The 235,305-nt window shown below is 34.6% G+C and overlaps 18 protein-coding genes and 2 long non-coding RNA genes across 45 annotated transcripts; 7 read left to right on the top strand and 13 right to left on the bottom strand.

Moving 5' to 3' along the window:
• Positions 1–376: 376 nt before the first annotated feature.
• LOC105323227 (uncharacterized) lies at positions 377–29,427 on the top strand. 5 transcript variants are annotated; one of them, XM_011422256.4, is made up of 6 exons: positions 377–537; positions 8,524–8,708; positions 23,306–23,387; positions 24,944–25,087; positions 26,946–27,197; positions 27,492–29,427. In XM_011422256.4, exons 2-6 carry the CDS (start codon positions 8,598–8,600, stop codon positions 29,339–29,341), a joined length of 2,439 nt encoding a protein of 812 aa, XP_011420558.3. In that variant the 5' UTR covers positions 377–537; positions 8,524–8,597; the 3' UTR covers positions 29,342–29,427. The 5 variants fall into 5 exon arrangements, with proteins under 5 accessions (XP_011420558.3, XP_011420555.3, XP_011420556.3 ...); XM_066084019.1 differs by lacking the exons at positions 377–537; positions 8,524–8,708 and adding exons at positions 19,794–20,165; positions 22,403–22,456; XM_011422253.4 differs by lacking the exons at positions 377–537; positions 8,524–8,708 and adding an exon at positions 11,254–11,888.
• Positions 29,428–31,831: 2,404 nt separating this feature from the next.
• On the top strand, positions 31,832–78,458 carry LOC105323229 (tumor protein p53-inducible protein 11). Of its 8 annotated transcripts, XM_034449616.2 has the most exons (9): positions 31,848–31,921; positions 38,846–38,989; positions 39,139–39,303; positions 39,611–39,739; positions 64,741–64,834; positions 66,924–67,031; positions 67,269–67,362; positions 72,652–72,753; positions 78,068–78,458. In XM_034449616.2, the coding sequence occupies exons 4-9, from the start codon at positions 39,702–39,704 to the stop codon at positions 78,235–78,237; spliced, it is 606 nt and encodes a 201-aa protein (XP_034305507.2). In that variant the 5' UTR covers positions 31,848–31,921; positions 38,846–38,989; positions 39,139–39,303; positions 39,611–39,701; the 3' UTR covers positions 78,238–78,458. The 8 variants fall into 8 exon arrangements, with proteins under 8 accessions (XP_034305513.2, XP_034305507.2, XP_065940388.1 ...); XM_034449622.2 differs by lacking the exon at positions 38,846–38,989 and having other exon boundaries at positions 31,832–31,921; XM_066084315.1 differs by lacking the exons at positions 31,848–31,921; positions 38,846–38,989; positions 39,139–39,303; positions 39,611–39,739 and adding exons at positions 52,572–53,103; positions 68,691–68,703; positions 74,581–74,744 and having other exon boundaries at positions 67,269–67,349; positions 78,068–78,213.
• Positions 78,459–80,257: 1,799 nt separating this feature from the next.
• Positions 80,258–84,458, bottom strand: LOC105323232 (NADH-cytochrome b5 reductase 3). 2 transcript variants are annotated; one of them, XM_011422269.4, is made up of 8 exons: positions 84,302–84,458; positions 82,993–83,142; positions 82,652–82,724; positions 82,308–82,414; positions 81,888–82,017; positions 81,513–81,682; positions 81,022–81,121; positions 80,258–80,745 (listed from the first exon to the last, which is right to left on the bottom strand). In XM_011422269.4, exons 1-8 carry the CDS (start codon positions 84,320–84,322, stop codon positions 80,573–80,575), a joined length of 924 nt encoding a protein of 307 aa, XP_011420571.1. In that variant the 5' UTR covers positions 84,323–84,458; the 3' UTR covers positions 80,258–80,572. The 2 variants fall into 2 exon arrangements, with proteins under 2 accessions (XP_011420571.1, XP_011420569.1); XM_011422267.4 differs by lacking the exon at positions 84,302–84,458 and adding an exon at positions 83,913–84,056.
• A 2,543-nt stretch (positions 84,459–87,001) lies between these two features.
• Positions 87,002–90,830, top strand: LOC105323234 (uncharacterized). Of its 6 annotated transcripts, none has more exons than XR_010713931.1 (2): positions 87,002–87,255; positions 88,354–88,871. XR_010713931.1 is itself a non-coding variant. In XM_011422272.4 (2 exons), the coding sequence occupies exon 2, from the start codon at positions 89,964–89,966 to the stop codon at positions 90,726–90,728; it is 765 nt and encodes a 254-aa protein (XP_011420574.3). In that variant the 5' UTR covers positions 87,103–87,255; positions 89,952–89,963; the 3' UTR covers positions 90,729–90,830. The 6 variants fall into 6 exon arrangements, 5 of the variants coding, with proteins under 5 accessions (XP_011420574.3, XP_011420576.3, XP_065940382.1 ...); XM_011422272.4 differs by lacking the exon at positions 88,354–88,871 and adding an exon at positions 89,952–90,830 and having other exon boundaries at positions 87,103–87,255; XM_011422274.4 differs by lacking the exon at positions 88,354–88,871 and adding an exon at positions 89,960–90,830 and having other exon boundaries at positions 87,118–87,255.
• A 486-nt stretch (positions 90,831–91,316) lies between these two features.
• Positions 91,317–93,197, bottom strand: LOC105323233 (uncharacterized). Its single transcript, XM_011422270.4, has 4 exons — positions 93,062–93,197; positions 92,375–92,504; positions 92,177–92,288; positions 91,317–91,956 (listed from the first exon to the last, which is right to left on the bottom strand). Exons 1-4 carry the CDS (start codon positions 93,087–93,089, stop codon positions 91,855–91,857), a joined length of 372 nt encoding a protein of 123 aa, XP_011420572.2. The 5' UTR covers positions 93,090–93,197; the 3' UTR covers positions 91,317–91,854.
• A 3,864-nt stretch (positions 93,198–97,061) lies between these two features.
• On the bottom strand, positions 97,062–101,330 carry LOC105323235 (uncharacterized). Its single transcript, XM_011422275.4, has 7 exons — positions 101,061–101,330; positions 99,111–99,253; positions 98,888–99,004; positions 98,632–98,742; positions 98,166–98,527; positions 97,835–97,993; positions 97,062–97,300 (listed from the first exon to the last, which is right to left on the bottom strand). Exons 1-7 carry the CDS (start codon positions 101,189–101,191, stop codon positions 97,130–97,132), a joined length of 1,194 nt encoding a protein of 397 aa, XP_011420577.3. The 5' UTR covers positions 101,192–101,330; the 3' UTR covers positions 97,062–97,129.
• A 7,417-nt stretch (positions 101,331–108,747) lies between these two features.
• On the bottom strand, positions 108,748–110,309 carry LOC136275363 (uncharacterized). The gene is made up of 5 exons (XM_066084245.1): positions 110,297–110,309; positions 109,992–110,105; positions 109,508–109,869; positions 109,000–109,167; positions 108,748–108,921 (listed from the first exon to the last, which is right to left on the bottom strand). Exons 1-5 carry the CDS (start codon positions 110,307–110,309, stop codon positions 108,748–108,750), a joined length of 831 nt encoding a protein of 276 aa, XP_065940317.1.
• Positions 110,310–113,927: 3,618 nt separating this feature from the next.
• Positions 113,928–140,922, bottom strand: LOC117682288 (uncharacterized). 4 transcript variants are annotated; one of them, XM_066084309.1, is made up of 7 exons: positions 140,443–140,922; positions 117,700–117,842; positions 116,762–116,878; positions 116,415–116,528; positions 115,808–116,169; positions 114,454–114,621; positions 113,928–114,375 (listed from the first exon to the last, which is right to left on the bottom strand). In XM_066084309.1, exons 1-7 carry the CDS (start codon positions 140,571–140,573, stop codon positions 114,202–114,204), a joined length of 1,209 nt encoding a protein of 402 aa, XP_065940381.1. In that variant the 5' UTR covers positions 140,574–140,922; the 3' UTR covers positions 113,928–114,201. The 4 variants fall into 4 exon arrangements, with proteins under 4 accessions (XP_065940381.1, XP_034305468.2, XP_034305457.2 ...); XM_034449577.2 differs by lacking the exon at positions 140,443–140,922 and adding an exon at positions 126,604–126,798; XM_034449566.2 differs by lacking the exons at positions 113,928–114,375; positions 114,454–114,621; positions 115,808–116,169; ... (1 more) ...; positions 116,762–116,878; positions 117,700–117,842 and adding exons at positions 133,272–133,559; positions 133,642–133,809; positions 133,924–134,285; ... (1 more) ...; positions 138,921–139,037; positions 139,707–139,849 and having other exon boundaries at positions 140,387–140,526.
• Positions 140,923–141,782: 860 nt separating this feature from the next.
• On the bottom strand, positions 141,783–152,553 carry LOC105323240 (uncharacterized). 2 transcript variants are annotated; one of them, XM_020065255.3, is made up of 6 exons: positions 152,127–152,553; positions 151,246–151,402; positions 148,123–148,314; positions 147,832–147,966; positions 143,442–147,650; positions 141,783–143,139 (listed from the first exon to the last, which is right to left on the bottom strand). In XM_020065255.3, exons 1-5 carry the CDS (start codon positions 152,286–152,288, stop codon positions 146,614–146,616), a joined length of 1,683 nt encoding a protein of 560 aa, XP_019920814.3. In that variant the 5' UTR covers positions 152,289–152,553; the 3' UTR covers positions 141,783–143,139; positions 143,442–146,613. The 2 variants fall into 2 exon arrangements, with proteins under 2 accessions (XP_019920814.3, XP_011420580.3); XM_011422278.4 differs by having other exon boundaries at positions 151,270–151,402; positions 152,127–152,546.
• A 1,382-nt stretch (positions 152,554–153,935) lies between these two features.
• Positions 153,936–158,842, bottom strand: LOC105323241 (uncharacterized). Its single transcript, XM_011422280.4, has 5 exons — positions 158,547–158,842; positions 157,626–157,758; positions 157,235–157,423; positions 156,309–156,467; positions 153,936–155,570 (listed from the first exon to the last, which is right to left on the bottom strand). Exons 1-5 carry the CDS (start codon positions 158,742–158,744, stop codon positions 154,663–154,665), a joined length of 1,587 nt encoding a protein of 528 aa, XP_011420582.3. The 5' UTR covers positions 158,745–158,842; the 3' UTR covers positions 153,936–154,662.
• A 333-nt stretch (positions 158,843–159,175) lies between these two features.
• On the top strand, positions 159,176–165,339 carry LOC105323242 (glycosyl hydrolase YngK). 2 transcript variants are annotated; one of them, XM_011422281.4, is made up of 3 exons: positions 159,176–159,214; positions 160,424–160,482; positions 160,601–165,339. In XM_011422281.4, exons 2-3 carry the CDS (start codon positions 160,425–160,427, stop codon positions 162,016–162,018), a joined length of 1,476 nt encoding a protein of 491 aa, XP_011420583.4. In that variant the 5' UTR covers positions 159,176–159,214; position 160,424; the 3' UTR covers positions 162,019–165,339. The 2 variants fall into 2 exon arrangements, with proteins under 2 accessions (XP_011420583.4, XP_019920813.3); XM_020065254.3 differs by lacking the exon at positions 159,176–159,214 and having other exon boundaries at positions 160,329–160,482.
• Positions 162,777–165,914, bottom strand: LOC105323243 (uncharacterized). The gene is made up of 2 exons (XM_011422282.4): positions 165,648–165,914; positions 162,777–164,902 (listed from the first exon to the last, which is right to left on the bottom strand). Exons 1-2 carry the CDS (start codon positions 165,697–165,699, stop codon positions 162,777–162,779), a joined length of 2,178 nt encoding a protein of 725 aa, XP_011420584.3. The 5' UTR covers positions 165,700–165,914.
• Positions 165,915–173,401: 7,487 nt separating this feature from the next.
• On the bottom strand, positions 173,402–175,117 carry LOC105323244 (uncharacterized). The gene is made up of 2 exons (XM_011422283.4): positions 174,642–175,117; positions 173,402–174,122 (listed from the first exon to the last, which is right to left on the bottom strand). Exons 1-2 carry the CDS (start codon positions 174,694–174,696, stop codon positions 173,590–173,592), a joined length of 588 nt encoding a protein of 195 aa, XP_011420585.3. The 5' UTR covers positions 174,697–175,117; the 3' UTR covers positions 173,402–173,589.
• Positions 175,118–176,883: 1,766 nt separating this feature from the next.
• Positions 176,884–187,757, top strand: LOC105323245 (serine-rich adhesin for platelets). Its single transcript, XM_011422284.4, has 6 exons — positions 176,884–177,028; positions 180,068–185,377; positions 185,475–185,566; positions 185,650–185,796; positions 185,894–186,091; positions 186,326–187,757. The coding sequence occupies exons 1-6, from the start codon at positions 176,884–176,886 to the stop codon at positions 187,556–187,558; spliced, it is 7,125 nt and encodes a 2,374-aa protein (XP_011420586.3). The 3' UTR covers positions 187,559–187,757.
• Positions 177,022–190,652, bottom strand: LOC136275243 (uncharacterized). 2 transcript variants are annotated; one of them, XR_010713767.1, is made up of 3 exons: positions 190,473–190,652; positions 178,195–178,396; positions 177,022–177,930 (listed from the first exon to the last, which is right to left on the bottom strand). It is a non-coding gene; the product is annotated as an uncharacterized lncRNA (long non-coding RNA). The 2 variants fall into 2 exon arrangements; XR_010713766.1 differs by lacking the exon at positions 190,473–190,652 and adding an exon at positions 185,625–185,726.
• Positions 190,653–194,218: 3,566 nt separating this feature from the next.
• Positions 194,219–197,596, top strand: LOC109618020 (uncharacterized). Its single transcript, XR_004596712.2, has 2 exons — positions 194,219–194,360; positions 197,053–197,596. It is a non-coding gene; the product is annotated as an uncharacterized lncRNA (long non-coding RNA).
• A 4,376-nt stretch (positions 197,597–201,972) lies between these two features.
• LOC105323246 (loricrin) lies at positions 201,973–203,275 on the bottom strand. Its single transcript, XM_034449478.2, has 2 exons — positions 203,122–203,275; positions 201,973–202,812 (listed from the first exon to the last, which is right to left on the bottom strand). The coding sequence occupies exons 1-2, from the start codon at positions 203,125–203,127 to the stop codon at positions 202,048–202,050; spliced, it is 771 nt and encodes a 256-aa protein (XP_034305369.1). The 5' UTR covers positions 203,128–203,275; the 3' UTR covers positions 201,973–202,047.
• Positions 203,276–205,967: 2,692 nt separating this feature from the next.
• On the top strand, positions 205,968–219,207 carry LOC105323247 (gamma-tubulin complex component 6). Its single transcript, XM_034449473.2, has 30 exons — positions 205,968–206,505; positions 206,762–206,892; positions 207,211–207,347; positions 207,876–207,967; positions 208,131–208,179; positions 208,366–208,487; positions 208,665–208,844; positions 209,228–209,432; positions 209,984–210,270; positions 210,365–210,431; positions 210,525–210,634; positions 210,771–210,862; positions 211,123–211,259; positions 211,586–211,728; positions 211,930–212,021; positions 212,324–212,412; positions 212,762–212,877; positions 213,138–213,300; positions 213,696–213,865; positions 213,984–214,762; positions 215,077–215,169; positions 215,513–215,672; positions 215,818–215,959; positions 216,398–216,554; positions 216,693–216,730; positions 216,997–217,129; positions 217,746–217,800; positions 217,967–218,128; positions 218,487–218,686; positions 218,874–219,207. The coding sequence occupies exons 1-30, from the start codon at positions 206,303–206,305 to the stop codon at positions 218,963–218,965; spliced, it is 4,596 nt and encodes a 1,531-aa protein (XP_034305364.2). The 5' UTR covers positions 205,968–206,302; the 3' UTR covers positions 218,966–219,207.
• Positions 219,208–219,531: 324 nt separating this feature from the next.
• LOC105323248 (transmembrane protein 18) lies at positions 219,532–221,447 on the bottom strand. Its single transcript, XM_034449466.2, has 5 exons — positions 221,281–221,447; positions 220,791–220,908; positions 220,339–220,393; positions 220,096–220,189; positions 219,532–219,843 (listed from the first exon to the last, which is right to left on the bottom strand). The coding sequence occupies exons 1-5, from the start codon at positions 221,350–221,352 to the stop codon at positions 219,739–219,741; spliced, it is 444 nt and encodes a 147-aa protein (XP_034305357.2). The 5' UTR covers positions 221,353–221,447; the 3' UTR covers positions 219,532–219,738.
• A 3,390-nt stretch (positions 221,448–224,837) lies between these two features.
• On the bottom strand, positions 224,838–230,834 carry LOC105323249 (uncharacterized). Of its 3 annotated transcripts, none has more exons than XM_011422292.4 (10): positions 230,670–230,831; positions 229,667–230,311; positions 229,422–229,490; positions 228,886–229,053; positions 228,674–228,755; positions 228,101–228,306; positions 227,827–227,994; positions 227,475–227,611; positions 227,047–227,386; positions 224,838–225,541 (listed from the first exon to the last, which is right to left on the bottom strand). In XM_011422292.4, exons 1-10 carry the CDS (start codon positions 230,710–230,712, stop codon positions 225,444–225,446), a joined length of 1,956 nt encoding a protein of 651 aa, XP_011420594.3. In that variant the 5' UTR covers positions 230,713–230,831; the 3' UTR covers positions 224,838–225,443. The 3 variants fall into 3 exon arrangements, with proteins under 3 accessions (XP_011420594.3, XP_011420593.3, XP_034305350.2); XM_011422291.4 differs by having other exon boundaries at positions 229,422–229,502; positions 230,670–230,830; XM_034449459.2 differs by lacking the exon at positions 227,047–227,386 and having other exon boundaries at positions 229,422–229,502; positions 230,670–230,834.
• Positions 230,835–235,305: the final 4,471 nt, after the last annotated feature.

Raw genomic sequence — 235,305 nt, 5'->3', positions numbered from 1 at the left:
GCCAACTCTTACTTTATTTTGCAATGATATTTTCCCATGGCTATTTCATCGTGAAAAACATTAGCCACACACGATTATATAATTTTTCTTTAAGATAACAATGATATGAAAAAAAATAAAATCAAATTAATTAAGCAGTTATTTACATGTATATTGGTAATGTTTCAATCTTGACCTTTGTCAATAAGAACTGAAGAGTTCTTAGTTTATAGATCTCTTAATAAAATATGATACAAATAGTTTTTACATGAACATGTGTCTATACGTATCTACACAGCGGTAATTATTAAAATAAACAACTATCAACTCGGTCTGGTATTTTAAATCCAGCCGTTAACTGTATATATATGTAAGTCCGCACAGCGTTAGTCACAAATCCGTTTAACACTCTACAAAAGGCAGTGGTACTGTGTGACAGTTTGAGTTTTTGATTTACTTTTGATCGCGGGGGACAAAGTTAATGTAACATCCTGGATACACGGGGACAGACCGGGACTAGCATGGGAATCTCCGGACCTGACCGGAATAAATAGCAGGGTAGGTTCTTTAATTATAGCTTCATTAGCAGTAGTCGGAAACTTTCAGTAATATAGAAAGAAGTGGGTGGGTTTTAATTTCCGCAAAGACGTGCCAATGCTGGTCTGACTTCAGTTACCTAACATTAAGTAACGTTAAGACGTTAATGAAAAAATACTCCGAAAGTCTTGTTGGCCCGATTATACTTACACCCTATGTGGATTTTTATAAGGTATTACTGCCGTGTATTATTAAGACTCTAATACAAAATATCTGGTTTCCAATATTTGCCCTTTATACAAAAATTCTAAAAGCTATTCTTTTTGGGGGATGGGGTACATGAAATTGAATGTTAACTAATAAATCTTTTCTATACCCTAATATTTTAAGACTTTTTATTAGATATATAAATGAAAATCATTTATCGTTTACTTTTTTGGTAATGGTTTTATACAGTATCAATCATTTAAATGAAGATGTAAATTTTGTTTAGCGCATTAATTGTTTAATTTCTTATTTTAAATTAACCTACACCAGAAAGTTGACTTTCAACACAAGTCTCTCATAATCCCAATTGTGTAAATTTGAATTTGTAATCGATTCTTAAGCTGTCGAAAACACATTCCTAAGAAGACACCATACAATATATGCTGAAAAACTAGATACACAGTAAAGATGAGTATACAAACAGCTTTTCTGGTCAAATATATATGTAACATTGACGCTTCATCGGGTGGTTAAGTGATCCGCCATTTGATATAGAAATCTTATACAATGTTTAACATAACCAATGTTACACTGAAGCACTCTCAGCTTTAAATAAGACCAAGATAAGTACAATAATCCCGTATTTTAATTTATTTTATCCAATTAACCTAACAAATGCATTACTTAATTAGTACTTCAATACATTTGAAGAATTTTCCTTGGTATATTAACCATGTGTAAACAACTAAGCATTGCAGATAAATTTGATTCATAACTCGTTGTGCATGATGATTTTCAAATTCAAAAAGCGCCATTTTATTAATATACTAGTATTTAAAATGACCTCTATACTTTCATGTTTTAACGGTTAATGTAAATCGCATATTTTTACTTTATTTTGTAATAATTGAACTTGTATATAAAGTCCTCGTTAATCAAGAAATATTACAATACCATGGACCATTGATGACTGGCGAGCATTCGCAAGCGTATGCTGATTTATCCAGTCACCCCCTTTAAAACACATCTTACATTAGGACAATCATACGTATATAGTATTACAGTTATGAATTAGGTTCTACTAATTTAGGTGTATGTGTTTTTCAGCTACGATGACGTGTGGTTGTTTGACCCGGGCCATGATTAAAATGGTTTGTTCCCGTTTTGCACACATTTGAAAATCAGGTATCGAAAAAATGTGTGCGAAACGGGAATTTGACCAGGTGTCATAATTGCTTAATTGCTATAGTCTATATCACAGTTCCAGCAAGGGCAATTGACAATGAAATAAATAAAACATATCTACTCGCAATTGATATTTACATTTATTTTATGTTACAATATAACTTGCATAGAAGCACATTTACATTATAATTGACATCCATGTTCTGGAATTTAATTTTAAACATCGATTTGGTCATCAACAATTTCATTAATTTCTTTAAACAAAAAAGATTATTGCAAAAATGTTGTGTATGTAGTGCTTTTGTTTAACTTCCTGCCTTTAGGAAGTACATTTACACGCTACAAGTTTGAAGAGAAAATATCATATATTAGTATTTATTTATTGCTTTTGCTTACATAAATGGAGGAAATGTGTCTAGTGAAAACGCTGCTAATTATTTCTCATTTATGCTGTGGCTTGAATAATCGAAGAGAATACTATTAGACAAATTAATGTATGACGATATGATGATAAGTAGGCAATTTTATATGCTTAAAAAACTGAAAATATTTTTTCACAAAACCTATCAAATGTAGACCTAATTCATACATTTTCAACCTTCTTCAGTTTGAGGTATATCGAATCAATATTTAAATTATTATTTTTGTCGGAATTTATTGAGCTGCTGATTTGAAAATCCAGAAAAGTGACCAGCAATATACAAAAGCGGTGATGTCGATCATAAGATCTACTGTCAAGGCTGCTACTTCGAAGATTGAAATATTTTGTGATAAAGGTCTGTTTCTTATCATAATAATCTTTCTGTTGATACCAAACAACCAATTATAAACATGCGATTTACATATTTGCATCTACAATGTTAGTTGTAAAAAGAGACACGGACTACCCCATATGACTGGCCGTGTAGTTTTCCCCTTTATTATATAATTATCCACTGAATCAGCTTCCAATTGGCCCGGGACCAGCAATTTTTCCTCAATTCATCGAGTTTATATTTAAAGAAAATGGGCAAAAATGTAAAAGTCAAATCATCTAATCCTTATTTTTCTTATCAGTGAGCGGAAATTTAAGACTAAACATTTTATGTTGATCTTTATTTTATCAAATGAAAAAACAAATTGTGATAGTTATTAGTCTAAAACACAACAAAATATCTATATTCTTCTTGTTTCATGGCGCTGATGAATGAATGATAAAACACAAGTAAAAATCCAGGTAAAATCTTTGACTGAAAGCAGAGTCTGACTATAATTGCTATCACAACACAATTAACACCTATTGTTCTATACCCAATTATCAAATGTGTGCAAAACGGGAACACACCGATTAAAATTAGTCTGGCTCAATCGGGTCAAAAGGTCCCTTTAGGCTATGGTCTTTTGTCTAGAGCATTAAAGGTGTAAAACCTTTGTTCCTCAGGTGTTAATGCAACGTTGAGTTCCTTATTAAGGTGGTATGGGACATCTGTCGATATTAATGTGGATTAAAGTACATTATAATTGAAATACTTTCACCGGTTTAAATTTTCAAATTTCACAATATCTAACAAAAAATTAGCTTTTAAAATATTTTGGAAGGTAAATTGTAAAACCAACAGTGGGATTCGAACTCATGACTTACAGATTCGTAATAAACCCTCTAACTCACTGCACTACTCTGTTAGATGACAATATTGGGAAAGAAACTACTTATATAACTGCACTTAATTTTATTGTTTATTTCGATAAACAATACGTCACAACATGGAAGTGCCCCATACCACCTTAAGTATATTCGAGACATATACATGTACATGTATATACGAGTTATCGACCGTCTCGCAGGGAAGAGACATCATTAGTTTTTGCATCTTTCCAAGTCAATGGTTTCTGGTCCGCACCTCTCCTCACAAGGTTCAGTGTGGCGAGCGAAGTGGACCGAAACCTCTTCGCTAGCGAAGATGTAGTTTTCGTTGAAGTAAAATTTCGCGCGCTGTGATCGCATAATCGTCGGAAACCTACGAACAGTCTCGCACACGCTTACTGAAACCCACGACCAGTCTCTCTCGCACACGCTTACTCAGTAAGATAATAACGACCTTAAGAAATGACGCTATAACACAAAAACTACATGTACAATGTATAATAACTGTGGACGTTCTGTGATATGATAAACCATACAAGATTCGCGTGAGATATATATGTAATTTCAAATTAATAAAAATACAAATCAGGCGGAAATTAATAAACTCAGTGAAAGCAGGTATCAAATATTGATTACCCAACGCTATGTTTCTTAAGCCAAGTTCTATGAAACACGAAAGTATATCTGAAACAAAAGTCTATCAACACATTATTCCACAGCTCGCGCACTCAGCGTCTTCGATATGGGATCCTAAAAGCTGATTACACATTGATCGTCAGCTGATGAGCATAAAATCGAATTTTTATCATTGAAAAATGAAATAGCTGGGACTAAGAGCCACAGGCGAGCACTTATATGTGAGATCAAGTTTACATACACTGCAACGTTAATTACAACGAAGGTGTTAAACTGCGCTGCGACGACTCCAAACTCTAAGGAATATGGACATCGTGTCATTAGTGGGTGATACTTTGTAACAGAAACATTGTTTGTCTTTTAAATTTAACCACTCAATTACACATTACAATTAGAAGTTAGAAGATATATGTTGAAGCTATTCTATTCCAACTTTTGTGATTCCATTATGAAAGAGTGAAGGTAAAACTTTTCTTTTAATTCGCAACACTTGCGATTAGAATAGACATACCGGTAAGTATTTATCACCAACGATTCTCTCTCTCTCTCTCTCTCTCTCTCTCTCTCTCTCTCTCTCTCTCTCTCTCTCTCTCTCTCTCTCTAATAATCACCAGAATTCTTTTAATTCTTGACATTGCAACCAATGTCACATCTAATTCCGCTATAGAAGCTCAGATGAGTTTCTCAAGGTTAGTATTATTTTCATAAAAAAAAAATCTGTGAATATCATGGGCGATTAATAATGTGCTTTTTAAAGATTTTCTCTGAATCAAATCTTTCACGTCAACCTTGGAAGTTCTTTGAAGTCGGCACTTTAAATTTGTTTCTCTGTCAATTATATGGTCAATTGGCGATGTTTTTTCTATGCACCTAATAGTCCTATCTGTAATTGACGACGAATCCTTGCTCTGCCTGCAGTCTTGGTGACAGTTTAAACAGTCTTAGGTTTTACAGGACTTGTGTATATACTGGATATACCCACAGTTCCGGGAGGTCTAGCCTCCAGTCGTACTTTTAATGCTGTGAAATTCGAACCATGCAACCTCAGATTTTTGATTTAATACGTCTCGACATACGTAGTAGAACAATAATGGTCAATAATTTTTCAAAAGTATATAATAAGTTGTTTTTTAAAAATCCGACCTGCTGCAGATTGATAAATGCATTGGACTCATTGTAAGAGTATACATGCTCTTCGGTTGCATGAAATTTGGTCTTTATTTGGTTCAAAACATGAATATGGGATCACACAGTTAACCCAAGTTGTTAAATGTTGTAGTTTATTTCTCTGACATTGCGAAGTCTTATGCCCAATTAGTGTCTGTACTACTTTTTTATAGGGCCATAAAAGTGAACGAATTATCAATTTAAAATGAAAACAACTAAAGAATTATCGCAGCAAATAAAAATCAATCAATAAATCATCACAAGGCATGATGATCCACCAAAGACTCCCCGCAACAAATGATAATAAATGAACCATCGCAACAAATGAACTCTATACTAAGTCTGTCTGTCGGTATGAATGAATGAGGTGATGGTTTTATAAATGTAGGAATGAATGTGTTCATGTATACATGTATCTTAAAGAACAAATTAAGTTGCAATTTATAATTATATGACAAAAGTCAAGTGCATTATTTAATAACCAATTATCCTTTGTCTTGTATACAAAAATATCAATAATACATGTATATCTGTGTAAACTGGTAAATAATACTATATACTATATTCTATAATTATTTTATAACACCACTTCTTGACTTTGGATTTTGGAGAGGGTTTATATAGGCTTTGCCTGTTGCCTAATCCATTTAAATACTCAATAAAATATGTTTAAATTAAATCGCAACAAATGATAATAAATGAATTATTGCAACAAATGAATATCAATATATCATCGCAACAAATGATTACCAGTCAATCAATCAATCATCGTAACAAATGATTGGTTTGAACATATTTTATTGTATATATAATATACAAAGGGTTCGAACACAAGTTCTTGCAACTTACTTGGTTCTCACCCTAATACAAGTAATTTGCTATTGTCATAAAACATGGTATATACATATATAGAGAGAAAATAAATGGTAAAGAACAAAATAGTATGCTTATAAAATCTGCGAGAATTGATTATAAAGTTCTGCCGACAACAAATGATTATCAATCATCGCAACAAATTGTTAAAAATCCATATATCATTGCAACAAATGATTATCAACTAGTAAATCATCTTAACAAATGATGAACCATTATCGCAACAAATGATTATTAATCAATAAATCATCGCAACTAATGAGAATCAATGGATAGTATTAACAAATTTTCATCAATCAATGAATTATCGTAGCAAATGATACAGTGATCAGTGAATAAACCGCAACCCATTAGAAATTTCATAGCATGCATCCCCTAAGAAGATTAGGTTTCTGGCATTAACATGCAACTATTTCTAAACATGAAATAAATGTGTCGTACTTTTCAAGATTAGCGTTAACCACATAGTTTATTATGAATACAACCTGCAACAAATATATATAGTAATACACCATCAAACAAGGGTACAGAAACAAGTCAACACTTATATTAATCCGTTTCCTTCCTATAATTTCATATAATAATGTTATTTATCTATTTATTTATTGATGTGCCCAGGTTGAAATGTCTTGTCGAGATTCGAAGTCAAGTACACAAGTACTACATATACTCTGATGCGCACCAATACAATGTATGATAGGGCATTACACAGAAATGTTAAGAATTAATAGTTACTATTAATAACAAATTTATTTTTGACAGGATTAAACCATATTTAGATCAGGATTACAATTAGCATGAACAGTTAAGACGACTTTTGGCAAATATGAAACGTTGTCAACCTGACATAACATAGCTTTGTTGGCCATGTGACAGGTTAAATAAATCGGGGCATGAAAAAACCCCACATGCTTTGATAGATCAGAGTGACATTTTACACTACATGCCGTATTGTCTTCAATTTTTTTTTTAGAATGTTATTTATAAAACAACATTTGTGGAAGACAATATGTATGTCATTCATTTAATGTGTATACATATATCTAAAAAAGGCTATCAAGAATGGTTGATGCGGTCATTGGTTTCTAGTAAGAACACTTCACTTCCATTGACATTTTGAACATTTTTACAGAAATACCAAGATTGTCATATTGAGGGCATCATATTGCCAAATAAAGCAATAAACATGGAATATTGTTTCTGATAACTTGACTGTAGAATGTGCTAAACTTAAGAGAAAATCGGATGATGCTGGTAAAAATATTTGTATAAAAATACTGTTAATCTTTTATAATAATACATGATAATTACAAACATTTAATGTAATGTTATTTATACGCCAATAAGTTTTGTATCGTGCGCAGTCCCTTTTAGCTGTAGGCCTATGTAATACTGTTTACTCGTTGATCACGCAGTCAATTTAAAGTGAATTATTTAGAGAGATTCAAAAATAAAATTATGTAAAATAAACAAGTCAAACGCTTTCACTCCGGTTTACAAGAACCATGACGATCATTGCGAAAAAAAACCCCCACCAAAACCAAAAACAAAACAAAACAAAAAAACGCTGACATTTCATATGTATTATTGCAGGAAATGACACTGCAAAAACCGATTTTCACCTCGAAGCAATACCTTTGCGCACCTGTCCAGCTTCACCAAATGTTGTTGTATCTCAACAATTGCTTTATTGTCACCAAGTCTTGCCAAGCAGGCCTGTATTTTTGTACAGGACATTGCAAGTAGGCAAATTAGTTTTTGGAACATCAACAATGAACCTTCTTCAGCGCTTAAATCGCACGCTTAGGTCAATATTTTTTATTTTCCAGATTAACCTTGAATAACGCTTGATTAAAAGCCGAAAAACGATTCGAATATGCGCAAAAAGGATCTTTTATAATTGGATTAACTGTAATTTGACGATGTTATTGTAATGAACAACCGAGTGGTCATGCCCAGAGGTTGTTGATCATTCGTAAGTGGTTGCAACCAAAACTAACGACACGAGCGGAAGAACATTTAAGAATTGTCTGTCAGTTTCAAATACGGGAGGGTACCGTTCTTAAGTTTGCTGGGGTTACCATGCGTCGGTTTAGACGTTGATATAATTTGTACAAATTAGTCCCTTTCAGAAACAACAAATGATCAGGAGAATGGTAGGCAATTTTATAATGACTGCAACGGCAGTATTCTACAACAGCTGGGTATAGAGCTTTAAAACGAAAATGTCATTACACTTAAACGGGACAATTATCTGACAAATCAAGATATATCAAGTGATTATGTTTAATGAATTTATATTTATTGAATTCCAGAATTCTGACTCCATGTCTTTTCGGATCGTTCCTTTGTGGCGTTGGTGAGAGAGTGGATCTGTACTGATGCCAGGATGTCGGACGCTCACAAGCAATGGAGTAAGGTCAAATATGTCAGGAAGGTTCTGGAGAAGCCGACCAAGAGCCAATCAAAGAGCCACAGGAGCAAGAGTGAAGCCAAACAAGTAAGCTTTTATTGTTCATCGGAAGATTCAAATGATATTTACTTTTATACATGCATCAGAAAATGATATTGAAGAACAGAAAAGAAACTTTATGATATAATTGCGAGCTTGCATAAGTCTTTTCTGTGTGAAATCATATTTCATAAAAGATACTTAAAAGATCCACCATATGATTTATCGTATATTGATGTGTGGGGGGGGGGGGGGGGGGGTTGTTGAGTGGGACCTTTGAACAGGTTAACGCATAGACGGACAACTGCACATGGTCTAAGAGGCCAAAACACAACCCAAATCCCCGAAACGTCAGTCGATTTACATTTTGTTAAAAGAATAAAATCATGTCCAAAAAATCACTCGTCATAAACAGCTTCTTCTGATCATTTGCTAATTTTAAGAAAAGTGATTAGTTGGAATTAGATAATGAATTTTAATCGGCGATAAATCGTTGATGTTAGTGCATGTGTGCCTGATTTCATCGGCAGTTAATCAGTTATCTAAGTCTATATTTGCCTCTCTGGTATTGCTGGTTAGCTTCGACGTTGAGAAAGAATCGGTTGATTAGATAAAACACTAAATTTTGTTTGTGTGTTTCTGACTGCCTGGTGTATCATGGTCGTTAGATATTTGCAGAATTAAGAAGTGATAAGGTGACATCTACATTCCGTAATATAGGTATAGAGAACATTATTAATCATCTTTACATATATATATATTTCTTTTGAAATGCGATTAAACTTGATAAATTTATGAGGTAAATGACATGCAAAAATGCATATGTATTGATGTTTTGATGCTCACACAAACAGTATAATTACATAATGGTTTTTATATGGAAAAATTCAGAACAATTAAAGGGTATAAATCTATTGGCCTAGCTTTGTATTGAATTTACGTGCGTGTTGGTATATTGTTTGTAAACTGTGAATAAAAACAGCCAGTATTACGTCGTGGTTATACAAGTCTCCTTACAAATGTTGTTAAGCAATCGTCTATGAAAAAATAATGAATAAAATGTTGGTGTTTGTAGTGACTAGGATTTATTGTCCCTTAATTCAAACAGTATTGTAGTCAAGCTATCTGTTTTGTGTAAAAATTAGAATCATATATTCGTCCTGATGTGTAATATGTTTTTGTTCAAAAGTCACTAATGGGTCAGATGGTCCCCTCAGTGTACCTGGTTCAAATGTAATTATCGTCTATGACATTCTGTGCACATTTACAAAGAATTTGTGTACAAGTCACTTTATAATTATAAGAAATCATTTTATCTACACTAAAACATAAGTCAGGAATTCACAAATTGAATTCTCTGAGTGGCGGTAAATATGATTTGCAAGTGTCAAACATACATTTAACCAACAAAAAATATTTTAGAAACAAACCGGACAAAGACTTTGCCATGGCAAACAAGGAATATTTTCTAAATAATTCAACATATGAGTAAAACCATAAAACCAAAAAATATATTATTGCGGGGGGGGGGGGGGTGTGTCTGTGACCTATATATTTATAAAGTGTCAGGGATTATAAGGAGTAATACGGCACATTAAACATGTAAAGGTACTAATTGAGACCAATTGTAAATCCAATGTCAAAATGTAGGATAGATTTGGAAATATATTAATCTTAGGTATGCATATCAATAAAAGTGCTCTTGACTTAAACGCAACACCTCAAGAATAGTACCTGTTGTAACTGACCAATCCTCTTATATACCTGGTGCCCAATAATAACCTGCTCTATAAAAGTTAAGTTCGGGGTACTTTGACAAAGAAATCTTTTGCAAAACAAGAAAAAATAGCTTTGGTTCCACGGAAGGTCGCGCCTTCTTACTCTACTTATTACAATGTAGAATAAAAAAATAAAATAAAACAGAATTAAATAAGATAATCTGAACAGCAAGCAATATTAACTATTTCCATTGAATCATTTTTAGCAATATTTCTCAAATTTCAAAACAATTGGAATTTTATGATTTTTATTCATACAATGATGCCTTCAAAAAGCGACTCTTTTTGACATGCTATGAAATAAATTATATCATGCAAAAACAGAAAAATTTAATTGAAACCTAAAATAACTTATTTGCAATCAAAATTTTGTTTTCAGTTTATGTATAAAAAACATAAAAAAGAAACAGGTACTAGTATAGTTTTAAATGACTATCTCGACTAGAAATCGTATTTCAAAGGAATACTTTTTTATATCTATCAATTGAAATAAGGGCGCGATGAACCACATAAAGCGGAGAAAGTAAATAAAGCAGATCGTTGTTAAAGACAATCCTTAATTACCAACATTGTGAAGGGCTGATTTTAATCAACGCTTCAGGGGTAGACTTAGTGTAAAGTTAAACAAAACATGTACGTTTCAAGTAAACGGACCGCCAACATGACTCTCCTCAATGAAAGCTAATTAAAAAAACAAGACTTCAAAGACGTTGATTTTTCTTGGCGTTGACACCTTGGCTCAAATTGGAGCACCATAAAATGACCTTGTGGAACACAGAAGAGAAAGTTCAGGCGAACCCTCTTAATAGGATATACAATGTATTGTGTAACAAATAAGTAAAGACCGCAGGTAACCCTGTGGATATCCCTGCCTTCAGTACGATGTGCAATTCAATAAATGTACGTACAAACAGAGAGCATTGAGATCCAGGTGGGAAGCACAGGTGTACAGGCCAACAGCCACTGAGAGGTGGATAGAGCGAGTTTGGATCCTACTTGAACGGACACTAACGCATTACCAATCACGATTCCTATATTAATTATGTGCAAACGAGAATACTCGAGGGACTAATCTCATTGAAATAATCGAATAATAAACTTTGATGACCATTATATGTACAGGGTGCAAACCGTTTGTCTCAGTTGTGAGCTTAGGGTGGTAGGGAATTGTGATCAGGCTCTGAAGGAATAACTCCGGGAATATTTGTGCTCTGCCGATTTGTTTTCTAATTATCTTGTCACAATGGCCAACAGACGTGCTTCCACGGCGCTGGAGACAATACAGAGGAGGAGTTCTGTGCAAACCCCGACCCTCCCCAGGAAACTCTCCCTGTTTAATGACAACAAGTCATCACAGGGGGAGCCCCGCGGGCGGAAATTGTCCTTTGGGGAGAAGCAAGCCAAGAAAAGGTCCAGTTTATCGAAAGTGCGGGAAAAGGACGGCGAAAAGGTACTGTAGCGTTAACTCGAAGAATCGTTTCTTTTTATAGAGGAGTGAAGGATACGCATTTGATTGCAAAGATAGATAAAATATTAAACTTCTTATTGTGTATTCTAGAAAATTTTATAACAGAATTTGTGCATTTCATCTCATTAAATGTCCTTTGAGAGAGAGAGAGAGAGAGAGAGAGAGTTAAAAAAAATGGATTTTTAGATTTTTAGGATAGATATGGATAATAGGGTTCCGTTTCTTTGGTCCTATCTGACATAACATATTTATGTGGAATGTACACAATTAATCGAATGGAATGCGACAAATCTCGAAAATCCCATGTAACCTTGGCATTGACCTTTGACCTAAAAATGAAATATAATTGGTTTATGCTATATAATCTCAGTATAATCGTAACGAGATGAACAGCTATGAACATTTATCAGTTTAACTAGAAATTGTATTAATTTCTCCAGTTTTATAAGTACATGTAGTTACAATTAGGTAATGAAATACATGTATTTAGTGGAGCTAGATTGATCTAGACTAAAACGTCACGTGACAGGCATTTTATATCTTGTTGCACCTGTTCAAAATTGGGTGTTCATTATACTAATTCCGATCAATGGAAAATTCAATGCAATTTAAAATGATCGATCTAAAAACTAAACATTATCTATTTTTTGTTTTGTGTGAGGTCTTAGTTAAGTGTGTCTGGTATCGAGGCCACATAAGTCCTTCTTGGTTATCGGCGCTTTGTTTTTGACATAAAAAAGTGCTTGGTTACTACCAATACCAAAACAATATCTATGTTTTCACATTCAAAAGCTAGTGATACAAGTCTGTCCTAGGTTTTTGTGGTTTTTTTTTTAATTTACCATTATTTTCTTAATATTTACACATATTTGTCAGAGAAAACAATTGAAATCAATAAATGGAAAAATAAGGGTTTTTTTGTTCCCTCTAGACACCCAAAGAAATTTACAGGAACGAAATTATATTTCGTACAGAGTTTTATAAAAAAAAAAAATGACATCCCTTGTCCATTCGGAATTTTCGGGACCCCTGACACAATTTTTCAGCATTATCAGACGGATACATTCAGTCATGTCATTTGCAGTGAAAAATCGTCCTGGAATTTCTAGTTTTGTATGTGTATTAAAACGTAAGTTGAAACAGCTAGCGTTTCAAAACAGATTTTTTTTCCGTTTAAGTGAATGAAAGTACAAATGTATTATTTGAAGAATAATCGAAATATAAAGCGAAAACGTGGTGAAGGAGACTTGGGACATCGATGGAAGGAGGACTAATTGAGTTGCCGAATATGCTTGCATTGATCATTAAATTTAAAGAAATTAAGCAAACGTTTGTACTAATCACCTTAACATTCCCTGACTTTAAAGGTTTTGATTGTACATTCTTAAATAAAGTACCTAAAAATGACAAAAGTATCAAAAACATGTAAATGTTTACGATAGCAATACTATTTAATGGTAATACTATTTAAATTTTAAGAACAATTGGAAAAATGGATTATGAAATATTATTTATAATCTTAGGTATACATATCAATAAAAGTGCTCTTGACTTATACGCAACACTTTTAAAATACAGGCCTAAATTATAGTTTTCTGTAAACGTTACGTTTGGTGTTCTCAGGCGATGAAATCTTTTGCGAAGCAATAATAGTATTGGTTACACGGAAGTTCGAGTATTTTAATTTACTAACAACAATATAGTATCAAAATATATTAATAAATAAAAAATGAGCAATAAGCCTGCAAATAAAAACATTTCAATTAAGATCGGTTCATATTGAAAATTCGTAGTATTTCTTCGATTTCGCTATAAAGGTAGCTCACTACATTAAGGCTTATACTTTTTATGAAGGTCGAAAGATGGTAATTCAAATGTTTGTGAGATGGTTTGTATTGATCGATTTGAGTCAATATCATTAGAGCTCAATGGTTAAAGTATCGGGCTCGTATACCGCAGATCTCGAATTCAAATCCGCCAGAAGCTTTTGTTCATATTGACCGAAGTAAATTTTCGAATATCATATTTATTCAAAAATTGCTTATTTTTCGCCTATTTGACTTTTATAGTTTTTATTATCGTGCTATCTGTCATAGTCATGCCGTTTTCTGCTCAATTTTAGGAATATATCAACATTTAGTGAGCCACCTGAAAGTTTTTGGAATTAAAGATTTTTATTTGTCTTGTCACCAAAGTGTCATGTAAGCATTAAAAAATGACGTTTTCATATAGTTCATCTGACTCTTCTTGACATGCTTTATGAAATAAACCAACTTTAAAGTCATTTATTTGCAAGCATTATATGTTTTCATTTAATAAAAATCGTTAATAAAGAATATAGCTCTAATATTATTGTGTTTTTAAATTACTATGTTGAATGGAAGTCGTATTTCTAAGGAATACTTCTTTTATTTATAAAAAAAAATATAGTGCGTTGAACCACAATTTAACGAAAAGCAGGTTACTCTAAGAATCCGCATTAAGATAATCCTTAATTACCGATATTTTTGAAGTGTTAATCCACTGACATGTTTTTTAATTAGCGCTCCAGGCAGATAAGTAATCAAAAGTAAAAAAAAAAAGTAAGTTTCAACGGACAGTAAACATGCATTACAAAGGACATGTCTAACCAAATGAAGGCAAATCAAAAACGAGACAGTCGGGTACGTTTTTTCAATGTACATTGCATACACCGAAACAGGGTTTTCAGTGAATGTTTTTATTGCAATACACAGAAAAACACACACAAAAATCCCAATGTAATCATTTATAATTTTTTTCGGGAAATAATAAGAACTCCGCTATCTGACAACCGAGCCCTAGTTACATATGAGATGTGCAGAAAGAGAATGAGAAAGAGAGAACAAGAAGAAAGTTGATAATGACAGAGGGAAGGAAATAAAAATAATAAATGAAGTGATAAATAAGAATGTTATCAGGGGCCAGAATGTGAAAGTTAGGAGAAATCAGAATAATTAAGGTAAAAATGAGAGAAATTAGAAGGCAAATATACATGTACATGTAGTTTTTTCATCTTTCTATTGAAAATGTTTGGACTGACAGAAATCAGTCTGGACTGACAAACTCCTGATGGTTGTCAGTCCAAATGACTGACAGTGGAAAAAAGATTTCAAGAACTCTGAGACACCAAAGAACTTGATATTTTTGGCATTGGTTCTCTGGTTCAAACAGGAGCGCCCCGAGACCCTGTAGAACACAGTAAATAGAGGTCAGGCACTAAGAACTGAGCCTCTTAATTGTGTAACAAATAAGTAAAGAACACAAGGACCCCCGTAGTAGTCACTGGCTTGAGTGCGATGTGCAATTCAATAAATTGTAGTGGTATTAAGAGGCGGGTGGAAAGGACAGGCGCATGGAACAGTTGACATCGAGAAGTGGATAAAGTTTGGATCCTACTTGAACGGACAACGAAACTCATTGCCAATTACCATTTCAATGTTATTGTGTGCAAAGAGAATAGCAGATGGATTAGTAAGAATAATAAACTTTGATGACCATAATATAAACAGGGTGCGAATGAATTGTATAAGGAACGAGCTTACAGTGGACAAGAACTACTATCAGACTCTAAAGATATAAATCTGTGAACTACTGTGCTTTGCCGAATTGTTTCTATTCGTTTTGTCGCAATGAGCAATAGACGTAGTTCTACAGCGTTTGAGACGCTACAAAGGAGAAGCTCCGTTCAGACCCCGACCCTCCCCAGGAAATTTTCCCTGTTTAATGACAACAGGTCATCACAGGGGGAGCCCCGCGGGCGGAAATTGTCCTTTGGGGAGAAGCAAGCCAAGAGAAGGTCCAGTATATCGAAAGTGCGGGAAAAGGATTGCGATAAGGTACTGTCACGTGCCAGGTAAATTCGGGGAATGGTTCCTTGTTATAGATAAGTAAAGGATACTGCAATTTATATTAATAATGAGTTAATAAAATGATAGAAATTCAGGCCCCAGGATCATGAAGCAGTCTTAGACTTAAGTCCAAATTTTTACACTGTCTTATTGTATTGTAATTGTAAACATTGAAAAATGAAATGCTACAAAAATGTGTCTCTATATTACATTGACAGTTACAATTTTTTAGGGAATTGAGAGAGAGAGAGAGAGAGAGAGAGAGAGAGAGAGAGAGAGAGAGAGCATAAATAAAACAAATCAGAGAGATCTCCAGTGTATGGCAAAATCATTCAATTTCTTTGGTTTGATCAGAAACAAATTTCACAAAGAGAACGTGACAAAATTCTCAGCCTCGACTCGATGGTTCCCGTATTGCTTTGGGATTGACTTTTGACCTGAATATGAAAAGTTATCGGTTGTTGCTTAATAATCCTAGTAAAAATCTTTACGAGTTAAACATTCTGACGCAAGAGCCAGCTTTGTAATATAGCATTTCCAGTATTTGTGTATTGATGTAATGGAATGCATGCATTAAGTGGGGCTACTAGGACTGATCGAAACTAAATCGTCATGTGGCAGCCACTATTGTCTTATTGCACCACTTCAAAAGTGGGTGTCCCCGATCAATGAAAAACTCAATGCAAATTAAAACGATCGGTTTATTAACAAAAGATTGTCTATTCTCCGTTTTGTTTGAGGCTACAGTTAAATGTATTTGGTTTTGAAGCCACATATTCTTTGTTGGCTGTCGACGGGGTATTTGTTTTTGACATCATAACGTGTTTGGTTACTACACGCTATCATTACAAAAACATTGTTGATGATTTCAATACAGAGGCTAGTGACTATAGTACAGGGGATGATCAATGAATAATGGGAAGACTGTTGTAAATATTCAAATGCCGAATCTACCTGCATGAATTCAAGAAGAAACTGAAAAATATGTTGTGCCAATTACCATTGGTATTTCCCCATGACTATGACTTCTTTATGAGGATTGTGTATACATGTACACAATTATTCTATAAAATACATTAATTCTTACCAAAAAACATTACAAATGTTGACTTTTATGATGACGTCAGAATTTTTAAGGACAACCAGTTTAAAAAAAACTCCAAAATAGTTAAATCGTGCGGACCTCAAAACGTATCTTGTGATTCTAAAAAATATCAATTTCGCAGGCCAAAATCGCAAACGTGTACATAAAAGAGATTTTTTTGGCCGATTAAGATTTCTTGAAAAGCAGAGTTTGCCCAATTTCTAAAATTATGAAGGGTCAAATTTTTATGAAGCCAAAAATGATAAATCGTTAAAATTAAAAAATGTAACCTTAAAAAACTACTACATGTACCAATTTTGAAAAAAAAAATGGAAAAAAATAGATGGTCTTTTAAAGCTAAATTATTGAAATTCACACATACCGAATTTGAGTGTCGCAAAAATGTTTTGTTGTTGAATACCGGTATATAAATGGTAAATTGCCTTTCCGCAGTATTTATATATACATGTATATCATTTATATTTTGCTGATGTTTTGTCGGCATTTACGTCATCAAGGGAACGTCTAGGCAAAACAGATTATGACGGGTTTGGTTGGAATTAGATAAGTTCTGTAAATATTTGGTAAAAAACAACAAAACAAAACCAAAAAATCACAACGGAATAACCACGCTGATTATTGTGTCGGTCTTATCACGTTATTCAAAATAAGATTTAACTGTGTGTTAATCCCCCGCTATTGCCTAATGGACGATTATTCAAATTTATTTCAACATTTGGGTTCAAGAATTTTGCTAAGATTTTAGTTCATAAACTCATTAATTACTCTTGCTCTGAGCTACTTTAAGGTGCTTGTTTGCGTTCTGCCATCATATTATTGCCATACTGTCATTTCTTAAGTGATTTATTTTAACAAATATATATATACAACATATTACTATTTTGAAAAAGGGTCATTTTTTATCGTATGTGTTAAAAAAATTGTATCAGATCGTACAATGCGTTAAAGGCAGGAAAATAAAATAAAAACCAGAAAATAAAATCGTTTAAAATCAAGGCAAATGAGAACCGTGTCGTATAGTAAATGGTCTTGTTTATACCATATGGTGAATGAGAACATGTATTTCGGTGTTTCCGTGTCAAACAAGAATTGTCTTCCATTATTTACTTAAAAATTATCGCTGCTTTATAACAATTTTATTTCATGATACTTTTCTATTTCGATACTAGTATATACATGTAGTTTCAATGATCAATATATACCGTAACTTTATTTATAATCATTTTATTTCATTTTGCACTATAAATAAGGTAAATCTAAAATATTTTAAAACCAAAATTAACCTGGTAATGTACCCTAGAATTTTTGGACAGGAACAGGTTTTAGGGAATAAATTGTCTTGAAAACCTAAAATTGAGAAAAGTATCATGTGTCCTTAAATTAACTACTGGGTACAACCAAGACTCAATGTATCAGGAAAGTGCACAGTATCTATCCTACTGAAGACTTAATTTTGAATTGTCAGACTTAAAATATAATCAAGATAACTAGTTTTCTTTCTAAGGGTTCCGGTTTAATATGTTTTGGGGATTTTCTCAGGTTTGTCAACAACCTTGTGTTTTCACAGTGGTAATGAAATCACACTCGCAGGCAACCTCAAAAATATTTCTGTTAACTTTGTACGTTTAACTTTGAATCTCAAGAGCCAGGCGACTGAGTAAAGGGTTTAGATTAAAGAGGGCAATTTGTTGATATTTCTTTTGTATCTGAATCAAAGTTTTATACCGGACAGTAGTGGACCCGTAAATTACCCCTTGATGTCTGTTCTAGGACCCTCCCAAACAAGGGAACCCTTCAACTCATGTACTCTAGCTATTAAATCCACTCAATGTCAACATCTTAAAGGCGCTTTTTGTAATATTTGTCATCTCAATGAAAATGGATTTCTAAATTAAATAGCCAAAAAAAGCGCCGACACATCTGGGCACACGTGAAAAGGGCATGTTTAAAAAACGAGTTAATGATGAATTTCTCTGCCACTGTTCTCTAATTTGGGTCAAATTGTTCACTTGGCAGAAATTGAAAATTAAGATGTATTAACAAAACGTTCAGCAGCGAAAATGACATCGTTCTCATGATATTTTAACGAGGTCGATTCGGGGATAATGAAGCATGCACGTTTAATTCAAAGCATAGACAGGCCCGTCTGCTCACCCAAAAGGTCTTGAATGAAATGTTTTGCAAATTGTACTTCAAAAGTGCTGAGGAATTCTGAATTCTGAATGCAAGTATTGGAAAATTCGACTTTTATGATGTGTAGTAATAGGTTTATATAAAAGCTGAGGTTTGGTAACAATGATTGTGATTATCAAAACATTAATCCCTTAGCGATGTCTTTGGTTGAGCAATTACACGTGGGTGTGATGGCGTTTCGTAAACAAAATCAAACAAACATAGTAAACAAACCCAGATGTCATAATTACTAATTTAAAGGTCTTCAGTCGCAATTCATCGGAAATTAAACGTATTCTCTCTCAAAAAGACGGCTGTATCTAGAACGTTTATCAAAATTCGGAGCCAATAAAGTCCAATTATTTTGAGGTTTGCTGGATTTAAATCTGACAACAAATAAGTATGGTCAGCAACAGCAAGTCCAATTGTCAACATAGATAGGCCATTAAGTAACCACAGGGCAAGGGACATACATAGTAATTCTGTGTGTATCGTCCTGGGATAGACATTCGTTTTCTCAAACATTACTAAATAAAAAACACCATTAAAAATACCCAAAAGAATGCCTTATTTTATACTTTTGATAACTAACAAAAAAAAATAAGATCAAAAGATAACATTCCCTCTTTGGTCAGAAAATTATTTCTGACTATCGAATATCCTCTAACGTTTGTAACGGAAAAATTACGTAATAAATATACTTGCAGACCTATGGATGAAAGTGTTTGCCTCCGAGATTTAACACATTACTGTGTCTTAAGTGAAGGGGGTATTAACTACAAGTTTAGGATAGGAATTAAAAATCAAGTGCAAAATGGACTTTATCAAGAGGGCGCGTACGATTAATATCAATCTCCGATGAGCGTATGAACTATGCATTTTGCACGTGATTACGTTTATTGAAGGCGGCATGTCTTGTTCAAGATTAATTCCTGAAGGGATCTTACGATACCGTCATTAACATACCTCTCTCTCAGGTGAACAAAGTTTAGTTAAGGTTTATGATACAGGCACAAAGCACGACAAAGAGTTTAATGGGGATCATAAACTAGGGGATTGTTTTCTCTTGAATTACTGAGTACTCCCGTTAGACATTCTGTTACGATGTCCAAGGCGCTGAAAGATAAGATGATAAGATAAGATAAGATGTTTTATTTGGTACTTAAAGGCCATTGCCCACTGTACATCTAGGCATCATATTAATATGCAACATAAACATGTTATATACATAATGCATATACATACAAAATTTGTAACAATACTGTATTGTTTTGACATAGATTGTCATAGAGTTAACATTTCTTGTCTTATTGACAGACCTTTTTTGATAAAAATTGCTGTACATTTGATGACATTTTGGTCATTGCTGTTAAAAAGCTGGTCAATACAAATTGGAACCTTTTTTCTTTCTGATGGACAGTGAAATAAAAAATTTCTTCTTAAGTCCGCTAACATTGGACAGTGAAATAGAAAATGTACTTCATTTTCAATTTGTCGTAAATTACAAAGTTGACAAAATCTATCCGCACTATCAATTCCCTCAAATCTACCTTCTTCAATACCAAAATGATTTGTCTCTTTGTCCTGGTTTTTTCGCTTTTTACAGAATTTATCCGACATATACAGTTCGTCCTCACAGTCTTCTAACACTGGGATATACTTAATTGAATCATCAAGCATATAATCTACACTAGCACCTGTTCTTGCATTAAAGTCACCAGCCAGTAGTAATCTACAGTTATTGTATCTTGGGTCATTTTTTATTTCATATACATCTTCTGCTAGAAGGTCTATTCCACATTCAGTGTCTCTAGAATTGTAGTATATAGACCCCTGTGGGGGTAGATAAATAAAACCCAAAATTAAATTTGGGCACTCTTGATCACTAAATATATCCTTAATATGCAAATACAATCTATCATCAACACTTAATATTTTTGTTACACTGTACTGTAGCACCAGAGACCTCTTAACTAAAACAGTTACACCACCTGCTGGCTTATTACAAACTGTACGCATGGCTGAAAAAATTACCCATTCATTACTTTCAAATTCATGGTCAAATTCATTGTCTCTTGTCTGAAATGATTCTATAAAACCAACAATATCATAATGCTGTATCAGGGAATACACTTCACTTTTATTGGAGCGTAATTTACTTGCTAAACTTTCTATATTCCATGATACAACACTAATGTTCATCACTGGTTGTACATTTTCAATAACAATAGAATAATCATTTGTAATGTCATTATTTACAATGTCCTTATTTACAGTAAACAGTGGGCGGCCGAGTTCCTATTTATGAGCATCGTTTTCCAGATCTTCTAAAGAGTACATTTTGCTTTCGATTCGGAGCTTATCTCTAGTAAGCGAGGCCTTTTTCCCGTTATTCTTTGCTTTTATTAGGAATGGTATTAGTTTCTTTCTTGTGTCTCTTAGTTCGGGAGGGAAATCCTCAGTTAGCCTTGGACGATTCTTGTACGGAATTTCTCTGGATTTATGAATAACCATTTCCTTGTCCATCACACTTGTTAGCTTGATCATTATTGGGCGTGGGTTCTGCGTCTTCTGTCCTGGTTTTCCGAGTCTGTATGCCTGGTCGATATTGATATTGGGTAACTGGAGCTCTTCCATAAGTGAGTAGGCTCTCTGGTACGTCTCTTGTGGTTTGGTGTCCCCATCCTCTATTCCATGCAATATGACGTTATACTGCCTTTTCTGATCTTGGCTTGTTTTAATTTTGTTTTCGAGCTGTAGCACTCTATCTTCTAAAGCTTTATTATGCTGTTTCAAATTTTCTACCGTTGTTTCATAATTGTCTATCTTTTTCTCAAGTGCCGCTAGTTTATCGTTAATAGAGCGAATGTCTTCTCTTAAATCTTTACCTAATTCTCCGATGGCTCTCAGAACGTCCGAATCTCCTCGGTTTTCAAACGTCAGCTTTCTCTGTGTTTGTCTTGTGAGTTGACGACTGTCATCCTCGTTCAAGGGTCCTGGGTTTAATTCGACATCACCACACTGTTGTAAGGCTCTGGACGCGATTATGGACACGATTATGACGATCACCAATACACAGCGAGTCTTTCTCAGAGCATTTTTCAGAGCATTTTTCAAAATGGCGGACGGAGATTTCTTCACAGTTGACTTACAGGTTTTGACACTTATTCGCATACTTCGACACAGAAAAAGGCCTATCTGGAGCCTCCAAAGTCCAATCTCGATCATGGTTATACACTTACTGCACTATGTATATTTTTTACAATCTGTTTGCCTAATTTTCAGTCGGTGTTTGGGCACAAAAATTTTTCCCACCTTTTTTTGTTGAACACCGAGCCCGAATCTCCAAGGCGCTGAAACACGGCGTTCAATTTGCGGATATCGTCAATGAATTAAAAATTCAGGTTAGTATAATTCCGAAACTATCAGTTACTTTGAACACTTTTATAACCAATGATATTTATTATAGCTTAATTCAAGAACGGCATTCACCATTTAGCATGTATCCAGTGTCTGTTTAAAAGTTTCCAAAATTGTGCGTCGGAAGAAAACCAAATTAAAAATTTGGCATTGCCGTTGTTCAGTTAGGATCTCAATTTGGAAATCCATCGTCTGGACTTTTAAATTAATGAAAAGACTACAAATAAAAATTTGTCAACTTTTTCTGAAGAAAAAGCTCACGTATCAGAAATAACATTGGCTATGTGGTGGCTGAACCCCCGTGAAGCATCGCTTTACAGACCCCCAGTCCTACTGTCTTGTTTGAGTGACCAATCACCGGGGGTTGGTTCATCTTACATTGAAAGTCGTCCTATTTGGGTCTAATAGCTAAAGCAGATCGTTCTCGCATAGGAATTTAAAATTCGGCATTGATTATACTGTACGAACGTGGTAGTTACTCGTAAAAAACTGTTAAGTGTTTGGATTACATCTAAACAAATTGTGTGAACAAAAATCAAACAGCTACTATTTAACGAAGGTATCGAGGAAGGGGAAATTAGAGGGACCGATTACTGGCTAGCAAGCGATTGATTGATTTGCACAGTTCTGGGATATGATTTCCGGTATATTCTTTGAGAAATATGGACCAGAAAATTAACTGTCACAAAAGGGGATCATAATAATTTGTATGGAGAAAACCTCACTGAAGGACATTAAAGTGGCGGGAACTTGTATCGGAGAGAAGGCGCTCTGAGAGGATGTAGTGGGTTTGGTTCTGCCCCTCCATAATGACTTGTAATCTTTCTCTGCAGGCGGAAAATGACTCCAAGAAAAAGATGGAAAAGGTGGAAGAGGTGGACCCACAGGAAGTGTTCAGACAACTCGTGTTGGACGGTAGGTCTCTCTCTCTCTCTCTCTCTCTCTCTCTCTCTCTCTCTCTATTAATACTTAAATTGGACATTGATTAATCCGTCTGTTCGATACATGTCTGTAGCTGTTTGTCTGTCCGTATGTATGTCTTTAATTGTATGTCTTAAGGTTATGGCTTATTGGTCTTTTTATTGTATTTTACTTTATGTTTATGTAAATACAGAGTCAATTTGATGGATGATATTTATATTAGTTGTTACATTGTGTAAATGTGATTTTGATTCACACAGTAAAATCTACAACAATTAGTTTTGAAATCCATCCTTCTATATTCTTCTGACATAAACATGTACTAATACACTTACCTATATGCATTTTTATCTTTAATCTGGTATTACAAGAGAAATATATTTGTATATAGGGACCGACGATTGATGATTAATCGTATCGATGATTTATAAATGTCGTTTTTCTGCTTGTTTCAAAGTATTTATACAAATACATGAAATAGCATTACTTATTATAGTTACAATTTCGTTTTCACCAATAAACCACTTGTTTATTAAGTTAATTTTATGCCTCCTTTTTAATATTAATCTTGCACTTGATTTAAGATTACAAATCCCTCTAAACATGCTATATACAAGAGTCGGTGTATGTCAGAAAGTACAGTCTTTTAATTTTTGAATAACTCGATGTTTAATAAGAGTGAGAGAACGTGAAAGATCTGTATAGAAGAGGTTTATGTACATCTCTGGAGGAAATATCGTGACATTCACACGAGTGCATACTTTTGTCTGGTGTTGACTCTGGACATTTTTGGAAACATCGGATTTCTCTGGCTAAGATCGTAAGGCGATAGAACAATGTCGGATCAATAGCTTACTGTCTCTGCTTGTTTTAGAGAACGGAGACATACCAAGAGTTTGATAAAGATCCCACAAATTCTCTCACACATGCAGATAGGTAAACATTTTAATTCAGGCCTATAGTTCGTTAAAAATTCGATACTCGGTGCGTTTAAGTCATTATCCCTTAAACTCTGTTGTCAAATCCTGCTGACTTACTGCCCTATTACGAAGTGGAATAGGTCATAGAATCTCAACCACGGATACGTACCACAAGATAGTCTATATAATCACTTAGTGTTACACATATAAACTTTAGACGATTTTTTTCTTACTTTTTTTTAAATATTTAATGATCATTTACATATCATATGAATGAGACTAGTGTACCGGAATGAAATATAAAAATTCCACCACATTTTTATGTTAAGTACCTTCTCAACACATACTAAGATGGATTACCGATATTTTTGAAAAGTGGGAAACGATTTATCATCCTGCATTTTAATTCCAAATGGTTGATAGCAAAGTCTTAATTGAAAGGTAGAGGTTGACGGATAAGCACAAGCCATCACCCGAATCAATATAATCAATGATTTTTAATCTCCCGCTTTTACCTTTTTACGGACACTATATCATTCCCTTTCCTCTAAGAAGATAAAATATATCAGCTAGACCCATGCATTGATTCCTTACACAGACATGTACATATTTTCTTTATTTTTTAATCAGCCATTAAGACAGCGTTCGAGTTGGTCACAGTCAACGGAGAAATCAACATTAACGTGGATAACATATTCCCCCTGATGAAGACCCTGCAGCTGAACCCTAACGATGAACCCATCATGGACATGATCCGCACGGCCTGCATCGACAGTGAGTACCCGTATGTCTGTAATTAACCGCCGATAGTTAGTACCCAATATAATACAAGTACCCGTATGTCTATAAATAACCTCCGATAGTATAAGTACCCGTATATGTCTATAAGTACCGATGTAATGTGAAAGTACCCGTAAATAGTGTTTCTATAACTACTACATGTAATATACTACTGATATATAAGTACCCGTATAAACGAATAAACCAATATTTTGCCTGTAGCTGTCGATATTCTGTGTAAGTACATGTGTCCGTAGACCGAGTAAGTACGCATTCACTGTTAAAGTACCCATATTCTAGTGTGAGCACCCCTATACTCAGTAAGTATCCGTTTATTGTGTAAGTATTTGTAAACTGTCAAATAAAACCATATACTATACATGTATAGGTACACTGTACAGTATAGAGTATGCACCCGTTTATTGTGATCATGTGATCAATTGCAAGAACTCTTTTATTCTGTGTTTGTAAGTTTTCCCAAGGCTGTAGGTACACATGTACTCGTGTATCGTTGTTGGATGACATGGAGAGATCCACTTTTTTTTCACTATGTCTTATGCCACTGGTTTATTTACATGCATCACATACGTTCATTTAATTGGATAAAAACAGTCGTAAACGTGTTGTTTACTGAACGCATTTAAACAAGACCAACATTGCAAACAATATCCCCAACCGTGATTTATTTCACTAAATCATCCATGCCATAAAATTCAATTTATGGACCTGTCCACACATGCAGCCGCCAATTTCTGGTTCCCTACCCAGACATCTGAGGCTGAGGGACCGTATTACACTACCCCCCAGTCGACCAATTTCTCCTGGAGGTCTGCTACAAGATACTGGCTTATTAACACCAGATAAAAGTCACACAATGACGAAGCATTGCGACTGCGCTCTTATTACTTTTAAAGGACACCAATAAAAATTTGTTCTGTGTGCAGCCTATTTATAATAAAACAGCACATAATTATCTCCGAACACCCCACACTGACGTTTAAATATCTCTTCATTTTGTAAAAAGTTGATGTATTAATTTAGATTCCATTAGTGTTTCCTTGATATAATTGCGCATTATAATAAATTCCTGATAAAGAGTTTGATGTGTTAGTTTATCTCGAGCTGAGACTTGACGCTGACATCGATACGGGGCACTGAACACACCCATAGCATTCCGGTTATGTACGATCATCTATATCACCTGTCAGCCCCTGATATTGGACGCATGTTTTATTGAATTCATTTCAATTGGAAATTAATAAAAGGATTTAAATAAAATAATTTAAAACACTTTGACAAAAAGCACTTGCACGATTAAACGTGCCCACGCTTCCTTTGAACATGTTTCTGGTATTAGTCGCACCTGTTTGTTAGGTCTTGAACTGAGTCCTAGAAAAACGGACACGCACGAACGGAATGGAACAGAACCATGAAACACATCTTCAGAACAAACATGTCCTCAAAGCGTTGACCCAAACAGAAAATTCGTTGGTATATGACCCATTATTAAAAAAACAACACACATAGCATCGTCTCGGACTTTCAATATCTGTCAGTTTGTGGGCAATATTCAACATTATCCTCTTCTTGAAATATGTGAATGAATATCGCTCTCTGGTCACGTGACCACTATAATCTAATCGAATGAAACCCAAACACAATATGATCAAGATATGTCAGGGTATGTTTGTTTTCTGTATAAGTTTAATATCATTTAATTTCTGAATGCATATCTATATGTTCATAAGTTCAAATGTATGTTCCCATATGCATGCATCTATGATAGCAGTGGAATGAAGTATCCCCTCCAGTTTCTCCAATCAGTTTTCAGTCTGGCTTTCTGTATTTTCAGCCTATGGCAACATTAACGAGCTGGAATGGGACGAGAAGGTGATAGAGCAGCGACGACAGGCGACCGGGGACGACTTCGAGGAGGACATCAAGTCCGCCTTCAGCCTGATCGACAAGGACGCTGATGGCGTCATCACGACGTCAGACATCTATGAGCTTATGATGGGGCTGGGGGAGATGATGACGGATGAAGAGATCGCGGAGTTCATCAAGACGGCTGACCTCGATAACGACGGGCAGATCAACTACAGGGGTAAGTCTCAGTCCATCACTGGGGAAACACTCTGGACAGTAAATATAGGGAAACCTGTAACTGACATCTGTATAAGCCAGTGTTGGAACAATTTCGAAAGTTTAGCGAAAACCCCAGCAATTGCATGGTTAAAATTATGTAGTATTTCATGAGTTTTATGAGAAAGCAAAGCAAATAAGTTCATTGTGAGCGCATCTTTGCCTGCTACTGTAGTACATTTATAAATACGATGTCCAATACTGATTGCACATTCTTTTTACCTTTTTATTCAAAGTTCGTATACTTTATTCGCAGATTTTCGAATATTTCTTCTGGGTGACACCGGTGAACCGTTCGAGGAACCAGTAAGAGAGGAGCCCAAACAGGCAACAATCGCCGAGGAGGACGAAAATAAGCAGGAAGGGGGCGATGAAAAGAAAGAAGGGGAGGAAGAGAAAAAGGAGGAGGAGGAGGTGAAAAAAGAGGAACCAAAGAAACCCGAATTGTCTGCAGAAGAAAAGGCCAAACGAGAACGGAGGAAAGCTTTGATGATGGGGTACACAATGAAAATTCAAGCCGAAGAAAAGAAGAGACAAGAAGAGTTGCGAATTCAGGAGGAAAAAAGAAAGGAAGAAGAGAGAATAAAACAGGAGAAGGACGAAGAAGAACGAAAGCGGGAAGAAGAAAAGAGGCAGGAAGAGGAAAAGAGAAAAGAAGAAGAGCGACGGGAAGTGGAGGAGGAGGAAAGACAGAGAAAGAAAGAAGAAATGGAAAAGGAGAATTTAGAAATGGAACACAGAGGAAAACGTGATTCTGGAATCGGAAGTGAGAGTGATTTAGACTTCAACAGGCCAGGTTCTGGGATTATCTCAGTGACGGTAAAACACACTACAGCCGAGAACGGTGAAACGGAAGATGTGTTCGAATCTCAATCAGCATCTGGGTCGGCAAAGCGCCCAAGCTCTTCCCGCCCTATGTCAGCAACTCCCAGCGTAAGAAGTATCGCAGAAGACGTCACTATTATTGATGACGACTCCGAGCACGAGTTCGGGGAGTTTGCAGACGACTTTCAGCGGATGAGGACGTCCTCAGCCAGAAGTCGCCTGTTGTCTGGAAAGAGTCGAGTGTCCTCAGGGTGCAGCAGACTGAGTAAAATTCGGGAGAGCGGTGCCGGAAGTAGTATATCCGAACTGACTGATTTAAATTTGTCTAAAAATATGGATAGCATGGCTTTGTCAGATGACGAAGAACCTATCAAGAACAATAAGTTCACGCACAGTTTGAGCGACAGACAATCTTATTATATTCAGAACTTTGACTCGCGTCACGGTTATTGTGAAATAGGGACAAACGACGACCAGGAAAATGACGTTTCTGTGACGCAATATAGTAAGTACGAAACAGCTCCGCTATTTGTGAAATACAATAACGGATTCCCTGTGAGACAATTACAACGCTGTAAGTCGGCAAGTAAAATACAGACCATCAAAAAACTAGAGCAGTGTATACTAAGGCGACAAAATACGGACTCAAATATAAATATGGAGGCAATACGACAGGCCAATGAAACGTCTCGTCATCCTGTTATGAAAACAAACGCAAACGGTCTAGTGTGTTCTCATATAAACATGAAACTCTTGGTGAAGCCGGACGACAAGGAGGATTTCTCCAGTTACAGCCGAACTTTGACCCGGAGGCCAAAAACCGCGCCCGTCCTGCGGAGCGCGCGGTCCCAGGATGAGGCACCGGAACTGGACGAAAACAACAACAAAATCGTCAACGTGGTGGACCTGTCTGAGTCACTGTACACAGAGAGCATGGGGTATCCCGAGACCCCCGACCTATCCCTGAAACATTCCGGATATAAGTCGGTTTGGCCACTGGCAAGGGTGAAATCTGCGAGAAACAGTAAAATTAACAACGGTAAAAATATTGAATTAAACTCAATATCACGACGACTTGAACGGGTTGAAGTTCCTTTCACACGCCCAAAGTCGGCGTTTGAGTTTTCTTGTGGTCCAAAGCATGATTACAATGGGCAGAGTTTCAGAAAGAAAAGCCAGCGCGCCATTATAACTCTAGAACTACCGTACTGCCAGCAAAATAATATAAAGCGCATGTCGCGACTGTCCAAAATGGCGCATAGTAAGCCCCAGCGGGCCTAATCTAGTCAGTCTTAACAAAGTCAGGAGTTATTTATACACTGTTAGAAATCGGATTATATTTTGTTACAATAAAATACTTAAATACATGTTCTATTTGTGGTGACTTGACTAACCTTTTATAAAAATAACTTGCATGCAACAAAATGCGACAGAACATACATCGTAACAAGCAAGGAGACATTAATGTGTAGTTTGATACGTGTATGCTGAAGACAGAGATGCCGGATATGAATCAAACTATTCAAAATTTAAACAGAAGTAATTGATTTTTGTTTAGTGATGTTAAGATCTTGGCCATACATACTAGTATATGCGCACATACATGCATGTATAAGTTTCAACTCCGTTCTTTAGGTTGCCTATTGTGAGATGCTGACATAAATAGAGTTGATTCTTCTGACCCCTAATTATAATCATTTTTTACTGCTCTGTATACTTGGTTATTAGTTTCATTTAGCTATTTAAAAAAAAAATATTTGCAACATGGACATTGGGAAACGCAATAGCCATGCGTGTAAGAAGAGGATATAACATGACCAGTTGTATAAACTAACGATCGTTAAATTTGAATTTGATGGACTAAATGAATGAATAAAAGAATTAAAATCTTGCAAATCGGAATAGGAATGGAATTTATTCGGATAAAAATGCCGGTGCAAAATGCATCAATATTCTTTCAGTATATATTCATACTTACATGTATGTGAAGTAGTAAGGAAAATCGAATTAATAAAAGCGGCCACATACAGCACCTGTGTTGCATTCTATATTCATATACATGTGTACATGTATACACATTTTATACATATGTCTCCGACTTAAACTACAATACATTTACCATATTACCATAGCCAAGAAAAGGGCTAAACAGCTGTGAAAAAACCAACGAGGTATAATTTGAATGCATGTAATTAATACAAACATTCTAAAAGATATGCAATAATGGTCCGCAAAATTATTAGAGGCCCGTGGGCCATTTCAATCACATGAGAATGTGAATGTGCCAATGCCCAACATTTACACTGGTAGCTAACCACTTTTATACGTCTATAAATTCCTTTTACAAATTAGAGCTATATACATTGAATAAACATGTTCTTTAGCAATTGAGACTTGAAAGTCGCCATTTATATATACATGTAAATACTCTTGAGTGTAAAAGAACCTTTCCTGGTAAATTCGTAAGTACGTACAAAAGTGGAACCATTTTTTAAAATTATCTTTATGGGGTTATAATGGTTTTAAAAAGCTTAAAACTTGTTTTATTTAAGGAATAAGGAATCATTCTTTGAGATAAATTATATAACTAGTGTATGAAAGAACACTGTACGGTAATGTATTCAAGTACAAGGCTTGTCAAATCCTCCGCATTCAAAATGAGAATTTCGGAATTTTAACGACAAATGTCTTATGAAAAAAAACTTCTGTATCAGTACATGAAATATAAATTTCTTGTTCATTTTTACTTTATTTTTTTTTCAACGAGTTACAGTACGGTGCTATACTGGATTCTGCACCATGCATTTATAAATCATCAGAATTTCTGTAGAAAAGCCCGGTTGCCAAATTTTGAATCTTTCATCGTGATATGTTAACAAATCGAACGGACAAAAATAATTTCTTATGAAATGGATATCATAAATAGTGAATATAAAACATACATATACAAATGGTTAGGACACAAATTCTGACAACTTACGAGGTCTTTACCATTAAAATAGAAAAATTGTACAAAACTTACAGCTGTTATAACATAATATTTAATTACAAAAAAGCAAAATACGTTATATCTACGAGATTAAGAAACATGGACATAAACTATATTATATTAAACAGAGCTACAAGTTTCGTTGATATACAGTTGAACTAATGAGAATAATTGCTTGTTAATATCAAGGGATAATGGCCCCATAATAGATGATATACTGGAAAATTCTTAATTATACTTTGAAATCAGTATAGAATTCGCTACATGTATATAATGCCTATATTTTCGTAGATTTCCTGTGTAACCCTCACCTACAGTCAACTGATGTTTCTTATAAGGAAAAAAAATAATCTTCGACAAAATAACACATAACTGATTAAATATTTGTTCATATATACATGCATAGTTTATTATAAAAAATTGAATTAAAAAAAATCGGGTGCCTGTGCCCTCGGCCACAATTATCAACAAATTACTATAAATTAGTTCTACATATTTATACGTGCAAGTACATGCATATTCACGAAAATGGTCCCAATTCAGCTTGCTCTATATTAATTTAAAACTTTGAAAAATTAAAAGTCTCTCTCTCTCTCTCTCTCTCTCTCTCTCTCTCTCTCTCTCTCTCTCTCTCTCTCTCTCTCTCTCTCTCTCTCTCATTGGATTCAGGTGGGCAAAACAAGTTTAAACTGCATATGTGAAGTGTAAGTATTTGTTGGGCACACTTACTTTAATTTTCATGTTGAATTCATTATTCTATTATAATCGGGATCGGCACTCCACATCGTTGCAAATTTTGGCGCCAAAATTTGTTGACGTTGGAATACTCAGCTACTGAAAAGAAAACTGAGTTACCTCTGTGCAATCTCGTGGTAAGATTTGAGAAATCTCATATTATCGTTAAAAGACTCGTTACACAGAACCAGAGACATAAATAACATTGTATCTCTGACAGAACATATAGCATTCACATATATCGAGGGCCAGCAGATGCGAAGTTGAAGTGCAGCCCAGGTTATCATCACTCAGTTAATGAGGTTAACCCCTTACCGGAATACCGGAAGAAGCCCAGTACGGTTCGGGGGGGGGGGGGGGCATACGGCATAAACAACTCCCTTCCTTTTTGGTCTTTATCTGATTTTAATAAAAAGGGATACATGTATACATTTGTATACTTAAGCTGCCTGGTATATTACCTGTATTTGGCCTGTATCTGAATAAGTGAAAACAGCTGGAACAGTTCAACAAATAGGTTAATAAAAGCCTATTTAAGATATATTATATACAGTGCTAAAGTGAAATGTATTGATATATTTATGCAGATTTATCTATCAAAATTAACTTAATAAATTAACTAAATAAAAGTTATTTATATCTCATTTGGAATATCCTTACCTGTACAAGGTGTAAAAAATATATAGGAGCAATCTGAATTTTTATCTAAATTTAATTGAGAAGCATGATCATGCGCGGATCTAGGTGGGGGGAGGGGTGGGGGTGGGGGTGGGTGGATCCAGACCCCCCCCCCCCCTGTAAAATTCAAATTTCTTTAAAGTACATTATATAAATAACAAAAATATGCCTCAGACCCCCCCTCCCCCTTGGCAAACTGAAATAACCCTCGGATCTCCCTGGAAAAATTTTATGAAACTGCGCATGATGATAATATTGCAGTTGAAGATATTTGGAATTATTGTATTATAAAGTATTTTATACATAAACTTGTATTCATTAGCTAAATGTTCATCATCTGCTTCCTACTCTTAGAAATGAGGGGGACAAAAAATAAAGCATGTCAAGAATGATAATCTGTTTGTCTCGTGTCAGTGAGTCTTATCAAAATTCAGTGCATTTCAAAATTCTGTAACTAGATATGTTCTCCCCAGTTCACTTAATAATTGCACTTTCAAATTCCAACAATATCACCAATTGCTGGACTATGAAGAGACAAGATCCAATTACAAGTTAATGATGTTGACGCAGAAATGTATTCACACAGAGAGAATAGACATGATAACAAAAAATCCCCTCTTTTCTTACCCTTTGACATGTGTTGTCTCCAGTTGTCTTTAAGGTACATCATATTCCCCTTACCTTATTAACTCAGTGTTATAAAATAATCCCAATGCTATTATACATTGATACAGCAATTCTGTATACTTGATGCTACACTACTGCTTATCAATAAGTTATTAGCAGGATGCAATTGACACAGGACACCCTGCATATCAACATATCAAAACACCTGCCATTTAGTGTGGTGAGAATATAATAGTATATTTTTATAGAGACGTATCCAAAAATGTTCTTTACCTGTTTTTTAACCAGGATTTCCAAAGGAAAATCTGGTTATTAAGATGGCGGGCTGCTGCCAAAAGAGTACCCTTATTGTACGGATAACTTCTCCTATAGTATTCAAGATAAGAAGTTACTCTTTTGCAGATCAATTGTACATATATCAGAGGTGTGTATATTCTTAGAATTATGATTTCTGATCATTTATGAAAAGAATACAGCTGTTGAACTTAGTCTTTTTTGGGAAAATATTGTAAATTGGGTACCCTTAGGCCAAAATGAAAAGATTGTATGTTTGCCCAAACGCGACGGACCCGAAAAATACCCGCCGACTCAAATTCTTTTTTTGCCGTTTTTTTGGAAGAATTTTTTTGTTCGGATATTTTTCGTGTCCGCTCCGTCATCGTATGAAACTATATGTTGTCATCTTTGCGTTTGAAAGTGACGGTGTTTAAGATTAAAAGAAAGCGTGTAGGAGACGCAGTAAATCGATATTCGATGTTCTCGGTCTTTTTGGTAACGGGACGTTTCGCTCCTATAGACGTTTCGCGCTGAGACGTTTCGCTCCTAAAGACCTTTCGCGCTGAGACGTTTCGCACCTATATTATTTATTATATATTATTATTATATATATTGTGATGTTTTAAAAATAATAATATTTAGATAAATATTTATAAATAGATATATATGCGTGTCATTAATTTTGACTTTATTGAAAACATATGATCATGTTTATTGTGGCACATTCACTGATAACTTTAATATTGTATCAAACGATTATCCACGTGAAGATTTATAATTATGTTTATTTAGCAATCGTTATTAAGTTCTGAATCGGTCTCCTTATAAAGGTGTGAAAATTAAATTGGAGGCGCTCCATGACAAGCTAAAGAGGAGAAATTAATTATGAGACGGGTGTTAATTATGAGAAATAGCGGTTACATATACATATGCGACATGATGAAATACATCGTAATTCATCATATAAAAATTTATAACGTCGGATATATACAATACACAACTTGAAAACAATGAAAATTTAAAAAAAAATATTGTTAATTTTGCTTATTTTTAGTGTCATTTTATCCAGGTTATATATATAAATCATCGGAAAACATTTTTTTTTTCATTTATACACAGTGTTTTAATTTAAGTAAATATAATGAGTAAATATTAATATGAAATACATCGCAATAATCAAATATATTTTTTAGAACGATATGTATAATGCGATGTTTTAAGATAAATATTTATACAAAATATTAAAATTGACTGCATTAAAAATCCTTCTTTTTAAATTGTCTTTGAAAAAATCTGAATTCATATAATGTACCAAATCATTATCCGCGTGCATATATAATCATGTTTATAAAGCAATCATAATCAAATGTCTAATCAGCTTTCCCTTTTTAGCTCACCGAGACGAAGTCAAGGAGAGCTTATGCTATACCCTCGGCGTCGGCGTCGGCGTCCGGACCTGGTTAAAGTTTTTGTTGCAGGTCCTGTATCTAAGCTATTACTTGTCCTATCTTCACCAAACTTGCATGGATGATGCATCTGGACCTACTTATGGACTTGAAAGACTTGGATGCTGAATCTGGGTCCTAAATTTCAGATGCTGGAGGAGGTTAAGGTTGTTGGACCAGGTTAAAGTTTTTGTTGCAGGTGCCCTTTGATAGCAGTATCTTAGTTACTGCTGGTCTGTACTTCACCAAACTTGCATGGATGGTGTGCCTTATGATACTGATGCACCAGACAGTCTTGAGTGCTGAATCTGAGCTATAGGTTTCGGATGCTGGAGGAGGTTAAGGTTTTTGGAGCAGGTTAAAGTTTTTGTTGCGGGTGCCCATTGATAGCAATATCTAAGTTACTACTGGTCCTAACTTCAAACTTGTATGGATGATGCGTCTTATGATACTGATGCACCTGACAAGCTTGAATTCTGAATCTGAGCAATAGGTTTCGGATGCTGGAAGAGGTTAAGGTTTTTAGAGCTGGTTAAAGTTTTTGTTGCAGGTGCCCTCTGATGATTAATCTTAGTTACTACTGGTCCTAACTTCACCAAACTTGTATGGATGGTGCGTCTTATGATACTGATGCACCTGACAAGCTTGAATGCTGAATCTGAGCAATAGGTTTCGGATGCTGGAAGAGGTTAAGGTTTTTAGAGCTGGTTAAGTTTTTGTTGCAGGTGCCCTCTGATGATTATATCTTAGTTACTACTGGTCCTAACTTCACCAAACTTGTATGGGTGGTGCGTCTTATGATACTGATGCACCTGACAAGCTTGAATGCTGAATCTGAGCAATAGGTTTCGGATGCTGGAGGAGGTTAAGGTTTTAAGAGCTGGTTAGATAAAGTTTTTGAAACAGGTGCCCTCTGATGATGATATCTTAGTTATTACTTGTCCTTACTTCACCAGACTTCCATGGATGGTGTGTCTTATGATACTGATGCACCTGACAGGCTTGAATGCATAGTCTGGTTTCGGATGCTGGATAAAGTTAAGTTTTTAGGAACAGGTCACATGTTTAATAGATGATAGCACTATTTCAAACTTGCATAGTTGATTTAACTGTAATATGAATGAATCGCAGAGGTAGCTTCAGATGCAGAGCTTGATCTCCATTATCAAGGATGCTAAAAAATAAATCTTAGTTATTACTGGTCCTAACTTCACCAAACTTGAATGGATGGTGTGTCTTATGATACAGATGCACCTGACAGGCATGGATGCTGAATCTGAGCCATAGGTTGCGGATGCTGGAGGAAGTTAAGGTTTTAATTGCTAGTGCCCTCTGATGATGATATCTTAGTTATTACTGGTCCAAACTTCACCAAAATTGCATGGATGATGCGTCTTATGATACAAATGCACCTGATGGGCTTGAATGCTGAATCTGAGCCATAGGTTTCGGATGCTGGATGAGGTTTAGTTTTTTGGAACAGGTCACATGTTTTATAGATGATAGCTTGCATAGTTGATTTAACTTTATTATAAATTAAATGCAGAGGTTGCTTCAGAAGCAGAGCTTGATCTCCATTATCAAGGATGCTAAAGAAATCTCCTACCTCACTCAAACCAGCTCGATAGATAGATGTGTTTGTTGATAAATGATATAACATGATTCCTATGATAAAGTATTGTATGATATGAAACAATATTGTTTGATATGATACAATATGATATCATATGTTATATTATAAAAAGTTATACGATACGATATGATATTGTATCAATTTTTTTGATATTTTATGATATGATTATGTATCATGATATTGTTATGTATAGTATTGTATATTATGATACAATATTGTATAATATTATATTGTATTTTTAATTTATTATTTTATCACATGATACAATTACATAAGATATTGCAAACTATTATATTGTATCCTATGATACAATATTGTATATTCTATAATATTGTATCATACAATATTGTATAATATGATATTGGTTTCAGTAATATAGAATTATATCACATGAAATTGTATTATATGATATTGTTATATTATATACTATTGTATCATACGATATTGTATGATATGATATTGGTTTATATGATATATTATCATATCACATAAAATTGTATTATATGATATTGTGATATATTTTATTGTGTCATATGATGCAATATGTATAATATAATAAAGTATTTTATAATATTTTACCATATCACATAATATTGTATCATTTGATAAGATACAATGTTGGAATCAAATTATATTGTATTATATGATATAATATCATATAATGTATCAAATATGTTTCAGTTTCATTCAATACAATATCATTCTATATTATACAATATAATATCATGTTTCAGTGTTATGATGTATTATGTAATATGATATTGTAATATGATACTATATTGTATTATCTTTTATGATATTGTATTATGTGATCAAATACAATAAGGTATAACACAATACAATGTCATATCATACGTTACAATATCAAATCTCATTATTGTTTATTACGGTATTTTATTTATTATATGATATATATTATATTAGAAATATGACATGATGCAATATTTAATTTTATATCATTGTATTGATTAACATATTAACATATGATTATCATAAAAAAATTTATCAGATGATATACGATATTTTGTCAAAACAGAATCCATGAATATCCAAGATCATAAAGTATGATTTTCATATAAAATGATAAAGGTGGTCTTATGAAGGTGATGTCTCATAAGGGTGATGCTCCGTCTCGGTGAGCTTAGTAATCTATGATTACCTATGTTTTATAACTAATTTGGAGGCCCTCAGTGTCCAGCTAGAAGTTAATGGTGTTAATCAGTTTACTGCATAATTACCACATAATTAATAGGCGCGAAACATCTCGGGGCGAAACGTCTCGGAGCGAAAGGTCTTTCCGGGCGAACCGTCCCACATTCGTTTTTATCTACTAATTTAACGAAAGTAAAGAAGTAAACATGTGAAGATGGCAGACAGTTTTTTTACGCTGTCATCGTCTGTTATTCTTAAAGTAAACAAAAAAATAAAGCCCATTGTGTCGAATAGGTTTTCTCGGTTCAACAGTAAAAAGACATGGAATGATGTGTTTGACGAGGTTGCCCATCCTGATGAGATCGGCATGCGGAAAACGGACGATGTCGTGGTAAATGTATCAGACAAAAGTGGACTTCAAAAGTTCAGTTTATTGTTGAATGATTTAATTCAGTATAATAGACTAATACATGTATATACAGGTCTTAAATTCATGGCTTTTGATTGTCTCTACAAAGGTATGATGGTGAAAAAGATATACTCAGTGTTTCAATATCTTCATGCAAATTCTGAAAAAAAAAAAAGAATTTGCCTACCTACCTACCCACACCCAGTCATCATGGGTCGGGTTTGGACAAACTGAAATATTTTTAATTGTGGCCTTATTGTATGGATAACTCCTTCTACAGTTTTCAAGATAAGAAGTTGTTCTTTTGCAGGTTAATTGTACATATAATAGGGGTGTGCATATTGCAAGGATTTTGATCTCTAATAATTTACTTAGCAAGTTGTAAATTGCACTATGCATTGAATTACTTTATGCTTGTCAGCTGGAATATTATAAACTTTTTTGACCTTGATAAGTGACCTTCATATTCACCTTTACATGTCATAAAAAGGTCACCAATCTAAAGTCTTTATCTTTGAAGAAGGTGTAGGGATTCCTGTAGAAGATTGATTTTTGTTAGATTCTTAGGTAAAAGCAGCTTTTCTGAAATGACTCCCTATCAATCCTCTTATCTAAGTATTGCAGTAAAATGAGCATACAAGATTGGCCACATAGGAAAGTTATAAATGGGCCTGTATTTATGACTCTAGTTTGAAATGCTATCCAGTGTTACCTGTCTCTGAGAAAGGGTGCTGAAAAAACACAGGTGAGGTCTTTGTAAAGTAGTGTCTGGGCAAGGTTCTTTGCAGAGAGGCGTGAGATTTAAATAGCTTACAGTACATTTTTGTTGTGTTACTTAAAGGAAGACGGTGATAATTAATTAAGGAGCTCACGGCAGCCTCCAATGGATAAGGTGATAAGAAGGCTACATGTTTATATCATTTTATCGTCCCATTACGTGAACCATTGTCATTAGAACTCTACCTGTGAACACACCTTCCGGCAGGTAATTGTCCATCCCTGTGCTGCCTCCCCCAGAGCCGTTCTCTCTCTCTCTCTCTCGTAATTCAGATTGCAGCAGAGTGCCTGCTAACCTGCTCTGATGTTTAATTTACGACAATTGAACAATTTTATTGAATATTTTATGTTTTACAGAAATAGTTTGGAAAGCAATTGAGGAACATGAAATCAGCCTTTTTGAACGAGAAATACAACTGACAGCAAGCAAATTACTCTGTTATCCTGCCGAGCAGACAAGCCCATGAATGCAAAACATATTGCAGTTTGCTGGATAACAAGAAACAACTTGGAATGGATCTGGTAAGTATTTTTTAATCACTGCATCAGGTGTCTGAAGTTGTTTTTAAATTGTAAGTATAGAGATTCTATCTTTTGAATCATGTGACAGTTACACAAACAGAGGAGTACCGAGCATGTAGTTTTGTAAGTTTATTCTAAAAAATACATGTATCATCTTTGATATATAAATACATAGATTTATCTTCGTTATCTTTAAATATATCAGTACTTTCTAACAGATTTTAGAAATTCTTTGAACTCTGATCAAACCAGATGTGTTTACTTGCTAATTTCTGATTCATTCCTATAGGACGCTTCATGTTTTCAGGAATTTTATATCTCCTCTGAATACCAAAGCATGCCAATATAAATGTGTGTGGTTTGAAATCTTGAAGACAGATTGAACTCGTGTAGACACCATGACAGAATTAATGCAGCCCAAAGTCACAGAAATACGGTAAGTTTAAGTGTTAAAGCTGAGGATGGATCAATGTGATTTAATTGTTGATGATTTCAAATACTGGCCATTTATCGTAATCATTATCTCTCTGTGTGGGGGTTATTACCAGTTTATTACTGAATGGTCAGGTACGTGTAATCTGTACAGTCATATATAAATAACAGGTACTCTGGCTGTACTGTTCTAAAGGTGGCATGCTATAGGCCACTGGATTTATATCTTGTCTCTTTGTTGTGGATTTGCTTTAAAGTTAGTCAAAACAACTTGCTCTCGGTCCTGGATCTCTAGAAATGAAGCCACATGGCTGGATCATCTTTCCTTAGCTGATAACAGTAGATATACCCAGTACGGGGATTAACTAGGGTTAGTAATTGGTTGGAGCCTTTAACTTCTATTTCTGAACAGATGAAAATAGGAAAAAGTGTACCCTTTATGTACTTTAGGTACTTTCATTATTGTAAGAGCTAGAATGTATTGGTTCTTAGATTGATCCTTATCTATTCTGGTAAATTATTTGTGGAATCTGGAAGGCTAATGTTTAAGGTCATTAACTGAAATTTTGAGATGGTATGCTTCTGAACTAGTGACCCCACTTCATCTAATTGGCTATGGTTGAAAAGGAATCATATAATTAACAAGGAGTCTATTTTAATGCCTTCCTCATGTTTAATTTTTAGAACAAGATTGATAGTAACAGAACATAAATAAATTATGGAGAAACACCCATTTTAGTTCTAGTCAAAGGCACCGAAAACACTGGCGAGCAGATCAAATATTATGGAGGATTAGAGTTCACAGCATGGCGAGCTGTGATGTCTGTTGGGCTACGAGAATTGAGTGTAGGATCTATGAAAGTTTTATTAGCTGATTAACTGTCATAGGAACAAACTTTAAAAACATAGATGAGAACCAGAACTTCAATCCTGTTAGGTCTTCATCAATGTATCAGTGTTTTACATTAATAATAAGCACAGGTTTGAAGTGTGGGTTCTTTTTGGTTGCACAGAAAACATTTATTGCACAAACTTAGGTATAGTGATTTCATGGAACTAGAGTTTCTTCGATTTCAAGCAACATTCTAAAAAAGCCTTTTAAAATTTTATGACTGTAACAAACTCAAATATGTCAAAATGAAAGATATAGAAAATTATAATTTCATATTACATGGAGGTGTAATAAACACAAAATTTACTTCTCTTTAACATTATTAAAACACAAGTTATTTGTCAGAAATCATATTTAAACATTACAATGCATTCTTTTGTGGGAAACATAATTAGTGGATGTAAGTATATCTATATACATGTACCAATAAATTAGTACAATATATCCTGAACATGTATACATGTATAAAAACCTTATATAGTTCTCTATGACAAGTTTTGAATTTGATGCTTCAGTTAGCTTTACAAATTGTCAAAAGAATTAAAACATGTATTGCAAATTTGCAATATAAGTTTGAATGAATTAAGGTGGTATGGGACACGTCCATGTTGTGACATATTGTTTATCGAAATAAACAATAAAATGAAGTCTAATTATATAAGTAGTTTCTTTCCCAATATTGTTACCTAACAGCGTAGTGCAGTGGGTTAAAGGGTTTACTACGAATCTGTAAGTCATGAGCTCGAATCTCGCGCGGGGTTTTACAGTTTTTACCTCTCCAAATATTTTTAAAAGCTATTTTTTATTTAAATATTGTAAACTTTGAAAATTCTAAACCGTTGAAAGTATTTTAATTATAATGTACTTATACCACCTTAATCTACATTGATTTTGACAAATGTCCCATACCACCTTAAACTTTGTATAAAGTAAGGTCACTATTAGTTTGCAATATACCTGGTAACTGAGCTTTCCTGTATAGTTACATACACAGAGCTCTAAACTTTGAAATCAGTATATCTGTATATAATTCTGTATTCAGCAAGGTCCAGTAGATATTGTAACACTGGAAGTGGTTTTCGCTCTGTCCTTCTGTAAATGTAAACCATTGTATAGACTTGACAGAACAGTCAGGGAGCAGGTCTAACCATCCATACTGTGTAAAAAACCAGACTGAATGATTTGTAAGCTAGTTAGGTTTTCAATAGATACATTAAGGCACCGCTTAAAAGATATGGCGCATATGCAACATACAGTTTTGTAGGAATCTTGTGGATGAAATAGACAACACATTGGCACCGCCTGTTTGTAGGGGTTTTATGGGGTCATGTTGGGTTAGTGTTGTTTTGTACCATGTTCTGTTAAACAAGATGATCTTTTAGAAGTACATTAATTGTAGCAAAGAAACAAGAAAAGAATGAAATTCTCCTACTTAAAGCCCTGCTATGTTATATTTTCTTAAAAACAAATGAAACTTCTTTGATTTAAAGTGGTAGGGGACACCTCATGCCTCTCGATATTAATGTGGATAAAAGTATGTTATAATTAAAATACTTTCACTGGTTTAAAATTTCAATTTTTAGAATATTTGACCAAAACAATGTTGTAAATTTAGTTAGTGAGGTAAAAAATACAAGAGCCCCAGCAGGATTCAAACTCATGACTTACCGATTGGTAGTTATAACGCTCTTACCTATTATTATGCTACGCTGGTGGGTACTTGGGAAACAATTTTTGGAGAGAAAAAAATTTAAAATCATGCTTGGATTTTATTGTTTATTTTGATAGTTTGTTTATTTATTTCTGACAGGAAGTACATCACAACATGGAGGTATCCCATATACCACCTTAAAACTATTCTATGTAGTATATATGATGCGTTTTGCCTATTCACAAGTTGGAGTTATTCCTCTTTTTAAGGAAAGATTTTCTTCATAATGACTGGTGGGTTTGGATTAAAATCTGCTCATCATATTTACTCATTATTATATTGAAAACAAGCCTTAATGCTTGTTTATCTAGCAATTTATTACATACGGTAGGTATTGAAGGATTATTTTTCAAAGATGCAGTAGTACTACACGTATAATAATTGCAACAACAACAGCTCAAGCAATTCAGACAACGTATTAACTTGCATTTTCTTAACTCACTCTGTCGTTGTTGAAAGTATTATTGCATGTTATAAAAAAATTGCCATACAGGTGTTATGGGACATCTGTCAATATTAATGTGGATTAAAGTACATCATAATTTACTGGTAAACACTTTCACTGATTTAGAATTTTCAAATTTTACATTAATTTCACCAGAAACAATGTTTAAAATCCCAAGCTGGATTCGATCTCATGATTTACAGATCTGTAGTGAACCCTCTAACCCACTGCGCTTTGCTGATAGTTGACAATTACAGGAAAGAAACTATTTATAAAATCAAAACTTAATTTTACTGTTTATTTCGATAAATAATTTGTCACAACATGGAGGTGTCTCATTCCACCTTGAATGCTCTAGAGAAATAATACCATGCATAAATATAGTCTTGATTTGTTTCAGTAGTCTGTAATAAGCTGAGTCATATTGGCCAACATGCTTTGCAGGTATCGATATACATTTATTATTAGTATATAGTTCCAATCATTGTCAGGTAGGATGCTTCGTTAATGTTTGGCCGATCCCTGGTGGATTCGTGCTTGATATCTGGATTCAGAAAATGTATTCAAATATTTCCTTTATAGAGATAATGAATGAGAATTTGAGAAATGGAAAAAGATTATTTTACAGAGGCAGGTGGGATGAAGTGTTAATGATTCATTAATTCTTTACCTTCTTTTTGATTTTCACAAAACCTAATTAAGACAGTAAAGGCAAGACTTTGTATTGACCAGATTTTAATGAATACAATCCGTAGAAAGGAGAAAAGTGAAACTTTTCTGGAGGCTGTAGTATCATAAAGAATGGAGTCCACATTTCATAGAAGCATTGAAAAATTGATCAATATTTCAGAAAGTGGGAGAAAAAGAAATTCATTTTAGCTGGGAGGTCTCTGATAGAGCAGTGAACCTTTCTGTGCCGGCATTAGCTAAATTGAATTCTAACTGATGTGTAAAATATTCTCTGAAAGGGTCCTGTAATAGCGGGCCTAATAGGGTCTCTGGAGGGGGCTTAAATACTCATCTCGGAGACAGCCACGGTCAATGACGTAGCTGTCCTTTATTGCCAGTTTATCTCAATGGACGCCCAGATCAGTCGTATACATAACTGTAAAAAATGAAAAATAGTAATTTTTTGTCCATCACTTTAGGTTGGCTTATCAGTCCCATAGTTAACTTTTAGTACCAATGAGAGGCAAGAGAGAAATTTATAGGAGTAACAGCTTAGCTTTTTAAGTGATTTTCTCAGAAATAGAAGAAATCTTTCTTACATCTAGAAAAATGAACTCATGGTTGATATTGATAATAAATATACAAGAGAAAGAACAACTAGGTACCAGTACTGGTATATGTTATATGCAAATTGTTTAAAATTATATGATTATTTGAAGTTTTATAATTTGCATTTATTAGATTTTAGTTACTTAAATTTTTACTTTTAAAAGAAAATAAGCTTTCAGTCAATTAATGTTATAAAATTCATTATAACATTCCATTCATCTGATTGGTGTACAGTAGATGGCCACATGACAAGGCGAAGATTTCGAGATACACATACAAATGAAAGTAGATGAAAATCATAATCAAAATAAAATTATCATTTTAGAACTTTCAAGATGTACAATACTTGACCATAAAATTTATTTTATTTATTTAAACAATATTTTATTATGTAAAAGATATTACATAATAGGATTGGGCAGCAGGCAATCTGCCTATTTGAGTCCTCTCCTTTAACAGTCAATTTGACAAACATTGATGGTACAATGTAACAATAGAATATAGTAGAGAAAAACAAAGGAAAAAAGTGGAATCAAGATGCTTGGTACGGGGTATTATTTATGTACAAAATGAAAAATAGTTGTAGAAAGCTAGCAGTTCAGCTGTTTGAGTGACACTGTGAATAATGCATTAAAACTTAAATCTTTTGGTGTATAGCTAATATATAATCATGTACAATCTTAAATATAGCAACATTTTCGTTATAAGGCAAACTACTGTCCCCATATAACAATAAGTCCAGAGATATGTAGTACATTAAAAGAGTGATAGAAAAAAATGCATAAATTATATATAGTTAATTTTATCAATTTTTTCGAAAGAAAGAAATTCATAATATTGAGGTGTTTCATACCTCCTAACACATTGAGTTTGCAAACTGTTAGAGCTCAATGTCTCATATACAGTTGTTTTGTGTTTTATAATAATATTATATGTACCATATGTGTATAATAAACAATTATTTGATGAACATTGATAAGATATAAGATTATTGCCCAGTTTATATCCCTGGGAATTTTCTCAGGGATCTAAATGTTTATATTTTCATTACTATCATGCAATTAATGTATAGTGAATAAAGAGAAATATGATTGAAAAACAAATTGATATCTCAACTCCCCCCTTATCTCCCCCCCCCCCCCCAAAAAAAATAAAATTGATAAATCAACTTTATATTTGGTGGTCATACTGTGTTAAGTACAGAACGTTTTCATGTTCAGTCAAGTCAGTAGCTTTAGTAGAAGTATTTTACAGTGTTAGCAAGCAGTATTTTGCACATGCTCATCAGTGACCATCATTTGGATGGAGTACTGTCCACAGTCTTTTGTTAGTCCAATATATGTACATCAAAACTATCAGACAGAGTACATTTGTACCACATTTTACTTTTTTATCCTCATCATCTTTCACTGTAGAAAGCTTAAGTTCATTGAATTCAGCTTTGCTAAAGTAATGATTTTATTGCCATATATAAAAGTAAATCTGCCTCTTGGACAAGACGTGACAGATATGGGAAATCTTTCTTTATTTCAGGCTGAAAAACTGTTTCTATTTCTGTATTTTCAGAAAGATGCATTTATAAATTGTAAAGTTAATTTGATTAAGGTAGGTGTCTTGGGAGATTGGTTTTTCTATGTGCGTAAGCAACGCAACATATAGTAGTATAGTATCTGTACAATTCTTGATTAGATTGGTCTCCTCAGGTTTTGGAAAGAAAATGTTGTGTAATCAGAATCAGGCCTTAGTGTGTAAGGACCATAATCAGCAGAATTTGGTTGTCTTCCCAATAAGTGGAATCTAGTGTAGGACTCTGCATAATGATTCACCAGTACCTTGTAATCGATGGTAATCATAGGTAAATATGATTTCAACTTTCTTTGTTTTTTTCGCAAGTGTCTTTTTTATGATAAATGCATTTTTAGATTTTTTAGATGTAAAATGTTTTTACTAGTTTCAAGTTCATAGAGGTTGTGGTAAAAATATTTGACGGCATCTTTAAATTTCAGAAGTGATCTTAGAAAAATGTTCTTACAGTTTGTAACAAGATTATGTAACCATAAGTGTTACAATATTTAACCATGAGTGTTACAGTACGTAACCATGAGTGTTACAGATGAAACCATGAATGTTACTACATAACCATGATTGTAATGGTATATAACAATAAGTGTTACAGTGTGTAACCATGGGTGTTACACATGTAACTTCGAGGGTTATGGTACATAACCATGAGTGTTACAGTACGTAACCATGAGTGTTACAGTATGTAACCATGAGTGTTATATAGTACAATAGCTTCAGTGTTATATGGTAGGTAACCATGAGTGTTACGGTTAGTAACCATGAAATCGTCAAGTACTCTCAGGAGTACATGTGCTTCGAAGAGTAGATGTTGACACTCTCATTGCTTAAATGAATTTTTTTCTGTTGTAAAATTATAGTGTAAATATTTTAGAAAACTTAGTAAAGCATGATAATTTATATTCTAGATATTTTTTTTTTAGCTCACCTGAGCTGAAAGCTCAAGTGAGCTATTCTGATCACATTTTGTGCGTCGTCTGTCTGTCCGTCAATATATGACTATAATAGCTTTTTAACATGTCATGTGACAACATTTTTTTATTCAAGTGTATTCATCAATCAAGTGAGTAAGGTTAAAAAGTCACATAAGTTTATGCGAGGTAAACAACAAGCGTTTATAATGGGGAAGACCAATTAATTATTTGAATGTTTTTTATTTGAGGAATTGAGCACATTGAGGCACAATTTTATTCTTCACATCAATAGGAATTTTTTTGTGATAAAATACAATAAATATTATAATATTTAAAAAAAAAAAATACATTAACTATTAAGTAGTTGAGGAAGAAAATGTACTTATATGCTCTCAAATATTTTGATCGCTTTATAAAGTGGGGGAAGGAGGGGCCCCGGCAAAACGAAAATATAGGGAAATGGAAGTTAACAGTGCACCCCTATCAAATGTTTAGTTTTATTTCTTGCATAGGATTTTTGTATTTTCGGTAAAAATGGTATTCCATAAAGGTACAATGTCAAAGATTACATGTATGCAAAAATAAGTGTAAAATTCGAATACTTTACAATATTTATTTTTTGATATTCCACCGAGGGGCCATATGGTACAATATCCTTTAAACGCCCACATAAAGTCATTGTTGCTCAGATGAGCGATATGGCCCCATGGGCCTCTTGTGAACTCTTGATATATATTAAGTGTAAAAAGTCTTAATATTTCAGTTCTGCTACTTGTATGTAAAAGTGTATGTAGCATTCATTTGTGTAAATACCTAAGGGAGAGGAAACAGATGTGTTTGTGTGGTACCTATCAGGTTTATTGTTTATATCCTGCTTGGTAATCGTATGTAAGGATTCACCGATTATTTACTTACTGATGTTGTAATAAACACCTGCTGCAGCTGTCACATTCATTAACATATCTCACATCATTGTAATTCTAAAGGTAAACAACTGATCAACAAATTAGAAAGTCTGGTTTGTGTATTGGATGCTGAACAACTAGACATTTTAATACACTGTATGATAATAGTGGTATTTGGCAAAGTCTTTTTTAAGTTAAAAATAAAATGTATAGAAAAATGATTAACTTTTCTCATTGCTTGTTAATTGGTTCTGTCTATGAAGTAAATCCATAATATTTTGCTAACTTGTTACTTTGTAGAACAATTCTATGAAAAAAGAGTATTTTTTTCAAAGATTTTAATATCTTGCTAAAAATTCTGAGGATATGGCAAATTTCAATTCTCTTTAAAAGGCTGCTCTGTGTGAATAGAAGACTATTGATGCAGATATACATGTACTTGTTGTTAAGGGGGATGTTATTCAGAGGATGCTGTGTTTAGATCTTCGAATCAAAGAACTTCAACTGACCCAAGAACTCTATACTTTATAGTACATGATTAAGCATTTAATTTGAACAATGTTGTCAATGTAGATTAACAATGGAATCTTCTACAAGTGATCCAAGGGGAGAAGATGACCTGTCCAAGCATTGATAATTGGCAGGATTTGATGAACTCTCTATGATCCATAAACAGACATGATTTATCCTGGTGTCTATTGAATTCTATACTCATTTGTCCTTGGTATGTAAAGCCTCCACAGATTCCACGACCCCTGTCCCCCCAAACAATGGGGATGATTTAACTTGGGATTTCTCCTGATCATTCAATAGTATTTTGTTATCGATAAGATAAAGATATTAGAGAGATGGAAATCTGAGATAAGTCAAACCAACAGTTATGGAATGTTTGAGCATATGTGTCTTATATTTAATGAAGATTTTATAGATAAAAATATTGGAGTTTGTAGAATTCTGATGCATAAGAATTTATTGGTTTTATCATTCCTGGTTTGCAGAGATGGGTATACTTGTGTCATTTATCTATTTCTGACAGCTCTCCCCCAGTTGGTCCTCGAGACCAATTCATCATATGATGCCATAAAATCCATTGAAGATCTAATTACGTTGGCATGATTAAAACCCTACAGTTTGCCTAATGACATGTCTTGGTATTTTAGGTAGCATGTCTCTCTCATTTTGTACATAACTAATTAGGGAAAATTTCAGTCATTTCAGTCATCCCTACAAAGTGTTTTTATCAAAAATAGATATTTCATCTCTGAGAACATGTTTGGTTTTTGACACTTTAGAGTGTCTGTTTTGGGTAATCAACTTTTAGAGTGTCTGAATAGGGTAATTCTCTTTGGGGTCTTTTATAATATACTTAAAGGTGAACTAAAGTAGGTCCATCTCAGTTGGAATACTCTAAAACTAAGTAGTTCCAGTAGAAAATAATTGATTGATTGTTTTTTTTTTTTTTAAGGAACTGACTCTATCATAATTCTTTCACTTACACTGATACATTACCAGGTGCCAATAGACTTCTAGACCAATGACAAATAAGTATTCTTAATTGTGTGATTATTTATTGTCACATTAGACCTTGATTACTAATGACTTGTCCTAAAGTTGGAACCACATTTTCTAAAATATAATACCAAGTGCTTGGTTGGGGGGGGGGGGGGGGGGGGGGCAGTTGCTATCTTTTTGTGTTTAAGGTGGAATATAACACATCATCACAAAATGGCTGACCACTGATTGAAACAACATTTTGTTTTAATAAATGGATTCTATCAACCGCAGTATCATTTACTCCATAGTCGAGTGGATAAAGTTTGCAGCTTCTGATACATACATCCTGAGTTTGAATCTCACAGGGGCTTTTGTTGTTTTTAAGTGAATTGAATTTTTAGATATTCATATTTTATCACCAAACCGCAAATTATTTGCTTATTTGACATTTGTACAAGTTATTTATCATTATGTCTTTCATAATCAAATAATTTACTTTTAGTTGGAGTGACTATTTCCATTTAACCTTAATATCAGATAAATCAAACTAACAGGCCAGTTCAGTAGTTAAGGTAGTACTAGTTGTTCCATGATGTCACACACAGTGTTATGATGTCGTACTGAATAATGTGATGTCATATTGAGTGATATGATGTCAAAATGTATAGTAAAGTGCCACACTATGTGGAATGATACATAGAGATTGATATAATGTCATATGCAAAGGTATGAGGGTTTCTGCATCCAATCAGCCAATCATCATATTTGTTATCACTGGCTTTTTTTACGCTATTTAATGCGCAGAATTATAAACCTGCTTTATGATTAAAAAATCCAAAACTACACTCTTTTCGAAGTAAGCTGTAACTTAATATGACTGGGATGAGGTAATTATCATTTTTACAGCTTGCTGGATGTCATTGGACGCAGGCACTTGACTAGAATGGCCTCCAGGCCAATCTGTAATTGTTTTGGGACTACTGCTATTTATCTGTGTGATTGCCGGCTGTAATGGCTATGATGAATTCCTAGTCCTGTTGAATGTTACAATTGTTGGATTGATATTATTGGACAAAAATACACGTCATTCAGATACTAATTAAATAAATAAACAATTTTGTTCAATGTGGATTGATTTTATGGTATCTGTAGAGAGATAACACTTTTTATGTTTTCCCCATGTGGTTTTACTTGATGGCTGATGTGTAACAAAGATATGGCTTAACAACAATCCTGTATAGCGATATCAATATGATTGCTTTTGAATCTTGTCTAGAGTTTTGATAAAGGCAATTTTTTCAAATAATGAATTAGAGTGTCACAAAAAACAAGAATAGATGAAGACTATTTTTTTTTGTATACACCACAAGGTTTGTATATTACCTTCACTACCGATATATTTTCATCTTCGTTTCTGACCACACACAAATGTTTGGTTTTTTTTTTGATGCTCCACAATTGTCAGATTTTATATGCCATGTCACTTTTATGAAATAATGAAGAATTATTTGCAATTGACAATCCACATACATAGAAATTCAATAGACAGTAATTAGTAAGCAGTCAGTTTTCTTTGTAGATTTGAAAGGATCATGCTGTCTGTTTCAAACAAACAGCAACTGGCCCAACTTGCTAATGTACTAAGATTAGAATTATAAAATATTCCTCTAATGAAAAATATGATTGTAAGTTTAAGAGGAATATAAGAAAGCTATATTGTAAGGTTTCTTGGATCTCTCTCCCCCCCCCCATCCCTTACCTTGGCCCAGAAAGTGAGATATATTGTTGTTGGTTGGTAGATGATAATTTTTTGTATGAAATTTAAAAATACAATAACATCAAGAGGATTTAATTGATACAACAATGTGAGATTATAAGTAAAGAATTCTTGTTGAATGGAATTTTTAAGCCAATCAATTTAATGTTGCAATTGGAATTGTAATAACCATGAATGTTTTAAAGTATAAAGGTATCAAGAGAAGTCAAATGTTTTATTTGAAAACTGTCATTTTAAAAACTGTTGATTTAAGGGTCATGAACCTTTCCTCAATGAATATCTCAACGTAATTATCTCATCTCCATTTCACTTAATCTTGTTACCAGAAGATTAAGATCTACATGCATGAAAAGAATAAATCTGCTTGATCGGATGCTTTGGTAGAATCCTACAGGTTCCATTAGTGATTGGATACAGAAGGACAAGCATTTGTTTGGTATTTTGTAGCTCATTTCACAATTTTTATTCTCAATGCAGCAAGCAGATGATTCCTGGACTTTTAAGACTTGCTAATTTCCTGTGGAGATCTCAGTCTCCAATATCTGTATGTTGCTTGGCCGGGTTTATTGCACACTGCCGCTTGATCTTTAACTTCTTTGCTGGTAATCGGGAAACATTGAGTGTGTCTTCATACAGAGGCGGTATCGGAACTCTTAGCACTGATTTTCTGCTATATTCCGAGTGGTGGTCATCTATTGTATTCCCGCTCTCGCTGTACAAAAGAGAAGCCTCATTGCTGTCAATTTCTCCAAGAAGGCCAATATTTCTCAGGGTCTTCACACCAAAAGAAGTCTCTATCATTCCCTATGTTTCAGTGCTTCTTTTGACCAGTCTTTCAGCATCTCTAAACTGTCTTTTTTTAAAAATTCAATAATTTTGAAAGCCATGGACCCGTGTTGGAGAAACATTCACTACCTGAATCCATCAGATTAGGAATATTTTGGTCTTTACAGCCATTTAGTGTCAATGAGTGTAAAAAATGTATGTTTCTTGGTTTATTACCAGTTTCATATATTAGTGATACAATCCATCAATAAAGACAACCTGGAAATTAATGTCTAATGACATTGATGGCATTTATCATTGGCTACTTGAATCTCGCTCATATCATACCCCACTCTGACAAGTCTTGGGGAAACTCTGGAAATGGTATATCTTTATATGTAAGATAATACTATATGCAACTGGATTTATTTCCTAAGTTTTACATTAAACAAAGTAAAATGTGATTTCTAAAGGGACTTGTCATGTCAGAAACAATTTTACAGATGTAATATAAAGTAATATTTATTCAATGTGGATTGATAATTTTAAGGGGGGCAATTTTCAGCTTTTGCTACAAATTGTAAATTGAGGACGTTGATTATCAGTAATGGGATTTCCATGGGGACATCTGTCATGTCAGAATTACATACAACCCCAAGCGAGGTCCGACCTACTTGTGTATTGATTTCAGTGGCACACGGGCCAAAATATGATGAGTTTTGATTGCTAGCAGGTTTTTTATGTGTGTTATTTTTCTAAGATCTTGTAGATTTTGACAGAATAAGATATTGTAAAAGATATAACATCAAACTTGCTGTATCATTAATGGTAATGGTCCCGATGGAGCAGAGGGTAAAATCTCTTCTAATTTTGTGCATAGTAACTAGACAATTTATATTGGCTTACCGGACATTTATTTGTTGCTGTTTTGTAATTAAATTGTTTTCCCTGGATGAGAAAAAGAAATCTTTTATTGAAGCTCTGCGATTGATAAAACGTCTGCTTAACAAATTGGAATGTCTGATCAGCACAGAGGATATAAAAATGTTTCTTAAGAAAACCGATTGGTTTACTCCCGTGTAAAAGTGTAAACAGACCACTTAGATTGAGCAGTGCTAGGGTTTTTTTTCCCCCCAAGTTCTGAATGATTTTAAAAACCAGAGAGAAGATCTTGACTGCCTGTCAGTGTTATGGTTTGCTCTCTCTGATTGTGAAGATCAATCTGGACTATTTATAGACCACAGAAACACCTCGTGTGTCACAGGGGAAAATCTGTCATCCTGATCAAACTCGGGGAAGGTACTCTCTGGCCATTACAATTACTGGACCAGTATGTCTCAGTGTAGAATTTCTATTGTGCTGAAAATTGGGAACTGTTGAAAACAAAAATATTTTGGTTATCTATTTATTAATTGAGAATTAAGTGTGTAGAAGTTTCAAACATGGGAGATTCCAAGTCAGAGTGTACTGTGGAAAAAAGTGATGCCACTCTAACAGAAATACCAGAAAGTAGTGATGCCACACTAAGGGAAGTACCAGATACAGTGGAAAGTGAACTCCACGCTCCACCTATCAAAAGGGTGCCACATCTCCATAAACTGGAAAAGTAAGTTTACAAAAATCAGATCAGAAATCAAGAAGCTTTAGAAGTTATTTTATCTGTCAACAGAATCATAAGCCTATTTTTGCACAAATGTATCAATGGTGTATTGTTTGGCAAAATCCCTTATAAAGTAAATAACTGAGCATAAAATGCACTATTGATGTAAGATGAGTGTGAACAAGATTATGTAAAAGTAAAAACTTGTATGAACCAAATTGGAATTTAAATACCATTGAAATTTAAATGCGAGGATTTATAAATATACAGGTATTCAAAACCTGTAGAATTCAAAGTCAGGAAGTAGGATAGATAAAAAAAAGTCCTGTTTATTTCACTCTGACCTGTTGTTGAAGAAAGATTACTCACTGTGTAATCCTCCTCATTATTTGATCATTTCCTGATAGTTGAGATTTGAATAAAAGGGAAAGGATATTTTTTTTTTCACTTTAAAACTTGTATACTTGTACAAGTTGAACATTTTGTTAAAATTTATGAGAAATCCTTGTCTGGGAGAATTGGAGATGATCAAGCCAACTACTTCACTTTCTGTAAATTTCAAAAAGACCATTATTAATATGGATTTACTAAATTGAAGTCATGAAAGCAGTGCTTGTTAATGGAGGGAAAAGACCAGCATCAAAAACTGGAATTTTGGCAGTTATAAAGTTTATGCTGCAGCATGAGAATATGCTCAGGTTTTGACGTGATTTATATTTATTAAAGGAGAAAGTATACAAAGGACATGCACTGTATACACTGCGGTGCATGTTCTATCAGAGTCTCATCTCGGAGACCTGTAGACCTTGCATCTGTTTAACGTAGCCATATGTTTATTAAGAAAGAAAACGTTCAGTTTGAGATGCAATTTTTCAAAAGATTTCTTTTCCGTGTTGTATCATCTTTTTAAACTCATTGCATGTATTGAGATGAATCAAATGATAGTGCAGTTTTTTTATTCACTAATGGTCTCAGAAAAAGAGAAACCTTTGCTATCGGAAACCTATCTGTTTTCTTAACTGTCTACTCATGGTGGCCACTTGTTTGATTAGATGGATATCTTTCACTTTCTCATTGTTTTATTTTCTCAGAATTTATTAGTTCCTCCGGGGTGATCGTGATAAGATTCTGTTTCCTTGTTTACTGTTATACCTGATTTCTTTCCCAGCAGAACTTTGACAATAACTGTAAAAATTGTTTATATGCTTTGAGATGTACACCTCAGGGTTTGCCAGGCTTCCAAATAAGGAGGATGAAATTATTATTGCTCTTCTAATTATCAGACATTTTTGTATAAAGATGGTGACATAGTAATGGTTCAATGTCCATTTTTACCGGTTATTTGACAAACCATTTCTACCTAGAACGGTGGTAGAGAGATGTCAGGATCATAGATAAGGTTGTATTCTTTTAAAGGTAACCATATAGTGGGTTACTGTAGATTTTTTATTTTACGCAAGTACTTGATTCAATCGCAAGAATATGAAATCGTGAACGCTGAATTTTTTTTATAAGTTTCATAAAGTTATCATCTGTTTGAAAAATAAAAGCGAGATTAAAAATTCTGCGAGAGGTGCTTCTCGCAATTTTAAGCAGATTCCTTGCGTTTTATTAGGAATACCGGTATACAGTATTTTGGTTGGGTGCAGATTTTTTTATAAGTTTGGTAGTTTAAGGTGCTATGGGAAATCTGTCGATAGTAATGTGGATTTAAGTTCATTATAATTGAAATACTTTCACCGGTTTAGAATTTTCAAATTTTTCAATATTTAATAAAAAAAATAACTTAAAAAAATATTTGGAGAGGTTAAAAATTGTAAAACCCCCAATGGGATTCAAACTCATGACATAGAGATTCGTGGTAAACCCTTTAACCAACTGCACTACACTGTTATTTTATTGTTTATTTTGATAAACAATAGGTCACAACATGGAAGTGTCCCATACCACCTTAAAGTGAAATTTGCTATCATTGTATATCGGCTTACTGGACGTTGGTTTGTTGCTGTTTTATAATTAAATTGTTTTCCTGAGTTGAGGGAAAAAATCTACACCCCTGTGGCTATACATTTAAGTATTTAGTCACAATAATGAGATTTTCATTTACTGGTGTTGGAAATTTTTTACGTTGCTTGATTTGTTTGTATTACTTCCTCTTAAGCGAAGTGGTTGAGGAATCAGACAGAGATTCAACATGGTACTCTGAATTTCAAAAACTTTCGCAAATTGTGTATTTCCCTAAAAATTGCTATTCTTTTCTGTCCTTTTCAAATATTGAACATATCAGTGTATCTTAACATAGAAAGTGTTTTTTGTTAGGAATAAGTGTACATGTGTATATATGTTATTGGTTTTTATCTATTCTGCCTCTGATGTGCAGAAATGTTTTCTGGTGCTGTTACTTGTTCATAGACATGATAAACATTATTGCTCTACTTGAATTTTTTCAGCCTGAATGGCTTCAATTGAAAACCCAAACATTTCAATGTATAGCCTGCTGCGTTATCAGCCAAACTGAAAGGGATTACATGTACAATCAATGATGTTGATATGTGATATATACTGCCACTTCGTAGTTCTATATTGGGATCAGTTGTGACAAACGGTTGCTTCAAGGTGCAGCTTCTGGACTTGACACAGCTCAAGCACCTTGCAGTATCGATGCAGTGGCTTCATTGCTTCTTTGGAATTTTTTTAGGGCTTCTATCACTTATTACTATCTTGATTTTTATTTTCGCTGTAAAAAAACATAATTTCCCTCCCCCTCATTGTCAGAGGAAATTACATACAGCAGGAACTCACTAAGCACAAACAGACTCCTGTGTCCTCTAACTTGACTTGGTGTACAGAACTAACTCCCGATTGTGATCACATCTATTTTTAACATGTCACAGTATCTTGCAGGATCTTCACACAGTAAAAACAATACAGCCTCTATTCCTTGTGTCGGTGAAAGTTGAGAAACCTGCAGTGTATTATATTCAAATTACTTCCAAAATTGTCTTTGCTATGTGATTTTATTATGTAAATAATAATTTCAAAATTTTAGTTAGCCAAAAGATGCCATTTTACCTCTTATGACATTTTAGATAATTATAATAGATGTCAGCCATATACATCAACCAGATGATTAGGATGTGGATGAGTTTTGGATCTTTTGATGAAATATTTAGTAGAGTATACCTTTAAAGAGATGAAATTGAATAGAGTATGACTTGCTACAGAGAGATGATTCGGTGTGGGTTAGAGTATGACTAATAGTGATGTTACTGTAGGGTTCACCTCTACGCTGTCCTGTCCTAGAACAGCTGTTACCGTCAGTCCAAACAGCAGTTCTTGTTCAACATGTTTAAAAACTGTCAGTTGAACACACAGAGTGAACACTGGCTTCATCAGCTTGATCCGTGCTTCAGAAGTTGTTCCGATGTCATCTCCTGTTAACTACTGGATCAGGGGTCTCTCATCTGTCCGCACATAAATCAAGGCACTAATGCAAAAAGCTTGTATTCATCAAGGAGCTTGATGCTTATAGATTGCGAGGGGTTAGCTGTCGTTTGTCATCATTAAGGGGTTTACAGATCATCACAGGGTATGCAGCACGACCAAACTTAAATGAGATGGCCACGATACTTGTATCTTGAGGATAATCAGTCCTTTGACTTTCCTGAGGGAAATTTAGTAATTGTATCTTTGCATTTGAAACTGTGGGTATTCATGAAAAACATTTCATTTAATTACAGGAAAACACGTTTGTGTGCCAGTAATAAGAGAGAAAGTTTTGCAATGGTATTTATAAGTTCTTTAAATATACATCTGTTATAAGATTTATGAAATTTCATTTACATGAATGATGTATAAACTGTTAACATGAAGATTCCATTTGTCACTCTTGTTCAAATACACCCATTCCTGAAATTCAATTTAGAGAGATAGATGATACATAATTTATAAACCAATACATGCATATATCAAACACAATGGCGTTTCTGAGCTCTGATCCATCTTGGTGATATTGCCGGATGCCGACATCTTGATCTTCCTCGAGTGTTAAGAATGATTTGATGAAGACAGGAAAATCAAAGATTTGATGAACTTGCTGAAACGGTGATTTGTTGGGCATTTGCAGGCTTTATTAGCGCAGGAGCATGCCCAGTGTCTCGCGGCGGCCAACGTAAGAACCCCCCGCAGCAATTCCACCTCCATGAACTGCACAGGGCATTGTTCTCGTCTCTCTCTGGTGACGGATTAGTGTGTCATTTGATTATCATTAAGAGTTGAGTGGAGATTAAAGACGGGGACCAATGGTGCATGCCAACTGATTGGTCCACGGTTAATCTGGGATTTCCAAAAATCAACTATCTCTGTTTGCCTTTTATGGATATTGGAATCAAGTTGCTTTTGGCAGGATTATGTCTTTTTATACAAATTAGGAGACAGTTGTGAGAGGAATGTAAATTTTGTAATCCTGCAGGTTTTACGAATTTTTAGACTTTTTTTTTGTTGAATGATGTGTATGACTTGCGTGTTATATTAAGACTGTCAGACATGCAAATAGTTATTTTAGATGACTAGTTTGCCTCTGTGTGTAGTTTGCCTCTGTGTGTCAAAAACATCAAATTACCAATATGATATAAGCAGAAAATTCACAATTTGCTGCCATGTTAGCATATCCCCAAAAAAGGAAAAACTTTGGAGGCTGTAAACAATAAATGCATGTTGTTTTTTTTAAGTTGTCTGCAGAAGAGAAGATGATACATGTTAAAAATAAAGGCAATAGCATTATCAGTGTTCTTGAATTTTTCTAATTTTTCTGGTGATATATTCTGGGTTTCCATATTTATCTTAATCACAGATTTTAAATATATCATTTGATAAATGAAAATCTCATGACTAAAGTTTTACTGCATATGATAAAAGGTCAAGGTCTTTTATTGATTTGAAGGTCGTAAATACAGAGGGTTCCGCTTAATCTGATAGTCAATTTGTCAGAGAAAAATTATCAGATTAAACGATTATTAGATGAACCGATTTAGCGTTTTTGTGGTCTTTGATTTTGGTATAGAATAAAATATAACTTGTTTCAAGACATAATTTATCAATGAAAAGATATGATCTGTATGATCTGTATGTTTGAAATGAAATAATTTACCTTGCATTGTCAATGAAATAGCATTTTAGTCTTTATTTTGTTTGTAAATGCTAAAAAAAAAATGTTTCTCTTTATTACGACATGGTTTCAAAGTGGCAGCCATTTTGACAGGAAGTAATAAGAGGAAATGTGTAATTGTCTGAACAGTCCCTCTTTTCACATGAACAATTTATTTTAATTCTTTTTCTGTTATATAAAATGCTCTTAAATAATTTATTATGCATGATAAAAAATTATTTGAATTTTATTTATTAAGTCTTTAACCCTGATGTAAAATTGAAAGTAATCTGAATTGCCTCGATGTCACATGTTCCAAAACCAGTCAATTTTGATTCAGAAATTACATGTTAAATAATTCTCAATGGTGCATTAAGTCCAGCATAAAATTAACACATGCAATTGGTATATAAACAAACAATAAAAAGTGTACACAGGTAAGGCCATTCCTGTGTGCGGTCGATGTCGGTAGCTTTCATCTCACGAAGACAGGAGGCACCCGTGTGCGTTGAAGTGTATCTAATGCTTGTAAAGAGTTACTGTGTACACAAGAGGAGTGTCAACCAATCAAAAAAGGAATATACAGTTGTAAGAGGGTGGGAAATTATTATTACAAGGTCACAATCCTATCAGATTAACCAAAAATGATTTTTTTTCCTACCAGATTATCAGGAAAAAATATAAAGGGATTTATAAGAAATGGTTCGGTGTTTTGATATTATATCAGATTAACCAAATTATTCGATTAACCGCTATCAGATTAAGTGGAACCCTCTGTATTTGATTCGTTCATTAATGCTTTAATAAAAAAAAACCCAGAAGGCCTAACAGTGGGATCTTGTCAGTTTTATAGGTACAAATGTACATGTAATTTGCAGCTTCTTGATACAAGAAGATGTGAAAGGCATGTTTCTTGTGTACTGTTTAGATTTGTTGATATAATTAACTCCTGTAACACCCACACATACATAAACATGTTTTATAACCATCTTTAGGAAGTCAATTTAAAATCAATTATTTAGATATCACCTGCACATAATTATGTGCTAATGAAACAGGATAACCTGTCATTCCCTATCATCTGTCTCAGTACTTTGATTTCTAAACTGATACACAAATAATTCAATTCCCATATCCTGCTCATTGTTTTTCCTGGATACTCATAGAGTTCCTGGAACCTGTTAATTTGCATTCATATTGTGAGGAGCCTGAGATAAAGGGAGAGAGAAATTGATTTTGATTTTTGTTAATGTATATTGATGAAGATGTTATTCTAAATGTTAACACAGATTACAGGCTGATGGACTCCCCCCAATGAGTGCAATTGTGAAGAAGCGGCTTTATCTGTAGCAGCTCTGAATGAAAAGGCAGGTGATTAGAGAGATCCTCGGAGCGGTCCCTGGATCTATGGTGAATAATTCCCTGTAGGAATCAGGGGCCGGCACTAAATGAATGTATTCTTGTCAGTCTCAGCAAAAAACAAAGGAATTGGCGTCATGTAATAGATAATTTATTTACCATTTGAGAAAAGTTTATAGATTTTGGTTTTTTACTTGGTTGAAAATATTACTAAGTGACATTTTTACTTTCTTGTCAACTAATTGTGTTTTAACACATTCAGGATCTTTTTTTTTTCCTTAAGTGAAATTTGTCATAGTCTAAAGGGTATAATTTGTATAGTTTTTTAAGTGTTGTTTAAAAGTAATTGCATTTAGCTCAAAAGTTTATCTCTAAGAATATCAGACAGCCCTGCCTAAAGTCACTTTAAGATTGTACAAATGTACCTGGTTCAGTCACCTGGTGATACAAATCAGCCAGTTGTATACCAATAGTTAAATAAGCAAAGGTAAACATATCATCCTTTTGTAACACACTGCTACTTTGATGCAGGAAAAAGTAACTTGATAACCTTAGAGCCAGTTTACTGTAAATCAAATAATACTGAATGTTAGAGTTTTGATCTCGAGCTCTATAGAAATATTCTAGATAATGTACTAAATGAGATTGGAAAAACATAAATAAATGCGGTGGTATAGGGTATAGGGGAAATGAAAAATAATTTGTGCAAAATATGCTATATCTATGAAGAATGTGTGAAAGAAATCTATTTAATCAGGAATCCTAGCCTTTTGAGAAATCTGCTAAATGGATCGGATGTAATTATCAAGTGTGTGTAAGAGTCTGATCATCCTGAGCTAGTTGGCTGGTACCTTATTATAGGATGTTATTTATGAGATAGATGGCTGGTAATAGGATGTTATTGTTGAGATTGATTTTATTTTTTCTTCATAATTTTCAAAATTCATTCACAAGGAAATGATGATAAAAATACCTTATTAAGTGACTCCTTCAGAGAGGTTTGTGAGGGTTAAAGTGTTCCTTGTCCTAAGAGATTACTGTATGCCTATTTACACTGCGTAGATGTGGACTTCCTGATTTGCGACTAAATTGAGCCCTCTCCCTCTCTCTCTCTCTCTCTCTGCCCTCTCTATTCTACGACAGGCAAGACTGCGTAATGGACAACTCTTGTGATTCTGAGTAAGTCATCTACTTTTTATTCCGTTTCAAGCTTGTTGACATGTTTAAACTTATTTTTTGACTTGACTGAAGGTTATTGTTGCTCCCCTCTTGTCACCACCTCTATAATAGCTGAGGTGGATATTGATGAACTTGTTTTGTTTACCTGCCCAGAGACCAACTGGTTTACTGGCATGCATGTCAAAAGAAAGTAATTTAAAGAGAAAAAGAACCGTGGTATTTTCATATGAAACATTTTACAAGTGTTTATTTGGTTATTTTGATGATGTACAAAGCATTGTCCTGTTTTATGCTCAATTTATCATTCTGTATGATAAGTAGAGTACTGCTCTCTCTCTCTCTCTCTCTCTCTCTCTCTCTCTCTCTCTCTCTCTCTCTCTCTCTCTATCTCTCTCTCTCTCTCTCTAAAAGTTCATTTTATGTCATAGACATTATTAAAACTCTAAGAACTGAAAAAAGTATGCTGATACTTATAGAGGATGTTATTGGACTTTGCTCATTTAACATTGTGTAACCGTACAATGTGGGAAGATTACTGTACAAATATTGTGCTTCATAAAATTTTTCATTGCCAATTATTACTATTGTTGAATTGTATAAAATTTGATTATCTTATTGACCAAAAAGGGGTCTGTAAGGGGTAAAAAGATGAATGTACAATTATGTAAAAGAGAGAGAGAGAGAGAGAGAGAGAGAGAGAGAGAGAGCATATACTTCCATAATTCATATACCATGTACCTCTATCATTAATATTCCTCTTATATTAGATGGTAGATGGTACACAGTTTTAGTCTGTTAGAATAATTGTGGGGAAACTCCAAAAAAAACATGACAGGTTATGATAGTCACACTTGAGTGGCAGATCATGAGCTGTGTAGTACATGTATTATGTATGTCGGTCTGTGTGGTGGTGTGGATCACTTGTAATAGGCAGTCATTGTCACAATCGTCATAATGTCCAATTGCAGGTTTCCTGCTGGTGTCTCATTACTTACATATCTACATCGAGTACTTGACATGGTGTGGATAGGTCTCAACAGGATCTGTCTACATTGTCTGCTTCATGTATTAAACTGAACTGCTTATGCCCAGTGAATTAATTGGGTTTCAACATTATACAAAAATGTTTAAGTTTGTTATGTTTTAGATTTTAATTTAATTTGTGTGACTGAATGTATCATTACATGGGGTTTCAATTCATGACCAATTTCTGAGTAGACCATCTCCATTCCCATTACATGTACCTTATATGCAGCATATTTACTATAAACCTCTCCATTAGTCCTTTCTGTCAGCAGTTTGTGGTTTGCCCGTAAACTACCCATTTTCACATTACAGTATCAGCAACATGACTTATTTATTGTCCTCTATAGTCTATATTAATGTGTCTCTCCCTGACCAGGCCAACACCTGCTGACAAATGATCAACAGGATCATTGTATGAACCTGCTTAAACATTACACATAATGAGCCCACTCAATGAACTTTTCTTGTTTTCCTTACCAAAATATCATTAACAATCTACCAAAAAGGAAGTTGAATGTTTAGTTTTTGGAGGTGTGAAAACCATGTTTCAATTGATAACATACAGTTGTTTGTAGAATCATGCAGTTGTTTAAAACTTAATACATACTTGCCTAAACATTAACACAATTTGGTCAGATTTTCTCCACCACTGTAAAAGTTTTTATTTATGCCGATGGTCAAGTACCGGTACACGTTTTCTCCAGTCAAACAAAACATCTGGGTATTAAATTTGAGGATGCATGATACCACATTAAAGTTTTAATTTTTTTACCAAACATGCAGGGGTATTTTATGTGTTTTAAGGGTGACTATTTGAATTTCCTCCATGTGTAAATAACCACTTCTACACTATGTTATGAAGGAGCCAATCAGAGCAGTGCATGGATTACTCATAATACCAAGTTGGCCAATGGTCCAAGAAATTGTTGATGGGTTTCCTAGGATGATAATTGAGTCATCACTCTTTATGTGTATCTTGGTTTTTTACATGTACCGGTAATATCCTTCACTTTTCTCTTCAGCATAAATGTTTGATTGTACTTGTAAATTGTTACAGATACTATATTCCATAGATGTAATTGTTTTGTAAACTAAATGTTTAATCATTGATCTACCGGCTCTCATTCAAATTGTGGCCCAGTGAACCGTTTTCGATAACTTTCATTTAAAAGAAAAAGGATGAAGGCATCAAAGATGAAGGTTTTTGTGCATGTTGAAACCCAATAAATCAATCGTCTAAAAAACTTGAACCAGTGAATGAAGTGCTTACCAACTGTTAGCATTAGAAAGAATTTTGCTTTTGTGTCAGACGTAAGAGTTGTATCTTCATGGCAGGTCCTCTTCTTTGCTATTATTATAGGTTATCCTTAACACAGAATTTCAAGTTGGTTTTCTGTAAACATATCCATTGTTTGAACTTAACCATAAAGGTTCCAAGAGCTAATCTCAGTATACTTTGATATTCATTTTTCTTTCGCAAACTTAGTATTTGAGAAAATGTGAGAAATGAAAATCCGTAATTATTTATCCTTGCTGTCGGTTGGCCCTTTGATAACCATTATTTGTAACAGCTAGAGATACAGAGGAGTCTTAACATTGCAGCAAAGATCACCAAAGACCCGGTTTGATAACCATTATCTGTAACAGCTAGAGATACAGAGGAGTCTTAACATTGCAGCAAAGATCACCAAAGACCCGGTTTGATAACCATTATCTGTAACAGCTAGAGATACAGAGGAGTCTTAACATTGCTGCAAAGATCACCAAAGACCCGGTTTGATAACCATTATCTGTAACAGCTAGAGATACAGAGGAGTCTTAACATTGCAGCAAAGATCACCAAAGACCCGGTTTGATAACCATTATCTGTAACAGCTAGAGATACAGAGGAGTTTTAACATTGCTGCAAAGATCACCAAAGACCCGGTTTGATAACCATTATCTGTAACAGCTAGAGATACAGAGGAGTCTTAACATTGCAGCAAAGATCACCAAAGACCTGGCAAAGAATACTCACTTCTCTATTATCATTATCTCCAAGGTCACAGTTTAGTAGTTCTTTGTTAGAGTTGCTCTAATGTGTTTTACTGGTTGTGTGTATTAGATCACTTTCCCTGTATTGGTGTGTTTTGCAATTATTCAATTACAGACAAGTTTAGAAAACCTAAGAAGATACACACAACTTCTTTTTTCCTACACTCAAGAAACTTTTGGTTTCCTTCATAGATATAATTTATATAAATCGTCTGCAATAACGTAACACAGCGAGTTTATGCTCCCCATCACTATCACTTAGTGTTCCTATTATCTCATCTTAGAGCAGGGAGTAATTATAAACCACCAAAATCATGTTTAGGAATGCGGAAAATGAAGGAAGAGAGTTGTTTGTACATAAGTCTAAAGGTTCTGACACAGAGTAGCTGGATTTATGTGTACATGGGGGCTGTCGGGGCACCCTGTATAAACATTTGTAACGGGTCTTCCTGAAAATCGAACAAAAAACTTAATTGAAAAGGCCTTATTTCATAATGAATTCGCCATCAACATAATTATGGATGCACAGATACAAAATCTTTATAAAGCTTAATTCAAGAAACAATTTGAGAGCAAAATTTTTATTTTTCAATTTATAATAAAGCTGGATCACAAAGCTATTTAACATACTGTAGATTCCTTATTTTACGGGAGTACATAATTTTGCGATTCATCCATTTTTTATAAAATCAAGAGTTTAAAAAATTGTGAATCCCAAATTTTTATCATAGTTTCATGCTGTTTACATCCGTCCAAAAAATGAAGGCGAGATTTTAAAATATGGAAATGTGCTTCTTGCTATTTTACGCAGATATTAATTCCTCGCGTTTAAATAAAAATCTACACTATTCAAACTGATAAATTGAACAATTTAATGAATGTACTATCCTCTGTTATAGGAAGCATAGTAGTGGAGACCTGCACAGTCGACTAAAGACCAGGAAACTCCTCGGAGTGGGTGAAACCGACGATGGGGACGTCCACAGGTCAAAGGTGAATAGGCCGTGTTGTCTTTGATCTCTTTGTATGCAAACTTTATGTCATCTACTTCAAAGCTGATTTGGCTACATCTGATTAACTGATAAATGGTAAATTGATATGCTCAATTGCTGAAAAAGGAAACTCATTGTGTGGAAAGAGTATAGAGGACTTAACTCTGTATAAGCTATGATAGTACATGTACTATGACGTGATAACCTTAATTTTCACCTTGCTTATATATATATATGAAAATGGCACATCACCAGAAAGTTGCACCTTTTCATGTACTGTAGAATCATAACATTTCATAGTGATCAATAATTTTGGACTTTATATAATGTAGGCATCCCCCCTCCCTACAAAAATACTTACTTGAATTAATATATTAGGATTCATTTTTTTTTAAACTGTCTATCCATGAATAAGTAAAATTGTATGTGATCATCGTGAATATGAAGGATTCTATTTTATGTACGTGGAGTGTAATCTGACGGTTTCTTCATGAGAAACCTCTAGCAATATATACATTGGTGTCTGTGATGAAGAAAGAGTGTTTGTAGTTTGATGCACAAGAAGAAATTTTCTCAGACATATCATTCAAACATTATAATAATCAGTTCAGTGTGATGTTATATGTATAGAAAGATTACACAACTTATAAATGTTTTTTCTCTTTAAGCTTTTAACAGTACACACTTGTTTAATAGATTTGAAGGAGCTTTCAAGAGTACATAAGAAGAAACAAATGTATTATAAGAGAACGTTGAGTTGTTTATTATGTTTTGTTATGTAACCTTGTGTCTGTCTGTCTCTCTAGATAAAATACTTGATATTAATAGTATGTTATAATGAATATATTCTTGACTGCAACCTGCAAGAAAACTTGGTTAATATGCTAGGAATTTCAATAAAAGTTCTCATCAGACAGCAATATTAAAGTTCTCTCATTTGAAAGCTAGATTGAAGACAAATCCTATTTATTAATTCACAACATTTATTAGTAGGCTCTAGAAGTTTTTTATAGCCGAGTTTTCTAAAGAAAAAAATCCAACTATTGAAATTATGAAAATGGCAGGCAGGCGGGCGACTGCAAAAAGGGTACCCTATTGAATGGATAACTCCTCTTTCAGTTTTTAAGATAGGAAGTTGTTGTTTTGCAGATCAATTGTACATATAGCAGAGATGTGAACATTTCTTGGATTTTGAATTTTGATAAATTATGACAAAAATACCCCCTCTTGACCATAGTTATTTTTTGGCAAAGTATTGCATATAGAGTAACCCATTTCTCTAGATAGATAGCATTTATCAATTCAGGGTTGACAAATAGATTACAGATACTGTTCAAAACTTGGTTTTTCTGTCACATTGACATCTTTTCTATTGTTTGCTACTTATTTTTAAGTGTAGGAAGACAATGTTTATAAAAATGCTGTAGAAATGATGGTAGGATAAAAAAGTTTAGAAACAGTCTGTAGAAATGAGTTGATAGGATAAATTTTGTTAATTACCAGGCTGTAAAGATGTGTTAGTAGAACAGTGTTTATATGCAGGCTGTGGAGATGTTTCGGTAGGAGAACAGTGTTTATTTGCAGGCTGTAGAGATGTTTTGGTAGGAGAACAGTGTTTATTTGCAGGCTATAGAGATGTTTCGTTAGGAGAACAGTGTTTATTAGCAGGCTGTAGAGATGTTTCGGTAGGAAAACAGTGTTTATTAGCAGGCTGTAGAGATGTTTCGGTAGGAAAACAGTGTTTATTAGTGTTTGTTTAGATTTGCATCGGTTGGTTAAATATGTGAAAGAGCAGGTTATGCAATGGTTTGCATAGTAAAATGATGTTTATGGTATGGCATAGTAAAATGATGTTTAACTTGGATGAAAGGATATTAGATAATTGGCCTTCTAAATTAGATGACTGTTGGTGAATTGAAGAGAATTACTGATGTCTTTTTGCACCAAACAAATCATAGATATGAAGATTGGAAAATCCATGATGACGTGTCACAGTGATGATTGAATTTTCAAAACACAAGAGATATTTGCTTTGAACTACAGACAACCAGACAACTATTAACTTTGTCTGTTTTTCTCTGTTTTTTCAGCTGAGTCAGATTCTGGGACACAGTGACCAGTTATATATACGCCTCCCTCCGGGACTCAGAATATGGCAGGTTGCTATGGCAATCATCATGACTGTCATGGCATTATGGGTAAACATGCAACTTTATAGGTGTACATCACGATAAGAAAAAATAGTTAAAAGATGAAAAATAATGCTTGTAGATATAGGAATTTATTAGATATTGTTTACATAAGTTTATTTTAGGTTAATTCTAAAATAATACATGTATTGATGATAAATGTATTCATAAATGATGAAAACTCTTGATAAGAATGCAGTATAACTATTTTGATGTCCAGTCTGTATGTAGTGTTATTATTCTCAGGCATTCCTCTTTCCTCGACACCTGTTCACTACGATGTACGAGGGGGAATATGAAAACACGCTGCCGATCCGGCTTTATGGTGTGGCTCTTGTATGTAAGTACCGCAGAGAACCACACAGAGAGGGGTGGCCCTCGTATGTAAGTACCGCAGAGAATCACACAGAGAGGGGTGGCCGTCGTATGTAAGTACCACAGAGAACCACACAGGGAGGGTTGGCCGTCGTATGTAAGTACCACAGAGAACCACACAGAGGGGGGTGGCCCTCGTATGTAAGTACCGCAGAGAACCACACAGAGAGGGGTGGCCCTCGTATGTAAGTACCGCAGAGAACCACACAGAGAGGGGTGGCCCTCGTATGTAAGTACCGCAGAGAATCACACAGAGAGGGGTGACCCTCGTATGTAAGTACCACAGAAAACCACACAGGGAGGGGTGGCCCTCGTATGTAAGTACCGCAGAGAACCACACAGAGGGGGGTGGCCCTCGTATGTAAGTACCGCAGAGAACCACACAGAGAGGGGTGGCCCTCGTATGTAAGTACCGCAGAGAACCACACAGAGAGGGGTGGCCCTCGTATGTAAGTACCGCAGAGAACCACACAGAGAGGGGTGGCCCTCGTATGTAAGTACCGCAGAGAATCACACAGAGAACCACACAGAGGGGGGTGGCCCTCGTATGTAAGTACCGCAAAGAACCACACAGAGAGGGGTGGCCCTCGTATGTAAGTACCCGAAGAACCACACAGAGAGGGGTGGCCCTCGTATGTAAGTACCGCAGAGAACCACACAGAGGGGGGTGGCCCTCGTATGTAAGTACCGCAGAGAACCACACAGAGAGGGGTGGCCCTCATATGTAAGTACCGCAGAGAATCACACAGAGAACCACACAGAGGGGGGTGGCCCTCGTATGTAAGTACCGCAGAGAACCACACAGAGAGGGGTGGCCCTCGTATGTAAGTACCGAAGAACCACACAGAGAGGGGTGGCCCTCGTATGTAAGTACCGCAGAGAATCACACAGAGGGGGGTGGCCCTCGTATGTAAGTACCGCAGAGAACCACACAGAGAGGGGTGGCCCTTGTATGTAAGTACCACAGAGAACCACACAGGGAGGGGTGGCCCTCGTATGTAAGTACCACAGAGAACCACACAGGGAGGGGTGGCCCTCGTATGTAAGTACCACAGAGAACCACACAGAGGGGGGTGGCCCTCGTATGTAAGTACCGCAGAGAACCACACAGAGAGGGGTGGCCCTCGTATGTAAGTACCGCAGAGAATCACACAGAGGGGGGTGGCCCTTGTATGTAAGTACCGCAGAGAACCACACAGAGAGGGGTGGCCCTTGTATGTAAGTACCGCAGAGAACCACACAGAGAGGGGTGGCCCTCGTATGTAAGTACCGCAGAGAATCACACAGAGGGAGGTGGCCCTTGTATGTAAGTACCGCAGAGAACCACACAGAGAGGGGTGGCCCTCGTATGTAAGTACTGCAGAGAACCACACAGAGAGGAGTGGCCCTCCTATGTAAGTACCTCAGAGAATCACACAGAGGGAAGTGGCCCTCCTATGTAAGTACCGCAGAGAATCACACAGAGAGGGGTGGCCCTCGTATGTAAGTACCGCAGAGAATCACACGGAGAGGGAAATGGCAATCCCAGCTATATACAGAGTCCAAGAAATAGCCATTAAAACAAAAAAAATATCTGTTACCTTATTAAGGTGGCTCACTACACCTTGAAATATTTTTTCAAATCAGCAGAAAATTACTTGATTATGATAGATATCATAATTGATAAGAAGTATTTAAGTCAAATAGGCAAAAAATTTGCAATTTTGGATGAAAAAACAAGAACAAAAGCTCCAGACGGGTTTGAAGTCATGATCTTCGGATCAGAAGCCCAATACTTTAGCCACTGAGCTATGACAATATGCAACCGAATCGGACGAAATAAACAGTTTAACAAAACATTTAAATCGCCATCTTGAGATATAGTGTCTTAAAAGGTATAAGTCTGGGTGTAGTGAGGTACCTTAAAACATGGTAAAAATCAATTGTATTTTTGAATGCTCAGGGATTAGAAACTCACTTCAAATCAAACAAGATTAGACATAACCACACGTCTTACTCCCAAGATCATACTTACCGTAAATATTTTTTCAGCTTTAGAGTAACAGAAAAACAAGGTTTCAATCAATTCTCAAAGTTGGAAATTTATTTTGCTGTCAATATATCTTGAATATTTTGGGATACACCTGAGAAAGAAATTTACCATAAGAATCCATGTCATTCTATTGATGTTAATTGCTCTACCAGCAGTAACCAAATTATGTTTGGTCAGAATTAAGAAAAGTGGTATGTCTACTGTGAAATGAGCCAGGATTGCTCAGTGGACATCTGACTAAAAGTGCAGGGGTCCTTGGTTCAACTCCTAGTGTCGCCTTGTATTAGCAGTTTGTATTTGCTTGATCCCTCTTTTCTATAGGTATTCTATAGTCTAGAGTTTAATTTATATAAATTTTGTGCTGCTGGGACTAAAATATGGTCTTTTATTGACCTTATATGGGTATTGAACTAGATCATATGTCTGTAGGTTTTAGGAAATTTGAATATGTAAATCTGCTGATTGATATGTAAAATAGAATCCACAAAATGAATACATCTCTGAAAATTGATTTCAGGTGATACTGAATGGTACTGATTTACTGCTTTTTTATGGAAATCAAATTGTTTCTTTTCTTTGTTATGTGTAATTTCATGATCAGTATTAGATATCGTGACTTTATGTTTAAATGATCAAACTGACATCAAAGTGCTCATAATACTCCCGCCTCTTCATCTGAATCCCAAATCAGCTGCCCTCTCCGTATAACATAATGATTCAGAAGAGGGAAAGATTATGTATGTGATACCAAGTCTTACATAATGATAATACAAATAGATGTTAATTTAATGTTGAGGCTACTGTATACAAGAACACTTTCTTTTTATAAATGTACAATATATCCTGCAACCAGTGTTCCAAGTAGGTGTGTATCAGTTCATCAAACTGATGCGTCTTTTGGCTAGGAATCAGTCAGTTTAATTTATGGTGATTTTCAGGGAATCAGCAGAATATATCGATTTACTCTTATACAGTGAAAAAATTAGTAGATGTATACAAATTCTAGTAGCGAGCGCAGCTCGCCGGCGCGCAGCGCCGGCGCGAAGCGAGCTCTACCGGCAAGGCGTGTGTGAATAGAAAATTCGGACTAGTTGCACATTCATTCAACGGATTTTTTTGGCGTCAGTAAATCGGACCAGTAATGCATCGTTTTAATCGTCCCAGTAGTTCCCTGTAATCATGGCAATTTTTATCACTTCACACTCTCACGAGAATCAGCAAGACAAAACAATAACGATGTAAGCGACATACAGTCAATGTTACCTCTAAAGTTCACCTCAGTACATTTTCAATCAAACATAATCGTGTGACGTCACAAACGTTTACACATTGATCCGATATATTTTTTCGGAGTCAGTAAATTTTGACCCACAATTCATAGTACCAATGGTTTCCAACCTCACGTTCCAACATCACGTTCTCCCGAGAATCAAAGTAAAACCTTTGAAAAGCTTATAAGATGTGTAATTTTAAGAACATCATGCTTTTTAAGTAAATAAAACAGTATACTTCGCATACTTTTATTTCTCAGGGGAGTTTTAAAGAGTAAGACGACACTTAACCAACGTCAGCTTTGACGTCACAATAAGCACTGATAAGGGGAAATTACTCTAATTGAAGTTATTGTAAATCTTCTGAAATGACCAAAATCCTCTTAAAATCTTGCAAAGGCTAAGATAAAGAACAGCTGACGAATAAGGACATTTCTTCAGATACAGGAAACAGTTGTAACTTGCACTAATTTGGATGAATGCTCACAAATATTTTATTCACTATAATTACGGTAATTTCCTGAAACGTAACGTTATACGTAGCAGCGCCTTTTTTTAAAGGGGGTGGGTGGGTGGATGGCAGCCTCATCCAAAAAATCTTTGCAAGCAAAAAGAAAAATAAATCATGAAAATTCTAATCCTTTAGCTCTTTAGCAGTTCAATGGTTTCTTTATTTTCACTTCCATTTATTACATGCAGGGGGGGGGGGGGGGGGGGGGGGGGGACAACACCATGTTCTTTTAACATGATAAGCAAATATTTTTAAGCGTAAATTAAAATTAAATTAAACATTAATTATTTTTTTTTAAGTGGAGGGGCAAATCCATGGTAAGTCGATTTTCTATGTATAAATTGACAAAAATGAAAAATTTTTTAGCATGGGGGGAGCTCTATGATGAGTCAAGTTTTATATGTAAGTTTAAGAAAAAATGTCTACTGCAAAAAAAAGGGGGAAATCAATCAATCAATCATAATCACAATCACTTTAAAAGAGGAGATGCAGTGCAATGAATATTTATATATTAAAATCTTTATTATTTAACAACATTGTATCTGAGATTAAACTATTGTTCTACATATAAATAAATTATAACAAATCTTATAAACTATGAATAATGAAAATTTACTGAAAAATAGGTATGTTTTATTTTTTGGCATTCAAATTTCACGTTGTTAATTTTATTTTATTAGTTTATTATAATTAATTGTTTGATTACATGCTGTGCTCGCCCCAACGGTCGCACCGTAAAACATATTATAATTATTGCCACAATCACCTTCAGTGTTCTAGGATTTTATTTTAAAATTTTTAAATATTTTTAAAATTGTGATACCTCGTCAAACTCGATTGGGGCAATTTTAAAACAAGGCGAAAACTTTACTAGTGTGATTGGGAGGAAATAAACTTTTTATATACAAAATATTTTTGAAAAGATGAATACATGTACAGATTATTAATATAAGGCAGTGTAAATTTATCATTAATATTTTTATACACTATGTAATTTAATGATGACATTATACTGTAGATTGGCAAATAGTCACGATGGTTTTAATTTCACTATGTTTGCGATTTATCATTTTTCCGTTTAATTAAACCCATCGTAAATACTAACATTAGTTTTTAAAAACATGTTCATACTTTTACTTTGATCAACTGGTTTTCTTGAGGTGTGAAATTAAAACCACCGCGATTGGTACTTTTTGAGAAATCGTGAAATTTAAACACCGTGGAATTGAAACGACTTACAGTATACACTATATAACTTTATGATGACATTAATGCTATGGCATTACAGAATACAGAACGAATGTTATTTATATGGTTATGATTTGTAAGTTTATCATTAATGTTTTTATGCACTATGTAACTTAATGATGACATTAATGCTATGGAATTACAGTATACAGAATGTAATGTTATTTATATGGCTATGATTTGACATTGTAGGTTTATCATTGATGTACTGGTACACAGTCAACACAGTAGATAAAGACATGATTCGCCTTTTGCTGTTGTGTAGTATATTATTCTTCACCCTTCACACAATAGGTAAGTTATTTGAAGGGGGCAGGTACTGAATTCAGGTGAGTGTATCAGGCCCCTGGCATTAATGGAGTAAAGGTAACATGGATGTACCATTCTGATGCTTGGACATATAGTGACATAGTCCTTAATTGCAAGAATCTGAGAGCAGTGTTAGTGGTAGACAAGTTTTATTGTCTTGGGAATCGGTGTTAACGACTCTTGAATTGATCTTGGAGTTGAATAAATTTCTACCTATCTAGGAAGACAAGTCCGCAGCAAGCTGTGATTAGATGTAATTTCTCAACAAAGAAAAACAGGGGGATCGATAATGCAGATTTAAGTAGTTTTAATGAAAGTGTCTTGATTTAGCAATCATGTACCTTTGGTGTTTAATGTTTACTAAGTATTGACAGTAGAACAAGACTGATGCATTCAAAGCATATATCTGAACTACGAGTCATTGGTAATCAATAAACGAGGAGACACAGCTAGATTTGATGTATTGAGGTAGAATTATGTAACAGGAAGGACTGGCCCCTATAATTGGACCTGTTCAGTTTTGTAATCAGAATCATTTGGAGCACGGAAAGAATAAAGTAACCACTGATGACATTGTTTATAAACAGTGTGTAGAATTATCTCAGAGCCTGTAACTTATGTACATGTATCTCATCACAACCCTTTTATTAGCTATGATGCGCTGATCATCAGAAACAGTGAATGTAGTTTCATGATATCAAGTTTCTTATATTTCTTAGTTTCTCTGTAAATGTAACAGAGTTCTTTAGTACAAAAGACACCAATTATAAAAATGTTAAGCTTAAGGCGACCAATGGCTGACTGAAAGCTCTGGCTCCATCGTCCACAAAATGTCCTCTACCAATGGCCGCTAGAACAAGTTCTAATGGACTAGAGGTGATGACAGCTCACTCATTTCAAACCACTTTACTATAAATTAGGCATCGCCGGCAAAGATTCAACTCGTTAACAATGGATAAAGCATGTTTTAATGAAGAAATCAATTTTGGAGAAATATCGATTTTGGATTTTTGATAAACCTTTTCCTATCAAAGGATATATTCTCATATTCGATTGTTAGATTAGAGAGGATAAGAGAAAATGAGTGTTTTAATCTAGTGTCTTAGTCAATCACTCTGTCAATCTGGTGGTATATTCCATGTTATCTCTACTCACAACTTGAAATCAATTGGCATATAAAGCATGAATTAATTTCATTCTGAATTGCAACCAAGATATATTTTTTTATCTGATTCAACTTGTATGACTGTTTTTCACAGCTATAAATTTCTCGCTTTTTTGTACTCTGAAATTTCCTGATTTTATCTGATGAATTCTCAGTCTCTGAAACTGCAACACTGGCAGCTATTGACTCCTGATATGGCTTTTCGTTGCATGTCACGGAATAAATAGACTAAGTGTTGTGCCCTCCCATGTATCAGAATAGCTGTATATATGACAACCGTGAATGTGGAGATTTTTGTATTCGTAATAAGTAATAATTACAGAAATCAATGTTAAAAATTTACACATAGATTGTTAATGCTAAATAAATGTTTCTTGAAAGTTTATATATTTCTCTAAAAATATATCAATACATAAAGTTAATTTTGCAGGTGAATATTTAGATGAATAGGGGTCCCTTGCATATTTAGTGTAAATTGTCCCCATGTTGAAATTTCCACGTTTGCTTTCTCGCCTCGTACCACTCCCATTTACCCAGTCTAAGCCTGTTTCATTTTATTTCTGACTACAGGTATAATCAGCCTTTTGTTTTTCAGTGTAGGGGTAAGGCCTGCAGTGATGTTGTATTGATATGGGGCTTTGATTCAGTTTCAGCCCTCTGCCTTCCATTTGTGAGCACCCTGTGTGCTCTTCCTCTCCTTTTCCTGTGTGTTAGACTCGTCTGTATTTGTGTTAGTGTCTACTTCTACTGGGTCTTCACCAGAGACTGGAAAATCTCGAGCAAAGAGCACTGGCGACTGTACAAACAAAAGGTACTCATAGCTAATGATACATAGTGGGGGAGGGAGGGGGAATAGCCCCGATGAATGCATGTGATTTTTAGGGAAGGAAATGGGGGAGGGGGAATAGCCTTGATAAATGCATGTGATATCTAAGAAAGGGGTGGGGGAGGGGGTCAATAGTCCCGATGAATGCATGAATCCTAGTTGGGGGTGGGGTGTGGGGAGGCGGAATAGTTCCAATAAATGCATGGTACCTAGTTTTATCGGGGGGGGGGGGGGGGAATAGTCCCGATTAATGCATGATGTGGTACAGGTTTTTGTACAATGGGGATATTGAATTACTGTGCATGTTTGGAGAATAGTTTTGATATATAAAAAGGTGTTGGAGAAAAAATGTTGCTTGTTTAAAATTAAATAATGGTGGCAGGGTTTTCACAGGAGCCTATTCTTAATTCATTAGGGGCAAGAAAATTAATTAGTGATAATTATATTACCGTATTATTGGTGGAATTGTGATAAATTGCATGGGGGATTAACTTAAAACATTGAATGCATGAAATTGGAGATTGGAAATGAACAAGCATGTATTTTGCAATGCCCATTGGGATAAGGAGGGAGCAACCAATTCTAACACATAGGAGAGGGTGTTTTTTATATCAGAATATAGCTATTATTACTGTATCTTTTGTATAACGAAATCACAAGTTGCATTATACTACTATGAAAGTGGAAATTTCTAAAGTGTTCAATCATTTGTTTCAATTGCCGTATGTTTGCTTCATAAATGTCACGGAGAATGGCTTTAGATTGGTGAACACCAACAAACAAGGCTGGGAATGTCTCTTTATTCTTTTTGACTGCTTTAGCACATATATCATCGGAGCATTTTATCTTGTCATTGCAAATATAATGTAGTGTAAAAGAACATCTCCATCAAAATCTTCATTTTATCATCATGTCTTCCTAACAGACAATTCAATAGCAGTTCTCCTCAATAGTGTTGGTGCATTTAATGTAAAACTGAATTTGTGTGAAACATTTGAGTGATTTGACCAGAAAGGTGGCCAGGGACGAATGGTTCCTCTCGAGGACTAAAACTGGGTCATAATGATGGATTATCTTATTTTCTTACTGAAATAACTTTTTCTGCAGTTTTTCAAGAAAATGAAAGCCACAAAAAATTGAAACTGTCTCATCTTGCCAAAATTAAGAAGATAATGAGTTTCTCTGTCTCTCTGGTCCGTGGCATAAATTGGTATGGTATAAATAGAGATTTTGTTGAGGAATTGATGGAAAAGCAATCGGCAACAAGTGCTGTGGGTGATAAAAGGGCTGTGGTTATTTTATTGTATAAAGAAAAAAATTTTCAATATTTATATCTTTATATGTAGGTATAGAGAAAAATTGTTAAATCTTTCATATTTATATCTTTATATAGAAAGAGAAATCCTCAATATTTATATGAATACTAGTATATATATAGAAAGAAATCCTCAATATTTATATGAATACTAGTATATATATAGAAAGAAGTCCTCAATATTTATTTGTATATATAGAAAGAAGTTCTCAATATTTATATGTATATATAGAAAGAAGTCCTCAATATTTATATGTATATATAGAAAGAAATCCTCAATATTTTTATGTATGTATAGAAAGTAGTCCTCAATATTTATATGTATATATAGAAAGAAACCTTCAATATTTATATGTATATATAGAAAGAATCCCTTAATATTTATATGAATATATAGAAAGAAATCCTAAATATTTTTATGTATCGGTATATTGAGTGAAATCCTTAATATTTGTTTGCATACAGTACCGGTTATATAGAAAGAAATCCTCCATATTTATATCTATGCAAAGGTAGATTAGTATCAAACATGATTTTTTTTATTATGAATTATTGGTCTTTCATTAAACGCACTATCTCCCATAGATCTAATACATTGTTATGTTCCCTCAAAATGACAGTCAGCTCCAAGGCACTGAGAGCTGTAATGGATTCATAGAAACTGTGATTTTATTATTATCATACAAGATCATTGGTGGAAAAATAATTTCTGTTGAATTAGAAAGACGCTTTAAAGTTTAATAGATTTCATCATTCTATTGATACCTGAAATTTTATTTACGTGAATACTGCAATTAAATTTCAAAGCTCTAGAGTAGACCCTGGGAAATCTTTTTGTCCCCCGCCGCAACGCGGTGCGGGGACATAGAAATGCCGGGCGTCCGTCCGTCCGTGTGTCCATGGGTCCGTGTGTCCGTGGGTCCGTGTGTCCGTGCATCCGTCCGTCACACTTTTTTGTAAGCGCTCTCATGCCTACAAATTTTGACGGATTTTCATTAAATTTATACCAAATGTTTATACCACTAATACCTTGGTCAAGTTCGAAAATCAGCATTGGTCGATACTTTTTGTTGGAGTTATGGGACTTTGAACACAATAATGACTCTGTTTTATCCAAAAATTGACCTTGTAAGCGCTCTCATGCCTACAAATTTTGACAGATTTTCATAAAATTTATACCAAATGTTTATATCACTAATACCTTAGTCAAGTTCGAAAATCAGCATTGGTCGATACTTTTATTGGCGTTATGGGACTTTGACCACAATAATGACTCCGTTTTATCCAAAAGTTGACCTTGTAAGCGCTCTCATGCCTACAAATTTTGACAGATTTTCATAAAATTTATACCAAATGTTTATATCACTAATACCTTAGTCAAGTTCGAAAATCAGCATTGGTCGATACTTTTTGTTGGAGTTATGGGACTTTGTGACCACAATAATGACTCCGTTTTATCCAAAAGTTGACCTTGTAAGCGCTCTCATGCCTACAAATTTTGACGGATTTTCATTAAATTTATACCAAATGTTTATACTACTAATACCTTGGTCAAGTTCGAAAATCAGCATTGGTCGATACTTTTTGTTGGAGTTATGGGACTTTGACCACAATAATGACTCCGTTTTATCCAAAAGTTGACCTTGTAAGCGCTCTCATGCCTACAAATTTTGACGGATTTTCATAAAATTTATACCAAATGTTTATATCACTAATACCTTGGTCAAGTTCCTAAATAGCCTTGGTCGATAGACTTGATACTAGTATACTGCTTGACCGGCGGGGGACCCAGGAATTCTATTCTTGTTCCTATCACTTTAGTGGGACAGCATGAAGTCTTCATTCGATGTTGTAATGGTGAATACTGAATTTATAATTAACCTATTTGAAGCTTTTTTATAAACCTTTTAATAGAGGTTTGTAGTATACCAATAGAGACTAGTATGTTGACAGACTGATCAATGCATTCACTCTTGCCCTTGTTCTATTTCAGTGATGATGTGGGCGCTGTTCCGTGGATGTCACAGTCTTGGGTTGTTACTGCTGGGAGGGACCATTGCTCTGATTAATTCGCTGTATCACTGGGGGCTGGGATACAAGATCTGCTTTCCCTCCTTCTGTAGATCGACCTCCAAGAAAGAGGGCAATGAGAAGAACAAGTAGACTGTAGAGCAGGGGCAGTAACTCTCTACAATTTCTTGGTCTTTATGTATTGTTATTGCGTGTTAAATGTTCAAGCTTGTGAATGGACCTCAGTCAAACTCTTTGCTGTTTTGTATTCAAATTATAAAGATTGGAGAAGAATGCCTTTAAGATTGTAAAATATTCATACCTTTGTAATGGAGATTTGGACAGTGATTTTCTGTCAATTGAGAAGCAAAGACTTGTTTAGCTTTTAGGTCCCTCATATACTATTAGAAATCTGTTTAGTCCTTTAAAAAACAAAAGTTCAGAGGTGCTATTATAGAGTTTTTCTACCAAATTTTCTGAAAAAGGTGAGGTTACGATTTTAAAAGTGCTCATGACTTGTACATGTAGAGTAGAATAGTGATGTTAAAGCGAGGGGATGTGTGATCCTCACCACCAGTAGATATTGTTTTGTACAGTAGTGTTGAGTTTGAATCTCCTAGTATAGACTCTGTTCTGATGATGACTGAAATCACTGGGAAAAACTTTACTAGTCATTCATATTGTTATCCCCCATTGTTGTGATTTTTCTGTGCTTTATAATGAAAAATATATTGTTATATAGACTTACATGTACATGAATCATTGTTGAACCATTAACATTTTTTAATGCAGATTGTAATATGTATAAAATTCATGTAGAACTTATTGTTACTGTAGATGTTATAAACTTTATCCAACCCTTCATAAGCTGTGTTTTGAATATGATCCCAAAACTAGTGGTTAGTTTCAGCCGTGTTGATTGATGAGCAAGTTTTGTTTTGTATTATGGCTTATGAGTATACATGTTGACCTGTTCAGGTTATAAAATTCTGTTATATGCTTTTGAGACACCATCCAAAACTAAAACTTCAATAATTGCTTTATAATTGAATATCTTTTTGTATATTTTACACACAATTTTTCTGTAAGAGGAATTCAAGAAATACTCTTACCAAACAGCCCTCATCTTTCTTAAATACTGTAGAAACATATATTTTCGTTGGGTCAAAATTTCGTTGTTTTTAAACCAAAAAAGATTTCGTTGGCATTTAATTTTGTCATTTCGTTATCTCTTTGCATTCATAAATAATTAGGTTAAAATTCGTCATGGATTTAATTTCGTTGAATTATATGGCCAACGAAAATAACGAAATTAAATCCACAACGAATATTTCTGCTTCTACAGTATGTGAATTAATCGCACCTGAAAAATTCTTAGGTTGTGCAAAGAATAAAGACTTCAACTTCCAAAGCTAAATTAGCTGTTTATCATACAGAGGCCATACAGGGTAATTAAAATTAACCATAAACTATGAAATGTACCAACATATGTGTAATTGCTTCCTTATCCATTATTTTACAGATTTATTAACACAGAGCTTGTACCAAATACATATTTATCATACATTATGTTTTATATCTATACATGTAGTATTTTAGATTTTATGGATATTCCAGAACTTTAAACATGAAATTTTTTGTCATTAAAGTTAATTTTTATAAGTTTTTTGTTTCACTTTATTAGAGGAAAAGCCCTCAAGCATTGCAAATACTGATGGATCTATGTTAAGGGGAAATGTGATACTTCCTCCTTTGTATGCTTGTGAAAACCAATGAACTTTAATCCAGCAATTAAATGTTAATAATCTACCAGCATTTATCTGAAAGCATAGCAAACTCTATCAAAATCATCTGAAGGTCCAACAGTTTGACAACTATCTTATTGACCAATTTAAAAGAGTTCTAGCTTCAATCCATATTGAAAAGTATCTTAGCATTTTTCCCAGCTACATGTAAATGAGATGGAATTGATGCCATTTCATTGGTCTAATATTTGGGTATGGAATTCCAATTTTCACTTCAAAGGGCAGATCACTCTATCAAATTTGTTTTGAGTCTAGAGAAGAGGCTACTACATGTAGTACATTTTTTATCTAAATGGATCATGCTTATTGTTATAGGTTTAAAATGTGATACATATTACATCTCAAGTTAATATCCAAAACTGCTATAATAAGAGTAGAAACAAATTTATTGACTGGAAGAGAGCTAGTACACAGTACATAATGTATATAACAATGCCCACAGCATACACGTACAATAATATCACAAGAAAACATGGATTACACGGCCGTATTGCAGCAAGCATTCATGGCAGGTGCTTGTTGGAACTTTTCCTACATGTATCTCATTTGGTCTCCACGCAAAGCTATCAGTTATTCTCATTTCACTATAACGTTCACCTTGATAAATCTTAGTCACTATCAGTTCAGAGTACCTCCACTTTATCTTGAGTTTTGTATTGTAGGTTTAATTTAAAAGAGTCCTCTTAGTAAGCAAATCTGGACTTCTGACTGTAGCCAAGTTTGTCAAGGTTGGGCTGGCAGGCAAAATTAATCATGGGTGGGGGTCCACACATCAGTATCACCGTGTCGCTGCTGGGAGGGGGAAGGTGGTGCTTGATCATCTCGTCACTCACAAAACCCTTGCTATACTTCCAACCTAATTCACAAATATACAAATTTACATACATGTATTTATACATGTACATGCATACCTATTTTAATGCAAATTTGATTAAAAAATGATATATTGTGTTTGAATCATCTGTTTTCATTTTTATCTTAAAATGAACAGATTTCATATTTGGTCAAGCAAGAGTCAAATGTTAATGTTGATCAAGGTCAACGATTGAGCTCAAGGAACAAAGCTTCTATGGGACTTGATCAATGTGTGGGAGTAAAAGTGTTTACAATTACAACTTGTTTGATTGAGTACCTTCTGTGGGTCGATCTATGGTGTACCACAACTGGAAGCGGTCAGGGTGAATGGCCTGAATGTCCTCTAGCTCTGTTCTAAGCAGAATGTCATCTTCAGTCTAAAATGTAAAACGTTTAAATACCATATTAAGCAAAACTAGTTATCACTGTTAACATGAAAAATCAATTTTTATGTAAGCAAATTTGTGTGTAAATTAAGAAAACAATAAACATCATTAAAAGGTAAACAGTGGAAAATTAAGGTAGAAAAAAATTAATTGACATTGCATTTACTCCCGCAAGAGCAGACAACTCTTGCATGAGAAATCAATGTGAAAGTATATGGATTATATTTATTTTTTATTTTTAAATAAAAAATTAAAAACCACAGTGTTGGCATGATAAATACACCATTTTAATGGACCAGTTTTCGTTGTAGAATAAAGCCTTGTATCTAATTGATATTTCTCTTATATTACCCCTCCCCCTGGCCTTATTGGATTTCCCTACCTGGTTCGCAAACAGCAGGAAGAGGTTGGTTTTGTCCTCAGGGTCCTTGAGGACCTCCCTAACTAGCTGTAGCATGGGGGTGATGCCGGTTCCTCCCGCTATCATCCCCACATTTCGGGCAGTCACCGTCTCTGGGGGAGACTTCTTGTCTGGGCGAACCTTGAATACACCTGTGGATGATTTTACCAAATGATATTTTAATATTTTCATTTTCTCAGAAAGTTTTACCACGTTAGATTGGTCTTTTAATGATAAAATCTTCTTTCAAAATGGGTACTCTAAAAATCCATAAACTAAAAAAACTTCTGTAAAATTAACACAGAAACTAGGTAAATTTTATTGGTCTGTAGAGTTTATATTTTATAATGGCAGTACCCTTTCCCTCGTAGACCAGCAGTCCGTTGGGTCCTCTCACATCAATAAAATCACCGATGGACATGTTCTCCAGGTATTGGGACATTTTACCTCCTTCAGGAAACTTGGGGTGGACATTCTTGAAGTACACCTGTTAAAACCATTTCATCAATTTTTACTATCAAATTATCAATTGAGCTTCTGCAGTTTCAATGTATTTTCAAATTAATAAACATTATTCATTTTCATAAAGATAAGAAATGAACACATACATGTAAAATATTTGATTAGATATTGCATAAAATCTTCTAGTATGAAAATTGTGGTGTTGTAATGGCACTTTAACCCTTGGCATTATTAGCAATGTACCAATGCTAGAAGTTCTGATTCATCGACAAAAGCACCTGGGTTTTGAATTCATTATAAACACAAAGCACCTGCCTTGATGACGAGATCCATGTAACCCTTGTCATCGTCACTGGTGACCGGGGTGTAAGGACGGATTACCAGCTGTCCGTCAATGCGGGCTGTCAGGTAGATGTGCTGACCTAGATTCACAAAGAAAACAGTCAAACTAAAATGATTTAATAGAATTACAATATCTAGCTGGTTCAAAAAATAATCTTCAAACAAGCACAGATAATTATAATGACTATACTCACAATACTTTCTGATATACTGTATATAAATTCACATCTTTCCCAGTATTTATTTTCTACAAGTCAGGGGATACAGTTACAGATGAAATAAAGTGACAAGAGAAATCTTCACAAGACGCTGCTTACCAACAGGTAGCCCCAAAATGTGTTCTGGACTTGGAAGGGCAAATCGAAATTTTCTTGTGTCGTGGCTAACTTCCTGTTTAAAAGGGAGATAAAAACAATTTCACTTTGTATGTCAAATTTTAATCGTAGGATAAAAATTACAAGATGGCACTAAGCTTTTATGACATATTATTTTTGCCTTTTTTCAAAATCAATATTTTCCAAAAAGACACAGACACATGTAATTTGAAGACCGATTCCACACCTTACTCTCTTCCTAGTGTTTTATATCAGAATAACCGAAATATCAGTTAAACGCTATCAGATCAAGTGGAACCCTCTGTATTATTAAAGAACTGTACCTCTTTATCTACCAACTTGAGTGGATATTTGGTGTTGGGGTCCTGCAGCGTTATTGGGGACTTGGTTTTCTTCTTGTTGCCAAACAAGAAGATCTTGGCCAAGATGGCAGTGACTGCGACCACACCCACTCCTATCAGTACCGGCAAACCCTGCAAAACAAAATTAGATGACTAACATCCAACATGTTAAAAATAAATGTAGCTGAATTTGGAACAGGCTGCAAAAAGAAACTCAATAGAAAACATGAAAAAGGTAAAGCAATTTGATGATATATGCCAGTTCAGAGACATGCATATATTATGTGTATAGAATATTAATTCCAAGTATACATTCCCTGTAATTTTGAATCCCTGGTACTTGTAGAATCATGCTTTACATCAAATTACATGTACAAAAGATGTAAGTGTTCATTCAACTGTTCAAATGATGATCTACTTATGCATAATTATTATGAAGTAAACATACACGATAAATGAATGTTTGATCGAAGAGGTGAGGTAAAAAGCCTCGACCTGTCCAATCTATTTCTAAATGAGTCATAAGTAAATCCATCATGTCATAATGTGTGTAACATACTTTTTTATTCTATCTGAGACAGAAATAATGTTATTCATGTCTCTGAATTTCTTCATAAATTGCAATAATTAGATTATGAATATGAATCTGTAAAGTCTCAATTTCCAAGCATAAGTAAAGGTAGCATAGTAACTGTAACAATGTTGGCATTGGACTTCAGTCGCCTAAAGGTCCTGACCACTCACCTGTGACATAGGTTCATTTGTCACACCTGAACGGGCACGTGCATCCAAGGCACTTGCATACACATGAATACCCACATTCTCTGACCCTGTTTAACGTATGCAGACAGACGACACCCGTTTGATATCATATCTCCTATGTTTATCTTTGATCTACTTACTATGGCAGTTGCTCGGCTCATCTTGATGGAATGAACGTCCTCCAAAACCGGCTGGTCGTGTTATAGTCAAATTAAACCCAGGGTAAAAATGCCCGATCAGACAGACAGAAATGTTCTTACCTAAACATGATTTCTCTCAACTTGTGGTATTAAACAAGATATTTTTACACAAACAATTAGTTCCCCTTTATTTACAAATACTGGCTATGTATTTTCTGGTGTATTCGACAGAAGGACAAAGTATCCTGTATTGTTGTTTGAGGGATTACATACCTTGCAGAAAACAATTCCATAACTGACAAGACAAGTGATGCAAACTATCATGTAGAATTGAAAGTCACTGAGTTATGTTGTTACATTTACAACTGATTATCTTTTCAAGAACTTACCCACAAATCCGAGTTCGTCATTGCACCTTTTGTTTCGTGTTATAAACGGACCAATCTGATGAACAAATTCTGCCGACACCGTTGTCTTGGTTGTTAGAATGTTTCATCTACATGTATTTTAAATTTATTACTTTAAGCGTCTCTGTGATGATAAAAGGACTTCGATCCCGACGCCCTCGCCTTGCGTCAAAATTTCCTTATTTTTATCACGTACGTCTGTTTATCTCTACATTTTTAACTTGTCACTCAGCAATAATTGACTCTTGTAATAACTTGTGTTTTCCGTATCTGAGTGGTGGGACTAGGAAAACATATGGAATGACACTTTTATTGAAAATAATCCCATGGCAACTATACAGTACAGTCAAACACTTTTTCCGATTTTATTTTGTCTACATAATTCTTTTAAAATTGTTAATTGTAAAAATGTTTTTGCAATTGCCTTTTACACCATTTCAGAATCACCTGTGTTTACTTGTTGTGATATTTAACATAGAAATATACTGTATTAGAATAATATATTTTACATAGAATATACACCTATTAATGTAACACATTTATTGAATAAAAATCCATACTTTGAACATCTAATGAGGCCTGGTTTAGTATACGTGTGTGTGCGGTGTGGGGGAGGGGGGGGGTAGACAAAAAAAAATAGAATAAAAAAAAATGAAGGTTATGGTCATGTCTCGATCATGTCTATCTTTGCAAAATAGGGGGGGGGGGGGGGGGGGTGGGGGCTAAGCGTCCTCATATCCCCCGGTTCCGACTTAATTGTGCCTTTTATTAATGATATTTAATAGTGTACATTTTTTTTAAATGAAATGAAATATGTTTACGTATAATGTTTATAACATTTTTAAAAATTCGACTTCTAAAATACTGTATAAACAATATTATATTCTCCCTCACTCCTTTCGTCCGAATATAAAATAATTATACTCTATGATAGTATGAATATGCTGAATCAATTGAAAAATAACAAACCCATGATATGGATTGCTGCTCGTTAGGACGTTTATACTGTATATTTCATTGCAAACAACACACACCGACACCATTATATTGAACACACATATTGCATATATAATTATAATAACAATTTACTAGTAGCCATTACTCCTTCTCTACGTCCTAACGAGCGGTAGAATGACCACAAAACCCGCGCAATTACTATTTATATCCCAATGTCACGTGACCTAAAACACACATATCCACCCCTTATACCACACAGCTCACACAGAAATATACCAAAAACGAACATAATTTTAATTTTTAGAACCGAATAGTTTAAAATCCACAGACAAGCCCCTGCTTTAAAACACTCGATCTGTTGGAAAAAGTTGGGACATGCATATACACATTTATTTAGAATGTGTTTTGGTCATCAAAATGCGATTTTACTGTCTTGTATTTGAAAATAAGTCGTGTTTTTAAGGAAAAAAAACCTATATTGAGTGAAATACATTTTCAAAATTGAAACCTACACTTTAACAACTTTAAAGCACAGCTAGTTAGAATATGCTAAAGGAAAGTTTTTTACGTTCAATTTTGTTTGATTATTAATTATTGATTTATTAATTAATGAGGTTGTCCTCACATAATCTGCTTATTGAAACAGGACGACATAAAAATATACCAACTTGGCAAGAGACGAAAGATTTTGTAAAACTTGTATTACAGACATTGAAGACGAATATCATTTTATACTAGACAGTACATGTATGTGCAATATATTTAGCATTACGATCACAGCTTGTAAAAAGTATTACTGGTGTCAACCATCCATATACAAATTAATACAGTTACTAAGTGTTAACAATATCAAAGAATTGTGTAATTTACGAAAATTCATTTACAAAGCCCTCGCACTCAAAAAGGTTTCAACTACATTGTGCAATTTTTTGATTTAAATTGTTATTATTATCAATATATACAATGTATATATGATATAAATGTGTTATTTTTGTGTGTATTTTTCAGTAACCCGTATGTCATTCTCCAAATACAAATAATTTTGTAAACATATGAGTTTGTACGCAAGAGACAAGATCTGTAAGGACTGACCGTCCATTTTTGCCTATATTTTGGTATTTTTCACCATTTAATAACTAATATAAGTGCCATATATAAGACGTTTACAATAAAGAAATTGAATCATTGAATTAAAACGAACACAAAGACACAACCCCCACCCCATCCCCGAAAAAAAAAAATGGAAAAAAGAGAAAGTTTTGCTGGCATCGAACCATCAACTTAAAACATTAGTATTAAAATCATATAAGACGAAAAAAATATTGCCCTATGGGTCTAATACATACATGCACGAAGAGTCTATTATTTACGATGTTCTGACTTTGGTCAATTACTAGTTTATAAGTTACAAATATGATGCTTACAGTTACAGGTGCACCTTAGAGTTAAATGTTAAAAAATAATTGTACATGTTCTTTAATGTTATGCTTGTAGCAATATAATTATATAGATGTATCCTTGATTCCTTGATATGTTCGTATATGCTTAACCCACTGTAGTGCTTTAAAATCGAGTGTACTAGTTGATTAATTTTTGTTCTAATTTAGTAGAAATTAATATATTTTAATTCAGACTCTCTCTCTCTCTCTCTCTCTCTCTCTCTCTCTCTCTCTCTCTCTCTCTCTCTCTCTCTCTCTCTCATCACTCTAACATAATGATTTGAGGTTGTATACAAGGGTATTAAATTGAGCGTGTTTACACTATGATTAACATTGAAATTATGTACACCATCTGTGAAATATGGTCATACCTTCACAACATCGTCAATAATTTACCTGGCCACATGGCCATCGATTTACATTGCTTTACTGCCACGTGACTAGTTTGATCCAATCAATGCACAGCTTGAATCGGCTATGACTGTTGCTGAAGTGACGGAGCAATAACCCAAAGGAAATTGCCAATTCATTAAAATAAAGGTAAGTAAATTAATTCATTTCTTTCTTATACTTTAGAAGAGATTGTAATCTCTCCATTTATACCATTTGATTATCAGTTATAAAAAAAAAAGCAAAAATCCAGAGATTTCGGGACAATGTTGCATTTCTAAGTCGGGGAAAAAGAGCAATTGTTTCATCAATATCGATCTGTGATTAACCTGTGGAGTCACACGTCTGTTCAGTGCAAATTTTATTAATGTGAAACTGATTTTAAAACACGATACCGTTCTCTCTCTTGTAAATATACTTAACTAGTACTATTTATTTGGGTGTCAAAGTTCACAGATTGTTAATGATAGTTCTGAGCGACCAGTTTTGATACGTCACTGAAAACGCCCAAATCAAACTATATGTGACCCCTAAAACAGAGGGTGATTTCTATGTTTATATCAAAATTATGGACAGGACAAGCATTTACAAGGAGGAAGCAAGTTTTGTGTTCTGTAATGACAAACTACACACATACTTCGGGCCGGAAAAAGACACTTTTATTTCCTTGTTAGCCATTGTAGCAAAGGTTCCTGCTGAAATATGACCCTTTTTGTTACTGAACGTTGGCTGTGTACATTAAGTACATTCTATACTCTAAACACCCCGACGGAGGTCGGATGCAAACAAAATTTGATGGCATCCTCTGTCATAACAAAAACATATGTTCCGTGAAGCCGGGCCTCAGACAATGTGTATATAAACATTGGTTCACCCTTAAACTAATTTACTCGTGATCAATTACTAGACGCACGTGTCCCACACGAGCACGCTAATGAATTTTCTGATAGCTTTTTTTCCCCGTTATTCTCTCGGTGTCAGATACAGCTTAACTTGCCCTCAACATCACACACTCTAAGAGCTTTTTGTACACCTTTGCAAATATTTCTGGTTACTTAAGATTCTGAACGGCAACATAAAAATGCTCTCGGATATAATTCGTGCTTCCTGCCTCTTCATTCTCCCTTTGCTTTTTTAGAGAACAGATTCCGTTACTGTTCTAATAACAGGCTCGTTCTGCCGTTACGTTAAGTGGCTGGCTTCCGCTGATGGCTTTTTGTAACTAAACTTTCTGTATTCCCTCTGCAGCGACAAGACACTATAAAAGCCGGCGGGATTATCAAATTTACCGAATATGGATGGTTTGATATCAATCATAAATCACATTTGTCTTGAGTGAGGTGGTCCATGGCGTATAGTTACATTCCGATGCCCGGTCGATACTAGGCTGAGCAAATGGTACGTGCCGTTTTGTTGCGTCCTAGCCTGTAATGCACTTCTCTCCCCCGTTCTAGGCCCGCGATGGCTATATACATCTAATTAAAACTGCATGCAGTGCAACTCAGATGTATTAAAAGCAACTGCGCTGATTCAACGAAAATGATCACCAAATTCACATACTTGTGCATGTTTTTTCAATACACACTGCCAATACTAGTTATAATTTGATTAAATGACAAGTATTATACGTGTTAGGTCCTTCAATTTGATTTTGTTTGGAATTGATAGAAAAAATACTCGAGACAATCGGAAATGTAACAAAAACAAGAGAGCTGTGAAATAACCAAATACTATTGATAGTTTGTTGGAAGTAGTTTTAAATCGGATTATAGGAAGAGAGAAAACAAAAGTTTGGTTTGGAGTGAGGCCAGCTTGATCACACTGTAACAATATTGACATAACTGGTCGTGGTAATCCCACTGTCTCTGACTGAGTGACGGTCAGTCCGGACACAGAGAGGGGACCCCAAGGCACGCGACGGTAACTAGTCAGTCACAGACTCTGGGGGTAAGGCCTGTTTTGTTCTTATCTAGTTAGATTTGGTAAAAGGACATTAATTTAAACTATTCACATCTGATATAAAAACACCAATAAAAATAGTTTGAACAGATAATTTTTGGGGTAAAATTACTAGTTACTATACAGACCATTTATCGCATTTTAAATAACATTAAATAACGATTAATTCTCGGTGATATGTCATCACTTATCTCATGAATGTGTACTTTATGCATGTATCAAAAAAAAAAAAATAATAATAATTTTGACATATATAATGCCGTCACATCTCGCATTTTCTTTTGGTTTCTTAAATAACTTTGCGTGCTCTGTTGAATATTGAAATAAATACTACAAGTTGTCATTCGGTACAGTTTTTCTTCAGGAATACACGTATCACACAAACTGTCCGCAGTCGGTTTATTACATTTTTATGCTGAATGCAATCCGTGTTTACAAACGAGAGGAGCCAGAGTCCAGCTAGTGTATACAGTGTAAATGTCCGGCGTCAGATAGGTTTATTACCCCCAGGTTTTGTCCCCTGGTCTTCGTAACTTGTCGAGATAAAGATAATTAATAAATAGCTGGTAGGGAGAGTATTGTGACTAAGTATACCTATAAATACACATGTATTTTTCATATTTGATTAATAGATTGAATAAGGAAAATAAGTTTATAATTATTTTAAAATTTGATAAAGCAAAATTCTATTTTTTCTTTATATGTTTTATGTTGTGTGTTTGCTTGACAAGAGCCAGCTATTTTGAATTCAATTTTATTATTGAAGTCAGAGATCAAGGTACCGAATACATATCTAATAACAGAAAATACGTGACATAAATATGTATTTCTAGAAAACTTTTTGCATGTACTTTGAAATTCCTTATTTGGTTTTTATTTATTTTCAGCAATTCAGCAATATGGCGAACGTTTTAGATCTCGATGACACTGTCAAAACATGGGCATGGACAAATTTTTTGAAAATTCGCTCCAAAGAAAACAGTAAGCTGCGTTTTGAGGATGTTCAGTTAAACGTTAACTGGTCACGTGTTCGATTCGTCACCGAGAAGCCTGAGTATGACGACAAAGTCATGGTGGAGCTTCCAAAGGCACAAGTCGTCTTCCGGTCCACATTTCATAACGACACAGAAAACGAGCAGGAACACTCGTTTCAAACCGAGAGGTCGACGTCGTGCGTAAGTACCACCTGCATAGAAAAGGGATTTACCAAGGGATTTAACGTGGAACTGAAACTGGGACTTCCGGAGGAAGTGGCCGAGATCACAGCGGGATTTGGGCGAGAGGTGAACATGCAGACGGGATTTGAGGACACGAACGAGAATTCCTTGACCTGGGCTGTAAATAGCACTGTAAGGGTCAAGGGGAACCACTGCGCAACCGCCGATCTGGTTGTGCGGGAGAGTGAATTTAACGCCAAGTACAAAATGTTAGTGAAAATACGCGGAATTGTGATTGTTTCTTTGACAAATCTAAAAGACAACAATTCATTTATTCAGTCGTTTGAAGGAGATTTCTCTCAAATAATGAAGGACGAGCAAAAGAAAGGGGTGACAGGATTTACTATAGAGGAGAGAACCGTGCACTGGCCGATAGAGGGAAACTGTAACTTCCGGTTTGGGGTAGAACAACAAATTAAATTGAAGGAAGAGCCCTTAAGTAATTGATTAGATACCTAACTTGTGTATATCACGAAGGGATGTTCTAAAGGTTGATAAGCAAGTTCAATTGTCCATACCATATCTATGTGATTAACAGTTGGTATATAGTACAGAGCTATGTAAACTTCATTAACTAAATTCCCAGATTGTTAAATTCCAGAGATGATTCTATTTGACGTAAATGTCAACAGCTAAGATAAATGGACATCCCATCCATTGTAATCATGAACAATTAGTTTCCTGGGAAATGTCATTCATTCAGACTGGAGATTACACCTGTATGAAATCTCATAGTTTACTTAGCAATTACAAATAGAAAACGAAATTTTTATATTTTTCATGTTTTTTATTTGTCAAAACACATGAAGCTATTTGACATAATTTACTCTTATGAAGACAACTCTTATAAAATGTTTAAATATAAACATATGTGTAAAAAGAAATCAAAAGGAATACATTTGTATACTAACAACAAAGACTATTAAAAAAAATTAAAATGCTTCAAAATAATCCGCAGGTTATTACAAAAAATCTGAACAAATTGGTTAGACATACAATAATTGATAAACACAAACCTTGTACATAGTCACGTTATAATATTGCACTTTAAAGATTGTCTTCCTCATAAAATATTATCAAGTCGAGCAAAAAAATATAGGTTTGAATTGTCTTTTTTATTTATATAATTTATTGCTATTGGAAACAATTTATTAGGTGGTTGATGAGATGTCCCTACACGTGTCTATTTGTCTAGTTAAAACTGTCTACAAGCCATTCACCACTATTCCAATCTACTTTTTTATATACATTGTGAAGATAATAATAACTAAGATAAACTTTGGAGATTTTCAGTTACTGTGCAAAAAAGGTGCAAATTTTAATAGATATCTAAAGATTGCATTAGTATGCATTAGACTAATATTGTTATAAAACAAATTGCAGCACCGCTGTAAAAAAAATCAGCTCAACAAGTTAAAAGGTTGATATTTTCAGGAAATAAATGAAGCATAGCATAAGGAAATGTCAGCTCAGCAGGTTTTACATTTAGGCACAGCTGACAATATCACATTCAGCGTTCCCATCACAATCAATTTTCTCCCTCCGTGTTGACCAAATACCCCACCCCTCGGACCTAGGCGTCAGGGTCCTGGTCCAGCCCATTCTTAGACAGGGGCACGGCCCACGAAGTCTCCTCCTTCTTCTTCAGAAAAATTATGACCTGTCCTTTCTTGTACTGAAACACAATCTAACTGGTAAGTAATTTACCTGCGATTTGCTTAAAAACATTAATCGTTGTTTAGAATATTATCTATGCAGCAGGCATATGTATATAGGCTACATATATAGAGAAGGGTTAATATGTTCCATTCACTGGTTCAATAGCGGGTCGAAAGGATTTATAGATAAGATACAAATATTACAGGTTGTGGGTCTGTAACTCTGTGTCTACTTGCCTCAGTCTTGCAGCCATCAGGATCAATGTCGCCAGGCAGCTTGTTGGCTTTATAGGCATATTTGATCATTTTGCCACCCTTTTCTTCAATATCAACAGTGACCTCTAGAGTTCTAGACAAATCAAAATAAAAATCTCTCTCAATATAGGAAACACATTTTTACCCAGAAAATTCTTCAAGAAAGATAACCCCTCTTACCTTGCATTTGGTTTTACATTAACTTGACAGTTTTTGGCAGGTTCCTTAGAAAAAAAGGATTTTTTCATAGTTAACTCTGGTACTATAACAACAACTCGAATTGATGTTAAGTCTACCTCCTCTGCAGCAACTTAAACAAATGCAAAAAATAACCATTTTGATTAATGAGTATATACATATCTATACATTAGTAAATTATTCAAGTAAGGAAAATCAGTGATCAGGAAACTGAGTTTCAAATGAGTTCGAGTTAAGAAAACCAACAATACCGTAAAATAATAAAGTATAATTACCCATATATTTTACCTGATGGTACAAGCTTTTCTTAGTCAGGGTGGAAATAATTTTATATATTATAAAATTATAAATAAATGTTTCATAAATACAAGTTTGCAAGTGAAAACAAGTCTGAATGTGTTTTATGAGTGTATAAAACACATGCATTTATATTGAAATCTATACATAACATTCATATTAGGTTATTGAATCGTTGATTTGCCGAAGCGTTTCCAATCAGCCGTGTCTTAATGAATTGACAACACATTATTTTGACGAGGGACATACGGAAATCACGCCATCGCCAGGGTGTGTCTTATCTGATCGGTTACGATCTTAACGCCTAATACTTCAAATGGACAGGCAAGAATGAACGGAATACACATGCATATTCGTATTATCTATTATTACCTGTTGGTATTCTCGTGTCTGTTGCCATTTTACTTCAATCAAAGGAAAATAAATTCTGTGAAAATTTTACGATAAATGCGAAACAGAAAGTAGTAATAGTAGTTACCAAAACCAAAACTGAGCATCGCTCTTTATCCGAAAAAAAATAACTGCCTCCACCAATGCAAATAGTGTGTCTTGGGTAATTGTTTCCACCACGCTTTGTTGATTTTAGTGATAAATACATTTTCCTATCGTCAAAGAAATCGATATAATATAAAAATTCCAAGATTTCTGCTTTTTCCACCCAGAGAAATCAGGTGTGCTCGAGGAGAACCTGACAGGACCGACCCGGTGTAACGAAGAATTTTGACCCGGGTTGAAAATTGACCCGGGGGTCATTTTTCCACGTTGAATATTGAGACCAAAGGTTTTGAATAAAGACCCTAATCCGTTGAAAATTGACCCGCATCGTGGAATTTTGATCATGAAACCGGTTCAAAATTCAACAGCAAAGAAGCACAAATTAATGAATCAATATTATAGTTTATTAATTAAAAATTATCAGTTTTTATACATTTATTCTTTAGATTTACATGGGGGGGGGGGATTAAAATGAGACTTAAATAATTATTTTTTGAATTTACATAGTATCCCTTTAAATATGTACATGTAATAAGTATTTTATTCATAATAAACTTTTTGCGTATAATTGCTGTGTGTGATATCTATATATTTTTAAAGAAATATATTTTTTTTTATAAAATTAGTATACATGGTTACACGTTAAAATATTCAATTCAGTAAAACCCTTTTTTTTAATTTGCTGGAGAAGTGTACAAATATAAATAATTTTAAAAAATTACAATTTTGGTTTTACGTTCACCCAGTAAATTGAAACTTTGATATTGTTCATTGTAAATTTTCTGAGTGGGTGTAAATTAAAGAAATTACAGTATGTCATATTGATATTTTTGTGTTTGCACCCACTCAGTTTGTTAAAACTGTGACTATCTGAATTTTGTATTCACACCCATCCAGCCAATAACAGTTTACAAAATGATGATATGCTAACATGATTGTACTCTTTCATGAACAATGCTGTAGTAACTATATCTGGAAAGCCGATTTAGGTGTTTTATTTGTTCCGTTAGAATAACTTTTGATGCATTTAATATCATCAAATCGCTAATTTTTCTAGGCATTAACAATTCTGCTTCATGGAATCTGTAGCAAGTTAGCAACCTATTTTTTGTACAGGATGACAATAGAATTTTGCTTTAAAGTTTCTAAATTGCTTTGATCACAAAAATTTATCATAAATTTACTAACAGTAATTGTTTTCGTCAATAAATTGGTAAATTGCATTTTTTGAATAGAAATAAGTAGTAGAAGATCACACAACAGCGTTGGAGTAGATGATAGACCTTCCTATCACAGCCACCTACATTATTAATTTAATTTGAACGTGTTAAACATGTTCACTCACACCTATATTAACAAACATATCACCTTCATTTATACCTGCAGAGATACAAACATAAGAATAAGATTTTCATGATCCAGCCCATTTGAAAAGAACAGTAAATAAAAGGGAACTGTATATTAAGTAAATATACAGGTATACTACTTAAATAGGTTTAAACAGTGTACCTTAAGAGAATCAAAAACGCTTTGGAGATCTAATGTAAGTATAAACATGGAAAACATTTTCACAATTTTATCTACATGAAAAATCAGAACTACCATAAAGTACAATGTATATAGTTCATATAAAATGGTACAATAATGTCAATAAGTTGGTTAAAAAGTTCGTCTCTTTGTTGAGTGTATCTTGGATATCCAGGGGAAAAATCACATTTCCTTCAGATTCAGACCCACAGTATAAACATCGACTCACATCAGATAAAAAAAATCCTTAAATAAGTAAGCTTTACTAGCTTTATTCCGTAATTGACGTAAAATAATTATTTCCTATTGTCTTAACTGAAAGGTTTGTAAGCTCTAGGTATATTTTGTTTTTTAAGTTTTGACTTAAAAGAAAGATAAAGTTAATGAAATTTTCTTTTCTGCATGAATATTATTCTAAATTTACATGTAGACGGAGCAAAGCTATTGTAATAAGTATATAGTGGTAGATAGTAAAAAAGCTCATTCGATCTATGATTATATGCATGTTCAGTAAGAAAATATGATTGAATTCAATCTAACATATCTTGTGGTGCTAAACCATTTATATTCTTGTTGAATATAATTAGTTTATGGTTATCCCTTCGAGATTGCAAGGTTTCCAAATTAAGCTCACGATATAAAATTATTTTAGAAGAATTAACTCTGATCCCTGTCACTGTCCCGGTTGCTTCAATTTGTACATGTTTAAGCAATTCGGATTTTTCCTTGATACAGCTGCTCCAAACAACATATCTATCAGTTGTATACTTTTCGCATACCTTTTCATGTATATACCATTAATATAATTAGATCAACAATCCTCCGACTGTATATTTAGATGCAAACCTACTTTTTTTCAAATTGATACCATCTTTGCTTTAGGGGTATATGTTTTTAATTTTGAGAAAATATATTACGTCATGTTGCCTGTGTTTCTAATTTACAGGTAAATAATAGAATTGAAAACTCAAATAATAGAAATAAATTGCATTTTTAAGAAGAACCATGACTGTATATGCAGAAAATTGGATGGTGCTTCAATAAAGTTAATCAGACAAGTTTATGAAAAATTATTTTAAAGTCGTAAAAAATTAAAAACAAATGTAAAAATGTATATGCTGTATATATACGTATAGAAAAAACCCAGTATATATGAAAAAGGATAAAAATATGACAACCAATCATTTATTATTTTGTCAGTGAAATATTCTGACTTCTTCCAATTAAGCGTATCTGACATTATATCTTTTTGTCTTGATATAAATATATATAACCTTTACCCATTAAAGCAGTATAGAGGTTATATATTTTCAATTATTAGAAAAATATACAACGACAGGTGCCTGTCGAATAGAGCTCTGTTGAATTGCCTTAAAAGTGACGATAACGGGCAATATGTTTGTTAGATATATTTATCAGAGATTGTGACAAGTTTAAACTTTAAATTATGTCACATGAAGGAATGAAAACCATGTCATCTATGTCAAAAAGTATTCTAGTCCTACTCGCCTGCTCCATTCCGAAGCAAACGGTCATCTTCTTAGCTTTTATACATAGTATTGTAATAATAAATGGATATCATATTTTCAATCTAAAAACTAAATGACATATCAGCCTAAAAGAAATTAGCCACGTCCACATATGTATCGGACAGTATGTACATTTTAAAACTGAAACTTTCAAATATGTGCATGATTGTATATTTACTATGTAGAGTAAGTTCCAGTTCAGATCAAAACTCTGAGGTTTGGGTCAATTCTCAACAGGATCAATTTTCAACGGGTCGAGGTCATCAGAGTTTAGAAAAATCTTTCTCATATCGTTGAAAAATGACCCCGGGTATAAATTTCACGATTTTGGTCTCAATTTTCAACGTTGAAAAATGACCCCCGGGTCAATTTTCAACCCGGGTCAATATTCTTCGTTACACCGGCAACCCACTCAGGTATTTATCCCATGTACCCTCTCTTTTTCTTCAGTACCTCCAGTCTTTCTTTCAGGCCGAAATTTACATAAAATTTACATTTCATAAAAAATATATATGGGTACGATTTTTACAAGATGTCGTATTTATAAGGTAGACCGAAGGTATAAATTAGATCAGAAATATGTCATAAACGGATAATTTATTTAAAAAAGAGTGAACAATGCTGCACATAATTTAAAAAAATGATACTTGCATACAGAAGATAGACCGAAAAAAATCTGTAAAAACTACAATGAAATATACAAAAGGATATATTCGTGTAAATTATACTTCCTTGTATATAGCAATATAATACATGTAGCAGATGTACATATGTATGTACCGATAATTACAATTGCTAAAGTATTTCTCTCTCTCTCTCTCTCTCTCTCTCTCTCTCTCTCTCTCTCTCTCTCTCTCTCTCTCTCTGAAAGCTGATCCTGATGTTATATTCAATGTTTCCTCGGTAGCTGACACAGGACATCCGCCAGTTTCTGGTAGTCTGACATTTCGTTGTAGATGTTGGCAGATACCCGTATGTACAACTCTCCCTGGACGGGGTATATAGCGGTGTTGGTCTTGTATTTGTGGGTCAGGTCCATGAACAGTTTCTCCGAGCCTTCCTTGATAAATAGAGTCGACTTGATTATGAAATAATACATATTCCTTACAAAGTCATATTGGAATAAAATAGGTCCTTGACTTCCTCCAATTACCTTTTTTACTTACCTTGATCTCTGACGTTGAAATTCCTTCAGACTAAGATTTATATAATGTTGCTTATGTGTAAAGACACAAAAAATATGGCCAAGAACAAAATCTGACAGAAAGAGACAAACGGACCAGATTGCATAGACGGACAGACCATGGGACAATCAAAAACAAAAAAATTCTCCATTTAGCGAAGTAAATTTCCCAAAGGAAAATTTAAAATGACTTAACTAACAACCATTCATTCAACGAATATCACTTCACCAAAGCTATATATACTGATATATACGCCTTAAAAAGTCGACCCGAAAAATCGCTTTAAAATTGAAAATTTATTTTTCTTTAATGAAAAATAGGGAAAAAAGCTAGATGACAAAAGTGTATATAGGGGAAGACCCAGTATCCTCTGTTACAACGTGTCCACACCAACTCATCACCATTCTTACCAATGTTTTAGGGTAACCCTCGTATTCCGGTAACAGGACCATTCTCATTCCGGGGGCCTCCATAGATCCGGGAATCTGAAGGACGTCGGTGTTCAGTCTCTCTGTTAGCATAATTGTGGCCTTGTCCAATAAATCTCTTTTGTATCGATTTATCTTCTCCTACATGTGAATAACTTTAGATTGGTACATGTAACAACAAATAAAATTAACGATAAAAAAAAAAGTCCTTTAAAAAAAATTATGAGTGTTACAAATTGTATGTATGGATGTATAAATTTGGTACTACAGAAGTACTGTACAATGTACTCTTATATTTAAAATAATTACTGACCATTCCACCCAATTCCTTAAGGAACAGGATAGCATCTGGAACCAGAAAGTACGGAATGTCGTCTCTTGTTCCTTGTACACAAAATTCTATCTGGAAGCCGTTGTTATATTGTCTTGACGTCACGAGGGGAGTGCACCAACCCTGGTGATCCCTGTGGACCCAGAGAAAAGCGCACCCCCGAGGGGTATACAACCACTTGTGGAAATTTCCGACGTAGAAATCTGGACAGAGATCCTCTAGATTTATCTCCACTTGCCCTGGAGCATGAGCACCGTCAATCAAAACCAGAACCCTGCGTTTTCGGCACTCCTCTATCATTTTCTTGATAGGGAACAGTAGTGCAGTAGAGCTCGTGATATGATCTGGAAACAACCCAATTACAAGCCATTTTACAGGAAACTTTACTCTTTTAACTATATCAACATGACAGATATATCTTTACAGATTTTATAGATTTGGGATTTACCTAACATCACAACTTTAATATTGGGATATTTTTCCAGACATGACGTCATAGCCTCTGTCAGCTCCGACTCGTCCTTGATAGGAAACTGTATTTGTAACTCACGCACGTGCCCTTATTTAAGAAAAGGAACTGTTGCATAATATCGTGACAAATGAGATACTAGATAATGTTTCATGAATTCAATGCCTGCATGGAGATATAAAAGTTTGTTCAAGTTGATATTGAAGGTATAACGACCTTAATAACACCAACGAACCTGAGAACATTTGAACAATCCTGCTACAGGTATTCTTCACCGCGTCGTAGGTGTACGTTGTTGTCAATATCTCATCCCCAACCTTCCACGGGAAAGCTCTCAAAACTGTGTTCACACCTGTAGAAAATATAGGTTTCCCTTCAGACAAATATTTGGACTCATTTATGATAATATGCTAGTAAGTGCATTCATGATTGTATTAAAACTGCATTGGGTTTCTTACCTGTGGTGGCATTTTGGACAAAAACCAAATTATTGACATCCGCTCCCAAGAACCCGGCAGCTGCTTGCAAAGATTTCATGTACATCCGGGGTAGGACTTCCCGGAAGTAGGTCCCGGTGTTGTCGTTCTGAACGTCTAACAACCTGCAAAAGTCAGTCGGAATGGTTTATCTTTTCTGAGCGTCCAGAAGCCTAACCATTATAAAGTAGCGTAGCTAAGGACAAAATATTTGTAAGCATGCTATTGCCACCACCCCCCCCCCCCCCCCCCCCCCTGCAATCGGTTTTTAGAACGCAGTTCGCAATTGAATAGTGAACTGCGTTCTATCTAAAACGCAGTTCGCAATTCAAAATTTAGAATTCATATTCGCAGTCCGCAATTGAATAGTGAACTGCGTTCTATCTAGAACGCAGTTCGCAATTCAAAATCTAGAATTCATATTTGGGGCCCGATTGCCTTATATGCAATTGAATAGTTTATTCAAAAATTCAAAAAGTTAGAATTCAAAATTTAGAATTCATATTCGCAGTTCGCAATTGAATAGTGAACTGCGTTCTATCTAGAACGCAGTTCGCAATTCAAAATTTAGAATTCATATTTGGGGCCCGATTGCCTTTTATGCAATTGAATTCAGTTCGCAATTCAATTGCATATAAGGCAATCGGGCCCCAAATATGAATTCTAAATTTTGAATTGCGAACTGCGTTCTAGATAGAACGCAGTCCACTATTCAATAGCGAACTGCGAATATGAATTCTAAATTTTGAATTACGAACTGCGTTCTAGATAGAATGCAGTTCACTATTCAATTGCGAACCGCATATAAGGCAATCGGGCCCCAAATATGAATTCTAAATTTTGAATTGCGAACTGCGTTTTAGATAGAACGCAGTTCACTATTCAATTGCGAACTGCGAACTGCGTTCTAAAAACCGATTGCCCCCCCCCCCCCCCTCAATCCCTATCCGAAGGTGAGCATATACGACAATAATACTCAGTCATGATATTGTAATGTACTTACAGAAAAAGCCCTATTAGATATACAATTTTTTTTCTTTTTGTCTACATTAAATCAAATATATTGGGAAAAAATCAAAGAAATTGAACAACAGAACACACCCCAATAGACACCAAAGAATCAAAAACAGTAACTCCACAAAAGCAAAAAGTTTTCGAGATTTGCAATGATAAAATAACTGGTCTCTTTTTAAAATTGAGATGCAGAATTCTTTTTAAAAGCACGTGCTTAAAGTGCTTCACCTGGCTTAAAATGAGCCTTATAATTATGATATTACAATTGATCCTATTTTTTTCATTTAGATTCTTTATTGTTTTGCTGCTAGAGAAGCTTAACACTAAAAGACATGCATTTTTTCTATCGTTGAATTTTGTTATGTTGTGAGGTCACTGTGCATCGAATATCATTTCTCAAAGCCTTATGAGCAAGCTTGTTATTATGAAAATAATATGCTGGAACTATACACAAACACCTTGAAAATTATGAATTGCGAATTAATGGAATGGAACTTGTCGAAATATACAACGTAATGGCGCATTCGTCAATTAAATGATAAATAAAACCTTTAGTTTATTTTTATCGAGCTAATGTATATCATTCTCTTAGTCAAAATGCTGTCCAATGTAATACTATGATAGTTATCAGATGAACTGATGCACTGGCATTTCAAATAACCAAGGTTAACAAGACAACGTTTCTACACGTTAAAATACCCGTTCTGGATGTCGGTACATGTACTTTATATTGTGGTTTTATTTAAACGATTAACGAATATCTTTCAATTTTAATCATTATAACACATCTCTTGTATATACCACAAAAACAATAGAGTATTGACAATACTAAAGTATATATTTAACCATCTCCCCCAAAAAATTGAATCAAAATAGAACTGTATTAGCGATCTATTGTGAGGAACCCTGTTGTCTTACTGCTTCTGTTTGTCTCGCATCAGAACGGGAACCTCTCCATAGGCCGCGTGATTCACAAAGACGTAACCCTCCTCAAAATGGAAGCACTCTTTCTTCATCTCGGCACCAAACTCAATCTTTGACAAGTCCATTGTAATAAGCCAAACTGAAAGCTGAGTGAACCTAGACCCTGATCCTGAAGTGATCTGAACTGAACGGGTTGTGATAGGTAGAGGAATGCATGTGCACCTGTATATAGTCGGAGCGAGGTAACGGGGACCGACATATAGGACGCTGTTATCCAGGACGTGCACCTGTGTATATTTGTGTACCTTAATACTCTACATTTGTATACCTGTATAAATAAATTAAGAGGACCAGATGGTCGTGACAATTTTAAGACTACATTTACCTCCGTTCACGAAAAGCTCTGTTCAAAGATGCAAGAAAAAGTTTAAGTTTTAAAGTCAAAATATTTATAAGTTTTTTTTTTTACTTAAAAAAATAATCTATAGCAATGAATATTGTTGATATTATGATATTGATTTTTAATGAGTTGATTTTAATAAACTCTCCTATGCAGTTACTCTGGCAAACCGAAAGTGAAACAGTGTTTGGACCTAAGCACAAATCATCACCGCTGACAAGATTTAGTTCTTGAAAATAATCGATAAATTCGATGTAATGTATCTAGAAGCATTGGTTTTTAAAAAACTTATTTATGAATATATCATTTTTGGGAGTTGATTTTAATCAACTCTCCTATGCAGTTACTCTGGCAAACCGAAAGTGAAACAGTGTTTGGGCCTAAGCACAAATCATAGCCGCTGACAAGATTTAGTTCTTGAAAATAATCGATAAATTCGATGTAATGTATCTAGAAGCATTGGTTTTTAAAAAACTTATTTATGAATATATCATTTTTGGGAGTTGATTTTAATCAACTCTCCTATGCAGTTACTCTGGCAAACCGAAAGTGAAACAGTGTTTGGGCCTAAGCACAAATCATAGCCGCTGACAAGATTTAGTTCTTGAAAATAATCGATAAATTCGATGTAATGTATCTAGAAGCATTGGTTTTTAAAAAAAAACTTATTTAAGAATACTTTGAAAATAGTCAGATGTTAAATAGTACGAAAAATTTAGATATTTTTTTGCAGTCGTATGTATTCATACGCCAGAGTTCAATAAAGTCTCGTTCAACCATCAGCTGTCTCCGTAAATCTCCGACAAGCAGAGAGTCATTCTATATTTAGAGACGCGTCATCAAGCTATCACGTGACCTGGTGTACACATTCTCTTGCTTGTTGGATATTAACGGAGACAGCCGAGCATCTGGTTGAACGAGACAAGAGTTCATTATTGCTTGGATCCATACAATTTTTTGAATATTTCGATTACTTATACATAGTTTGATGGATTCAATTCTATCTTTAATCATTACACAACACGATTCATACGGGGTTTTTTGTAAATCAAAGTCCGATCTTTATTCAAAGCGGAGAAAACCTTAAATACCAGTGAAATGGTCTTGAGTGAATAAAAGAATTGAAAATCTTAGGCCATTCTTTTTTCCATTTTAAATGCTGAACAGGAAAAACCAAGTTAAAAATCTTAAGCTGGATGTAATAAACTCATTTGAACAAAATATGACTCAAACCTAGGCGAACTGTGAGCTCTGTATCTTGCTTATAATTAGAAACGATTGACGCTGAAATTTTGGTTGAACATTAGAAGTTCTATATGAATTAGAGTATGTTAAATACTTGTACAAACAAAATAAAAGAATGATATTCTGTATATACCTACTCTCTGGGCCCCCCTCTTTATACAATAAATAATGTGAAATCTACATCAATTTTGATAGTTTTTTCCGACACGAGTAAGTAAAAACGACATCTTTAAAACAGTTTCCATAGTTCTGACACATTTCTGTTGCGGGGATAAAGTAATTATCGCTATCCCTAAGAAAATATCACAGCGGAAAATTATCCTGGTTTGTACGCAAAGTAAATAACAGTCATTTAATTATAATGGAGAAGACAAATAAAATTGTTGAATGTTTTTAATTTGAGGAATTGAGCACATTGAGGTACAATTTTCTTCTTCACATCTATACAAGTAGGATTTTTAAAATAAAAATCAATAACTATTCTATATTTTTTAAAAAAAAATACAATAACTAGTAAGTAGTTGATGAAAAAAATGTACCTATATGCTCTCATATATTTTGATCGCTTTACAAAGTGGGGGGGGGGGGGGGCAGAACGAAAATATAGGGAATTGGAAATTAACAACTTAACAGTGTACCCCTACCAAATGTTTAGTTTTATATCTTGCGTAGGATTTTCTTATTCTGGTAAAAAATAGTATTTCATGAATGCTCAATGTCAAAGATTACGTGTATGCAAAAATAAGTGTAAAATTCGAATACTTTACAATATTTATTTTTTGTTATTCTACCGATGGATCATATGGCACAATATCTTTTGAACGCCCATTGTTGCTCAGGTGAGCGATGTGGCCCCATGGGCCTCTTGTCTTTATTCATATTTTTACTGAGCGTCTTCCTTTTTTCCCAAACGATGTGCATGCTCAGGCATATAAGCATACATGGTAGCTACGCCACTGTTTAACATAAAATCATGAAGATATATAGAAAATGGCTGATTTTTTTAAATCCAAATTTTGCGAGAATTTTACCTTTGAAGCCATATATATATATCTAAAATTTGACATCACTGACCCCCATGTTTTATTATGTCAAAATGATACTGAATACATATCTAGGCAAACTGGATTAATCTTATAAAATTCTTGATATTCAAAATGTTTCATTTCAAATCAAATTGTAACTATCATAGAAATTGTCTATTTTAACTGCAAACATGTCACACAATAATTTATGCAGCTTCGTAAATTTTTTTTTTGTAATCCCTCTGATCAGTGTGACCATTGTGCATAATTAAAAACAATATTTTTAGAAAAAAGTTTGCTTAATCAAAAATACTGACATCAAATCCTTATATAGCTGAAATCGCATTTTAGGTGGAAAAAGGTCAAATTATATTGGCCTTAACTCAGAGGGATGAACACTGACCTCCCATTATCTGTGTATTTTTAAAGTGTGTTTTGTCTACATATTTCAATGATATACTTCTCAAGAAATTTTTGATACAAGAACAGTGAGGAGTGAGATACCTTAATAAAACCGGGCAAATAATTACTTTTAACACATGAATAGTCGTAGCAATCGCAACTTCTCGGGCCTTTCCGGCAAGCTCGGAAAAACACGAGGCGTTTTTCCGAGCTTGCCGGAAAGGCCCGAGAAGTTGCGATTGTAGTCGTAGATCACTTGATTTTACCAAAGCAACTGACCATCAATTTTGATAACATGGCAACCCTTTCAAGCGAGTATTTTGAATAGTTTCATTTGATATTTTGATGAATAATTGATAATTTCATGTTGTACTACAAATAACGACATTGCCTCTGTTTGAGGGATCTGTGATGGTAAACTGGTCATTTTTCAACTCGTGTCTGTTGCTAGGGTGAAAATACGAAGCTGTGGAGGCAAAAGTGCAAGGATGCAAAAACGAAGCAAGAAGATGCAAAGGAAGGCAAAGGGGCAATATGATAATCGGTTTTTTCGTTATTACACCTTTGTACTTATTTTCCAACCAAACCTTCGTACTTAATTTGCAATTAAACGCACCCATATAAATGGAATAACCTGACACCCCTTAGAATGAACTGGCCCAAGGGTATAAAAGTCAGCGCAGCCTGCATCTGATCATGAGGGAGTCTTGCTGAGATGCTCGAATGTGACACATCGGAGAAGCCTTAGCAGAAAAAGAAAAGTATTAAGAAGGTAAATGTCAGGAAAGGCTAGGGTAGGAATAAGATATAGTTTCGCCACCAGTATTGGTATTTTGGGAATTAAGTTGGGAGTCAGGACGTAGTAGATCTGCATAAGTTTGAGGCACCTGATTCCCAATATTAATAGGAACCCAGTACCGGGAAGTCTGCGGTGACAGTTTGCCGATTCTATAGTATACCCGATAAAGTCTCTCAGACTGGTTATATTATTTTAATATTAGCAAATCATTATAACTCAGGAAGAGTAAGGGAAAATCTTGAGGTCAATCAAAAAACTCAGACAGAGCATTTTAGGAAAATTATATATCCCTTAAAAAAACCTTAATATTTATTATTGTAAGAGAAACATGTCACAGTCATCACTGTTTTTCCAGACAGACTGACATATACTGATACAGACAGAAAACAACACATAAGAAAAAAACGACCATTTGAGCGTACAGCGAACTAACACCGTCTCCAATAAGATCACAGACCACGGAAGACATTTTATTTTTCAATAAGATAAATTAAACACCATTATTGAACTTTGGATTTAATATTAACCACTTTAATAATTAAGAATAATTTTAACATAAAACGCGAACATTTTAAAAATAGTTAAAAAATATATCTATCATATATTGCAAAAATGTTTCCAACAACTTACATACATACAATATCAAAAAGAGTTTTAAGATATCATTTCAATAAATATTTGAAAATTATACTTTCAAATATTGACATATTGTAATCTTATTTTGAATGAATAATTCTAATAAAAGCTTTAAATAAAAAAAAAATGTTGGAAGTTATTTGTTTCTAGCTAGCAAGAAAATACAAAACTTATCCTTTTCACTTTATCAATGTTTAGACTTACATACATTTAAACGAGAGCTAATCATTTTAAAATTATGAAGAACATGAATAAATAACAGAGAAACAGTTTCATAACTAAGAAAAAATGTCCCGAAACCTTTTTGGATGTTTCTATTATGAAAAAGTACATTGTGAAAAAAAGTGTATTACTAATTTATCAGTACTTACTTCCTTTTAGCATAATGACATAAATATGGAAAAGCTCAAAACTGCTGAAAGTTGACCAGCTTCTAAATAGCCAGAAAACGATAACAATTTCCTAGCTGATGGCACAAGCATAAACGGTACTTATTGACACATTGTAAATTTTACCATGAAATTCCACAAGAATAGGAATTTCCTAAAAATATAATTCTTCAAATAAACATTGTCACAATGTAACATAAACCAACCACAGATTGACAAAAAAGGTATTTCACTGTGTGTTTACTAGTGTTTGTTTCTGTACACATAGAATCATTTTAACAAGAGCTTGGACTTTAGGTAGTTTTGTCAAACAGCAATGTGACATAGGTCTGTCTATTTCATTGCTATAACCACTCAGCCATTGCTCTTTGAAATCAACAAGATTTGTCTGGCCCTTGAGCAAAGACTACGCAAATGGTGTATATTTCGCTTGAAACCGAGTCATGTTTAACTTGTTTTGACTGAAGGAATAGATAACTATGCCCTACTGAAAGTCCAAGGTCTTGTTAAAATGGTTCTATATAAACGTTAATAGCCATCGACAAAACAACATTTCATGATTTGATATCACTGTTTTTGACAATTGAAGAAGCATAACTTTATTCTTTCGCTTCATTTCTCTTTCTGTGAAATCCACCACTCGTGTCTTTCCTAGATCTTGAAAAGGCCCTTTCCAACGTTCCTCGGTAGGTGACAGAGGACATCCGCTAGTCTCTCGTAATCTGACATTTCGTTGTAGATGTTTACAGAAAACCGTACATACAACTCTCATTGAACAGGGTAAGTCACTACGTTGATCTCATATTTGTGGGTGTCACTCTTCGAACATTTTCTTGATAGGAAACATAAATGCAGTGGAACTTGTTATATGATCTGAAAAAATCCCATTGCAAACCATTCTATTTATAGTTTGGCTCTTGACGACCTACATGACCGAGATAACTTTTTTTTACCTAATATCACTAGTTTGAAATTGGTTCAGGCATGACGTCATAGCATTTGTCGTTCTGAACGTCCAGCAACCTGGTAAAATTATAGTGCTTTATCTTTTCTGAGCGCCCTGAAGTCCATAGGTATTGCTATATATATTGAATCTAACTAATTAATCATTTTTTTAAAAAGTATTTCACCCATGACAACATATAAGCTTACTCAGTAGTCAATACTCAACAGTCATCTATAAGAAAAAAAGAAGCCCGTTTTCGAAATAAATGTATCCATTTTATGTCGTGCGTTCACTCTCTATTTAATCTTTAAGATGGAATGCTACACCAAAATTTTATATCATTGACCGTTAAAGTATCATTCTGAAACATGGTTTCGTTGTTCAAAAAAGGATACATGCTCTCAAATATTTTTGTTTTATGAGGAAGTGAAAAATCTGTTTTGGTTGCAGCTAACACTGTAGAGATAAAATTTGGTGTGAATAAATCACTGAATTATAACAATGAGATATATTTTAAAAGTCTTTATAATGGTAAAATGAAAGTCGCCCAATTCTATCGTAATTGCAGGGTTTAGCCTCTCTGGGGTGCAATGGAGGGACCCCTTGATGAACAAGGCACCCTCTGCACCAGGTAAGTATAGTTGCGGACACTTTAACCTATTGCCTGATTAAGTAGACATCAAAATATTTTTTTTTAGATTATAGATTTATTTCCATTCTTTTACATCACAAATCTATAAATCCAGTCAACAAATAGTTATAAGGCACCAACACAATCAAACTCACTAAGTACATTGATATATCTAAAATAGATTTATGAATTTTGGAAAAGCTTGTTATCTGTATCGAAATTAAGTTTTTTCAAAATAAACGAACAAAATACAATTGAGGATTTGACATTACAAAGTATATTGTAGCTTGTTTCATCAAAGGAACTTAGACGACAGTACAATTTATATTTATAAATGCTGTATGCCACATATTTTCTGTATATTTTGTTCTTTTTTTATCTGAAAAATGTAATACGTAATTCACTTCCAAAATTAGCTGATTACAGTAGGATTCAAATATACTAAATATGATACCTTTGTTTCTAGTTAATCTTGGAACCCAAGAGGCTTTTAATGGTTTTATTTTACATTCAATATCAACAACTGAAAGCCCAACCTGAAGAACATTGCCTTTTAAAGTATTACGTTTAGTTCTCTCTGTTTTATCCTAAATGAAATTGTATATCACCCGTTGAATTTTTTAAATATAGTTTTTATCAGGAAAATTAAGGACTGTAGCAGCATATGTAAGTTTTGATATAGCAAGTGTATTAACTATGCCTGATTTCCAAATAAAGTCAGTTTTCTCCTTTTCCAAGATTCAAATAGTTTTTCGATATCATATTTTATCCAATTGTTATTAAAGCATTCTTCTTTATCATGACCAATAAAAATTCCTAGACACCTGACTGCTTTATTTGCAATTTTAACATACTTTTTGTAAGTAGATATCAAAATCATAATAAATTATGATTTTTTTAGTGTTTAGTTAGAAATATACTATACCTTCCCTAGTACAAAATATGCTTCATAAACTTCTGAATGAAAAACAAAAAAACTGACAGTTTTGTCTCTTGCTAAAACTGGCTCCAAAGTCTGATATATGTTTTTCATACAGACTTCTTTACTGCAGAAATTCAAATCATAATTTTATATCACGGTTATACCACGTCTATTTAGAGAGACGTGACAGAAAACTATAACTGAAAACACATAAACCCTTTTATAATACAATCAGGTTCACTTGTGAGTGTCTTTTTATTTCTTTTTGATAATTTCAATTTACACATCATTCACCTTCCTTGAAAAGCTTAACTAACAGGTCTGCTAATTTTTCATAGTCGGCCATCTCGTTGTAAATGTTCGCTGCAAGTCTCATGTAGAGCCTGCCCTGGATGGGGTTCACTGTAATGTGGATTCTGTGTATATTCATGATGTCAAATTGCAAATTTTGGGAACCTTCCTGAAATAAATTTAAAGAAGTGAAAGTATGGTTCTTCGATTCCTATTTATTAAGAATTGTAGAAAAGAATCTACATACCCATGTGTTTGAATAGCGTTCATTGTAAATACAATCTGGTAACAAAACAATTTTCATTCCTGGGACTTCCATAGACTTTGGAATTTCAGCTAACCGTGTCTGTAGCCTTTCTGCTATCATCTTGCACGCACTAACCAGGAGTTCCCTCGTATACTTTGTTATTCTTTCCTGTAACCAAATAACTTCATTTGAGATTTTAAGAGTTGGTATTGTTATCAAGTACATAAAAGACCAACTATTTATACCCAGGAAAAACCATTATACGTGTACTGTACCAATGAAATCCTGTAAACCAACTTTCATTCTCGTGCGAGAAATTTCGCGAGAGCCTTGTTGTCATGAATATTTCACGCCGCAAACCAGACCCTTGTCGAATTGTTGTTTGATTCTTATCACACCATGGGTCTGGATAAGGCTTGGTCGCAAAAATTTGTCGTCGCGAACCAGTTTATGTCCAGGAAATCGCGAAATAAATTCGCCGCGAATAAAAGTTTTTTAAAGTACTTACCCTTCCACCCATATCTTTATAAAACTGGATCGCATCTGGAATCAAGAAATATGGAGTGTCGTCACGAGTACCCTGTTGTCCATATTCCAGCTGGAACCCTTTATCGTACATGTATGACGTCACGAGGGGAGTGCACCAACCCTGGTGATCCTTATGGACCCAGAGAAAAGCGCACCCCCTCGGGGTATACAACCACTTGTGGAAATTCCCGACGTAGAAATCAGGGCAGAGTTCCTCTAGATTTATCTCCACTTGCCCTGGAGCATGGGCGCCGTCAATCAAAACCAGGACCCCGCGCTTTCGGCACTCCTCTATCATTCTCTTTAATGGCATCAACAAAGCTGTTGGACTAGTGATATGGTCTGAAAGGATAAGAGGTTGTCTTCAATCTATTTTATACATTGATTCCATTTCGATTGTTTTTATGCTGACATTAATATATTCTTTGTGTAAAATGACATGATCTCAAAGACTGAAAATATACCGAGAAGGACCATTCTAACGTTAGGATGTTCGTCTATAGCTGACGCCATGTTTCTGACAATTTCCTCTTCATCCTTGATGGGGAATTTGATCTCTAACTGAGGGAAGTGTCCTCCTGAATTTATATGTAAAACCCCAAACAAATATAATTATACAGTTCCACTATTTCATACATAAATGGCATTAATAAAAACGTGGATAAATAACAGAGAAACAGTTTCATAACTAAGAAAACTTTTTTGGATGTTTCTATAATGAAAAAGTACATTGTGAAAAAAAGTGTATTACTAATTTATCAGTACTTACTTCCTTTTAGCATAATGACATAAATATGGAAAAGCTCAAAACTGTTGAAAGTTGACCAGCTTCCAAATAGCCAGAAAACGATAACAATTTCCTAGCTGATGGCACAAGCATAAACGGTACTTATAGACACATTGTAAATTTTACCATGAAATTCCACAAGAATAGGAATTTCCTAAAAATATAATTCTTCAAATAAACACTGTCACAATGTAACATAAACCAACCACAGATTGACAAAAATGGTATTTCACTGTGTGTTTACTAGTGTTTGTTTCTGTACACATAGAATCATTTTAACAAGAGCTTGGACTTTAGGTAGTTGTGTCAAACAGCAATGTGACGTAGGTCTGTCTATTTCATTGTTATAGCCACTCAGCCATTGCTCTTTGAAATCAACAAGATTTGTCTGGCTTTTGAGCAAAGACTACGCAAATGGTGTATGTTTCGCTTAAAACCGAGTCATGTTTAAATTGTTTTGACTGAAGGAATAGATAGCTATGCCCTACTGAAAGTCCAAGGTCTTGTTAAAATGGTTCTATATAAACGTTATTAGCCATCGACAAAACAACATTTCATGATTTGATATCACTTTGTTTTTGACAATTGAAGAAGCATAACTTTATTCTTTCGCTTCATTTCTCTTTCTGTGAAATCCACCACTCGTGTCTTTCCTAGATCCTGAATAGTCCCTATTCAACGTTCCTCGGTAGGTGACAGAGGACATCCGCTAGTCTCTCGTAATCTGACATTTCGTTGAAGATGTTTACAGAAAACCGTACATACAACTCTCATTGAACAGGGTAAGTCACTACGTCGATCTCATATTTGTGGGTCAAACTCTTCGAACATTTTCTTGATAGGAAACATAAATGCAGTGGAACTTGTTATATATGATCTGAAAAAATCCCATTGCAAACCATTCTATTGATAGTTTTGCTCTTGACGACCTACATGACCGAGATCACTTTTTTTTTTACCTAATATCACTAGTTTGAAATTGGTTCAGGCATGACGTCATAGCATTTGTCGTTCTGAACGTCCGGTAACCTGTAAAAGTTATAGTGCTTTATCTTTTCTGAGCGCCCCGAAGTCCATAGGTATTGCTATATATATATATATTGAATCTTACTAATTAATCATTTTTTTAAAAAGTATTTCACCCATGACAACATATAAGCTTACTCAGTAGTCAATACCCAACAGTCATCTTTAAGAAAAAAAGAAGCCCGTTTTCGAAATAAATGTATCCATTTTATGTCGTGCGCTCACTCTTTATTTAATCTTTAAGGTGGAATGCTACACCAAAATTTTATATCATTGACCGTTAAAGTATCATTCTGAAACATGATTTCGTTGTTCAAAAAAGGATACATGCTCTCAAATATTTTTGTTTTATGAGGAAGTGAAAAATCTGTTTTGGTTGCAGCTAACACTGTAGAGATAAAATTTGGTGTGAATAGATCACTGAATTATAACAATGAAATATATTTTAAAAGTCTTTATAATGGTAAATGAAAGTCGCCCAATTTTATCGTAATTGCAGGGTTTAGCCTCTCTGGAGTGCAATGGAGGGGCCCCTATATGAACAAGGTACCCTCTGCACCAGGTAAGTATAGTTGCGGACACTTTAACCTATTGCCTGATTAAGTAGACATCAAATTTGTTTTTAAATTATAAATTTATTTCCATTCTTTTACATCAAAAATCTATAAATCCAGTCAACAAATAGTTATAAGGCACCAACACAATCAAACTCACTAAGTACATTGATATATCTAAAATAGATTTATGAATTTTGGAAAAGCTTGTTATCTGTATCGAAATTAAGTTTTTTCAAAATAAACGAACAAAATACAATTGAGGATTTGACATTACAAAGTATATTGTAGCTTGTTTCATCAAAGGAACTTAGACGACAGTACATTTTATATTTATAAATGCTGTATGCCACATATGAAATAAGTGTTTCTAATGATATAACATTCCTATTATGTTCATGAAAAAATTAAATAATTGCATGTTTCCATTTTGTATCTATCTTAAGATAAAGACTCAATACATACCATATTTGGACTACATTTTCACATTAAAAAATTAAGTGTTTTGATGTTTCATTTACATGGCATATCTTGCAGAGAGCATGTGTTTTTTCCCATTTCCTGAGATATACATTATTACAAAGAATATTGTTCAAAAGCTTGTAGTTAAATTCTGCAAGGTTTTTATCAGACATATCTAAAAGTTAACATCTGTAAATATATTTCCATTCCGTAGAACCTAGATTAAATTCATTCTTTAGAACTGTTTGATAACATGGTTTACAAAATTTTTTGTCTACAAGATTCCTATAGAAAAAATTACATTTTTGATCTATTACATTTGCATATCCTGTGTAGAAGGAAAAACTAGTATTGTTTCGTACATTTACATATTTGCAGTATGAAAACTCATATTTTCTACATAAAGCCTAGAACACAGAAAGATGAAATCTTGGATTCACATTTCCAGTTTGATTTATTTTTTATACAGTTTGAAAAGTCTGAAAGAGATTTTAAATTACCTTCCTCATTTAATAAATCTTTTGCATGTAAAATTCCACATGTTACCCATTTTAATAAAAAACCCAGGGTATTTCCCTTATACATGAAATTACAATTGTTCCATACTGGTTGTTAAAGAAATGAATAGGATTATTTATTCTCAATATTGCTAAGTTTACATTCGTTAAATGAGCAGAGCATTTGTTGATAAAATATCGGTAAATTTCCTATTCTTTGCATATTTTGTTCCTTTTTATCTGAAAAATGTAATACGTTATTCATTTCCATATTTAGCTGATTACAGTAGGATTCAAATACAATAAACAAGATACTTTTGTCAATTTAAACCAACGTATTTTTTAGCTGTTCAAAGATTTATCAGAGATTGTGGCAGATTCTCGTAATTTCAGTCTTACTGCCTAGCCTAGACCAAATTCAAACAGAACTGTTTTTTATACAAGTACGTTTGTTCAATAATTTAACTACATGTACTTTGGTAATATCCATTCTAAGTACTTTCCATTCTAAACTACTATACAGTTGTAAATTGTTATACTTGGTAAGAACCTCGTAGGTTGTAAGAACTTATGTTCCATTTGTATATGTTTATGCAATAAAATATGTTCAAACCATACCTTTGTTTTAGTTAATCTTGAAACCCAAGAGGCTTTTAAGAAAGCCCACTCTGAAGAACATTGCCTATAAAAGTGTTACGTTTAATTCTCTCTGTTTTATCCCAAATGAAATTGTATATCAGCCGTTGAATTTTTTAAACACATGTATAGCCTTTTTCAGGAAAATTAAGTATTGTAGCAGCATATGTAAGTTTTGATATAGCAAGTGTATTAACTATACATGTACATGATTTACCAAATAAAGTCATTTTCTTCTTTTTAAAGATTCAAATAATTTTTCGATATTGTGGTAAATTTTTATCCAATTGTTATTCTTCTTTATCACGACCAATAAAAATTCCTAGACACATGACTGCTTTATTTCCAATTTTAAAAAAATTTTGTAATAGACATCAAAATTATAATAAATTATGATTTTTTAGCGTTTAGTTTGAAATATACCATACCTTCCCTAGTACAAAATATGCTTCATAAACTTCTGAATGAAAAACAAAAAAACCTGACAGTTTTGTCTCTTGCTAATACTGGCTCCAAAGTCTGATATATGTTTTTCATACAGACTTCTTTTCTGCATATATTCAAATCATAATTTTATATCACGGTTATACCACGTCTATTTAGAGAGACGTGACAGAAAACTATAACTGAAAACACATAAACCCTTTTATAATACAATCAGTTACACTTGTGAGTGTCTTTTTATTTCTTTTTGATAATTTCAATTTACACATCATTCACCTTCCTTGAAAAGCTTAACTAACAGGTCTGCTAATTTTTCATAGTCGGCCATCTCGTTGTAAATGTTCGCTGCAAGTCTCATGTAGAGCCTGCCCTGGATGGAGTTAACTGTAACTTGGATTCTGTGTTTATTCATGATGTCAAATTGCAAATTTTGGGATCCCTCCTGAAATAAATTTAAAGAAGTGAAAGTTTGGTTCTTTGATTCCAATTTCTTGAGTGTTATAGAAAAGAATCTACATACCCATGTGTTTGAGTAGCGTTCATTGTAAGTACAATCTGGTAACAAAACAATTTTCATTCCTGGGACTTCCATAGACTTTGGAACTTCAGCTAACCGTGTCTGTAGCCTTTCTGCTATCATCTTGCACGCACTGTCCAGGAGTTCCTTCGTATACTTCGTTATTCTTTCCTGACAAAATAAGTTCATTTTGTATTCTAAAGAGTCAGTACTGTTATCAAGTACATAAAAGAACAAAAATTTATATCCGGGGAAAAACCATTCTACGTTTTCTGTACCAATGAAATCCTGTAAACCAACTTTCATTCGTGTGCGAGAAATTTTCGCGAGGGTTCGCGAGAGCCTTGTTGTCATGAATATTTCACGCCGTGAACCAGGCCCTTGTCGAATTGTTTGATTCTTATCACATCACTAGACTTTAACCCGTGCGTGCACGGGTTAACATTGTATATGATATCGGACATTTACAAAATAGATACATCGACACACGGTATTGTTGCCATTTACATAATAAAGCTTTAAGCCGACAATGATGCTATTAATTTCACTACACTCTACTTACTTAGAATAATCTAACTGTGTCTCGTGACAGGCCTATATCACAGTTTAAAATGCCTCCCATATACCCGTAAAGTAGCAAAAAATTGCAGAATCGCTCCGAAACGATTTTCGAGAAAATCAATGAATCTGCATTGAAAATAAGTTAAATTATTCATAATAAACCATTTAAAAATTTAATTCATATTAATGAAGACTTCAACACTTTCACCAGCAACGTTTTTCACTCGCTTCAAGTTGACATTCGGAACTATCGGGATTTTGCATATTAAATGCACTGACTCAGAGTTAGAATTATCTCCCGTATTTCCTTTGATGAAAACAGAATATATATATGGCAAATTTTGAATGAAAATTTACACGTATTTGTAATATCGTTTTCGAGTTTATCCATGCAAATGTCGTATGTCATATTGTGGAAACAAAAACTAAAAAACCTCCCGTGATTTAGCGTGAATGTAATGCGCATGCGCAAAATTGTAAAATCCGAAAAATCCATATGATTTCCCGATTTTTTAAAGGAATATTCGTTGATTATTAATTAGCGAAGCTTGATTAAGAAAAAATAAAAACAAATTGGTAATCTTCAAGTGCCAATAATGTTTAAAATATATGAAACAAATGACAGTACTCTTCTGATTTCTCGGTATTAAAGCTAAAAAAATCGAGTCTATTATATAGTAGTATAGATGGGTCTGGAAAAGGTTTAGTCGCTAAAATTTGTCGTTGCCAACCAGTTTATCTCCAGTAAATCGCGAAATAAAGTCGCAGCGAATAAAAGTTTGTTTACAGTACTTACCCTTCCACCCATATCCTTATAAAACTGGATGGCATCTGGAATCAAGAAATATGGAGTGTCGTCACGTGTACCCTGTTGTCCATATTCCAGCTGGAACCCTTTATCGTACATGTATGACGTCACGAGGGGAGTGCACCAATTCTGGTGATCCTTGTGGACCCAGAGAAAAGCGCACCCTCTCGGGGTATACACCCACTTGTGGAAATTCCCGACGTAGAAATCGGGACAGAGTTCCTCTAGATTTATCTCTATTTGTCCTGGAGCATGGGCGCCGTCAATCAAAACCAAGACCCCGCGCTTTCGACATTCCTCTATCATTCTCTTTAATGGCATCAACAAAGCTGTTGGACTAGTGATATGGTCTGAAAGGATTAAGAGGATGTCTTCAATCTTTCTTTTCTTTTTTTTTTTTTTTACACATTTACACATTTATTCCATTTTTATGATTTAATTAGTCCTTCTCGGTATATTTTCAGTCTTTGAAATCATGCCATTTTACGCAAAGAATATAATAATGTCAGCATAAAAATGTTTTTATGCTAACATTGATAATAATAATTAATATTCTTTGTGTAAAATGGCATAATATCAAAGACTGAAAATATACCGAGAAGGACTATTCTAACGCTAGGATGTTCATCTATAGCTGACGCCATGTTTCTGACAATTTCCTCTTCATCCTTGATGGGGAAGTTGATCTCCAACTGATGGAAGTGTCCTCCTGAATTTATATATAAAACCCAAAACAAATATGATTATACAGTTCCACTATTTCATACATAAATAGTATTGATAAAAAATTGGAGGTACTGGTATATTTTATTCGCACCAAAACTGCAGCTGCAGAAAACTAGATATCTTTCTTTGACATATTACAGAAGGATTCTACATAGATATCAAAGATATCTTTCTTTGACATATTACAGAAGGATTCTACATAGATATCAATCACACCTGTAGAAATCTGTGCAGCTTTTCTGCAAGTATTCTGTATCGAACAGTAAGTATGTGTAGTGGCTAAAATCTCATCGCCTTTTTTCCAAGGAAACGCCTTCAGGACAGTGTTAATACCTAAAATACAAAAAATGACGGACTGCGAACTTAATTGCGACAGGTGTTGATTCGTGTCTTTATCCAGTATGTGATCCTCGCACTCTAAGCAATATAACAACTCCAGGAAATAGGAATCTATTTCTTCTTTAATAACTAACATTTACATAAATGTTAACATAGCAAACAAATGTTGATTTATTATGTTTATTTTTTAGCATCGATTCCAATATTTTTTTCGGACAACCAATTGACATTACAATAAGAATCCAATATCAAACACAAAAAACCGTGTGTGATTTAATAACAAAAATTTGGAAATTGAAAGATGCTGCAGTTAAGATATCATAAATAACAGCGAACCCCTTGTCATGTTGTAAATTTTGAATTTACTGGGTGGGTGTAAATACAAAATTTACAACATGTTGTAAATTTTGTATTTACACCCACCCAGTAAATTCAAGTTGTCATGTTGTAAATTTTGTATTTACACCCACCCAGTAAATTCAAAATTTACAACATGACACCCTGCTGAGGAAGAAGCTTAAAATAACAAAAGATTTTATTTATATGTACAGAGGCTGCCGAAATTCACTTCGTTTTTGTAGAAAAAAATTGTTTTTGCCAAATATTTGAATAAGGGAATTCGAAGTGATTTTAGTTGTCACATGTCGACAAAATGCTGATAGGTTTTACAGTTTGTATTTGGAAAACCATTACAAATTAAAACCTTCTCTTCTCATGCCAATCGAAGATATTTACTGCCTATTTATACATGTAAATAAGCATTTTCTAAGGAGTTTTATACAGCCCGTCACTATAAGGAATGCTGACTTCGTTACCTGTTGTGGCATTCTGTACAAGGACCACATTATTTGGATCCGCCCCCAGAAACTCGGCAGCAGCTTGGATCGCTGTGGACATAAACGGTTTCCACGCTTGTCGGTAAAATACATCCGGATTATCATTCACAACATCGAGTAATCTGAATAAAAAACCTTTATTTCATCGTTTTACAGACAGCAATGTTGGCTTGTTAAAGGTGTGAAATACTGCTTTTCCCACTTTTTTCTTTCCTTTTTTTAATAAAGAATGCTCTTTAAAATCTTCTTTAAAATATAGACCTCACAGAACATAACGATTGTAAGATTCTTATATAATATAATTATATAACTATTATCTATGCTATACGGAAGGATCTTGACTTTAGTCAAGATGAAATTGTCTCTATATTTGTCTGTTTTACAATCGTATTGCCACTATTTGAAGAAAATAAAAAAGAAAACAGATAATCCTTAATAAATAATTTCAAAATAAATTAATAAATTATTTTAAAATAAAGTTTCAAGTTTAAACTATGTCTTTTAGTTCTTTGTAAAACGAAAAATGTCGCCCACAATTTATTTGACCTATACCTTTAGCGTGATACTTATTGATACTTTTAAAAAAAATAAAAATAATATTAATATTATGTCTTAATGGAATGGTAATACAAAGAGTATCCAAAGTTAAAAGATTCAATCGAAATTCGATTTAATATTCATTCTACTACAGTTCTTGCCAAGATCAAAGAGATGCCGCGGAAATTATTCTCCAATATACCCATACGTCATCAAAAAATTATAAGATCTTAAACACATACCAAACTCGAGTCGATCATGAGTTTACAACTTAAAAACTTGTTTTTTATTAAAAAAAAAAACAAACATTGATAACACGGACACGGGTTAGTGACCTATAAAGCGATGTGTATTCCCGTTAATGTTTATTTTAAAGAGCTATTCGCAAGACCCTCCCCCAACACATTTTCAATGCTTGTTCGTCCAAATAAAGAAAACAAAAAATTAATACGTGTATAATCGAATTCATTAATCTACATTTATAAAAAAAATTCATAAATGATTTAAGTGTGAATTTCATTCATCGAAAAATATATCCTCTGCATTCGATTCCGATCGATAGTCTGCGATTGATGTAATTGTAAACAAACAAGCCATAACACCTGTTGGGGTTACGCGGAACAGCCGTCTCAACCAATCAGATTCATCTCGCTTGAAAATATGACCTACTTCCTCTCTCTATAGATAAACCCAGCAGCTGATAGTCGGAGCTGTTAGTAGAATAGAAGTTCTTGTGTTCTCGAAATGTTGTTCAGAAATATAAAACCTCAGTTTTTAAATTTCTAAACTGCATTTAAAGACCGAGGAGGTTGTTTTGCAACATTCACGAAAACTCGTACTTTATTTCTTACATAGATTTAAGAGTCGAAATAAACTATGCAATATCTATTTATAGTATATAATAATATAACAATAATACGAGGGTCAATAAAAAAAATACGAATATCTTTACCATAACTATAATACTTAACGTATTATTATTTAGAAGACATAATAAAGCAATAGTTTCAAACAATTTGAAATTAAACATGTTCATATATTCCTTTATTTCTAAGAATTATATAGAGTCTAAAACTGCATAAATGAGGTCACGGCGCACGGTCAAAATTTGTGTTATGTCAACAACAAACAACGTAATGTTGAAAGTAATATCTCTACAGATTTGGCTTAAAACAAAAAATAATGAAACCCCAAATTAAGAATTGGCATGATATTCTATGTACCAAATGATAACGAAATAAGTAGATTTGTTGAATTGATATCAGTAACTAAAAACATACAGTCCTCTTCAGGGATAGGGTACTTGTAATTGAAAAAAGTATCTGTAATTGAGCGTAATTAATTACATTTTTTAAAGTAATTGGAAGTAATTTGTATTTGAATCTGCATTCAGTTACAAGTAATTGAATGTATTTAAATACATTTCAAAATTATCATGTATTTTCAATTACTTTTTGATTACATTTTAATTACTTTTTTCCAAGTTTAAAATTTAAAAAGGTGTCTAATAATGATGTGTAGGTTATATACCGATTTAGCATGGGCTTTTTTTTATACAATAATTAGTATCATAGTGTTTAATATGTTTAAACAGCATGACACAGCAGACTAAAACCAATGCCGTCGCCGGACTTCACGGCGCAACGAAAAGTATAAACAGTGTGGATTTAATCCGGAAAAATACGCGAAAAAACTGTGAAAATGCTCAATAGTGAAAAAAAAAAATTAAAAAATATTTGCACGTGTGTGTTTAGCTGTAACACATTTTGTGGTGGTAGTGGTTATCTTATTATGAATATCAACCTGTCCGAAAGAAAGTAGAATATCTGTAAATAGTTGGTCAAAGGAATAAATAACGTCATAAGACATGACATGTTTTTCTTTCTGTAAACGAAGAGACATGCGGTAAATAAATGAAACTTCGAAGAACTAACTTATGATTCTCGAACAAATGCAAACAAATTAGTTATTATTATTTATTCATAAATTTAACCTTAGGCAATACAGCCCATCAGTTTACAACAATCCATACAATACAATACAATACAAACATCGGACTCCTTGGAGTCTAAAATGGGGGGGGGGGGGGGGGTGAAACCCCTCGTCAAGTGTTCCACAGTTCCACAACAAATTAAATGCACCAATGATCTACCAATTGAAAATACAGTGTTTTAACGAGGCCGGGTCTAATTAGTTCTGCCCTAGATTTTTTAATGAAATTTTTTACCTGAATTTCTACTTATATAATTATTATTTTGAGATTAAAAAATAAGACATTTACCACACCGTTTGTTTAGGGGGTCATCTCAAAGTTTGTTAATCTTTAACATAGGACCCTATGGGATTTCGCTTTAAATGTATCTATTTTGCAATTTTTTTTAAACTTCTGCCCTAGGGATTTCTTTTTCTGTTCTACATATTAAAGTTACTGCTGAAAGGCATCAAATGGTCAAATAAAAAAAACCTTTTACCTCCTGGTTTGTTCCAGGGGTCTTATCAAAGTTGATTTTTGTATGCCTAATTTCCCAGATTTGTCAGATAATGGCTATTTTTTATTTGACAAAGACGGGAATGGTGATCTTTATAGTATTATTAAAGCATTCAGACATATTTAAGTAACAAAAAAATATATAACATCACATATTAAGGGTCATTAATATAAATTACATGGTTACCGTCTTGAAATATATGAATTAAGCTATATTTAGGCGGGTTAAGAAAACGTGACAGAGGGCTAGGCTTGCTGAACCCTCTTCACGTTTTCGACCCGAGCCCAAATATAGCTTATACTTCGAGACAGTTATGTTTATTCCACAATATAACATTAATTTTACGCATTAAACGAGCCATTTTCAACAAATTTCGCTGAATATCTGCAGTTGAAACTATCGCGCCATGGCGTCAACCAAGCAAAAAGATGACGTCACAATACAAATGAAACGCTGCGCGAAAGCGTGCGTACTCGTTCTGTACTCGGCCTCGTTAAAAGTCAACAAGCGTCACACGTATCTAAGGCACAGTATAAATCTCAAACACACGCCAACACACAATAGAACATGTCTCCCAAACACACTGGATGAGTTTCGTGCAATCTGACAGTCAGTTATCTCGGACCAACAAAGCACATTTAATATATTTAGCAAGACCAACAAAGGTAGATACGTGATCAGAGCCCAACAACTGAAGTAATTTAAATGTACTTGGAGACTTGAAATAGTAATCGCTTAGATATTTTTTCGTAAATTGTAATATTTTGGACATTGAAGAATAAAATGAAACTCGTCTTCGATTTGTTGAGTATCACAAACATCACATAATCGAGCCTGCCTGCTTTTACCTTGGTATCTTCCTGTTTCAATATTTAAACAATGTGAAGACAGTCTTATGCGAGAAATATGTGTCTTAAGATTATTCTGGATGGTTTTGTTAGGTATGATTGGATTTTAGAGTAATTGTGTTTTGCAAGATATCTGTATAAAATACACTTTGAAGAATTTTTCATAAAGGCATTGCTTTCTTGCATGTAAATATCAATAATTCTATTCTCATATATATGTAGAAACTGACAAGGAATAAGTGACTGCTGTCCAATCCAGAATTCTCCTAGACCCACATGAAACAATTCATTTTTGACGTCTCTTTCCCAATTGACACTAGAAGCTGCACAATTCTCAGCACTATTTCGTAAGTAATTATAAGACGATTTTAGAATACAATTTTCTGTTTCTAGTAATTTACACCAGTATTTCATAATTTTCAATTTTCTTTGTAAAATAAGCGGACGTCGACCTAATTCACTATAAATCATATAATTACACACATTACGTCTAACACCAAGAACATTCTTACAAAATGACAAATGTAAACGCTCAATTTCTGGTGATTTACATGTATGAAAACCCCAGATCTCACTTCCGTATGAAATTACACTTCCAACATATATATCGAATAGTTGACACCGGGTTTCTGCGTTAAATTCAAATTTCTGAAGATTTCGGTTTAATCCAAAAAGTGCTTTTCTGCCCTGGTCTGCTAGTTTCTTTTGAGTTGTATTAAATTTGCCGTTATAATTCAAACACAATCCTAAATATTTAAAGGAATCAACATTTTCCAAAATTTCATGGTTGTATGTCCAGGAATGATTTATGGCTCCTCCTTTTCTAAATACTAATGTTTTGGTTTTATCGGTATTAACAGTTAAGTTCCATAAAGTTACATATTCGTGTAAGGAATTTAGAGTAGTTTGGAGCTCATCTGGTGAATTTGCGAATATAACGGTGTCGTCTGCAAACATTAAAACAAACAGGTTTAACTCTCTTAGTTCGACGGGCTGACACTTGATTTTCTAGATCGTTTATATACATGTACATGTTAAAAAGAATTGGCGACAAAAATTCACCCTGTAGTAGTCCAGTGTTGACTGTAAATTCTTTGGATATTTCACCGGCACCTCTGACGGAGGCTCCCACGTCGACATAAAGTGATCTAAGGATTCGGAGGAATTTTCCAGTGATGCCGGATTTTACTAATTTGTACCATAATTTTTCTCTATTAATTGTATCAAACGCTTTTTTGTAATCAATAAAACAATAAAGTCTCTGGTTCTTATTTAACTTTTCTGTTATTAAACTATGTAAGGCAAATATTGTGTCTGTAGTCGTGCGACCAGCCTGAAAACCAAACTGTGCGTCCGTGATGATATTCTCGTTACGGTTCCACTGCATTACTCGCTCGTTCAGGATCGACGTGAAAAGTTTTCCTAGGCTGCTAGTAATACTGATGCCTCTGTAATTATCGGGGTCATTGGTGTTTCCTTTTTTATGTATTGGGATTATGATAGCTTTTGACCAAGCCGAGGGGAATACTCCAGAGTTAAGAATTTTGTTAAAGAGACGAACGAGTATGGGGAGGATTAAGTCACAAAATTCGGAAAAATATTTGTTGATTAGCTGGTCGTTCCCTGCGCTTTTGTTTGTTTTGAGTTTGTGAATACAAACTTCTATTTCCTTTGCCGTAATTTCCTTGTCTAAACTATCAAATACGGGACAGTCAGTGTCCATATAATTTACTATTGAAATATAGGAAGTTGGAGGATCTTGTGCAAGGTTCCGGAAATGTTCGAAAAACTGTGTAAGCGATACTTTTGAGGGTGATGTATTTCGTTACTGAAGTGTTTGAAAATTGCTTTGGGTTGTTTTTCTTCCATTGTTGAACCATGTCTCCCTGCTGCCTCCTGTATTGGTTTTTTTCTTTCTTTTGAAGACTTTTGTATTTGCGTTTTGATTTCGTCAGAATATCGTAGTTTTTCTTGTTACTGTAACTATTGTAATTTTCTAAAGCAGTTAAATATCAAGAATGTAGGTTTTTAACTTTTTGGTTGAACCATGGTTTGTCTTCGTCAGTTGTAAGATTTATAGATGTTTGTTTACCTCTTCCTTCGCTAGTACAGTACTTTCCTAACACATGGCTATTTTTTTCACTGAAATTATCAACCATTTGATTAGTATCGCCGTCTTCTTCGACACAAGAATATAGGGCCTCCAGACTACTTATAAGATCGCGTCTCATTTGAAGTTGAAATTGTTCTTTCCATCTTACTGTAGAAATACTATGCGCAGTTGACGTACTCAAATCTTTGCATTCACTGCAAGACAATTATCACTAAATGTGCACTGGATAGAAAAATCGACTGGTGAGTTGTCTGAGAATTCCGTCAAGTCGTTGACTTTAAAGTGTAGTATAAGAGATAGTGAATTTGTAAGAACAAGATCGACGACGGATCGACCATTTGGACCACAGTATGTATAACTTCCGGTTGGATCGGACTTATGACGACCGTTGACGATACGCAAAGAACTAACTTATGATTCTCGAACAAATGTAAACAAATTAAGTGATATAATGCCAATTTAAAATGTATGGTGAAAAGCACAGAGGACTCAAGGTGATATAAAGATTGGGTATTTCTATTAACTGTGCGTGTGTATTCTTAACGTCTTGTTTTCAACGTTACAATGCGCCGTGGTGACAAAAGATTGTGTTTTTAAAATCGGGTTACAAAAAAATCTCTTCTTCAAATGTATTGAAATTTTGTATATCAGTAAAATATGTGTTAGTGCATAAATTAATCTGTTAGTTATTACTTTTATGAACAGTATTTGATAGACAGCCACATTGTCCTCGTATTTTTTGATTGACCCTCGTATATGATATGTAGGTCACAAAACATAATTTAAAGTCTATGACACATAAAGGTATATCAAATTTAGCAATCATTAAAATTTGCCAAGTTAGAGCAACTAATAACTAGGGAAATGCATTAAAAGCCTCTAACTTGAACAAAGTATGACGCGATTATGATTTAACAATTTTGACCCAAGGACATTTTTTACAAGTGTTTTCAACTAAGTGAAAATTTCATTAAATATTGTATTAAATCATAGACATTTTTCACACTGAAATAAGGAAATAAGAAAAACTTCTGTCAAAAGCTTTATCAATTATTTCATACCCTTTTGCACTTAAAATGGAATATTTTTAATTATTTAGTAGTATCAATTTAATGTCAATTTTTTAATAATTTTTTTTGTAATGAATTAAGGCAGTTTGTATTGATACGTTCAAAGTACTAAATTGACTTAATAAAAAAAAACGGGTCGATTTTTATAGAAAAAGTTTTATAAAGGTCAAAGTCCTGCAAAACTTTAAAAGTTTTTATTTTTCAAAGGGCCTTAAATGACAGCATTTGTCTAAATATGCAGACAGCAAACTGTAGATACCCTTAAAAAGTATAACGTTTTTGATTCGCACTTTTAGTTTTTTTAGTGTTTAGTTAGAAATAAACCATACCTTCTCCAGTACAAAATATGCTTCATAAACTACTGAATTAAAAAAAAAACCTGACAGTTTTGTCTCTAGCCAATTCTGGCTCCAAAGTCTGATATATGTTTTTTATACAGACTTCATCGGATTATAGAAGGCAATTCTGGCTTGTTAAAAGTGTGAAATACCGGGTTTTTCCCTTTTTCGTTTTTTTTTTTTTTTTTTAAATAAGAACGCTCTTTAAATTAAGTCTTCTATAAAATATAGACCTCACAAAACAAAATAATTGTAAGATTCTTATAACTATTATTTATGCTATACAGAAGGATTTTGACTTTAGTCAAGATAAAATTGTCTCTGTATTTGTCTGTTCTACAATCGTATTGCCACTATTTGAAGAGAAAAAAAATAAAACAGATAATCCTCCAGTTTCGTATTAAACTATGTCATTTAGTTCTTTGTAAAACGGAAAATGTCACCCACATATATTTGACCTTTACATTTTAAATAAACTTTAGCGGGATACTTATTCATACCTTTAAAAGCCTTGGCTTAAATATTTCTAAACAACATTTCTCGACCTCGGAGGTTATTCTGCAACATTCACGAAAACTCGTACTTTATTTCTTAAATAGATTTAAGAGTCGAAATAAACTATGCAATATTTATATATAGTATATAATAATATAACAATAAATAATATATAATAATATAACAAAATTTAAAGTCTATGACACAGAAAGGTTTATCAAAGTTGGCAATCGTTAAAATTTGTTAAGTTAGAGCAACTATTAACTATGGAAATGCATTAAAAGCCTCTAACTTTAACAAAGTGTGACGCGTTTATAATTTAACGGACATTTGTTACAAGTAATTTCAATTAATTGAAAAAAAATCCATTAAATATTGTATTAAATTATAAACATTTTTCACATTGAAATAAGGAAATCAGGAAACTTCTGTCAAAAGCTTTATTATTTTTTTCATAACCTTTTTGCACTTAAAATGGAATATTTCTAATTATTTAGTAGTATCAATTAAATGCGAATTTTTTAAAATGAGTTTAAGACAGTTTGCATTGATACGTTCAAAGTACTTAATTGATTTAATAAAAAAAAAAAGAGGTCGATTTTTATAGAAAAAGTTTTGTAAAGGTTAAAGTCTTGCAAAACTTAAAAAGTTTTTTTTTTTTTAAAAGAGCACCATTTGTCTAAATATGCAGACAACAAACTGTAGATACCTTTAAAAGGTAGGGCGTTTTTGTTTCGCACTTTCCTATACTGTGAAAAAATATTGTGAAAATAAGAAACAAAGAAAGCCTCTCCGTTTTATTACTATGTTACTGCACTGGTATAAGTTTCATTGTCACTATCGTTAATATCTACTTGGTTATTGATCATCATCAGTTGTGGTTCAGAATTTGAATATCTCTCAAAAACCACCATCAGTAAATAAAATTTAAGGAATTTTATGATTTTTTAAATAGCCACATAACTATTATAATAAATACATGTTCTAACTCACTGTTTCTGTTTCTCCCTGATGTGAGTAGGAACGGCTCCATAGGAGGCGTGGTTCAAAAAAGTAAATGCCTCCTTAAAATAGAAATATTTTTTCTTTACCTCAGCCCCAAACTCGACACCGGCTTTGGCCATATTTGATCAATTACAAGAGCTTTCTAGTTGTGGGTTACTTTTGGGCGTGTAAACGAAGCAGACACAAATAACATCGACCAGCGATGCAGCTTGTTTCTTAGCACAGTGGTTGTCTTTTAAAGGTGTCCGATCGATATTAGGCCCTAATTTTTCTAACCCCAATACCCATTATGTATTAAATTGTCTTCTCCTTTAAAACCTATTCATGTCTGATACGGAATTAGTAATAAAATCAAAGTACTGAAGTACCGAAAGCCGGGCTCTTTTGGTGTGTCTTTATGCATATTGTGTAGTAAAGGCTGAAAATCTCTCTCTCTCTCTCTCTCTCTCTCTCTCTCTCTCTCTCTCTCTCTCTCTCTCTCATGCTTTTAATGTCGGCAAGGCGTCAGAAAACAACAAATTTTTGTAAGCGGCTATAAACAATAATATGTCTGTCTAGTATAGAAGAAAGTTCAACAGTTGCTGCCTTGAATTTTGCAACAAGCGTTATATATCCAATCCCCATTTCTTCAACGCGCAGCAAAGTATTAATGGAAATCCATGCAAATTGATATTTGATTAACACTTTCTTCTGACAAATAGATCATGCTATTCCAGGATGTTGCAGATAATATATCAATGCTAAGACATCTCGTCATAAGTTGAGAAACATTTCCAATTACAACAGGCATTGAAATTATCTGACCAACCAAAGTAGCTACACGCCTTACCTTTACGGGAAGATTTTTACTCAATGAATATTCATTTTTCTGAATAGTATCTGAAACTGTCTAATCTACGTTTATGCACATGAAAAATACCCTGTTAGCAATTTAAATATATGCCTAAAAATTATATAATTTGACAAGGTACCCACATAGATTTTTCTGTCTTTGGTATAAAACATGACGAAACAACATCTGCATGAACTTGCCTGGACATTTCACATGCTTTTTCATACTCACAATGGCAACCAAACCCGTCATCCACATACACAAAAATGGCCTCCCCTTCACATCGCCATTTCTTAATCAAAGGTCTAGTAAGCATAGTGAATATGTATGGTGCCGAGGTAAGACCAAACGGCAAAACATTGAACTGATAATAGCGAACAACACCATCGAAATTCCACGAAAATCCTAAAAATTTTATATGATCTTGAAAAATATCTATATGATGATATGCACGTGTGATATCAAATTTAAAACACCAGCTATTCTTATTCACATAGAGCAATGCTGTTCTTAAATCATCATATTTAACTGATTGTTTCCAAATATGTTGATTTACTTCTCTCAAATCTAAAAGAACGGAAACAGGATTAGTGACAAAAGGCACTTGATGTTGCTCCGATATTGAACCATTGTCCACTAGACCTTTTATCGCCTCTCTTACAAATGCGTCCTCCTGTAAAGCAGAATTATGAATCTTGGAAAATCTACCCTGTGGTAAAGAATAAAATGGAATTTTGTAGCCAGAATCAATTGTAGCAATAATAAACTTGCATGCATCGATGTCTCTCCAAAACTGAATACTATCTTTTAATCGACCTATAACACAAACTTCAATTTGTGTTTTCTTTGTATTCGTAACAATCCCCTAATTGGGAGCTATCAAAATAGGTATATTCTGTAGACTCTTTATCTTTTACAAGATCAGCTTCTCTCTCCATATTACTTACTTGGTTTGAGTTCTGGGCAATTTTTCCTTTGATGGTTTGGTTTCCCACAGTGGAAACATCCGATGGGGAATCTCGGTCCCGACATTCCGGGTATTCCAAACTGAAATGGCTGCCTGGGAAAAGGAAATTTGAACGGAGCATAGCCCCTAGCATTAGTAGAGAAATTGTTTCTAGATTTCTGCTTTTCTTTCTGTTTTCCCTTTTCCTTATTTTCAGTCTTGTTATTTCTCTTTATCTGCCAGGGGGTTTGAAATGTAATTTTTAACTGTGCTCCAACCACCAGGAGATGTGTCGGCCATTTTAATAAGTTTATTGCGTTTTTGACAAATTTCATTTTTATATTGATACTAAAACATGAAAGTTATGTCCAAGCATACCGAGTATTAAGCCCATAGATATTTGTTATGCCTCGAGATTCATTAAATCTGGGGCTATTATGGATGGGATACCTTAAGTTAAATATGCAATTTATACTTTTCTTGATTTAAACAATTGAATTTTCATAAGAAAGTTCAAACGGCCAGGTGTCTTTCGGCGACCAGGTGTTGTTATATATTTATTTATTACTTAAATATGACTTCAGAATGTTTTAATAATACTATAAAGATCACCATTTCCGCCTTTGTCAAATTAAAAAAATAGCCATTATCTGACAAATCTGGGAAATTAGGCAGAAAAAAATAACTTTGATAAGACCCCATGATCAAACCAGGTAAAAGGTGGGTTTTTTTTATTTGACCATTTGATGCCTTTTAGCAATAACTTTAATTTGTAGAACAGAAAAGGAAATCCCTAGGGCAGAAGTTTAAAAAAAAAATGTAAAAATTGTGCAAAATTGATACATTTCAAGCAAAATCCCATAGGGTCCAATGTTAAAAATTAACAAACTTTGAGATGACCCCTTAAACAAACGGCGTGGTAAATGTCTTAGTTTTTTTTATATCTTAAAATAAAAATTATATCAGTAGAAAATCATGTAAAAAATTTCATTCAAAAATCTAGGGCAGAACAAATTAGACCCGGCCTCGTTAAAAACCAACTGCATTGCTTGATGTTTAGAGATAGGTATTTTATAGTTTATTGGCTAAATGTCTTATGTTATAAATATAAGATTTGATTTTTATCAACAATTCAGTGTTTAATCCCTAGATTTCTCCGTTGAAACGTCTCTCTCTCTCGCTCTCTCTCGCTCTCTCTCTCTCTCTCTCTCTCTCTCTCTCTCTCTCTCTCTCTCTCTCTCTCTCTCTCTCCTCTAGCTAGTCAGGTTTCAAATAACACATCTAAGGGTAAATTGCATTGCAAAAGATGTGAGAGTGTCCGAACGATCATGAGGTTAAAAAAAGTGTGCGAGGTGCTCCAAACGATTTCCTAAAAAAAAAAAATCAAATAAATAAACCTTTTAGAGACAGAATTGAAAATTGAAAACTTATGGGTTATAGTTACGGACTTTAATTTAAATATGTGTAGGAATTTAAGTTTTAAACATCCAGATTTTAGTTGATAATTCAACTAGAAAAAAAATATAGATGTACCATTTTGATTTTTATGGTTTACATGGTTCAATCTCTTATTCTAAAACACTATTTTAATGCTGGTTTTGTTTATATACAAGATCTTTTTGATAATAAGGCTGTCAGATCTTTGACGAACAATATGTTGAGCAAATATTTTATCTTACCAGTATAAAATACATGAATTTTTACTTTGTTCAAATATGCGTTAAAATCTGAATGGATATGCAATAACTATTTTAAGATGAACATCTGGTCCCATGTCTGATCTTAATGTACTTGTTTTAATTACAAGCTGCCGGGACCATTATCGCTAATATACAAATGTACATATAATCTCAAAAGCCGGCGTTTTATTACCGTCTTCATCGTATGATCAGCTTGCACCATCTGCAACAAATGTTTTATATTTGATAACAAACATAATGTATCTTAAATCTAAGTCGTACACATCCTTTAAATTCCATATTCTGTATAGTTACATTATTAACAAAAAAAAAATGAATAGTATGAAATGCAATCTAGTAAAGGAGTTGTAGTTGGGTTGTAAGGACTTGGAGACAGTTTAAAATGTCAGTAACTTTTGATAATCAATTCTATTTGGAGATTATAAAAACAGATAAACTTATAGATGTTTTAAATTTGTGGCTCCTATGTGAAGCAGTATATCTTTTCAGGCGAAATGTAAAGTAATTCAACTTCTTATGTGCGTGCACTGAAAAGGCCTTACCAAAAAGCTTTTGATAAAAAAAATATGTTCTAATGAAAATTGTAGATATTAGAAATATGAAAGCCACTGACAAAAAATATGTGGCATAGTAGTAGATATGGATTAATCGTCTCCGTATTGTTATTCTTTATTTTGAATTATAGATGTATTTCTATATTAAAAAACTTTTTATAAGCATCTCTGTAAAACAGTTCCTAGTTCACTTGTAATATATGTAATAGTATGAATATCATTGGATATCATATAATTTAAGTATATAGATTATGTATATAGATTTTGAAATATAACCAACCAAATCTGAATCATATTTTAAATACACACCACACACACTTAGATCCACCCTGTACCTTTGCACACCTGTATATATACCCCAGGGGCAGTGATTTGGTTAACATTTGTGTGCACGAGTTTTATTGGTCAGATATTTGTTAGGGTTGTTGTGGTTGGTTTGTTTATCTGAGTATTATATTTTGCCGCCAAGTTTTGTCAATCTTTGTTTGGTCATCCAGGGGGTAGCATGTAATATATATGAACTAGCTGAATCAGACCTACATCATAAAGTTTGACAACAGACCATTTCTCTTTCTGGTAAGTAACATATAAACTAATATCCCATGTATTAAAATATCATTAACATGTACTTTTCTATAAATTAGCAAATAAGTAATTTCTTATGAGGCGCTTTAACTAATTAGAATGAATGAGTGTCATGAAAGAGTATTATAGATTTATTTAGTAAATATTGATTATAAAGTATTTGATTCTTATTCAAAGGAGTAACTGATTTTCTAATCAGTTTACAGAGTGTTTTTATGATGATCAAATATTTGGTCTAATTGTTCAAAATGAGCAATGTAAATGTATTTAATTCAATAGTATTTTTAGTATTCTGTTAATTAAATTACAGATATACATAACCATTATAAACTTACCATTAGATGCATAGACTAAAGCTTATTCCCATAGAATGGTGAGATAATTTCTAATGAATAATGTGTCTATTATATTTTTAATTGCAGCCTATTTTTATGATTATTATGGGAGAAGTGCATATTGTATATACATTGAAATTGTAAGAGTTACCTCCCTTTAATTGCTTTATGTAAATATATTATATGAATTATGATATCGCTATGATATTATGTGATAATTCAAATCTAGATGGAAATTAAGTAAATTATCATAGCATGAGGATTATTGTTTTATGTTTGCAGGGCTATCTATCATTTGATTAATTTCAACCACTGTCACTGTGTCCACAATAAAAATATGAACCCTCAACAGGCGTTATTCTTATAAGGCCTAAAAAAAAAAATAGGTTTGTTTCCGCTTTCAGGCTGAAAAAAATTAGGGTCGGTAGGTCGGCTTTTTTTTTTTTTAATCTTTTTTTTTCCCTCTCCATCTGTTCAGTTGTGGTTATTAAACCATTTATCTATTAAACTGGGTAAGATAAAAAACAACCAAGTATTTGTTGTCATTTTTTAAATGATCTGATGAACTTTTTCCCCGGCTGCCGGCTGATGGGAACATTTCTCGAGCTCAACTGGCACGACATGTGCTGCCATTTGTAAATAACAAACAGCTACACAACACTGATGACATCTAAATAGGTTTTATAAATTTTTAAATCGGATAAAAACGAAATTTTAACAAAAAACGGATAAAAACGGAAATTTACGAAAAAGCTCAAAAAAAAATTTTGGGTCGGCGGGTTTAAGTTAGGGTCGGTCGGGAAAGCGGAAACAAACCTATTTTTTTTAGGCCTAAGTAAAACCTGTAACATATAGGTAAACACTTCTCCCATCTCTCTCTCTCTCTAGAATTTCAAGAAGTGATAATTAAAAAAAAATTCAACATGTTTCTATTAACTAATATGTACTATTAAATCAATAGCTGAATAGTTGAACAAAATCACTTACCTTTATTTTTTCATTAAAGACACCCCAGCAACAAGCCCGTGATAACAAACGTCGGCAATCTTTTTTTCAAATTAACGTATGTTTAAACATCTGGTTCATCACTTATGGTCATTGAGTATTTAATGCACTTTTAAAGAATGAAAAGAGAAAAATACTTTTATGATATAATTCGTTTTTCCAAAATATCAATCAATTTCACTTGCCAATGGAATCCTTCTTACCATATCGATTTTGTTTGTAAATTCGGATTCATTATCTCTTTCAGGCATATTGATTTGGTCAGTGATGTTCATTAATTACTATGTTCTCAATTTTCAGGGAGAAAGGTTATTTACACTCCAAAGGTAAATCTATTTTATAAGTGATTTTCATCCTTTTTCCTATGTTGTCAAATGCTTTCCGATTTACAGCAATAATATTAAAATGATATCATTATACTTAATTTCTACATTCGCCATAACTACAGTCTGACTTTTCTTCTGGTTTTCCATTTGGATCACAGAAGTCATATGTTATCATACAACAAAATGTTTTACAATGTAACTTTCACAGCATCTTCCCAAGTCAAAAGTCTCTGATCCGCTCCGCTCTTCGTGAAAAGCGGAGCGGATTACAAACTCTTGACTTGGAAAGATGGTTTCACAGGTAAACACCATAACTTGTTTTCTTGAAATGTATTTATTCCATGAATGTTAGTTACGCATTGAAAGTACACAGGTAAACGTTACTGATTTCAAGTTCTAATTTGTTTTATTGTTGGAGATTTAACTTTTAATTGATTTTTATATCATAAATATAGATACTTAATAAAATCCTCTTAATATCCATGCACCATCAAACTTTTTTCAACAGCTGAACTAAGAGGTCCGCTAATTTAACATAATCATCCATCTCGTTGTAAATGTTAGCTGAAAGTCTCAAGAAGAGTTCCCCTTGGATTGGGTACACAGCACAGTTGATTTTGTGTATATTCATGATGTCGTTATACAGATTTTCGGAACCTTCCTGAAATAAGATTTGAAAAAAAATGAAAGATGGTTTCTACTAATATAAATTTTCAAAAATTTGAAAAATAAAATCTACAAACCCATGTCTTTGTGTAACGTTCGAACTTATCAAAATCTGGCAACAAAACAAGTCTCATTCCCGCGGCTTCCATTGATTGAGGAATCTGAGGTAGTTCTGTTTGTAGCCTCTCCGCCATCATCCTGCAGGCGTCGTCCAGGAGTTTCTTTGTATACTTCACTATTTTATCCTGATTAATAGGTTGATATTTATATTAAATTTGTGTATTCCACATAATCAATACCGCTATTAATAAGAATACAAAATCAATCCTAATCCAGCTTTGAAATAATGCATTACCAACCATTCCACCCATATCCTTGTAAAACTGGATTGCATCTGGAATCAAGAAATATGGAGTGTCGTCACGGGTACCCTGTTGTCCATATTCCAACTGGAACCCTTTATTATACATATGTGACGTCACGAGGGGAGTGCACCAACTCTGGTGATCCTTGTGGACCCAGAGAATAGCGCTTCCTCTCGGGGTATACACCCACTTATGGAAATTCCCTGTGTAAAAATCAGGGCCGAGTTCCTCTAGATTTATCTCTGCTTGCCCTGGAGCATGGGCGCCGTCAATCAAAACCAGAACCCCGCGCTTTCGGCACTCCTCTATCATTTTCTTTATTGGTAGCAGCAAAGCCGATGGACTGGTTATGTGGTCTTAAACATTAAATAACTGCCTTAACTATACGCACATTGCTTTAAATCTGGCACAAATATTCTTATAAAGTATTGTCATGTATAAATGGTACAGACTCAAAGAACAAAATTATATAATTACCAAGCACGGCCATTCTAACATTTGGGTGTTCATCTAAAGCTGACGCCATGTTTCTGACTATTTCCTCTTCATTCTTGATGGGAAAGCCTATCTCAAACTGATGTATGTGTCCTCCTGAATTTATGATATTGATAAATATTTATATTTATATATAAAGAACAAGGGACGTTATTGGCCGCATTTTGCCGTGTTTCAAATATGCACAGCACCAACCATTTTAAAAAGCCTTGAATATATCAAATCCAATGGGATATAACTTACAAGTTTAAATTTGCATGCGTTTCATTTCAGTTTCATTGAACTTTTGAAATTATAAGTGTTTAAATACAAAATTGTATATATTTTCGCCTATATGACTTACATGTATATACTTCTGATGCATTATGCTACATTGAATCTTTTCTAATCAAGAAAATTTCTGTTGATTTGAGACACTATTTGAAGGTGTAGTGAGTCAGTCACATGTAAATACAAGTACTTTACGTCTTCCATTGGTTATTCACTTACATTGTAGGTACAGGAAGCAAAAGCTTTCATACTATTTCTGATAACAAGTCTTAATTTTAAATGCATGAACAATGAACTCGAAGAAGGTAGGGGAAAAGGGGGAGGGGGGTCTTAGACTCTCTGAAAGTTTGATAAGCAATCTCAATTAAAAAGATATCATTGGATGAAAAAGATTGGACTGGACTTGAAAAATGTTAAAAACAAATTGGATCCGTTCATGTTTCACAATATTGTTCGCACCCAAATCTACACTCAGAGAGAGAGAGAGAGAGAGAGAGAGAGAGAGAGAGAGAGAGAGAGAGAGAGAGAGAGGAGAGGGGGATTTTACACGTGTAGTTTTCTGCTTAAACACGTAGTATGTAAAAAGAAAATTAACTTTCACACATAGTGTGTGTAAGAATCATATTATACATTAAAAACACTATAAAATACATTATTGTCAAACATATTTCTATTTTCTTCGGACTTGAAAAACTTTATCACGGAAAGAGCGCGTGGTGCAGCTCGCGGGGTGATTTGATTGACAGGTATAGTACGTGGACTGAAACTGCTTTGTTGGATTCTATTACAATGTGCATTACTTTAAACGATAACACATTAGTGAATTACAAATGAAATCTCTCTCTCTCTCTCTCTCTCTCTCTCTCTCTCTCTCTCTCTCTCTCTCTCTCTCTCTCTCTCAGTTTCTTTAAATGAATGATGTCTGAACAAAATATTTAAAGTGTCCGATAGAGATGAAGTCAAAAATTTTAAGACAAGATCACGGAAGAAACTTAATTTAAATGTTTAAATTGTCTGATAAAGATGAAGTCGAATATTTTAAGACAAGATCATGGAAGGAACTTTATCTAAACGTTTAAAGTGTCATATAAAGATTAAGTCAAAAACTTTAAGACAAAATCACGGAAGGAACTTTATATACCGATCCAATGATTTTACGATTCCTTCTATAAAAACTAATATACAACATGCACAGTGTAGGAACGGAGGTGTACAGTAATGGGGAGCGCTGTTTGTCGAAGCAAATAAACAAATAGAAGAGATAGCTCGGCGAACAGTCGAAGATTTTAATCAAACGAATTGATAAATGGATGTAAAAAACCCCCAAAACTTCCTTAACAATTCGATACGTTATGGTAATAAACTGGCACAAGTACAAACAGTTGTATTCCTTTTGCAACATGATTTTCAATGAACTTTTTGACAATCAATATCCAAGGTCACATTCCAAAATTAAAATGATTATTTTGTACGAAATACAATCATTAATATATAAAGACTGAATAGGGGACATGTGGAGGTAGATATATACTTTAAGTGAATAATATGATAATTTGATATCATTGCAAATAAAAGTAGAAAAAATCCTCAGAATATCATGACTTGTCATTATTTCATACTGTACGCGTAACGCAATTTTAAGCATATAATTTTACTGTACGCGTAGTTCTATAATTAAGCATTGGTTTGTAATGGTAAGTTAACTCAATAGAATGGCCATTGTATGAATGAACTCATCACTTCAAGAAATTTCAATGATGAAAACAAATATTTTTCTGCAGTTTTTTTTTAATTAATAGTTTTTTAATCGACATTGCACATCCTTTTATATAGCTGCCATATGCACACGAGTGCTATTTTGAAAACAACTATATAGGTTTTGGATTAATGAGATTTAAAAGAGGAGTTCTAGTACAAGTATTTGGATTCAAGTATTTATACGGTTCGCCGTGGAATTCACGTCATTTCTATATAAAAGCAGTAAAAAATCTATAAAATTAAGACATTCAGTATAATAAAATAAATAGTGCCTGTTTGGGAGGGTAACAGTTGAAATTGACACCCCGAGGAAACCATTGTCGACAATGGTTTCCTCGGGGTGTCAATTTCAACTGTTACTCTCCCAAACAGGCACTATTTATATAATAGTAGTATAGATAACTAGATGACATCCCGCGCAAGCGCGGGAAATAACATTTTACAAATTAATGGGCTTTGTTTTTTTGTATACATTTGTGGCCGATTTTTTCTTAATTGTTTTTTTAGCCTTTTTTAAAAAAACGAGTCTTACAAAACGTAATTTCAGTCAACAAAAATATTATAAACAATGTGCCGGATAATTATGTCAGTGCCAAGGTGGCATTTTTGCACCCGCTTAAGAGGCAGTTTCGGAAAAATTCTTACATACAAAATGATAGACCATTGTCTAGAAAGTATATAACCACTTTTGTTTTTAGTGTGTTTCACCTGACAGGTGAGATATTTACCTTTAAAAATTAATATCCCATAGGAAAATGATAATTCCCATAGGAGAAATGATTCTCCTACAGGAAATATTGACAATCTTATAGGATTTTCTAAAAAAAAAAACCTAGAGGAATTAAATTTCCTGTAGGAGAATAATATTTCCTGTGAGAATTTGATTCAGAAAGTCAGTTTCCCTGTAGGAAACTTATATCTCCCATCGGATTTTATCAAATCCTGTCGGAATCGAAATTCCTGTAGGAAGTTCTTGTATTCCGATAGGAAATTTCAAATTTCCTGTAGGAATATTGTTTTCAAATGGAAACATTATTTTCCTGTAGGAATTTATTTTAGAAAGGCAAATATCTCACCTGACAGGTAAGCTACGTTGATAACAAAGGTGGTTGTAAACACTTCAATCAATGATCTATCATGTGGCATATTTGAATTTTTCGATATATGCAGCTTAGACGGGTGCAAAAATGCCACCTTGGCACTGGCATAATTATCCGGCACAGTGTTTATAGCTCATTGTAATGTTCGAAGCTACGCATACAGATGTTCATCTGCAAATCAGACCTACCCGTTAATACTTATAAGAGCTACACGTACAGTGAGAAATATCGAGGCATGGTAAAAAACAAAAAACAACCCCCCCCTAAAAAAAAAAACAACCCAAAAAAACCTTCAAATTCAAAGAATGCATTGCTTCCTTCATATATGTAGTTTTTTATCTGAAAGATATAGTATTGGGGAAATATTTTCAAAACAAGAAACATGTTTTGTGAAAGAAATGAGAAACTCTTCTCTAGAAATTTTGATTCGATTTCTTATTGAATGTTTCACTGTTATCATCCAATAAAAATATTTTCCGAAGAGATATTTTAAGATTTTAAGATTGAAATGACGAGCATAAATATTAACTTATTCTAGTTAACAACCGTGTAAAAATCGCGATACTGTCCCTCCAGATATTAGTTATTTACGTATTTTCCGTCTACAATGTACATTGTACGATCAAAATACTGTTCGCAGCGCTATTTGTTCTCTCGCTTCGACAAACATCACTACCTAAAACTGTACACTTATGTTCCTACAATGTGACATGTGCATGTACATCACAAACATGCATTATAGAAAAAAAAAATTAAAATAACACAAAATATAAAACTATATTATTCTTTTTGAGAAAGTACAATTGTTTTCATCAGCCCTTAGATTTGATTTCGTTGAATACAGTTCGTGAGAAAATATAACAGGAGACAATATATGTTCTACCGTTATAATTCTACGCGCTATTTAAATTGATCAGACTACTTTAGGGCTAACAGAATAGTAACTTATCAATTTTAAATGCATTCTACTAATCAGCTTCCCACTAAGCGTCGATAGCGTTGTTGACGTCGATAACAATAGATAAAAACGTCATTGACGTCAGTAAGATATCATTTTTTTTAATGATGAAATCATGAGCCGGCACGTAAACTATAAAAGTGGTTGTCGCATGTGAAATGTCTAATTTTAACAAAAACTACTCATAAAACATCATATTGTAACGCTTGAACGAGTATTCCATGTTTAGCGCACATTAATGACGTCATAAATGACGTCATTTTAGTACCTGTAGGATTTTGCTAATAACATAATTAGTACAATGCATAACTTCAATAACGCAGACAAAGACGTTGAAAGTATCGTAAGTTTTGTAAATAATTAAGATATGACAGAGAGACTCTATGTGTACATCAATACTGTATATAAACCTTTATAAAACTCTGCAGACTTCCTACATGCATTCTCTACGGCTCTGTACGTATGTGTTGTGGCTAAAATCTCGTCGTCCTTTTTCCATGGGAACGCTTTCAGGACACTGTTTATACCTACATCATAGCAAAGACATACAGTTACATGTAATTACAACGTTACGTATTCGATACCAGATACAGATACAGATCATTTATTTCTAATTCAGAGTCCAGTACAGACAAGTACACGACATATTATGATAATTACAAAAGAAAAACATGTCAAAGAATAGTGTAAAATTATCAAAATATAATAATTAAGGCATATGCCAATGTTAATTTCAACAATATTTCACTTAAAAAGGATTACTTTAGCATATTATCATTTATAAATTTGCCCACAAGATTAAGAATTTCCTTGTCTTCAATATTGAGTAACCGAAAAAGTGTTTGTTCATTATACTGACTACCAGTTCCTGACACACGTTCTACCGAATCAAGCTCAGACATTGACCTTATTTAAATTTATTAAAAGCTGTTTTTATTTGTTGCTTTAGAGAAATAACTATTCATTCTTATTAGAATATTATAGTAAATAATACTTTTTTTTCATTCATGTGAAAAGAGCATAAATGAAAGAAATGTACATTAACCAGGCAATCGATTGTTACTCTTTGTAACTTACGCATGTTACTTACACTTTATATAGATATGAAAGTTACATTACAATGAAGTTAATTTACAAAGACGTGCCGTGTATTCCAATTTTCATGAGGTATATGTAAGTGATGCCGACTTGTTTACCTGTTGTGGCATTCTGTACAAGGACCACATTATTTGGATCCGCCCCCAGAAACTCGGCAGCAGCTTGGATCGCTGTGGACATAAGCGGTTTCCAAGCTTGTCGGTAAAATACATCCGGATTATCATTCACAACATCGAGTAATCTAAACAAAAAAATTAACAACTTTTAATTGTAAAAAATGTTATGCTGGGTGGCTTAATTACGAGGTAAATAGTCTGCTGATTTGTTTATTATTGAGAACAAATTCAAAGTCAAGAGCTTGCTATTAGAAAACATATTTTCCATTGAATAGATAATATGAAATATCACAATGCATAGTAAGGTAGGGTGATGTAAAATGTTTCTAAATTTAATTTTTACCTGTATAATGAACTGTAATTTTTACCTGTATAATGAACTGTTTTTCATAGAAAGAAATGAGTCACATTTGATAAACTATTGTATAATTTCATTTTAAAACCTTCTTCATTCTGTGAATCAAACTCTCGAGGGCCTTCTAAAACATACAACTTATCAGAACTAGACGATTATGACAGGTATACATTTATAAAATCAATCCTAAAACGTTATCTAAAACATGAAGAATGGTATCCCGTCACACAGCTGTCGCTGTAAAACATGTGTCGTCATCTGTCGGCAGCCGACTTTCACCTCTATCTACATAAGTACACAGTCTTACCTTTTGACAGCATTACAATTGTACTGATGACAACATACTATACACGACTTTCTTACTGTTTTCTCTTTTCCCTGATGGAAGTAGGGACTACCCCGAATGATCCATGGTTAATGAACGTGAATCCCTCCTCAAAATGGAAATATTTCCTCCTTACTTCAGCCCCGAACTCGACATCGTTGAGGGTCATTGTTGATAGTGGCGTGGATTAGTTTGGGGCGTGTCTTGTCGTGTTTTGTAAACAAACTCGGCAATGGAAAGGCAATCTGAACACCAATTTTAATTTTGCAGGTCGGATTTTGAGTTATGTCAACAAGTGTATGGTTTGACCTGGTACTCTCCACTTATCTCAAGATAAGTGGAGTCTTCTCGATAATAAGACTAGAAAGCTGCACAAAAATATATCTCGATAGTATTTTTAGAATGACGATACATTGTAATTTACGAATAAGTAATTTATATACATGACTGTATTAACATTGACAGTGTTAATGCTCGACATTTTAACTGTACATAGGTTTGAGCTTATATCTACAGGTACATGCTATATTGGATTTCCATTTACTTGGTCGGTCAGTCAGAGCATTTTAAGATTTAAACAAAATTTACTTTCTCTCAGCGACATTCGGCTCGGCTTCTTCACTTTCACAATACTGTCATTTGTAGGGAAATACAATATCGTATATCATTATTATTTTTTTAATGACAAGTTGTAAATTAACAGCACATGTGATTATATTTGTGTAGTATTATGTTTAAAACAACAAAAACTCCATTTGAGATTACAAACTAATCCCACGAAGAGATCTTGATGCTAAAATACTTACGTATATATATACTTGGGCAAACTAATATTTGTATTGTAACTTATGTTAATTTATCCAGCATTTCTCATCTTTTATGAGTTAACTAAAACATTTTCCCAGCAACTGATTTGATACTAGAGCACAAAAGTGCATGCTTTTGTAATAAATTTTTCTTACATCCCTGTGTAAAGTCTGTTTGAAATTTCACATTAGTCTTCAAATCTTGGAAATTGCTTCAAATAATATACACCAAGATTATCCAGGATTGAACATACTTGTAAGTATCACGTGTTACTTTGTAATATCAACCACTCAAACAGAAGGATCTATCCAAATATCTATAAGCCATAAAGTTGATACGATATACAGCAAAACGAAACCAAATGCCTCACGACGGAGCAGTTTAGATCTTTTAGAGACAATTGTTGAAAAACAGTGCAAATCATTATACGTCTTGGTTAAATTTTCTAAATACAAGTTCGATTTTGTATACAATGTACATTTTGCTCTTCTAGTATCATGTACATGTACTGAATACTCTCTCGAACATAATATATTCAACATACATGTAAGAGAGAATTAAAAAGATGCACTGAATAAAACATTTTTATTTGTGAAAAGATCGTTAAATACAATAAATAAATTATCTACAAGCACCAACATCTGGAGGGAAACAAAGCAAAGCAATACGTATATAAAACACAAAAATAGGAATTTAATAAAAAAAACCAAAAATCCAAAATATTAAAATATCAGCACACAACGAGCTGAAAACCATGGAATCAAAAGCGTAGTTGTGTCCGTACACATTCATATTACATTTTATGTTCATACAAATAATTCTAAAAGTGATTTAAAAATCTGATTTTAGTTCATTATCAGTTTTAAAAAAATGATTCTGTGATTTAATGATAATATACATAAACACAAAAAGAAACTTGTTCTAAATATTGAGATAAATATAAAACGAATAAGAGTAAAAATGTTGACAAAATATTATTATCAGCCTGTGGTCTTGTGACCTACATGTATCAAGGCATTTCATATAAGCAAAGTACTATTAACATTTGTAGACCTTCTCTTAATCACCTCAATTAATTTGAGGCACAAAATTTCCGACCGAAAAAAGATCGTATTAAAATGGAATTTTCAAAACCAAGGGTTTGTTTTAAGGTAAGATAACTCGTGTCTCTCCCGCACAATGTTCACTCAACCTTAAAAATTGTTAATAAAGGTGTACTGGAAAGTTTGAGAAGGATATAGAATATATGATGAATCAAGACGCGAGATAACAATTAATTAACTGCTGACATGGCCACCTAAACAGCTTTCAAAAAAGGATCGCTGATAATAACTGAAACCACAAGATGGATTTAATCAACCAACTCATTATTCTCCCCATGTTAAGTAGACACAACGTCCATGAATCGAACAATAATGTCTTTTTGTGATAGGTGAATTATTTTTCTGATTTTGTTATTAATCACACAAAGTTTAATGTCAGGAAAATGCACGTGTAGACTGAATCACACAATCATTAGAATTATGCCCACTTTTTGCACATAAATAGTTCGAGATTGTACTCACACTTTGGTATTTGCACTTAATACTGTCTCCGACAGACATTTTTATAACATCCACGACACAACCGTCCATTGTATCGGAAGAAAACGGGCACCTTGCATCTGGAGGGAACCCTCATCACAGGACAATTCAGCACAGGACATCCTCGGTTCAGGAATTTTTTAGAGATGACTGGGCCTTTTGGGCCATTCTTCAAGAGGACTTTATTTGGGGACGAGTACACGAATGGCGGTCGCTGGCGACGAGGGAGGGGGGAGTTACGGTCGGCGATTCTCCTCAGGTAACTTGGAAATAAACTGGACACTTTGGCAGGTGAGAGTCTGCGATATATCGGGTAGTTGCCTGACCTTATTCCTGTGTGAGATCCTACAATCAAAATATACAATTATTACTCCAAATCAACAAAAGATTAGACTGTTAAAATATTATAGAAACATGCAAACGATTTTCTCTATTCTGGAAAAAAGTGTTGTATTTTAAGAATCCACGAAAAACAAAATTATCCTATAATGTAACATAGATACTGATTACAAGAATGAAAACATGTTTTTAATGATGTTCGCTTTGTTTAAAATATTATATATCGGAATCAAGTTGACAATCAATTTCAAAATTCATTAATTATTGAAAGAAAAAAAATGAAACAATAAAAAGGAGACAGTACTTACCAATTACCGGGGTGTGAGACAAAACCGAAATAATAGTAATCCAAGCTACAAGACAGTGAACAGACATGGTGACAAACGGGGCGTCAGTAATGAATGGCCTTTGTTGTGTGTGAGATCGTTGATTAAATAGAGAAAGCTAAATACGTTTCATTAATAAATCGCTGGGAATTTATAATTATATATATATATATATCTATTAAGACAGCGATTGGTTGGAGCCTGCTATATCAATAGATGTCTAGGTTTGAGAAACACTTAGTTTTGGTCTGTTTTCTTGAGCGGACTTCGTCATCGTTTTCAGCTGGGTGCGTCTTTCTTGTTGGGAGGGCACATCTCGTCATCGGCCGACGTGTAAAAAATATTCTTCTTTCGTCAGCCTTGAGCTACTTTTCACGTTATTTCAAGCGGTGACCATACACCAGTTTGAGTGAGAGATAAAATGGGGACATTTCCTTAAGATGACGGACGAAACACGCTCTCGCGGAAGAATAAAAGCCGTAATAAAATATTTTTCAAAGGGAAAATAAAACAAATATCATAAATATATATCTTATAAAGATGACGAACAGGAGTGGATAGGTTAGATGTGTTTAATGTCCTTGTCAGTACAAAAAAGTTTTATTCAATATACAAATGCATAATTAAACTGTAAACTTATACAAGCAAACAATGCATTCGACAAACAGAACACCTCCGATACGATGGAGCCAAGGACACATAGTACATACTACAATTTGATACTCGCAGAATTAGATTATCAACGGGGATACATTATCTCAATTTGCGATTGCTTGACACAATCGTGGTGCCCGTATTTGCTGGATACTTAAACCTATTATTAAATATTATTAAATACCTGATCACCGCTTCTACAAAAAACAAACTTTGCATTTATTTTCCTTTCATCCAGTATCATATACAGTTTACAGTCATTGCAGGCTAAAGGATTGAGTACTCTACATATACATTAATGGACGTGCAATTCTAATAGAATTTTTTTGAGAAATTATATGTATATACAATTCACGACTTTTCCGAAAATTATCGTTGTAGTGAAAGGAACGAAATACAATCAAATTATTTTCAAAAAACGGAAGTCTCCATTGATGTAACCATACTTCACAGGCATGCTATCCTTGAATTAGACGGTTTGGAAAGTACTACGGAAAAACCAGAGATAGTTACGGAACACTTTTATGTCATATCTCCTGATGAGAAGCATGATCAACATTTTACCCATTATTGTCAAAAACTTATTTCTGACTACCTAAACTCCATTTCGTACGAGGTCAAAACAATGCATGAATTTTGCGATGGTTGTGCTGCACAATATAAAAGTCGCCATTGTTTCGGCGACTTATCAGATTCTCTTTCAGAATTTTGTTATCAAAAGTTAATAAGAAATTTTTTTGAAACCAGCCACGCAAAGGGCCCACAAGATGCAGCGGGAGGATTTTTAAAAAATCAGGCTGATCTTGCCGTCATTAGGGGTACCTGCATCATACAAGATGCGAAAGGCCTCTATTTGTTTGCAAAAGAAAAACTTGAAACTCCCAAGGACTCTACAAATGTTCGACGAAGGATTTTTGAATATGTAGAAGAAATTCCTAGAGAAATACAAGGTTATATAAATCTTTGACGGGAATCAGATCTGTTCATCAGCTCGTGGCAGTTATTTCTGGTGAAAACTACATTCGTCCCCTATCTTGTTACAATTGCGAAGATTGCATTGAGGGCAATTCTGAGCAATGCGATCTCAGTAACAGTTTAGGCAATGCAACACTGATTTATTTCACAAAAGAAGGCTCGGATAATGACACATCAGACCCAGAGAACGAAACATCGGAATCACAAATATTATCAAATTTAATTACAAAAGACTGTATATTTGCGGTACTTTGTGACGATAATGTAAATGAATATTATGTAATGAAAGCAAGTTCAAAATCAGTTGTTCTACAAAAAGATGACATGGACAGGTGGGGGGCTGCTTACAGAAGAGGTACACAAGTTATCCGAGGCCATTACTTCGAAAAATCTCCTGAAACGCCTTTGAAATACAAATTAATTAAACGCAAACCGGCGATTGTACCTTCCCAATCAGTTTTGTATATCATTTGTGAATCGAGTGATATTCTTGACAATGACATATTACAAATTTCAGAGGAAGTTCATTTAACAATATTACAAGCTGTGAGTGAATCACATGCTTTTGAACATTGATATCGCTGAACTGAACTAAAATTAAAACATTTTAACGTTGTGAGCTTCAGAATTGGTTGTACATATTAAAAAGATATTTTGAAATTGCAGTTATGAAATACAGAATCTCTTAAACGCAGAAAAAAATTAATATAAAGTTCTTATTTTTTTAATTTTTCGTATGCTGTGCTTAATAAAATGTATCATTACGTTATGCGTGAAAATGACGTTTTTGACGTTTTTGACGTTACCGAAATTAACACCAACACCGTGCGCGACGTCATAATATATTTGAAATAGATATTAACATAAAAAAGAGCTTTAAATTATTGTACAATATATTACTTCTTTCACTTTATACCTTTTTATCATTTCTATATGTACATGTACAAGATCTAAAAATGTAAATAAATAAAACTGTTCAAGATGTATGGTATTTTAAAAATAAAAATTGTTCCCTATTCTTAAAAAAAACAATAATGATAAAATCGCATGTTTCCAAACAGAATATAATGCGTAACATAAAAATAACGTCTCTACATGAATTTGGTACTTTTTTGATACCCCTGAATAGTTTTTATACAATAAAGAAAAATCATGGTTTTGTCGAAAATGTCGAACTTCCACAAGAATTCGTTTATACCAAACTATGTGGGCGGAGAGGCATATGATTATTGGAAGTATGTCCAAAATAGGTAATCTCGCCTAAATTTATATGTCCATAGCAATTAATTCGTAATTGAATTTGATCTTATTAGCTTTAATTTTCACTTATTTAAGAAAACATTTATCAGGCATATTGATAATGATATTGCATTAACTTTGTTTTACTTACCGTTTTGCCAAAATATCTTAATAAATACAACATTCAGGGAAAAAATGTTTGCACCTATTTCAACGCTTATGAACTGTACATTTATCAATAAAAACTAATACGTATATCTGTAAAAATATACAGCACAATCATAATTCAAACGCAGCGTTCTCTGATAAACCTTCTCAACCTCAGAATATCCAGTTTGGACATTCCAATGTCTGGACTGTGAAATATTTCTTCTGTTGACCTTAATAGTTTGGCTCCATCAATGGAATGTTCTACAAACTTGTCCACGCACTTCATGTGTAGAGTATTCAACCAATGCGCTAGATCGTCCACACTCATTGCGGACAAAGAAGACACACTATCGCTTGTTGTTGATTGGATGTTGTTGGCATTAACCAATTCTCCGAACCCCATGTCACTTTGCGATCTGTTCAATTTGCTTCCACCGTTAACTCGCGATTTCTTTGGATTATTTCTATCCAAACTCAGAAACATTCTTGGTGGTGGTTTTGGAAGGTCTGAAATTAGTATTCCATATTTCTTTGGTACCTGTATCTTTGGTGGCAGCGATGGTACGAAAGAGTTTCTCGATATGTTACTGTCATTTGGTAACTGTGGACTGTTGTTCTGATCAATTTGTGTCTCAGAAGGTGATGCCTGTATATCTGATATGGCCACTCCCTTAGTTATTTCTGTGTTCTGTGGTGCAGTGTGACCATCTTTGGAAGAATTTATGTCTCTGTGACCAAGGATAACCGGTTTCTGAGTTTCTGGATCCAAAATAACATCATACAGGTGGTTTCTGTCAGTTGCTTTTGCCTTGCTATGGGGTTTCCTAGTTTGTTTTTCAATTTTACTACTTGCAGAATCTTCACCTTTTATATTTGATTTATTGTTTTCTTTCCCATTTCTTTGAGATTTGTCTTTTGTCAAATGACCAACACCAGAGACTTGTTTCATTGTATCATTTTTAGCCCCATTTTGAAAAGTATTGTCTTCTGTACCTGTTTTACAATTTTTTATTTCTTCTGCATTCAACAGAGGAGCACCAGTATGTGACTCCCAAGTCAATTCATATACACAGTTCTTTCCTTTTGTTTTCACCAGCCCTTCGTATAGATGTTCACCATCGTCTTTTAAATCTGGCGAGATATCCTGGTAACAACCCAGAGACCCAAGTCTATCTGCGGAAATAATGACACATTGTTTGATAAGTAAATGCAACTTTTTATGGATATCTTAATGCCCATTATTTCATATTTGAATATACACGTAATAGTATTGATACTGGTAGATGTGTAAACTAGCACTGAATAATTTTCGAAGTTTGAACTTGAAAGACTTGATCAACACATAACAGCTAACCTTTGCTTTGGGACTTCAGAGTTGACGATAATAGGTTTAAGAACGACGACCACTCCCCCGGATATCCGGTTATCCCGGTAACCAGCTGTAGACGAGGACCAGTCAACACCAACACCTCCTCGTCACTTATGCTACCTGAAATAGAAGACATGATCTTTAATCAGGCCCCATACGTTATCCCCTTTTATTATTGATATTTAGGTCAATTATTCTACAATGTGTATGTAAAGAAATATTTTTCGCGCCGAAATGTTCGAGATTTTGGAGATTCATAAGTAGTAAAGTATATACTTTCAGTCACTGGGTTTCCCAACAGATAAAACTCATCTACTGTTCCTTGCAATCTAAGAACATAATCGTTGGTCACAACTTCCTTCCCTTTCAACTGTAACCGGAAGTGACGATGAGGAGCAACGATGACGTCACAGGGACACGTATGGTTGTTCAGAACTTGTTCAATTGTGAACTCACTGGCAGGCGATTCTAGAAATAAAGTTCTTTCTTTGAGGCTTTCATTGTAAAATTTTTAAAACATGAATTCAGAATTACAGGCAATACTTCTAGTCTAAATTGGTCATTCCTAATAAGGCTGTGTTTGATGGTTTGTCGTTAAGCTATTTATTTCCTCACCAACATTTCAGTCCGTTACCTAACAGGTAGTCATACGTGGATGAACGCACTTATATTTACAGTGAAAACGCTTTAAAGTTTATTGTTAAAACCGAATAAAACATCAAAGATAAACTATCGTATTTTATTACTTTCTTAAAAAATCTAGTCACTTAGTAAATCAAGTCATGATTAAGGTTTTAAAAATTTCCTTTTGTTGGGAAGCTTTAAAGTAAACATAGGTCTATACCAAGTAACCAGGAAGCTGTGACAAACTGTCTGTGCCAGATAACAATGCCCGTATCAAAGGGTTTAAACTTGTATAAGGTGCTGTTTCTAAAAATATCATAAACAGGTTTGTCATATGATGTCGCAATCGATGCCAAGAGTATATAAACACTTTGATTCTTGGTGCTTTTCACCCATCTTCGCTAGCCAAGGGTTTTCGGTCCACTTTGCTCCCCATAAACCCTTGGCGGATTTCATTGCGAAAACTCGGTGATGTGGTGGCGCTATCTAGCGAGCAACTTGAGTTGCGCCCCTTGCATATTTACATTTTAATCGAATTAAACAACGTGTTATATACACACTACGGCTTAATACAACTTGAAAACATGTTGACTACCGAATATCGGAACATAATTAAGGATGCTATTAAATACGAATTAAGTTATAAACTAGGGAAAGCATGGAATGTTTTATTCATAGTGTTTTGTATGGACCTGTACCAGGAGTGAAAAAGTCGCGATTTATATCAAAGCTTTCATGTCATTAAACCAGGTATCGTTGTCGTAAAGAAATAAAATAAAATAAATCTCATTAAACCTTTTTAAAAAAGCAATAACTATAAGCAGGAACGTATATACTAACGGGATGGGCAGCTTCTATATTCGCCATATTTACTTCCCATGCTATCACGCGAGCCTTGACAAATGTGTAGAACTATGTTCAATCCCAGTAAAATATATAGGTTTTTTAAGCGATCTGGTTAGACCATCGTTGGCGAGGCACTGTAGTCGAGAACTTGTGTCTCAATTTGTTAAAAGCACCGAATGATTTACCAAAGATCACACCTGTGTTTTCTTTTAAAGTTTATATTTACAAGCACTGCGATTGGATCAGCTACTCGCAGCTGCAGCCAATCATAAAACGGAGCTCGTCACCGAGTTTTCGCAATGAAATCCGCCAAGGGTTTATGGGGAGCAAAGTGGACCGAAAACCCTTGGCTAGCGAAGATGCTTTTCACCCGATAGGTGAGAAATTTACAGTCTGAAATAAATACCTTGGGAAAATAATGATTTCTCATGGAAAAATAATTTTCTTACAGGATGGATGTAAAGAATTTTTTTTTAGGGATTTTAAAGATTGTTCCTTTGAGATAATACATGTAATTTTTAGTAATAAATCCAATTTTCCTACTGGATTTAAAAATTCGATCGGAGTTTAGTTCAGATTCTATCGGAATATACATAACCATTGGAAGTTCTTTATAGTTTAATTTAGTTCATTATAGTTTCATTTAAGGTTCATTATGACAAAAAATTAAATATATCCTACAAAACAATTATTTTTATAATTCAATTTCTTTTCTGGAGAATTTTTTTTAATTCATGTGAATATTTCACCTTACAGGTGAGATGATGATTTAAAAATAATTTGTAAACCACTCTCTACGCAGTGGTCTGTCGTGTCACTTGCATGGGCTTTAGAAGAGTGCAAAAATATCTCATTGACACTGGCATAACAATCCAATACAATGTTTTAAAAAATGTTACGTTTTTTGCAGACTGGATGCAGTATGTTGAACACTGTTATGCCACGGCCAAGATGGCATTTCTGCACCGGCTTACAATGCAGTTTTTTTTAATATCCATATACCAAATGACAAACCATTGTCTAGAGACTATGTACATGTAATCACTTTTGTTTTTAGTGTGTCTCACCCGTTAGGTCAGAACCTAAAGATAGTTACCTTTACAAAATAATATTCTGTAGGAAAACATTAATGCCCGTTGGGATTTCCTGCAGGAAAAATTAAAAATTCAAAATCCTATAAGAATTAAATTTCCTGCAGGAATTTGATTCAGACAGGTAGTTATCTTATAGGAACTTAAGATTTCCTATTGCATTTTAAAATAATGTAAAAAAAAAATTCAAATTCTATTGGAATTCAAATTCCTACAGGAAAACTTTTTTTCCGATAGGAAATTCCAAATATCTTTTAGGAACATTGTTTTTCCTTTGGAAATAATCATTTTCCTGTATGATTTTTTTAAAGGTAACTATTTCACCTGACAGGTGAGATACATTAATAACAAAGGTTGTTATTAACTCCTTCAGCAATGGTATATCTTATGGCATACATGTATTTGCATTTTCAATACATGCAGCTTAGACTGGTTAAAAAATGCCATCTTGGCACTGGCATATTTATATGGCACAAGGTTGTTGACTTCTTTCTGAAATTTCAGAAAGGAATAAGGAATCATTCCACGGTTCGATATCTCGGTGTAAATGTATGGTCCTCTGTTGTAGTTATATATAAATATCAGTGTCCTTGCATGTGTCTTCATATCACCAACACAAAAAAACCTGTTTTCTCAATATACTATCTATTTATTTACATTACTAGTATATTTATTTACATTTGGTGACACATCTAACAATTTATCAGCTATCCAAATTGTATATGTTACGTAACTAGTTAATCAAATCTATATATCAATTTTGGCACGTCATGCAGTTTTCTTATGTTATCAATGATGCGCCTGTATCTTATGTACGTAGTTAGTTTATTAATGATACCTTCTATAGCTACATGTAGTTTACCGTTTTGAGTCCCGGCCAGACAAACACGGGCAGGGTGGGACAAGGGTAGGAGCACAGTCCCACGTGACTTTTTCTTCTTGACCAAATCGACAGTGACTTTCTTTTCACAGCAAACCTTGCCAACAAAATATATCTGAAATGAAAACAAGTGCAATTCGTTTACGATCAAAGAAGTATGCACTGCAACGATACAAACAACAAATAAGGCGGCCACGCAACATTTCTGATAATAACAGGAAAACTGTAGTGTTTATACTGCGAGTATTCTTGGTTGTTGATTTGATAGAAACTACTAAGAAATTATGTATATACAAAACACTTGTTAGATTGAGACGAAGATAGACTATGCGTGATAAAAGATACATGGTAACTAAGTGGCACGAACAACTGAATAAGGAAGAAGTGAGATTAAGACGTTACAAATTGTAAATTGTTTGTTGGTCTGTGTACGAAAAAATACGTGTAAGGCCTAAAGCGAATAAAAAAGTACTTAGTCTTATATATTTCATTGGTTTTGCCACTTTTTAACTGGAAAAATCATTTAATACCACAGGCAAAAGATGAACAAAAAGTGGCCATTTATTAAGGGTAAACGTTATGATTATGTTTTAATTGTAGGTAATAAATAATCACCTTAACATTAATTTGTTGAGAAAATAAAATCAAATGAAGTTGAATAAAAACGCTAGAATTTTCTGAAAGCAAATCCCATAACTTTACCAAAACAACGTTCATAAGGTTTGAAATAATAAACACGTATAATTTGTCATCAATATAAGGTAGGTTAACTGCAGAGGAACATGAAAAATTCTTTATACTGAGTTTCAACTGATTTAATTCCTCGTCCATAACCTCACCTTGTTTTTCCGGACATCTTTCGCTTTCGACTTCCGGTCCTCTTTCAGCGAGACAACCTGTGGGAGATGGTACCGAAATATGTGACAAAAATCTGGGACCGAGAAGTCTCCCTGAGACTTGATGAAAGCCCGGCCCGTCTGGCTGTCGGTGGGGGAGGCCATATCCTCGTGGATTACACGGTACACGAGTAAGATGATCCCTGGCCTTGATAATCTAGTTATGTAATGTTCAACATAACAGGTTCTCGGTGCTTCTCATCGCCAGAATAAAGTGTAACACGGCGATTTGTTTGTGATTTATGAAACATTACCTTGTGGAGGCACTGTACGCCTATTAAAATCTTTCAGTTGTTCACAACTGAGGAAGCACATTCAAATCGCAGTAGATATACTCGATCGATATTCAGTTCTCTTTTAAATGAAGACATAAATGTGCATCTAGTGCATCTGCTTACTCGCCATTCGCTAAACTTACTTTCTTGTCGTTTAAAAGGAAATAATGTTAGGCAACGAAATATGATTTATTCATTAAAACACTAAAAAATGTAATTTGGTAAAAAATAAATATTTTAAGACATACTATACAAATTTTAAAATATTGGCATGGAAAAAAATATAACGAATGGGAAATCTAAGAGTAATGACCTATTGCTTACATGTATAGGGGATATTATACCTAAGTGGAGCTTTGGGGACGATTTCTATTGAAACGCAAATATATAAAACGGGTGGAGTTGACAAAAACAAATATTTTAGTAGAGGCATCAAATGATCATATTACAGGACCTTTATTTTGAGGTAGTTTATTTGTTTGTTTAAATCCTTTTTGGTTTGAATGAATAGAGGGTGTACTTTTAAAAGTTTTCCGTTTTCCGTGCTTTTTCTCTCCGTGTCCGTTCAATGATGTTTTTGATCAAGGACAACTACTGCCATATCCTCTCATTTCTGACCGACGGATGTTACAATGTTTCCGCGTGGGCTTTTTATGAACAAAAAAATATTTTAAAATTCAATCTGTGTTGTTTAGACTCAATTCATTGACACCCGATGGCATTAACAAACAAACAAATTTCCTTTTAAAAAAACGAACGCCTCTATCCTTATATAGATAGAAAGGTTTTCACTGTAAAACCATGTATCGGTTGGTTTTCAAAGAGTGTTTTTAAACATAATTTTTTTTAAACTTCAAATTGAACAAGCTCCGTGATACAGGGTATTTTAAATGGAATGTTTGAAGTTAATTCTGATGTAAATAAACTCCAATTGCTTGCACATGTGGAACTAAGAATGCCTGAAAAAACTTCTATAGATTTAAACATTGGCCCATCAAGGATATCATGTATTTGACAATTCCTTTTATTCGCAGAGCTGGGTAACACTAGTAGACCAAAACTCCAATTAAAAATAAACGCTATTATAAATTACACTGAGAATATCTTGTTACTTTAATATCACTGGAAATAAACTTCAGTTAATCAGCTGAATTGTAATTTTTACAAATTTATTTCTACTCATCAAATTAATCTTGGATGTTATATATTTTTCATACTTTTAACATTCAGTCAACATATTATAAAATCCATCTTTATTTTTAAACCATAAGTAGTGTTTTCGAAAGTCTTTGTAATGAAAGAAAATGAATGAAACAATACACATTTTGAATGTCAGTAGTCTCTCTTGTCCTCTACTTGCTATTTAAATTTGAAGAGAAACGTGTTTTTAAAAATAAAGAATAAATTAAATAAATTAAATAATTACCCCTTAACAACCTTTGTTTTGTACTATACTGGAAAATATGAAATACATTTCATTGTCCAAACAAACAAACAAACAAAAAATTCAGGAATTATGAAAAATTCTCTCATTAAAGAAAAACAGATGTCCTTAATATTATTATATTATTGATTTTATTTGATATTGTTATTACTACATGTATTATTATTTATACAGATTGTTCTGAAAAAGTGATAATTTTCATTGTTTATGTCGTTGTCATTTTCTTAAATGCTTTATATATTCAATTAACTGGCTTTAAATCTAATGTATCTTCAAATCAACACTAAAATTTCATTTTGTCTAGTGCTAAATATACCTGTACCATGTTAATTCCTTAAAGTAAATCTTAGACATTTGAAAAAATAATTGACATTTCAGAAAATGCCCTCGTACATATACGGATATTTCAATTACATCGTGTATTGCGTACAATTGATAGGCATTCGTTCATGATGATCACAAAGATACCAACGATACCAATTAGACAAAATTCATTTTAAAAAAGTAAATGACAAGTAAACGACACACTTAGTAGTCGAGCCGCTGGATAATCATTACAGCAGTTAATCCATTTTATTCTTCTTTTCAAAATGGTATTTGTATTATATCACAGTTGGACATTATACTTATTACTAGATTCTCTGATATCAAGTAAAGATCAACAATTTTAACGTCCGCTTTGTTGCAGTGGTGAAAAAAGCCATTGAGAAGGATCTTCCTTATTTGACATTGAATGTGCATTTTGATAACTTAGTCGACCTTATTGCCGAGGCATATACCCTTCTGTAGCAAACTTACGGAGTTTTATAGCGTGTAATTTAGACATCCCGAATTCCCCTATCAGAACGCCATTATCTAGTTCCAACAGAAGAGCGCCGTCTATCTCATTCTCCAAAAACGCGCCTGCGTACTGATCAAGCCTCAGCACTTTCAGCCAATACTGGACGTCCGAAACAGACATGTGTGGTACCAACTCACGGCGCTGCGCTGACTGGTCAGGCGCCAGCAAGTCTTCAGTCAGAGATTTCTTTCTTCTTGGCCGAGGAGGTATTTTGTTTACATTAGCTTCGCTAGACCCAATAGTAGGTTTTTGTTCACTGTCAACTTTCCCTTCGCTCGTCAAGCCTGATTGTCTATCTCTCGAATGTTCGTGCTGACCAGATTCGTGATGTTGTTTCTCGTCCTGCGGTTGTACTTGGGTATCGGCCTTGGTGGCTGAAACACTTTTAATGGTTGGCTCTGTGGGTTGTTGCTCCTGTTTATCCTGCATATCATTTGATCTGAGTGATAATTTGCTCACCCGTCTCGAGATTTTAGTTTCATCGTCTCCATCTTTAGGAGGCTTTGGCAAAGGTCGTGAAGCGTACTGTCTAGTTGACTTACTACTGTCTGAAGCTGACAACTTGGCATCTTTCCAATCAACGTATCTCTGGTTAGGTCTTTTATCCCGTGACGTCATTCTGTCGATCGGCCTCTCTTTCATCACAGGGACGCCACTATGAGCATCCCAGAGTATGTCGTATATTTTGTCGGTTTGTTGTTTCATGTGTATGTCTTCGTAATGGTGTCCCATGGAGCCGCGTACATCTGCAATACTAAGGTAAGTCTGTGGAATGACATTGGATGTCTCAAACGACTTAAGACCGGTCTTCTTGTATACTGCAATATCTACAATAAAATTTACACGTGCAATTACACACATATGCTTTTTTTAGATGCATATACTGTAGTTTACAACTATCAAGATCATCAAAATGAAACGCAATTTGATCGTCTTTCGACGGGCAAGCAAGAAATATGGTCTGATTTCCATTATACCCAGCAGGCACATTAACATCATTTTATGTTTTTAAATCAACGCTGATATGGGAATGACGTTGAGTTTTCGAGTTTGTTCAACGTCGGGTCCTGTCTGCGATTTATAGTCGGATTTCGACGTTTAACTTGCGTTGAGAAGTTGATATATCACCTTATTACCGAGCAAGTAAATAATCTTTGATGAACTTTGATGAATGATATTATCGATGAACTTTTTTCGATTTGACCTGTTAGTGTAGACTGCTAAAGTTCTGGCATACATTGGCGTATATTGCTTATAATGTCATCATTCTTCAATTTCACCAAAGGTAAAACAACAATAGGTTCTTAAAATATCGAATTTATTGCAGGTAAATTTTTATGCTTTTTTCCTCTGTGATCATCATTTTGTATGTAGTCATCTTGCAATAAATACTCTCGGTCATTCAAGGAAAAGCGTGTAATACAAACAAAACACAACAAATCCTTGAGTATGAAATTGATCAAATAAGTGCTATTTCTATAGTTTATTGAAACAATAAAATGATTTTTTGATGATTCATGCGGGTTATGAGGGTGGCGACATTGCAGAAAAAAGACGTCACTGACCAGAATTTCCGAACTTGGCGGAATCGGACACTTTGGCGACAGACAGATGACTTAGATAGGAAGACCATGGGCCAGGGAAGCCCTGTATCCCGGTAACCAGGGACAGTCTAAGGTCCTCCAGGTAAAACGGTACCAACATCAGATCTGGGTAGATACAACCTGTAACACAGAAAAAAAGGCTACAACCTGTAACATAGAAAGGAAATACAACCTATAACACAGAAATTGGATACAACATGTAACACAGAAAGTGGATACAACCTGTAACACAGAAATTGGATACAACATGTAACACAAAAAGTGGATACAGCCTGTAACAGAAAGGGAATATAACATGTAACATCGAAAGTGGATACAACCTGTAATACGAAAGAGGATACACCATGTAACACAGAAAATGGATACAACATGATACACAAAAGTAAATACAACCTGTAACACTAAAAGTGAAAAAGAAACATGTAAATACAACCGATAAAACTAAAAAGTAAATACAAGAAGTAAAACTTAAAGGTAGATACAACCCGTAACACCAAACCCTACAGGTACTGGCTTTGTTAGAGTGATCTTGGTTACTATAAACGTTGTACTTTTGTAACTTCTGTATTACTTTTGGCTGCGTTATTATAGTTAGCGTTTTTGGCGGAACGCAACTCCCGCTAAATCAAGAACAAGTACATACAATATCTATAAATAACAAAATTTCGAAATTTTCTAAATCAAGTAAAGGATTAATTTTTGAAAACCCGATTTCCACCAAATTTCATTTACACTCAACATAATACGTTTACAGTTGTAATATGTAAATTATTATATATCAAAGCATAATTTGTGTTTCCTATGATCTATAACTTTACTGTTCTTAAAAAGGCCTTGAAAATAGGCACTATAACAATAGAATCTGCTCAATATAAGAAAATAGTTACTTTCTGTGATAGGATTCCCGACCAGGTACAGCTCATCGTATGTTCTCAGCAAACGTAACCGGATGTTGCTGGTTGCCATATTGGTTCCCTCGACTGACACCAGGTTAAATTGGTTTTTAGGAGAAAACTTGACATTACACGGTAGATTGCGCAGCCGCAAGATTTCAGCCAAAGGATATTCTCTGGAATCTGGAAAATATTACAATTTTCTGAAATATGAAGAGACTGTCCGACATTTTGATTCAGGGAGTTATTTTGGTTGATTGACTATTGATTCATATGAAAATGCCCAAAAATATGTTAAAATAGAAAAAAAAACCATATGATATACGTAATGTAAACTCTTCTATAGTGATGAGTCAATATAGTGACACTTTGATGAGTAACTCACCGGCCCCATGCTTGTCCATTATACAGAATCTTGCCCTGTAGGCTGTAGGGATGGAGATTTGCCTGACCCCCAGGCCAGACAAAACCTCTGCCACCACCCTCTGCTGTCTACCGCACCGCTGGATGTAGATCGTCTACCAAGAGTTTAAAGGTGAGGTGCTTTCTTCTTGCCAGGACATTTTATTGCAAAATCGTGATTTTTGAATCATATTTTGAAATGACAAGAATGATCGTTTATTTATAAAGTAGTGTTTTTGTGGGAAAAGCTAGGTAGAATTTCATTTTTTAATAAAGCTGCATAATTTTCTGCCCGTTTTTAAAAATATATTTCATACTACAGTTTTTTTCTAAAAAATATATTAAACGTATTGTTTAAATATAATATATCATAAACGTAAATATACATGTATACTTAGATTTAACTTAAAAAGCATTGTGTATCAACGAAGAAAATAAATCGAAAAAAAATACGGCTCATATTGCTTTTATGTTACAGAAAACTAAAATACGTTCATTTCTTGGTTTCTTAGCAGTATCGGTGATTGATCAAACATATCTCCAGACTTTTATTGGTTTAGTGGTATCTCAAAACACTTAAAACTAACACAAAAGATATTTATATATATACATTCTACTATTTAAGACATAGATACATAATTATGTAAAGACGTTAAAATTTGGTGAAAATGAAAGAGAGACAAAGATAAATAAAAAAAAACCCATGTAAACTGTATTATATCTTTCATTGTGAGATTTATGTGGATTATTAAAATGTATCTACATAATAATAAACTAGGTACATTGTATGTTTAATATTATTATCAAATTTGAAAAAATCGGTGAATTCGATTATTCATCTACTCTGCATTTATGAGGGTAATTTAAATGTCTCAGAAAATCAGCAATGATCCGGATATATTACCTCTCCATTTCCGATGATCTCTATTCCTATGTCGCCGAAAAAGCCCTGCGTAACAATGGCCACGCAGGGAAAACTGTCTCGATATTCCTGATAAAACTGGTCCACTTTGTATTCCTTGTCCGAGGCCGCAAATCGCCACCCCGTCGTCTTCGCAGCCCGAGGTATGGTTGTGCAGAGTTCCGTATTTTCAGAACTCATGACCAATTTTTCAAAATCTATTCGTAATCCGGAAGTTAAAAAATACCATGCAACCTTGTTACACAATCAGATAGATAACTAAAAAATGGCGTAATCGATAAAAAGGTCCTGATAAGTATGCAGGGTACATACATAAAAGGCATTATGATAGCGTTATATTGCTTTAAAAATGAGAGAGAGAAAGAGAGAGAGAGAGAGAGAGAGAGAGAGAGAGAGAGAGAGTTAATATATGAGATTTTCTGATTAAACTAATTAGGTTTAAATGCTAAAAAATTAATATTAATGGAAAATGTATTCTACTCCTGTATTGTACTTTTGAATTTGATTTTGATTTTCTTCACACACCTTTACTATGATACATATGATTACTGTGTGTTATAAGAGAAGGATATTGTGCCTAACTTTTCCGTTTCTTATCTTATCATGGTTATATCGGAAAGGAAGATATTCCAGGTAGTACGCTCTACAAGGTAAGAATTAATGAAGTATTTCTGTGTATTGTGTAGAAAAAAACAATATTTGAAGATAAAATAATCTCCTTTATTGTGCAATTGAATAAGTGTTATTGACTCCTGAATGAAGATGGATAGTCGAGAAAAGTACATAAGTTAAAAAAAACAAGAAGGAATATTCTCAAAGCTTTGTGTTTGATTTCATTTATCGTCATTGTGAAACGCATCATGTTATGAAATAGTCAAATATAAGGAAAAATTGTTATACTTCAGTTTTGTTTTTAATGTTATTATTATAGATACTATAAACTTGCTTGTCGATAAAGGTGATCATTTTTATTCACACCCCCTCAAAAAAATATTTCTTATATCGTCGCCAGAAGGTATTATTTTGGAAATGGACTTTGCACAAAACTGAATTCGTGAATTCTATGTTGAGCTGAGGGAATTACGGCGATCTGTTATCAAATCCTTTCTTGATATTGGTTTGTTTCTTCATATATCAAAACAAATATTAACTGTGTTTTCGGGCAACATTGATCATATTAGCTCCCTTGGGACGAATATTTTGTCCTCCGCTTTGCGTCGGGCAATATTTCGTCCCTCGGGGGCTAATAAGACCAATGTTGCCCTAAACCTCAGTCAAAATTTGTATAATATAATTATGTTTTCCACTTTTTTATCATACGCCTGAAAAGTTGCATAAAATATTATGAAGTATATAGTTACATGTGTATGAATGTCTAGCAGCACTTAGATTTACCCCCTCTCTCTCTCTCTCTCTCTCTCTCTCTCTCTCTCTCTCTCTCTCTCTCTCTCTCTCTCTCTCTCTCTCTCTCTCTCTCTCTCTCTCATATTTGTATATATAAAACCACGCCAAAACTCTGTATGGCCTATTTACATGACTGTAGTACATACGGCGACATTAACTCACTTCTCCGACATTCTAGGAGAGGTTCCTTCCCTTTACACTAGTACTGACATTTTACCAAGGTAGTGTACATTACGATAGACAACACTATTTTTTGTTAATCCCTAAAAGACCCTTAGACCCCGACACCTACTCCAAGATACAGTTTTAAAACATAGGATATGAAGGAGAGAAAACATACAATAGGAAGTACTCAAATGTATAACGTTCATTATGAATAATGGACAACAGGAAGTAAATACACGTGTCAGAGATTTCATAAAGCATTTTTTAGATTGTTTTTTTTTCCTCAACAGAATGCTGGCTAAACTGATCGGCTTTGTTCTGGGAATGTCTGTCTGTCGGGCAGTTCAAGGTTTGTATATATCATATGAATGCTAAATACATGTACATGTATATTAACCATTTCACCTTTAATGCTTTTAATACACCTTTATGATTCGTTGTTTGTATTTCTGTACTTCGGTTTACAGACGGCTCGCCTTGGCCGGTGCGGGAGTTTCGGGGGGCCTGGATCGCCACGGTCGCGAACATAGACTGGCCGTCCTCCCACTCACTGACCACCGACCAGCAGAAAAACGAGTTGAACTCCATGCTGGACAGGCTGCAGAGCCAAAACTTTAACGCAATCGTCTTACAAGTAAGGACTTCCGGTGACGCTTTGTACAATTCTTCTTTGGAGCCGTGGAGTTATTATCTCACCGGACGACAAGGGAGAGCACCAAGCCCCTATTACGATCCCTTAGAATTCACTGTTCAGGAGGCACACAGGAGGAACATGGAGGTTCACGCTTGGTTTAACCCTTACAGAGCCCGGAGTGGTAGTAACTCAACCTCAGGCTTGGCACCAAACCATATGGCTAACAGGTTTCCACGTTATACATACGCCTATGGTGGTAACCTATGGATGGACCCAGGGGCCAAAGTTGTTCAGGATTTCATCCTGTCTGTATTCAGGGATGTGGTCACGCGGTACGATATCGACGGGCTACATATGGATGACTACTTTTACCCTTACCCGGTATCTGGAGTAGAGTTTCCGGACTCCCATACGTACTTGGCGTACGTTTCCGGGGGAGGTCGTCTGTCCCTTGCGGACTGGAGAAGGGACAGTGTCAACACCCTAGTTCACGGATTATACTCTCTAGTGAAATCCATCAAACCGCACGTTAAGGTTGGCATCAGTCCTTTTGGAATCTGGAAACCTGGACACCCCCATACAATCCACGGACTCTCGAGTTTTGACTCATTGTACGCTGATTCCAAGAAATGGCTTGAGCTTGGATGGGTGGATTACCTATCCCCACAGCTCTACTGGGAAATAGATCCACCGCAACAGAGTTATCCAGCACTGCTAGACTGGTGGTTACAACAAAACAAGATGAACCGCCATCTATATACCGGAAACTACGCCAGCGCCATCGTGGTTAAATCATGGCCAGTCAATGAGCTCGTCCGACAAGTTCAATTGTCACGTGACCGGCGTGATCAACTGAGTCTGGGAAACGTTTTCTTCAGTGCAAAAACATTTTCGCACAATACTCATAGAATAGGCGACACTTTTAAATCAGGCGAATACTCGACACCCGCCTTACAACCGGAAATGACGTGGCTTACCGCACCCGCTCCTTCATCACCACAAAACGTTCGCGCGAGCGCAGACTTTAAGCTTTACTGGTCCTCTGATTCGTTTCACACCGTGAGGTCCTGGGCTGTGTATGCCCTGAGGGCTGATGTGTGGGAACTAGTTCACGTGTTAAACAGGGACACGATGGAAGTCGGGGTACAGGGCGGCTACTACGCCGTGAGGGGCGTGAACCGCCTGGGGAAGGAGAGTGATGCCGTGACTGTGCATGTAGATGACATTTACGTGGGAGTGGTAGGGAAATAAGGCTAGGCGGCTTTATTCCAGAACGATACACAAAAATCATCAATACCTCTTCATTCAATTCAAAGATTGTGTCCAAAGAAGCAGTAATATAATCGTATTCGATTTATTAGTCACATAATTGATTGCATTACCCATTATTGACAGTTGTAAAGGTTTTAAGATTAATAAATTTCCGCTTGGTATATAACATTGACAGCAGAGAAATCAAATGTCACGAAGTGGAATACAGACAAGAACTTTTGACGCTCCTAGACGTGTAGCAATTCCTCTGACATGTGTTGTCTTGTGTGCTACTCTAAACTATGTCAGGAGCTTTGTGAAATTGATAACTTAAAACTCATATTGTAAAACTAATTTTATTTGTAACAATCCCATAAATTAATGAAAACAACTATATACAACGACAGAAGTCAGTCAAGAATCGAAACGACATTAATGACTTAGTTTGTAACAATATATACGTAGTTACATAAAATGTTTAACGAGTTATACGAATGCTGAACACATCCGATAATAATACTCTTATATGTTACAAGTACACACTTAAATACGGGTAACTCATAACTAACGTTAACACGCATTTTAACAATGGACGGTAAATCTCTTCTGCAATGTATCTCTAAAAACTAAGCACGTAATGAAATCCGGATCATTTCGCCGCCATTGAAACAATTGGTAAGATTCACTGGTTAGAAATGGTCACGTAGTTACAGTTCTGTTTCCTTCGTTGGTGACGATTGGATTTAGGTTGGTATGAACTACCGTCTTCCTAGACCTTGTTGTATTGGATCTACCATCTCATTAATCCACGCACTAGCTGGAATATCAGCCCCACCCCTTGCAGGCGACCCCTGGGGATTTCCGGGGGATCTAGTGAGTTCTTGTTGAATAGGCGATACCATGTTTTCGAGCCAGTTATTAAAATTGACTTCTCCCCCAACCCCATTCGGCGAAGGCACATTGTTAAAATTTTGAATCACATTCAAGTGTTGTGGCATATTATTTACCAACTGTTGAGGAATTGCGTTTGTTTGTTGCACAGGGTTCGAACCATCTTCGAGTTGGTGCTGAATCTGTGTCGCAAGAGAATCTAACCACTGAGTAAATCCACCGTTAGATCCCGCTGCATTATTCTGAGTTGTAGCCGCTGGGTTTACAGGGTTCTGGGCAGCAGTATTCATTCGAGACGGGTCCATGTTCTGGAAAAGAAGATTAGAATTCGGCGTTTGTGGTGTTGCTCGATTTGATGGAGCACCTTGGGGCGTCATTTGTCCCGGTGCTTGTCCTGCAGCAAGACGTTGTCGTTGAAGAGCCATTTGCTGTAGCCATTGCTGGAAAAATGCCTGATTAGGAATTCTTGGCTGCTGTGTTTGGGGATTCTGTTGTTGGCCGATATTTAACACTTGCTGAGCTGGAGGAGTCAACTGGTTTCTCTGAATCTGGTTAAGATTAGGCTGCTGCCGACTGCCGGACTGTGAAGGTGAAACCTCTCCAAGAACCTCCTGAATGGGCATCGCCATCTGGTCCATCCACTGGTTGATCTCGGCCTGTACTGTGGGAGTGACGGGTGGAACCGAGGGCTCACCATTTGCTGGACCCGCCTGGTTGGCTTGCATAGTCATTCCAGGAATTGTATTTTGTTGGTTTGCTGCTGGATTGAAAAATGGAAACGGCATCATGGCTCGTAAGTGTGGAGGCAAATGTTGTAAATTTGGAGCGTTGTTTCTCTGTGGAGTATTCTGTGCAGCAGCATTTGGTGCATTCGGTGCTGGGCTAGGAGTTGGGGCATTAAGACTATTTAGTCTTGCTTGTTGTAACAGGAACATTGGCAGCAGAGGGTGAATACCGTTTATAGCTTGTCGCTGTCGATTTGACGACTGTGTATCGCCATTCTGTCTATTGTTATTCTGTGAGCCTTGTTGTACGACCTGCGTGAACGGAGAACCTGCCAGGGCGTGGAGAGGGGGGAGGAACGGCGTCTGTGGAGGTCTGTTCGGTTGGTTGTTGTTAGGTTGCTGATTTCGAGATTGAGATCCAATTCGGTTCAGCGCATGGAAGAGTAAATGAATATTCTGACGCGCTTGCCTTCCGGACCGAGTGCCATGTGTGGGCGCCGGTGTGCTCATCGGTTTGGTTGGCGCCGGTGTGACAGGTGGTTTTACAGGGACACTTTTCTGAGATTTTTCGTTTTTATTTGATTTTGGCTCGGTGTCACTAATAACGTTCTCTCTAAAAGGTTCAAGCGGAAAAAGAATATGTGCGTTTTGCTGGTTTTCAACTGGCTGAATTTTGGAGGGTGGTTTTTCAGAAGGGTCGGTTGATCTGGATCTTTCCCCGGTGCGAGCTCGAGATCCTGTCGACGGGGACCGATTCCGCGATGACCCAGATCGTTGACGTGCTGGGGGGTCTACACGTGTCCGTCGACGAGTTGGGGGGTCTATACGTGTCCCTCGCACACCTTGCCGCCCAGTCCGCACCACTCGTCGTTCATTTGGTGCAAAGAAAGGGGAGTCTGGGTCAGGAGAGGATCGGCCATTAGGAGTGGATCGTGGCGAAGCTGGCCGTGGTCTATCTGTTCTCTGTTCGGTATCCCTTGTTGAGGTAGGGGGTGAATTGTTGCTTTCTCTTTGACTATTAGTTTCAGCTATGGAGAGGAGTATCCTATTTCCTTCCAATCCCTCCCGAGGAGGTTCCAAATCAGTACAGATGTTTCTCGGACAAAACGGACAGCGTCGTCCATTTACCATTATAATGCGAGGCTGGGCACAGCCCTCTGGGACAGGAGCGCAGCGTAGCGGCGGACAGACCGGGTCCACTTCCGGTCCTATTCGGCGGAACTCGTGTCGAACAAAATTTGGAGGGAAAAATATTGCAGGTATCTGGCCTAAAATAAAAAAAAATATATCCAAATTACGAGAACATCTACAAATATTTTGGTATGCAAAACATGACTCGCTTTTCATTTTTAATTTGTCGAATTGAGTGAATTGACCGTAGTGAAGAGATAAACAAGTTTTGAAATGTCATGCCATGAATCATCTGTGATTTTTATTTCTCCCGCTAATGAAGTAAATGTCAGAGATGGGTCAGGAAACGATGAATTTCATATTCAACACACCGAGAAATCATGTGCACAAAACTCTTATCAGACAAAATTAGCGGTAATTACTGTAATATATTCTAGACATGAAGGAAGTGATACTAATTACAGTTCCAAGTAAAAATTTAATTTTTTTTTAACTTAACAGATCTAGCTAGACAACCAGTTCTATATATGTGCTCCTAAAAAGATGAATAAAGACATTTATGGTCCATTCGATTCATCATGAGTTTGTTAATTGCTGCTATAACTTTGATCGCCCTAACTATGAAATGAAAACATATTTGTCGCTTGCAATAGACAGTTTTATGAATTTGGAAAAGATTTTTTTTTCGTTCGTTTGATATGCTGATTTCCAATTTCTTACGAATATCGATGAACTGCTAATATTTTTTACAATCTCTCCATTATGAATAAAAAAATGATATCGAATTTTTGATTTACTTAATATTATGAACAAAGAGCAAATTCCAGGAAAAAAATTGCAATTAATATTTCAACATTTTTGATGTAGATAATTCATACTTACATTTTATGATATGAAAGATTGAAAATAAAATCCATATAATCAAGTTCTTCATCCCAAAATTGTAACTTGTATTTCCTCGGCAAATTCCAGATGCTCTCAACACGTCAGCCTATAACCGCCCGAGATCTTAATTAACGGTAAATAGAAATGATATTAATTGCCCCGGTGTTAAAAATACCGGAGTCATTCAAGTGGAGAGCGCGATTGTCAAATCAATTGAGAACATTATTACATTCAATTTTTTTTTTAAACATTGGTCGCCCAGAAGACATACTGAATGTTTTAACTGCCAGTCGATGAGGGATTATGATAGTAATGGAAAAAACATTTAATCGCGTCGTCAAAGGATGATTTATCATATTTGATAATTATCCGATTAGCATGATTAACACCATGAATTGATTGCAGACTACTTTTTTTTCTTTTTGTCATAAATGATTTTTCCCCCAGTTTTCTAATTTACATATTAGACTTATAAAATTAGCAAAAAATCATTTTTCATATCAATTGAAAATTACATATTATCTCCGAAATACTTGTTGTTTTGTTCACAAGATAGATTTTAATTCTTCTATGATACACAGACATCTTTTAAAAAGGTCTCTTTTTTATAATACTATGAAAAATATATAAAATACTAAACCTTGAAAATTATCAGAAAAATAAAATCATGGAAGGTTTTGAACAAGTTGAAAAATAAACCATAAAAACCAGTCAAACAAATATGGGAGACAAACAATACGGCTCTGTTACTTTGAATATTCTAAGTTTGGTTTTTAACTTCCATAAGAAAACTGCAAAAAATACATTTCACTTCGTCAACATACTTTGTACAATGTTTGCACCGCCTATATATGACTCGGATATTAATTATACAAGTGTATTGCAAAAACGGATATTATTAAACAAATATAATGCAAAAAACTAAGGTTTCGTAATCATTCTGCATAATTCGGGGGCATGAGATGAAACGCTTGCTGCATCACAATGAATGATTCATTGATAAACAGGTGATGTAAGATGATGCACAACAATAAGAATATATAATTTCAAGGGTGGATCCAGGAGGAATTTTCGCGGGGGTGGGGTGGTCCGAGGGAGGTCGGTTTTTTAGAGGTGGTAGAGGGAAAGCGCAAGTGCAATGTTGTGTGGCTTTATTATATGGAATTGATAACATCGTTGCTTATTGTTTATACTGATAGATACAATTGTTATACTTTCATGTTAAATACTGAAATCTGATTGGTTAAGACGCAGTTAATAATATTTTCTATTACCCTCAGCGTTAGCAACGCACTTAGCAACGGGTAACATTAAAAAATGTTACATGCGCGAAAATTATGCGCTTACGGTTCGCTGTAGAATTCACGTTATTCCTATATAAAAGCAGTAAAATTTTCTTAAGAATTAAGACATTCAGTATAACAAAATAAATAGTGCTTGTTTGGGAGGATAACAGTAACTGTTGAAATTGACACCCCTCGAAAACCATTGTCAACCTCCGCTTCGCGTCGGTTGACAATGGTTTTCTCGGGGTGTCAATTTCAGCTGTTACCCTCCCAAACAGGCACTATTTATATAATATCACCTCCAATTCCTATCTCAAAGTATTTCTGTATCCGGCTATATTTTCCACTCTTTTGCTTGTTTATATTTTTAGTTATCGCCAAGTATATACTCAAGATCAGAATGGAGATAAACGAAAGTGAAAAACAGCTCTGTGATCTTTGAGAGTTCAAATCTGTGTAAATCAATTATTGTAATTAGGTTGACACCAATTAGAACTGAATTTTTTTGTCCTTGTGCTATGTTTGGATGCACGTCCTACTTTGATGAAACGAGCTAAAAAATATATAGAAATATCCTCAGCTTCCGCAATAGGTCATGTAAGCCACAAAAGGTCAAACCATCATATCCCGTAAATAGGTCCTCATTTAGAATATCTTAATATATGAAAACATTTTAAATGAGCTGTAAATAGAAAACATAACACGAGTGGCCGGAATATTAATTAGGATGGGTTTTCCCCTTAACGATTCTTAAAAACGAGTTTTTTCCTGCGTCTGCTGGTTGAAAACAAACATGTTGGACAGCATGGCGAGGAGCAGTAGAGGCGTAGCTAGAACAAGTGATATGTATCCAGTCTGGGGCCACATACTTTCCCCGTTAGGTGGGGGTGGCATGAAGCAAATTTTCAAGCGGCTGATGATTTTTTACAGAGATTTTCTGAGCTGAGATTGAGCACTGTTAAAATCATTGTTACCGACTGAACGAATCAACTTTGCTTTGAATTGTTTATATTATTACTTTAAAAAATACAAACCGTATTTTAATATGCCTAGGAGCATCGATTGATCGATACAATCAGATGCAAAGTGGATTGACGGATTAGCGGAGACATTTCATAGAAATTTTATCGCAAGAAATATCAAACAAATCTGATGTTAAAACCAATGCATCCATGTTTCCAGACTTTTGTTGAAATGGCTTTACATATACACAAGAATTAGAGATAATACATTTAAAGGAATCTAAAAAGTCGCCAGAAAGCCTTCAACTTTGTTTAAGGTGGCTAGACACACCATTATATATTTTTTATTGATTTACATAGAATGCTTTTTTTCAATGTATGATTTTAGAAATAAGAGACCGATACTAGATTTTAATCATTGTGTATGAATTATTTTCGGTTTTTTTTTTTAGAGAGAAGCTGGAAATGTTGTTTTGGCTTTATGCTGCAAAGAGGACATGTAGAAAGATTTATATATAAAAATCTTGCTATGTGATAAACGACACACATCTTTTTTTTTATTAAGTGTCGGGGGGGGGGGGGGCATTGCGCTTATTGAATAAATCAGAACTTGGACCTATCAGAGATTTAAGGACGCTAGACCTAAGTGCCGGGTCATTGCGGTGGCCAATGGTTTTGCAAACATCTCCAAAACCAAGACATTGATTATTTCTCTTTGTTTTCTAGACGATATCAAGTTCAAAGTTATAGAGCTCAAATACTTGCATCGTCTGGTCTGGATAGTTGAATTTAACAAAACTTATTCATCACATAATATCAACAATAAAATTCAAAACATACAGGAATTAACATAAGTTTGACAAGGGAATACAAGAAATTGTACAACTGACATTACTGAAGAATACACAATCCTTTTGATATGTACATATCAAAATCAGAGTTTAGGAAGGAGCAAGTTCAGTGACGGGTGTGTTGTTAAAAAATAAAGAGTCTGCCGAATTTATGCGTCCTTTGTATGTAAAAAAAAAAGCATAATACAATGTCTGTAAAAGTTAAATTCACATAAATTGTTACTGGTGTAAACAATCATGATCTCATAATAGTATCTTAATCGTCCAAACAATGCAAAGTGACATGTAAACGAAGGAATTTTAACTCTGTGTTATAATATAATTAGCATTCATAGATATGCATTTGTCAAATGACATTCAACATTTAAGCGTTGTTTGAACCAGGAAATACACGTCACGGGATCCAAACTGTACAGTTGACAGAGTTTGATCTACTCGCCGCCCCTCCTTTTCGCCAGGGACGGTGTTTATAGTCTTATAAATGTCGTACATATGTTCCAAGCTTAATAAATAAAGGTCCAAAATAATGCATCCTTTTATAGCGGCGTTTGAAGAGAGTCTCTGTCTGATAAAAAAGGGTCAAACGTGTCCGTCCCCTGGCGAGCGATGTTAACGAAATACTTGCGTCAGCAAAGACGGGAAATGCCGTTGTCATTCATTCATGTGTGAACAACAGTGAGACACTTTGATGAAGTTTTTAAATGTTTGCGCAGTGTCAGAGTTGTACGATGACAGTGGGAGGATCATCAAGTCCAGCACAGATGTTTGTGGTCTGTCAGAAAATAATATCGCCCCAGATAGGTTCTTAATCAGATAGAACGTATTGTCGATTTGGTGAGGGGATGCAAACAATCGAGTTGTTGTATAGGTATTCAATAAACAAACAATCCAATTGTTCTCTGTATCATAATTAAACATAAAATGAGTGGGATAGGGTTTACGTTTCTTAAAACTGGCAAATAATTCTATCATAAAACGACCCAATCAAGATCAAAGGACTGATCTGATCAGATGTAAACATCATCAGATCCGTTTAACGAAATGACCAAGTATTTTCGCCTAGTGTTGTAAACATTACTTGTTGTGCAAATTAAAAAATCAAGACTATTTTGCTGGTCACTTGAAAACAATCTTTTGCCTGAAAAAAAAATAGACAAAAAATGTGGAACTTGTCGCTAAAAGTTGTTGATTTTATTTTATTCAAAAGTGAAAACTTCAACTTTTCTTTTAAGCAACTGTGAATTGTTTGTGTGCTGTGAGATTTGTAATACATTAATTTTTTCGAATAATAAAAGTAGAACAGTTGTATAAGATAACAGTATTGAGTTTATAAAATCAACTGTCAAGGAAACCATAATCATCCTTTGATTTAATTCATGATTTTAAAAAAGGCGAGGAATGTAATGACATGTATAATATTTAACCACTATTATTTCAGGGACAACAAGCATTCTGAGAGTATTGCAAAAGCAATACACGTCCCCTACCGGTTTGTATTATTCTACGTAAGCTTCCAAGCACACAACTATTTCAGAACTATTGTAAACGAGATGCCATGCTTTAACCAGAGATAAAAGAACAGACTCTGAGGAAATTCAAACTATAACGTTATAGTTTATATAGAAGTTAAATACAAAGTCGGTAAAATAATACTCTTTATTTTATCTCATGTAATTTCGCCAAGTCCATTAGGTATTCGCCGGTAAAAATTTCTGAAAACGATGCACTGTTATGCACAATATCATTTCTTACCGTCTTCTGTACCCCGAATCAAACCAAACAGTTAAACAGCCGAACCCGACAACGAACCCGATTGTGATAATACATAAAAACCTGCCGATTAAATTTACAACACAATGTATGACACTATTTTACAGAATTTATTTTTTTGTTAGAAATGATAAAGGGAATGGTAAAAGTAACGCACGATATTATTTCTAACTACACAGTGGCCTCGTTTATTCAATACACACCGAACCCGATAACGAACCCGAACATTAAAAAATTGGAACATAAAAAAATTAATTTTCTCGAAAATATGTCAACCAAACGCTATAAAAGTGTAAACTTGATCTGTAGTTTGACATTTTGAAGCTGTTCAGTAAGTTTCATATTATTCCTCAAATGCATTAAGGAAACAAGTGTGGAAAACTGAAGTGGGACAGACAGACGGACGGACGGACAGACAGACGGACGGACTGACGGACGCAGAGGAAAGCTATAGTCCCCTCCGGTGAAACCGGTAGGGGACTAATAACCTCATCTACCTCTTTAGATACATGCACTTTTGTAAAATAATTTCTTCGGAGAAAATGATTTTCCTTAGGACACCGGGTATATAGAGAAATATGTACGTATACGACAAATGGAATCTTATTCCTCTATGAGAGCATTTTTCTGCAGGAATTCCATTACTGGAAGTTTTTTTCCAAAGGAAAAATTTAAATTTTCTTGCGGATTTAAGATCATAAAGGATTTTTTTTATTCGCATTAGAATTCAATTTTCCTTTGTAAGTCATTTTATTAGTCCCCTACCGGTTTCACCGGAGGGGACTATAGCTTTCCTCTGCGTCTGTCAGTCCGTCTGTCCGTCCGTCCGTCCGTCTGTCTGTCCGTCCGTCAGTCCGTCTGTCTGTCCCACTTCAGTTTTCCACACTTTTTTTCTTTATGCATTTGAGGAATAATATGAAACTTGCTGAACAGCTTCAAAATGTCAAACTACAGATCAAGTTTACACTTTTGTAGCGTCTGATTGACATATTTTCGAGAAAATTAATTTTTTATATTCCAATTTTTTAATGTTCGGGTTCGTTATCGGTTTCGGTGTGTAACTGAATAAACGAGGTCAGTATGTAGTCAGTAATAATATCGTGCGTTATTTGTACCATTCCTTTTCCTGTACCATTCCTTTTATCATTTCTAACAAACAAATAAATTCTATAAAATAGTGTCAAGCATTGTGTTGTCAATTTAATCGGCAGGGTTTTTTTTGTATTATTATTACAATCGGGTTCGTTGTCGGGTTGGGCTGTTTAACTGTTTGGTTTGATTCAGGGTACAGAAGACGGTAAGAAATGATATTGTGCATAACAGTGCATTGTTTTTACCAGCGAATACAGAATAGACTTGGCGAAATTACAGGAGATGAAATAAAGAGTATTATTTTACCTATTTTGTATTTAATTTCTAAATCAACTATATAGATTTAATTTCCCCTGTTCTTTTATCTCTGATTAAAGCATGACATCTCGTTTACAATAGCTCTAAAATAGCTGTGTGCTTGGAAGCTTTCATAGAAGAATACAAACCGGTAGGGGACGTGTATTGCTTATGCAATACTCTCAGAATGCTTGTTCTAGTAAGTTTTTATTGATCTAAATTCGTTTTTATTCTAAATAACCATAGGAAATCATTTTTCCTACAACAATTGAATTACTTTCCTTACAATAATTGTCATTAAGGTTAGAATACCTAGCAGGTGAGAGTCGCCAATATCAAAAGTGGTTATTAACTCTTCAAAAAACGGTCTACCATCTGATTTTTTCTTCTTTGGGAGGGGAGGTGGGCATCTTATTGACGTGTGGAAAATTCCACTTTGGCATTTTCATAAATCATTTCATCACTGTGTTCTAGCCTTGATTGGTTTGTTGTTTTACTACAATTCATTACTTATTCTGTTCAATTTCTACAGATTTCTACATTTTCATATTTATCAAGAATTTTACCAGTATTTCCTTGAAAATCAAATGTCAGAGATAACGAATGTATATGGTTAATGTCTTAGTGTCTTGTGGTGAGAATAAAACCGAACTGAACATGAAATCACTACAACCAAATGACGGAAATATCTCCATAACGTTTAATTCGAGAAGCCGTCACACTGAATATAACGGCCAATACAGTAATTGATATTTCCGATGTCGAAAAGGACATTCTACAAATTGAAGTATATCTATTGCCGTTTAAATTGATGGCTAACATTCACTGCTCCTAATAATTACATGGGTTTTTTTTCAAGTGCACGCTATGGTTTTCCCCCTTTAGACGAACGAAAACTTTGGTGCAGACATCTCTAAAGTTTTGCTTCATCAGTACACATCCAGCTTTTACAATATTGTAACAAACCAAAGGTTTTCTGTAATATTTCATTTCGTACCTTGTAATTTTGGGTGACAGCAAAGTTCTGAAGTCGCTAATGTTGCACGTTAGATATACCAGTAAATCGTATATGACCAAAAAAAATGTCTGTTGGTGATACCATAGTATAATATATGTGATATAAGAACGAATGTACAAATCTCAACAAAAATACTCAAAATAAAAACAAGACAATAAAACATTATATTACCAATCAGCCATAATAATCGTGCAATGGTCAATGCAACCGCCTTGTATCAGTTTTCAAATCCACAGGGCATATCAATTAAAAGCCTATATTCGTGTTTTAAAATTGCCTCCACTTAGACTACATGCACTCAGATTAAATTTAATCTTTTTATTAAGTGCTTGCCATGTTCAAGAAGATGGTGTCCAGATAGGATACAATTTGGTGCACTGAGAGTGGATCACGTCACTTGCCACACTGGTGTGGGGGTCAACCCTAGTCACGTAGTCCGGCTGAGTATAAGTGATCACATTAAGATAAAACAAGATCATAATTCATATCATATTTTATTAAAATATATATCTCAATAAAGCAAAAGTTTAGAGTACAAACGGATATAAAAAACATACAATTTTCGCATTTTATTATGCCAAAATGGAATGCGACAAAATCTTCGTCGGTTAATTTTTAGAGTGTGTGGAATTATAGCGATCATAGGGTGGGGTGGCGAGGAGATTAGAACAGGGACCCGGTAATCCAACTATTCTCTGACCCCGGGGGTAGACGATCGACATCGGGCACAGTCAGCACCGGAAAAAGAGAATTGGGCTGGTCCCACCGCTCTTGTTGTCTGTTTCTCGGGAAAAGCCAGCGCTTTTCAAAACCAATGGAATTCACAGAAATGGGTTTCTCAATGGTCCCGTCCACGTTAAGTTTTGAACGATTTCGCAATAATTTTCCAGCGTTTTCCCTCCGTCTCTCCACTTTACAGATGTCTACGTCACAACCCATGCATCTCTGTCCCTGAATGACGTAATACACGGACTGCCGACATCCGGGTTCTATCTGATCGGAGCATTTATACGAGGGACAAACAAAGCTGTCTTTGACAATGTCTGATTGGCCTTTCCTTGTTCCGGACAATGGACCAGCGACGGAGAGAGCGAAGTTCATCAACTCGTTCATTTGTCCCAGAATATCACTCAGACTGCCAGTACCCTCATCATTTCTCGTTTTTATCTTTCTCTTGGAAGAAATGAAAAAGGACCCTGCAAAAACAAAATTATTCTATTTGTCAGAAAAACATTCTGCTGATTTTAAACAACAAACGATGGTTTACTAACAATAAAAAAGATTAGTTTGTTAACACATGTGAACAATTTTATCGTCAATCTGGTTATCCCAATAAAAGTCCTTAATAACTAACCAAATGCAATGTTTGCTCCGCGCGTAATCTAAAATCTCAGTTTACCAAAGTAACTTTAAAAGTTATCTCTTATTTAGAGTTCTATCTAATTTAACTTCCTAGCAGAAAACATAACAGATTTCTAGACGTTTTCACACATCAATTTTTGACATAATTACGTTGACGTTATATCAAACGTGTACACTTCTCACGTGATAAGCTACATGTATGTAAAGAGGCGAGAAATATTTTTTTTAAGTAAATATAACTTGCGACAATTTGAATTCAATTTGAAAAAGAATTATGTAAGAACTAAAAAGTCCCGGATATTCATGTCGTTACATAATATTTAAATTCATTAGGAGCTGCGCAAGATATTTACCCGCTAAGTGTCCTGTACATATCCAGCAGAAGAGAGCCAACACCATGGTCTGCATAATGTTCAGTAATGGCGAAGACTGTCGAATGCCGTTAATATATATTTATAAACATCATATATAAACATCATACGTCGAACACTTTCATTGAAAAAAAAGATCTTTATTGTGATCTAAGTGGACATCAGAGGTCACCACAAGAAACTTGTTTGTTATACCGTCCCCCTCTCCCCTTAAATGACATGAGTGATTGACAGTCCGGAATCCGCGTGATCGACGTGAACTTGTCGGACAGAGGGCGCTATTTAATGCAGACCGTTAGGGGGACAGCGTGCGACCCACTCCGCTGGCGTGGGTGTACAGAGCTGTCCTCTTGTTCCCCCAGCAACCTGTCCCGTGGGAAAATTCTTAGAGGGGCTGACATTTTTGGGAATCTTCGTGGAATGGCTCCTGGAAAGGGTTATGGAGATCATTGATACAGAACGGTTCCTAGTACAGATGGATGGGTTTATTATGATATATCATACAAGAAGTTATCAATTTGTAATATCAGTTTCTAAATAAAAGCTTATTGTAATAATATATATAGATGATGGATCATAATATATGTTTCTTCTTTGCATATCTGCATGTACTAGTACCTGAATTATTATGATACATGAAGTTGAGCATTTCAGCAAATGGTGTTTGTTTGGTGGGTTTTGTTTTTGTTTTTGTTTTGCTGATCCTTAGTGTACCTTGCTTGCATTAACAACTCGACATGGCGTATCTACACCCCAAACCACCCCAAAACTGATTAAAGAGTGGTGGATGGTCGTGGCATTTTCAGACTAAAACAGTCTCCTTTAAAAGGAAACATTTTAATAAAGTTGTAGTAAAGTAATCAATAAAATAAACCAAATATCAAACTTTCCATAGAAATAAAAGAAAATACCATTTTTCTCGAAAATAAGATATTCTTAAAAATAACCCTTGTCGTTTGGTGTCTCCACCCTCAAACACATAATAAGAGGTTGTAAATCGATAAACGCTTTTATACTTCCATAAGGAATATCATTTTTTCTGGAAAAGTATGAGTTTGAAAATATGTTTCTCAGAAAAAGATGACCCAGATTCCTAACCAAATACTTAAGCAGAGTATTCAAGATATTAAAGGGCGTTTTATGATTATTTTTTAAAGGAAAAAAGGAAACTGTGAGACATATATCCTATACATATAAAATTATAAATACATTAACCATATTTAGAATTTCTTTGCGTTGTACATATTCTTTCTTGCCAAAGTTTATCAACAATATACGTACTCTTATAATGGTACAAAAACAAAAACATCTGATCACTGATAAGAACGACTTAGATGTTTACAGGTGAAGAGACCTCTGTGATATGTTAAATTGTCTGTTGCCCTAAAATCCACCACACCCACTACTATACACACATATACTGGTCATCTCTCTGTGACCTTCTTAAATAATAAAAACTAAAACACAAATGCATTTAAAGTTATGACTTTTAAAAGCGTGAGTGTATTTGTATGTGTCACCATTGTTTTGTTTTTGTTTACTGCACTTCTGTACGTCGTACGTTAGGAGGATGTAAATCTATATAATTATGAAGCACTTCCTTTTTTCCAGTCTTCTTGGTAAAAATAAACCGACTCTTCCTGGATGCTAAAACACATTTCAATTCAATGTGAGTTGTATTTTGTTGGATTTTGATCGTGATCTGCACCACGTGACTCTCAGAATTTAATGAAGTGGGCAATCGGAAAGCATTGGGTTTTTGAATCTGAGTGCTTTGAAACCACAATATATGGTTACAACCTAGTTTGTGTTCACACAAGAGGTATGCAAACACCCTTAACACGTGCTCTTAGTGATTCGAATTTTTGGGAGGAGTTAGGGAGGGTTATGCAACAGAAGATGCCGAAGATAAAACTGCTAACGATCAATTAAAATCTGCGCAGGTCTCTTTGAACTGTTATTGGGACGACGACTTAGATCAGGAAGTTTTTCATTGCCGCTGGTTCCATGCTGCTTCACTTCACACCGTTATATAAGTAATGTTTTGCTACAGAAATTCAAAACAGGTACTAAAAGCTTAAGATGCTTGGGAAAGTTGAAGTGCTATCAGAGGAACTGCAAAACAGTTTCTCAAAAAGTTCATTTTGACTAACAGTAAACATGGATAGAAGCATGAGCTTTCATTCCAACAAGATGGAGATATTACAAAGCATTTGAAAATTCGATGTTGTGGAGTTTAATTGGTGATCGAATACAACAAACGTGTTTTGGGATTATGGGTAGATGTCCGAGGAATGTCAACGATTGGCTGAGAGCACTGGTCATTGTCACCATATACAACTTCGTCCATGGTCTTGCCAGTCCCACAGGTATTTTAATACGTTGTTTTAAAGATATTGATAATTTATATTAGGCCATAGCATAATGTACATGGATAGCGATATGTACATGAATAGCTTAATGTGCTTATTGATAGGTAATCACTGGGATGCCAGGAATCGAAATAATTGCGTTTCAAATATTTAAATCCTAGTTGAATAGACACTATAAAAAGAATTTCACTATCCAAAATAAACAAGTTTTTTAAACACTCAAATAGTTCCTGATTGCCCTTGTCTCCAACTGCGCCATCTTTTGTTTCCTGTGTTCAGTCAAGAGGGAATGTTATCTAATAGTCAGAGAAACTTCAGACCCTGACTTGTCAATTCGACGACACCGAGAAGGCTGTGATGTAATTAGTCAATGGGAACTCTGGCCACCGTATCTCATCTAACCTGCAGATATTGTTGACACTTTTTTACCCGACATTAATTTCTTCTTCTAGCTTTTTTGGAATGGTTTCCATGATATCATGTTAAAAAAATTAATTTCTGAAAATTCTCTAGATATTCTCGTGTTTCTAAAATAAATTGCATCACACTTGTCTGCAAATTTCAATTTTCTTGCTGAAATATTTATCCCTAGTGCAAAAAATACAATTTTTCAAACATAAAAAAGTTCAAGTTGTTTTAGACAAAACTCTGCAAATAAAATAACGTTCTCCATTAAAACAGCGGTTACATCGCCGAATGTTGATGACTTTCCTTATCAGCCCGTGCCTAGTGTTTTTATTAATCACAGTGTGGCTCCAGTAATCACGCTTCTCTGCTTCCAGACTCCCACTATTCGTCTTTATTCTGACCCACCGAGTCTTATCTTGGTTCTGCTAGTAGCTGCTCCGTTCTTCTAGGCTTTGTTGCAGGTTTTTATCCCTTCAATTTGTTACAATGGTCTTTGAAATTTAAGAAAAGATCATTCTTTATATTTGAGTCATGTTATATTTAATATATTTAAAAAGCTAGAGAGAGAGAGAGAGAGAGAGAGAGAGAGAGAGAAAGAGAAAGAGAGAGAGAGAGAGAGAGATGTATTATATCTTAATTGGTTATAAATTTTGAAATATCAAATTTAAATTCAATCATGATAAGCAAACAAACAACAGAGTGACACGTCCTCATAGAGAGTGAGAGTTACATAATATCCATGATAATAGCAATACCCTATATAAAACGAACTGTGTAATGGGATTCAGAACTCGTGGAGCTTTATCAAAGGTCGGAACTCGTGGAGCTTTATCAAAGGTCAGGTTGTACAGCTGTGTTCGGAATTCCTTCCTGGTATCGCCCTGTCGTCACGACCCACAATGCCTCAACAAGGGACCATGATAACCATCTCTGGCTCTTATCTCCCAGTTCCATTTTCTGAAACAGATGTCTGTCAAACTTATATCAAAGTACTCAACAAAAGTACTTGTCAATTTTTATGAGCATTAATATTCTAATTTGATTGCATTTTCTCTCAGCAGAATTTATATTGGTGTGATAACTTTGCGAAATCTGGCTTTATATTTATTTATAGACATAATCATTATTCGTTTACTTTTTTTTCAAGAATTGGAACATTATTTGAATACCTCAGAAATGAGCTGTGAAGTTTTTCATTTAAAACATACGCTATGTAAATGAAACTGAGTTTTTAGAACGAGTCTTATCAAAACCCATCCATTTCAATGTTTTCCTGCCGAGACTTTGAGAGAATACGACAACAACTCGCCAACTAATTAACCAAAAACACGAAGCTTATATAATAAAAGTGTCACAGTTCGAGAGGGGTTATCTGTCTTACATATTGATGAGGGTGTTTCTTGTTCCAGCCTCATGAAAGTTATATTTTTATTTTATTTTGTATTATTAAGCATCAAACAAAATGAAAATAATATGAGATTTTGGGGTTCTTTTCCTCCTTAAATTGTCCGTTGGGTTTATAGGTTCATCCGGATGACTGAATAAAATGTGGACCCATGCGGTCTTTATACGAACTGAATTTCTCCTCTAAAATAGGATTAATGCGAATCATATACAGACTTACTACACAGTAGTATTCTGATAGGAAAATCTGATAGAATTTTATCACACGCTGCCCCCCAAAAAGCGAAAGTTTTATTTCCCTGACTTGCCAGCATTGAGACTCCTGTTGACAATGGCTAAGTGACAATTGTGTGAAGTAAGTTTGAAATAGAAGAGGCTCCGTTATTTCAAGTGGTTCAGGTCGCGGAGAAAGTCTTTTAAGTGTTTAACATGGACTAGATCGTAGATGCCGTGACTTAGGAATCCCAGTCAATCAACGTATGAGAGCTTCTCATGGAAATACAACTGCGTGTAGAATACACAAGAAAAACATTAATTTTGTACACAACAAACGGCTTTTATGAATTGCACTGATTGATACGATAAGATTTATTTTCATTGCACGCTTTAAAAATTTTAACGATTTCCAGAGTAGTTCTGAGTCATGACTTACTATACTCAGGATATTGAGCAGAACTGTTTCTTTAATTTGGCAGATGCTCTGTTTGAAATGCATTTTTATGATTCATCCCTGCTGGAATATCATTGACTTCCCATCAGATTGTGCGTTACTTTTATTGCAGCGTGATTTTCGAGCCCGACTAAAAAGTGTCAAATTCAGCATGGTAATTATTACAGATCGCATTTGCATCAGCGTGCTGTGAAATCGGTTGTAGCAAGAGCTGTAATTAGCCTCAAGTGTTGAACTTGCTCATTGAATATCGTATAATTAATAGGCCCATATTATTCTTTAGAGCGAATAGTTACAAGTATTACGGTGCCAAAATTACGTCATTTGGTCCGTATTTTTCATGGAAAGGCAACTTATCTCTAGCCATTAGATTTATCGATACGAATGTAGATGAACAATTTCCGATGTCAAGTGGATTTCGTAGTAAACACTTTAGTGAAGTGTTAATATTTATGTGTATGATTTCACAAAACTTTAAAGAAAAAACATTGACAACATATTGTATACATTTAACACAAATCAGCTACGTATATGGTTTTTTTTTTTTATTTCAGAAGTTTTGAAATCATCAATGCAATATCTCTCGACCAATCAGACAGGGCCCAGTTCTAATCCAACCACTTATCCAAGGACATCAAACGTATCATTACAATACATACAATCGTCATCAGAAGTGTTTACTAGACTTGAGGAAACTACCGGTGATTGGTACGGGATCTCAAGCTCTAAATATACCAGCGATCCGGAATTCTCACAAAATCAAGAATACTCGGATATAGTTGTGCTTTTAGAAAAACCTCCTTCAGCCACGGAAATCACATCGTTAGTCAATGCAGTTGACAAACAGACCCCATCAAGTAACTATGACCAAATTTGGACCTCTTCGAGTGCATTGGTACGGGGAAGTTTGGCAGAGGGACAAAATAAAAATGACACGACACTGGGTAGTTCAGACCCGAGAACAAACAACAGTAACTCCAGGATGGATTCAATACCCAAACTAAACTCAATGAGCACACAACTTTCAAACATTAATTCAGTAATATCATCGAGCCGTCTTGACACAAAGCTAGCCCCAACCAAATCTTCAAAGGCATCATTATTACCTCATCCAAATGTGTCTTCTTTACAGGAAAATCAGGACATGGCTGAAATGTCGCATTCCTCTTATTCAACATCCGAGTCGTTCAAATCATATTCTAACAAAGAAACACTGTCCTATTCGTTGCAGACATCATTCTCTGGCATTGACCATTCGTTTTCTTCAGTCGACAAGTTTGTAGGCGACCAAACACTGTATCCATCATCCTTAATATTTTCATCCGACTTGCTGTTGAATGAAATATTGTCTCCAATACCAGCACCAATTTCTAACACTTTTCCGTCCGCACCTATGGAGTCACTGGTTGTGATCGAATGGCCAACATCTGTTCATAAAGAAACTGTCACAAAACTCTTCTCGTCTCGGAAAAAATCATCAGCAAAAGACAGTAGCAGCAAAACACAAGGAAACTTTAATTCCACCGCGCATGCATCGGATCACACAGTGTTTCCTAAGCCAAAAATTTCTACTGAACATGCTCTTCCTTTTAAAGTTTCTTCAATGAATACCTCGAAGCACAGTTTAACAGAAAGTCATAACAGCTCTCTACCCTATGGACTTCAACAATCATTTAATACTGAGACATACGTGCTTCTCACCGAAAACCACAGGACAACAGTTCCCATACAGGTTATAAAAAGTAACAAAGGTGGAAGCGGGAACATAGCAGAAAATGAGATAACAAGTACAAATTACAAATCTGCGTCATCTATTTCCACCACCTATTTGGAATTCTATACAGCGTATTACGTTGAAGATAGTTCATATGACAAACATTTACTTCAACCTTCTGAAACAACCATCTTAGGATTATCTGACGTGCTGGACTCTTCAAAATCAACAGAAACTATTCCTACTACTGCTCATTTTCATTCAACTGGTGAGAGTGACAGGCTTGCTTATAGTCCGTTTGAAAAAGAAGAAACTGAATCAACAAGTACGGGAAGAGAACTCTCATGGAGTGACACTTATTCAAATAATATCTTCAGTAATGTTATAAATTCAGACACTATGACTGCTCTTCCGAACAAACAAATTCAAACATCCGCCATCATGTCATCCTCTGTCCAAACCCACAGAATTATCCCTACAAGTACACATAAAGAAGAAAATACAACTAAAGCTGTGGAAAGAGCATTGCATTCTTCATTCGATACAGAGTTTAAAACGAGTTCAATTGATGCTTTGGAACCTAGCTTAAAGATGAAAGAGTCGAAAGCTACAACGAATCTCTATTCAACAAATTCAGATTTTCCATCAGATACAAATGACCAATATAAAACTTCCTCAGAAGTAAAAGTATCAAAAACTTTGATAAATCTACTTACAGCCGATACTGGTTATCTAAAAAGTACAACTTACAAATCAAAATCTAGCACACAATTAGGAGCATCGAAAACTATAATTAATCCTTTTTCAACAGGGTTTCAAACAAGCAGAATTGAGAAACTGAAATCAAGTTCACAGGAGACAATGACCGTGACGAATCTGTCTCCAACCAATACGAAGTCTCAAACAAATACCATTGACCAACTGCAATCTAGTTCACAAGTGGAAGAGTCGACTTCTCGGGAAAGTCTTTTTACATTTGATTTCCAAACAAGTAAAAAAGACAAACTTAAATCTAGTTCTCTAGAGACGGAATTGAAATCTATGAATGTTCGCTTTTCAACCGATACAGTGTTTCAAACAAATACATTTGACCAATTGAGATCTAGCGGAGATCATTTTACAACAGAATTTAACACAAATGAAATTGAAACACCAACTTTTTCACACGAATCAATTACTAAGGCGAATCTTTTTTCAACCGACTTACTGCCTCAAACGAATACTCTTGCCCTGTTGAAATCTGTCAAACAAATGGAAGAGTCGAAAGCCAAAAAGCATGGTTTTACAACAGATTTCCAAACTGATATGATTGAAAAAATAAAATCTAGTTTACGAGAGAGAGAATCCCTATCGAACAATATTATGAATCCTTTATCAACCGAGACAGAGTTAAAAACAAACTCTATCGACGTAGTTCAATCTAGCATACAAGTAAAGGAGTCGAGAATTCTGGAAAATCATTTTTCATCAAAATCTGAGTTTCAAGTAAATCAAATTAAATCTAGTTTAGATGTAAGAAAACCAAACACTACTGAAAGTCATTTTTCATCGACAACTGAAGTGCTTCGAACAAATACATGGAAAACTAGTTCAAAAGTAGGAGAAAGGAAAACTGATTATACGCCAGGCGACCAACTGTTAACCCCACTTTATTTCTACGATGAATTCAATGCAACTCCCATCAACACGGTTATGTTTCAGTCGGTGCATGTCGGCACCTCTGAACAGATAGTATCACCGGTGAAACAGACCATACATTCCAGCGTCACTTTGTCCTTCTATAGCAGCATACTTCAAGATTTGCAGAGTTCCTATAACTCTGACCCAGGGGATGGGGATCATTGGACCACCACCAAAGAACCTTTGCACATCTCTACTGATAACTCTGCAGAATTGTTATCAGCACTTTCAGCAAGTGAGGAAGCTATCGACGCTCAGAGTAAACAAACTGGAGAACAGATGAGCAGCGTCTTTTCCAAAACACTTGTTAAAACAATGAGCTCTCAATTAGCAAGTTCAGCAGATTACAATCTACTCAGTAGTTTTAAGGAAAACAAACTCAGCTCAGAAACCCATGCAATTTATGCCTATCAAAGTAAACTTCCAACTACAGTTGATGATTTGCTCAGCACTGCTTCTGCTACTAGTAATGCAACGACTACCAAACCTTCCGCTCTAATACATTCCAGTTTTGGGGACCTTGTGGGGTATTCATTGCATTCAACAATTGGGGGATATTTTTCATCTGGTGTCTTAAACAGCACTGTGATCAAACTGACAGTTCCGACTATGGAGTCTTCGGTTAATTATGATAAAACTAGTTCGAACTTTACATCCGAAGAAACGCCACTTAATACTAAAATGTCCAGATTTGCCAATAGAAGAGGAGTTGAAAACAGAACCGTAAAACCATTAGATACAACAGATTATTCCATAATGTCTTCAGTCAACTACAATAATGCAGAAATTGCATCACAATCGATATTATCAAGTATGCCTATGTACGCTAATACTCAAATACAAAATTTATCACATGCAGAGACTCTGCCTGCTCAGTCGTCCATTGAAACAAAGTATATGTACCAGGTGACATCAGACTTAAGGACGACATACAACAATTTGCTGTCCAGTTATCCTATATATGTTCCAACAATTAGTGCGAGTTTTTCCAGTGTTCATTCACATCTTATCGACGATGCTGTTAGAACTATGAGTCAAGTAGTCATGTCTGTTGCCGGATCAAATGTACAGTCCCAAGTTAACACAGATCATACGTCGTGTTCTAGTGTAATCGCCACAAATGCAGACTTATCAGTTAAAGTTCAAGAAGAATCGGATGTTTTTGATAGAGAAAGCAGCGGTGTTTATTTTTCATCGTTATATTCATCTGATCGACCTCTACTTGAAGTCTCGTTTTCAAGAGGGGTCACTCCCTTTGAAACAAAATACGTTGGATCATCCATGATTAAAGATATGTTGGGTACTCATGAAATTGCAGTAACGAATGCAATGATAGAGCAAACGACATTCACACCGGAGATTCTTCAAACGCCGAGTTTAACGGTGATGTTTGATTCAGATACGATAGGTCTGTCAAATGACAAATCTTTGAAAGATAACCAAATGTTATCTGCCATACCATCCAAAAGGAGCGAATGGGTTTCAGAAAGCATACATCTGCAGCAAAAACACACAAGTGATCATTCGGAAATTCAGTCTAGCATTTCAGAATCTGCATTTTTACCCACAATCAGCTACAACTGGAATTTGTATGCCTCGACAATAAAAACTATAGCAACGATATCAACATCAGATCACATTAGATTGGAAAGTTCAGTAAAAGGGTCAAGTGACACAACAATATCAACATTAGATCACATTGGATTGGACAGTTCAATGAAAAGTTCAAGTGACACAACGATATCAACATCAGAGCACATTAGATTGGAAAGTTCAGTGAAAGATTCAAGTGACACAATGATTTTAACATCAGAGCACTTTAGAATGGACAGCTCAGTGAAAGATTCAAGTGACACAACGATTTCAATATCAGAGCACTTTAGAATGGATAGTTCAGTGAAAGATTCAAGTGACACAACGTTTTCAACATCAGAGCACTTTAGATTGGATAGTTCAATGAAATGGTCAAGTGTCACAACGATTTCAACATCAGAGCACATTAGAATGGACAGTTCAGTGAAAGATTCAAGTGACACAACGATTTCAATATCAGAGCACTTTATAATGGATAGCTCAGTGAAAGATTCAATTGAAACAACGATTTCAACATCAGAGCACTTTAGATTGGATAGTTCAATGAAATGGTCAAGTGACTCAACAATGTCAACATCAGAGCACATTACATTGGATAGTTCAATGAAATTGTCAAGTGACTCAACTATATCAACATCAGAGCACATTAGATTTGACAGTTCAGTGAAATGGTCGAGTGACACGGGATCCACTGAAAGTTCAGGTGTCTCTTTGAAAGCGAAACCAACTTTACCACCAACTGTATCCACAGTTGCAGTGACATCTCCGTCAATAACAGTGTATCCTTATCCAGAAAATAACCTTCTTGTCATTGAAATTGATGTTAAATTAGGAATAGATATTTCTCAGGAACACTTTAAAGAAAAACTAGAAGAAGGTATGAAAGACTCGGTAGATTTTTTGAACTACTATTTCGCTTTTTTAAAACAAAATTTTGTTTGGCATTTAATGAATACTTTTATTTTTGATTCAAGGCCTCACTACAATCTACGTTGAAGGGATGTCTCAGCGAAGGCGCAGGTCTTCTTCAAAAACTCGAACAAAAGACACTGGAATATTCGTTAAAGTAAGTATTGCATTTGCCCCAAAACATTTGTTTCAATTTTAAAGCATTTTAACTTTACCTGAGATGTCCCTTCTTGGTTTTAGATCAAAGACATCAAGAGAAAGTCTGGAGAGCGGGTGGAAATCATATTCCTTGTAACATACAATGGGATAGTGGTCAGCGCCTCACTCGCGGAGATGGCGTTTCAAAAGATGTCGGACATCAAAATGAGCGCAATATTAGGATATCCAGTATGTCCTTTTAGTGTATTATTTCTTTGGAATAAAAAACTTGTTTCAGCTTTTCCTTCCATGAGTTTTAACAATATTTCCTTTTTAATGATTTCAGGTGGTAGTTCCTGTGAGTAGACTGACCTCCAGAAAAGAGCCCCCCTCTGATGACAGTTGGTGGGGAGGACTGTTCAATCCTTTAGTGATAACTCTCATTGCTGTGCCGACGTCCATTGTTGTGATCGCAACAGTTATTGCTATAGTCTATCAATGCCGATCTAAGTCAATACAGCGATATCCGTCTGTTCCAAGTCAGGTATGCAATAATATAATTCAACAGTCCTGTATGAAAGACATTATCATAAATGTACTCACTTAATTCTCTTCGTGCTGGTTAGCACAATAAGGCCGTCACTAGGGACTTCCATGTTGATCTGTCATAGGCTATCACAAACTGTATGTGTACGGTATTATGTACAATACGTGTACAATCATGTACATACATAAATGTTTAGTGGAGATTCACGTCTTTGTTTTGTTTTGTATGTAGATGGATTCCTTGTACAAGCATAATTTGGTTGTGGATGTCGAGAATGGCGATGTCCGAAACAGAAGAATATTCTACGATTACCCTTCCGATGATGAATTCAGCATGACATCCTCTGAAGCGTTCAACGAAATCAAACACAAATACTCCCAATCAATGCATTCCAAAATCAGAAACTTCGAAAAACTTAACACTAAAAATCACTTCTACAATCAGCTGGAGAAAAAACCGAGTGATGTTGTCAGAAACAAAGTTACATTTGGATTGGATGGTGATGACAATAAGTGTCAGTGTACCAAGACCGACAGCAATGAGTCCAACGACAGTGGAGTTATCGTCGATGCTCCAAAATCACCTGCTCATGAACAAAATAACTTAAAATTGGACGTACCAAGCGTAAAAACTACTCACATTGTTCAGTCTCAAAATGATTCTCAAGCAGCTCCAAAAAGTGTAATTTTGCAAAATCCATATCCAGTGAAGAAGAAATCAAATCTCGTGAATTTGTCCGGGGAACGTGTGACTTCTTGGGTGTTTATGGGAGAAAATACAAATTCAGCCAACGAATGCATTCCAGAGTCCTGTGATTCTAAACAAATAATGACTGCTAGTGACAGTGTAAATCGGATTGCTCATGATAGTAACTACATTCCACCCCAACATGGAGTCGAGTGTCAGGCATCTGACCAAGGCGCTCTACCCGGTGTACAAGACCATTTTTATGAAACTCTTAACCGAAAAGAGCCGTCAAACTGTGATCACTCCACGGGTACCCAAACCCAATCAGGACTCAGTGGTTCGGATGGGTTTGAGTACCTGGAACCGCTCAGACAGCTCCTGCTGGCCGTGGAGCAGCAGCGGCGGCGAGTGCCCCCTGTTGATCAGTTCCTTAACGACGAGTCTGTCTTTAAACAATCTTTTCAGGGAATGTGCAATTTAGAACATCGTCCTCCAATTTCGCCGTCAGTGAAAAGTCCCTCACTACCGTTGAGAAATACCACTGACGGATATAATTGTGAGAGTGATAATAATTGTGAGAGTGATAGTAAAAACGAATCCGATGTTTGTAGCATTGGCTCTGATAAACGAACTCAAAACGAGACGCATGAGAGGAAAGAGCGACAACTCGCCAAAGGGATAGACACTAAGTGTGAAGAAATATCACGCGCTGATTCCTGTACATATGATCAACCATTTCTATACCCTGTAGGGTTTGCGCATACAGCAGAAATTTAGATCAAAAGCTATAAAATTGACTGATCGATTAATATTGATAAAATGTCTTTCATTCTTTCATTCATTGCTATAGTTAATATGGTAATGTTCATGCATACCGGTTTCCATTCACAATATATTATTTTAATCATGTTTGTAAAACTGTTGCCTTCAGTTTCATGAAGAAATTAATATATATTAAAATTTTATTTAAGTCATTGATTGCTTGTTGCGTTCAGTTCTGTGACTTCTGTCTGAAAAGTGTTCCTGATAACAGGATAATACTATTAATTCACCGCATAGATGCCATCGTCGCAAGCCACTGGTTTTGTGTCCATTCTAATTGTAGAAAGTAACATGAATAATAAATAAATTAATGATAATTATCATGCAATCAACGTAAAATAGACTTACCATTACTGGTTTTATAATTGGCATAAAGGGGCATGAAGACGAATGTTATTTTCCATTTTTAATGTTTACAATATTTCATTAGGTATTTGTAAAGCCTAACCAAAATGGAACGTCAGTTTTCAGCTTAGAACTCAAATATCTTGTGCCATGTTTTATTTACACTGGTCAAATATATTGATAAAAGTTCTGTTTTAAGTTTTGTTTGTTCGTTATGAACACACGCAGTTCGTTTATATTTATTTTCCTGTTAATTTGGATTATCTTATTTTCAAACATAAATATTTTCCATGTTCAGTTTTGCACTCAATATGTCAATAAATGGCATGAGCTTTGCTAACATGACAAAAACATTACAAGTTCTGCTTATCTTATAAGTCGACGACTGACACATATATTTTAGTTGACTTTTAGAAAGACCTTTAGCATTTTAAACATAAACTTCTAAAAATTGAATAATCGAATTTTATTTTAGCCCAAATCGTTCCACAGTATTTTGTGCAGTCCATGATTTTTATAGGTCGCTGTAGGTTTTGTAAAACATAGAATTTCATAACTTGTAGACTAATTTGTAGGTGATGTTTATGCAGACACTATTGTTCTTTGACTCAACAATTACTTCATTATTTTCATGGGGGAAAATAAACAACTCTCTAATGTAGGTTTTGTTTTCGTCAGTGCAATGCTCGCTACCTTTATACAGGCATGGTTCTCAAGAAAAGGGTGTAGATGGATCGGCCATGTGCTCAGAAAAGACCAGCACGACATTACCAGAGAAAGCATCTTCTGGACGGCCGATGGCAAAAGGAAAAGGGGCGGGCCAAAATCAACATAGCGAAGAACAGTAGAGAGTGAGCTGAAAAAGATAAAGTTGTCTCGGAGGACAGTGGTGGCAAAAGCAAAGGATGGGGCTGCCTGGAGGGACTGAGTCTGTGTGGCTGCTTTATGTGCCACCTGCCACGAAGAGGCCTAAAGTCAAGGGATTCACAGAAAATGATTTAATTGTTGGAATAAAGAAAAAAAATCAAGCATATACCGGTATTGTACTGGTTAAAGATGCACCTATCTTTGTGGATAGTGGACACATGTACATACTATACTGTAGAGGACTCGGCAATATTTAATCTACGTTTACTGACATACCGTGAAGTACTGATGTACAAATGCATGTACTTTGTAATAATCAGATATATGTTCACACTTCCCTGCCTTTTTCTCTGGGTCAGTGACGTTTCGTGGAAGAGGAAGTACAATTAGGGACAGGGGAGGGGGATCGAGGGGGGGGGGGTCCCGATCAAAAGAGATACACATTCAGATTGACAGAACAGGCACGTAGCATCGTTTTTGAAAGTGGGGGGGGGGGGGGGGGCCAGACCCATCCAAAAAATCTTGCCAAGGAAAAAAAGAGAGAAATTTAAAGTTTCCAAAAATCTTCAAAATCCTAATCCGGGGGGGGGGGTTTAACTCAACTATACTTCCAAAAAAATTCTTCCCTACCAAAATTTTGTTTCCTCCAAATCATAAAACTCCTATTCCGGGGGGGGGGGGAGGGTAACTACAATTTGACTACTCATTTCCTTATTTTCATATCAATTTTTTAATAACTTCCAAAAAAGTGGGGGCCCCCCTGATGCTACGTGCCTGCAGAATGTAGCAAACGATCGAGAGTAGCATAATTTATCTCAACACATACTTATGCATCTAATTAATTTGTGTTTTCCTGCATTTTTATTTTCGAAGACAACTTATTTCGTGAGATAAGCTAAAAAAGGACACCATTGAATACATCAGGAGCAGAAAGTATTGTACTTATAGATATGAATTTATTGTGCCATTTTTTTTCATTTCTTTTTTTCTGAAACAATATAATTCCCAATATCTCTCTCTCTCTCTCTCTCTCTCTCACATTTCTTAAAGCAATACGACACTATCATTGTGCCTCTCAGTGGTATCGACCCATTAAAAGCCCGACTGGGCGTCCTTGACATTCACTAAGTGCCGAGGAGAGCATGTCCCGGGGTCACTGACCGCTCGTTCACTGCCGCGCATTGATTGTCAGGCAAAGAGTGGGTATACACCGTGAGTGGAATCGCCAATTGATGAGCGTTATACACTTCTTAAAACAGGAAAGAAAAGCTATCTTTAAGACACGTTATTCATACTTACACTCATTTTAGTTGTTGGTTTTTTTGCAACTGACTTTCTCTCTCTCTCTCTCTCTCTCTCTCTCTCTCTCTCTCTCTCTCTCTCTCTCTCTCTCTCTCTTTCTCTCTCTCTCTCTCTCTCTCTCTCTCTCCGTGATTACTTTGTGTATTGGTGCCAGATCTAGTAAGCATTAGATAATCTGAACGTACATGACATATTTGGTACCGATCAATGCCTTCCACGCTTCAGGGGAATACCAATTTAAGAGAAATTTTTTTTTGTTTTTCATCTTTCCAAATAAAATATACATAAATTCTTTATTTATTGTAACCATAAAATATTCATAGTTGACTGTCAAAAAGATTGACATAATCTTAACCTGGATATGAATATCTTCTATGAATGGATTTTTCCCCCGAACAGATATCGATTATCTAGATTAAGAAGAACGTTGTACTCGTTTGACGCCCACCATACAAAACAGGGCATCGGCCTCACTCATCCTCCATACGTCCATTAAATATATATTTTAAAATGACTCAAAGAAAACATGAGGTTGTTGACTCCAAACCACTCCGCTCACTGCTAACTATGTAATCAGCAGCATGCATAGAAACATGTGTCGTGGTTAATTATCTCAACGCATGTCATAAAAGCAGACCAGCTAATTGATACAACAACAAAATCCTTTATTTCAAAATATTACCAATTTATTGGTAATGCATTTGTCATTTATCTATTTAAAAACACTGACAAATTTTATGCATGTAATATAAGTCTGTTTCAATAAAAGTGTTCAGTCAATAATGCATGTATCTTCTTTTCTTAATATATGACCAAAAATTTGCCAATAAAAATCTTCTTAAATTGACCAATATTATGCATGTTTTTCAATTACAAAATACTGTAATAAACAGTTTTACAATACAATGATCAATACCCTATTTTTACAATTGGTGACCGATACACAATTTTTACAATCGGTGACCAATACACAATTATTACATTACTCTGACAAACACACAATCCTTACAATACAATGACCGACACACAAATATTACAATACAATTACCGACACACAATTTTTACAACACAATTACCGACACACAATCATTACAATACAATTACCGACACACAATTATTGCAATACAATGACCAATATCCAATAATTACGATACAATGACCGACACACAATTATTACAATACCTACATCGACACACGATTATTACAATACAATTACCGACACACAATATTTACAATACAATTACCGACACACAATTATTACAATACAATGACCGATGTCCAATAATAACGATACAATGACCGACACACAATTATAACAATACAATGACCGACATACAATTATTACAATACAATGACCGACACACAATTATTACAATACAGTGACCGACACACAATCATTACAATACAATTTCCGACACACAATTATTACAATACAATGACCGACACACAATTATTACAATACAATGACCGACACACAATTATTACAATACAATGACCGATATCCAATAATTACGATACAATGACCGACACACAATTATTAAAATACAATGACCGATATCCAATAATTACGATACAATGACCGACACACAATTATTACAATACAATGACCGACACACAATTATTACAATACAATGACCGACAATACAATGACCGACACACAATAATTACAATACAATGACCGATACACAATTATTACAATACAATGACCGACACATAATTATTACAATATAATAACCGATACCCAATTATTACAATAAAATGACCGACACACAATTATTACAATACAATGACCGACACACAATTATTACAATACAATGTCCGACACACAATTATTACAATACAATGACCGATATCCAATAATTACGATACAATGACCGACACACAATTATTAAAATACAATGACCGATATCCAATAATTACGATACAATGACCGACACACAATTATTAAAATACAATGACCGATATCCAATAATTACGATACAATGACCGATACACAATTATTACAATAAAATGACCGACACACAATTATTACAATACAATGACCGACACACAATTATTACAAAACAATGACCGATATCCAATAATTACGATACAATGACCGACACACAATTATTAAAATACAATGACCGATATCCAATAATTACGATACAATGACCGACACACAATTATTAAAATACAATGACCGATATCCAATAATTACGATACAATGACCGATACACAATAATTACAATACAATGACCGACACACAATTATTACAATACAATGACCGACACACAATTATTACAATACAATGACCGATACACAATTATTACAATACAATGACAGACACATAGTTATTACAATATAATAACCGATACCCAATTATTACAATAAAATGACCGACACACAATTATTACGATACAATGACCGATACCCTACTATTACCATACAATGACCTATTTCATTCTACTTCAATATAAACTTACCTACACAATTCTATTTTGTTATACTGACCAATTTATTGCGTATTATTCAGGTGTCAGACCAATACAAAACTGTTGCAATGTACATGTACCGACTAAGACCTAAATTTATCAATCTAATGACCAATAATATTGTATGTCAATATTATTTTAACTGACCAATTGTATTCTCTTACAAAATTGACCTGATTAATATTATTTTATTTAAATCTTTAACTGGCCAATAGTATCATGTGTCAATATTTCAATTTCAATATGTAACTGACCTATAGACTTCAATTTCAATATTCAACTGACCAATAGTATTCTATTTGATTATCAACTGACCAATAGTATTCTATTTCAATATTTAACTGGCCAATAGTATAAGGTGTCAAAATCTAACTGACCAATCGCATTCTATTTCAATATATAACGGACCAATAGACTTTTACTTCAATATTCAAATAACCAACAGTATTCTATTTGATTATCAACTGAGCAATAGTATTCGATTTCAATATTTAACTGGTCAATAGTATAAGGTGTCAATATTTAACTGACCAATCGTACTTCATTTCAATATCTAACTGACCAATAGACTTCTACTTCAATATTCAAATAACCAACAGTATTCTATTTGATTATCAACTGACCAATAGTATTCTATTTCAATATTTAACTGGCCAATAGTATAAGGTGTCAATATTTAACTGACCAATCGTACTTCATTTCAATATCTAACTGACCAATAGACTTTTACTTCAATATTCAAATGACCAATAGTATTCGATTTGATTATCAACTGACCAATAGTATTCGATTTCAATATTTAACTGACCAATGCCAATTGTGTTCCTTTATTTATTACAAATAAACAATTCAATAACATCTTTTTATTTGAATTCCAACCATCGACATCGATAAAGTCAGCGTCATCATTTTTTTTTAAATTTTTAAAATAAAAACCATTTTCAGTCATCATATCGCAGCTTAATTTCTAAACATAATAATTATTACTGTCCATAAACCATGTTACAATAAATAGCTTTTATCTTATATTTTATATTTTTTTTTAGTGCCCAGGACCAAGATCATCCTACTGTGTAAGACTAAAGTGAGTTTATCATATCATCTTTACCATAACATCTCATACGCTTATTGATCAAAGTAACGCATTGTTCAAAAGATGCACCCTACTTTCACATGATAACATTGGATATTGAAATAGACATGACATGGACCTGCTTCTACCTTAATGCTAATACCAAAACAAGCCTTCGCCGTGATATTTCCTTCATCCATCGGATGTTTACAGGAACGTAAACATATATACCACGTTTTCCCAGTGCAATATAGTAAAATAGTTTATTCAAATATATGTACCGATATGAATATCAATGATTTCATGAAAATGAGAGAAAGTCCTCAAAAATGTTTTTAAAAATCATTCATTTTCCTATTCTGTCCTAACTTAAAATCAATCTCTCCCTTTTTTTAACGATCCAAGCTTGGTTCAACAACCTCCAGTATAAAGGGGCGTTGACCTAGTCAGCCATTTTGGAATTCAATATACGTAACATTGCATATTCAGATTTTTGGGGTCGGGTCAATCAGCCCTAGACTGTATGTCACGCAAACACACTGCCCTAGTTTCCCACCAATCACCACTCTCTTCGTTCAATCACCTTAAATGCCCCCATTTTTTAGTATATATAAGATTCTGAATTTGGGTTAGGAGAACAAATCGCCTTAGTGGGTCAGAGTACCTGGACCAAAGAGGGGACCACGAGCCTTTTCAGGTACGTAATTTCTTGTTTCTGTAAATTCCAGTCGATGATTCCCGATCTCCTTTAGGGGTCTGAGGATGTGGCAGGCAGCCATGTTGAATATTGTAATATATTTTAAATTTTGTGGAAATTGGTACCGCATTATGAAGGATGTTGTGAAAATTTTGAAATTCTAAGGTATTCATTTCGAAAACAGTAAGATATTATGTCCAAATCTTGTCGTAATATTGCATGATAAACCGATGTTGACCATGGTGGGGGGAGTGGGGGATGAAATATTGCTCTCACCAAACAATTGTTAACCATTGAAATAACTGTAAATATACTTATTCATATGTATGGGTTGCTCTCTGCATCACTGTATAACCATTTGTATATAAATGATAACCATTTAAAATATCTGTGGATATTCAACATGAAATATCTTTGACCATGTGGAGCTTTTTGTAGCAAAATATAGATATGGTGGAAAGATGTTTGGTAATTATGTTGATGATTTAAAATTTGTCAGAATATACGAATTTTTATGTAGCTTATTGTAGCAAGTTATTTTATTAGTAAACAAAACTGGGTCATAACAAGCAGTCATTTTTATTTTCAAATGGAATATAAGCTATTTATTAACAGATGTTAACCATCCAGATATGAACTTCATCTGTCGATAAACGAATATTGGCCAAATCAAATCAATGCTGCAATAGATAGCTAAAACTATCATAAGAAAAGATATTTTGACCATTTCGAAAAACTCTACCATACAGTTAAATTCTAAAGTCAAAAGATCTTAAGTCGGTCCATTCGGCTTGAATTCAGCGGGTTTTCCATTCTTTCCTCTCAATCAACCTTCTAGAAATTAATTGTCCTTAGCAAGTGAGAACCAATGACCTTGGTAAATCGTCTTTGAGGTGGACATGGAATCTTACCTTTTTTTTCTTATAAATAAGTGTCATTATTTGGAAATAAAAGGTTCATTGAGTGATGAAAATATAAACCCCATGAAACAACTGAAGTCGTCTTATAATTAATGGCCACACTGAATACTCGATTCATGAAGTTCCTTTTTGCTCCATAACTGAATAAAACTCCATTTCATTCATTAAAACGTTATTACTCACACAAAACTCACACATTGGATAATGATCTGTCCTATAAGAATTTATTATGGAAATTCAAATTAATATCACAGGTACTCTCCTATAAATTTTGCAAATACAGGTAGCTCTCAGAAATTGTAAACTGCAGACACTATCCCATACTTAACAAATTCACAAGCTACACGTATAACAAACATTTTTACATTGAGAGGTCATTGCCCAGTGACGTAGTCAAAATGTGTATATCCTAAGCAATCTGGAAAAAGGTCATTGCCCAGTGACGTAGCCAAAATCTGTGTTCTCTATCGCAATGGAGAAAAAGGTCATTGCCCAGTGACGTTTCGTGCATGTACTCTTAGGCGGCCTGATTACGGGCCGCCGGAAGGCGGTCCGTTATTTGATACACATTTAAATATTGTTACTGCGTTTCTGCGGGATAGTTCTTTTTTATTAGAATTAATACTATGCTTATTTTTAGGAGTTTAAAGTAAATTTGCATGTAGAAATATGTGTTATGCCTTTTAGAAAAAATCACATATTTTTTGTTTTACTCCTAAATGAAAAGTAGGTCATACTTAGTAGATTGTCGTATTTGGCGCGTTTTTATCGAGACTATAATCTATTCGGAAAATTTCTGAGTTTTTCATTCTTCTCAAAACAATGCATCGGGATCGGTATGCGGGACATACTTAAGACCTAAAATACTAAAGACCTGAATGTCATTAAATTTTATATTAATGATATATTTGAATTTCTATTTGCCGTGTCAAATAAAATGACTCTGCGTGTGTATTTATTACTTTCCTTGTAAATGTGGTAGAAAATATCATAAAATGACATTATATCAATTATTTACGCAAGAATATGACAGAAATGAAAATTTAAATTGACTGCAAAATTTGAACTAATCCATTTTTATTTTATTATGAGGTCTCTTGAAATCATATATTAAACTAATGCATTAAGTTTTCATTCAATACAATGCAACAACCAAAAAACCAAAATGGCTTGAAATACATAATCTCCAAGAGAAAAATGATGAGTTGAACTTTGTATTAGAGTATGTATAAATCAATGTGTTCTCCATTACTTCATACTATGGCAATGATCATACAATTTCCGTTAGAAATGCTTACAGTAACGAAATCGATTCTTTATGATTATAGTAAAATGTTAAACTTCAAAACAAGTTGCTGAAAGTATATTAAAATTTACCATAAAAATTAGTACAACCAACTCTTATTTTCTCCTTTGTGGTGTGTTTTTATGTAAACGACCAATAATTCATACATCAAATATATTTTTTGCGGCCCATTTGACGCTGGCGTCAATATGATTTCTTGTTTCCTTGTGATTTATGATTAAAATGTGACTTAGTCAGTCTAAAATAAATAATTGATTTCTCACTTGAAATTATTCATAAGTAAAACAAAGTATATGGAACAATCTGGTCACCATCTATAGCATGTGCTCTTTACAATTCCATAGAATTGAAAATACTTTATCGGACTTCCTTGCTAAGTCCATGGAGATCGTTTACATCGTGGCGTTATTAAAAACATCATTTAGATTAATTCACACTTACTAATGGTATATCGTTATGTTTAAAGGCAGTGGTCCCCAAGAAGTTTACTCACAACCCAAGCCATGATCAGTAGAAGGAGACGAGCCAGCTAAATGGGGACCCAGGGCCCGTCTGACATCGGGGCAGGGGTCGGACCACTCCGTGGGAGTGACAACAGTCACTGTCCATTTGTTGAAGGTGACTACAATATATGTCTAACTGTTACATCAAAAGAACTGCAAATTACAAGGAGAGGGAAAACTCCAGAGGATCCCAGGACTTAAAGAGAAGGAACAGAGACGGATCATTTTTGTTTGTTTTTCTGTGTTTTGAACTTGTAACAATGTAATCTCAATATTGTGCACACTGCTGCACAAGCGGATGAATCCCATCCCGGTGAAACGCTCCATTGTGGGTTTATTTTATGAATGGATTGTGGGTTTATTTTATGAATGGGTAGTAAATCTGTCGCTGAGTGTGTTTGAATGAGGTTTGGTGAGTACGGACTCAAATGAAGTTACATGAATGTATTTTACTGTGATAATTCACTTGTTATATTATAAATGAAAGAATGAATGAATAAGATTGAACTTGTTTAGTAAAAATGTGAGAACTTGACATAATTGTATTGATGTATGATACCTGTTTAAACATGTATAACTTTTTATGTACTGGACCCTTTATTCGGGACCCATAACTTACTCTGCTCGAGTACCGTGTACATTGTGCCATAAGAAGCCGGGGACGGACGGCTGCTGCAGTTCCGTGCTCCGTGTCATACCCTGCTTGTTTTGTTTAAGTTGCATTCTCAGGAGTGTGCGCCACTGAATTTGATATTTATGCAGCACATATGGATGGACTGACCGGTGAGGTATAAATGTGTGCGATTCTTTGTTGCATAAGTGCTTTCTTTTGTCTGATGTATGCGAGTGACTGATTGAATAGGGTGTCTGCAGAATGTGTTTTGGATACCTTGTTGTGTAATTGCATCCTCTGTGTATGGTGCATGGGTGGGTACTTCTCGTATCCACAGAACTGATTGCAGAGAGAAAGCTTCTTCTTTTGTTGCTCTTTTTGTGCCTTAATTCTTAGCTAACAAGGGCTTCTGTTGCTTCGAATTCGGATGAATATGTACCGGTGAATTTGTACATATAGGAATCCTTCTAGTATAGAACATGTGATACAGTTGCTATGCGATTAGTGTTTTTAGACAAGTTTTATACAGAGTTAGAATCTCTCAAACATTAGGGGAAAATAATTTGTTTTTAAAAGTTTTTTGCATAATTAACGCCAGGAAAATTCCAGTTAGAGCTGGAGCGATAAAAAGACTCGTCTTAATCTACCCGGTGAGACATGAGACATTTAACAATATAATTATAATTCCTGTGAGTGTGAAAGCGTGTGATAAACGTACAGTATCAGAACACGTGACATGTAATAAATGAGTAATTTTTAGCCACGTGTATTTTAAAACACATGCTAAATAGCTAAGGATGAATATTTACCGGTGATTGAGAATCAATCAAAATGGAGAGAGAGAGAGAGAGAGAGAGAGAGAGAGAGAGAGAGAGAGAGAGACGTTATGTTGTGAATTATACTGTGCCATATTTTTTCTTACCTTTCTGCTTGCAATGCATTCAATGCTGTCCTTTGTTAAGCCTGTCTAACAATATAAGTAACTGTTGTCTTCAAGAATAAAAATGCAGGAAAACACCAAATACTTAGTTGCTTATCTATGTGTTGGGATAACTCATGCTATTCTCGTTTTGATCGGGACCCCCCTCGATTCCCCTTCCCTGTCCCCAATTCTACACCCCCTCCCACGTAACGTCAATGACACAGAGAAGAAAGGCAGGGAAGTTTTAATATATATCTGATTATTACAATGCACGTATTTGTGCATTAGTACTTCACGGTTAGCCAGTATATTAAAGGGGCATGGTCACGATTTTGATCAAATTCTATTTTTATGTTTTTATTATTTACCATGCTTTAGAAATGCATTTCGAATGATCATTACAAATAAAATTTGGGAGTCATTCGTAGAGTTATAAGCAAGATACAGGGCTCATAATTCTTTGTCATGTAAACAAGGCTCGTGACCTGTTTTTGTTTACATAGGTTCAATATACTAGTAAAAAATCCTTTTAGAGCTTATTTGTCTATCTTTTTATTTATCTTAATCATAGATAAACAGTTCCTAACGTTTCACACATTTGTTTTAGGTTTAAAACTGAAATTTTTATTTCAACGTTCAAAATGTGAACAAATGCTTTGTTTACATAACGAAGAATTCCATGCTCTGTAACTCGCTTATAACTCAACAAATGACACTCAAATTTCGGTTGACTATTTAAAATGCCTTTCTGAAGCATCGTAGATACTAAAATCGGAAAAATAATTTTTGACCAAAATCGTGACCAAGCCCATTTAAATGTTCCTCAATACTCTACAGTATTGTACATATCCACAATAATACATGTATAGGAGGAACATGGTTACATTGTACAGTGGTTTTCTCTACACTGTAAATTCAGTTATGAGAATAAAGTTCATTGTCATTGTCAAAGTTCATTGATACTATTTGCATTATTTTAACAATAAAATCTTCTTTTTTTGTGAATCATGCGGATTAAAAGGGAGCGACGAATGCATTGTAGAAAAAAATAATTAAATAAAAAATTACCTATCTAAGGAATTTCTTTCTGCAATTAAATATTTGATGAAGTAACTATTGAGTCTAAGAGCGTGGCTGCATATTCATCTCCTATACAGATTAGAGTCTAAAAGTTATGAAATCGTCTTTTCCCAGTTCTATGCTTAACATACGGTATAACTCGACACGTGTCTTTTGATGAACGATTTAAGGATGGATATTTGTCATTGCTCTTATTCTTTTAATTTCTATGACTTATTTTATTTCTCTAAAAAGTTCAATTGTGTTGGGATACAAATGATAAAAATATGGAGCACAAGCCCGATTTAAAAAAAAGAGGGCGTTGAAGTTCTTAAAAAAACCAAACACCACTATTTGGGGGCTTTGATACGCATACCCAGTTTAAATCAACATAATTCAAGTATTGAACATTCATGTTTTTCAGGGTTACAAATTGATGTTATGTTGAATATACAATGTTTTAAGTGATTTTTCTATGATCAGATTTGCTAATATCTTAATTTTACAATATTTTATCCGTCCTTAGATAGACATTTCACATGCCTTATACACCCATCTTCTTCTGGTTTTACATGAATATATACCTGTATGATATCTTGACACGTGTTTTTGATGCATGATTACACGATAAATTGTTGCCACTATCCGTATTCTTTTAATAAAACATATTATGCAACGGTTTAATGTCGGCGATAATTGCAGAATAATTATTTCCGCGCAAAGGTCATGTCCTTCCTAGAAAACATTTTATATAATATCATCAAGGTGGAATAACACACCTGGAAAAATTCACTCAAATCAATAGTAAATTATTTGATGAACTGATAAATAAACTGTAAATATGTTAAATAATCGAAAATTTGCAGTTTGGGGATAAAAAATGAATATCCAACAAAATTCAATTTAGTAAGTAAAAACAAAAGCCCCTGCAGGATTCGAATTCGGGATGTACGGATCACAAGGCCGACACGTTATCCACTCAGCTATGGAGTAAGTTAGGAAATTCTTTCGATAAAACGAATTCGAAAAGCCGTTTCGATCAGAGGTCGGCCATTTTGTGATGATGTGTTATACCACCTTAACGTGGCATGGTCACGATTTTGGTCGAATTTCATTTTTCTATTTTGCTTTTATACAATGCTTTAGTATTAAAGGCATTTCTAATGGTCAACCAATCATCGAGTTAAAAGCAAGATACAGAGCTCAAAACTCCTTGTTATGTAAACAGAGCTCGTGCCATGTTTTTGTTTACATTGGTTCGATACACCGGTATTTTTTCTTTTCTAGCTGATTTATATGTCTGCTTATCCGTTTTAAATAAGGAATAAGGAATCATTTTTGAGTATTATGAGGTGATAATTTCGGTCGGGGCTTGATCAAATCCAATAAAGCCCGAAGGGCTTTATGATAGATTTGATCATGCCCCGACCGAAATTATCACCTCATAATATTCAAAGAATGATTCCTTATTTCTTATATTTATATAATTTAAAGCCATCGTAGGATTAAATATTTAAATATAAATAAGCAAACCCCGCTGGCGCCTCAATTTGGCGTCATTTGTATTATGGGTTATATAGTACAAAATCGATAGATAGTGTTATCACAGTCAAAGACACTGGACAATGTAAATATATCTAAATAACATTTTAGGTGCATGTAAACCTGGAATTTCTTTTCATCATTCAGAAACAAAAACATGACCTAAGCTTTGTTTACATACAGGAAAGAACTGTGAGCTCTGTATTTCGCTTATATCTCGACGACTGACACTCAAATTTTGGTTGACTTTTGTCACGATTTTGTTCAAAACTCATTTTCCCGTTTTTTAATGTTTACAATGCTTCAGTAAGGCATTCTGATAGTCAACCAAAATTAAGCTTCAGTCGTCGAGTTATAAGAGAGATACAGAACTCACAATTCTTTTTTAAATTTTGGGTGTTAAAAAGAAAATTTCAAGTTTAGTCTTAAAATGAATGTGACAAACGCCAGAAACTGTATATCTATGTTCAAAACTAATTTAGCAGATAGAAAATTCTGCTTGAAAAAGAACTTTTACCGGGTTAATTGAACTAATGTTTAAAAAAAAAGCATGGCACGGGCTTTGTTTCAATAACAAAGAATTGTGAGCTCTGTATCTTGCTTAGAACTCTACAATTGACACTTAAATTTTGATTGATCATTACAAGTGCATTACTAAAACATCGTAAACAATAAAAAAAGAAGAAAATTTCACCAAAATCGTGACCATGCCACATGAGAAAACTTCAAGAATAAAATAAGAGTATATTGGACAGATAAATAGTTTTTATTGTTTACAATTTATTAAAAACGAAACAATTCAACAAACGCCAACAATGCTGATCAATAAATTGGTGATGATGAAGAGGAGCCTTGTGACCACGAGTTCGAGGATCCACCGGAAAATCCAGAGTTCATTCCGACGCCGCTTGACCAAGAATTAGATGCGCCAAAGGAAAATCCGGGATCTACACTTTGTCCCCAAGATCCAGATCCGCCACTAGAGAATCCAGAACCCATAGTTGGTCCTCCCCAAGATCCAGATCCGCCACTAGAAAATCCAGAACCCATAGTTGGTCCTCCCCAAGATCCAGATCCACCACTAGAAAATCCGGGATCGACTCCATCACTTCCCCAGGAGATATCGCCTCGGGAAAATCCGGAATCGCCAGCAGGTCCGCCAAAGTCGTTGTTACCCTGGAGGAAACCTGGTTCAGGCCCTATGAAGGACCCAAAGGGTAGCCTCCCTCCCTCCATACCCCCTACAACAGTTACACCACCACTCACTCCTCCAATCGTGTTGATCCCCTGAAAGCCACCAAGTTGCCCTATTCCTCCGGATACCATTGGAAAAGCCTCGCCAAAACCGCCAAACATACTCTGCCCGAATCCTCCACCGATGAGTGATGGAGGAGGTCCAAATCCTGACATGATACTGTTTGTAGACAAGTCTCCGAGTCCCATCCACCCTTGTCCAAATCTAGACCCTCCTGCTAACGACCCTAAACCGTCAAAGCTAACGTAAGGTGTGGACATGAGGCCGCCTGACAGATACTGCTGGGCACTGGCGCCACACACAACGACCAATAGCGACAAAACTTTTACAACCTAAACACAGAATCATAAAAATACAATACTGAACACAAAACTATAAGTAAAAAAGAATTTTCAGATATGATTTTTAAGCTAGAAACTGAAAAAAATCATATATTTTAGCTTTAAAATTTGTATAAATATTTTCTTATACCCTTGGGACCACAGAGCTTTTCTCAAGGAAATCTAGACCAACTATCCCTTTTGTTAAGGTGTTTCAAAATTTACTTTTTCGCCCATTTAAAAGTGTTCACTTTCAAATATTTAATTTCCTTTTCATACATGAAATCGTATCGCGAGTCCTCATGCGTACACACAAATTACCTTCATCTTCCGTAGTATTCCTGCTATCTGAATGATGTATCACCACACTAAACGTCTTTTATAGTCCCTTCGTTTTCAAGTTTTTGTCTTATATTTCAGTCCGATATTTAGCAAATCTGATTGGTTAGCCCGTACAGTTCAATTTGCCAGTAGATTTCTACGTACTAAATGAAGTAATCAAAACGAGGCGAGTGCCTCGTTTATGATTTAACATTACGTATCATCTCTTTTGCATGCGTGATGCTGTGACGTCATGTGATGTCATAGCATGAGAGTTACCAATCATTATGCGTGTATCTGATGGCCGGTTCATGGATTGTGACCTGTTCGTGTACCCGTCTTATATTGTCCAATCTGTCCTCTGATATATCAGTGCAGTGGCATGAGTCAGCATTATGCCTTGATATGTCCATGTTATGCTATTGGAAGAGGTCATCGAACGACAGGTGTATTTGATATTGATGGGTTATATACGCTGGTAGGCCCACTGGAATATAATTATCAAACAAACCAATTGAAAACGTTTTAATTAATGTGTACCAGAGAATTTGAACAATTGTTTTGTCCATTGTCGCAAGAGTAATAGATTGTACATGGTATGGTTTTAAAAATATCTTATTTTAAAGTCGTTTTCAATTTTTCACTCTTTTCATTTTTACATTTATCATGCATCTTTCGATGACACCGTCTTTCGTATGTTTTTTAATTACTAGTAACTGAAAGCTATTGTTCAACAAAACTAAATTTGCTTCAACTGAATTACACTGTTTTTAATGCTTATTTTTAAAGATACATTGATATTGGCAAGTTATGCTTAGATATTCTAAAGAGGCACGTAGCATCGTTTTTTAACTTTACAAGCCAAAAAAACAAAAACAAAAACAAAAAAACAATGCTACTTTCTAAATCCTAGTCCGTGGGGAGGGGGTGCGAAGTCTACATTTAACTTCAATTTTACTGTTTATTTCCTTATTTCCAATTCCATTTTTACATGATCCAATAAAAGGGTGGGGGGAAACTCCATGTTCATTCATTTTGTTATATGTATAGTTAAGAAAAATCTTTCCTGCGCCAAACAGTGCGGGGAGGGGAGGGGAGGGGCGGGCCCCCGATAGTTTTCGTGAAAGAAGTAAGTACAACAAAATACTCTTAAGAATTCAGTTACTTGGCCGTTCCATTTCTGTACAAACTGGTCTAACTGTTTTTACAATATTCACTGGCCATTTCACATCAGCAACACGTTGTTGGTAACAGAAATGCAATCAGTGTGTCGTGATAAGCAAAATCTATTTACAAGTGTCTTTTACTAATTAACAATTTTTTATTGCCAATGAGTCCGTGACTAATTATAGTCATGGACTCATTGGCAATTAAAAATTGTTAATTAGTAAAAGACACAAGTTAGCCAACTATAATTGTTCATTTCTCCTATATATATTGTATGAATATTTAAAGAGGTTCGTTCCTTTGTTTTTGGGCATCCATTTTGGGTCACTTCTAGTCTGAAAATTATGCATCACTTGTTAATTCATATTTTACAATGCCTAATAATTTAATTCTGGTTGTAACACGTTTTCTGATTGGTTGAAAAGTTGATTTTATATCGTATAAAGAATGTTACCTACGTCATAGTAAGACTTACGTCAAAAACGTATCAATCCGCCTGACGTTATGTTTGAATTTTGTACAATTTGATGTCATTTTATAGATCAAATGACCGTTTTTATCAACAATTGATAGCAAATAAATTAAATTATAAGGAATGAATTCAATATTTTTTAGTTTTATACGATATAAAATGATTTGGAACAGTTTACGCTTTTTTATAAACCGCTTTGCGGTTTATAAAGCGTAAACTGCCCCAAACCATTTTATATCGTATAAAACTAAAAACTATTGAATTCATTCCTTAAATAAACTATATTGAATAAAATAATTAAGGGTAAACTACATATTTACCGAGTTTAGTAAGGGACTATATTTTGAGGCGGAAGGTTTTTAAGAAGAAAATTAACATTTTGTTTTAGAGTACCATAATTTTACCTTCCTTATTTTCCGTGCATATCAAATTTTCAGATATCTTCGAGTTGTTTCAAAACACATATTTTAACAATATTTCAATGTTTGTATCGACATACATGTATATTGGCATATTAAACTGATATTTCATTTAAAAAAAAAAAAACAAGAAAATTGAACTTCAAATTTTGCTTAAAATTAGCTTATTTCTTGCCATACCTCAAATTTTACATCATAGACCCATACTTTTGGTTTAATTTTCTAAATTGACATGTCTATTATAATTTGAGAAAAAGTTTTAGACTTTTCAATGGCTAAAAATAGCGTTATGTCAATGCAAAAAGGTCAAAATCTTTGTGTTGTTTCAAATTTTATTTATTTTGAATAGTATAAATTTGTAGCTGATGCCATGGTTCATTCCGATGAAAAATTATAGAGGGAAAAGTGATTCAAGTGCAATTTGCACTTTCAGTACAGAAAGGTCAAATTTATTAACCGTAGCATCGAAACAAGCATATAGACCCCAAAATTTTGTTTTGAATTTTTAGAAAAAAAACTTCAAGTCGCAGGACCCAACGTCCTTAAAAAGCCGGTACATATAACGTTACATGTATAATTTTACATAACCTATTTCCATATCCCAGTTTGTGTCTTCGTATATCATAGAAGAAAGTGTTTAATAGGAACTGTTTATTATACTATAAGTATATATGTAAGTTAATGCTTCGAAACTCCGCTGAAATCTCACATGCATAGAGGAGAACCGTTGAATCAAGTGTCAGTTCGGGTTTGGAAAAACAGCTTGATTCGGGATCGGTATTCGGAAAATTCTATATTTCAGCGGTAAACAAACTTTAACTCGAACGGAAAAAAGTTATTCACAGCAATATTTTAATAATTATTATGGATCATTTCCATTGTTTTGTTGGAACTAATTAATAGTTCTGTATGGATATCTTAAATATTCTTTCCCAAGGATTATGTAATGAATGTAAAGTTTGATGAATTTTATTTGAAATTATGACAAGACCGAGCAGATCAATTCTTTGCAATGTTCACATAAATCAGCTCATACAGGAAGACGATATTATGAACTATATTGTTGATATTTGTAAGGAATTAGTAAAACAAAAATGTAAGCATCATTCTTGAAAGAATCAGTATGGCGTGGACAGGCACCGCAGAATCGTGTGGAAACAGCATCACAGAGTTGTTTAAACACCTGTGTACTCTCCACTGTGCTAGGGACGATCACAAATTATCAGTACACAGACCAAAGACCTCCAGGTCCAATGTCCAGCGTAAGGCTGTCAGAACTCTCTATGACATTCTGTTTGAGTATCATCTGGGAGATCTCAAGAACGAGTAAGAACACTACTAATAATGTCTGTTTATTTAAGAAATAAACATCAATTAAAAAAGTTCATTGGGATATGAACTTGGTTGGTCAAATGATCAAATTCTGTGAAGCCCGAAGTGCTTCTCAGAAGATTTGATCACATGCAACCAAGTTCATATCCCAATGAACTTTTTAACATTGCTGTTTATTACTTATATTTACGTTTGAAAATATGCAGAGATTTGATATACAGAGAATAAACAATGGCCTTATTAATTCCAGTGAAAGACTTGACATGTTTCATTCCATGACTCCTGAACTGTGGCTGTATGAGTACATACATGATCTACGCAGAGAACGACAGTTCGACAAAGCCGACAGATTGGAGGAACTTTTCGCTAACCTTAAGAATGGTTCAATTTTTTTTTTTATCTTTCATTTTCACTATCATTTCAGTATGAAAAGTCTTCACTGACATCCCTATTATTGCTACAATCAGTAAATTATTTGAAGTGCAGTAAATGATATGAAAGTAGAAAACTTCTTGATAATCTGCACTACAGTTTTGTTTTTATTTGACATTGTTATTACATGAGGATATGTATGTGTAATTTTATTTTCGCTTTTTAATCTATCAACAGATTCAACAGCTAGAATTTTTTGTGTGTATTTTATTATGAGATTTACAGTCAACTTATAGTTTTGTGAGTTATGTATCAATCTTTCCATAGATAAAGACGTGGACTTATCGGACATGGACTCCATTTTGACAATTTTACTTCTGCTTGCTGACACTTCCATGAAGCGGCCCACACAGACCATTGGACATGGGGATCAGTATCTCCCAGTTGTTGTGTACAACAAAAAGGTGATGCATATTGTGTTCAGTTACATACAGTTTATGAATGGAAAAAATGCTTCATCAACCAATTATGTTCAGAAGCTGGTCAAATACTGTGGAATCATTAAATTTCGTGGGGGCCAATTTTCGTGGATTACTTAAATTTTACAGGTTCGTGGGGACGTAATTTCGTGTATTCTATAAAACCTACAAAGAAAATATCACTTTATTACCCTAATTTATTAATTTGTGGAGGATGTTAATTCGTGGATGAGAGGTACCCACGAATTCCACGAAAATTGAGCCACCACGAAATCTAATGATTCCACAGTAATTCATTCTCAAGGTGTGTGCCTAATGTGTAGAGTTTGAAGTGTCAAGTTTTTGTATTATCATCATTGCAACCACAGCAGCATTAGGAAATAACTTTCCTTTTTTAAATCCCATAATGAAAGTAAAAATAGATAATGCAAGCCAATAAAGTTTCTTAATCTGAAAAGAGAAAAGTGAATAATGAGAACCATAAGAAGTGATTATTCTTATTCTAATGAACAGAATGACAGCCATGTTCTGCCTCAAGGTCCGTCGCTGTACAGAGACACTGTGACCTACAGGCCTGACTCCCCCCACTACATGCATTATCCAAGGTAGAGATTCTCTATCCTCTCTCCCTCTTTCTATTGCAAATCTTGGCCAGTTGATGATTTGTTTTTGCACTTTGTTAAAAATATGGATGATTTGTTGGCAAATTAATCCACTTCTCTGCTAGTTGTTTTTAAAATTATTTATGTGATAACTCTTTTATTTTAGGAGTTTGTTTGAAGGAGAACCACTAACAGACCTGGGATATTTATCAATGGTATTTTTTTAACACACACACACTCTCTCTCTCTCTCTCTCTCTCTCTCTCTCTCTCTCTCTCTCTCTTCTCTCTCTCTAATTCTTATTTAAATTCTCATTCAAATTCTTATTAAATTCTCATTCAAATTCTTATTTGAAAAACTAGATGCAGACAGTATTTTACTTGGCTATATTTGTGTTCTAGGATAGTTCTCTATCTGATGATATGGACATTTCATCCAAGGGCTCACTATTTGGGGGATTGGCTCAACCAAAGCCAATTGCTTTGAATGACAAACTAGAATTGCCAGATTTTCCTGAAAGTGGGTCAGTTGATTTTAAGACATATTTACATGAATTTACCAACAAAAAGTAACTTAGTGTAAGGAAGCAACCAAAACTGATTTCTCAGATTTTCATTTGATGTCATTTGAATGTATGTTTTCATACATCAATAGTGATATACATGTAGATATATTTTATTTGTACTGATTGTGTCTTTAGAATATTTGAGATACACATTCCACGACGAAGAGAGAGACAGCCATTACCAGACACTCTTGATATCTCAGTGACATCCAGCGGTTTTATATCTAATGTCCAGCTACGACCGAGTACCACTCACTGGGATGAGTGTCTGAACATATCACAAAGTCAGTTCTTCACCTGGGACAAGCGGGGAAGGTAAATTGACACTGTCTAATTTTATTCGATTGATGTGGTTCAATGAGTTACATATCTAGAAAAATATTCTTTATTTGAAGATAAATGAATTTGTTAAATAGAAAAGTAATGATAATAAGATACTCTGGATTTTCATTATGTGTTGAATAACAGTTTTCATGGATGTTGTTGTTAGGTTGACCTATGAATAAAATGTTCATTGAAGTGTTATATCTGATACAATACTGTATTGGCAGGATCATTGGCCAAAAATTTACATATACCGGTACTTGAAACTGTGATTTCACTAAATTCAAAAAATTGATGTCAAAAATACTAATGAAACTCTATTAATGTAAAGGTTAATTGATGAAAAAAATTTGTAAACATTATTTTGTCATTAGGCGCGGTCCCACTGAGAGGCCCTACATGACAGAGCTAGGACCACGCGGGGTCCAGGAGTGGTGCCACATGAAGCGTCGGGAACTGTGTGTGTTTTCCCCTGATCTCCAGCCACCCCTCATTAGGAGGTTCACCCCGGGGCAGGTCACACAGGACCTCCTACACCTGATGATTGGCATCCCCTCACACCTATTTGTCATCAACAAGGTACGTACTACCGGTAATTGTATTGGTTTCCCCTCACACCTTGGTCAAGCTTTGAAAATGCCCCATTTAAGCAACCACCCTAGACCCCCCAAAAATGGAAACTAAAACTGCAAGTAATGAGTTCAAATAGAGACCATTCACCTTAAAATACTGTAATACTGTATACAGGGTTATTTTTGCCTTCAACTCATGCAAACAGTTTCGCCCCGTCTTGAATTGGCCCAGATACAGTTGTGTTTAAAGAGATAATTTGAGACATTGAAGTTTGCTAAGGCTTAAACCCCACTGACAACAAGCAAATCGGGGGGAAGATAAAGTCGGGCAAATATTTCCCTGTATACAGAGGTAGATTTGTCAAATCAGTAAATATCTGGTAATCAGACAAATCTGATATCCAAACAGATACCTGGAAGTAAGACATTAAAAATGGATTGGAGGGGTTGTCTCTTAGGCAATAACAATAAATTTAAATGTTCCTTCTTAACTTGACCATAAGAATTATTAAGCTATTGGAGGTTTTGATTACTCAACAATTATGTGGTTGTTTTCAGGAGCTACAAACTTTTCGTCTTGGAGATGGGTGTGAACTTCATGGACTTACACCAGAGGCATTCCAGAATCTGGTCTATGACTTTATCGACTGTGGAACACGATACTGTCGTTTGCGGGCTTTCTGTGCCTCCAGTGCTCTGTATAACGGTGGGCTGATATTCCAGGCGTTTTTGGTGGCCCTGAATCGCGTGCTACACCACTACACAGCTGTGGTCCTCTCTATCAGCGGCAGTCTCAGCATACTCCATCTCAAGTTCCTATGTCACAATCTCTTCAGTCAAATGAAGTAAGCTTTATTTCATGTGTAGATAGCTATTGATATTCCCTAATGCTTTCATTATTCAAAATTACATGTTTTTCTTATGATCCTTTTTGTTTAGATATTTGTCCACTCTGTGTCGCGGTGAGCAACCTGTTGGAATGCATCAACTGGAACAATTTCCAAAGGTAAATAATCCTAGAGAAATGCTGTATAATAAGTTCTGAGTGGTAATTACTTGAGCTGTGTCTTACCGCGGTTGATATTGTGATTTGTGACAGGGCGTGGAATTGTTGAGTTATTTGTACCAAGAGACGACCGAGTCCATAAACACAGACAACTATCCCATGATGCTCTCCATCTTACAGACTTCCTGTGGACCCTACAACCTGTAAGATGGCTGAATCAGTCTTTATGTTAAAATTAAGATAATAGTTTATATCATTTTCATGGAGGAGAAAACTACTTTATATACTGAACATGTCTTTCAATAAGTTTCTGTATTATGAGAGTTTTTCGCTGACTAGGTTTGTAAAGGAGTGGGTTTATCATGGAGTTCTTAACGACATTTACGGGGAGTTTATGATCACAGTCAATGATGACTATCTGCGATTCAGAGGTAAGATCGGTAGCTAACGCTCACTAGTTTTAATATGTCACAACCCTTCCGGAATCATATCCTTTTTAAAAATTCTCTATAAGTGGTTATTTATTTTAGGAGATATACCGTACTTGAGCTTTTTATGTTTAGAACACAAGAAGCTGTGCTATGTTTCAAATAGTCTGTTCCTGACACAACATAGAAGATCTTTTTATCAGAAACCCTTCTTCTATGATTCTCATATGATTTTCATTTATTGTAAAACTTGACTGTTTCAGACAAGCACTACTGGAGTCACAGCTATACGATGACGGACAACGATGTGGAGTTTGTTCCGGGATTTCTCCATAATTTAGCCAGTGATATTTTTATCTGTGGAAAGTCCCTTAACCTTCTCAGGGCCTGCTCACCGGGTGTATGTATCAAGAGTTATCTTTCTTGGGTATATAAACGTCAAGGAAATCAACAAAACTATGAAAAAATTAAATATTTAGTTCTTTGGAAAATGTCATGGTCATTTATTTAGGATACATAGGTTGTTTTTTTTTTTCACCTTGGTATTATATATTGCCTATTTTTAGTATTCATGGTTTTTAATTCAAAGAAAATAAATCGGTTTAACATTCTTTTTTGTTTGTCAACCTGTTTCTACTGTAAATACATGTTCTTAAATGGGGGTGACACTCCTGTATTCAGATTCAATAAAAAAATATGTGACACATTGTGATTTACATCTTGCAGCATTTTCTGTGTCGAGTAAAGGAGATGGATATTCCTCGAATCTCTCTCACGTTTTCGGAGGATGAGCTGCGTCACACGATGACCCAGTGTCAGATGTACATCAGTAAGATGAAGCAGATTGCCAGACAACACACCTTGTCCAGGTAAGCCCACCACACCTGTAAAGTTACTGTACAGCAGTATGTAATACATGGCCAAGTGCTTGTTTTGGTATTTATTTAACTCTTGTCCTAAAATTTCATGTTTCAGTGCTTTCCGAATGTGAATGTTAAGTTGTTTTGAGTTTTTATTCTAGGGTGTATTCGACATGTATTCATTGAGTTTTGGATTTACTGTATTTACAGAGAAGCACAGGAAGAGCAGGCAAAGGAGAGGAAGCGCGATCTGATGAGGAGAGCCAAAGCAGCGGCCATACAGGAAGTGGAGCGAATACAGGGTCGGTGTCTGGAGGTTTATCTTCTCATACACAAAGTTTTTTGTTCATGAGGATGTAATTTTTAATGCTGTCAAATATTTCAAGTATATTAGTAGACAAGAAGAGGATTATTTTAATTTTTGAAATTAAATTTTCAGTTTGTATAGATGTTATGCATGGCAAGTTTGCAAGTTGGAATTTCTACATCAATATTTTATATTTGTTTCTTTTCTTTGCTCAGCACAAACACAAACAATTCCGCGAGCTGCTAGAACATTATAGGTTTAACTTACTGTACATGTTTGATTTGTCATATTTCACAGAAGCAATATTGAAAAACCGAACACTAACTGATGCCAAGAAAAGAGAGCAGTTTACCATTCTAAAGAAACAAATGGAAATGGATCTCATGGTAAAAAGCATGCATGTCATTTATACCAACCATTTCTGTCATGCTTGGAACTGAGACAACGTTTCTGGGCTGCGTTTTACAAAAGTCGTAAATTTTTCAGTTTATAGAATGATCCCTAACGCTTCCCTTAATCAATGCAGTTTGACAAAATGTATACAAAACAATTTGTATAAAAAATTTCAGTTATTGTAAGTATGTTTTATTAGTATCAAGTTAAAACAATTGGTTGCTTATTATTAATGAGCGTTTATAAATTTGGTCGCAAGTCATAAGTTCTTTTGTAAAATGTCGCCCTGGTTTGTACAACTCACTAGTATCTCTGTGTGTAAATCGTTGATGTTTGTTACAGAGACGATCCAATGCTGTGGAGGAAGAAAAAAATACAGACAAAGAGAGGATGGAGATGTTGATGATTCAGGAGAGAGAGATGACAGAGAAAGAGAAAGAACTGGAAGATGAGGCCAGGTAATGGTTGAAGCCCCTCAATTCGACCAGTTTATATATATGATATAAGTATTATCAGATAAGTAACCCCAAGAATAATAATTAATCAATACATGTAGTACTATGCTTTGTAGCACAAAAAAGCACAGATAAATCATGAAAGTGAATTTTTACAGCTCAAAAAATAAAGTCCTTGTCTGAGTCTTCCTTGAAGAGTTTTATAACATGAAACTCCAGCTAAAGGTTTATAGTTCTCCTAATGAAGAGTTATTGTTCCATAGAGCTGAGATCATCAACTACTATGCCAACTTGACAAAGGAGGCGACCTTGAGAGAAGAGAGAGCCATGTGGAAGATCCGACGGGGGGTGCTCGATCAAGCGAGACAAGACTTCCTGTCAGAGGATGAGCAGGCATGGAGGGATGAAATGGAGGCCAACCCAGAGGTAAGACACCCTTCTGATTTACTACAGTAGAATACACTCATAAGAAGATTGCAGAACTGAATTATATTGATATGGTTAATCAAGTTCTATTGTAGACTAAAAGAAAAAATTCTTAAAGGAAATTGATGAAAGTAAAAAAAATTCTTAAAGAAAATTAATGAAAGTTAAACTTTTTTAGAATTTCATACGTATTGTTGAAACTTTACTATGAAAGTAGTCAATATAACAGATAAAGTGAAAGAAATATTCTAACACACATGTAGAAAAAAATTACAGGTACAGTTGTAGAGTTTCTAGAAGAAAATTTCCATTGTATCATTGTATAGCTTGTTGAAAACAATGTCATAGAAATTAGTTAATAGGAAATGTTGTCATTATTAATTCTATAACAACAGGGCAGAAAGATAGACCGAGCATTGTGGGAGGTCGATAGATCAGAGAAAGAAGAATCGGACTTACCGATGTGGGCGCGGAGAGTGATAGCAAAGCCCGCCCCCATCATTCCTGCTGTCGAAGAACCGGAGGAAGTGGACCTCCCAGCCTGGGCGGCAAGGAGATTATCAAGGTCAGGTCAAGGTCAATGAAACAAAATTTGGTGTCTTAAACCAATAGTTTGCAGTTTGACATGCAATATGTCTATTCATGGTATGTATTACATAATATTGATTTTCTCATTTTAACAGCATTAAGGCAGAAAAATTGGAAGACACTGGGTCTGAGCTGCAGAGAGGAAGAAAAGTGAATCTAGAAAGTGAGGAACTCCCAGCTAAACCAGCCATCCATGTCTTCCATGAACATCATCCGTCCAAAGAAACTACAGTCAGTGAGCCTACCAGACCACACATCCACATGATGTCGGACCGCCACGCTACTAAAGAATCGGAGCCTGAAGAAAAGGCAAAGTTAGGAGTGAAGCTATCCACCCAGATGAGTGCAACCACAGAGTCTGTAGCCAAGGAATACAAACCTCATATGAAGTCTAACAAAGACATGTTCTCCTCCAAGGAATCAACAGCTTCCAAGGAGGACAGCTTCCCCAAACGTAAAGTTCAAGAGGGGTCAGGAATATCGAGAGAGACCCAGGAGAAGGTGTGGCGGGTGAAGCCGGCCAGCCTGTACGGTCACGTCAGTCAGCTGTCCAAGCAGGAGTTCCAGATCCACATCCCCCGACTGAAGAGACCGGAGGAGATCTTCGCCTCCCTGGAGTCTGACTACAAGGACTACGGAATCAAGCCCAGGATCCGGATGAGTAAGCACATGTCCGCCACTCGGGAGTCTGAGGCCAGCAGTGGGGTCGTGCGGTCCGGGATTAAGTTCTCCAAGACGATGTCCTCCACTAGGGAGTCCGAGTGGGTGGATGTGGATCAGCTCCGACTGGAGAAGTTCAAGCAGCAGAACATCCACGGCCACTCATCCGACTCCACAGTACAGGCATTGCTGTATGGACCAAGAATAAACAAAGGTCAGAATCCTCACAGTGTAATCACAGGGCAGAAGCCAGTTTTGATCGCAAGATCTTTGTACTTTTAATGTTAGAAAAGGGTTAAACTTTGAACCTGAAAACACAGTACATTAACCACTCACATTAAAGTTTACTAGAATGAAAGTTTTTCAACAGACGTAATATGGAGGTCACCTTTGATCACAGGTACTGGTACACAGAGATTGTTGTCAAAATGGGCATTGAGCCTGTAAATGGTAGATAAAATTGTTCAGTATTGTTGACTTTGTTAAGAGTTATCATAATCAACAGTTTCTTTTTTTTTCTTTTAACAGTAGCAGAAGATCAGCCAGATATTCCCCCAATTCAGTGGACATCTTCCATCAAGTATACACCTGTACCTTACGAAGAAAACTTTGATATGTGCTGTAAGAGCTTCATTTCATGTACTTGATTCATACTAAACCATATTGTTGTAAATCTGTAGGGTAGTACACATATATTTTGGCTATTTAGCAATGAATTAAACCGATGACCAGAGGCCAACATTTTGCATATATTTCTTGTGAGCCAGAAAAAAAATGTTATTTGTTGGATGACAAATACATGTTTGGTTGTAGAATGCTTGAATATTACATAGATTCTTTAACCATGCACATGTGACAGGGAAACATTATAATGTTTTATAACATTGCAAAAATATTGGAAAAAATCATCATGTTAGATACATTTAGATAAGTTAGGTAAGAACATTGTACTTTTTTCCAATAGGTCAGCCTCCCTGCGTTGATTTACTAACAATGTCATCAGGAATGGTTTATGGGGGACTGGGGGATTATGGGATATCTCAAATGACAGATGTAGGTGTGTATGATTACCTCCCCCTGACAGAAATCATGGAGAGGTCTGTGGTGGAGCCACTTGTCTCGCAGTAAGTTCTCTATATAATGTTATCATATTCTATATAATTTTACACTTGATGGTGAAAAACATTTTTGCCGATATTTGAGGTCTGTATTCAGGGTTGTTTATCATTTCTGCACAGCAAACCATCTGACCCTGTGAATTTATTGCAGGATCTCTCTGGTGAATGAGACTTTGTTGAACTACTTCTTTGTGGAGCTACACCTGATGGATCACCTGAAGACTCTCAGGCGTTACCTCCTAATGGAAAACGGTGACTTTGCTCAGATACTCAGCGATATGTTGTTTGAAAAGGTGAGTTTAATGGAAAGTGACACACTGGTTCTTAAGTTATTGGGCAAGTAATTTTGCGATCAAGCATGTTTATATTCATAAAACAAATACAAGTCATTAAAGGACTTGTTCACAGCAAGAAACTATTTATGGTTCATGAAAACCTTGTGAATTAAATGTTTTGCCAATACATTTAGCCAACTGTAGATTCCTTATTTTACACGAGTACGGTACTTAACTCTACAAATCAATGGTTTTGCATCAAATAGCAAGAATATAAAATTGCGAATGCCAAATTTTTATCACAAATCCAAATAGTTTACATCTGTCAAAAAAATAATCGCGAGATTTTAAAATCCGCAAAATGTGCTTCTTGCAATTTTACGCTGATAATAATTCTTTGTGTTTAATTAAGAATTTACAGTATTTTATAACTTAATTTTATCTCTATGATATCAGATATCCAGCAGCCTGAGCGCCCGGGAGATGTTGACCCCACTCTTCCTTAATGGTGCCCTCTCCAAAGCCCTCAAGTCCTCCATTCAGACGGACGAGAAACTGGCCGAGAACCTCAGCTTTGCCTTCAAGTACCCTCCGGGGCTGACCCCGCCAGCAGGTAGGATGGGGGTGGTCTCATCACATCAAACATTGTACAGAAAGAATCATTACTGCAGGTAGTCTTTAAGAGAAGAAATTGGTAATGAGATACAGTATTAAAATATCTTAGTTATTGTTTTTTTTATTGTTTTATTAGGTAGATCCATTCTCGACTGTTTGGAACTTCGATACCTAGTAAGTATTGTTATATTTTGTCATAAAGTCTGGGTTTTACCTTTTGTTCAGATATGTGACATTAATATACCACTAGTTGGCCTTTTTTTTAATTTTAAATCTAACACCTTTGATCATTTTTGGTGGTGTTCATGTACTCTAACATGCAAATATGCAACAGCTATACATTTAGAGTGAAGTGGGAAATGGAAGGAATATATCAAAATTTCTCTATATACTCTTTCATGATATTTATGTAAACCATGTGTTTTCTGTGTGTGTATCAGGTTGCGTGGCCAGTGAACACAGTGATTACAGAGGAGTCCATCAACAAATACAACCAGATCTTCTCCTTCATGTTGCTACAGAAGCAGACCGTCTGGGTCCTGAAGGACGTGTGGCACCGACTGAAGCGAGCAGGTCAGTACAACCATTCCTGGTTCCCTCAGAGATACTGTAGATTCCTTATTTTACACAAGTACTTCATTCCCTGATTTCCCCATTTTGTATCAAATCGCGAGAATATAAAGTCTTAGATATGGAGCATTTGTATTATTTTTTCATAGTTCTCAACTCGCAGAAAATGAAAGCAAAATTTTTAAATCCGCGATGGGTACTTCTCGTGGTTTCACACAGATATTAATTCCTCTTGTTTAATTAGGAATCTACAGTATTTGATAGCTTTGAGTCATTCCACATGTAATCTCTCGTGTCGGTACAACTGTTTCCTTGTCCCCTATCAAATGCAGTGTCTGTAGTGGGTTCGAGTCCTTCATTGAGTTATTGCACAGAAGGACACCATGAAATGCAAATTAATGATTCTGATCATATACTATAGGTAGTAAACTAACTCAGGTACATGCAGTGCATACTTTCCAAAAACTTGTGTGTTTCAAAGCATGAAGATGATAATATTTTGAAGGTGGAGGAGGTTATTATTTTATACAAGTATTTTTTTTTGGGGGGGGGGGGTGTTATTACCGGTACATGTTTTTCCAAGTTACCACATTAATTTTATGTGATCTTGATATTTCAGCTCTCCTTCACAAAGCTGGAAATGCCTCTCAGTTCAGACGACTGCAGCTGTACAGGTATGTAGTGCTTTGAATTCGGAGTTTTGAAGACTTTATTACTTAAAGTTAATAAACATTTTGATAAATATTCAAAATTTATACCTGTTTCATTATATGGCTCCCTAAAAGTTGCAAATTGAAAAATCTTTTGAGATTAAAAAAATATTTTTTAAAATCTTTGTAGACAAGAGATGCAGCATTTTGTTCGAGTGATGCAAAGCTACATTGCACATCAAGTTATTTTTGTGACCTGGAATGAGTTTAAAGCTTCCCTGAAAACGGACCTAAACAATCTGGACGACTTGATCAAAATTCATGATGACTACCTCAACCGTGCCATATTCAGGTCTGCAGGATTTTCTAGATATCTTACTAACAATTTATTGCCTTTTTATTACCAAAAACTTGCTTCAAAGTTTAAGTCTTTTAGTTACAAATTGATATTCATGTACACTTATTCCTGATATACTGTACATTCCTAATTAAAAGCGGGGAATTCTGAGAAGCACATCTCGTGGTTTTCAAAATCTCGCTATTATTTTTCAGACAGATATAAAATAAAATGAAACTATGATATAAATTTGGTGTTCAAGGTTTATTTGCAAAACGTTGGAATCCTGAATTTAAGTACATGTACTGAGTCTTGCGTAAAATACATGTAGTACATGTACATATAGTGATAATACTATTTGCTGATTTTGTAGATGTCTGTTGAACACAAAAGCGGCCAAGGTGATGAAGATAATCCGGGACATGTTTGGACTGATCTTACAGTTCCGTACTCTCTTAGTGGCCGCTGATTGGACACGGGATAAAACCACTGGAGAAATGTCTCACGCAAACTTCAACCAAATGCTCAAGTGCTTCCAAAACTTTAAACAGTACTCGGTGTTCCTTTTTAAAGGTATCAATTTTTTAGAATTACATGTATTTAGAATTTATGCAAGACATAAAAATCTTTAAATAGAAATGTGTCTGCAATATCAAAATATTCTAATCCTTTTTTCTGGACATCAACATCTTTTATAATTGCTGTAATCAATGGAAGCGAGAAGTGCCTTGTTATTTTAACCCTTTTTTTAATTTTTCAGTGATTAGTAAACTGGTGAAGCGTGGCTACCAGTCCCATCTTCAAGACTTCCTATTACGTCTGAACTTCAATGACTATTACAGAGACAGCTAGAAATATCTACTAAGTGATTTCAGTGACTATTACACGACTATGAAATGTCTTTTATGTAACTTCAGTGACTATTACATGACTATTGCAGAGACAGTTAGAAATGTGTCCATTGCCCAGATCCAAACCACTGGCTTGTGATGCGATAGGAATGGAATTTAAATTAATAGATTATATGTAGTATATTCACTACATTTATGTCAATATGAATGTTCAATTAATATTAATAAACAACCAAATTAAAATCCTTCTCCATGCTCTCTGAGCCAGACAGAGACAAGGGTAGAGTAAATCTGGTCCAGACCAAGGTTTTACAGAGATGTTTCTTTACCTCAACATATCTAAAACTGATTCAGGGTCATTGTACAGCCTCTTCATTAAGGCACCCTGTGGGTGATATTGAGCTAGATAGGGCCAAGGGGAGAAAAATGTATTCCAGACCTGAGAAATAAGACATGGAACAAATGTATGGGGCTCCTGCTAACGGGCGCTCATTTTTCAAAAAAAAATATTAGTGATTGCATTCACATGCTTACAAACAAAACATTGTTTTTGAATGACAACGACAATTTCAAGACGTTAAAATTTTATTGCACTCAACTACAAGGTTATTATGGCACAAACCAAGAGATTGTAGGACCTACTACCTGAGATTGCCTCCTTATTTACAATGTAGATTCTATACCACTAAGCGAAAAAGGCAGTTAATATTTAATCCATGGGTAGCATGCAAAAATGAGTATCTTTGTTGTTATATGTATTTGGTTGATTTAATATTAGTTTTCTTTCTTCTCCTTTTTTTCTTCTGCCTTTTTTCTGGCATTCATTTTCATTTGCCTCATTTCAGAAACAGCTGCTCCCAAATTAGACATCCAGATAAACTAGAAGACAAAAATACATGTTGAATAATTTGGATCGACAGCATTAATAGCAAGACATGTAAAAAATTTTCTTTGCACAAAAACTATCCCATAGGATTGTAATTTTCCCTGAATATTTGTAAAGCATGTCAATACTAATGGGGATGTACATTTGGGCAATATTTACTCCCCCAAAATTTACAAATGTTGACCCATATAAAATGGTTCCATACTATATGTATATATCAGTACAGGAGGGGAGAGAACTCTTACCAACAACAATAAGCAGTTGAAGAGCACTGGAGTGGAATATACCGTTGAAAAGAACAAACCATCACTGTCAAAATATTGCTCCTTGGTAAACACCCTAAAAATACATGCATGTACTCTTGATAGTAATGAATGTACCATTATAATTGTATTGTAATTAGTATCATATTGATTTTTAAAAGAGAAGAGATGTACCCTTATGCAAAAAACTTTTTGATTTTTGTAATATTAATGAATCGCACTTACTGCCAATGTTTAGCTGCCAATTCATTTAAGTTTTCAGCAAAATACACAGACAAAACTGAAAAAGATACGATGAGGTAAAGGAAAAAACTTATTTGAAGATACAAGTATAGCCAATGTGTTATTTTAAAGGGATGGATTGTTGTAATAGTTTTTAAAGAAATTTTTACTGTAGAACTATTCATTGGTTTCTAAATTACTCACATTCAGAAAATATATGTATTGATGATGCACAAAACTGGTCAATGAAGTTTTTATAGTACGAGTTCATAAATTACACAAATTAATAAAATATATGAATTAATGATGCACAAAACTAGTCCAAAAAGTTTTTATAGTATGCGTGCCTTAAATACTCAAATTAAGAAAATATATGAACTAATGATGCACTAAACTGATCAATAAACTTTTTATGGTGCATACTTATGTAGGGTAGTACATGTATGGGTACTTACGCAAAGTAATAAATATGATGGCCTGAAGTAATCCACTTTTACGTGTCACAATAATCAAGAAGAAACAAGTAAAATGGAACATAACCAAGGCTATTAGCCATTTCTCTGTCCAATCAATCTGTAAGAGGAAAATACGATTCCACATAATAAACCCTAGGTACCATATTTGTATAACGGGGTACTAAGCTATAATAAACTTAACTTTGCTGCCTCACTGTCAAGATTCAGTCGCACTGAGAGTTTCAAAATCCCTAATGATAAATTTGATATACACAAGCATTCATGCTCAAAATCCCTAATGATAAATTTGATATACACAAGCATTCATGCTATTTGCAAGCGATTGTCTTCATTTTTAATGTACAATGTCCTTTTAAGACTTTATACCTTACGCTCCTTCCGAATCCCAGACTTAAAAGATGTTTTATCAACATTAATTAATCATTAGCAAATCCCTGCTGTGTCCAAACTTTGTCATTTGAGTCCTTACCGAGGCGATGTAGGTGAAGAAATCGTTGATCTCATCAGTCCTGATTGGACTCTCGGGTCCTGTACTTGCCATTGTTAAGATATTTAGCTTCTACATAACATTTACGCATTAGTTTTGTGTTACCCACGTCGACGTCTTAGGAGCTATTTTCATTTTCATTATTATTTGTATACCGAACCCGATCCATTGAAGACAGCATGATGAAGAGAAAAACACAGAGACTTTGAAGTTGGTAATCTATGTATTTCTATGTATTGCAGTAAAAAATTTACTAAACGAAACCATGTTTCAATTATGCTAACAAGGTGTATTTTTTGTAGATGTTTTATACAGAAATACATAAATAAGATTACCAATTTAAATGTTTTAAGAACAAATATGCACTACTATATAATTAAGTATCTGACAACCGAGCCCCCGTGGAGAAAAGGACAAAAATCAACGCTTAAAGAGACAAATAATGATGCATTAATCATATTCAAAGTGCATGTTTACCTAGTTGTTATTCCCGAAAAAAAAAACTGATAGGCAAATACCCGGAAAGTATAATATAGAGACAATAGCCGTCCCGCTCTGGAATGACTAACGAATTGAATATTGGGATTGAAACAAAAATTAGCAACTTTTTAAGGCATTTTTTTTTATAAATCAGAACCCACCCCTCCTCTCAATGGACCCCAAACTTCTTAGGGATCAATTTCCGATCGATCTACATGTAGTTTGCCAAAACTTTGCATTCAACTGTTTATGTACATGTATGTACTCCTATTCTAAAATTTGAACAAAGATGTCATCGTTTGTATGCATGTCCAAAAGCAGAACTTTGCTTTTCTTCGTTTATTGTGAAAGTTTTTTGATAAACTATATTTGTAAAGTTTGTATAGTTGAGATAATAAGTTGCACTACCCCGTTGATCCACTAGATTTATTTGACTGGTAGATTGATTGATAGATTTTTGTAAAGAAAAAAAAACCAAAATGTTGTCACACTAGAATTGAATCAAATATATTATATTATTACTTTATTTAGAGATTTTAGCTCACCTGAGCTAAAAGTTCAAGTGAGGGTTTTTTCTGATCACTTTTTGTGCGGCGTCCACCTGTCTGTCCGCCCGTACGTCTGATGGAAACTTAATTTATAAATTACACCTTTGACTTCTTCTCAGAACCACTGAGCCAATTTCATCCAAAGTTGGCACAAAGAATCATTGAGTGAAGGAGATACAAGTTTGTTAAATTGAAGGGCCACGATCTCTTTAAAGGGAAGATAATTAATTTTTTTTTTTGGAAATTCTTCTTCTAAAAAACCATATGACCAGAAAAGCTGAAAATTGTGTTGAAGCAACATCAGGTAGGGTAGATTCAAGTTTGTTCGATTCATGATCCTTAAGGTAGCTCGCGGGTTTACTTGCTTGTGAGAAAACCTACCTTGAAAATTTGTCCACGTGATCCATAGGTTTCATAGTTTTATTTCTAAAATTTATTTAAGATTCGTCTGCGCGGTAATAATGTTATCGTGTTTCAAATACAGTGTCATTATTAAAATCAAGCAACGCCATTTCAATGAAATATATAGTAAAATGCACATTTTAACCGAGAAACGCATATCAAAACTATGCTCCAAACTTTTAAACGATTCACACGAAATTAATCATACTCAACACAAAAACAGAGGAGATAATTATAAATTTATTCATAAAAAAAATATCAGTATGTGTTCTCGGCCAATTTTTGGCAAAAAACTTCAAAGATTTAAAAGATTTCTCAAAACCTTATTTTTTCATTACGACGTTAGCCTGACGTCATCATTTCCTTACTTCTTAGAACACCAAAATGAAATGCATTTAATGACAAGACTAGCTATTTAACACATTTTAGAACATGTTAATGCTTATTACACATTATTGTGAATGTTATTAAATGCAATTAATGTAAGGCTGTAAAGATACAGAAAATTGCTATTTTTGTTTTTATGAAACTCTGAGTCAATCAATGCAAAAATAAAATGCCAGGCAACTACTGACATTATAAGTAAGTAATCGAATAAAACAGTTATCTCAAGCCAAAAGAAATTTAAGAATTTAAACGGTAGTACAGATTACGGAAGTTATAATTGTAAAAAAAAAAAAGGCGAAGTTAATGCATACATTCTAATTTAAAAAATGACTTTAAATGGAAGAGTTCTAACGCACACTCATTCTTTATCTTTCTAGAACAAAATGTGCCAATGTATGTGACATCTTTAAATTTTCAGCACTTGATATTATAAATCTTTGTATAAACAGTCATAAACCGCATATAAGCTTTTTAAAATATTTTCTTTTATACTTCTAAATATCTCATTTGTCATTTTAAAATAAAATTATGAGTTTACTATGACGGTCAACTCTTAACGTCGATTCCTATTGTGACGTCAGCAAACCCGCGAGCTACGTTAAGTGTAGGGTAAAGCTACAATGAGGGGGGGGGGGGCAATTTTTTTTATAGAAAAATCTTTAAAAACCTTCTCGCAAAAATTAGACCAGAAAAGCTGAAACTAGTGTGGAAGCATTATCAGTTAGGATATATTGTAGTTTGTTCAATCATTATTCCTGGGGACAGGGTGGGTCAAAAATGGAAGGGGTCGAATTTTTACACAGAAATGCATAAAAGAAAATCTTCAAAAATCTTCTCCTCAGAAATCAAGGTACACAAAAAGCTGAAACTTTCCAGATATTTTTATATGACTCCATAAAGCTGATCGTATTATGGCTATTTTGTTCAGGTGAGCGATGTGGCCCATGGGCCTCTTGTTTTCTAAAGATTACAGATGTCCATATTCATTCAGCCCTTAAGTATCTAATTCCATATTTCAAATCAAGCAAATACACATGTATATCAACTATAGGACTGACAATCATTGGTGCGCTTTGAAATTACACAATTAATATTTGATTAATTTTATCATTATTTCAACAACTTCAATCCAAAGTAAATGACATCACGTCCCAATATTTGTCATATTTTTCGGACAACAGAAAAAGGCTTACAAAAAACATACACCAAAACTATTGCGACAACTAATATATGACAGTCCAATACGACATGCACGTATCTCCTCCCCCTGATTGTCCAGATCTGACAATTGACGAGTATATTTACGGGTGTGTTTATACGTGGACGTGTATTTACAGGTAGTCCATCTATCGACGCTCAGAATAGATCTACGGATTACCGATTAATTTAACGCGGACAAAGTGCTGGCATTTTATCACTCTGTGATGACAGTGACACACGGCGACCCCCGAGTGATTCACATAGACATTAACAGCCCATGGTCCATGCTATCTGTTTTCTTCATCAAACACACGGAACCGCGAGGTTTGCTTAGTCAATAAAATACTGCACTCATTGTTCACATTTTTGAACTTAGTCACTTTAAAACTATTAAGAAAAATAAGCAAAATATTCATTATAAATATTTATCACATATTTACATGTTGACCATAACCATACAATTATTTGCAGACGTTTATAAGTATCAAAACATTTAAAATAATAAGTATCAAAACTCTGCTATGTTGAAATATTTTATTTTAGTATATTGTATTGCAGTATATGTAATCGTAACATAACGTAAATGACATCCAATCGGCGCCTGAACAGTAAAATTGTTGATGATAGAGGAGTTAGGGTAAATGTCTTTTTGATATAAACATTGAAATGATGATAGTGATTGAACTAGATTGGGAATATTCAACAAACATACGTGTAGCGGCAAATGAATTAACAATTATACGTCAAAGACACATTTTCGTGTAGTACACCAATTACACCAAAGGTAGAATAATAATGATAGTTTTTTTTTTCACAACAGAAACAATTGTCTTTGGCATGTATAGAGATATCACAGCTAAATCTTGGAACATCAGCTCTCAGTATAAAAATAAAACGACATCTACATTTGTACATAACATGAGAACATATACATTGAAAAACATATAATTATATGTTATAAATAAATAGAACATTTTGACATCTATGAAATTGCACCAGTGGTAAACAGATAAAATAGGGAAATACCCCCCCCCCCCGAAATCATTGACGAGAGACAGTTCTTGTTGTGGGTGGTGATGACATCATAGAAGGTACATACACGTAACACCACCCCCGCCAGACAAATCCCTAGTCAAAGAAGAATGTCTGTACAAGAAGAACACAAGCTGACGTCACCAGGAGCGAGATAGGGATTAGGCTGGCCACCATTGCGATGACGAACCAAGCTAAAAAAGATAAACAATCACAAATCACAATCAGGTTGTAAAAGATAGCACAGATCAGAAAGAGCCTGGGGAAATGTTACATTAAAGTTTTAAAATTCAGAGAATTTTAAACTTTCTATAACAATTTAAATTGTTATAGATAGTTTTAAATTCTCTGAATTTTAAAACTTTAATGTAACAGAAAGACAACACTCATCAGAAACAGACTGGAAAAGACTAGCTGCAAGTCTGTAGGTCCCGGTCTGAAAAAGTTCGGATGGACAACACAATTTAGAAACTGGATGAAAGAAATGCAAGACAATTCAGAATAATAAAGGCTAGAAAAGACAACACCAATCAGAAAAATCAAAACCAGACTAAAAAACAACACAAAGACATCACATATCAAAAACAGATAGGCTGGAAAGAACAAAACAATTAGAAATGTCAGAACCATGTTGGAGGAGACGACACGTATAAGAAACAAGATCTACTAGTATACCAACTGGAACAAAACAACACACGACATAAAATAGAAACACAGAACATAAATGCGACAAACAGAAAAAACAACACAGAAACAATAACAGAGCCGAAAATGCAGTACACTTCATGAACAGGCTAGAAAATACAACAAGACGCACAGGGGCCACATCGCTCACCTGAGCAACAATAGCCTTAACTTAATGAATCATGTCTAAATCATAGAGCAAAATCATGAATTTGTGAGTTTGATATGATTTATAAGGCACTGGCGTCGGAAGCAAATTGAAAGTGGGGGGGGGGGCTAAACTAATCCTCAGAAATGTTGAGAAAAAAGTAATTCCCAAAATCATGGAAATCCTAATCCGTGGGGGGGGGGAGGGGGGGGGGGAGTATACCTATACTTACAAGCGAAATTAAAAACTTACTTACCCCAAAAAAAATTTTCTTCCAAAATCATGAAATTCCTAATCCGTGGGGGGGGGGGGGGGGGGGGGGGTCAAGTATGCTTCTGAATCCAACTTCTCAATCTTTCAAGGTAAATTTAGCAACAAAAATCTTTCCTGCGAAAAAAAGTGGGGGGGGGGGCTGAACCCTCTATCATGCTATGTTTCTAATGGTTAGGTATAACTTTGCATAAAAAGTGGGGGGGTTAAGCCCCCCCAGTCCCCCCCCGTTCCGACGCCTATGTAAGGGATTTTGATATGTGTTTGTTTGGGTGAACAAAAATACACACGTCATAATATAGAAAAGACAGAAGATATATGCAACAAACAGAATAGAAAAAACAACAACAACACAGAAACAACAACAGAGCCGTAAATGTAGTACACTTCATAAACAGGCTAGATAAAAACAAAATACAAACACTAAACAGAAAAAGCCTGAAAAAAACCAACAGAAATCAGACACAGGTTAATGAAGTCATTACAGTTAAAAGCATCTGGAGACAAACGTTAACCTAACATGCATTAGAACCAGGATCGAACAGACGGCATAAATCACTAGACTGGACAAACAACACACTCAGGTGATAAACTTACGCGGTGGTTTGTAGTATTTTTTTGCTTTCACCTGTTTGACGTCAATTTTAATTATTCCCTGCACTGTTCCAAATCCATCCTCACAACACACATTTAACATGTAGGAGTTGATATTATGATAGGAAAATACGGATTCATTAAACGTGTATAATAAGAAGTCGGACCCATTATGTCTGAGTTCAAAGTTCACAGTTTTAGGTCGCGCGTTCTCCAGCAGGGTGCAGCACACGGGGTCAGGGGGCACGCTGGGGTCATGCACGTCCACTTTATACAAGAACTCATCCCCTTTCTGTGTTTCTAACACAGACATCTCCTTTGGCAAATTGGTAATGACTGGGGGCTGAAATGTTTGGAATTGACAGATTTCTATCAATCGTGTACACATAGGTAAGTTAACATGCATATACCAATAGTTCTTCGTCACCTACCCTGTTGAAAGTCTCGACACTGAAGGTTGCGGTGGAAGTGTGCCTGCATGTGTCTACCACCTGTAACTGGGCTATATATCCCAACATTCCATAGGGTCTCCCTGCTCGCTGCAGCGCCCTCCCGACTTGTATACTCCCTGTAAGACAGGTTCTTGTTTAATTAAAACCAAACTTGCAAACAATGGCAAATTAATTGACATCAGAAATATTGAATTTCTAAATATGTCTTATAATCTGAAAGAATTGTATGGTTTTGCCACTTGCTTATTTGTGGAAAATGATTTATAAGGAACATTTTACGACAAATACAGAGCTCCCTAAGGTTCTCCGTAAGGTACTGAATTGTTCTTACTGTAGGACTCGTTCAGGTATATGTAGGGACTCTCCATGATCCATGAAAACGTCACGTTTTCCTTGTAATCCTGTCCTAAAATTTCAAATGACGTAAAGCGCGTTCCTATTGGCCAATGATCAGCTGCTGACGTCAAATAATACGATTCATCAAACGATACTTGAGTGTCTGAAAAATAGAAATGGTGAGACAGTGAAACACAAATGCTACTTTGTACAATGTAGGCATACTTTTACAACTGATGAATTTGTTGGAGTCAATTCGGTACACTCACTGTTGTTTGCATACACCTTGAGAGTGTAACCTCGATTTGGTAATTTTTCTACATGGGAGGAATTAACTAAATGTTCCGACCAATCAAACTGCATGTATTCGGATGGTTCATCCGTGAACTTGGTGCGGTAAGTGTTTTGGGGACAGTACCTATCTTTCTGGTAGTCACATGATTGATAAGATATTATGTTCTTTGTTTTTGTTCTCCTGTAAAAAAAAAATTAACTAGGTATCGTACGTGCATTGCTCTAACAAAAATGGCAATCGTACTTTACAGCCAACCATCATTTTCAAGTCAATTGCAAGGATTGGCGATCCTGTAGAAAAAATGTCAGAACTTAAGATCTTTGACTTGTAGGAGAGGTGGCGAAAAGAACCATTATTGCATCAAACACCATGCAAACAAGATACCGCATTACTTATTTTTTCTGTCATGAACATTAGTGGAACTCGTTAGCCATAACCCTCAATCCAGTCTTTCACTGAACAATTAATATATGAAGTCTTTATTACACGAAATTTCATTTAAAAAGGGCTGATATTTCTCAGAAATATTCTACACCGACCCACATACCATCCAATTCTGTCCCCCGCTACGATAGCAATGCGATCTTCCTCCGGAATCGTGTAGTTTACAGAGGTTCCAAGGTCTCCAACTGAAACAAAGCACAAGTTAACTCAGCTTATAGTTGAAAATAAAAAGTTGTTACATAAGTATCACAGGGTGAGTAATTCAGCAATTAAGACTTGGCATCGTCCCCTATCCTCCCTTGTTTAGTCACCTACCTGTCACATGCACTTCCTGAATAGCCTTCAGCACATACGTTGACCCAGATACGAGGGACCAGACCATGAACTGGACCACCCCCGGGGCACAGGGATAGAACTCCCAGGCCGTGATGATCCCACAACAGTCGATCTCAAACATAGAATCCTGCAGCAAGAACATCATTTCTAGTAAAAGAAATACAAACAGTTACTGTCAGAAACTCTATAGAGTTGCTTTTGAACTGGTGGTTGAACTTTGGATTTATCAAAAAGATTTTAAATAGCCACAAAACAATAAGTGATTTGGAAAGCATTGGGGGGGGGGGGGGGGTAGGGTAAATCTATTAACTGATATATTTTTAACAAGATCGACCACAAATATTTTGTTTACTGATGATGTTGAGGAATGAAACAATATAAAGGACAGAACATTTCTTAATTGATTAATATCAATAAGAAAACAAAGAGGAACTTTCTGCTTGTGTGTGTGGGAGTGTGTGTGTGTGTGGGGGGGGGGGGGGGTTACAACGTTGTGACACTAAGGAGAGACATACCTTCATCCTGTTCGCAAGTCTCGGTGCTAGATGTTGCTAGAGCTGGGTCCTCAAAGTAAAGAAGAGGAACTGAAAAACAATCTGAAACAGACTAACGTGTTAGATCTGCAGAGTAATCCTGCCAGGAAAACTCACTGTACCAAGGTGAAAATATTACAAATGCAATTAAAACAGTAACTACTTGTCGCAGTTAATTAATTTACCTTACTATATACTAGTACATGTACAGTCTCTTAGAAACTCACAGTATATTCCAGCAGAAGGGTCTATTAAGGGACATCCTCGGAATAATTCCCAGAATTCCTTGGCGTGGTCTACGGTGTTGAGGGTTCGGAAGCTGGAGCCTGTGTAGTACCTCCCGTCCGACCCCACCGACTGGACCAGAGCGGACTGGGTAACGGCAGACTTCACCCCCAGAGCCCAGATGTAGCTGTCCCCTGAGAACCGGATGTTGAGCCCCGAGGTGTAGGGGTCATCATCAGGGAATATATAATCCGTAGTGTATATGTAATAGTTGGGGGCGTCCGCCCTGTCCCCCCTGCTGGACAAGAACACGGAGTCATAGGCCGTCTCCAGCCCCTTGTACACGAGGTCAGTGTCGTTCTCATAGACACTCTCTCTCCGGGTTGTGCCGATATTTAGAATGGCATCAATGATGTCGGATTTCGTAGTGTGGGTATCTAAGTAGAAGCGGACGGTGGGCTCGTTATTGTAGGTCACGCCCCCTACACGGATGCCATTGTTCGGGTCTATGTACATCTGGTCCACTATTTTGGCCAGGAAGCTTTTTTGATAGTCCCACTCACTGGGGAATACCATCTCGCCCATACTGTAGGACTCCTCAATTATAAACACGACGTCCGCTCTCTCGGTAGGCCGACACCAGGAATCTACCAAGTGTACAATGTCAGAAAACTCTCTAAAATCTTGTAATTTCAAAGATTCGTACAGACAAGATTAAAAATAAAATATGTGACCAATATCCATGTCATTTGATTGCTTCATACCATTTACAAAGTCATCGATTATTGTGGACCCAATTCGCGAACTTCTTTCTCTTTTTAGATATCATTGATCCATTTTTACAAATGTTGGTACGAAATTCACAAAAAATAATATGTTTCTCTATCTAAACATTTACTCTTTATCATCTGTAAAAAACAGCAAATTTTACAATATTCGCCATGAACTTAAGATTCAAATCTCATATTTTTTAGCATGAAAAATTAAATAAAAACGATTGCATACCTGTTAATTTGATCGCAGAAAATATCAGTAGAATAAATAGCATTTTATTTCCTAGTGCACTCTACTCATAATGTCAGGAATTTAAACAAAACAACCATTTGATATCGCTGTAATCAATGATTTCCGCTACATTTAATGGATCGGAATAAATAATAGCAGTCATCCGCGTCTCGCCAAATTATGCAAACTGCAAAAAAGCTTTTAAAACAGGAGTGTGTGTATGTGGGTGGGGGTGGGGGTGGGGTGGGGTGGGGGGTCCTTAAACCATACCTGCTGAGATTCAACCCCTACCCCCGCCCCGTGTTGCCGGAATCATTGAACTTAAAGATATCATTTTTAGCTCAGAAAAAATATTTTGCTTTGAACATATTTTATTCTCAGAACTTTTTAAAAATCGAATGAATTTCCAATCTTTCCATTTTCAATTTTAACTAAAAAGATAACTTTTCTTGTGAGCCATAGTGGCAGTGATTTACTATTCATTAGATGACTCAGTAAATCAGCAGGCGAGGAAAACAATTGCATTAGCAGGGTCACTGATGATATAGGGAGATACAACGACCTGAATCAAACTAATGAGATTCACACCCAATGAATCATGACGCGACCTCAATGCAGACCGTGCTCAGAATAAACATTTCTGCACTCCGGTTTTTAAGGTGAAATAACACACCTGGAAAAAGTCACTCAAATTAACAGTAATTAGATATAATGATAAATAAACTGTACGTATGTCAAATAAGCGGGAAAAAACGCAGTTTGGAGATAAAAATAAATATCTATAAAAAAATTCAATAACAAGAAAAGCCCATGTGGGATTCGAACTCGGGGTGTACAGAACACAATCCTGACACATTATCCACTCGGCTATTTGTGTACACGTAAGTTATATGTTGTCGTCAATAAAAGCCTTTAAACAAGCGAAAAGCTGTCAATGCGTCAGCAAACCGGGCTTTCTTTGGTTTGAACAGTATCCATAATCATGTAATGTCAACCCCGAATTGATAAACACTACCAATCCAGAGAAATAGAGTACCATCGTATGTATCGGTCATTATCAAAATATGCAGTCTTTGCGTCAGTGTCAATTTAAATTGGAAAAAAAAATAATGTTTTGCGGGAAATATACAGTACCATTGAATTTAATAAACCTAAAACTTTACTGTTGAACAAATAAACTGACAATTTTACTAAAAAAATATTTGTTATGAGATATCAGTGAATTTATGTTGTCAGCAAATTTTGCCAACGTGTTTAATCTACAATATCTTCAATAGTATTGATGTTTTACTAAAAAAATCACCGTTTATATTCAAAACAACATTCGTATTTTAATTTCTGCTATGCTACTTAACAAGTCTCTTTTTAAAACAATGATGAATTTGATTAGATATATGTTCGAATATTGTCATTGGTGTGACAAGGCAATTTATCTGTCTTTTTATTTATTTTATTACTTCTTTAAGTTTTTTTTCATAATTTTCTCTTTTTTGTGTTTTTCCTTTTTCATTCTTTAATTTTTGTTGTCTATGCTTCTTCTTCTTGAACATCATTTATTTTCATGCCCCATACTTGTATTATTAATCTAATTACAGAATGTTATTGTGACCTTGTTTGTAAGGCGAGGACCAAATAGGCAATACCTACTGTCCGAGCCAATTTCATTTTGAAAAAAAAATATTGTTTAAACTAAACCAAGGAAAATTATCTAAAAATTTCTTAAAATACATGAAGTTATATTAATGATAATGTACCATAGTTGGAATTCCTCATATCATAGTGATACCATTCACTGCTGCTAAAAAGATAAATGTATCGGTGATGACATCATTGTGAGAGAAAATATGACAGAAAATGTTAGTATGCTGAGAAAATTACAATGCAAACTGTGTCAGTGGGTTAACGTGCTATTTAAGATTTTCTATTATGAAAGAACATAAAAGTTTTTCACACAAATAATGAATGTTTATCACCTTATATTATAGGCTATGTGGCTTTGTGTAGTTTCTGATCTCTTGGGTCATACTCTAGATACATCGGTGGTACAACGGTCAGTGGTGTAACCAAAAATTGTAGTTACACCACTGACAAAATTGTTACACCACATGACATTATTTAATCATTATACTTTTTCTTCCATTTCACTTATATTTTAAGCATTTTGAGAAATTGTTATTTATCAATTTTACAAGTTAGACACTTCCACAATAAAGAAAGCTTGGCTATTTGATTGCAATTGTGTTTTCTTAAATCTAGAAAATGAGAAGTATTACACCATTGACATTATTTGTTACACCATTGACATCTTGTATGCTGCAGTTATAAAGTCATAAAAAATAAATTTATTTGAATAAAGAAATGAGATTATCTACATTTTATTTTTTATAAAAAAGAATAAATTTTTTAATGACGACTTATATTGTCCTAAAAGACATGTTATTCCACTGACATTTCACATTCTCTTTTATGTTATAATAAAATCTTTCAAATGTTTAAAGGTACAACAAATGCTAGCTGAGCTTCAACAAAAAATATATTACAGACGAAGAGGAAGGGTACGACCGTTGTATGCATTGATTTGGGAGAAAATTGAAGAAATCTCAATTCTATTGTCCAAAATGTATGATTAATATTGGCTGGTAAAGTATTGATGATGTTGTTTGAGAGATTGATGAGATAAAGAAAGTTGGAACTCGGTACAAGGTGGACGAAAGTGTGTGGCTGCCGATAGGCAAAAAATATGACATCAAAGAATGAGTGAATGAATTCATGTGACAAACATCTACATGCCATTTGTTCTGTCAGTGGAGTAACTGGCTATAAGTGGTGTAACAGTGTGTCTATGTTTATATTATGAAAAAATTAGGCTCGAAAACTTTAATCCAAGGGCAAATTTATCATGTTTTAAATTCAATCCAAAATAGAAATTACTTTTTTTTTCTTTTTTACAAAATTTAACAGACTTATCTCTTATTTATTAATTTTATTTCAGTGGTAAAACATAATAATCAGTGGTGTAACACGTACATTTTTCTCCAGATGAATTAAATGACAATAATACATGTATATTCGAAAACACCGGTGCATTTATAGTCATGTCTTTTTTATGTTCCATTAAAAGAAAAATCCAGCTGTTTTCTTTTTAAGGCTCAAAATAAAATTTTGTTGAATAACATCAAGAATTTGTGTCAAATGTTATGTTGGTTACTATGTAAATGTGTCCAATATTTTCTGTTCTCTAATTCTGTTTACTTTAAATGAAGTATAAACTTTATGTCCATCATTTTAAAAGAATTACTTTTCTCCTATATTGTATGACCGACAAAATAGTGCCCATTGTCAACCGACGCGAAGCGGAGGTTGACAATGGTTTTCGAGGGGTGTCAATTTCAACAGTTACCCTCCCAAACAGGGACTATTAATTTTATTATATTAAATGTCTTAATTTTAAAGAAAATTTTAGTTTTATATAGAAATGAAGTGAATTTTACGGCGAACCGTACGCGCATAATTTACGCGCATGTAACAATTCGTTGTGTTACCCGTTGCCAAGTGTGTTGTTAACGCTGAGGGTAATAGTATATATATAGTGCCTGTTTGGGAGGGTAACAGTTGAAATTGACACCCCGAGGAAACCATTGTCAACCGACGAGAAGCGGAGGTTGACAATGGTTTTCGAGGGGTGTCAATTTCAACTGTTATCCTCCCAAACAGGCATTATTTATTTTATTATACTGAATGTCTTAATTTTAGAGAATATTTTTACTGCTTTTATATAGAAACGACGTGAATTCTACGGCGAACCGTACGCGCATAATTTACGCGCATGTAACAATTCGTTGTGTTACCCGTTGTTAAGTGTGTTGCTAACGCTGAGGGTAATAGAACGGATTATCAACTGCGTCTAAACCAATCAGATTTCAGTATTTAACATGAAAGTATAATAAACTTCATTGTTTGTTTAATGTATTTTTGGCAATCAAAGCAATTTTTCAGCAATAATTTTCTCGTGTTTTACCTTTTTTTAAAAGCCTGTAAAATTTGCGAGAAAGTCTGCGAGAAAATGACTAAATTCAACAGCTGGTATTTTAAAAATAAATTTTGAGAAATCAAAATCCAAGAAATATGCACACATCTGATATATGTACAACTGATCCACAAAACAACAACTTCCTATCTTGAAAAGTGTAGGAGGAGTTATCCGTACAATAGGGGCAATATTCTGCGAAAAAATTACTAAGTTCAACATCTGGAATTTTTTTCATAAATAATCAGAAATCAAAATCCTAGCAATATGCACATCTCTGATATAAGTACAATTGATCCACAAAACAACAATTTCCTATCTTGAAAACTGTAGGAGTTATCCGTACAATAAGGGTACCCTTATCCGCCCGCCATTTTCATCATTTCAGTAACATGGTTTTTCGGTGTGTTCCCGTTTTGCACACATTTGATAATTGGGTATAGTACAATAGGTGTGAATTGTGTTGTGATAGCAATTATAGTCTGCTTTCGGTTAAAGATTATACCTGGATTTTTACCTGTGTTTTATCAGTGCCTTAACGATAAAACAAGAAAGATACAGATATTTTGTTGTGTTTTAGGTCTAATAAATAATAACTATCACAATTTT

Source organism: Magallana gigas, chromosome 5 (assembly GCF_963853765.1).
Source record: "Magallana gigas chromosome 5, xbMagGiga1.1, whole genome shotgun sequence".
Taxonomy (NCBI): Eukaryota; Metazoa; Mollusca; class Bivalvia; order Ostreida; family Ostreidae; genus Magallana; species Magallana gigas.
The sequence above is the reverse complement of the archived record's forward strand: the minus strand, read 5'-3'. Positions and strand labels throughout refer to the sequence as shown.

Bases quoted from the DNA above. Each gene is read 5' to 3' on its own strand.
- LOC105323227 (XM_011422253.4), top strand. From the start codon at position 11,682: ATGGCCAACAGACGTGCTTCCACGGCGCTGGAGACAATACAGAGGAGG. The intron at 11,889-23,305 runs GTACTGTAGCGT...CTTTCTCTGCAG, and splicing joins GGGAAAAGGACGGCGAAAAG to GCGGAAAATGACTCCAAGAA. The intron at 23,388-24,943 runs GTAGGTCTCTCT...TTTTTTAATCAG, and splicing joins CAGACAACTCGTGTTGGACG to CCATTAAGACAGCGTTCGAG.
- LOC105323245 (XM_011422284.4), top strand. From the start codon at position 176,884: ATGTTGTGGAGTTTAATTGGTGATCGAATACAACAAACGTGTTTTGGG. The intron at 177,029-180,067 runs GTATTTTAATAC...TTTTTATTTCAG, and splicing joins TGGTCTTGCCAGTCCCACAG to AAGTTTTGAAATCATCAATG. The intron at 185,378-185,474 runs GTATGAAAGACT...TTTTGATTCAAG, and splicing joins TAAAGAAAAACTAGAAGAAG to GCCTCACTACAATCTACGTT.
- LOC105323249 (XM_011422291.4), bottom strand. From the start codon at position 230,712: ATGCTATTTATTCTACTGATATTTTCTGCGATCAAATTAACAG. The intron at 229,054-229,421 runs GTATGTCTCTCC...TTCTTTTACTAG, and splicing joins GACTTGCGAACAGGATGAAG to AAATGATGTTCTTGCTGCAG. The intron at 228,307-228,673 runs GTATGTGGGTCG...TTTTTTTTACAG, and splicing joins GCGGGGGACAGAATTGGATG to GAGAACAAAAACAAAGAACA.
- LOC105323242 (XM_020065254.3), top strand. From the start codon at position 160,341: ATGAATAATGGACAACAGGAAGTAAATACACGTGTCAGAGATTTCATA. The intron at 160,483-160,600 runs GTTTGTATATAT...TTCGGTTTACAG, and splicing joins TGTCTGTCGGGCAGTTCAAG to ACGGCTCGCCTTGGCCGGTG.
- LOC105323247 (XM_034449473.2), top strand. From the start codon at position 206,303: ATGGCGTGGACAGGCACCGCAGAATCGTGTGGAAACAGCATCACAGAG. The intron at 216,555-216,692 runs GTAGGATGGGGG...TTGTTTTATTAG, and splicing joins GGGGCTGACCCCGCCAGCAG to GTAGATCCATTCTCGACTGT. The intron at 217,801-217,966 runs GTATGTAGTGCT...AAATCTTTGTAG, and splicing joins AGACGACTGCAGCTGTACAG to ACAAGAGATGCAGCATTTTG.
- LOC105323240 (XM_020065255.3), bottom strand. From the start codon at position 152,288: ATGGCCTCCCCCACCGACAGCCAGACGGGCCGGGCTTTCATCAAGTCT. The intron at 148,315-151,245 runs GTATCATTAATA...CTTTATTTCTAG, and splicing joins ACTACATGTAGCTATAGAAG to AATCGCCTGCCAGTGAGTTC. The intron at 147,651-147,831 runs GTTAGCTGTTAT...TTATTTCCGCAG, and splicing joins TCTGAAGTCCCAAAGCAAAG to ATAGACTTGGGTCTCTGGGT.
- LOC105323229 (XM_066084314.1), top strand. From the start codon at position 52,940: ATGGGAGATTCCAAGTCAGAGTGTACTGTGGAAAAAAGTGATGCCACT. The intron at 64,835-66,923 runs GTGAATAGGCCG...CTGTTTTTTCAG, and splicing joins GGGACGTCCACAGGTCAAAG to CTGAGTCAGATTCTGGGACA. The intron at 67,032-67,268 runs GTAAACATGCAA...TATTATTCTCAG, and splicing joins TGACTGTCATGGCATTATGG to GCATTCCTCTTTCCTCGACA.
- LOC105323232 (XM_011422269.4), bottom strand. From the start codon at position 84,322: ATGACGAACTCGGATTTGTGG. The intron at 83,143-84,301 runs GTAAGTTCTTGA...TTTGTTTTGCAG, and splicing joins TGACGAACTCGGATTTGTGG to GGTTTGCCGGTACTGATAGG. The intron at 82,415-82,651 runs GTAAGCAGCGTC...TTGTGAATCTAG, and splicing joins CATTTTGGGGCTACCTGTTG to GTCAGCACATCTACCTGACA.
- LOC105323235 (XM_011422275.4), bottom strand. From the start codon at position 101,191: ATGGACTTGTCAAAGATTGAGTTTGGTGCCGAGATGAAGAAAGAGTGC. The intron at 98,528-98,631 runs GTAAATCCCAAA...GGTTGTTTCCAG, and splicing joins TATTAAAGTTGTGATGTTAG to ATCATATCACGAGCTCTACT. The intron at 97,994-98,165 runs GTCAGTAATTAT...ATTCACATGTAG, and splicing joins TTAAGGAATTGGGTGGAATG to GAGAAGATAAATCGATACAA.
- LOC105323248 (XM_034449466.2), bottom strand. From the start codon at position 221,352: ATGGCAAGTACAGGACCCGAGAGTCCAATCAGGACTGATGAGATCAAC. The intron at 220,909-221,280 runs GTAAGGACTCAA...TTCCTCTTACAG, and splicing joins TCTTCACCTACATCGCCTCG to ATTGATTGGACAGAGAAATG. The intron at 219,844-220,095 runs GTAAGAGTTCTC...TTTGTCTTCTAG, and splicing joins TCAACTGCTTATTGTTGTTG to TTTATCTGGATGTCTAATTT.
- LOC105323243 (XM_011422282.4), bottom strand. From the start codon at position 165,699: ATGAAGAACTTGATTATATGGATTTTATTTTCAATCTTTCATATCATA. The intron at 164,903-165,647 runs GTAAGTATGAAT...TTTTTATTTTAG, and splicing joins AATCTTTCATATCATAAAAT to GCCAGATACCTGCAATATTT.
- LOC136275363 (XM_066084245.1), bottom strand. The intron at 109,168-109,507 runs GTAAGTACTTTA...ATTTGGTTACAG, and splicing joins ATAAAGATATGGGTGGAAGG to GAAAGAATAACAAAGTATAC. The intron at 108,922-108,999 runs GTATGTAGATTC...AATTTATTTCAG, and splicing joins AACGCTATTCAAACACATGG to GAAGGTTCCCAAAATTTGCA.
- LOC105323241 (XM_011422280.4), bottom strand. From the start codon at position 158,744: ATGAGTTCTGAAAATACGGAACTCTGCACAACCATACCTCGGGCTGCG. The intron at 157,759-158,546 runs GTAATATATCCG...AACTCTTGGTAG, and splicing joins AGATCATCGGAAATGGAGAG to ACGATCTACATCCAGCGGTG. The intron at 157,424-157,625 runs GTGAGTTACTCA...AATATTTTCCAG, and splicing joins AATGGACAAGCATGGGGCCG to ATTCCAGAGAATATCCTTTG.
- LOC105323234 (XM_011422272.4), top strand. From the start codon at position 89,964: ATGGCGAACGTTTTAGATCTCGATGACACTGTCAAAACATGGGCATGG.
- LOC105323233 (XM_011422270.4), bottom strand. From the start codon at position 93,089: ATGGCAACAGACACGAGAATACCAACAG. The intron at 92,289-92,374 runs GTAAGAGGGGTT...TGATTTGTCTAG, and splicing joins AATGTAAAACCAAATGCAAG to AACTCTAGAGGTCACTGTTG. The intron at 91,957-92,176 runs GCAAGTAGACAC...ATTGTGTTTCAG, and splicing joins CTGATGGCTGCAAGACTGAG to TACAAGAAAGGACAGGTCAT.
- LOC105323244 (XM_011422283.4), bottom strand. From the start codon at position 174,696: ATGCAGACCATGGTGTTGGCTCTCTTCTGCTGGATATGTACAGGACAC. The intron at 174,123-174,641 runs GTAAATATCTTG...TTGTTTTTGCAG, and splicing joins ATGTACAGGACACTTAGCGG to GGTCCTTTTTCATTTCTTCC.
- LOC117682288 (XM_066084309.1), bottom strand. From the start codon at position 140,573: ATGACCCTCAACGATGTCGAGTTCGGGGCTGAAGTAAGGAGGAAATAT. The intron at 117,843-140,442 runs GTAAGAAAGTCG...TTTTTTATTCAG, and splicing joins ATCAGGGAAAAGAGAAAACA to ATTACTCGATGTTGTGAATG. The intron at 114,622-115,807 runs GTAAGTACTGTA...TTATTTTGTCAG, and splicing joins ATAAGGATATGGGTGGAAGG to GAAAGAATAACGAAGTATAC.